This window comes from Rhinoderma darwinii, chromosome 4 (assembly GCF_050947455.1).
Source record: "Rhinoderma darwinii isolate aRhiDar2 chromosome 4, aRhiDar2.hap1, whole genome shotgun sequence".
NCBI lineage: Eukaryota > Metazoa > Chordata > Amphibia > Anura > Rhinodermatidae > Rhinoderma > Rhinoderma darwinii.
Window position 1 is genome coordinate 183,418,298 of NC_134690.1, and position 282,427 is coordinate 183,700,724.

The 282,427-nt window shown below is 40.4% G+C and overlaps 1 protein-coding gene across 1 annotated transcript; it reads left to right on the top strand.

Annotated features, from left to right (window-relative positions):
* The first annotated feature begins 48,676 nt into the window (after positions 1 to 48,676).
* Positions 48,677 to 194,393, top strand: HCRTR2 (hypocretin receptor 2). The gene is made up of 7 exons (XM_075864134.1): positions 48,677 to 49,185; positions 125,180 to 125,358; positions 138,415 to 138,658; positions 140,106 to 140,221; positions 142,988 to 143,211; positions 190,500 to 190,621; positions 193,640 to 194,393. The coding sequence occupies exons 1-7, from the start codon at positions 48,984 to 48,986 to the stop codon at positions 193,864 to 193,866; spliced, it is 1,314 nt and encodes a 437-aa protein (XP_075720249.1). The 5' UTR covers positions 48,677 to 48,983; the 3' UTR covers positions 193,867 to 194,393.
* The last annotated feature ends 88,034 nt before the right edge of the window (positions 194,394 to 282,427 follow it).

A 282,427-nucleotide genomic window follows, 5' to 3' on the forward strand; every position in this document is an offset into this window, starting at 1 on the left:
ATTATTTGAGACCATCCATAACCTATACAGTTCCATAGTGTTGTTATAGCTGGGTTTTCCTGTTAAGGTTACTTTTAGAGATGAGCGAACCGGGACAACCGAACCCGGTTTCGGTCCGAACATCGTGAAAAGTTCGGTTTGCAGCGAATCCGAACTTCACCGGGTTCGGCCGAACACGTTTTGACCGAACCCGGCTTATGAGTCACTGATTTTCCAGTACGCGACATCAGGAGATAGTCACTATCCAGGGTGCTGAAAGAGTTAAGCGATCGGCAGTAACTGTTTCAGCACCCTGGACAGTGACTTCCGATCACAAGATACATCAACGTGTAAAAAAAAATAGAAGTTCCTACTTACCGAGAACTCCATGCTTCTTCCTCCAGTCCGACCTCCCAGGATGACGATTCAGTCCAAGTGACCGCTGCAGCCAATCACAGGCCAATCACAGGCTGCAGCCAATCACAGGCCAATCCCAGGCTGCAGCGGTCACATGGACTGCCGCGTCATCCAGGGAGGTCGGGCTGGATGCCGAAAGAGGGACGCGTCACCAAGGCAACGGTGACGCGTCCCTCTCTTGACATCCAGCCCGACAACCCTGGATGACGCGATAGTCCATGTGACCGCTGCAGCATGTGATTGGCCTGTGATTGGCTGCAGCGGTCACATTGGCTGAAACGTCATCCAGGGATGTCGGGCCGGATGTCGAGAGGGACGCGTCACCAAGGCAACGTCCGGGAGGCCGGACTGGAGGAAGAAGCAGGAAGTTCTCGGTAAGTACGAACGTCTTTTTTTTTTTACAGTTTGCTCTATATTGTGATCGGAATTCACTGTCCAGGGTGCTGAAAGAGTTACTGCCGATCAGTTAACTCTTTCAGCACCCTGGACAGTGACTATTTACTGACGTCGCCTAGCAACGCTGCCGTAATGCCGGATGCACACATGTAGCCACCCGTCATTATGGGAGCTCCATACATGATTTATTATGGGCTTTCTTGAATTACAGGTTCGGTCCGAACTAGTTTGGTCCGAATTGAACTTTTTCAAGAAATTCGGCGAACCAGCCGAACCGAACTTATCATAAGTTCGCTCATCTCTAGTTACTTTTCTTTGATGTGATTTGCAGCAAAACTACACAGTTTAATTGCAACGTGTGAACCCAGCATATCAGTTTTAAAACAATTTATGTCCTCTAGGGTGTTTTGCATTTTGCAAATCAATTCAGTGGAATAAGTAAACATTTTTTAAATACAATTGCTGACCATGGATTGAACAAATGAATATACCTTCCCCAAAATAAGGAGACATATATGTTATAATTATTCTATTATCAATTAATCCATGCAGATTTGCTGCAGATTTTGCATGCGTTTTTTTTATAGCCAAAATCAGAATTGAGCAGACCTATAAGGCCTTTCTTTATATATTTATTCTGTTTAGGTTTTGTTCCTGGTTTTGGCTAAAAATAAAACGCATGCAAAATCTGCAACAAGTCTGCACTGTGGGAACCCAACCTTAAACTTGCTCTGTTGGAAGACATGCAACACTAGCAATTTATGAATCTCATAAACAAAAACAAGTATTATCTTTTGTATAATGAAATACCTACTTTTGCTCTAATGTGTCTAGTCCTCTGAGGATAAATCGCTCCACATCATGCGGACTAAATTTTAGGGAAAATTCTAATTTCATACATAATCTAAAACAAATCATAGGGCGCTTTTTATAGCAGTTGTGTCCCAATTTTATAATCTGATATTTCAAGACCACAATAGCATGGTTTTTTTACATAAAATAATATTACCTTTTGGCCATAAATTATCAAAAGAATAAAAAGGTAAATGGTCAACTAAAACTAGAGTGCAAGAGTTAAATTCAAAATGTATCTTTAAAAGGAGGCAAGAAACTTATTTGTCTACAATAACAGGGATTTTCAGACACTTGTTACATAACAGAAATTAGGTCTTAGTCTAGGGCTAGACCTAAACTGTAGTGAGTGATAAATAGCTCTGCAGGAATGCATTAGACTAGGGCTACACACAGAGTATTTATTTTACTACAAAAAATTGCTGTGATAAATCGCTGTCCATATAAATGCATTGGGTAGCTTGAAAATCTCTTTAAAATTGCTCCAGTAAAAGGATTTGCTAGCAACATGCTGGGAATTCAAATCTACACATGTGACTGGAGCAATTTTGTAGAGATATTCGAGCTACTAAATGCATTTATATGGACAGCGATTTATTACAGCGATTTTTTTGTATTGAGATAAATACTCTGCGTGTAGCCCTAGTCTAATGCATTCCTATGGACAGCGATTTATCACTCACTGCAAATAAAAGTCTAGGTCTGGCCCTAGCCTGATTACTACTCAAAATACCATATACTTTGCACCTTCTAAGGCCATGTTCCCACATAACGTAAACGCTGTGGAATTTCCACAACAGAATTTTGTGCGGAAATTCGACAGCAATTACAGTAGCAGAAAAGTGGATGAGATAAATCTCATGCGCGCACTGCGGAAAAAAATGCAGCGTAAACGTTAATAAATTGACTTGCGGTGCAGAATTTAATTCCGCAGCATGTCAATTTATGTTTCGTTTTTGTTGATTTTCTGTTGCGGGTTTTCCCCGCTGAATTCAATGGGGATGCAAAACCCGCAACAGAAAGCCAAGTGTTGCGACTCAGGGAAAAACAATAATTATACTTACTGAGAACGGTTTCCTTCTTCCTGCAGTCCGGGATGACGTTTCATCCCGTGTGACTGCTGCAGCCAACCACAGGCTGCAGCGTCACATGGCCTGCAACATCATCGTAGGAGGCCGGACTACACGCAGAGAAGTGGGAGGGTGTAAGTATCAACATTTTTTTTTTCAAGCGCTGCTTTCCACAGCGGAAATTCCATCTGAAAAACCGCACATCAATGTGGTGCGATTTTTCGGATGAAAGGTTCTGTGGGTACCAGGTCGGATACGCTGCACAGTTTTTACGCAGCGTATCCGAACCGTGGAAAGCCGGCCTAAATGTTCTAACTTGACCCAGTTTAACCCATCAATTCAGCTGTGAGACTCACCTTACTCATCTATTAATTGTGGCAAAAATCCAGTTCTTCATGAAAGCAATTTGGAGCTAGAGAGGTTGACATCGTTTTTAAATTAAGAATGGTGAAAGGGTGAAATTGTTTTTGTTAATAGGTTATTATCTAATTAATCTTTTACAGTTCATTTATATAGATACACCTAAAACATTTGGTAAACTTTAACCAATGGAGGACACAGTCAATTTTCTGGTCGGGAGGCAACAGCGTTTTTGCATCACTGTGCTCCAAGAGCCATAACTTTTTACATTTTTCCATCGATGTAGCCATATTATGGATAGTTTTTTCGTGAAACGAGTTGTGTATTTTTTAATGACACTATTTGAGGTTACATATAATGTATATTTGCTGGGAGAATAGAAAATAAAAAGCAATTCCGCAGTTGGATTTTTACGGAATTCACCATGCAATATAACTGACAAGTTAATTTTATTCTGCGGCTCAATATACAATTAAGGCAATATCAAATTGATATGGCTTTTTTATGTTATCCTACTTTTGTACAATGAAAACACTTTGCAGACCTTTTTTGCACAATGAAAACACATTGCAGACCATATAAGTGAATACAGTACAGCTACATCCAGTGACTAACAGCTGACCTCTTCTTAGACTGGAATCGTTCACTTTCCCTTTTCTCTGTATGCAGACTGGACCGCCATATAATAGTGCTCCTTTTAGTGTCCACACAGTAATAGTGAATTTACTGCCTGGAAAGAATGATTAAAATGAATTTTAATAGATAATTGTTAAAAATGGGCTCTTATAGCCAAATTACAACAGGCTCAGTCAGCTGGTCTAGCGACCATTATATCTCAGTCGTGCACGGGCCGGGAGGTTAACTAAGCAGAAAACCGTGTCAGCCGGCAGAAACAGTTCTGATAACAAATAATCCCTGTTGATGCCCCACAGACATCAGTGGTGCAGAAACGCGTTGGATTATCGCAATATTCATTCAGCAAGCTGGGATCAGCGATTATATAATAAGAGTAGAGACTGGTCTAAGGGTGAATTCTATATATCACTACAATAGACCTGTCTCTGCTGCTGACCAGCTGACTGAGCCTGTTGTAATTTGGCTATAAGAGCCCATTTTTAACAATTATCTATTAAAATTCATTTTAATCGTTCTTTCCAGGCAGTAAATTTACAATTTAACGGAACGTAAACAATTTCATCAAGTTACACTATTTCACACAGTAATAGTGCCGCCAAACAGTAATAGTGCTGTCCCCCTTTGTCCCACCCCTAGTAGTCCTCTATTATGCCCCATATAGTAGTTAGGCCCCTCTTATAGTAGATAGGTGACCTTATATAGTAGATAGGTGCACCCATAGAGTAGTTACCAGCCCCCATATAGCATATAGGTGCCCCCATATAGTAGATAGATGTCCCCATATAGTAGATAGGTGCCCCATATAGTAGTTAGGTGCCCCATATAGTAGATATGCCCTCTATATAGTAGAAAGGCAACCTATATAGTAGATAGGCTCCATATGGTAGTTAAGCTACCCATATAGTAGATGGGTGACCTCCATATAGTAGATAGGTGACAGCCATAAAGTAATTAGGTGCCCCCATATAGGTGATAGTTAACCCCTATAAAGTAAAGTCCCACATAGTAGATAGGTGCCCTCATATAGTAGTTAGGCCACACATATAGTAGATTAGTGCTCCCGCATATTAGATAGGGAACCCTATGTAGTAAATAGGGGACTTCATATACTGTATTAATTAGGCTGTTAGGGCCCCCATATAGTAGATAGATGACACCCCATATAGTAGTTAGGACACCCTGCTCTATTAATAGTACCTCCTTTCGAGCCAATGAAAATGCAAAAAATGGAAACCTAACTACGTTCCCACGATGAGCTGTTTTGTATTCGGCCTGCTGCCCGGCACAGACAGCATGATGCAGCAAAGTCATCACGCTGCCGGACCAGTACGTCAGTCTGACACCCTCAGCATCCTCATTAACCTCTAGTAGGCCGCAGGCCTAAAACAGCCTGTGGCTTATTAAAGTTAGCGGCGCAGCAGGGAGCATATGGCTCTCAGCTTCACCATTTTAAACAAAGTGGCACTCACACGGGCGCCCGGGACAGGCAGGCTTCCTTTTCCTCTGGGCCCGAGCGAGGTCGCACCCTCTGTGACTGCAATTGTTACACCCCCGGAGCTCAGAGCCTTCATTAGGACGCCTGCTGTAATGGAAATCCATAGGCACCCCACAATCGCATCGTGGGGATACAGATGAAGTGACAGAGATAGGCTCATCCCTGTGTCTAACAGATTAGATGACCGTGGTATCTGATGGGTTAAACATCCAGGAGCGATGATTTGTTTGTAATATGAGTGTAGGGACTCGCAATACGATGAAGACCCTTGACGCGGATTGCGAGCTTGCGTATTTTGGCCAAAATATCAACGAATACTTCATGTTTATCATGGATATTTATTGTTTATTATGGATATCTTTTTAGGATGCAGCCAGGCCTTGTAATGTTGGGGGAGAATAGTGTGTCAGTACTTTTTGTGGTTCACTTAGAAGTTGCGTAAGTAATAAGCTGTATGCCAGCATGGTGCACTACATGTAACTTTGTGACTGGCGCACTTATAGAAACATACACGTGTGTGCAATGATAATATAGGATAGGCAGTCACCCCCCTCATAAATAGTAGGCGTGAGAGTGGATGTTCATTAGTATATTGCACCTGAGCAATCTCCCTCTATGTAGCATTGTGGCTTGTCTGCATCCTGTTAGGAATTGGTGTGTGTACCTACCCATGTGAGTAAGTATGGCCTTTCAGTGATTTTAAATTAATAGAGTTTAATTCTTTGTAGTTAAAGAAGCTCTGTCGCCAGTTTATAACTGTCCTATCTTCTACCTAATCTAATAGACGCTTTAATGTAGATAAGTAATGTGTTTGTTTTTTTTTTTTTTTAAATGTTCATTTTTGACAAAGTTAGGAGCATTTTAAGTGTTATGCAAATTTGTTCTTAATGCCCAAGTGGGCATTTTTTTTTACTCTTGACCAAGTGGGCGTAGTAAAGAGAAGTGTATGATGCTGACCAATCAGTGTCATACACTTCTCTTCAATCATTTCGAGCTAAATCCACAGCACAGCGTGATCTCGCGTAGTTCCTTCACACAAGCGACGGAAGTATGACCAGACATCGCCCCACAAGCAATAAGTTCTATATACAACACCAGAACCAAGCTCATTACATATATACAGCACCAGAACCAAGCTCATTACATATATACAGCACCAGAACAAAGCTCAGTACATAAATACAGCACCAGAACAAAACTCAGTACATAAATACAGCACCAGAACCAAGCTCAATACATATACAGCCCCAGAACCAAGCTCATACATATATACAACACCAGAACCGAGCTCAGTACATAAATACAGCACCAGAACCAAGCACAGTATATAAATACATCACCAGAACAAAGCTCATACATATATACAGCACCAGAACAAAGCTATATATATCAAATATAGGAGGTGTGATCTAACAAGGTAGGGCCTGTACTCTCAGCTAAAGATCCCGGTATTGATCACCACTATATACCTCTGTGCTGATTATACATCGACACATTGGTGGAGTGTTTTTTCTGAGACCTGAGACTTCGGCATTTCGATTTGCTGATGTTCTTTTGTCTATAGGGACATAAGGTATTAATGTTGGTCAGGCCCACCGATATGGTATGCGATACGCAATTTTTTTTACACTCCGTTAATATAGCAGAACGCATTATCCATGACTTGGATACATTGTGTGTATTTATACATCCGATTAGACTACACTGTTGGAAATCTGCCCCTAATAAAGATGGCGTGACACAACACATTTATTTGAATATGATGGTGCGACTGATTCGGCCTTTGACAATACTGCAGATACGTCAGCCACCGCAGCGATGTGCATTGTCATAGCAACCAGAGAACACGTGGAGGCCTTACCCAATGGACAGCTAGATTTTGGGCATGCACAACTCAGCGCTTGAAAAGCCGAGAATTTTGTAGTCGACACATGGAATATTTTCTTCAGGCAGCTTAGTTTATCCTGATTGGTGAGTGCCAGCTTTTCTGAATTTTAATGATTAATGTTGATACCTAATTAATGTATTACACAGTTTCATATGCACATGTTGGACATAACATGATCCAACAGCCTTTTATACCTTATGCCAATACCTGACTCTTAAACACTTTTGAACTGTAATGAGTTACACTGTTACACATTGCAATTTTTTTGCATGATTTTCATAATTACCAATATGGTTAGCACTTGTTAATTGAGCTTAGCTCTCTCTATTTATACCTGTGTGTTGCTTTTCATAAATTGCTTGAAAATGCTTCCATTGAGGAAGTGAAACGTTGCATCTGTTGGGTGAATAAAGTTCACATTTCTTTGCTTTGAGCGCTGCTTCCGTGCTCTATTTACATATATATATATATATATATATATATATATATATATATATATATAGGTAGAGATAAGCAGCACTCTGCGACAGATTCCAATACGGTAATGGGTGCAAGCAGGTAATCCAGATCCGTGGGATTTCTTTTGTTTATATATGTACACAGTACCAGTATCAGAACCAAGCTCAGTACATATATACAACACCAGAACCAAGCTCATTACATAAATACAGTCCCAGAACCAATCTCAGTACATGAAAACAGCACAGGAAGCAAGCTCAATGAATATATATACACAGTACAAGCACCAAGCTCAGTACATATATACAACACAAGAACCAAGCTCAGTACATATATACAACACCAGAACCAAGCTCAGTACATATATACCACACCAGTACCAAACTCAGTACATAAATACAACACCAGCACAAATACAGCTCAATTTAGTGCAACCCCTGCCGTATAGGATTGCACTAAATTGTATACAGCTCCCAGCATGGCCCGAACAATAGTAAGGGAGATGCTGTTTCACAAAAAAAATCATACCACCGATCATCTTGCTGCAAATCATACAGTGACTACAGTACAGATTAGAGGCAAAATAAACATTTACATTAAGTGACTCACAGGTGACGTCAGATTCTACTTGTTCTTTTGCTCTTTTCTTCTCCATCAGCTCCAGACCTCTATGATGACTTCTCCCGGTCATAGCCCATTTGTGCTGTTTGCCGCTCAGATGTCTTCAGCTTTTCACTTTTCAAACATTTCTGCACCTATAAATTATGATAAATTTCTCATGGCACCAGACATTGTGCCCCTAAGTATAATAGCGCGCCACATGGCACCACACACTGTGCCCCCTGTAGATAGTGCCCGCCATAGAGCCACCTGTAGATAGTGCCCTACATAGATCCCCCTGTAGATAGTGATCCCCATAGAGCCCCGGTAGATAGTGCCCCACATACAGCCCCATGTAGATAGTGCCCCACATATAGCCACCCCTGTAGATAGTGCCCACATAAAGCCCCCCTGTAGATAGTGCCCTACATATAGCCCCCCTGTATATAGTGCCCCACATATAGCTCCCCCTGTATATAGTACCCCACATATAGCCCACCCCTGTAGCTAGTGCTCCACATTTAGCCCACCCCTGTATAGTGTCCAACATATAGCCCACCTCTTTAGATAGTGCCTCACATATAGCTCCTCCTATAGATAGTACTCCACATATAGCCCACCCCTGTATATGGTGTCCAACGTATAGCTCACCCCTGTAGATTGTGCCCTGCATATATATCCCCCTATAAAAAGTGTTCCACATATAGCCCACCCCTGTATATGGCCCCCCTGTAGATATAGCCAACCCCTGTATATAGTGTCCAACATATAGCTTACCCCTGTAGATAGTGCCCTACATATATATCCCCATATAAATAGTGCTCCACATATAGCCCACCCCTGTATATAGCCCCCTGTAGAAATAGCCCACCCCTGTATATAGTGTCCAACATATAGCCCACCCCTGTAGATAGTGCCTCACATATAGCTCCCCCGATAGTGCTCTACATATAGCCAACCCCTTATATAGCCCCCCTGTAGATAGAGCCAACCCCTGTAGATTGAGCCCTCCTGTAGCTAATGTCACTCACAATTTTATTAGGATAAAAAATATGTTTGTCTAACATACTCACCTTAATCCCATTACCGCACCGTCCGGTGGCAATGCAGACCTGGTCTCTTCTGAGCAGGTCTGCTGTGGTTGAACAATGCAAGTGGCGCGATGACGTTTCGTTAAAAGGTGCTGATTGACAGGGCAAGTCATTCTGCCCTGCCAATCAGTACCTTCATACACACAGGTGGCGTGATGACGCCATCACGCCGCTTGCATCTATGAAATGTGCTGATTGGCAGGGCAGAAAGACTTGCCCTGTCAATCAGAGCCTTTCAACGACGGAAGCGGTGCAAAGAAGCAATGGCGCCGCTTGCATCATTGAAAGATCCAGGTACAATTAAAGTGCAGGAGGTGGTGGCGGAGGCTGGTTTCAGCGGCGCCGCCGCCACCTCAGAGAGGCAGCAGGCCGCCGTCATGGATAGTGCACCCTGGTACCCCCCCCCACCTTCCCTCTTACTTGCGCTGGGACACATGCCCCGCCTGCCACCCCTAGCTACGCCCCTGCACTCATGAATAGCAGGCATGAGAGTGGATGTTCATTAGTATATTTCACCTGAGCTATCTCCCTCTATGTAGCATTGTGGCTTGTCTACATCCTGTTGGCAATTGGTGTACGTACCTGCCCTTGTAAGTAAGTATGGCCTTTTCAGTGATTTTAAATTGACCTTAACTACCTAGTGCGAGATAGTTTCAAGGGGTTAGAGGAGTTTTCTTTTTCAAATTTTCTTGAGATAAAGTTTGAAAAAACTCGAAAAACTGAACTACCCAAAAAATGCAGACTGAGTAGGTATTATTTAATAAAAGAAAAACATATATGAGTTGCTAACTTTATTATGGTCAATTAGTGAACAACAAAAAATTCTTAAAGGAGTGAGCACCGAAATGTTTTTATTGTTTCAATACTACTTGCTTTTTGACATAGATTGAGTAAACTTAAAAAGTAGGAACTATTTGCTTTTACGAAACCATTTCCAAATTCTATAATAACCTTCGTCACATAGGCTTATAGTCTGCAGTGGTAATCAGAGAAGGTCCTCTATCAGAGATAATATGTGGTCCATGGTCACATTGGAATACTCATGAAGTGGGTCAATAAAGTTTTTAGGGTTTCAACCATAATGAATTTGGTCTTTACTTTAAACTTTATCTATTCCAAATAAACATATCTATATGACATTTCTGGGAGACAACATGTTGCATTTTATACCTCCAATTCACAAAAAATATTTGCATAAAATAGATGCCCACTTGCTTTAATAGAAAATATCTCATTTTATAGAGCTGTTCTAGAAATACATGCCCATAGGAACATATATGCACATGTGTACAATTAGTGATTATAGTGGGTTAGCGAATGCATGTCTATAGCCGATGTGAGCAGGACCTTTCTCCTAATAGGTAGCCACAATATCAATCAATTGGCTTAAAAAAGTACTAAGGTGCGAAGCAACAAATACCTATGAGATAAAATGTGTTTCTCTCTTTAACACTATAAATACTTCAAATCAGAAACTACATACATGACTAGATTGATTCTAAAGATGATCAATACTATTGGGAATTCATTGTTGCCAATTGGTGTAGGAAAACTGAGAGTGATTAAGGCACTAGAACATATTAGTATCGGGGCAAAACTGGTTTTATTAGATTGAAAGGAATCAAACAATTCAGAGTTAAAAAAAAATCAGAATCATTAAATATCTGGAAACACACATTATCAAAGGTTCACAACTAAATACTAATAAAATCTATAAAGGAATTCTTGATGCTTTACCTCCTCCCTGTCAGAGGATCATGGCGGTAGACCACCCAATTAGAGCACAGCAGTGGCTTTCTAGTAGCCTACTAATCACTACCTACATTTGCTGAATTGCTGCGTATTTGCCGATATTGCACTTGTTCTACTTCAAAATGATCTCCCCTTAGTGGTCTGGCCAAGCATTTCTTTAGATCTGAACTTCTTATTAAGCTAATTAGATCTCAGTTCCTGCTGTCATTAAAGATTAGCTCTTTTTTTATTGCCTAAAGTCTGAGTCGTAAACTGAGTGCTGCTGAGCCACTTATTCTTCTGTGCTGTCAGCTCATTGCTTATGTGGCCATGAACTGGAGCACCCTGTCATTTCAAAGGCATCGGCATGACACCCACTAGTGTGCAATGATAAAATGAGAGCATCAAAAGAATAATCAATGGTAATGTAATTAGGTGTTTTCCCAGTTATCAGTTATAAATGGCTCCCTTAAGTACATGAGAAGCATAGATTATAGTCTAACTCTTAGAATTCATTAAGGTAAACTTGAACGAATCATAAACTAGAAAAAAACATTTTTGTACACGTTTGTAATCCATATTTCTATTTAATTGATTTTAATATATGCACCCAGAAGGGCCTGTACCGCAGATTATACATCATGTCGACGGACAACACTTTGGAGACTTCTTCCTTTGCCAATCTGTGAAACAGGTAGAGCATTTTTCAAGTGACTACTACTTCAAGTAACTACTACATGATAACAGATAGGATCATAGGTAGGATTAAATGTTGAACTTGATGGACCCGTGACTTTTTTCGACCGTATCAACTATGTAACTATATAATTGTATAACAGTGGGGAAGAACAGCTTTGGCTTCGGTGTGAGCCATTGTAGTTTTTTTTTAATGAAAGCCCTCTGGTCAGTGTGGCATGCTCTTTTATGTGGGCTTTCTAAGTGTCAATACAATGTGGTCAGTGTGGCTGTTGTGCTAATGTGTGTACTGTATCTAATTCTCTAATGAGGATAATTTGTCTTTCTCTGTAGGAGAAGTGTCATTCCTGGCTCTTTAAGGGTAAGGCCACATATAGCAGCCACTGGATGGCTGAGACGTTGCCGTGGTCTGGCCGAAAACTGCTCTGATATGCGGTTTTTACCAGGGCCACGTGTGGTTTTTCTCTCATGGGAAATTGTGATTAGCATTATTATGGAGGCACTGTGGGGGAAATTTACTAAGCAAAATGCCCCAGAATTTTGGCACAAATTGCGCCCAAAAAATGGAACGCATGAAATATGTGATATTTATTATGTTTTATGCTATTTTTGCAACTTTTTTTGACAGTTTTGAAAACTGCCTAAAAATGGGCACGGCTACAAGGAGTCATAAAATGTGGCAGATGTAAAAACAACTTTCTCAAATTTTGTGGCAAAAAGCACTGTTGTAAAGTATGGCAGATAAGAGGTAGTATAAAAAATCCTGTCTAGCGAACTGCGTTAAATTTATGATACAATGTGATTAATTGTGATCAATTTTGCCGCAGTTTCTTCCTGTCTGGTCTAGTTTTATCCAGGCTTAGTGTAAGACAGTATTAGTAAACGTGTCTCCAAGTAATACAGGTACTCGAATTACTATTGTAGAAGGAATGAAGGAATATACCTTTCCCTCGTTCCAGTTTCTCATACTTGTATGTACCCCATTCATCGTCAAACTACTTAATGTTGTGACTATATGAAGTAAGAATGCACTGCCCTGGCCCCCTTTCCTCAACACAGACTTCAAATGTGAATCAAGACTACAGTATCAGTAACTAATAGAGTAGAAAGACAAGTAGAGTAGACTAAAATAGTGATCTCTAAATCGTACGTGTTACATGGGACATAAAGTCATTGTCACATTTCTGAAATAAATAATTCTGCCCTACTGATACAATATAAAGCATATAGGTATCACCTAAATGTTTAGGAGTTTTTAAGGAATGTTGACTGCTTGCATATATTATTCATTAGAATTCTAATATCAGATTGTTTTCTATTTGAGCTTTCATTACCATATCGTTTTGATAAAGGTTTACAAATTATTTATAATATCACTTCTGGCAGTTTTATTTTTATCTTATTTCCACTAGTAGCAGGACAGAAGATCCTGGGGCCTATAAAAATAAGATATATATTCCAGAATTTTGATTAGTTTTTTATCTTGATTTGTGATGAAAAGCCAGATATTTTATCAACCAAGTATTTCATTCTGTAGAGATATATACAGACGAATATTTGCAGTGGTAGATGTTGTACGCTGCAGTAATTGTGGAATTAATATATAATTTGCCATATGTTACTCTGTCCCATTTTTTTCAGTTGGAAATATTTGTGTTTTTTTTTTCCACACAGACTGTTGATATACACTTCATTAAATAGATCTATTCTTATGTGGCTTCTAAACCTAGATATGGTAAATGTGATTATTTGTAATGCTTTAAGGTTAGGTTCACAGTGCGTTTCGGCACTATATTAGGCGTACACGTCGGGAATCCTGAGACCTGCAATAACCACCACGGACGTAGCTAAAGGCTCATGGGCCTGATGCAAAAGTTGAGAGCCAGCATATCTATAAGACTACGACCCCTATAGCTCCACCACTGGATTGGATTAGATACAGCGGCTCAGCAGACAATATCACTGTAGCGTCCATGGCCGCGGGCCGCCGGGTTTACTCATCTCCCGACGCCCGCAGCCATGGATCTGTGAGCGCTGGTCCCCATCTCCTTCCTAGGAGACGCCAGCGCTCACTTCCGCTCCGTTCTGCTGTGTCCCGCACTTAGGAAATCGTCATCATCATCAACTGCCATGATTACCTGGTCTATAAGAAGGCCCCAGGCCTTCTGATCCCATGGAACAAGGAAGTAGATGAGATCCAGCGCAAAGAAGAAATTATTCGAAGGTATGTTAAAATGGAATCTTGTTCCGATTTTATTGAAAATATAAACATAAAAAACGTGGAGTCTCGCTCCCACAGAGGAAAGGTGGATTTATGAGAAGAAGATAGGTGTGTATAGCCTACGCGTTTCAGACGATCTCCTCGTCCTTAGTCATTCTCAGTTTCAATAAAATCGGAACAAGATTCCATTTTAACATACCTTCGAATAATTTCTTCTTTGCGCTGGATCTCATATACTTCCTTGTTCCATTCTTACCAACGTGTGCCGACACGAGGATCCGTGCGCAACAGGCATTGGAATTTTTGCCTCAAGGTGAGCTGGAGGTTCCCTCCTATACATTTTCTCTTCTGATCCCATGCCTGAGCGTTGTTAGTTTTCCCAGTCTGTCTTGCAAATGGTCCCTTAGTATTTCCCGCTCCAGTTGTTCATTTTCCTGTTTCCCGTGTTGTGCCTTTAGTATTGAGTCTGCCACGTCCTGTGTCATCTGCCAAATCCAGAGGAATCCGCCACGTCCTGTGTCATCTGCCACATCCAGAGGAATCCGTCACGTCCTGTGTCATCTGCCACGTCCGGAGGAGTCCGCCACGTCCTGTGTGATCTGCCACATCCAGAGGAATCCGCCACGTCTGGCGCAACCTGCGGCACCTGTGTCATCCGCCACGTTTGGCGTTACCTGCTGCACCCATCTCCAACAGTGCCAGAGCTGCGGCCACTGTCCGGACTTTCCAGGTACCCTTGTGTGGGACATTGTATTGCTGGGGTTTCCTGTTGTTTGGCCAGCTGCCTCCCCACTACGGCGATACGGCTTAGTGGGTCCACTAACCCGCTTTGTGACAATCACACATGCTAGGATTAGATACAGCAGCTTAGCACACAGTATCACAAGTGATAATATTAGATACAGAAGACCAACAGACAGTATCACACATGATAGGCTTAGATACAGGGTCCAGAAGAGAGTATCACAAGTGATAAACTTAGATACTGGGCCCAGCAGACAGTATCACACATGATAGGCTTGGAGGCTGGGCCCAGCAGGCAGTATCACACATGATAGACTTAGATATAGGGCTCAGCAGACAGTATCACACATGATAGGCTTAGATTTAGGGCCTAGCAGACAGTATCACACATGATAAGCTTAGATACAGGGCCCGGCAGACAGTATCACAAATGACAGTATCACAAATGATAGGCTGCAACCCCTATAGCTAAGCCACTGCTGTCTCTACTACACAACTGTATGAGCAGCTTCTGCTCTCGCCTTCTGCTCATTCCCCTTTCTTCGCAGATTGTTATCCCTCACAGCTGTCTTAAATGGTCACCTGTATAAAAGACTCCTGTCCACAGACTCAATTAATCAGTCTGACTCTAACCTCTACAACATGGGCAAGACCAAAGACAACTGTTGGTGCAATAGTAAGAAAATGGAAGACATACAAAATGACTGTCAATCGACATCGATCTGGGGCTCCATGCAAAATCTCACCTCGTGGGGTATCCTTGATCCTGAGGAAGGTGAGAGCTCAGCCGAAAACTACACGGGGGAACTTGTTAATGATCTCAAGGCAGCTGGGACCACAGTCACCAAGAAAACCATTGGTAACACATTACGCCGTAATGGATTAAAATCCTGCAGTGCCCGCAAGGTCCCCCTGCTCAAGAAGGCACATGTACAGGCCCGTCTGAAGTTTGCAAATGAACATCTGGATGATTCTGAGAGTGATTGGGAGAAGGTGCTGTGGTCAGATGAGACTAAAATTGAGCTCTTTGGCATTAACTCAACTCGCCGTGTTTGGAGGAAGAGAAATACTGCCTATGACCCAAAGAACACCGTCCCCACTGTCAAGCATGGAGGTGGAAACATTATGTTTTGGTGGTGTTTCTCTGCTAAGGGCACAGGACTACTTCACCGCATCAATGGGAGATTGGATGGAGCCATTTACCGTCAAATCCTGAGTGTCAACCTCCTTCCCTCCACCAGGACATTAAAAATGGCTCGTGGCTGGGTCTTCCATCACGACAATGACCCGAAACATACAGCCAAGGCAACAAAGGAGTGGCTCAAAAAGAAGCACAAGTAAGGTCATGGAGTGGCCTAGCCAGTCTCCAGACCTTAATCCCATCGAAAACTTATGGAGGGAGCTGAAGATCCGAGTTGCCAAGCGACAGCCTCGAAATCTTAATGATTTACAGATGATCTGCAAAGAGGAGTGGGCCAAAATTCCATCTAACATGTGTGCAAACCTCATCATCAACTACAAAAAACGTCTGACTGCTGTGCTTGCCAACAAGGGTTTTGCCACCAAGTACTAAGTCTTGTTTGCCAAAGGGATCAAATACTTATTTATCTGTGCACAATGCAAATAAATATATATAATTTTGACTATGTGATTTTCTTTTTTTTTTTTTTATATAATCTATCTCTCACTGGTAAAATTAACCTAGCCTAAAAATTCTAGACTGTTCACGTCTTTGACAGAGGGCAAACTTACAAAATCAGCAAGGGATCAAATACTTATTTCCTTCACTAAATACTGTGCCACACATGTACCCCCAGAAATATACTATGCTGCCAATGATCCCCAGAAGTATACCATGCTGTCAATATGATGCGCATGAAAGACCCCAAAATTACTTTAATCCCCAGACCAGACCCCAAAATAATTTCAGACCTCAGACTAAACCCACTAATTATTTCAGACCCTTAAATAAATTCAGATTTAAGATCAGACCCCAAAATAAATCCAGACCCCATGCCAGGCCCCCTAAACAATTTTAGACCCCTAAGTTAATTTAGACTCCAGACTAGATCCCAAAATGTATTGAGACCCCAGACCAGACATGTAAATTAATTCAGACCAGCCCCTAAAAATAATTCACACTCCAGATCAAACTTCAAAATTAATTTAGACCTCAGACCCACACAGGGTCCTGATTCCAGCCACCATCAGGACTTTATATGTGGCGACGCCAGGAGGTGAAGAGGACCCCGGAACATGAACTGGTCCGTGCTACTGGCTTTTATCGATCAGTTGAAACCTAATAGATAAGGGCCAATACCCCTTGAGTCTGTTGGCTACGTTGGCTACAGCGGTAGTTATGTGCCTACCTCTGGTGGATAGTACTGGGAACAAATATTAAAGGTCTTAAAGAGAATTTGTCACCAGGACTGACCCTGGTGACAGGTTTAGCTTCTCTACAAAAATTCATCAGCAGGTGTTATGTTGCAAAAGTGCTGGGACCCTGACTGCAAATTTCCACTAATCTGCATATTAAGCAAGAGTTTGCCAGTTGTATTGCATAGCAATAGTCTAGACATGTATCCAGTGACAATTGTAGATTTCTGTTGTTCTATATGACCAGCTGTTGTCAGCGAGAGCTCCTTCAGACGTCCATATATCCTAATTGTGCATATAGACAGGGTTTTTAATCTCGTCCTGCGATGCGCCATAATAGTACGTTGCAGTGAATAGATCATTCCTAGGAATCGCTGTACTACTACGACGCAGTGATGGTACAGGCACAGTAGATTACACGATCCTGGCCATTTAACCCCTCAATAGCAACCGCAACATCTACGGTAAGTGGTTTTACAGCAGTTTTTTTGGAAGCCTATCGGCTTAAAAAAATACTTTTTTCCGTTACAAAATGCTTTATAATGGGAAAATTGTAAAAAAATGAATAATTAAAACTACACATAATTTGTATTGCCGCATTCAAAATGACCTGTACTATAAAAATAAAATGTTAGTTTTCCTGTATGGTGAAAAAAAAAACACTAAAAAAACAATGGCAGATTTGTAGGTTTTTTTCATCACTCCTTAAAAAAATTAATAAAAGTTCAATACATTAAATGTACCCAAAATGGTGACATTACAACAAATACAACTAATTTTGCAACAAATAATCCCTTATACGCTAAGTCAACAGAAAAATAAAAAAGTTATGGCTTTTGGAATGCAAAGCTGAAAAATAACAAAAAAATTGCTGCTTCCTTAAAGGGGTATTTCTTGAATTGACAACTATCACATATCCACAGATTAGGGAATACAATTGTCTGATTGTTGGGGCCCCACTGCTGGGACACCCACCAATCACGAGAACAGGGGTCACAAACCCCCAGTCATTGAATGGAGCCGTAGTCGAGAATGCGTGCTGCCGCTTCCTTTAAAGTCTATGGGAATGACAGAAATAGTCGAGTACATCACTTGGCTGTTTCTGTCAGTCCCATAGACATTAAATTCCCCATAGCGGTCAGAAAATAATCACTTATCATGTGGATAGGTGATAAGTGTCGATTCTGGGACAACCCTCTAAAGGCCCAAACTAGGCCGCATCCTTAAGGGTTTAAGGAGTATCGTATACATTTTTATTAAGCTGATAATGTTTCTCCTGAATAAAAATAGAAATTCTAAGGTGCAAAATAGAAAAAATATATTGTATTTGAGTGTTGCTGTATAAAACTAAAGCTTATTAAAGTTGTTACATTAAGAGGGTGCACAGCGAAGGCACCAAACACAAGTGCCAATAGCCATATCTACAAATAAATGTACTCTAGATAGTCACAGAACACAGCATGGGGTTCACTCTTTTAAGATCTTTGCAATTCAGAATGTATTTACAGAGGATGCAAGGAAAAGGTAACAGGAGCTCATTCTGATGAAAGATGTACTATTACTGATATATTCCTCTCAGTATGATACACTCAGCCACCATCAACATCTATGACACAAAATCATCCTCCATTTATTTATGCTGGAATCGCACTGCCAATTTTGATGCAATTTTGAGCTGAAACCAAAAGTGGATTGAAAAAGAAATGGGAAGTATAAATGAAGGACTTAGGGCTTGTCCACACACAACGAGACTGCAGCAATTCTGTTGATAGTCAAAGGCTTCCTGCTGCGGCAAAAACCCCCCCTTTTTTCTGCATTTTTTAGGGCAGAAAATGGTGCGTAAATTGCGGCGTTTTTTCCAATGTTAGGAGATGGAGATATCTCCTCTGAAAAACGCAGCAATTATGGACACTTTCCGTAGCAGGAATTGACATGCTGCGGTCCGAAAAATATGCACCGCAGGTGAATTTCGGCTCAGAAATTTTACGCAACATGTGTATCAGATTTGTTAAATCTCATCCACTATGCTGCTACTGTATTCCGCTGCGTTTTTTTCATCTGAAATTCCTGCCGGAAAAAAGCGTCAATTCCGCAACGTGTGGACGAGCCCTTATACTACTTCATCTACTGGATCCACTTATGGCCTTGGCTCTAAAAACTGCATAAAAAAAATGGATGTCAAACTGCATCAAAAACTGCATGTGTGTTTAGAGCCTTAAAGAGGCTCTGTCACCACATTATAAGTGGCCTATCTTGTACATGATGTGATCGGCGCTGTAATGTAGATTACAGCAGTGTGTTTTAGTTAGAAAAGCTATCTATTTTCCCTGAGTTATGACCTATTTTAGCTTTATGCTAATGACTTTCTTAATAGACAACTGGGTGTTTTACTTTTAACCAAGTGGGCGTTGTGGAGAGAAGTGTATGACGCTGACCATACAATTCTCCCCATTCATTTACTCTGCACATAGTAATCCTGCGTTGTTCACTATGTGCAGTCACATACATTGCTAATGGTGTTTTTTCGACGGAATCAATAGCGCAGCGACTGCGCTATTGATTCCGTTGAAAAAACAGAAACCTGCCGGAACAGTGACAAACGGAAACCATTAGCAATGTTTCCGTCACCATTGATATCAATGGTGATGCAAACGGACTAAGGTTTCCGTTTAACTTTCCGTTGCGGGGTTCCATGACGGAAACCTCTGACGGAACCCCTGAATGGAAAGCCAGCGCTGATGTGAACAGGCCCTTAGAGGGGAAATTTTAATTTCCTATATATTTATTTGAGAAAAGGTTTTAATTTTTTTATTTTTTTATTATTTACATTTGTATTATCAAAACACGAATAGTAAACAAGAATATGATACATGAAAGAAGACAAAAAAGAAAACCAAAAAGTAAGAAAACAGCAGGCATAATAATAAATAGGAACCAGAATAAATACATAATATTATGACATAAAGATGTTGATAGCTCTGACCGTCCTGAATCTTAATTTAAAAAAAAGATTAGGGTAACTTAAATAGAATAACCACCATACAGAGTCCGGTCCCCTGTTTAGCAAGCACATTTATTACCCAAATCTCCAATTTAGTGGACTACATTTACTTTCATCTATTTTTCATAGATATATTATTGGTTCACTTTTATTTTTAGTCTTTCAATCCTGAGAGGAGTATTTGTTTTCCAATCAGATGCTAGTGTAGATCCATAATTATGCTAATAACCCATCTTAACGTACAGTGAAGGAAATAAGTATTTGATCCCTTGCTGATTTTGTAAGTTTGCCCACTGTCATAGACATGAACAGTCTAGAATTTTTAGACTAGGTTAATTTTACCAGTGAGAGATAGATTATATAAAAAAAACAAAACAGAAAATCAAATTGTCAAAATTATATATATTTATTTGCATTGTGCACAGAGAAATAAGTATTTGATCCCTTTGTTAAACAAGACTTAATACTTGGTGGCAAAACTCTTGTTGGCAAGCACAGCAGTCAGACGTTTTTTGTAGTTGATGATGAGGTTTGCACACATGTTAGATGGAATTTTGGCCCACTCCTATGTGCAGATCATCCATAAATCATTAAGATTTTGAGGCTGTCGCTTAGCAACTCGGATCTTCAGCTCCCTCTATAAGTTTTCGATGGGATTAAGGTCTGGAGACTGGCTAGGCCACTCCATGACCTTAATGTGCTTCTTTTTGAGCCACTCCTTTGTTGCCTTGGCTGTATGTTTCGGGTCATTGTCGTGCTTGAAGACCCACCCACGAGCCATTTTTAATGTCCTGGTTGAGGGAAGGAGGTTGTCACCCAGGATTTGACGGTAAATGGCTCCATCCAATCTCCCATTGATGCGGTCAAGTAGTCCTGTGCCCTTAGTAGAGAAACACCCCCAAAACATAATGTTTCCACCTCCATGCTTGACAGTGTTCTTTGGGTCATAGGCAGCATTTCTCTTCCTCCAAACACGGCGAGTTGAGTTAATGCCAAAGAGCTCAATTTTAGTCTCATCTGACCACAGCACCTTCTCCCAATCACTCTCAGAATCATCCAGATGTTCATTTGCAAACTTCAGATGGGCCTGTACATGTGCCTTCTTGAGCAGGGGAACCTAGCGGGCACTGCAGGATTTTAATCCATTACGGCGTAATGTGTTACCAATGGTTTTCTTGGTGACTGTGGTACCAGCTGCCTTGAGATCATTAACAAGTTCCCCCCGCGTAGTTTTCGGCTGAGCTCTCACCTTCCTCAGGATCAAGGATACCCCACGAGGTGAGTTTTTGCATGGAGCCCCAGATCGATGTCGATTGACAGTCATTTTGTATGTCTTACATTTTTTTACTATTGCACCAACAGTTGTCTCCTTCTCACCCAGCGTCTTACTTATGGTTTTGTAGCCCATTCCAGTCTTGTGCAGGTCTATGATCTTGTCCCTGACATCCTTAGAAAGCTATTTGGTCTTGCCCATGTTGTAGAGGTTAGAGTCAGACTGATTAATTGAGTCTGTGGACAGGAGTCTTTTATACAGGTGACCATTTTAGACAGCTGTCTTTAATGCAGGCACCAAGTTGATTTGGAGCGTGTAACTGGTCTGGAGGAGGCTGAACTCTTAATGGTTGGTAGGGGATCAAATACTTATTTCTCTGTGCACAATGCAGATAAATATATATAATTTTGACTATGTGATTTTCTTTTTTTTTTTATATATATAATCTATCTCTCACTGGTAAAATTAACCTAGCCTAAAAATTCTAGACTGTTCATGACTTTGACAGTGGGAAAAGTTACAAAATCAGCAAGGGATCAAATACTTATTTCCTTCACTGTATATGGTTTAGTCTCAAATGAGAGATTCGGAAGGGCCAGCCCTGGTTGAAGGGGAATATTTTTATGACATAGCTTGGAGGTTAGTCCAAATATGTCCTGAAAAAAATTCTGTATTTTAAGGCATTCCCACCGAATATGAATCAGATTGGCTTTGGCATGACACTAACATAATTCAGAATAAGCACGATAGAATCTAACTAATCTAGCAGGGATTAAATACCATCTCGTGCAATTTCAGAGTACCATTTAGTTGGTTTATACAATGTGTATATTGACTGTGACCACGTCAAGGCCTGGTGACAATTTTATAAAAAATATTAGTATGTTTTCCCATCTGGTAATATTATTGTTTTTATCCCTGAACATTTCAGTATAAATGACAGAGATACCGCTCTTAGCCTGCTTTTCATGTATATTATGACTACATTTTGAAGGCCTTGTTACTGAATAAGAGATTTTATTAATCAGCCCATGAGTAAAAATAAACACCCTTATCTGAAGATATTGGAAGATAGTTGAACTTGGGAGACTGTATGTGATAGACAGCTCAGAAAATGATCTAAGATGTCCATCAACACACACACATCCCCAAGTAATTTTAGACCAGTAATATTTAACTAAGGATTAAATTACTAAAATAAATTAAAAAGAAGTCAGAGAGGTTGATCTTTATGCGATTATTATTATATACAGTCTTGTTCCAAATCCTTAGACACACATTAGTAGAGTCCAATTTTAAAATAGTCTTTATTAAGACCTAGTAAACAATAAATAAACAGCCCTTTATATTAACCCCTTAAGGACACGGCCAATTTTAGCCCTGAGGACAGAGCAATTTTTTTTAAATTTCCCCTCTTTGCATTCTGACGCTCATAACTCTTTTATTTTTTGTACGACGTAGTTGTATGAGACTTTGTTTCTTGCGGGACGAGTTGTACTTTATGTACGAACCATTTTTTGGTACAAATACATTATCGTTTAATTTCTATAAATTTTTAATTAGATTAAAATGCAGAAAAAAATCAGTTGCGCAGCAGTTTTAATATTTTTTTTTTACACCATACACCGATCATCATAAATAATGTAATACATTTGTTGTACAGGTTGTTCCGGTCGTGGCGATACCAAATATGTCTATATTATTTCATGTTTTGGGACTTATATTTTAAAAACTTTATTTATTATAAAAAATGTGTGTTTCTGTGTATTTTATTAACTTTTTATTTATTAATTTACCATGATTTTTTTTTTACATTCATTTAACTTTTTTTTTTAATCCCATAAAGGGATTTATCATTTTGATTTTGATTTTGTAACTGAAATGTACTGGCATAGATCTATATGCCAGTACATTAGCCTGTTACTGATTGTATACAGGCAGTTGTTAGGGCATACTTCAGTATGCTCTAACAACAGGAAATATGTTCAGACAGCCCTGGGGTCCTCCAGACGTGGCGGATGACAACAGGTGCCGCAGGTTGCGCCAGAGGTGGCGAATCCCTCTGGACGTGGCATATGACACAGGCAAAGCAACAGCAGGTGCAGTAGACACGACTCCAACTAGTAGGCACAGGAACAAGAACACAGCACGGGATACAAGAACAGGTAACAGGGCACGGGTAACAACTGGAATGGGAAACACTAAGTGACCATTTGCAAAACAGACTTGGGATACACTACCAATGCTCAGTCAAGGATCAGACGGGCTGGGGCCTTCTTATAGTCCATGAAATCATGTGTGTTGATGATGATGATTTTCTTCATGTGCGCGCTGACCCTTTATGAGCGTGCGCGTGCACCCTATGGGACACAGCGCTTGCGTCTCCTGGGAAGGAGATGGGGACCAGCGCTCACAGATCCATGGCTGTGGGCGTCAGGAGGTGAGTAGATCCGACGGCCCGAGATGCTATGTAGGTACATTAGCCCCTGTACCCCTGAGGATGCTACATAGTAGCGAAACATGTCGGGGGGGGGGGGTTCTTTTGAATTTTAATTCCATGCTCTGTTGCTAGATCAACCTACATAGCAGTTAGTGTAGTTACAGCGTTCTGCAGCCGCTGGCTTCCATTACACTTTTATTCTTAAGTGCCTACCACCATAATTATCTATCTAGCATTGCCTTATTTATTTCAGTTACTTATATAGCACCAAAATATTACGCAGCGCTGTATAGAGGTCCCCTTTTACACAAACACAGGGAGAAAATACAAACTCTATGTTGTCCTTGGTTGAATTTGAACCCAGGACCACAGCGTTGCAAGGCAACCGTGCTGCCCATATAGATCCTATCTAGCAGCATGCATGGCTCATTTTAACTCATTTATGTGGTTCGTCTACTTGCTTTTCATAACCTAATAAAGATTTTGAATTTAACAAATTTAACCTATTCAGAGTAGTTGGGAAATAGGGCTTTTTTTTTGCCGATTCACATCCAGTTGCGATGTATTAATAATGTGCCTGCCAACTACCATGGCCCTCCTTTTTGTGTATGTCCTTGACTACTCCTTCTGGAGCGGAAACCCCTCTGACATCCCTATCCATATATGGACAGTGATGTCAGGGGCTCCACCTCCAAGAGGGGAATCATACACCCCATATGCCTGTCCAGCAATCAACTGTATCTGCGTACTCGGGACGCAGATACAGTTGAACTTAATGCTGAAGCAAGGAACGGTAAGCTCCCTGCTTTAGCATTAGTTTACAGCGAAGGAGCAGAGGGAGCTCCTTCTCTTGCCGAGTATTCCCGGGGCACATCACTACTTAGAGCGCTGTGCCCAGGGAAGCCCTTGACGTCACTCTCCATATATGGACAGTGATATCAGTGGGTGCTCTGAAGCGGAACCCCTATTGCCGACGCTATGGCAGGGGATTCCACTCCAGGAGTAATCCCGGTTGTCTACGCTATAGTAAGGGATTTCGCTCCAGGACAGTAACATCAGGGGCTACTCCTGGAGTGAAAACCCCTGCCATAGCGTCGGCAATGGGGATTGCACTTCAGAGGAACCACTGATGTCACTACTCCTGGAACGGAAATGGAATCTTTGCCCCTGGTGCTGGTAACCTAGTTACGCCTCTAGTGAAAAAAGCATTGTTGTTATACACAACCATGGTCCTGCCGTAACTGCCGGGATCGGATATAAATCCGATCCCGGCAGCTTAATGCCTTAGATTCCGCGGTCAATAGCGACTGCCAATATTATATTGCCAAGAAATACAACGCAATGGAAATTCAAGTTTTATTAGATACAAATGTATTAAAAACATTTAAACCCAGACAAGAAAACTTAGTTCATACAATATATAATAGGATCTGCTGCAGTATCTACCAATAATATGGTGTCAACAATAAATACGGGTCAATAGTATTTACATACTATATGAACAGCCATAGTAGTAATAAAGAGATGATACAATGACATGGTTACAATAATATCAAATTACAGAATAACCATATACACAACAATAATGGCTGTATATCACAGAGAGTGTAATACAGCAATTGCAATTCCTCATCAGGACACAGATACAGTTGAATCCTATAGTAGTGCAGGGGGCCGTCAGCTTCCTGCTCTATTATTCAGTGTACAATGCTGGCCGCTCATGGCTCAGAGCAGACAGGCGTGATGGCGTCACTGCCTCGCGTCATTCTGTGCTAAACCGTGAGCGGCTCATCGCGAATATGTTCAGATTCCGCTGCACTTCTGCCATATACCGGTGTTTCAGGCAGCTTATTGGTCCATGGAGAGTCCTCAATGCCCACCCCATTTATTTCTTGTTTAGCTTTATTGCCCGCCCAAACAATATATACACACCATTGATGTGAGTGAGTTATTGTAATGATAGGGGTAGGGAAACGGACAAGTGAGCCCTAATCTACCCGCCACTCTGTCCCTGCCTTACTGCAACGACCCGCCCTAGGCGACGGGGTACAACTGGGCGGCGGTCCCTACGCTCAGTATGTGCACGAGACAAACAGAGAAAGGTACACAAAGCTAAGGGAAATGGGGCATTTGCCCACGGCAACACCGTGAGCAAAAAGGGAGGTGAACGAGCCGAGTAAAACCAGGAGTGTACGAGGTACCAAACGCAGAGCAGAAGAGTAGTCAGTAAGCCAGGGTCAGTATGGAGCAGGATCAAAAAGTCAGGAGCTGTAGCTGGGCCAGGAAACCACACGAGAAGAATCCCAAGCACTGGAGGAACAGGAAAGGCAGGTATAAATAGACAGAGGGCGGGAGCTAGCTGAGTCTGGCCAGGCTGCGATAGGCACTCCCCCTCCTAAGCCTGCCAGCCTGAGTGGTGGAAGCTGGAGTCAGTCTCAGAGACATAGACTCAGGTGCCGACTGATTACCTATGGGCGTTAACCCCGCTGTGCCTAGCAGATCCTTTACAGTACCCCCCTTTTTATGAGGGGCCACCGGACCCTTTCTAAGTGGACCTGGTTTATTGGGGAAACGAAGGTGGAACTTCCTGACCAATACCCCAGCGTGAACATCCCGGGCGGGTACCCAAGTCCTCTCCTCAGGCCCGTATCCTCTCCAATGGACCAGGTACTGGAGGGAGCCTTGGACCATCTTGCTGTCCACAATCTTGGCCACCTTGAATTCCACCCCCTCAGGGGTGAGAACGGGAACAGGAGGTCTCCTCGAGGGAGCTAAGGACGGTGATCAGCGTTTAAGGAGGGAGGCATGAAAAACGTCGTGTATTCGAAAAGATGGGGGCAACTCCAGTCGGAAGGAGACAGGATTGAGGACTTTAATGACCTTATACGGCCCAATAAACCGGGGAGCAAATTTCTTGGACGGGACCTTAAGGCGCAAGTTCCTAGACGATAACCACACCAGATCCCCGACCATAAACAAGGGGTTAGCAGAACGTCTTCTATCAGCCTGAGTTTTTTGTACGCTCTGGGACGCCTCTAGGTTCTTCTGAACCTGGGCCCAGACTGTGCACAGTTCCCGATGAACGACCTCTACCTCAGGATTGTTGGAACTACCAGGTGAAACGGAGGAGAACCGTGGATTAAACCCAAAATTACAGAAAAAGGGGGAGACCCCTGACGAGTTACTGACCCGGTTATTGAGGGAAAATTCGGCGAGGGGAATGAATGAGACCCAATCATATTGACAGTCAGAGATAAAACACCTTAAATATTGTTCTAGAGATTGATTAGTCCTCTCAGTTTGGCCATTAGTTTCAGGATGGAAGGCAGAGGAGAAGAACAGATCAATCTCCAACTTTTTACAGAAGGCCCTCCAAAACAATGAAACAAATTGTACCCCTCTGTCCGAAACAATATTGACAGGGACCCCATGGAGACGCAGGATGTGTTTGACAAACAAGGTAGCTAATGTCTTGGCATTGGGTAATTTCTTGAGGGGCACAAAGTGGCACATCTTACTGAAGCGGTCTACTACAACCCACACCACCGACTTGCCTTGAGATGGAGGCAAATCGGTGATAAATTCCATGGAGATATGGGTCCAAGATCTCTGGGGAATGGGCAAAGAACGTAGTAAGCCCGCTGGTCGGGACCTGGGAGTCTTGGACCTAGCACAAACCTCACAAGTGGCGACGTAGGCCTTAACGTCTTTAGGCAACCCAGGCCACCAATAGTTTCTGGCAATGAGGTGTTTGGTACCCAGGACGCCTGGATGACCAGATAGTGCGGAGTCATGGTTTTCCCTAAGTACCCTTAGCCGGAATTGCAGGGGAACAAACAGCTTGTCCTCAGGGAGGTTCCCGGGAGCTGAACCTTGATCAGCCGCGATTTCTGAGACTAAATCAGAATCAATAGAAGAAATGATTATACCAGGAGGCAGAATACAAGCAGGACCTTCCTCCGAAGGGGGGCTGGCCATGAAGCTACGCGACAGTGCATCGGCCTTAATATTTTTAGACCCAGCCCTGTAGGTAACCAAAAAGTTGAATCTGGTAAAAAATAGCGCCCATCGAGCTTGTCTCGGGTTTAGCCTCCGGGCAGATTCTAGGAAAACCAGATTCTTGTGGTCGGTAAGGACCGTTACCTGGTGCCTAGCCCCTCCAGGAAGTGGCACCACTCTTCAAATGCCCATTTAATGGCTAAGAGTTCGCGGTTGCCAATATCATAGTTACTCTCAGTGGGCGAAAACTTCCTGGAGAAGTAGGCACAGGGACGGAGATGGGTGAGGGACCTGGTACCTTGGGACAAGACAGCCCCCACTCCCACCTCGGATGCGTCAACTTCCACGATAAATGGCTCCATTTGGTTGGGCTGAACCAGCAGCGGGGCCGAGATAAAGCACTTCTTAAGGACCTCAAAAGCCTGGACAGCCTCAGGAGGCCAGTGGAGGAGATCAGCACCTTTGCGAGTGAGGTCCGTAAGAGGCTTAGCAATGACCGAAAAGTTAGCAATAAATCTCCTGTAATAATTAGCGAACCCCAAGAAACACTGTAACACCTTCAGGGAGGCAGGTTGGACCCATTCCGCCACAGCCTGGACCTTGGCGGGGTCCATGCGGAATTCATGAGGAGTGAGGATTTGACCCAAAAATGGTATCTCCTGTACCCCAAACACAAATTTTTTGGTTTTCGCAAACAGTTTGTTTTCCCGAAGGACCTGTAGCACCTTCCTGACATGCTCAATGTGGGAGGACAGGTCCTTGGAAAACACCAGTATGTCATCAAGGTACACTACAAGAAAAACCCCCAGGTAATCCCTTAAAATTTCATTTATGAAATTCTGGAAGACCGCAGGAGCATTACACAACCCAAAGGGCATGACGAGGTATTCTAAATGACCTTCGGGCGTGTTAAACGCAGTCTTCCACTCATCACCCACTTTGATGCGGATAAGGTTATACGCCCCCTGTAGATCAAACTTAGAGAACCATTGGGCCCCCTGAACCTGATTAAAGAGATCAGGAATCAAAGGAAGGGGATACTGGTTCCTTACAGTGACCTTATTCAAGTTACGGTAGTCAATGCATGGCCTAAGACCACCATCCTTCTTCCCTACGAAGAAGAAGCCAGCACCTACCGGAGAAGTAGGGGGGCGAATGTAACCCTTGGCCAGGCATTCCTGGATATACTCTCTCATGGCTTCACGTTCGGGACAAGAAAGATTAAATATCCTACCCTTAGGGAGCTTAGCTCCTGGTACCAATTCGATAGCGCAATCATATTCTCTATGAGGAGGTAACACCTCGGAGGCCTCCTTAGAGAAAACATCAGCGAAGTCCTGCACAAACTCAGGTAGCGTGTTCACCACCTCAGGGGGAGAAATAGAATTAACAGCAAAACATGACGTCAAGCATTCATTACCCCATTTGGTAAGCTCCCCAGTATTCCAGTCAAACGTGGGATTATGCAACTGCAACCAGGGAAGGCCTAAAACCAAATCGGACGATAATCCCTGCATCAACAGTACAGAGCACTGCTCCAAATGCATGGAGCCAACAAGGAGTTCAAAAACAGGGGTATGCGGTGTAAAATAACCATTAGCAATAGGAGTGTAGTCGATACCCACTACCGGAACAGGTTTAGGCAAATCAATCAAAGGCATAGCTAGAGACATAGCAAATTCCACAGACATGATATTAGTAGAAGACCCTGAATCCACTAAGGCACTGCCGGTAGCAGACCTACCACCAAAAGAGACCTGAAAGGGAAGCAAGATTTTATTACGTTTCATATTTACGGGAAATACCTGTGTGCCCAAGTGACCTCCCCGATGATCACTTAGGCACGGAAGTTTTCCGGCTGCTTATTCTTACGCCTAGGACAGGTGTTCACTTGATGCTTGTCATCCCCACAATAGAAGCAGAGACCATTCTTCCTGCGGAACTCTCTACATTGTCGGGGGGACACGGAGGCCCCGAGTTGCATAGGTACCTCCGAGTCTTCCGTGGAAGAGCGAAGCAACGGGACCTCGGGAGGCATCATGGGGGAGTCAGAGGGGAAAACACAAAAACGTTCAAGTTGTCGTTCCCTGAGACGTCGGTCAAGTCGTACCGCTAAAGCCATAACCTGGTCTAGGGAGTCAGAAGAGGGATAGCTAACTAGCAGGTCTTTCAGGGCGTTCGACAGACCCAACCTAAACTGGCACCTTAAGGCAGGGTCATTCCACCAAAAAGCTACACACCACTTCCTAAAGTCAGAACAATACTCCTCAACAGGTCTCTTACCCTGACGTAAGGTCACCAGCTGACTCTCGGCAAAGGCAGTCCTGTCAGTCTCGTCATAAATGAGTCCGAGAGCAGAAAAGAAACGATCAACGGAGGAAAGTTCAGGGGCGTCAGGAGCCAAGGAGTAGGCCCACTCTTGGGGCCCTTCCTGGACCTGGGACATAATTATATCCACCTGCTGGCTCTCAGAACTTGAGGAGTGAGGCTTTAAGCGAAAGTAAAGCCTCCAACTCTCCCAAAAGGAGAAAAAAGTCTTCCGGTCCCCTGAGAACCGGTCAGGCAACTTGAGGTGGGGTTCGAGAGGTGAGTTGGGGGGCACTACCAGGGAAGCATCACGCAGGTTGTCCCTCTGAGCCAGGGCCTGGACCTGTAGGGAGAGGCGCTGCATCTGCTGAGCCAGGGTCTCAAGGGGGTCCATAGATGTGTCAGGGACCAGGGTAGACTAGGTATATGGGCTTGTGATTATGTAATGATAGGGGTAGGGAAACGGACAAGTGAGCCCTAATCTACCCGCCACTCTGTCCCTGCCTACTTGCAACGACCCGCCCTAGGCGACGGGGTACAACTGGGCGGCGGTCCCTACGCTCAGTAAGTGCACGAGACAAACAGAGAAGGGTACACAAAGCTAAGGGAAATGGGGCAGTTGCACACGGCAACACCGTGAGCAACAAGAGTGGTGAACGAGCTGAGTCAAAGCAGGAGTGTACGAGGTACCAAACGCAGAGCAGAAGAGTAGTCAGTAAGCCAGGGTCAGTATGGCGCAGGATCAAATAATCAGGAGCTGTAGCTGGGCCAGGAAACCACACGAGAAGAATCCCAAGCACTGGAGGAACAGGAAAGGCAGGTATAAATAGACAGAGGGCGGGAGCTAGCTGAGTCTGGCCAGGCTGCGATAGGCTCTCCCACTCCTAAGCCTGCCAGCCTGAGTGGTGGATGCTGGAGTCAGTCTCAGAGACATAGACTCAGGTGCCGACTGATTATCTATGGGCGTTAACCCCGCTGTGCCTGGCAGATCCTTTACAGTTATATACAGGGATGATGGGGGTCCCATAATATTACCCCCATCAACCCTGTATATAACCCCAATCATTCCTGTATATTACCCTCATCAACCCTGTATACAGGGATGATGAGAATTATATACACAGGGATCATGAGGGTAATTTACAGGAATGATGAAGGTAATATACAGGGATGATGGGTTTTATATATAGGTATCTCCATCATCCCTGTATATACCAGCCTGCCATCATCCCCGTATATAACCCCCATCATCGCTGTATATAATCCCAATTATTCCTTTATATAACCTCCATCATTCCTGTATATTAGAGTCAGCCATCATCCCTATATATAAGCCCCATTATCCGTATATATACAATTGGGGCAGGCACTGTTCGCTCACCGTTGTGCATGGGCATTGAGGCTAAACAAGAAGTAAATGAGGCAAGGCATTGAGGGCACCGTGCACCAATAGGATGTCTGAAACGCTGGTATATGCCAGAAATGCAGCAGAACATGAAAATATTTGCCGAGCTACAGACCGGAGAAGCAGAGGGATCTTCTCCACTCGCTGTTGGAACGGGGTTAGGTGAGTATGTATGTTATTATTTTTATTAGGCACTATGGGGGCATACTGTGTGAGGGGCATTGTCAGGGGATATATTATATACAATAGTATACAGCAGGCTCAGGGGATCTATATTAATTAAATGGCGTGGCATGCAGATAGGGGGTGTGGCCTGTAAAAAGGGGTGTGGCCTACAATTGTTTAATAACTGTAATCAAGGTTACATGTTCAATTAATGATGATTTTGATTTATGTCACAATCGCCCAGTCCTAATGTAAAGTATACATGTCCGGCAATAAAGAATGTAGTATATACATATTCCAGATCTAAAATGTATATGTTTCACAAATAGCCGAGACGTAACTTGTGGGCACAAGGAAATTATATCCATATATTGGCATAGCAACAGAACTTTATATCTATATTTAGGCACAGCCACAGGACTTCATATCCAAATATTGGCACAGCAAAGGGATTTTAGTATGTGCCCTGTCGTTGTAATCCGGTATCAATTGTAGATATATTGCGTCTACATTAAAAGCAATAGTATTTATCAATATCACTTATACTCCTGTGTCAATAATAGACTCATTAATTTAGTATGAGACATACAATCATAGGTGTCCCAAGCCGAGATTCTATATGACGATGTTGATTAATGTTTAGATCCTATAAAAAAAGCATAAGAAACGTAGGAACAAGTACTGTATGTGGATATGTCAGCGAATAATATTAACACAATACTAATAAGGTCAAGTTACTTAATTGCCATCCCACTCCATTTACTGAGAGTATCAGATTTTGTCATATTTTATATATGCAGGTTTAATCAGTCCACACGTATGTGAAATATTGAGGTTGGGTTCTTATACGATAAGAAAACACATAATAGTAGATATTTTGAATCCCAAAAGAATGGGAACCGCATGCGCAACAAGTTACTGGTCCAGAAACAGTCTTATTGTATTATCCCCAAACGTATCGGCATTTGGGCTTACTTAAGCACCGTGTCATAGAAACAATAGCGTAGTCGACTACGCTATTGTTTCCGCTAAAAAAACCTTTATAGTTGGTTTCAAGATCTGACGAGGTACGCCTCTGTACGGTGGGTTGTGTTTTTTTACCGTACTTTGCCCTCTGGTAGGCTCTTGATAGAATTTAGCGTAGATAGCTCTGATCCCTAAAGCACTGTGTCAAGTTCGAGCATGGGTCTGGAAGTCCTCAAAATGGGAACAATTCAGCCTCACCCTCAAAAACTGTCCAACTGGTATGGATAAAAGCTTAAGTAATGCAAGAGGCTATTCATAGTCGTTTCCTTATGAAATATATTCATGGATAGTTGATTATTGATAATCGTCAACCCTAGGAAATCAATTGTGGTCTCTGTAATAGAATGAGCAAGATGAACTGTATATTAACTGGGTTTTGTTAAGGGGAGAGATGAAGTCAAAACATTCATCCCTTGACTCGACCAGAAGAAAACGATAAAGTCAATGAAGTGACAACTTTACAACCTTTTCCTGGAATACCTGAGATTTGTATAAGAACTCCAACTCCCAACACCCCTAAAAGAGTTTGGAGAAGGAGGGGGCACACCGTGCACCCAACGTGGTACTGGAGATCTGCCGGTAGGCTGTCGGGAACAAATGTAAAATAATGGTGTTTCAACACAAAATCCAACAAGTCAATGAAAGAGTCATGCATGCTGTCATCCTTACATTGAAGATCCAACAAATGTTGATGAGCGATATTGAAGTAGAGTGACTACACGTCACATGTCACTAGTAAGGTTCCCTCTGGCTGTTCTATGAGGTGCATGGATTCTCGCAAAAAGGAGGGTAGTTGTAACACCATAGGCTGGAAGAAGAAATCAATAAAAATACATGCTTTCTCACGTAATCTCCCAATCCCAGCCTCAATGGACCTCCCAGGTGGATTCCTAATGTCTTTATGGATCATCAGAAGCATATACAAATTTGCAATAACCGGTGCACGAACTGTAAGATAATTTTTTTATTGTTTAATGATAATCCCATATCTTTGGGCGGAACCCAACAGGCGATCTAGATTATTTTGAAAGACAGTAGTCTGATCCGATGACATTTTAAGTCAATATTTATTATTATTTAGCTGCTGCAATGGTTCCTTAGTGTATAAATCCATAGGCCACAATACTACATTACACCCTTGTCTGCTTCCTTAATAAGAAACTCTGTGTTGGTCTGCAGACCTTGTAGAGCTTTATTTTTTCGCCTTGGTCTAATTCTGGCCATTAAAATGATTTATTGATTTATGATCATTATATCCACCACCATTACTTTGTAAAAGATCTGTTTAGAGGGAAATACAGAAAATGGAGGAGTTGTATTGGATCGTACCTTATGGCGAAATCAACTGACATGTTGATCTTGTTCATTCTCCTGTAATAAATCTAGGAGATCCTTAAACAACTGTCAGTTGTCTTCCACAATATCATTAATCCCAGATTACTGAGAATGGATTAGTTGTAACATCAACCTCCTGCAGAAAAATAAATAAATCCTTGGTAAAGGTGAATTTGTCAAGGGTGTTCATTGTTGAGAATATGTCAGCCGATGAGTTACCATGGCAACCGGGAGCCTGACCAAAACCCCCAGGTCTGCAAACACTAACTACCAGAGGTATGAGCTAATATTGAAGCACTGACAAGCAATAATGCTTTAGAATACTAAGTATTTCAAAGCATTATACAATCCATCAAAGTCTCGCTGCTTCAAGTCCCTAGTGGGACAAAAAAAAAAAAGTAAAATGGAGTTTAATAACGTTTAATAAAAATGAAAAAATACACTTTTTTATAAATGAATTATGGTAAAAAAAAAACTACATATTAGAAATGGTCGAAATCGTAACAACCCGTAAAACAAACATAACTTATTAGTTATAGCGCATGGCGTATAGCCTAAAAAGCAATGGCAGAATTGCTGTTTTTTTTGCAATTCCCCTCAAAAAAAAAATAGCGATTAATAAATGATATGTACCTCAAAATGGTACCAAGAATAAAAATAAAACGTATCCTTCAAAAAACAAACCAAAAAACAAGCTGCATCATTGGCAAAATATAAAAAAGTTATAGATCTCCGAATGTGGAGGCACAAAATTACTTTTTTTTTTACATAAAACATGTTTTAGTATTAAAGCCTAAAAAAGATTCTAAATATATTTGGTATTGCCACATTCGTACAGACCTGTAAAATAAACTTACTTTGTTTTTTTTAGCACATGGTAAACGTAAAATAAACCCCTGCAAATAACAATCACTGAATTAAATTTTTTTTGCATTCTTTCCCAAAATATTTTTTGAAAGCTAATTCATAAATGATAATATTAAATAGTGCCGCTGAAAAATACAACCAGTCCCACTAGACACAAGCACTCGTACACATACATTGATGCCAAAACCTAAAAGTTATGGCTCTCGGAATGTGAGGTTGAAAAAAAATAATTGTTTGGTCTTTAGGGGTTAATTTATTTGATTGACTATCTGTCTTCACAGAGATATTTCAGGAGCTAGTTACTCAATGCTTTTCTCTCAATAAAACTAGTCTATTGACTTTTTTTTCAATGACTGTCTTCAGCTATTTATTTTCGATTCACCATTCACATTAAGGCTTTCTTTGCTGATATTGTAAATTGTCTTCACTTTGTTGGAGAAAGATAAAAAATGCAGTTTTCAGTGTTCTATTCTTTATAATTTGAACTTGTTTGTTAGCAATATCATGCTCTATTCAGGGTAGAGTATATAATCTAGTGATACTTTCTTGTATATAAAAAAAACAAGAATTCTACCCTACCCATTCTAAAAAAAATTGTCCTACATAAGAAATTACATTCAGTGACCACACTTTACCAGAAAAAACGGAGAGGATCCAGCGAAGTGTGGTATGAATTGGAAAAACTCAGTTTCCACTTTATTAGAAAACAAGCTGACAAAGCTTTGTACAAAACACCAGGAGGAAAACATACTAGAGTCACTTGACCTAGCCATGACTAAGAGCACAGCTAGTGCTTGAAACGAGTAGGCTATTTTATTGCCACATATCACCACCTTGTTTTCCTCCTGGTGTTTTGTACAAAGCTTTGTCAGCTTGTTTTCTAATAAAGTGGAAACTGAGTTTTTCCAATTCATACCACACTTCGCTGGATCCTCTCCGTTTTTTCTGCATTTGTCTGCCGTGTGCCGTCGCGGTTGATCCGGGCGAATACCAACACAGGAGCATTTGACTGGTGAGCTGGAGGTTTCCTCCCATTCCCTTTTTCCTTTTTATTATCACCACACTTTACCCTTAGGATTTACTAATGTCTCCCTTGGATCAAAAGAAGAAACATTCCTTAGAGATTATGGTCCATTTTACATGGTAGCATCAAAAAGTTTTTTTTCTATTGGATTGCGGTCTGGTGACACTACAGGTCATTAGAGAACACTAAACTTGTGGAACCAGCCTGAGCTAATGTGAGCATTGTGACATAGCATATTATTTTCCTAAAAAAAAAATGTCATTATATGATTGGAAGGCTAAGGCCATAAAGTAACACTCATGGTCAGTAACAATACTTAGCTCTTAAGGGGCCTCATATGTGCCAAAAAATAATAATTCTCTATACCATTACACCTGAACCATTGACTTTTGATATACCGATAGCTTAATATGTTTTCAGTCAAATTCTGTGTATAAACACAGCTTCAAACAGAGCTAGTATGGTCAAGCTACTGCCATGAGATGCTGGCTTCCTTTAAGTCAGAAAAAGCTACATATATGTCTAAAACAGTATCCAGGAGCTTCCTAAAGTATAAAGTCACAATAAACTCTCCAGCCTAACTATTTTAGGGGATTGTCACCATAGTATCACAGTTTGTAAGGCCGAAAAAAAGACATATGTCCAGTTCAGTCTATTATTCTGAAATGATAATCTAAAGGAAAGCAAACCCCTCTTGAGGGAGTTTATCTTAGATAATTTATTTTTCCCTAATTCAATATGGCAGTCAAAATAAATCCCTGGATCAATGACCCATTTACAGTAATCTAGTATCCATAACTTGTAATAATATTACACTGAAGAAAGACAACCAGGCCCCTTTTAAACTCTTTCAGTAAATTCACCATAACAACTTCCTCTGGCAGAGAGTTCCATAGTCTCACTGCTCTTACAGTAAAGTATCCCCTTCTATGTTGGTGTAGAAACGTTCCTTCCTCTAAGAGGATGCCTTCTTGCTATAGTTACAGTCCTGGGTATAAAGAGATCATGAGAGAGATCTCTGTATTGACCTTTGATATGTTTATACATAGTTATTAGGTCCCCTCTCAACCGTATTTTTTCTACACTAAATAATCCTATTTTGCCCTCCCTTGAACTTGCTCCAACTCTACTATGTCTTTCCCGTGTACTGGTCCTCAAAACTTCACACAATATTGCATGTGCGGTCTGAAAAGTGATTTATAAAGTGGTAGAACTATGTTATTGTCATGTGCATCTATGCCCCTATTGATTGTATTTGCCTCGTCAGCAACTGCCTGACATTGATTGCTACAGTAAAGTTTACTGTCAATTAAAATTCTTAAGTACTTCTTCCACGTCAGTTCTACCCATTGTTTTCCCATTTAGTATGTAATGGTGACATACATTCGCTTCCCAAGTGCATAACCTTACATTTATCAGTGTTTAACCTCATTTGTCACTTCTCTGCCCAGGCCTGCAACGTCACCAGATCTATTTGTATCATAATATCGCTCTCCTTTGTGTTAATTACTTTACACAGTTTAATTTTATCTGCACATTTTTTTTATTTTACTTTAACCCTTTCAAGACCGAGCTCATTTTGGCCTTCAGGACCAGCCCCATTTTTTCAAATCTGACTTGTGTCAATTTATGTGGTAATAACTCTGGAATGCTTTTGCCTATCCTAGCGATTCTGAGACTGTTTTCTCGTGACATATTGTACTTTATGTTAGTGGAAAAATTTGGTCAATAAATTCATTGCTTATTTGTGAAAAACACAGAAATTTAGAGAAAATTTGCAAAAATTATGATTTTTCTAATTTTAAATGTATCTGCTTGTAAAACAGATAGTAATACCACACAAAATAGTTACTATTTCACATATTCCATATGTCTACTTTATATTTGCATAGTTTTTTGAACATTATTTTATTTATCTAGGACGTTACAAGGCTTAGTACTTTAGCAGCAATTTCTCACATTTTCAAGAAAATGTCAAAAGGCGATTTTTACAGGGACCAGTTCAGTTCTAAAGCGGCTTTGAGGGCCTTATGTACTAGATAGACCCCATAAATCACCCCATATTAAAAACTGCACCCCTCAAAGTATTCAAAACAGCATTCAGAAAGTTTCTTAACCCTTTAGGCGTTTCACAGGAATTAAAGCAATGTAGAGGGGAAATTGACAAATTGTATTTTTTTTTCCGGAAATTCATTTGTAATAAAAAAAAATCTGTAACACAGAAGGTTTTACCAGAGAAAGGCAACACAATATTTATTGCCCAGATTATGCAGTTTTTAGAAATATCCCACATGTGGCCCTAGTGTGATAATGGACTGAAATACCGGCCTCAGAAGCAAAGGAGCACCTAGTGGATTTTGTGGCCTCCTTTTTTTAGAATATATATTTAGGCACCATGTCGGGTTTGAAGAGGTCTTGTGGGGCCAAAACAGTAGAAATCCCCAAAAAGTGACACGGTTTTGGAAACTGCACACCTCAAGGAATTTATCTAGGGGTATAGTTAGCATCTTGACCCCACAGGTCTTCTGCTATATTTATTGGAGTTTGCCTGTGAAAGTGAAAATCTACTTTTTTTCTGAAAAAATATAAAAAAAAATTATATGTGCAAGGAATAAAGAATAAAAAGCACCCCAAAACTTATAAAGCTACTTCTCCCGATTACAGCAATACCCCATATGTGGTACTAAACTGCTTTTTGTACCCACGGCAGAGCTCAGAAGGGAAGGAGCGCCATTTGGATTCTGAAGCACAGATTGTGCTGGATTGGTTTTCAGTGCCATGTCGCGTTTGCAACGCCCTGGAGGGAGCAAAACGGTGGAAACCCCCCAAAAGTGACCCCATTTTGTAGACTACACCCCTCAAGGAATTTTTCTAGGGGTATAGTTAGCATTTTGACCCCACAGTTCTTTTGCTGAATTTAGTGGAATTAGGCCGTGAAAATGCAAATCTACTTTTTTCTGAAAAAACATAGAAATGTTTAATTTTTACAATGAATTAAGGAGAAAAATCACCCCAAAATTTGTAAAGCAATTTGTCCTGATTACAGCAATACGCCAAATGTGGTAATAAACTGCTGTTTGGACCCACGGCAAGACTCATAAGGGAAGGAACAATATTAGGCTTTTGGAGCTCAAATATAGCTGGAATGGTTTTCGGGTGTCATGTCGAATTTGCAAAGCCCCTGAGATACCAAAACAGTGGAAACCTCCCAAAAGTCCCTTTAGGGGACTGGAACGAGTGATCATTAGGTCGCTGGTACAATACACTGCAGTACTAATGTATTGCAGTATAATATCATTTTTACAGGCTCCTGTAACAGCGCGATCGCTGTTCCTGTCCATTAGTCCCGGGTGTCAGCTGTAATACACAGCAGACACCTGCAGAATATGGAGCGGACGCAGCGCGTGAGCCTGCTCCATATATAACCCCCCACACCACGACAAGCTATTAAGTCGTGGTGCGCGAAGGCGTTAATGCGCAGCGGATGGTGCAAAGTGAAAATTAACATTTTCCACTAGTGTGCCATTTTAATGCACAATATGTTGTGCCCAGTTTGTGCCACTGAAGACAAATACCTCGTACAATGTTGAGCGGGTTCTCCCGGATATAAAATATCATATATGTGGACGTAAGTTGGTGTTTGGGCACGCTGTGGGACTCAGAAGGGAGGGAGCGCCATTTGAATTTTGGAGCGCAGATTTTGCATGGTAACTGTTCTGTTTGGGGTTTTGCTGGTATTTCAGTTTATGATGTGGGGGTATGTGTAAATTGGGCAGAGTACATCAGGACATAATAAGAGGGTATAATAATTCGGTAAATAAATAATAATCCACAGATATGTAGCCGGTGTTCGCACTGATAAATGGCACCCGATCTTATCTGCTTTTGGACACTGCACAATTTCTATCACTATATTCTGAGAGCCAGAACTTTTTTTATTTTTTCTTCACCGGAGCCGTGCGAGGGCTTATTTGTTGCGGGACAATCTGTAGTGTTCATTGGTACCATTTTAGGGTACATGTGATTTTTGTATCACTTTTTATTAGATTTTGTTTTTGGCAAGCAAAGTGACAAAAAAACAAATTCTGAGAATGTTTTTTTGTCTTTTTTTTTTTACACTTTTCACAGTGCACTATAAATGACATTTTACTTTATTCTGCAGGTCGATACGATTACGGTGATACCAGCTGTATATAGTTTTTTTATGTTTTGTGGCGTTTGCGCAATAAAATCACTTTTCGATAAAATTATTTCTTTTTTGTGTCACCATATTCTGAGAGCCATAAATTTTTTATTTTTCAGTCAAAAAAGCTGTGTAAGGGCTTGTTTTTTGCGGGACGGGTTGTAGTTTTTATTGGTACTATTTTAGGGTACATGCGACTTTTTGATCACTTTTTATTCTATATTTTTGGAGGGTTGATGACCAAAAAATTGAACGGATATGTTGCAGTCCGAAAACTGTTGTTTACGCTCATTAATAAAAATAAGTGGTTACGGTGAGCTAGATAGCACACGAGCTGGACAGCTAGTCAGTGGAAGATTGATATTTTCACAGACAAATTTAAGTTTTAGGTGTTTGGGTCCGGGAGGCGAAAGTTAGTTTGTGGTGAGACAGGTGATAGCATGCATCCTGCTTGCATTCAGCCCACAGTCAAGCATGGAAGAGGATCCATTATGGTCTGGCGATATTTATTATGGTGAGAGTTGGTGCAATTAATGACTTACTAAAAAGAATCTCGAAGGAATCATGGACTCTACAACATTCTGGTGCGCCATGCCAAACATTCTGGCCCCCGTCTTATTGGTTGTGATTTCACACTACAGGAAGTTAACGACCCAAACCATACCTCCTGTCTTTTAAAAAAGCATGATCAGTCAATTGAATGACAACAGGTGCTGAAGAACATGGTTTAGCCACCCTAGAGTCCCAATTGCAATCCAAAATCCAATTGAACTCCTTGGGATCATCTAGACAGGTGTATTTGAAATGTGCAAGTTACAAGCCAAAATCACCTTTGGGAGTTGGTATAAGAGAAGTGGGCTGCAATCGGAGCTGAAACTTTAGACAAGTTGACCGAAAGAATGCCCCGCCTTTGAACTGTGTGATCGAAATATTTAAGGAAATCAAGGCTCAATTAATTTGTAAATAATGTTCATGAGTACAAAACATGTTTATTTGCCTAACAAGTAACTGATAAATTACTTTATGTGTGGCAGAGGCTTACGTTTTTTTACGTGGCCCTTTGAAAACGCCCTGTAAAAAGAAGTAGCATGTCACTTCTTGAGCTGTTTTTGAAGCAGTTTTTCATTGTGTCAATAGAAAAACAGCTCCAAAACGGCTCCAAAAAACACATCAAAAACATTTGATGCTTTAAAAACGGCTGAAAATCAGAGGCTGTTTTCCCTTGAAAATAACTCTGTATTTTACAGACGTCTTTACTTTAGCGTGTGTACATACCCTCACACATGATATTTGGATAGAGAGGACTGCTCCCCTGATGTACACTACACCGTCACCCTGAACTGCTGATGACAGTAACAGAGTTAGCAGAGATTGTATTGGTAACTAAGAGAACTCTTTCTCCCAGTGGCATAGCTAAAGGGGTCGCAGCGGTCACAATTGCGACCAGGCCCCTAAGCCTGGGGGGCCCACGGGCCCCCGTTGCCAACCGGCGCTAACTGTAGAATAGATTTTTTAAACTTTTACTTGCGATGACGCAGGCACTAGGCAGGGCGCTCACGTGACGTCACGATCACATAGTACACTCAGTGTACCATGTGACATCACGTGAGGCGCGTTCCAGGCATTCAGGAAGAGAACGCAGCGAGGTGCGGACGGAGGAAGAGAGCCTGGATGCACTGGAAGTTGGAACCGATCATCCGACTCCTCAGAAAACAACAACACCTGGTGAGGGGGCCCGTAGTGTAGTGTAATGTAATGTATTGTGATGTGTAGTATAGTATAGTATAGTGTAGTGTAGTGTAGTGTATCGTGCTGTCTGTGTTTGCGGTGGAGGGATATTACAAACTTTGGGTCGTGACTCCCTGGGGGCGTCGTGTGAAGACCTCTGGGGGGTCGTGGGCCACTAAACGAGGTTCCTGTTCCAACTGTATTTGTGTCGTCAGGACACAGATACAATTGAATTCAATGCGGGAGCAAGTTGCTGATGGCCCCTTGCTCCAGAATTCACTGTGCCATGAGCAATGATCGCCGCAGCCAGGCGCGATGTAGTGACGTCATCGCGCATGGCTGCACCGAGTCACATACAGCACAGTGAATGAGAAAGATCCCCACCCGTCGGGGGAACCGGGCTAGGTAAGTAATTTTCTATTCGGCACATATGGGGCATTATACTCGGTATGGGAGGGGGGCTGTCTGCTATGGGGGAGCATTATACAAGGGGCTGTCTGCTATGGGGTGCATTATACTGTGGGGGCAGCTATAGCTGGCATTATACTGAGTGGAGGAAGCTATGGCTGGCATTATACTGTGTGGAGGCAGCTGTGGCTGGCATTATACTGTGTGGAGGCAGCTATGGCTGGCATTATACTGTGTGGGGGCAGCTATGACTGGCATTATACTGTGTGGGGGCAGCTATGAGGGACATTATACTGTGTGGGGGCAGCTATGTGGGGCATTATACTCTGTGGGGGCAGCTATGTTGCACAGTCTACTTTGTGTGGGCTTATAGGTCTGCCACAGTGTGTCCTCCCAGTACCCGGGCGTCTACATTTTTATCTTCAGGTTTTTTTATTTTTAATCATTTTTATTTTTGGTCCTGCCATTGGGCAAAGCGACTGCATATAGGCGCGAGCAGGGTCTTCTTGGGGAGGGGTAGGGGGGGGCTCAACTTGAATTCTTGCACCAGGGCCCATCAGCCTTTAGCTACGCCCCTGCTTTCTCCATTCTACTAGTTACAATCTATTCAATAGCTGACTACCTAGCTAGTAAGACCTGCGGGTACACAGATAGTGTGAACCAGCATTAGATGTATTAAGTGTTGTGCAGGGACAGCGCACTGATGGAGTGTACTGCCTGTAGTAAGAAATTATTAATTCCAGTTTATCTATTTTATTTGTTAGGTTTCTAGCTAGTTAGGTTCTTGGTAAATTTGTCCTTATTAACGATTCTATCCTCAATTACATATATCCCCTGCTGGGTCGAAACTATTAATTAGTAGTGGCAGGGAAAACCCCTCCCAAAAGTAACTTTTATTAATAATAATAAATAAAAAGTGATGAAAAAAGAAGTAAAACAAAACACCCTGATAATGGTGTTTTAATAAATATTGTTAGGTAATTCAGGACGTCCCGAAGACTCAAAAAGTGTTGCAATACTTGATTCTAAATATTTAAGACATGTCGTCCAGATGTCTCTCAGACAGAGTGGTATTTATTCACCTAAACACACGCCCTATGGATGTTGGGCTAATAAAGACTCACTCACACCTGTATAAACACTGTCCCTGATAGCAACCAACCAAAGGCTATTCAGGCGTTCTGAAAAGAGCGACCCCTGGTTGATTTGAGTCTGAGTCCTATAATAATGGCCACTGCCAATTTTAAATGCATCCCGTCTTCATATCAGTTTGCTTCCTGATGAGCCAGCTAAAATTCTGGTGAAACATGTTGAGGCTAGATCATACTAGACCACTAGTAATTAAAAATGTATTTGCCTAAATACAGCAAAATCCATATCCATCAAAAAACTAGCTTCTTTTTTTTCATTTCCAAAAAAATCCATGATTTGTATTGAAATTAATGACGAGTGCTGTACTTTTCCTCTGACAATAATTCCGCTCACTGACTAATGTTAAGATGAATAAGATATAACTTTTCTTGGATCTGCCTTAACCCCTTAGTGACCAACAATACGCCTTTTCACGTTCGTCACTAAGGGGCCTTAGGCTAGGATGACGCCTTTTCATGTTAGCCTAGTCTAAGTCCTGCACGGGTGTCCCGTGCAGGCAGGAGCCGGGGATCTGCTGTCTGATGACAGCTGAGCTCCTGCTCGATCGCGGCCGTTTAACCCGTTAAATGCCGCCGTCAATAGCGACCGCGGCATTTAACCTGTTTACAGAGGGAGTGAGCTCCCTCTGTCACCCATCGGCGGCCCGCAAATGCAATTGTGGGTCTCCGATGGGGTGTCATGGCAGCCGGGGGCTTGATAAAAGCCCCCAGGTCTGCCCTGGACATATGACTGTTAGGACGCGCCGGAGGCACGTCCTAATAGATTGCCTGTCAGATTTACACTGACAGGCAATAATGCTCTGGTATACGAAGTATACCAGAGCATTATAGCAGCGATCTGAAGATCGCACAGTAAAGTCCCCTAGTGGGACAAATGAAATAAATAATAAATGTGAAATAAAGATTAATAATCAAAATGACAGTAAAAAAGTAAATAAAACATAAATAAAACCTTTTTTCCATAAAAAGTGGTTTTATTTAGTAAAAGTGTAAAAAATAAATAAAAGTACACATATATGGTATCGCCGCGACCGTAATGACTCCATTAATAAAGTTAATATGTAATTTAAACCGCAAGGTGAACACCGTAAAAAAAAAGACGCAAAAAACCATGGCGAAATTGCAATTTTTTTCCATTGCCCCCCAAAAAAGTCATAATAAAAATGAATCAATAAGTCCCATGCACCCCAAAACAGCACCAATCAAAACTATGTCTCGTCCCGTAGAAAACAAGCCCAAAAAAACACTACATTGATGAAAAAATAAAAAAATTACGGCTCTTGGAAAGCGACGATGCAGGGAGTCGCGACCCAAAGTCGTAAAACATAAAAAACCTCTACATATATGGTATCGCCGTAATTGTACCGACCCATAGAATAAAGGTAACATGTTATTTATGCCGCACAGTGAACGGCGTCAATTTAAAAACGCATAGAACAATGATGGAATTTCAGGTTTTTTTTATAATCCCCCCCAAAAAGTTAATAAAAGTTAATAAAAAAATGATATGTACCCTAAAATGGTGCTATTAAAAAGTACAACTAATCTCGCAAAAAACAAGTCCTCATACAGCTCTGTAAACGAAAAAATAAAAAAGTTAGAGCTCTTTGAATGTGACTATAGAAAAACGAATAAAATATCTTGGTCATTAGGGCCTAAAATGGGCTGGTCACTAAGGGGTTAAAAACAGTGTATCATATTCAAGTTCAAATAACCAGCGTAAAGAATACAGCCCTAACTAGGAGTAAGATGCTAACTAACAAACTCACTGGACCGAAAGACAAATGTCTCCAATAATATCCATACTCTGAGGGTTTGCAAATAAATAAGGTCACGGGACATAGGGATAATTGTCATACAAAAATAATATCCCTTAATGTGCCTTCTGACCTTTTGAATGCACATAAAACAGAACAGGTATATCAATAGTAAACCAGCAGCTACACAATCAAGTATATTTTCTGTGCCTGTAAAGGTTACCACGTCTCAACGTGTTTCTACACCGCTATAGCGCAGTGACTCATCAGGAGACAATATTCAAAAAAATAATGCGACCACAATTTATTCAGTCACATGAAATGGCTGCACCAGCACCCTACTCCTAAAATTCCAGTAAATTAGCAAGTGGTATAAACAGCAATGTCTACTCTCTCACAGTTGCAAATACTGGTAGTAGGAACATCGCTGGTAAATCTGGCACTTTAAGGGTATGTTCACACCCTGTGTTTTCAGGCGTTTTTTGGGGCGCAAACACCTCAAAAAATGCCCAAAAAAATGGAAGCTGAACGCCTACAAACATTTGCCCATTGATTTAAATGAGAAAAACGACGTCTTGATCAGCTATGGATTTTTTTTACGGGGCCGTTCGAAAAGACGGCGCAACAAAAACTCCCTGTAAAAAGAAGTGGCATGTCACTTCTTGAGCTGTTTTTGAAGCTGTTTTTCATTGTGTCAATAGAAAAACAGCTCCAAAACGTCTCCAAAAAACACATAAAAAAACGTTTGATGCATTAAAAACGGCTGAAAATCAGAGGCTGTTTTCTCTTGAAAATAACTCCGTATTTTACAGATGTCTTTACTTTAGCGTGTGTACATACCCTCACACATGATATTTGGATTGAGAAGACTGCTCCCCTGATGTACACTACACTGTCACCTTAAACTGCTGATGACAGTAACAGAGTTAGCAGAGATTTTATTGGTAACTAAGAGAACTCTTTCCCCATTCTACTAGTTACAATCTATTCAGTGGCTGACTACCTAGCTAATAAGACCTGCGGGTACACAGATAGTGTGAACCAGCATTAGATGTATTAAGTGTTGTACAGGGACAGCGCACTGATGGAGTGTACTGCCTGTAGTAAGACATTATTAATTCCAGTTTATCTATTTTATTTGTTAGGTTTCTAGCATTGGTTAGCATAAAATTTAGAGGTTTTTGGTAATTAAAAATGTCTTTATTAACCATTCTATCCTCTCCTTCCATTCCACCCCCAGTTTTATTAATAAGTCCCAGTGGGAAGTAGAAGATGTTAGATGCCGCAGTGTTCTCCTTACTTGTGTCACCCACTGCGTTCCATTTTGATGGTCTTTCATACTCAAGTACCCTCTTGAGTCTAATTTTTAGTGTAAGGCCCTGTATAAATCATGTTTGTGATGGACATTTAGCGTGTACATGCTAAATGTGTCCCTAAGGTAACATTAACCCGATGGAGGCCAAAACAGTGTGCTTTTACCCTCTGTTGGTCGAGTATAGGTCAGTGTACCACAAACAAGAAGGTATGGAATAACGTTGTAGACTACGCTACTCCATAAAATGGAATCTCATTAAAAACCTATATCATAATAGCCTATGGGTGATGGATTCCTAAGAGTGACATCTACCAACTATAAGCTATCATGGCCTCTGCTCAACATATAGATCTTGAAAAGCTCCTGACGTATAAGTTAAATGGATGGCATCATAGTCTATGGGTGATGGATGCAACTAATAGGCATGTGTCGCCTACATTTAATATATGCATTGGGAGCTTTTCACCGTGTTATAAACTAAATGTATGGCCAAAAACGCAATGTGAATGTAGCCTTACACTTACACAATAAAAGGCCTTCCAGCTTTAGGACATATAAATTCCTTGTCAGTATTATGCCCTAACGGTTTTGCATTCCCGGGAGGAAGCTGGATGGTGAAACTGGTCAGGCATAATGTGGACAATACTGCATACATACTGCAAATGAAAACTCTGGTGTGGTTGTTCCCTTACCTAAAACGATTGGTACCTGGTGTGGTCTTCTGCTGCTACAGTCTATTCGTTCAAGGTTAAATGCGTAATGTGTTTGAAGATGATCGTTTGCATACCACTATTTGATTGAGTCAAGGCTCTTTTACACGGGCCAGTGATCGGGTAAATAAGCGTTCATATGAACACTGGTTCCCGATAATTGTCCTGTGTAAACAGCGCAACGATCAGTCGATGAAGAAGCAAATGTTCGTTCATCGGCTGATTGTATCATTTAAAGAGCAATAAATATTATCATTGTCTGCCCCATAATCACAATCACAGGGAGATGTGCTGTCAATATGATGGAAATGTATGGGGACGAACGATAGCAGCATTGAGTGCTCCTCTCCATACATTACTGATAATAGCTCCTTGTGAAAAGAGCAAACGTCTCGTTGATCGGTGCTCTTTTCATGGCTTATATTGGCCCATGTAAAAGACCCTTTACTATCCCCCTCCTTTCAGTTGAATCAACCCAGCCAATATCCTCTGAAATCTCTCATTAGAAAAGCATTTCTGCCAAACAAAACTGACGCTTACTGGATGTTATATGGTTTGTCAACCATTCTCAATAAACTAGATACAGGTCTGTAGACCGTTCCAAGAATGGACAAAATAGTCCTGGTGTAAGAGCCATCAGTAATTTATGATTGTAACCCTTCATTTGGGTCCAAACAGTTGTTTTTTTTCTATCCTTCCATTCATACAAGTATAACAAGATTTTTAATCTGAGTTTACTGTATTAAAACTAATGACGGTATGGCTGTGGTTGGCAATTTGTATGTAAGTGACAATAAATTCATGTGTGATAGCTGACTATGAAAGTGGCGATTTAATATAAATAGCCATTAACGAGTGATGTATAGTAAATATGCCTGGGGAAAAAAGGGCAGACAATGAGCACGTAAGTATTAAAATATAGAGCAAGATTTGGTGTGGTATTTAAAATTTTTGCCATGAAATTGCTATTCCTACTTGGCTTCAATTTAGGTTGTACTATAATCCAAACGATATAGATAAATTGTATACTAATACCATGCAAAACCTTGAGAGAAAGATTACAGTAGTTCTTGGCATGTGCCTCCTGTCTGTTTTAACACAGTTCACCCTCTAAATAATATTAATAAACACATAAATACATAAGAACATGTTTTCTGTTACTATCATATTGACTGGGTGCAGGAATGCCCTATGTTTGTCTCTGTTTTTACCTCTGTGCTTGGAAACAGTGCATTGTCTTGGAGCTGTCAGTTACAAATAATACTATCACCCCCTCCTCTACTTCTTTGCAATATATTAAATAAAGATCAAGGAGTTTAACTTAAGACAACAGAGAATAATGAGAGTCTGTTCCTGTGCTAGAATTGCAGAAAAGTAACCATTTACACCATCAAACAGCTTCAATTCAGTTAATATGTAGTGAGAATAAGAATTAAAGGCATTTTGCAATGTCTGTAAGGTGACAGACCACATCCTACAGCTACTATAACATTTAAATGGCATGGAAGGGGATGGGCTACAGGGGAGAGTGGAAGCCCCTGCACTTTGAGCCAGTGAAATGGATTCAAACACAGAGAAAGGAGAATGCGCTTCTCTCCTCCCAGCTGTGGTTATTTCTTTTCATTTCCTACAAGCAAACAGGATAATATGTTCATCACATTAATGGCATGTGCACAGCAACGTTAGTGGGGAAAGTTATTGTGCCTTTAACTTATATTAGAGAAACACTTAAAAAGTCTTCCCTGGAATGGATTGTGACATCTATAAAAGGATGCTTTTGTTTGCACCTGTATAAGTTGAGCAGTCCACAGGAATTCATCTGTGCTTCATGTATTTTATCAACACGGATAAAGGATCCACACTGATAACTGGAAAAGCATGCCAGGAACACAACTTGATGGTTGGTCTGTGCAAGATGTCAATGTGACCCAGGAGCCACTTCTGAACCCATCTTCTAATTATGATGATGAGTTCCTTCGCTATGTCTGGAGGGAATATTTACAACCCAAGGAATATGAATGGGTGCTTATTGCAGGATATATTGCAGTATTTATCATTGCTCTTATTGGAAATATTTTAGGTAAGTGGCCTCCATGTACTGGATGGATTCATTTTAGATTGTTTGTTGCTTACAGCAAGTTGAATGTTGTTTAATTGACATTTATGTTGTGTGTTTATTCTGCTAGAGTCCCATTGTTTTCATTGATTCATAGTGTGTGTGACTAAGGAACGAAGATCTGAATATGTATCAATTAATAGCACGATTGGTCTCACTGAACGACAGTGCTGAGACACTCCAGCCTTTATGTCTTTGCAGGATCCTCTTCATTTCATACAGATGTTGGACATTCAGTAACTATTATCTGGGTGAACTTTGATGTTACATTTAGAACTAAATCCATTTTATTTGCATTTAGCATCACGTCATATATCTGGATGGAATAGTTTGTCTAACACTCTCAAGATAAAAGTGTTGAGTGATTCCACAACATTGTAACTATGTGCGCTAAGCAATGACTACAAAGTGGTTTCCATGTGTAGTAAATAAATGCAAAGGGCACTGTAAAGTGTTATGTAAACAGGTCACTATTGTACAGCAGACATAGTGATTTGCTTAATCGAATTTTGAAATATTGGTCATTGCGCTTCTGAAGTTCATATTTTCTTCCCATAGACAATTTACAATAGGTATCTCTTCCATTGCACTCTTATGGTTTGAAGTCATAATACTAATAGACATGTCTGCTTCCTATCAGGTCCGGTCTCCGAAAAGTGTAATTAGAAACAAATCACAAGGTCATACCCAAGTGTACAGAATTTATCCCAATTCAAATTCCTTTCATATGCTGTCTGTGGATTGTTTCATTGATAAGTATTAAATAACATTTCAATATTTATAATAATAAGTTTCCAATTCCTATGTGTTTGTTATGTCATTTCATACTAAAACGTGTTAAATGTGTGTTTGGGCATCAACTGGGTTTTATTTTCTGCTTGGCAAAGGCAAAAAACTCTGTGCTTTATTCAAATAAATATTGTATTTGGTAATTTTACATGTCTTAGGATATTTATGTCTTAGAAAATGCTTAATTTGTCTTATTTTTCTGAATAATTAAGAGTAAATGGAATATTGGATTATTGGTTAAAATGGAAATGTCTATGATTTTGTACTGAAAAATGAGTTTGACACGTGGGTTAATCTGCAGCATTCTACTTTTGATCCATTCATGATAATACAGAGCCATCTAGTGTTCTTGTAAAGCAATGTTTTTCTTTTTTGACATCTACAGTATATATGAAACTACCGTTTCTACACTAGTATGTTTAAACTGGACATTGTTACTGATACAATAGGTTTGTATCAAAATGTCATAACTAAACAAGTGTAAACAGTTGTATTAAGTGCTCATTAAAGGTAAATAGAATATAAAAAGACAAAAATATATAAACACAATTAATATCCTGGTCTTTAAAGAGGCTCTGTCACCAGATTTTGCAACCCCTATTTGCTCTTGCAGCAGATCGGCGCTGCAATGTAGATAAGTGTAACGTTTTTATTTTTAAAAAACGAGCATTTTTGGCCAAGTTATGACCATTCTTGTATTTATGCAAATGAGGCTTGCTAAAGTCCAACTGGGCGTGTTTAAAGTAAAAGTCCAACTGGGCGTGTATTATGTGTGTTACATCGGGGCGTTTTTACTTCTTTTACTAGCTGGGCATTCTGACGAGAAGTATCATCCACTTCTCTTCAGAACGCCCAGCTTCTGGCAGTGCAGACACAGCGGTGTTCTCGAGAGATCACGCTGTGTCGTCACTCACTTCCTGTCCCAGGTCCTGCATCGTGTCGGACGAGCGAGGACACATCGGCACCAGAGGCTACAGTTGATTCTGCAGCAGCATCGGCGTTTGCAGGTAAGTCGATGTAGCTACTTACCTGCAAACGCTGATGCTGCTGCAGAATCAACTGTAGCCTCTGGTGCCGATGTGGCCGACACGATGCAGGACCTGGGGCAGGAAGTGAGTGACGTCACAGCGTGATCTCTTGAGAACACGCTGTGTGTCTGCACTGCCAGAAGCTGGGTGTTAACGAACAGAAGTGGATGATGCTGATTCGTCAGCATCATACACTCCCATTCCTAACGCCCAGCTAGTAAAAGAAGTAAAAACGCCCCGATGTACACACATAATACACGCCCAGTTTTACTTTTACTGTAAACACGCCCAGTTGTACTTTTGCAAGCCTAATTTGCATAAATACAAAAATGGTCATAACTTGGCCAAAAATGCTCGTTTTTTAAAAATAAAAACGTTACTGTAATCTACATTGCAGCGCCGATCTGCTGCAATAGCAGATAGGGGGTTGCAAAATCTGGTGACAGAGCCTCTTTAAACCCTTCAGGACCAAGCTTATTTTGGCCTTCCGGTCCAGCCCCATTTTTTTAAATCGAACATGCGCCGCTTTATGTGGTAATAACTCTGGAGTGGTTTTACTTATCCAAGTGATTCTGTGATAGTTTTTTTGTAACACACTTTTCTTTATGTTAGTGGTAAATTTTGGTCTATGTGTTTACTCTTTTTTTGTTTCTTCTTTTTACAGTATAAAATTTTGTACTAAACTACTAAACTCAAGCGTTATCTAAACCCACCTCCCCCTTTAAATTACACAGCTAAACCCTAGGTGAGAGCCAACAAATTGGGCTTGGGCCCCCAAAACCATGGGCTTCCCTCAATGTATGGCTTTTTAGCCAACTAAATAGCCCTGTTTCCTTCATGATCTAGTCAACTTAATTTTTCAATATTACCCCCACCTTAATTAATTAATTAATTAAGGGATCCGTTACCCAACAACCCCTCACCTGTTTGTTTGTTTTTCCGGCCCACGCCCAACCATGGCTCTCCACTGTACAATCATAGCCCTAACCTACCCCGACCTCCTACCCTAACACAAAAGAATCTCATAATGGACATATGGACACTTCACTTAATTGTATAAAGTATGTAACTTCCGCCAGTGTCCATACAATTATGTTTACTCTTTATTTATAAAAAAAAAAATCTAACATTTTGAAAGATTTGCATTTTCCTACATTTGAAATTCTCTACTTTTAAAATAGATAATTATACCACACAAATTAGTAAATAAATAAGGTTTACTGTCTTCTTTATGAAGGCATACATTTTTTTCTCAGGATGTTATAAGGCTTATAAGTTTACTAGCAGTTTTTCAAATATTCAACAATTTGTAAAACAGTTTTTTTAGGCAGCACTAACGTTTTGAAGTGGCTTTGAAGGGTTTATATATTAGAAAACCCTCATGAGACACCCCATTTTAAAAACTGCACCCCTCAACATATTCAAAACAGCATTTAGGAAGTTTGTTAACCCTTTAGGTGTTTCACAGGATTTAAAGCAAAGTGGAGGTAAAATTTACAAATACATTTTTTTTCTGGCAGATTTTCAATTTAATCCATTTATTGAAGTCACACAGCAGGTGTTAAAAGAAAACACAACTTAATAATTATTACACAGATTCTACAGTTTTCAAAAATATCCCACATGTGGCCCTAGTATGCTACTGGACTCAAACACATGCCTCAGAAATGAAGGAGCACCTAGTGGATTTTGGATTTTTGTTAGGATGTTTTCCAGGCACCATTTGTTTAGTGTTTTACTGGTATGTCAGTTTATAATGTGGGGGCATAGGTAAGTTTAGTGGAGCATATCAGCGCATAATAAGGTGGTATAATAATGGGGTAAATAAATAATATCATTACTTATCCATGGATATTGACATACGCTTTGAACCAATCCTTAATGCACAGGCCAGTTTTTTTGGGACAGGTGTAGCACTTCTAAAGGGTGCCCATGGTATTGTCAAAATATCTGCACTATAGTATTACCTAATCTTTGACTTCTTCACTAGCCCCATATGCAGCACAAGACCCTAAAATATCACTGTCTCCGCTGCATCTACGGGGTTCATCTGTGGGGCCTAGCAAATGATGATGTGGGGTTTCAGGTAAAGAACTGCTTGACATATAAATTAGTCTGGGCCGTCGTTTTGTATCACTGCATTGTGAGAGAGTCATAACTTTTTATTTTTCCATTCACAGTGCTGTGTGAGGGCTTGATTTTTATGGGACGAGCTGTAGTTTTTATTAGTATCATTTTGGGGTACATGCTTTTTTTTTTTCAGTTTTTATTCAATTTTTTGGGGAGGTGAGGAGACCAAAAAAAAGCATTTGTGGCACTGTGTTTTATTATAACTGTGCAGTATAAACAACATGTTTACTTTAGTCTGCGGTTCTATATGCTTACGGCAATAATAAATGTATATAGTTTTTAACTGTTTTACTACTTTTACACAATAAAAAATAATTTTTCCTAATATATGTATATTACAGCCGGCACCTGGTGCAGATGGCGCTGGTACAGCTTCTGTGTCTGCTTCATCCTCAGGGCATAACTTTTGCATTAAGGCATGGTCAAAATGGGCATACTGTTATGCCCATATGCGGGTTAAAATGTAAATATCAATACAGATAAAATGTACATTACAATGAAAAAAAAATAGAAATAAAAACAGTAATTCAATAATAAATAATAGAGTAATATTGTAAGTCAAATATTTATTGAAATGACACACCATATTGCATCACAGACTAGTAAACTTTAAACATAGGTTCACCCTAAGCTTTCATTGAAGATTACTTTAGAAAAATTGCCTAATTTAATTTCCCTAGTATTATATTAAAATAAGGATTGCTCAAACCCACCCCTACCCAACCCCTTGTCATGTAAGCATTCTGCTAAGGCGCACAAGTGTGAAACGGCATTATAGGTCCCAATGATTCTGTTAGATCGGGCAGTTCAGGTCCCGTGGTCAGGCTAAGATTTGTGGCCTTAATGCACCTGTATTATGCCCGTGTGAAACTGGCCAAATACAATTGCAATGTCTTCAGGGCACTTTACTTTCCCTTCAGCAGTTACCAGCTGTTTCAAACTTGATTCACACATGAGGTGTTGATGCACGGGAGGAGGTACCTTAATCCCTCGGGGGCTAGTGGGGAGCCAGTGGTGGCAAGATCAATGCATATTTCAAGCTAGTTCAGAAGTCCTTTTGTTAGATTAAGTTTACTGTTTTGTGTAATATGCCCTGCCTCAGATGAGCGAATTGATGCTACATGAATCGAATTTGGTCTGAGTTTCCCCCAAAGTTTTAGATTTGGCAAATTCCAAAATTCTAATGGGGTTTGTGTTACACAAATCACGGAAAAATGGCGGCTGCCAGCTTCCATTTTACAGATTATAAAAAGGATCACATGATCTTGGGAGAGTTTCCCCATAATGACTTGCAGACAGTCTTCCCAAAATGTACTGTGCTTAACCCTCCCTCTACCCATATATGTTGCTGTTACTTTTACATTACTAATGCTGGTTTGGTATTATTAGTTTGAAAGGGATTGGATACAGTTCTAGAGACATCAGAAAGTCAGACTTGAGATTTCAGGGCAATCAGAACACTTTAGATGTTCAGCAAATTTATTCAGACCAAATCGAATTGCCGATTTGATCGATCGAAACAAATTGAGAGATTTGCTTATCTTTAGTCCTCAAACCAGTCCTTTAGACTTCAAACGAGTGCTGCAACTCGTATATCAGAGCTAGAATGGCGGTTTGTGTGTCATTTTAAAGTCAGATATTCGAATCGCAACACTTTGATATGAGCTTACTGAGTGAACGTCGATGCAGAAGAGAGGGCCCTGCCCATGAGGACTTGTAGAAACTGCTCATATAGTTGTGTAGCGAAGAGAGGGTAATTCTAGCAGGTAAGCTTTTCTGAAGAGGGGGCTTTTCAGGTGGCTTTTGAAGGTTTGAATGGTGGGAAAAAGTCTGATGTGTTGGAGTAGCGAGTTCAATAGGATGCACAGGAGAAATCCTGGAGACGATGATGAGAGGAGCAGATAAGAGATTGTGGACTGCCTTGCATGTCATTGTCTGTATATATATATTTTTTTATCAAATCTTTGTTTATTAGTTTTATAATCATCCATTGCAGCACAATAACAAATTCCAATCATAGAAAATCATAAAAGTTTACATAACCAAATAATGATGTTATACATCTTCAAACAGTTGTATAATACAGATCAACATATTTGACCTATGGGTACAGGCTCATTTACAGTAGAAGAAAACTTGTGTTAAATCTTAGAACACCATCACTGACATGTCTAGAACCAATATTGTCTGGGAACAGGAGTTACCAAACCAACGGGGGATGAATAGTGATTGTTGTTCCTATAAGTATCCTGGGGTAACACCTATTTTCCAGGGAAAACACTATTTGTTCATATAACTGCCATATCCATCAGGATCAGAAATACAATTAAGTCAAGGGAGCCACATTTTTTAATACTTATCAGAACGTCATTGTCTGTATTTTAAAATGTATTTACTGAGCAATGGGTAGCTTGTAAAGGGACCGGCAGAGAGAAAAGGCAGTACAGAAAAAAGGGCAGAGTGCAGGTTACAAAGACAGCAGAGCTTAGGATGGATTGGAGTGGAGCAAGGAGGTTATGTATTGTGAACCCCAGGTTGTAATAAATGAACTCTGTCACACGTGTGTGCTCTGATTTTCACATAAAGGAGGTCTTATTTTATCTTAATCAAGCCGCTTGTTGACTATGTGACCTAGATGGTTTCCACATCGCAGAGTCAAATAAGTAACTCCAATCACTCACACCACACATCTGATCTTTAGTAAACCCCTATGACTACTTCTACTAAACTTCTGTCCTATGAAACAGATTTTCGTCAGTTAGAAATACATTTTTACATCACGCACTGATTGTTGCCGTGAAAAACTCTGGATTAGGTTTAGAGTTTGTCTTGGGGATGGGACATTTATATATACTGTATATAACCTCCCTGTTTAATATGCATTCAAAAATGCCATGCCATGACAAGGCAACCTCTACAGATTGGTCCCTGATCTAAACAGACTCACCTCTCTTATGGGCCTGGGTGTATAAATGAACTCAGGATAGGCAGTAACCAGCTACACTTGGACAGATGGGAAGAGTGCACAACCAATAATACAAAGAACTGGCACATGATTTATTTTTTCCAAGAATTGTATGAAGGACCAGGGGACATTCATTACATGTGGAGGAAAGGCAATTCAGACAGTAATATAGGAAAGGGTTATTTACAGTAAGAGTAGTTAAACTATGGCGCTCCCTACCCCAAGAAGTGGTAATGGCAGATACAATGACAAAATTCTGCATACAGAACAGCTGTATCATTCACTATTACCTGAATCCGTCAGTCCTGTGGACCTCACAGGTTCAGTGTCAGCGGGTCCTGTTTGTCTCTGACACGCAGGTTCCACCTGTAATCTATCACATCTAAGTTCATAATGTGTGTTAGAAACATGCAGGACCTGACAGGAACAGGATTTAGTGCTACATACAGCTACTCTGTATAGAGAATACAGAGCAGCTGTATCTCAAAAAGTTACATTATTTTTTAATAAAAACTAATTATAAAGTTACACCAAACACACTGTCTAACCTTTTTTTTAAAAAAATGCCCTTCAAAGGTTTACATAGCCTTTAATCTCAGAAAGATTGATGGACATGTGTCTTTTTTCAACCTAAGTTAGGCCCAATTCACACTGGGAATTTTGAGGCAGATTTTTTCTGCCTAGAAAATACTCCATGTGGACAGGGGCAAACTATATAACATTGGTCCCTATCCCCATTGGGACTTACACTCTATATTCCAAATTAACTTATCAGTATGTTTTCGGAGGGAACCGGAGTACCCATGTTGCCCTTGATCAGATTTGAACCAATGAGCCACCATGCTGCCCTCATCTATAAGATTAATAGAAATATGAGCTCCAAATGGTTCAACTACCACAGGGTTAATATTTATCCTTCTCTCTGAAGTTAGAATCAATCAGAATTAATGTAATATTTAATGTAATATAGTAAATTACTTAACATAGTTTCTCAGTCAAATAATATGCATAATTAACAGTATTAGTTTAATTGACCTCAATAAAGTCTCCACAGAATATTATTATCTTGTTAGCGAGAATCTATGACTTCTGTGGATTACTGCACTTTTCCAGACTTTCTGCCCTGCTCATTTAGGCTCATTTCAGCAGAGCATGGGTGGCATATATGCCGAGAAAATCTCCCAATTTATTAACTGACAGACTTTAGTGGCCAAACCGATGTCAAAAGAGTATGCTTTTGGCATGTATTTGCCAAGTATACGTCGAGATTCCACAGCCCCAAACTGTATTGGAAAATGCAATCAACTTCACTTTTCAATACAACTATGTCAAATCCATAATACACATATGCAGCTGTATAAGCATACAGTTGCATACATCTGGGAATATGTTTGGTGGTACCATTTCAAACAGTGACGCCTAATGTAAAAAATTGACATCGTGTAAATTTAGCCTTTACAGATAACAGATCTCATGTGTAGAAAGAAAGAATTTTCTTTCTGGGCAATGTCATCTATCTATTTCTTAACCCCCTCCCAATATCCACGCTATATATACGGCAGTGTTGGCAAGGGGGTCTGAACCTGCGCCATTACCAGCAGTTGTCAGCTGTATATCTATCCCCTTAGATGCCGGGCTCATTAGCAACTGCAGAATCTAAGTGGTTTGCAGCCAATCGCCCCCCTGCAGTTCGATAGCAGGGTTCAGATGGTTACTACGGAAACCGGAGGCCTAACAATGGCCTCCAAGTCTCTCATCGACAAATACATGGCATCCAGAAACCAATCCAGCAAAAGCTGTGTTCCAAAAACCAAATGTCGCTCCTTCCCTTCTGAGCCCTGACATGTGCCCAAACAGCAGTTTATGACCACATATTGGGGATTGCCGATCTCGGTACAAATTGCTTTACAGATCTTGGGTTGCATTGTTTCCTTTTTTCCTTGTGAAAAGTACACATTTTTTGCTAAAACTACATCTTATTTGGAAAAATCTTCATTTTTATAATTTTATGGCCAAATTCTAAGCACTTTAGCAAAAAAAAACTATGGCGTAAAATCCTCACTATACCCCTAAATGAATTCTTTAGGGGTGTAGTTTCAAAAGTAGGGTCTTTTGGGGGGGAGTTTCTTATGTTTTGGCCCTTTAAGGCCTCTGAAAACCTACAATGGTGCTGAGAAAACATCCTAATTGAAAGAAGGCCCCAAAATCTACAAGGTGCTCCTTCAATTCTGAAGCCTGTGTTTTAGTCAAGTAGCACACTCGGGCCACATATGGGACATTTCTAAAAACTGCAGAATCAAGGTAAAAAAATATTGAGTTGTGTTTCTCTGTTAAGATTTGCAGTGTTACAGAAAAAAAAGAATTTAAATTGAATTTAAAAAAAAAGTCTTCTTCGCTTTGCATTCATTCTTGTTAAATGCCTAAAGCACACGTGTCAAACCTGTTGCCCTCCAGCTGTTGCAAAACCACAACTCCCAGCATGCCTTAAAAGCATGCAGCAACCAGGGAATGCTTGCAGCAACCAGGGAATGCTTGGAAGTTGTAGTTTGGCAACAGCTGGAGGGCCACAGGTTTAACACCACTGGCCTAAAGGGTTAAGAAACTTCCAAAATGTTTTTCTTTTAATACTTTGAGGAGTTCAGTTTTTAATATGGGGTGATTTATAATATATAGTCCCCTCAAAGCCACTTCAGAACTAAATTGCTCCCAAAAAAAATAGGGTTTGGAAATGTTCTTTAAAAAATGAGAAATTTCTGCTAAATTTATAAGCCTTGTAACATCCCTAGGAGAATAAAAGGACATTCTAAAAAATTATGCCAACATAAAGTAGACATATGGGAAATGTTACTTAGTAGCTATTTTGTGTGGTATAACTATCTGATTTACGTACAAGCAAATAAATTCAAATTTAGAAAAATGCTTATTTTTTTTAAAAAATCTACATTTTGGTGTTTTTCACAAATAAACAATGAATGTATTGACAAAATTGTACCACTAACATAAAGTACAATGTGTCAAGGCAAAATAATCTCAGAATCGCTTAAATAAGTAAAAGTTATTACCAGATAAAGTGACACATGTCAGATTTGAAAAATTAGTCAGGTAGGTCAAAACTGGCTGCAGCGGCAATGGGTTAATAACTATATAAATACCATTCTATAATAAATTGTGTAGCAATAATAGATAGAGTAGTAGTAGTAGTATTAGTATCCTGCACCACTTTAACAACACCAAATGAGGTTTAGCAGCCTTTTGTAATCAAAGCACAAAGTGTGTTTTAAGAATCTATCTGTATGACTGAAGGGCAAAAAAATTGAAAGTAGTTAGCCCAAATAAACCAGGTATCCTTTGTTTACTTAACTGTTACATTTGCAAATTTGTATATGATCTTTCAAATATCTTTTAATTTGAGTTTTTCATAAATAACGATCTGCAGGAAGCAAAACTTTTAATAAAGCACTCTAGCATAAGCACTACTTTCCATCAATTAGAAGAAAGAAAATTCCTCAGCACATCCGTAGAATATATGGTATAAAAAGAGCTTTATTAGGTCATATTAAAAAAAAAATCCATAGAGGACACAGGTAAGGCGTGTCACAGCTCACCTGTGTCCTCTATCCCTATCAAGAGTCAACAAAGCAAATAAACTGAATCCTGCCCGGACTATTATTCAAAGTCTAACATCCCCTCCATATAATTTTAATAAATACTTAACGCGTTTCTACAGCCCATTTTCGTTTGGATGTTTCCTCAGAGGTGTATATATAACATAATTCACAACAGCGGCAGCTATCACACAGTTGTGTGTAAGTGTCAAGCCCTCCTGTTGTGTAGACATCAGTGCCGTCACGAGAAAGGCAATGAAGTTTTCCACTATCAGTCCTATCTGCCATTCAATAGAAATCCATTCACAGAACATACACTTTACAAAAGCCTCAGCAAACTAGGTTTGTTGAGAAAACCCTGCTTTCTTGGATTGCTTTATCTTACCCATTTTAAAAAATAAGTGAGATATACACCCCCTCCAGTACTTTTCCTGTTGGCTTACAAAATAATAACTAAATAAGGTAATTCTAGCTGAGTTGTATATATTGTGTGAATAGTTACATATTGAAAGAAAAATATTTTTTACCGGAGTGCTTCTTTAATTCAGCTCACACATGGCAGTGATACATCCATGTGAGTCAGCCTTCTGATGTGTAAGAGGAAAGTGCACAGACTGCTTGTCGGAAAACAAGTGATAAACTGCAGTCAAGAGATCATGATGTCAAGCATTTTAGATAAAAGTTAGAACTTTATTCCATCATTTTATAAACCACATCGGCCTGCAGGAGACAGCTTATGCATTTTGAGCCTTACCGACTCTCATGCATGGCTTACAAAATCTAAAATTTAAAAAGTGAAAAATGAGTTCCAACCAATACAATTACGTGTTGAAAGACAGATGACTTGTATACTTAATCAAAGGTAAAATATCACCTACAACAGGTAGAATGAGCCTGTGCAATCAAGCTATAATAATATTAAACATTGACAGGACTTAAAAAATGAAAGGACATTAATGGAAAAAAAGATAAATATTATATTCTAATGATAAGCAATCAATAGTGATACAATAAATCAGTTTTGTAATTAAGGCCCAGCCGATGTCTTGTAAGCTGGAATAGCCAAAACATTAATACTGTCAGCGATATGTTCTGAAATAATTGTTTTCAACTTATGAATGGTGCAGCTCATACATTTCATTTTGCAAGATGTACAGGTATAAACCACATATTTTCTTTCGCAATCAATGTGATTATCATTTTTTTTTAGACTAAAAATATAATTTCGGGACCTGAAAAATATTGTGTTATATTTATATATTTACAAACCTGACATCTTGTGGACACACAATAATGTAAACCGTTATAGCTAAGCCAAGTGGTCACATTTTTATGGTTAGGATTCATGTGAACTCTGCTCTTACCATTACGTAGCTCAGTCTGTTACCTCTCCTCCACTCCTGTCCTCAATAACACCTTCACATGATTGGCAAGTCACCACCCCGCACAAGATCCGCACGCTCATCTCCTGAAATACTCTGTGCTGCTGTGAACTCTGCTCTTACCATTACGTGGTGACTTGCCAATCATGTGAAGGTGTTATTGAGGACAGGAGTGGAGGAGAGGTAACAGACTGAGAGCTACGTAATGGTAAGAGCAGAGTTCACAGCAGCACTGAATCTGCACGCTCATCTCCTGAAATACTCTGTGCTGCCTTAAACTCTGTGGACAGGTCAGGATCCTGTTTCTTTTAAATGCTGCACTGTAGCGCAGCCTTATATAGTGGATCGAGCGGGTTCCCCAGCAGCATTTAAAAGAAACAGGATCCTTACCTGTCCACAGAGTTTAATGCAGCACAGAGTATTTCAGGAGAGGAGCGTGTGATTGGCTGCAGAGGCCGCTGCAGCCTGTGATTGGCTGTAGAGGCCGCTGCAGCCTGTGATTGGCTGCAGAGGCCGCTGCAGCCTGTGATTGGCTGCAGAGGCGGTCACGTGGGATGAAGCGTCATCCCTGGAGGCCGGCCTTCTGACGTCATCCTGACGTGCGTGACCGCCACTACAGCCTGTGATTGGCTGCAGCGGCGACATGGATGAAACGTCATCGCTGGAGGCCGGACAGGAGGAATGTAAGTATGAACGTATTATTATTTTTTTTTTATTACATTAAAATTGTATTTTCCGCGCGCCGAGCATGTACTGTCAAGGTTTCTGAAAGAGTTAGTGCAGCCCATTAACTCTTTCAGCACCCTGGACAGTACCATGCTCGGCGCACGGAAATTACAGGTTCGGTCAGAACTAGTTCGGTCCGAATCAAACTTTTTCATGAAATTCGGCGAACTAGCCGAACCGAACTTTTCATAAGTTCGCTCATCTCTAGTTATGAAAATAACTTGGTGAAAGAATGGCACCTAAAAATCTATTTTTTTTAGCCACATACTGCCAACCACTATTCTGTACCTGGGCCAAAATATCATCCTTGTATAAAATGGGCAAATCCTTCTATAAATTTGGCTATATTAACTGCTAAATTCTGTAGAAAATGTTTTTTTTTCTAATTCTATTGTTATTGCCCTTATTTTCCTCTTATTATCATGTAATAAGGTCTCACGTTACTTTTTTTTTTTTTTGCAACAATTTTTGTTGCTCAGTTCAAGGCCCACTTTTTCCTCAGACTGGGACACAAATAAGTTTACTTTAAAGCAAGCTCTTTTTTTTTTTTTTTACTCAATTATATTTTTATCTAAATTTCTAAAAAAAGGAATATACAGATATGTAGACAATCATTTATTGATACATTCCATAAGGGGGGGGGGTGAAGAAAAACTAGGGAAGAACTATAGCGAGCCTAAAGGTAAAGGAGGGAAACATGTCAGACAGTGTCTGAGCTTATACATGCAATGCCATGTAAATTTGGTATTGTAGCTCACAACCTAAAGAACAAGGTTAGCATGAAGTCAAAATATAACTTTATTTTAATTTTGGCATTTACTGCTTAGAATTAATAAATTAAATAAGTACAGAATACAATGTCAGTAATAGGTAAGGCACCTTCTTAAGAAATACACAATACAGTCACTTTGAGAAGACAATTTCCAGCACTTCAAATTAGAACCAGGTAGACCGGTACTCATCTTCCCACACCTGTGACCTGTGACACTAATGGTACCAATAGCTGAATGCAAAGCTTAAAAGCCAAGAAGGTCATGGAGGTCTGATAGCCAGGGACACAGTCCAGGGAAGCCAGGAGGCTGGAGTAGTATAACTGATCATAGAATACAGAATGTATTATCTCAGAAATGGAAAGGGCAACTGATGATTTCCACTTTCTCACAATCACCAGGCAGTCTGCTAGGATAATATGACTAATAACCACTGCATTTCCCTTTGTAGGGGTAACAACCTGTCCTTTAAAATGCTGGTAGTGAGCGGACCTTCTGGACCATGATAGAATTGCAGGCCTGGAAATTGTTCCCCTGAGCACGGGAACTTGGAATGGGCTGTCTATAAGGCTTCTTTTAGAAGTAAGCCCTTTGGAGCTTGGGGAGGTATGCATGGAAGTGGGGGCACCTGGCATTGGAGCTTGATCCCTGAGATGCAGAAAAGGACAGCCTTTCCTCCATATTCCTGTGCAGCAGGTGAGTGTTCTGTAGGGACATCGGCCAATGGGTTCAGGGAAGATGCATTTTTACTATACCATCCTTGGATGACCCCGGGGCAGGGCTGTAGAAGTCTTTGAGCCTCCGTGGAGCAACGGATTTAATTCTTCTTCTCTGCAGGAGAGGTAGCAAAATGTCTAAAGCAAGGTTGGGTCGCCAAGAATCTCCTGGGAAAAAAACAGACGCTTTGGAGCTATCTGCAGCAGGAGCTCTGCAAGGCACAACCTATCAGTGCTGGAGCCATGCTCCTCCACCAGAACAAGCTTTAAAACTTAAACTAGAAGGTTCACCTACTAATTTAAGCTCTTTAACGGAAATGGGTTGGTCATTCCTATTGCAAGTGATCCTCAAATTTACACTAATTTATTATTGATAGAAGACAGGAAAAGTGGCATGGACACTACATCTCTATCCCAGATTATCAAAATATCATCTATGTAGCACCCATACCAGCATATCTTTCTACAAAAGGATTGTTAACTGGGTACATATACATGACATGAAAGGGTTAACCAAAGGCGGGGAAAATGTTGCGCTCACTGAGGTCTCCTTTGGTCTGTAAGAAAAGTTTAGCCAATTTTAGCATGCGTTAGTTAAATGGCTCTACCTTTTTTTTATTTTTTGGGCTAGTGAAGTAATTTTTGAGTAATTAATGCAGGTTTCTTTTGTCATGGTTTTTATTTTATTTTATTTTAGGTTTATAGTATGAAAATAATAGTAATAAAATATGCTTTTTTACATTCTAGCTATTTTTTTCTGGTAATAATATAGTGTTACCCTAAAAATAGACCTTTTATTTGTCATCGTTATTGTTTACCGTATATTGATTTACATATTACGTGTCTATTTTAGAGTAATTAGGTCAGGGCTAGCATTACGACAATGATTGGCACGAGGAATTTTTTTGGGGGTGGGTATTTTATGTGTATTTATTATTTAATTTATTCTTGCTTTATTTTACTTTTATTTTTTTATTATTGTAGCCTGTTCGTCAAAGGTCAGAGAGGAACTTTGGGGATTTTATGTATTTTTATTTTATTATTATGTCCAGTCCCTCAAAGGTCAGAAAAGAACTTTGGGGGATTTTATGTGTTTTTTTTTTCCTATTACACCATGTTTTTCCATTGTAACTTGGGCTGCAAAGAGAAACCATACAAGACAGAAGCGGTGAAAACCTCTCATATCTTCTCTTAACGGTCCCTGGCAGTCTCTGACTGCCCGACACCCAACATTTACCTGCAGGATCGCTCGGCCAGTCAGCTAAGGCCAGCACCATAGATATACTATGGTGCAGGTTTTAAGGACCTGGAGCGCAACCAGTTTGGGACCTTTTTGCTGTTCTTATCATATCCTGGTGTATGTGTCAGTAGAGGCTGGAGATGTGGTTGTCTAGCAATTTACATAATATTTCCTTCAGTGATCCTATGCCAGAGATAATGTTGAACAAAGAGAAGGAAAATTATTTTAGTGAATTTTGGGGAGCTCAGGAAATATAGGTGTAATAGGATATTCCAACCATAGTCCTCCTGCTTGTTTTTCAGAAAACATGTTTAAATTAGCACCCTTCTCAAACACCCTTCTCAAGACACCTGTAAAGAAGGATGTTGGATGTGAAAGTAACCTTCTACAGGTCATGTTGTCACTTAAAATTTTCATTGCCTTATCTATAGATGATCTTATCAAGAACCGCTACTTTGTTACCATTTTAGTTATTCTTAGTGACCGCATAAATCCCAGAATGATTATCAGGCCTCATGCACACGACCCTAGATTTCATCTGTAATTACGGACCCATTCATTTGTATGGACCACGGACACCTTTCCATATATTTAAGGATAGGTGTCCGTGCCATAGAAATGGTAGAACATATACCTTTTTTTGTCCGTAATTGCTGCATGGTCTCGCCCATAAAAGTCTATGGGCGCTTCCGCAATTACGGACGGGCTACAAATGTGCATCTGTAGCCGTCCGTAATTACAGAAGCGTTGCTATGCAATGTCAGTGGATTCCCCAGTTTTCAGGCCACATCCTCATGTGATTTTGAAAACGCCGGTGATAAAATGTGACTCACCAAACCACAGGTGGAGAGCCTCATCCTCCACATAGAAGAACACCCTGTGATTTGGGTCAAAAGAAGGTAGGATTACAAAGACACCATCCGGAAGGAGCAGCACTGGACAGAGGTGGTAATGTTGCTGCACCAGGAAGAATGGGATTCGGCACCCCAAATGCTTCTCCCCTTTTAAAATATATGTAATTTTTAACAACATAAAAAAAAAACCTACCTTTTTTTCAGTGACCAATGCAAGTCGCGTTGGAATACCTGCCGCAACAAGTTCCAGAGGGAGCTCATGTCGAAGGGCCAGAGCTGGATGGGCAATCTAAGAAAAAACATACATGTACACACAACTGTGTTTTTTTTAGCTATGTGATGGAGATTGGGCCGTAAGTATATCATATTGTCATTTTTTAAAACAATTTTAAAATGTTTGCTACAGATGTAGCCATCTTTATATTGACTTTTAATGCATTAAAAACACAGTAGAATGAAACTTTAAATTGACTTTTTAAATAGATTTTCAATGGCTTTTGTTGTTTGATATCACGCTGCAGCAAGATATCAGTCAAGATAAACTTGGCTACATCCGTATGTCCCCCAGATACATGAAGGACAGACATAGCATACCACCATTCGTCACCAAAAGTGATGTTGCTAGGTATGCTGGTAGTGTTTATTTTTCATGCATGAGGATATGTTATGTCCCCCAGATACCTGTGGGACATAGCATAGCTCCATCCGTCAAAAAATGTGATGCCGCTAGGTGTGATGCGAGTGTGTATTTACTTTTTTTTTTTGCTTTTTAAATTTAAAAATTTATGTTTGCAATCTTAGATCAAGAGATAACCTTCAGGATGAAGACTCGGATGTCTCCATCTGCGGGAATAAAAGATGCAACACCAGAGCAAGAAGCAGTAGAAGCGGTTGACATGGCAACGACCAGAGTACAAGGCCGTAAATGAAAACAGCATCAAGAAGATACTCGGGCTTCGATTGATTCCCAGGTGCTGGCCCATCTTCAAAAAGGAAGTAAGGACAGCGTGGAGGACAGCTTCAGATGAAATGTTGCCATGCATTTGAAACGAATGCCCTGTGAAAGACAACTACATTATCAGCCATCCTCCCAGCCACTATTTTCCCAGGATCATGGCATGTATAATGCCCCCAGCCACTACTCCGCTGGTCACTACCATCAAGGGCAGGGAGGGGCACCTCCAGACGGTAATGTTCCTGGCGCTTCGTCTGTGGACTTTGTACACTTGTAATTTATTGTTATCTTTATGTACACATATATTTTTTTATTTTTTATTATAACAAATATTCTGTATTAGAAAAAAAATATATTTGTCTTTTTTTGTTTGTATGTGTTTGTCTATTTATGTGTAATAAATAGGCACATTAGCTTTATGTCGAAGGTATGGCTATGTGTGCTATATGTGTACTGTAAGGGTACATGCGTTTTATGTGGAATGTATGGTTATGTGTACTGTATGCGTAATGTATATAGACTTGAACATTACACTATATAGTCATTTTTTTATTTCAACAATGCATTTTGCAGTGTGCGTGCATTTTATTCAGCAGGTGATTTCAGCATCTTTTATTGTTTTACACAATTTAAAAAAAAAGTCTTTGTGCTTTTTTCAGGGTATGTTCACACGTTGCGTGAATACTGCAGATTTTGCCCAACTGAATTAGTTGTGTAAAACCAACAGTATCAGCAAAGTGGATGAGATGTAAACAAATCACATCCACACGCTGCATAAATACTGCGTGAAAAAAGCACACACAAATGGTCATGCATTGCGGAATTTCATTCCGCAGCATGTCAATTGTATTTGCGTAAACACTGCTTATTTGTTGCATGTTTTCCACATTGAATTCAATGGTGATGAAAAACCCACAACAAATAGCAGTCTTTGCGTTGTCTGCAGCCTAATCAAAGCAATTCCGCAACAAAAAAACACATTTCAGAAAAAAATAAAAATACACTATCCAGAAGTCTGCCATTCTTACTCCAGGCTGTCCTCCTGGGATTTATTTTCATCCCATGTGACTGCTGCAGCCAATCACAGGCTGTAGCAATGGTCGCATGCAATTGAACGTCATCCCAGGAGGCCGGCTTGCTAGCAGTGCTGCAGTTTTCCGCATCGGACATTCTGGGCACAAAAACTGCACCACAGTTTGGTGTGGTTTTTCACACGGTAGTACCTGCGGCATACATGGCAGATACGCTGTATGCTTCTATGCAGCGCATCCGCCCTGTGTGAACTCAGCCTATTGTGTTCCCAATTTAATTTAAACAAAAGTTGTAATATCACATATGTATTTCTGCACACAATACCTTTATCCATTACAAAAAAAAAGAAAGATATTTTGGCAGAAATACATAAGCTCGCATCCCACGTCAGGGTTTCTCATTGTCTTGTGAGTCCCTAACTAAAAACCATTAACAACTCACTAGATAAACAGTCCAGAACCAACAAATGAATGACAAATGTCCATATCCAACCATCTACCGCTGTGGATAGCATCCATATACCAAGGAACCGCCCCAGCAGAAGACACAAAGTCTGCATAGAACTCCAGAGTCAACAGTCCAGCTGCTCCGGTTCTTCCACGCAGGGTGTTGACCCCAGGGATGGTAGAATTTGGAGGAAACCGGTCCAGGTTAATGTCAAGTGAAGACTTATGAATCCTGAAGAAATTGTGGAGAATGACGCTGGCTTGGATAACCAGCATGACGTTCTGTGGATCCATTTGAAGAGGGCTCTGGAATACCCGTCAATTGCTTTTCAGATTCCCGAAGGCACACTCCACATACCGTCTCGGGTGAGCTGGTAATTAAAAATGTGCCTCTGGTCATCCAAACCATGTCGGGGGAATGGCCGCAACACATGGGGGAAAAGTCCAAAACCTTTATCTGCCACGATGACGAATGGGGCTGAAGGTCCAGTAGATCCAGGCAACTGTCTCAGTTCTGGAAAGGCGAGCTGATTGGACTGAGGCCGTTCACCCATTCTGGAAGTCCTGAAGATGAAAGCATCTGAAGAGCTTCCATAGGCCCCTATATTAACAATAACAAACTGGTAGACGTTCCCAGACGCTCCCAGATGCTCCCAGGTGGCTTTACAGGTCAGACGGATTATCTGAGAAACGATGGAGGAACCAAGCAAAAACTCAAAACGCAGGGATGCAAATGAGTTCCCTGTTGCCATGAATCTGTTAAAAAAAAAAAAATTACTGATACCTGGGTGACATGGCGGCAATGGGCACAGGGGACAACTACGGTTATATTAGCTGTATCAGGTTGACATGGGGCAATGGGCATGTGGGACAACTATGGTTATACTAGCTATAGCAGGGAGAAATGGCGGCAATGGGCACAGGGGACAGGTTCTCTTACCTGAGGGTGGCAATGAGCCGTCCCCCCAGAGAGATGCACCATCACATTGTGGTGTCCTGGAAGGTGATTCTGGGATGTAGATCCAACAACAGGCGGTTAAAGCTTGCAATTGACATGCGGCAGAAGTTGTGAAACTTCTCCAGGCACTGCCGCAGGTCAGCGTACAGGGTGTGGAGATGCTACTTTCTGGGCCATTGGGGAACAACGGGGTGAAGCCAGTACTGCCTCCTTTTCCTCAACGATTCTTCTTCCAACATAGCTTGCTGTCCAAATCGCCGAGAGATGAGCCAGTCTAGAAAAGCATGATCCACAGGTGTGTAGGACATCCTTGCAACGAAAGGAACGCCAGAAACCAAAGCTATATCAGCAGAGGAATCCAACCAAACTCTCACAAAGCAAAAATGGCAGTGAAAATGGCGCCAGAGCAATCAAGGGGTTGGGACATGTTGTGACATCATTTGCATCCTTCCTCTTTTTTTGCGAATCCGTAATTACGAATGCACTACAGACAGTATTTACGGACACCTTTCCGTATATATGGATGATTTATGGATGACTATAAATGACTACGGATTCGTATTTATGGACAATATTTATGGATGGGTGAAATCACATCTGAAGCTTATATCATAAAAAAAAATATTAAACAAAATTGGCATATTTTGATAAATGATTCATTAATAGGGACTTACTTTCGGCCCCATGCACACGACCGTAGAATTCATCCGTAATTACGGACCCATTCACTTCTATTGACCATGGACACCTTCCCGTATATTTATGGGAAAGTGTCCATGCCGTAGAAAGGCTCCGCAGATTATGGGCACGGCTGGACACCGACGGCCGCGGACAGCCACCCGCATTTTTGGGAGGACGATCCGTAAAAAGCAAAAAATAGGACACGTCCTATCTTTTGCGGAGCCGTTCTATGACATGGCCATCTTCCCATAAATATAGGGGAAGGTGTCTGTGGGCGATTGAAATGAAAGGGTCCGTAATTATGGATGAATTCTATGGTCGTGTGCATGGGCCTAAGAATTCTCAAGTAATCTACTGAAAAGTACAGAACATCAAAGAACGATCAAGAACAGTTACATGAAATCGATCTTACATGTGTTAATTGCATCTAAAGGTTTTTTCCTTTGTTTACAATGTACAGCCTGTGCAATAGTAGAATATAAAGGATCAAAGCTGAATTGTCAACAATTCACAGACAATACAGGCGAGAATATATTTCAAATCATAGATTTTGCCACATACAAAACCAAGGGGGTTATATACAGTGAAGGAAATAAGTATTTGATCCCTTGCTGATTTTGTAAGTTTGCCCACTGTCAAAGTCATGAACAGTCTAGAATTTTTAGGCTAGGTTAATTTTACCAGTGAGAGATAGATTATATAAAAAATAAAATAATAAATCACATAGTCAAAATTATATATATTTATTTGCATTGTGCATAGAGAAATAAGTATTTGATCCCCTACCAACCATTAAGAGTTCAGCCTCCTCCAGACCAGTTACACGCTCCAAATCAACCTGGTGCCTGCATTAAAGACAGCTGTCTTACATGGTCACCTGTATAAAAGACTCCTGTCCACAGACTCAATTAATCAGTCTGACTCTAACCTCTACAACATGGACAAGACCAAAGAGCTTTCTAAGGATGTCAGGGACAAGATAATAGACCTGCACAAGGCTGGAATGGGCTACAAAACCATAAGTAAGACGCTGGGTGAGAAGGAGACAACTGTTGGTGCAATAGTAAGAAAATGGAAGACATACAAAATGACTGTCAATCGACATCGATCTGGGGCTCCATGCAAAATCTCACCTCGTGGGGTATCCTTGATCCTGAGGAAGGTGAGAGCTCAGCCGAAAACTACACGGGGGGAACTTGTTAATGATCTCAAGGCAGCTGGGACCACAGTCACCAAGAAAACCATTGGTAACACATTACGCCGTAATGGATTAAAATCCTGCAGTGTCCGCAAGGTCCCCCTGCTCAAGAAGGCACATGTACAGGCCCGTCTGAAGTTTGCAAATGAACATCTGGATGATTCTGAGAGTGATTGGGAGAAGGTGCTGTGATCAGATGAGACTAAAATTGAGCTCTTTGGCATTAACTCAACTCGCCGTGTTTGGAGGAAGAGAAATGCTGCCTATGACCCAAAGAACACCATCCCCACTGTCAAGCATGGAGGTGGAAACATTATGTTTTGGGGGTGTTTCTCTGCTAAGGGCATTGGACTACTTCACCCCATCAATGGGAGAATGGATGGAGCCATGTACTGTCAAATCCTGAGTGACAACCTCCTTCCCTCCACCAGGACATTAAAAATGGCTCGTGGCTGGGTCTTCCAGCACGACAATGACCCGAAACATACAGCCAAGGCAACAAAGGAGTGGCTCAAAAAGAAGCACATTAAGGTCATGGAGTGGCCTAGCCAGTCTCCAGACCTTAATCCCATCGAAAACTTATGGAGGGAGCTGAAGATCCGAGTTGCCAAGCGACAGCCTCGAAATATTAATGATTTACAGATGATCTGCAAAGAGGAGTGGTCCAAAATTCCATCTAACATGTATGCAAACCTCATAATCAACTACAAAAAACGTCTGACTGTTGTGCTTGCCAACAAGGGTTTTGCCACCAAGTATTAAGTCTTGTTTGCCAAAGGGATCAAATACTTATTTCTCTGTACACAATGCAAATAAATATATATAATTTTGACAATGTGATTTTCTGGTTTTTTCTTAATATAATCTATCTCTCACTGGTAAAATTAACCTAGCCTAAAAATTCTAGACTGTTCATGTCTTTGACAGTGGGCAAACTTACAAAATCAGCAAGGGATCAAATACTTATTTCCTTCACTGTACATAATGGAGAGCACTGGGGGCATCTAATTTGTAGGGAGAACTGCACGTAAACGTAAAAAGCGAATACTGCGTATTTCAATAACATTTAGTATAGAAAAATGGACCGTAGTTTTTCTGCACTTTACCTGAGTAAACGTAAGTAAGATCCGACTGGTATGAAGGTTTATGCCAAAGAAGTGGTAAAATGTAACTGGAGAGGGGAAGATTACATAAGAAAGATGAGTCAAAGGGAAACCTACTGGATATATAGATTAAAGATCTGTCAGTATGTTTTAGGCTAACAAACGGCTGGCACTGCTGGTTAGTGATAGAGTGAAGGAAGATTTACATACCAGTGAGGGGGAGCATAAGGTCTGCATCAGGGTAAAAAATAACTTTTATTCTGCCAGGGTCGATATGCTAATTAAGTTAGAGTGACAGCCAAACCAGGAAGTTTCCGGCTTATAGAGTTCCTCCCGTTCCCTCTGCGGTTGATTGACAAGTTGGTTGTTTAGTGCACTGTATATTTCAGCATTGACTGTTAGCTGTTATGTGGCCGCAGCATTTTTTGCCACAAAAAAACACGGCAAAAAAAGGACAGGAAAAACGCCTCAAAAAAACTTTTTTTCAGAACATACTACGTTTGAAGCACCCCTACAGCTGAGTTTTTTGTGGCATTTCTTTTCCTGCATTATTTCTTAGCCAAAAATGCTCCCATACACTTTAACCCATTAGTGACCGCCAATACGCCTTTTCACGGCGGCCACTAACGGGCTTTATTCTGATGCATAAGCCTTTTTACGGCACTGCATCAGAATAAAGTAAACAGAGCAGGGAGCTGTCAAATCCCCCTGCTCTCAGCTGCCAGATGTAGCTGAAGGCTGGGGGCGTCCCTGCTCGAATGGGTGAGGTCGATATTAGTATCGGTCTCACCCGTTTAACCCTTCAGATGTGGTGCGCAATAGCGTGCACCGCATCTGAGTGGTTTTGGAGAGAGGGAGGGAGCTCACTCTCATCCCACTGACACCCGGCGATAAGATCTGTGTCTCCGATGGCAGTCGGGGGCCTAATAAAGGCCCCCAGGTCTGCCTGTAGCGAATGCCTGCTAGATCATGCCACAGGCATGACCTAGCAGATGCCTGTCCGTGTTAAACGGACAGGCAGTAATACACTGCAATACAAAAGTATTGCAGTGTATTATAATGGCGATCGGAGAATCGCATATTAAAGTCCCCTAGTGAGACTAGTAAAAAAGTTTAAAAAAAAGTTTAATAAGTTAATGAAAAAAAAATGTGGAAAAAAAATGAAAAAGTATTAAAAAAACTAAATAAAGTAAAAAAGTTACACATATTTGGTATCGCCGCGTCCATAACAACCCCGACTATAAAGCTTTTACATTACTTAACTGCATTTGAGATTGGCCTTTTTACATTTTCCTACACTTTTTGTAGACTGGTTGCGGTGCATATTATGTCTCTACTTAGGAACCGCTCCCATTTTACAGATACTAGCCATATATCCACTGCAGTTTAGTTTGACCTTTTCTCTACAGTCTGGCTTGACTCCATTTATATTTTGTGCTGCTGCATTATTATGCCCATCTATAACACGCTGAGAAAACAACCATACCTGGCTCACGATCTATTTGACATCTTTTTTATTGTGTGACTTATCCTCTGTTCCATTTTTAACTTGTTCAATGTCTCTATGTAATAAAATGTGTACATTTTTTGTATTCTCATGTGCCTTAGTCGATCATTCTTTCTTGGTAGTCTCTCATGTTAATCATTGATCGATGCACCAAGGAAATCTTGGTCAATACCCAGGATACAATATTGTGCCGTTTACATAGCTAGCAATGGTGTTGTACAGTTCAATGGTGACATTTTAAGCACTACTTATATTGTATTCCTTTTCGTTGGTATTTTTGGTTCATATCATACATTACTTAACCCGCACGGTGAACGCCGTAAAAAATTAAATAAAAAAACTACGGAAAAATTGCTGTTTTCTGTGAATCCTGACTTTAAAAAAATGTGATTAAAAAGTGATCAAAAAGTCACATCTACTCCAAAATAGTACCAATAAAAACTACAAGTCGTCCCGGCGAAAAAATAAAAACGTTACGGCTCTTCAAATAATTTTGAAAAAAAAGTGTTTTTACTGTGTAAAAGTAGTAAAACATACAAAATCTATACAAATTTGGTATCGTTGCAATTGTAACAACCCGCTGAATAAAGTTATTGTGTTATTTATACCACAGGGTAAACGGCGTAGATTTAGAACGCAAAAAAAAGTGGCAAAATGTCAGATTTTTTTCTATTCCCCCCCCAAAAAAAGTTCATTAAAGTTAATCAATAAATAATATGTACCTAAAAATGGTGCTATTAAAAAAGACAACTTGTCCCGCAAAAAACTAAACCTTATACAGCTATGTCGACGCAAAATTAAAAAAGTTATAGCTCTTGGAATGCAACGATGGAAAAATATAAAAAATAGCTTAGTCATTAAGGGGTTAATATTTTTTTTATCTGCCATAAAAACACAAAAAAACTAAATTAAACAACTCCAAAAAAGGCAAACAAGTTTAGAAAACTACAGCCATTTTTACATGCTTTCATGATGCACCAAAAAAGTGTACCAATAAACCATGAGTGAATCGTACCTAAAATGTTGACTGTGCCAAAGACATCTATTTGCAGAAGGCTTCGGAATCAGCCAGCCGCAGGAGAATAAACGTTTCCAGCCCACTAACAATTTATTTACCTGAGCATAGAATCTCAGAAATAAAAATTTTAAAGTTTACCCTTTGCTACAGGTTTATTCCCTGCTCCAGATTTCATTGCATATAGTGTTTTTTTCTATTACCTGCAGGCCTTACTTACACGAGTGTGCCTAATTTGCGCCCCCAAAAATGGACCATTTTCATCCATATGAATGTCTGGGTTTTGTCCGTGTGGTTTCCATGTGTCATCTGTTCTTTCATCTGTTTTTCTACTCTACATGCACCTCTTGGTTTAACTTTTCTTTTTTCTCTGCATTTCTTTAGCAACTGATGCGTGACAAACGGACAATAAGCGTATGACGTCCTGGTGCTGTCGCTTTTTTTCACGCACCCATAGATTTCTGGTCCGCAAAAACTGATAAGCAAAGGGCATGCTGTGAGTCTCTTGAACGGACACACGCTCCATTGAAAAGACTCATGCGTGAATAGCCCCTTTGACTTGTATGGGTCAGTGTACTCTCCGTAGCTCATGGACGAGAAATACGTTCATGTGAATAAGATCTAAATCTCAAGTTATTATACTACAGTTCTTTTTTTTTTTTTTCAACTATTGAGAGATATTTAAACTATTAAACTTATTTTATTATAGTGAAATAAGAGTCTTATCCGAAATATATGCTTTTACTAGTCTTGGTTTTGTATATTGGTATATATGGGGATGATAATTGTGTGATTTAATTTCTAATAATTCCTCAATTAGATGAGAGACATATTCTAAAAGAGTCATTGGACTGCACATACATACTATAAAGTATATCACTGAAATGCTGACTTAACCCCTTCCCGCCGGATCACGTATATAAACGTCATTAAAATCGGTGGCTTACCGCCTTTTCACGTAAATGTACGTCATGGAGATGAAGCTGGCTCAGGAGCTGAGCCAGCGACATCACCACCGGGTGACAGCTGTATGTTACAGCTGGCACCCTAAGGTATCGGCCAGGACCGGAGCTAGCCTCCGATCCGACCGATTAACCCCTCACATGCTGCGTTCAATAGAGATCGCAGCATGTGAGGAGTTTATTGCCACCGGCACCCCAGCAACGTGATCGCTGGGTTGCCGGTGGCTGCAAAGGCGATCGGAGGGCTAATGCTTACCTCCCGATCAGCCTGTAACGGAATCCTCCTATGCCCCGTCGTCGCCCAGGAGGCTTCCGGTAACATCGGCAAGATGGCGCCGGCTCAGCTTCCGGCTCAGAAGCTGAGCCGGCGTCATCAGCAGTGGGTGTCCGCTGTATGTTACAGCGGACACCCCGATCTATCGCCAAGAACCGGAGCTAGCTCCGATTCCTGGCATTAACCCCTTCGATGCAGCGATCCATTGTGATCGCTGCATCCTAGAGGTTTGTAGAAAATCGGCAGCCTTGCCATGCGATGGCAAGGCTGGCGACTGCTACCATGGCAACAGGAGCCCTAACAATGGACTCCTGTCTGCCATTACGTAAGCTGATTAGGCCCCGCCCAGAGGCGGAGCCTGATCGGCTTGCTGTCAGTGAACAACTGACAGTTCCAATACATTGCACTACATAGGTAGTGCAATGTATTAGAACATCAAACAAACAGTTAGACATTCAAGTCCCCTAGTGGGACTAAAAAAAGTGTAAAAAAAAGTGTAAAAAAAGTAAAAATAAAAGTTGGAAAACATACAATAAAAGTTTCAAATAATAACACAAAACACAATCGCCCTTTTTCCCTTATCAAGTCATTTATTATTGAAAAAAATAATAAAGCCATACATATTTGGTATCGCAGCGACCGTAACGACCTGAACTATAAAAATATTATGTTATTTATCCAGCGCAGTGAACGCCGTAAAAAAACAACTCAAAAACACAGCCATAATTACTGTTTTTTTGGTCACTGTCGTCCAAAAATTGAAATAAAAAGTGATCAAAAAGTCGCATGTATCCAAAAATGGTACCGATAAAATCTATACCTCGTCTCGCAAAAAAACAAGCCCTCACACAGCTCCATCGATGAAAAAATGTAAAAGTTATGGCTCTCACAACTTGGCGACAGAAAAAATACATTCTCTTTCCAAAAGTAATTTTATTGTGCAAAAAGTTATAAAAAAGTTCTATAAATTTGGTATCGCCGGAATCGTACTGACCCGCAGAATAAAGGTAACATGTAGTTTATAACGTACGGTGAACGGTGTATATAAAAAAAGTGGCACAAGCTGGTCATGACATATTTGACACTGAATTGGCATATCTAGGGAAACATTTTAATTTGTACCTTCCGCAGCGAAATCATTTATGGAAAAGACACGTGGGGTGAAAATGCTCACTACACCTCTTAATAAATGCCTTGAGGGGTGCAGTTTCCAAAATGGGGTCACTTCTCAGGGGTTTCTTTTATTATTTCACATCAAAGCCTCTGCAATTGTGAACCAATACTTTATAAGTCGCCAAATTAGGCCTCAATTTTACATGGTACTCTTTCACTCCTGAGCCCTGTCGAATGTCCAGGCAAAAGATTAGGGCCACATGTAGGGTGATTCTAAAACCGGGAAACACCGCATAATAATTGAGAGCTGTCTTGTTATGGTGGCACAAGCCGGGCACCACATATTGGCGTATCTAAGGAAAAATTCCCATTTTCATTCTCCCACATTGTGTGCACACGAATTTCTGCAAAACACCTGTGGGGTTAACATGCTCACTACACCCCTAGGTGAATACCTTGAGGGTGTTGTTTCCAAAATGGGGTCACTTCTGGGGGGGATCCACTGTTTTGGTCCCACAGGGACTTTGCAAATGCAACATAGCGACCAGAAACCAAATGCAGCAAAATCTGTACACCAAAAGCAAATGGCGCTCCTTCCCTTCTGAGCCCTGCCGTGTGCCCAAACAGCATTTTACGACCACGTGTGGGGTATTGCCGTACTCCAGAGAAGTTGCTTTACAAGCGTTGGGGTTCATTTTTTCCTTTATTTGTTGAGAAAATTAAAAATTTGGAGCTAAAGCTACGTCTTATTGAAGAAAAAGGATTTTTTTTATTTTCACTGCCCAATTCTAATAAAATCTATGAAACACCTGTGGGGGCAAAATGCTCACTACACCCCTAGATGGATTCCTCAAGGGGTGTAGTTTTCTCAATGGAGTCACTTTTTTGGCGTTTTCACTGTTTTGGTACCTCAGGGGCTTTGCAAATGCGACATGGCCTGCGCAAACCATTCCTGCTAAATTTGAGCTCCAAAAGCCAAATGGCGCTCTTTCCCTTCTAAGCTCCGCCGTGTGTCCAAACATCCGTTTATAACCACATGTGGGGTATTGTTTTACTCGGGAGAAATTGCTTTACAAATGTTGTGGTGCTTTTTCTCCTTTAGTCCTCGTGGAAATTAGAAAAAAATTAGCTAAACCTACATAATCTTTGAAAGAATGACGATTTTTATTTTCACGGCCTACTTCCAATAATTTCTGCAAAAAACCTGCGGGGTCAAAATGCTCACTATACCCCTAGATAATTTCCTCAAGGGGTGTAGTTTCCAAAATGGGGTCACTTTTCGTGGATTTCCACTGTTTTGGCACCGAAAGAGCCCTTGAAACCTGACATGGTGCCTAAAATATTTTCTAATAAAAAGGAGGCCCAAAATCCACTGGGTGCTCCTTTGCTTCTGAGGCCAGTGCTTCAGTCCATTACCACACTAGGGCCACATGTGGGATATTTCTAAAAACTGCAGAATCTGGGCAATAAATATTGAGTTGCGTTTCTCTGGTAAAAACTTCTGTGTTACAAAAAAAATAGAATAAAAATGAATTTCTGCAAAAAAAAATGAAATTTGAAAATGTCACCTCTACGTTGCTTTAATTCCTGTGAAACGTTTAAAGGGTTAAGAAACTTTCTAAATGCTGTTTTGAATACTTTGAGGGGTGAAGATTTTAAAATGGGGTGACTTTTTGGCGGTTTCTAATATATAAGGCCCTAAAAGCCGCTTCACAACTGAACTGGCCCCTGTAAAAATAGCCTTTTGAAATTTTCTTGAAAATGTGAGAAATTGCTGCTAAAGTTCTAAGCGTTGTAACGTCCTAGAAAAATAAAAGGATGTTCAAAAAACGATGCCAATCTAAAGTAGACATATGGGGGATGTTAATTAGCAACAATTTTGTGTGGTATAACTGCCTGTCTTACAAGCAGATACATTTACATTTAGAAAAATGCTAATTTTTGCAATTTTTCACCAAATTTTGGTGTTTTTCACTGGTAAATATTGAATTTATCGACCACATTTTTCCACTATCATAAAGTCCAATGTGTCACGAGAAAACAATCTCAGAATCGCTTTGATAGGTAAAAGCGTTCCGGAGTTATTACCACATAAAGTGAAATATGTCAGATTTGAAAAAATGGGTCTGGTCCTGAAGGCCAAAATGAGCTTGGTCCTGAAGGGGTTAAAGGGGTTTTCTCACAACACAGACATATTAGGCACATGGACATCTAGGAGCCAGAGCAGAGAGATGCCTACAAACAGTGATTTTTGCAGCTCTGAGCCATCTCCTTTATGTATTAGGGTATGTTCACACGCTTATTAAAAAACGTCTTAAAATACGGAACTGTTTTTAAGGGAAAATAGCTCCTGATATTCAGTCGTTTTTTTTTTTAGCAATCTGGCGCTTTTTCGGGGCGTTGTTTTTGGCCGTTTTTGGAGCTGTTTTTCTTTCGAGTGAAAAACGGCTCCAAAAACGGCTCAAGAAGTGACATATACTTATTTTTTGCGGGCGTTTTTTTACACAGCCGTTTTTCAAAACGGCCGCGTAAAAAACGCCCTGTTGGAACACAACACAGTTTTTCCCATTGAAATCAATAGGCAGATGTTTGGAGGCGTTCTGCTTCTGATTTGTCGTCCGTTTTTCGTCCGTTTACGGCCTGAAAAACGGCCGAAAAAAAACTGTGTTAACATACCCTTACATGTTCAGCCATTTCTTTAATGGTCATATAGAATACTACATTTTCCCTGCATTGAAGTGTAAAGCCAAAGGAACATAACTAAGGCTGGGTTCACACTACCTATTTTCAGGCGTAAACAAGGCGTATTATGCCTCGACTTACGCCTGAAAATACGGCTACAATACGTCGACAAACATCTGCCCATTCATTTGAATGGGTTTGCCAACGTATTGTGCCGACGACCTGCCATTTACGCGTCGTCGTTTGACAGCTGTCAAACGACGACGCATAAAATGACTGCCTCATCAAAGAAGTGCAGGACACTTCTTTGAAACGTAATTTGAGCCGTTTTTCATTGAATTCAATGAAGAACAGCTCAAGATTACGGGTGTCAATGACGTCCCGCAAAATGCGAGGAGGAGCATTTACGTCTGAAATTATGGAGCTGTTTTCTCCTGAAAACAGTCTGTAATTTCAGACGTAAAAACCAGTTATCGTGTGCACATACCCTTAGTTTTTGTGTCTCTGCATTCTAGTAGCAATAACTTTTTTATTTTCCCGTCTATGCCACATGTGGGCTTGCTTATTGTTGGACAAGATGTCGTTTTTATTACTACCATTTTGGGGTACATGGGACTTATTGAATAACTTTTATAAAAAATTGTGCGGGTGGAAAAATAAACAGTTACGCCATTGGTCTTTGCATTTTTGTTTTGTAAGGCGTTCACCGTGTGGCTTAAATAATGTGTCAACTTTATTTTTTGGGTCATTACAATCACACACTTTATTTTACTTTACACCACCAATTTGAAGGGATCATGCAGGACATAGAATAACTTGCACAATAAAATCCAATATTAATAAAAAATATTTGGATAGAATAATTTTGATATACAAAACAAATGTATAAAAAATGTAATGAGAAACACAGACAAGAGAATGAATGCAAAATGTATTTTACTTTTAGTTCACAATGCGATGACCGTTTTGATTGCTTCTATAATTTTTTTTGTATGCTCAGTATATCAAAGCATTACTGCCTGTCAGTGTAAAACGGCATGGCCTAATAGGCATACAAGCCCCTGGCCGCCATGGCATTTTATTGGTGACCCATGATTGCATTCTTGGGCCACCGATGGGTGACAGAGGAAGCCCCCTTCCTTGGTCAAACCCTTTAAATAGCACAATCACTATTGACCGCAGCATTTAAGGGGTTGAACAGCCAGTTATCTCTGATCCTGGACGTTGCAGCACAAGCGCAAAAATAATGACATCTATATACGGTCTTATGTGGCAACTAACTGCAGCAGGTGGCGTGCATTCACGTAATTCTGCGTTAATGGGTTAAAACAATGAGAACAAACACAAGATTTGAATATACGAACAAGTGCAACATTTAGTAAGGGTTCCTATAAACCATAACTCATCACATATATATATATATATATATATATATATATATATATATACGTATATATATATATATATATACGTATATATATGTATATATATATATATATATATATATATATATATGTTTATATATCATAAAAGCATAATTGTATTACATCTTAGAAATGGTTCACCCAATACCATCCAACAATGACCTGTTATAGAAGATAGCAACAGGACAGGAGATGGGGTCAGCTCCTGACCACTACCAGTTATATAGAAGGCTTTGTTCACATCTGCGCTAGAAATCTAATTTTATTGTTCTGTCAATGCTGTGACGAATCCATTACATGATGGACACCAATGTTGCCCGAAGGACCCCATTGATTTAAATGGTTTCTGCCTGGATTCCGTCTTAGTATCCTTCAATTTCCTGTAAAAATAGGTTCTGCATGCTGCGCTATTTTTTTAATCAGTTTTTACAGTATCTGCAACAGTAGCTCCTTAACACAGCCTGAGCTGTAAATTAGAACTCAAGGGTGAACACCTCCTTAAATTAATTTCGAAGATTGTATCAACATCTTGTTCTATAACTAATTATTCTCATATGCAAATTTTATTATTATTATTATTATTATTATTATTATTATTATTATTATTATTATTATTTTACCATTTAAATGTTGTTCTCAGACCTGACTGGACCTGGTTCTCAATCTAAGGGTATGTTCACACGATGAGAGGCATTTACGTGTGAAAAGACAGACTGTTAACAGCTGCCTCGTTTCACACGTAAATGCTCCTCCTCGCATTTTGCGAGCCGTCTGAGACGCTCGTAAATCTTGAGCTGTGCTTCATTGAGTTCAATGAAGAACAGCTCAAATTACGTGGCAAAGAAGTGCCCTGCACTTCTTTGCCGAGGCAGTCCATTTACGCGTCCTCGTTTGACAGCTGTCAAACGACGTTGCGTAAATTACAGGTCGTCTGCACAATACGTCGGCAAACCAATTCAAATGAATGGGCAGATGTTTTCCGACGTATTGTACCACTATTTTCAGACGTAAAACGAGGCATAATACGCCTCGTTTACGTCTGAAAATAGGTCGTGTGAACCCAGCCTAAGAGTATCTTTTAATTTACTAGCTTTATTCATCATATCCAGTAATTGCACAGTAATTATTATATAAGTACATTTTCTGCCATGCAAATGTGCGTTCCTAATCTTGATATTATTACTAAATAACATTTTGTCTCTGTGGTGATGATGAGATTTTAAGTTTAAATGTATTTTTAAAATGTACATAACATTTTTGACTAAGACCCCATGCACACAAACTTATTTTTGCGGCCGCAGGTGAATTGCGGCCCCATTCAAGTCAATGGGCCCATGCACACGATCGTGGTTTCCATGGTCCGTGCATTGCCCGGGAGCCTGGACCGCAAAAATATAGGACATGTCATGTTACGGCCGCATTTTGCAGTCCAGACTCGTTGAAATGAATGCACATGGCAATGTACACGGCCCGTGATTTGTGGTCGGCCGTGGGTAACACTCCGCGACCGTCCGAGCTGCAAATCACGGCCCGTGCACACCACTATGGTCGTGTGCATGAGGCCTAACTATAAATTACTTCTATTTCTATAAAAAAACTAAATTTAGATATATAAAATAACTAATATCAGACTCTGTATTTGCTGTTTATTGTTACTATAATAAAATAATCCCATTCATAAAAACATCACAATAAAACCCATTTGCTTTGATCTATGTTCCTTTTTCCTTGGCAAAGAACAGAGATAAAGTGTCATCTAAAGAAATAGGTAGTAAATAACAAAGCTTTAGGCTTTGACTGCATGGAGTCAAACACAACTTGCTGTAAAATCATAACAGTACTGCGACTCAATGCTTCCGTATGGGAAAAAAAAGACCCTGAAAGTTTTTTTGTGATTTTTCCAATGTCAATTGCAATTGCAAGTCACTTTTACAATTTTACTGCAAATCGCTGAAGATTCCATGTCACTGTAGAGCCCTAGCCATAATCACACCCAATATAATCAATAATCTCACAGTCACAAAAAATTATTCCATAATTCACATTCATTTCCATGTATAGATTTCCATGAGAGTATAGATGCACTTCATTGAAAATTGAGACCCAGTGCTGTATCCCAGCTAATCAGATTTTTATGGCATGTATGATCATTTTCTTTAAATTATTTTTCCTTTCAATTCAATCATAATGGATTGATCAGACATTTGAGCACTTTTTTCTTTAATCAAAATACACTATATTGCCAAAAATATACAGATTACATCTACAGAAACTATCTAAGGCATTAATATGAAGTCAGTTCCCCCTTTGCAGATAAAACAGCTTCAACTATTCTGGGAAGGTTTTCTACAAGATTTTGGAGTGTGTCTGAGGAAATGTTTGCCCATTCATCCAGAAGAGCGTTTGTGAGGTCAGACACTGATGTTGAACAAGAGGGTTTGACTCGCAATCTCCGTTCTAGTTCATCCCCAAGGTGTTCAATGGGGTAGAGGTCAGGTCTACGCGCAAGCCAGTCAAGTTCTTCCACATCAAACTCACCCAACCATGTCTTTATGGACCTTGCTTTGTGCACTGGGGCACAGTCATGATATAACAGAAACTGTTCCCACAAAGTCAGAACCATACAAGTGTCCAAAATGACTTGGCATGCTAAAGCATTAAGGTTTACCTTCGCTGGAACTATGGGTTTTAGGCCAACCCATGAAAAACAACCCCAAAGCATTATCCCTCCTTCACCAAGCTTTACAGGTGACACAATACATCAGGTTCTCCTGGCATTCGCCAAACCCAGACTCATCCATCAGACTGAAGACTCTGCAAACTGCAAATACCTCTGTTCATGTGTCTACTTTTAGAAAAACAAAGAACTAGAATAGTGTTCATGAAACGACACCACAAAGGAAGCTGCGGCTGCCAAAAAAATAATAATATTGCCGCCTGTCTCAAGATTGCCTGAGACCACTTGGATGTTTCACAATGGTTCTTAAAACATACTCTATGGATGGATGAGAAAAAAGTGGATTTTTTTAGCACACATGCGCAACACTATGTTGTGCACACCAATATCAAAACCTCTTCCTAACCGGGAAGCATGGTGGAGCATTATGATTTGGGGCTGCTTTGCAGCCTCACGTCCTCAAATGCCTTTAAATCATTGAGGGAAAAATTAGTTCAAAGATTTATCAAAAAGTTTTACAGGAGAATGTAAGGGCAAAAGTGCATGATCCTATGCTGAAGAGACATTGGGTGATGGAACAAGACAATGATCCAAAGCACACAAGTAAATAAACTAAAGAATGATTGAAAAAGAAGATTTGGGTAATGAAATGGCCAAGTCAGAGTCCCCAACTTAACCCTATCAAGATGCTGATCTTAACCCTATAAAGAGCATAACCTGAAGAGGGCTGTTCATGCAAGGCACCCCAGAAATATTGGTAAACTGAAAGCAGCGTGAAGTGGTCCAAAATTCCACCTCAAGGTGATTGCTGCTAAAAGGGGATCTACAGGTTATTCAATTCAAGGGTTCACTTACTTTTTCTTCCTGCACTGTGGATGCTTACTCAATGTGCTCAAAAAAAGACACCAACAGCACAACTGTTTATGTGTTATTAGTTTAAATGGATTGTGTTTGTATGTAATTGTGACGTAATTAAAGGGACACTCCGGTCAAAACTAAACTTTCCCATGTGTGGCATTATGGTATTCCATATGTCAGTCTCTCAGCTGTTATTTTTCTTGCTGCTTCTATCTCTATATATCAGACTTAGCAGCAGTGTGAATCGGGTTCGGTGACACTCTTTCTCTACTTGAGTCTATGGAGATCTGTGTCAGCCATCACAGGCTTCAGCAGTTCCTGTACCACAATAGTTTTGTACAGGGGGGCAGAAACTTCTATCACCAGCTACCACTGATACTTAGACAGGTTCCTGTCACACAGGTATAATGTAGAAGAATATAGTGCAGCCTCCCTGTCTGTATACTTATGGTTTCTCAGCTTATTTAGGAGAATATAGAGAGAATGATAATCAGTGTCCCCCAGAATTTAGAAATGGTATGGTTCTTTAGCTGATCATGTGTTGCTGTGCTGAAGCATCATGGGATTCATAGTAAAGCAGAGGAAGAGAAAGCTGGAGAAATGTAAGAATCAGGATCGAGGCTTTTTTAACCACAGACAAGGCAATAGTTCATAAAGTAAGTACAGTATACATAAAAGAAGTGTAGAGTGTGGAATACAGTCAGGTGGGGAATGCAGACATGGAAAGTTGTGTTTCCACTGGATGTCTTCTATCACAATCAGACCACATTTTATAAGTAATCAATTCAGAAATCGAGGTAATTTGAAAGCGTTCACTTACTTTTTCTTGTAACTGTATAGCACGGCCAGGTACAGTAGATTACCTGTCAGTTTTATGCTGACAGACAATAATGTTTTGTTATACTGAGTATATCAAATAATTATAGAAGAATTCAAATAGTAAAAAAAAAAAATGAGGCAATTTATTTTTCATAAAAATCAATTTTCGTTTTGCTTTTTCAAAATCCCCCCCCCCCCAAAAAAAATAATAACAGTTCCTTAATATTTATGCATATGTACCTCAAAATGGTTGTAGCCCACATACGGCTACATTGACAGAAAAAAACTATTATTGTGCAATAGTTGTAAAAAAAACAAAAAAACTATATACGTTGAATGGCACATTTAAAACGTAATAAAACTATGGTGGAAAGTTTTTTTTTCAGCCCCCCCCCCTCAAAAACATAATAAAAGCTAATGAATTAGTTCTAAGTAAAATCAAACATGCCTACATACAGCTCCATCAACAGTAAAATACAAAGCTGTGGTTCTCAGAAATGTAAAAAAAAGGGTTTTCATTGGACAAAAGTCGTATATGTTTCCTTTCTGCCACGCGATAAAAACGGTAATAAAAAAAAAAGTAAATAATGGCGGATTTGCTGTTTTTATTCCATTCCACCCAAAAAATAAATAGAAGTTTTTTAACCCCTTAAGGACGCAGCCTAGTTTTGGCCTTAAGGCTCAGAGCCCATTTTTCAAATCTGACATATTTCACTTTATGTGGTAATAACGTCGGAATGCCCAAACCTACCCAAGCGATTCTGAGATTGTTTTCTCGTGACACATTGGGCTTCATGTTCGTGGTAAAATTTGGTCGATATATTCAGTGTTTATTGGTGAAAAATTGCAAAATTTTGAGAAAATTTTGAAATAATTGCATTTTTCAGAATTTAAATGCATCTGCTTGTAAAACAGACGGTTATACCACCCAAAATAGTTACTAGTTCACATTTCCCATATGTCTACTTTAGATTGGCATCGTTTTTTGAACATTCTTTTATTTTTCTTGGGCGTTACAAGGCTTAGAACATAAACAGCAATTTCTCATATTTTTAAGAAAATTTCAAAAGCCTTTTTTTTAAGGTACCTCTTGAGACCTGAAGTGGCTTTGTGGGGCCTATGTATTAGAAACCCAGATAAAACACCCCATTTTAAAAACTAGACCCCTCAAAGTATTCAAAACAGCAGTTAGAAAGTTTTTTAACCCTTCAGGCATTTCACAGGAATTAAAGCAAAGTGGAGGTGAAATTTGCAAATTTCATTTTTCTTGCTGAATTTCAATTTTATTCATTTTTTTTTTCTGTAACACAGAAGGTTTTACAAGAAAAACACTACTGAATATGTATTGTCCAGATTCTGAAGTTTTTAGAAATGTCCCACATGTGGCCCTACTGCGCTCGTGGACTAAAACACAAGCCCTAGAAGCAAAGAAGCACCTAGTGCATTTTGAGTCCTCTTTTTTATTAGAATATATTTTAGGCAGCATGCCAGGTTTGAAGAGGTGTTGAGGTGTCAAAACAGTAGGAATCCCCCAATAGTGACCCCATTTTGGAAACTACACCCCTCAAGGAATTCATTTAGGGTTGTTGTTACCATTTTGACCGCACAGTTTTTTCACAGCACGTATTTGAATTGGGTTCTGAAATGAAAAAAATGTCATTTTTTCCAATAAAATGTCATTTGTGATCAAAATTTCTTATTTTCACAGGAAACAAAATACCCCATTTTGTTGCCCAATTTGTCCTTAGTGTGGCAATACCCCATTTGTGGTGATAAACTGCCGTTTGGGCCCATGGGAGGGCTCAGAAGGAAAGGAGCGCTATATGTTTGTTGGAGTCCAGATTTTGTTGGATTGGTTTTCGGGTGCCATGTCGCATTTGCAGAGCCTCAGAGGTATCAAAGCAATGGAAACCCACCAAAAGTGACCCCATTTTGGAAACTACACCCCTCAAGGAATTAATTTATGGTTGTTGTTAGCATTTGGACCACACAGTTTTTTCACAGCACCTATTTCAATTGGGCTGTGACATTAAAAAAATGAAATTTTTTCCAATAAGATGTAATTTTTTACCAAAATTTCTTATTTTCACAGGGAACAAAATACTCAATTTTGTTGCCCAATTTCTCCTGAGTGCATCAATACCCCATTTGTGGCAATAAACTGCTGTTTGGGCCCATGGGAGGCCTCAGGAGGGAAGGAGCGCTGTGTGTTCTTTGGAGTACAGATTTTGCTGGTTTGGTTTTCGGGTGCCATGTCGCATTTGCAGAGCCCCAGAGGTATCAAAGCAATGGAAACCCACCAGAAGTGACCCCATTTTGGAAACTACACACCTCAAGGAATTCATTTATGGGTAATGTGACCATTTAGACTCCATAGTTTCTTCACATAACTTATTTGAATTGGGCTGGGAATTAAAAAAATATATATTTTTTCCAATAATATGTCATTTTAGCTCAAAAATTCTTATTTTCACAAGAAATAAAATACTCCATTTTGTTGCCCAATTTGTCCTGAGTGCGGCAATACCCCATTTGTGGTGATAAACTGCCGTTTGGGCCCATGGGAGGGCTCAGCAGGAAAGGACCACCATTTGGCCTACTGGGGATTTTCTAGTGCGAAGTCATGTATGCAGAAGCCCCTGAGGTACCAGTACAGTTGAAACCCGCAAGAAGTGACCCCGTTTTAAAAACTACACCCTTAAGGCATTCATCTAGAGGTGTAGTGAGCATTTTGACCGGAGACCTACACCCCATAAACTGTAATGTGGGTTCTCCCGGGTATGGCAATACCCTACATGTGGCTGTTATCAGCTGCCTGGGCACACAGCAGGGCTCAGAGGGGAAAGACGAGGGGGGATAAGCTGTGTGGAGGGCATCGGTAAATTATAAACCAAGGGATGTATGATAAATTTTAAAACACTTTCATACAGAGCTCTGTTTTTTCGGGACACGTGTCACATTGATATATTGTGTCATCCCTTATCGCCCTCTTATAGTAGACTTTGCACCTCTTTTGACTTTTTCCCTTCTTGCCAGTTTGGGGAACTTCTCCTGGTAAGTGTTGCCCTGGTACGATGCGTGTGGCCTCGCTTCCAGAAGTACTGGCTGCCCCCCCTTCTTGGTCCCTAAAGATTAGGTTCTTGATAATCACCTCTTGAAATTCCAGGAAAGTTCCCGTCTGCCCTGTACATCGATGTAGCACGTACGCATTGTACAATGCCATCTGTATGATGTGCCCGGCCAGCTTCTTATACCACACCGCATGGCGCTGTAGGGCTTCAGGGCTTGATCTTACAAGTCCACCCCTCCCATGTACCTATTGTAGTCCAGGATGCAGTCTGCTTTGGGGGTGGCCTTTCCTTCATATATCCTAAATCTGTAGGTATACCCTGATGCACTCTCGCAGCTTATACATCTTCACGCCATACCTTGCCCTCTTACCCGGCAGGTATTCACAGAAATGAACCCTCCCTTTAAAATGTACCAGGGACTCATCAATAGAAATACACTTCTCGGGGGTGTATGCTTGGGAAAACCGGGCACTGGAACGGTCTAATAGGGGTCTCCGTTTATACAAACGGTCAAAACTGGGGTCATCTCGGGGTGGGCACGGCTCATTATCAGTATAATGTAAGAAGCCAAGTATTGCCTCATTTATTTATTTTTTTAGGTTCCAGTTCAGTTCTGAAGTTGCTTTGAGGGGCCCATATATTAGAAACCCCTATCAAATACCCCATTTTAGAAACTAGACCCCTCAAAGTATTCACAACAGCATGTCGAAAGTTTATGAACCCTTTAGGTGTTTCACAAAAATTCAGAGCAAAGTATAGGTGAAATTTACATTTTTTTTTTTTGTCAGAAAATCCTCTTTATACCATTTTTTTTATAACACAAAAGGATTTATCAGTGAAACGCAAATTAATACGTATTGCCCAGATTCTGCAGTTTTGAGAAATATCCCACATGTGGCCCTAGTGCGGTAATGGACTGAAGCACCGGCCTCCGAAGCAAAGGAGCACCTAGTGGATTTTGAAGCCTCTTTTTTATTAGGCACCATGTCCGGTTTGAAGAGGTCTTGTGGTGCCAAAACATTGGGAACCCCCCAAAAGTGACCCCATTTTGGAAACTAGACCCCTTGAGGAATTCATTGTAGTTTTCTTGGGGTGCATGCGGCTTTTTGATCAGTTTTTATTCTATTTTTAGGTGGCGCGGTGACTAATAAACAGCAATTCTACTATTGTTTTTTTATTCTTTTTTTTTTACTGCGTGCACCGTGCGCTATAAATGACATATTCACTTTATTCTGCGTGGCGATACCAGATGTTTATAGTTTTTTTTTTATGTCTTATGGCGTTTGCACAATAAAATAAGTTTTGTAAACAATCATTCACTTTTTGTGTTACCTTATTCTAAGAGCCATAACGTTTTTATTTTTCAATCAATAAAGCCGTGCGAGGACTTATTTTTTGCGTAACGAACTGTAGTTTCGATCAGTACCATTTTTAGGTACATGCGACTTTTTGATCTCTTTTTATTCCATTTTTTGGGAGGTGAAGTGACCAAAGAATTGTGATTGTGGTACGGTTTATTATTATTTTATTTTACGGCGTTCACCGTGCGGGATAAATAACGAAATAATTTTGTAGTTCAGGCCGTTACGGATGCGGCGATACCAATTATGTATAGTTTATTTGTTTGTTTATATATTTTTATTAATAATAAAGGACTGATAAGGTAAAAAGGGGGATTTTTACTTTTATTACTTTTAAATCTTTTATTTTCTTATTTTTACACATCTTTTTTTAACTTTTTTTTTACTTTATTACTTTGTCCCACTAGGGGACATGAGGGCAGGAGGCCCTGATCGCTATTCTAATACACTGCACTACATGCGTAGTGCAGTGTATTAGAACTGTCAGCTACTCACTGACAGCAAGCATAGTGGCTCCTGACGTTGTAAGGACCCACTAGGCTTCCGTCTATGGCATAGCCGGACGCCATTGTTTGGTGTCCGGTTGCCATAGTCACCATCGCCGGCCGCTATCGCGTAGCAGGCCGGCGATGGCAGCTTAACCCCTAAAAAGCCGCGATCTCTATAGAACGCGGCTTTTAAGGGGTTAATCAGCGGGGACACAGCGATCGGTCCCCGCTGTAGGAGCTGTGACAGCTGCTGAACAAGACAGCAGCTTCACAGCTCCTGTATGTGTCGGGAGGACGGCCGAAACGGCCGTTACTCCCGAGACGTACTATTACGGCATGGAGCGCGAACGATACAGCTGCCATGACGTAATAGTACGTCAAGGAGCGGGAAGGGGTTAATGCATTAAATGTACCCCATAATAGTGTCATTTAAAAATATAATGTGTCCTGCAAAAGAAATAGGAAAAACCATGGCTATGTCGACAGAAAAATATACAAGTTATTTAAAAAAATCGTTGTGTCCTCAGGGCCTGAAAAAGTTGCATCCTAATCGGATTAAAGGGTTATTCCAAACATAAATTTCAATATCCCAAGAATTGAAAAACAAAACATCTTTCTAAATGCCTTCTTTTTTGTGTAGTGCAGCGTTTCTCAGATATGCCCTACTCTGAAGCGCATGTCATTTGTTGAGATGTGCCGACTGTTTCTTTTGAAACGTCCACCGTTTAATTCATTCTGTCGCGCCTGCATACAGGCTGATAAAGTGCTAGTCATGACGCTGGGTAAGGGTTAATGATGGCAAAAAAACTTACCATCATTGAAGCGCTCTGTGGGTGCGTTCTGCAAGGGAACGATGCTGTTACGAATGCAGGATAATAGTCTCGGGTGCGCGCACATACAACAAGCAGCATTGTGAAATAATTACAGCACCACTTTCTGGTGAAAAGTGACAGAAACACACAAAATGAAAAATGTCTCAAAATACGGAGCTGTTTTCAAGGGAAAACAGCTCCTGATTTTCAGACGTTTTTTAATTAACTCGCGTTTTTCGCTGCGCTTTTTACAGCCTTTTTTTTGGAGCTGTTTAGCTATAGAGTCAATGAAAAATGGCTCAAAAAGCGGCTCAAGAAGTGACATGCACTTCTTTTTCGCGAGCGTTTTGAAAAACGGCCGTGTAACCCCCCCCCCCCAGTCGGAACAGAACGCCGTATTTCCTATTGAAATCAATGGGCAGATGTTTAGAGGCATTCTGCTTCCAATTTTTCAGCCATTTACGGACCGAAAAACGGCCAAACATACCCTTAGAGTGAAATTGCTGAAATAAAAAAATAATGTTTTACTTTTTTACTAATATGTAAAATATTACATAAAAAAAAAAAAATATGGGTCAACTTGGGATTAAGCCTTTAAAATTCTATTTTCTCTAAATTGTTTCCTATTTCAAAACTCTAATAAGAATTTTTGGGATCTAAAAATCAAATTAAAATGCTGTTCTCAAATTAAATACTCTTCAGGGATAAAGATTTTCTAATCAAATTTCTTCATTCTCTGCTTAGTTATTATGGAAATTCTACTGACACATAAAGAAAGAGTTTTCACAGGCACCACACATCCAGTTCACAATATAGTAACACTAAAGTATATTCAAAAACTGCTCTTTTCTGAGCAGGACACTACTTTACCTAGTTTTATATGTGAACTATTTAAAATATACTATGTACAGCAACAACATATTTTTAAGATTTTATTTTGTATCATCGCTATTCTCACCGGATCCAAATATACTGTTTAATATTCAATCAGATTAAACAGAGTTGATAACATACTTCAATATAATTCAGGTTGATTTTTAGGAGTCTGATAAAAAGTTTACATGGCAACAAAATAGTTACACATTCATAACATCACTGCTTCTGTGTTTCTTATGTCAGAAAAGATAAGACAAAATTGACAAAACAAAATTTAATTTATTCTCTTTTGTAGCTTCTTACGCAATGAAATTCCTTTTCATTTTTTTGACACAGAACAATATAATTTTATCTGCCAAGATATAAATAGAATTTCCAGGGATTGTTTTGTTTTCATGATGCATCTAAGCAAATCAAGTGGCAGACATTGGTATTGTGACAACTGTCATTTAGAATTTTAATAACTGAACACAACTACATTATATTTTCCTAACAGTCTAAATGTTTTATAAGCACTGCATTATGCAGTAAATAGGAATAACATAAATCATTGTCAATTTAGGTCATTTATGAAATCACAATAATATGTACGTTTTCCATTTGCACATTTATGACTTCATTCACACTATTAGCATATCACTTTTTTTTAACCGCTTCCCGGCCGCCCACTTCAAATTCACGTCGGCGCTTGCTGGGCACTGTGCAGCGGCGACGTGAATTCACGGTGGGTGTTAAAAGCGCAATCGGGTGTCTCAGAGTAGTATCGGCATGCGGATCGCGCTGTTAACTCCTGCCTCTGGTCCCGGAGACATGATTGGTTCAGGTTCCAATCATGTGATCGCAGGGAAAGTTTGTTGTAGCAACAAACTGGAAAGTTTGTTGCTATAATAAACTGGGAAGTTTGTTGCTACAACAAACTTTCCTGGGGACCGATTGTGAGTGCTGCCATCGGTTGTCATGGCAAAACCGGAGGCCATACAACGGCTTCCAGGACTGTCATGCACAGAAGCCTATGAGTACCAGCCAGAGGCTGGTCCTCATAGGCCTCCTGTCAGTGTGACTCTCAGCATCACACTGACAGTTTATAATATATTACACTACCTAGGTAGTGTAATGTATTATAGAGGCTATCAGTGCTGCAGGTCTTCAAGTAAAAAGTAAAACAAAAGGTAATGAAAATGTTTATAAAAGTGTAAAAATAAATTATGAGTTCCAAAAACAAAAAATATTTTTGTTTTCCTATAATAAGTCTTTTATTATAAGAAAAAATGAATGATAAATGAAAATGTTAAAAAAAGTACACATATTTGGTCTAACTGCGTTAGATGTTATGAACATCGCAAAAAAAATAATTAAAAAAACAATGCCAGAATCACTATTTTGTTAGGTCACCACCCCTCCCAAAATATAGAATAAAAATGTATCAAAAAGTTGCATGTACCCCAAAATAAAAAATGTTATGGCTCTCGGAAAATGGTGAAACAAAAAGTTTTCTTTTTTTAACAAATAGTTTTTACTTTGTAAAAGTAGTAAAATATATAAAAAAAACTGTATAAATTTTGTATCACCTTAATCGTATTAAAGAGGCTCTGTCACCAGATTTTGCAACCCCTATCTGCTATTGCAGCAGATAGGCACTGCAATGTAGATTACAGTAACGTTTTTATTTTTAAAAAACGAGCATTTTTGGCCAAGTTATGACCATTTTTGTAGTTATGCAAATGAGGCTTGCAAAAGTCCAAGTGGGTGTGTTTAAAAGTAAAAGTCCAAGTGGGCGTGTATTAGGTGCGTACATCGGGGCGTTTTTAATACTTTTACTAGCTGGGCGCTCTGATGAGAAGTATCATCCACTTCTCTTCAGAACGCCCAGCTTCTGGCAGTGCAGACACAGCCGTGTTCTCGAGAGATCACGCTGTGACGTCACTCACAGGTCCTGCATCGTGTCAGACGAGCGAGGACACCGGCACCAGAGGCTACAGATGATTCTGCAGCAGCATCAGCGTTTGCAGGTAAGTAGCTACATCGACTTACCTGCAAACGCCGATGCTGCTGCAGAATCATCTGTAGCCTCTGGTGCCGGTGTCCTCGCTCGTCTGACACGATGCAGGACCTGTGAGTGACGTCACAGCGTGATCTCTAGAGAACACGGCTGTGTCTGCACTGCCAGAAGCTGGGCGTTCTGAAGAGAAGTGGATGATACTTCTCATCAGAGCGCCCAGCTAGTAAAAGTATTAAAAACACCCCGATGTACGCACCTAATACACGCCCACTTGGACTTTTACTTTTAAACACACCCACTTGGACTTTTGCAAGCCTCATTTGCATAACTACAAAAATGGTCATAACTTGGCCAAAAATGCTCGTTTTTAAAAAATAAAAACGTTACTGTAATCTACATTGCAGCGCCTATCTGCTGCAATAGCAGATAGGGGTTGCAAAATCTGGTGACAGAGCCTCTTTAAGTCTCAGAAAAAAATTGAAGTTGTCATTTTTACCGCTCGGTGAAAGCCGTAAAAATTAAACCCAAAAAACAATGGAGGAATCACATCTTTCTCCAATTTCAGTCTGCAAAGAATTTTATTTTCAGTTTCCCAGTAAATTAAATGGTACTTCAAATGGAGTCACTAGAAACTACAACTCACCTCACAAAAAAATAAGCCCTCACACCACTCTACTGACATAAAAATAAAAAAGTTATGGCTCTTGGAAAGCGGGGAGGGAAAAAGTAAAATGGATCAGTCCTGAAATTAATTTCTAATGAAAAACCATTTATGACCATGTGGAGTATTTGCCGTACTTGGGAGAAGTTGCTTTACAAATGTTGGGGGGGGGGGGTTCTCCTTTATCCTTTGTGAAAATGAAAAAATGCAACATTTTTCTGGAAAAAATGTTGATATTCATTTTCACGGCCTAATTCTAATAAATTCTGCAAAAGACATATGGGGTCTAAATGCTCACTATACCCCTAAATAGATTTCTTAAGGGTGTAGTTTCCCAAATGGGGTCAGTTTTGGGATGTTTCCTCTATTTTGGTACCTCAGGGGCTTTGCAAATGCATCATGACACCCAAAAATGATTCCAGCTAAATTTGAGCTTCAAAAGCCAAATATTGCTCCTTCCCTTCTGAGTCCTACCGTGGGTCCAAACAGCCATTTAATACCACATATGGCATATTGCCGTAATCAGGAGAAATTGCTTTCCAAATTATTATTTTTTTTTCCTTTATTCATTGAAAAAATTTAACATTTCTATGTTTTTTTCAGAAAAAAAGTAAATTTTCATTTTCACTATCTAATTCCACTAAATTCAGCAAAAAAACTGTGGGGTCAAGATGCGAACTATATCCGTAGATAAATTCCTTGTGGTGCGTAGTTTCCAAAACCGTGTCACTTTTTGGGAGTTTCCACTGTTTTGGCACTACAAGACCTTTTCAAACCTGACATGGTGCCTAAAATATATTCCAAAAAAAGGAAGCCCCAAAATCCACTAGGTGCTCCTTTGCTTCTGAGGCCTGTGCTTCAGTCCATTACCACACTAGAGCCACATGTGTGATATTTCTAAAAACGGCAGCATCTAGGCAATAAATATTGAGTTGTGTTTCTCTGGTAAAACCTTCTGTGTTACAGAAAATATGTATTACAAATGAATTTTGTAAAAAAAAAAAAAAAAAATCGTAAATTTCCCCTCTACTTTGCTTTAATTCCTGTGAAACGCCTAAGGGGTTAAGAAACTTTCTAAATGCTGCTTTGAATACTTTGAGGGTGCAGTTTTTAAAATAAGGTGATTTATGGGGTCCATCTAGTGCATAAGGCCCTCAAAGCCACTTCAGAACTGAACTGGTCCTTGAAAAATAGCCTTTTGACATTTTCTTGAAAATGTGAGAAATTGCTGCTAAAGTTCTAAGCCTTGTAACATCCTAGAAAAATAAAATGTGAAAAAAAGATGCAAATATAAAGTAGACATGGAATATGTGAAATAGTAACTATTTTGTGTGGTATTACTATCTGTTTTACAAGCAGATACATTTGAAATGAGAAAAATCCTAATTTTTGCACATTTTCTTTACATTTTGGTGTTTTTCACAAATAAGCAATGAATTTATTGACCAAATTTTTCCAATAACATAAACTGCAATATGTCACGAGAAAAAGCATTCCAGAGTTATTACCACATGAAATGACACATGTCAGATTTGAAAAAATGGGGCTGGTCCTGAAGGCCAAAATGAGCTCGGTCCTGAAAGGGTTAAAGGACCTAACACATTTTACTCCCCTGTGAAATGAGCAACTATTCATCTAGTTTTATTTAAAACATTTTGAAAGTGTTTATGAAGCCGGAAAACGTTGCTGCTGTGCATATAAAGAAGGATGGTATCACATACCATGAGAAATTTAAAACATTTGGAGCACTCTATGCAGTGTCCCTAGAAGTAGCAACACATGCTGAGTAAGCAGGCCAGTATGCCAGAGACCAACAAGATAAAGCTGCAGCAAATTGTGTCAGGCAACAGAGACAGGTGCTCTAAGATGGCACTCACGGACTGGAGATGTGCACCAGCTCGAATGTGGAGACGGCAGAAATAGAGCATGACTTGCACTTTGCTGTGACAGTCACTGACTGGTGAGGTGTATTGACTGTAATAAAGAGACAGCTGGAACTAAATATGGAAGACAGTAGTATATGACACTTTAAAGTGACCCTCACAGAATGGTGAGACATTTCAGCTGGAATGTAGAGAATTGGAGCACAGCATAGCAGACCACACTCCGGAGTGGCAGCTGGAGCAGAGTATGGCAATGTTTGACACACGGAAGTGGCACTATCGGCTCGTGAGGTGTAGTAGCTGAAACATAGAGATAACTGGAGAGAAGTGCAATGACAGGGACTGTCAGAATTCAAACTCAGATACTCACAGGTAGTAGCTCTTTTCATTGACCTATTGCTGCTTCTGGGCAGCTCCTATGCTAAATCTATTGTCTAGGTTCACCTGATTCTTCCCTCTTGAGATTCCTTGATTACCTGATTAATCTCAACCTTTTGGCTTCCTCTATAAGCCTGGCTCTTACACTCCCTCCTTGCCAAACTATTGAACTTCCTGCCTCTTGTCTAGTTTATTGCTGTCTTACTCTAAAAACTGTTGTTGCTTCTTTGTGTACTGAACATGGATTGTTTCCTAACCACGTCTCTAACTTACACAACCACTGTTGCTGCTTATCTATGTACAGCACTTAAATACTTTTCTTATGCTATCTCTGCCGTACGTTGCAAAATTTTGACGCTTGTCTGTGTACTGAACCTGGACTGTTGCTTGATTATTCTTGCTATTATCACCCTCCTTCCAAATTGTAGTCTGGCCCCAATATGGAGGTTACTGGAACAAGTTCTTTGACAACGAAAGAGAGATTAGTGAATTGCACAATCAACTTCTGAATGTGTGTGGCTCAGTCGCAGATTTAAGTTTACGCATTACCATTAAAGTTTAGTGGTGACTGTTGCCATTACCAAGATTTCCTTAATCAATGCTGCATATATTTTTTAATTGCAACTTGCACCATTAACCAATGAAAGGAAAAAGGTATTGTTTATAAAGGTATTGTTTATAATCAATCTTCTGAAGCTCTAGCGTGGTTCTCCCCTTATGTAGAAAATAATAGTGATCTTCTGAATGATTTGGATGAATTTATCAGTGCTATAAATCAAGTTTTTGATGATCCTAATCGTGCCACAGTTGAAGATAAAAGGCATAATCTGCGATAGGGAAGGCACCCTATTGCTAAATACACAGCAGAATTTCATCATGAGTTGCTGATAGCACATGGAATCTAGTGGCACAGAATAGCCAATTTCCACGAGGGCTTTCAGAGCAAGTGAAGGATGAACTTTCCAGAGTGGAAATACCAGATGAGTTGGAGGACTTAATACAATTGTGCATTCCAACTGATTAGAAACGAACTGAAAGAAGAAGGGAAAGAATGTGAGCATTTGGAAATAATCCTGCCGTCTCATTCAGTAATTAAACACTAAGCATTAAAATACTGAACTATACTTGAACCTATGCAACTATATTTCCATCGAAAATCCATTTCTATAGCAGAAAAAGACAGGCGATGTGCAGAAAATCTTTGTCTTTATTGTGGGGTTTCAGGGCATTATGCTGTTCATTGCCAAATCTCTGTCACTGATATAAAAGAACCGATAAAACTGCTGACATCTGATGTGTTGGATTAAAAAATACATTCAATTTCTCCCCTGGCACAGGTTTAAGACAAATTGTTAGTACCAGAGTACCATTTTATAGTGCCAACACACATCTGCACTAAAACACATTAGATGTTTTGTTTTGCTATGATTGGCTGTTGAGCTGGTAGAAATTTCATGGACATAGGCTTTGCTCATGATAATAAAATTACATTTTTAACAAAGTCACCAGTAGACATGGAAACAGTTGCTGGGTCACCCCTATCATCAGGGCCTGTTACTCATGAGACTAATGCAGCTTCAAGTTAACATTAAGCCTGATCATCAAGAAGTTATTTCTTTCCAACTGATTTATTTTCCAATGTTTTTGTTTTGCTCACAATCAATCCATGCCATAATAGTCTTTGAATGACAAATGTCACTGTTAGGCACACGTTTAACGCATTCGTTACCCATAGACTAAAATGGCATATGTTTAACACATATTTCATGAAAAACTATTGAAAAGCTCATGACGTATTCATTTGACGGATGTGTTAAAAAACATATATGTTTAACATATGCGATTTATTAATGGATTCCACTCGCTTTATCATATCTTTTTTTCTCGTTATACTGACATTTCACAGAATGTACTTTTGGCCACTGTTTGACAATTTTGTCCTATGGACAAGTTTAACCCCTTCCTGCTTTTGGGCGTGACTGTACGTCCAAATTCAAAGTGCGTTCCCGCAATAGAGCGTACAGTCACGCCCTGTAGATAAAGCCGGCACAGGAGCTGTGTGCGCTTCATCTTCAGCGGCTGTCAACTGTCATACACCGCCGACATCCCGCTGCAATGGCTGCGATGCCAGTTACCGCCGATCGCAGCCATTTAACCCCTTCAATGCGGCTGTCAATGACGTCCGCCGCATTGAAGTGGTTAACAGAGGGAGGGAGCTCCCTCTGTACCCCCCGACCCCCCGCGATGGATCGCGGGTGGCGATGGTTGCTATAGCAAAAAGGAAGCCATTGCTAGGCTTCCTGGTTGCCCAGGTACGGTAGCCTATTAGGTCCTGCCCGAGGCATGACGTAATAGGCTAAATGTCAAATGAAGAATGACAGTTACGATGCACTGCACTACATAAGTACATACATAAGTAGTGCAGTGTATTGTACCGGGGATCAGAAGACCAGATCTTCAAGTCCCCAGGTCAGTGTAAAAAAAAAGTGAATAAAGTAAAGAAAAATGTTAAAGAAAAATAAATAAATAAAAGTTTTAACTACTAAAAACAACAATCACCCTGTTTCCCTTATCAACTCCTTTATTATTAGAAAAAAAATGAAAACATGAAAAAAATTTACATAATAGGTATCGCCGCGTTCAAAACGGCCTAATCTATAAAAATCACATTATTTTTACCGCACGGTGAAAAAAAATGTTAATAAAAAACAATGACAGCATTTTATTTTTTGGTCATCTTGTCTCAAATTTTTTTTAATAAAAAGTGATCAAAAAGTTGCAAGTAACGCAAAATGGTACCATTAGAAACTACAGTTCGTCACGCATAAAACAAGCCCTCCCGCAGTGATATCAACGAAAAAATAAAAAAGTTATGGCTGTCAGAAAATGGCGACACTAAAACATGATTTTTTTAGAAAAGAGTATTTTTATTGTGGGAACGTAGTGAAACGTAAAAAAACAATATAAATTTGGTGTCGCTGTAATCGTATCGACCCACAGCATAAAGTTAACATGTTGTTTATACTGCACGGTGAACATTGTAAAAAAAACAAAAAGAAAAACGTGCTAGAATTGCTGTATTTTGGTTTCCTCATCTCCCCAAAAATTTAATAAATAGTGATAAAAAAAATCGCATGTACCCCAAAATGGAACCAATAATAATTACAGCTCGTTCCACAAAAAACGCGCCCTCACACAACTCTGTCAACGGAAAAATAACACGTTATGACTCTCAAAACGCAATGATGCAAAATGATGCTAAATGCCGGCCCAGACTCATTTTTAGGTCCAGTAGAATTTCACTAAATACCCCACATCGTCATTTGCTGGACCCCACAGGTGGACCCTGTAGATGCAGCGGAGATGAGGAAACTTTAGGGTCTTATGCGGCTTATAGGGCTAGTGAAGAAGTCAAATATAAGGCAATACTGGAGTGCAGATATTTTGTATAATACCAAATAAACTAAGCCTGTGCATAAAGGATTGGTTCAAAGCATACCACACCAAACCATGGATTATTCATTCACCCCATTATTACATCATCCTATTATTACCTGATGTACTCCACCCAGCTTACATATACCCTGATGTACTCCGCCCACTTTACATATACCCTGATGTACTCCGCCCAGTTTACATATGCCCCCACATTATGAGCTAAAATACCAGTAAAACACCAAGCAAAATCTGCACTTCAAAAGCCAAATGGTGGTCCAACTGAGCCTGGCAGTATTACTGTATTCTGGAGAACCCGCTTAACAATTTATCGGGTGTGGGTCTACGGTGGTACAAGCTGGGCACAACACGTTGGGCACTCAATTGGCATATCTGTGGAAAACTGCAAATTTCAATCTGCAACATCTATTGTTTACTTATTTTTGCAAAACACTTGTGCGGTCAAAATACTCACTACACACCTAGATAAATTCTTTGAGGGATCTAGTTTTCAAAATGAGGTAATTTTTCAGGGGTACCACTGTACTGGTACTATAGCTCAATGCAACATGGTGTCAAAAAACAAATCTTGTAAAATCTCCACTCAAAATACTAAATGGCGCTCCTTCTCTTTAGAGCCTTGCTGTGTGTCCAAATAGCAGTTTATGACCACGTGTGGGGTATTTACCTACTCTGAAGAAGTTGCTTTACAAATGTTATGGTGCTTTTTCTCCTTTATTTGTTGAGAAAATGAAAAATTTTGAACTACTGCTACATCTTATTGGAAAATAATGTAATTTTTCATTTTCACTGCCCATTTCTAATAAAATCTATGAGACACCTGTGGGGTCAAAATGCTCACTATCCCCCTAGATGAATTCCTAAATGGGTGTAGTTTGCCAAATGGAGTCACTTTTGGGTAGTTTCCACTGTACTGGTACCTAAGGGGCTTTGCAAAAGCGACATGGTGCACAAAGAACAATCCAGCAAAATCTGCTCTCCAAAAGCCAAATGGCGCTCCTTCCCTTCTGAGCCCTGATGTGTATTCATACAGTGGTTCATTACCACATATGGGGTATTTCAGTACTCTCGAGAAGTTGCTTTACAAATCCTATGGTGCTTTTTCTCTCTTATTTGATGAGAAAATGAAACATTTTGACCTAAAGCTTCGTCTTAGTGGAAAAAAATGTAATTTTTCATTTTCACTGCCCAATTCTAATGAAATCTATGAAACACCTGGGGGGTCAAAATGCTCACTACACCCCTAGTTGAATTCCTCTAGGGGTGTAGTTTCCCAAATGGAGTCACTTTTGGGGGTTTCCACTGTACTGGTACCTTAGGAGCTTTACAAATGCGACATGGTGCCGAGAAATTAAACCAGCAAAATCTGTACTCCAAAAGCTAAATGGCGTGCCTTCCCTTCTGAGTCCTGCTGCTTGTCCAGACAGCAGTTTGACCACATGTTTGGTATTTCCGTACTCTGGAGAAGTTGCTTTACAAATGTTGGGGTGCTTTTCCTCATTTATTTGTTGAAAAACGTAAAAATTCTGAGGTAAAGGTACATCTTATTGGAAAATAATGTAATTTTTCATTTTCACTGCCCAATTCTTTTGAAATCTATGAAATACCTGTGGGTCAAAATGCTCACTACACCCCTAGATTAATTCCTCAAGGGGTGTAGTTTCCCAAATGGAGTCACTTTTGGGGGGTTTCCTTTGTTTTGGCACCACAATACCTCTTCTAACCTCACATAGTGCCTAAAATATAATTTAAGAAAAGGAAGGCTGAAAAATCCACTAGGTGCTCCTTTGCTACTGCGGCCTTTGTTTCATACCCGTAGCACACTAGGGCCACATGTTGGATATTTCTAAAAACTGCAGAATCAGGGCAATAAATATTCAGTTGTGTTTCTCTGGTAAAAAAAACTTTCAGTATTACAGGAAAAATGGATTAAAATTGAATTTCTGCAAAAAAAATCAAATTTGCAAATTTCCCTTCCACTTTGCTTTAATTCCTGTGAAACACATAAAGGGTTAAGAAACTTTCTAAATGCTGTTTTGAATACTTTAAGGGTAGCAGTTTTTTAAATGGGGTGATTTGTGGGGGTTCCTAATATATAAGGCCCTCAAAGCTACTTCAGATCTGAACTGTTCCCTAAAAAAATAGCCTTTCGAAATTTTCTTGAAAATTTGAGAAATTGCTGCTAAACTTATAAGCCTTGTAACGTCCTAGAAAAATAAAACGATGTTCAAAAAATGATGCAAACATAAAGTAGACATATGGGAAATGTTAACCAGTCACTATTTTGTGTGGTATAACTATCTGTCTTACAAGCAGATACATTTTAATTTAGAAAAATGCTAATTTTTGCAAATGTTTTCTAAATTTTGGTGCTTTTCACAAAAAATATTGAATTTATCGACCAAATTTATTCACTAACATAAAGTACAATATGTCACGTGAAAACAATCTCAGAATCGCTTGGATAGGTAAAAGCATTCCAGAGTTATTACCACATAAAGTGACACGTCAGATTTGAAAAATGAGGCTCTGTCATTTGGTCCAAAAATGGCTCCCTTTACTTTACATCCAGAATTATTTAAAAAAGCTTTGTACAGCTAAAATACTTTCTAAGTTAGATCTAAGAGGAACAAATAAGCTTGTTCAAATCCATCTTGGGGATGAATGTAAGGGCATGTTCAGACGTGGCGGATTTCTGCAGACAATGTCTGCATCAATGCCGCACATAATCTGCGTTGCAGATTCCGTTGCGCCTTTGCCTAAAATGTGAAGTATATTGCTGCGGATTAGTCGTTGTGGATTCAGATGAAGAGTACATCCTGCTCTGTTTTAAAACATTCCATCTCAGTCTGGGTATAGACCTCGAAACACATAGGTCCAGCCAGAATTATGAAATATCCTGTTCATGAAAGCAATCCGCAACGTAACACACATAACATCTGCGGATTTCATTGCGTAATTTTGCAACTCTATTGAAGTCAATGGAGAAATTCCGCCACAAGTACGCATCAAGTCCGCAACAGCCAGTGTATGCTGCGGACACCAAATTCCGCACCGCAGCCTATGGTCCACAGCGGAGTTGTCCGCAATGTCTGCACGAAGATAACTAAAAAGGTGTGGAAACCAATAGAGAGACTGTCTGCTGCGGATTTCCAGTGCGGACTGTCCGCAGCTGAATTCCACAGCAATTCCGCCAAGTGTGAACGTGCCCTAAGACTGCCTTCAGGACACAGTATGGACCCTTTAAGCATCTTGCAATGTCTTTTGGTCTTTGTAATGCCTCATCCAACATTTTAGCAGTGATGTTTTCAGAGATTTATTGGATCAATATGTAATAGCCTACCTGGATGATTTCTTAATTTTTTCAGACAATCTTTAGGATCACAAACATGTCTGCATTGCACTACAATGACTTTGAGAACATTGCTTATACATTAAGCTTGAGAAATATGAATTTGTACAGACTACAATTCAATTTCTTCTGTACATTATATGCATCTGATTCTGCAGTGATTACAGTCCTGCCTCAGCGGTCAGGAGACAAGATGTAGTTGCACTCTTGTGCTTATTCTTCTTGTCAAATGTCCTCATCTGAAGAGAACTATGATATTGGAAAAAAGAACTGCTAGCAATAAATTATGCATTTTTTGAATGGAGACATCTCTTGGGGGGATCTGCTAATATTGTAACTGTAATTACTGATCATAGAAATCTGGAATTCATCTGTGATGCCAACTGCTTATCCTCCAGACAAGCAAGATGAACTTCATTCTTTCCTCAATTTAATTTTGTGATTACTTATCGACCTGGATCAAAAAATGTTAAAGCTGATGCCTTATCCAGGATGTTTTCTGAGTCCACACAGAAAGACAACTGTGACAGCGCAATTTTATCTGAAACAAACTTTGCCGGGCTACAAAATCCAAAGAGTTCCTCACTCTACTTTAAGAGGTTTTACACTACTTAAAAAAATAAAAAAAAAATAAAATCTTGTTATATTATTGTTACCTGACCATCGTTTTCTCCATTTTATATATTTAAATCAGCTTTACTCTGTATTGTTTATATCCTGATGTTTGTTTACAATATTTTGTGCATGCACATTAAAAGTGTGTTCAGTAAGTCTGCACAATTAATTGCGCCTGCGCAAAAAAAAATATTGAGCCTGTTCGATTACGCATGCGCATTAACGCATGCACATTAAAAATAATTGAGCCTTTTATATTGCGCATGCGCATTAAATTTCTGTTCATTGCGCCTGCACAAAAAAATAATTGAGCCTTTTAGATTACGCTTCACTTCTGCCATACAACCGTGTTCGAGGCATCCTATTGATCTAAAACCTCCTCAATACCTGCCCCGTTCTTTCTTAGATGCCAGCCCTATTTTATTTTCGTTCATGTTATCCCTCAGTGCCCGCGCACCATGCAAAGATGGTATCTACAGTGATAATGGCACTGAGGAACAACACGCGGGCACTGAGGGATAACATGAACGGAAATAAAATAGTGCTCGCATTGAGACGTAATCAAAGAAAGAACGGGGTGGGCATTGAGGAGGCTTTGAACCAATAGCATGCCTCGAACCCGGGTGTATGGCCGAAGTCAAGTGGAATAAAAATAACTAATAAAAAATGTACACTGGCAAAATTAATAGTATTTAAAAGCGCAGGTGCAATGAACTTACTGTTAATGCGCATGTGCAATCAAATTGCTTTCAATGTGCATGCGTTAAATATTGTAGGTTACTGCACATGTGTGAAAAATATAACTAGGTCAGAACGCGCAGGCGCATGGGGAAGAGAAGAAGCAAGAAGACTAGTGGAGGAGCTCGTCCGGAAGTCAGTATTGAAGAAGACCAGACAAGACATCAGGGGAAGAGATAAGTTCAGACGGTGGCGGAGTCACGTGACACTAGACAGAATTAGAAGATATCTGCAACTTTCACACGGAAAGTATATTTAAAAAATATTTTAATAAATATTTAATTAGCATTGCTCGATAGTTTTTCAAAAGTGGACAACTTCTTTAAGGATGGATATGAAAATTAATCATTGCTCATCCTCCAAGGAATGTCAATCTTTACTTAAACGATGGATTCCGGACGTGACTACATTGTTTGTATTCACCAGAAACAGCACAACTTGATGTTTTAATATTAGTCCATGATTATAAGCTGGCCTAACATTTAGAAAATACTGAGATAGAGAACTTATTTTCCATTCCTTTAGGTGGCCAAGCTTCAAGAAAAATATCCAATAATATGTGTGGTCATGTGTTGTCTGTGCTCTAAACAAAATTCCATGCTCTTCTCCTTGAGGTTTGCTGCAGCCACTCTCTATTCCATCTTGCCCATGGAGCTCAGTTTCTATGGATTTTGTGTTTGACCTACCTGAATTTCATCCTGTCGTAGACTGTTTCACAAAGATGGACAATTTTATACCAATCAAGGGAATACCCACTGCGGAACAAACTGCTAAACTGATGATTTAGGAAGTGTTGAAATTAAATGGATTTCCAGATATTGTGATCAAGGGGTACAGTTCACTTCAAAATTTTGAAATAGTTTTTGCTCTGCTCGAGGGTTAAGAGTGTAAAAGCTTCTGCCTGCTCACATCACCATGCACTTACCAGTCTGCAGCGTCTTACCAGCAACCATCCTTTTCCGTGTCTCTCCTTCACTCCACACTGTTGGTGGCCTTCCCTGCGGCTCTCTTTCTGGCTCTACTGCTGCAGCCCCTAGTGGGCATGCCCATCATTCTCCTCTTAGTGGGCTTGCACGCACCAGCTTTTCTGGGTAAAAAAGTGTACCTTCCACTTTGCTCAATTCCTAAGCAATTTGGTTTATTTGTCTAGATCTGCTCTTGTGTGATTACTACTGGATTTACTGTTGCTGACTCTGCATGAACTTGACCATCCCTGTTTGCTGCCTGCTTTTGCCTATTTACCATGATGATCGTCTGCCACCTGCCCTGAACTCTGGTTTTGCTAACCATGAGTGAATGTCTGCCGTCTTCCTTGACCTACGCTAATACTGGACCCTGCATATTAACTGCTATTATTCTACCTTGCCTGGCTACCTCGGCTGTTGCCAATGGAGACTGCTCTGGGGGTAGCAACCTGGAAATACTAGTGGCCAAGTCCACATTTCTGTATGGAGGTTATAGGGTGAACATCTAGCTATCCCATAGACTTCGCTCCCCACGCCAAATCAGTTCGCAACACAGTAACACAGTTAGTCCTCACCATGCTCTGTGGGCCCCGTGACAAAGGGTAAATTTGTCTTCTGCCTTTCATCCTAAATCAAATTTACAAACTGAATGAACTAATCAGTTTTTTGAACAGTAACCCAAAAGCTTTATTAGTTATCTTCAGGGTGACTGTTTGGATTATTTACCCACAGCTGAGCTTGCATATAATAACTCTGAGCATAGTCCAACATCACAAAGTACTTTCTATGCTACTGGCCTGTACCAGTCTTCATTCCTGATTTGCCAATTTCTACCTCTCTATCAGCAGTAACTGAAAACTTGATGACATTGCAAAAGGTTCAAGATAAGATTGTTGAGAGTTTGCACAATGCTCAAAAACAATTTCAACAGTCTAACAAACACTGAAAAGGAACTCCTGCTATTCATGTAGGGGACAAAGTGTGGCTTTTTACAAAAAAGTTAAAGCAGGTACCTTCTCTAAAATTAAGTCAGAAATATATTGGACCAATTCAAATTTCTAATTAAATAAACAAAGACACTTTTTGTTTAAAACGTCTCGAGACTATGAATGTGCATCTTGTTTTTCATATCTCTCTCCATTTCATGAAAATCTGTTTCCTGGTTGCAATTTGCCTCCCCCACCACCAGTGAATATGCAAGCTATAGCTGAAAAGATCTTGGACTCCAGAATCTATCAGAATAAGTTGCAATACTTGATCTAGTGATTGGGGTATGGTATTGGGAAAATTCTTGGGAAGCAGAACAAAATGTTCATACTTCTAGGCTGACAAAATAATGTCATTAGATATATATTAACAAGCCAGCCTCTAGCACATCCAGAGGACATTCTGGAAGAAAAGGAGTAGGGTCAGAATTCGAGGGTGAATGTGTCAGGCATAGCAAGATAGGACAAGTTGGGGCTCCACAATTTTTTATGTAGTATCTATAGAAGTTGGAGGTTTCTATCTAACTAAAAAGAGAATATTCAGCAACCTCACTCATATTATTTAAAAAAAACTATATACTTCAGGGTATACTCTATTTTGCGGGATGACTCTGTATTGAATAGCGTAATCGACTAGGCAATATAGTTAAAAAATATGCCAAAAGGATGTATAAATCAGAAGCATTTTCCCGACGCATACATCTTCTGTACACTGCAAATGCAGTGTCGAAAGAACCTACCAATTTTATACCAGTTGTGTGTGCAGCTGAATAGCTAGGCACATTATTCATAGATGCAACTATGTAGCGATGTTGCATAGTGAGTCAGGTTGAAAAAAAAGAAACATTTCAATCTAGTTCAACCTCTCCCAGATCAATTATACAGTACATCATCCATTGCTAAATTATTTACATGTTTCAATGCCATTTTTCATTAGATAAGCATTTAGCCATTTTTTTAATACTTTCATAGTATCTGTCATTACTACTACTTGGGGTAGGGCATTCCATAATTTGACTACTCTAACTGTAAAGAACATTTCTATACTGATGTCGGAAACTACTTGCCTCTACACCTAAAGATTATCCCCCAGTCCTTTGCATAGTTCTGGGTATTAATAAATTGTTACATACATCATTGTTTGTTCTGTTATTCACCGCTCCCCTGGTTGGATGCCATTTGTTCCAGGTGACCTATTTAAGCCTGAATTTGTTTATATATTACTCCTGCATCACTCTGTTTCTATTGCATGGCCACACCGTGCATCAGCAAAGCATTGGTTACGGTTCTGAGCTTTTGTTATGCAGCTGTTTCTCCTGAGCTCATCAAGGCATGCTGTTTAACCCCTTAACGCCGAAGGACGGATATATCCGTCCTCAGCAGCTGCTAGTTCGCGCAGGAGGACGGATATATCCGTCCTGTGATCGCGCGGGTACTGACAGTTTACCCACGCGATCAGCGGCAGGAGCACGGCTGTTATACACAGCCTGGCTCCTGCTGCAACTGCCGGAATCGAAGCACGCGCCGATTCCGGCAGTTTAACCCATTAAATGCCGCTGTCAACAGTGACAGCGGCATTTAATGTGTTTGACAGAGGGGGGAACTCCCTCTGTCTCCCGATCGGCGCCCCCGCAAACAAATCGCGGGTCGCCGTCGGGTTTCCATGACAGCCGGGGGTCTAACAAAGACCCCCAGGTCTGTCTTCAGCATCTGCCTGTTAGGCGATGCCAGAGGCATGACCTAACAGGTTGCCTGTCAGTTTTACACTGACAGGCAATAATGCTTTGGTATACGAAGTATACCAAAGCATTATATATGCGATCGGCATATCGCATAGTGAAGTCCCCTGGTGGGACTAAAAAAAAAAAAGTAAAACCGTTAAATAAAGTTTGTGAAAAAAAAAATAAAAAAAATTACAGTCAAAGTCAAATAAAACTACTTTTTTGCCCCAAAAAGTGGTTTTATTTAGTAAAACGGTCAAAATAAATCACACATACACATATATGGTATCCCCGCGATCGTAACAACTTGACCAATAAAATGAACACATTAATTAAACCGCCGGATGAACGGCGTCCAAAGAAAACGCAAAAAACAACGGCAAAATTCTCTCTTTTCTCCCATTCCCCCCATAAAAAATAAAATAAAAGTTCATCTATAAGTCCTATGTACCCCAAAATAGTACTAATGAAAACTACACATTGTCCCGCAAAAATCAATCCCACGTACGGCCACATCGACGGAAAAATAAAAAAATTACGCCTCTTGGAACGCGGCGATGCAAAAACAAGTAATTTTTTTCTAAAAGGGTTTTTATTGTGCAAACGTAGAAAAAACATATAAAACCTTTACACATTTGGTATCCCTGTAATCGTGCCGACCCATAGAATAAAGTTAACATGTTATTTACGCTGCATAGTAAACGGCGTAAATTTATAACGTGAAAATTAATGCTGGAATAGCTGCTTATTTTCAATTCTCTCCTAAAATAAAGTTAATAAAAGTTAATCAATATGTTATAAGCATCTAAAAATGGTACAATTACAAAATACAACTCGTCCCGGAAAAAACAAGCCCTTATACGGCTATGTCGACGGAATAAAAAAAGAGTTACGACTCTTGGAATGCGACCGTGGAAAAACAAAAAATAATCCTTGGTCATTAACGTGCAAAATGGCCCGGTCATTAAGGGGTTAAACCCTGTCAATATTCAGTTCCCAAGTGCGATTCCTGATACTTTTCTCGTCCAGCCCCTTGCTCCTTTAAACTCTGCCTCAAGCCACCTCTTCCCAAGATTATTCATAGTCTACCCCAAAACTAGAGGGGTGTCTGTGGGCCCTGACACTTTATTGGCAAGTTCAGAGAAACATTCTACTCTTTTAACCCTCATCCTTTTTGGAATTGATGCAGGTCTGTTCTTTTTTAGCCTAAGGGGTAGCCATTTCCACCATCAGAACTAATTTGTTTTGAAGCAACTGTATACGTATATTTCTAGAGAAAAATTATTTCTTATTTGATAAGAAAATTTACCACAAGCTCAGGGACGCCGCAATGGGGTGCCCCTGTGCCCCTACATATGCCATCTTGCTTCTGGGCTGGTGGGCAAATACCTCGGTCTTTAAGGATAACATGGAGCAGCATATGGGTAAGATCCAGTTGTGGTCTCGCTTCATCAATTATATCTTTATACTCTTGCAGGGGGATAAAACTGCTTTACAATGAATTTATTGGTAAGTGAATCCCTTCCATTTGTAATTTACGTGTGAGATATGTAAAAATATATTACTATTCCTTGATGTGTTTATAGAGAAAAACCCTGAGGGGTCACTTATAACTCGTATACTCTGTAAATAAACAGCCGCAAATACCTGTGGTCCCTCAAAAAAAGGATTTAAAAAAGGACCATATCTGATAAACTGTTAAATCTCAAGCTTTTGATCAGAAAAAACTAATTCTGTGGTGTTAAAGAGACTCTGTCACCACATTATAAGTGCCCTATCTCCTACATAAGGAGATTGACGCTATAATGTAGGTGACAGCAGTGCCTTTTATTTAGAAAAACAAGCTATTTTTACCACTTTATGAGCGATTTTTAGCTTTATGCTAATGAGTTTCTTAATGCACAAGTAGGCGTGTTTTTACTTTAGACCAAGTGGGCGTTGTACAGAGGAGTGTATGATGCTGACCAATCAGCATCATACACTTCTCTCCATTCATTTACACTGCACTAGCGATATAGCTATATCGTTATGTGCAGCTACATACACACACTATAACATTACTGCAGTGTCCTGATAATGAATATAGATTACCTCCAGCCAGGACGTGATGTGTATTCAGAATCCTGACACGTCTGAATCTTTTCTGTGAGATTTCCATCAAGGCAAACGTAATCTCGTTTACATCGTAATCTCGCGAGATTACGTTTGCCTAGCTATATCGCTAGTGCAGTGTAAATCAATGGAGAGAAGTGTATGACGCTGATTGGTCAGCGTCATACACTCCTCTGTACAATGCCCACTTGGTCTAAAGAATAAACACGCCCACTTGGGCATTAAGAAACTCATTAGCATAAAGCTAAAAATCCCTCATAAATAGATTGTTTTTCTAAATAAAAAGCACTGCTGTCACCTATATTATAGCGCCGATCTCCTTATGTAGGAGATAGGGCACTTATAATGTGGTGACAGAGCCTCTTTAAGAGAGTCTCTTATCAAATAGCCCTCTCAGCCACCACATATAATTTCTTACACCTAGACAACAAACCATAAATGAAGTTAAACATCCTTTTTTTTTGGGAGATATGACAATGCTTTTGGTAAGGTCAGAAAAATACTAAATAAATATTGTGGCCTTCTGTGTCTGATTCCAGGTATTTGCTTCCATCCAAGCCTGTTCTAACCTTTTATAAAGGTAGAAGTTTAAGAGACTGCTTGGTAAGAAGCCATTTTGTGGTCCCTAAGGTGACCAGCACCTGGCTAGACAGGAAAGTAGTGGGTTGTTATCGTTGTGGCGGCTGTAAAGACTCCCCCGGAGCACTAAGCAAAATGGGATATGACTGTGGGAGGGGGAACTTTAACTCCTGCAGTTTTTTCTAGTATAGTTAAATAGATTTAAGCAAGGGTGGTTCTCCTTTAAGAGCAGGAGTATGTAGGTACCTAGTACTTTACTGTCTAGAGTGGGGTTTAGGCAGAGAGCTAACTTCCTGTCTTATCTCACTCTTCCTATTTCTCCCACCAGAAGAACTGGAGGAAACATTTCCCTTCCACCCGCCCATTTTTAATAACTATTACTTGCTTAACCCCTTAATGACCAGGCCATTTTGCACGTTAATGACCAAGGATTATTTTTTGTTTTTTCACGGTCGCATTCCATGAGTCGTAACTTTATTTTAAGTCCGTCATCATAGCCGTATAAGGGCTTGTTTTTTGCGGGACGAGTTGTATTTTGTATTTGCACCATTTTTAGATGCTTATAATATATATATCGATTAACTTTTATTAACTTTATTTTAGGAGAGAATTGAAAATAAGCAACTATTCCAGCATTGATTTTCACGTTATAAATTTACGCCGTTTACTATGCAGCGTAAATAACATGTTAACTTTATTCTAAGGGTCGGCACGATTAAGGGGATACCAAATATGTAAAGGTTTTATATGTTTTCCTACGTTTGCACAATAAAAACCCTTTTAGAAAAAAATTGCTTGTTTTTGCATTGCCGCATTCCAAGAACCGTAACTTTTTTATTTTCCATCAATGTGGCCGTATATGGGCTTGATTTTTGCGGGCCAAGGTGTAGTTTTCATTAGTACTATTTTGGCGTACATAGGACTTATAGATTAACTTTTATTTATTTTTTAATGGGGGGAATGGGAGAAAAGGGAGAATGTTGGCGTTGTTTTTTGCGTTTTTTTTGGACGCCGTTCATCCGGCGGTTTAATTAATGTGTTCATTTTATTGTTCAAGTCGTTAAAATTGCGGGGATACCATATATGTGTATGTGTTATTCGCTTTAACACTTTTACTAAATAAAACCACTTTTTGGGTAAAAAAAGTAGTGTTATTTTATTTTGACTGTAATTTTTTTTATTTTTGTTTCACAAACTTTATTTAACTGCTTTACTTTTTTTCTTTTAGTCCCATCAGGGGACTTCACCATGTGATCTGCTGATCACATATATAATGCTTTGGTATACTTAGTATATCAAAGCATTATAGTGTAAAACTGACAGGCAATCTACTAGGCATGGCCTAACAGGCATTTGCTGAAAACAGACCTGGGGGTCTTTGTTAGACCCCCGGCTGTCATGGAAACCCGACGGCGACCTGCGATTTCTTTGCGGGTGCGCCGATGGGGGTGACAGAGGGAGCTCCCTCCCTCTGTTAAAGACATTAGATGTCGCTGTCGCTATTGACAGCGGCATTTAATGGGTTAAAGTGCCGGAATCGGAGCGCGCCTCGATTACGGCAGTTGCAGCAGGAGCCAGGCTGTGTATAACAGCTGTGCTCCTGCCGCTGATCGCGTGTGTACACTGTCAGTACCCTCGCGATCACAGGACGGATATATCCGTCCTCCTGCGCGAACTAGAAGCTGCAGAGGACGGATATATCCGTCCTTCGGCATTAACAGGTTAATGATGCATTTATTATTGTATCTGGTATTTGTTTGATCTTGCCATTGTATATCTGGTACCTTGTGTAATTCTATTATGACTGTGATGAGTTATATGTTGGAATTGTCCTTCCAAGCCCAAAGGAAAGGCAATTATTCAGCTTACTATTATTGTTTTTTTTTTACTGCTAAGTGTTGTTGGATGAAGCTTTGTGAGTCGGGGATTTGGCATGTTTAATCCTCTTTTTATAGCTTTTGCCGGAAAGCCTAGTTTTTAAGTTAAAAGCATTGAATTAAGTGTACTGATAAATGGGAATCGATTTTTGAAAGAAAGTGTTACATGTGGAATACAATATTTCATAAACTCTCACCGCTTTCATTACGCTATTGAGCTATCAGGTAGAAGTTGCAGGCAAGTTGTGGTGACCTAATTTTAACTAATAGAAGATGTTAAACCTTCATGCTGGTGAACAGACTGAGCTTTGGAAGTGGCTAGCCTGAACGATGTCATAATGGTAATATCATCCAGCGGCAGGCACAATGGGTAAGAACAGGTGTAAAGATCTTCGTTAGGGTCATTGGTGCCCTTAAAACATACATATAACTTCAGGTGACTTTTTAGAATAAGCTTTCATATGTGTGTACATAATAACACTATTTCTGGCCATTATATGACTTATAGCATTTTATTTTTTTATAGCCGTCTTAACCTCTACAGGCACTATCTCTAATTCTCAGTTTTTCTTGAGTTAGTGGGCGGAGCCAGTACTCCTAGCATGTCCCCTATACACACACGACACACAGAGCACGGAACATTCTGTCCACTATCTCTCTATTGTACGACCTTAGAAGCAGAAACAGCATGGAGGACATATAAACAGCAGAACTGACTGAACAGTGCAGCTGAGAATCCAGCACTAGGATGACGAATAACTCAGACCAGCAGCCTCTGTCTGCTTTCTCTCTTTCTCTACTCCCTCCGCTTGCTGCCCTTTCTCCATAAACTTTTGTTAGGCCGCAGTGTCTGTGTCTCTCCCTCTCTGCTTTCTTCCTGCTCTCCCACCCCCCACAAAAGACTTCTAAGGGCTGCAGCATCTGTCTGTGTGTCTCTCTCTCTCTGCTCCCTCTTCCTGCTTCCCCTTCCCTATCCATAAACTTCTATCAAAAGCAGTGTCTGCATCTCTTTCTTTCTGCTACTGCTACCTCCTTATGCCCCTTCCCCTCTTTATAGACTTCTATGGGAAGGCAATGGAGAATGGGGGTGTAATTGGTTGGGGGTGACCAATCACTGCTGGCAGTACCAGGGTCAGGAAGAACGGCAGTTTCAGGGTTAAGCAGAACCTGGGCACTAACCCTCCTGCAACTACGAGGAGGTTCCTCACTGTCACTAGAGGAGGAGGAGGATGAGAGAAAGAACTCTGGTTCCTCACCGCTCGCTGAGTCCATATCGGACACGATCATGGCGTACGCCTCTTCAGTGGTGCAACGTTTTGCAGCCATTTTATTAATATATATATATGTAGTTTATGGACACGCAGCTATAACAAACCGTTGTATAACAAAGATTTTTTTTTTTGTTTTTTCACATAAAACACTAAAAACACTAACTAACGCTAAGACTGACAAACTAAGTTTTTAGTTTTTTTTAATTTTCACAGAAAACACTAAACACTAACACTGACCAACACAATTTTTTTTTTTTATAACACTTAGTACCACTTACTAAATGACACTTACTAACGCTGACTAAATGACAAGTGACGAGACTGACAGTGACGGATTGACACTAACTGACAAGTGATGCGACTGACAGTGACGGATTGTCACTAAATGACAAGTGACGCGACAGACCCTATGGATTGAAACTGACAACGGATTGACGCTGACTAACTGACGCGATGTATTGACGTACACCGACTTAGACAACTACCTAACAACAAAATTATTTTTAGTGATTTATGGAAAAAAATAAAATAAAATCTCCCTTATACACTGGGAGGTGTGTGGGGTCACACACTAGAAACAGGGGAACAATAAATTAGGGGTTAAGTCTGATTTTCACTTTGTGTGGGTCACACAACACGACACAGGCTCTGACCTCTCCAACTTCTCTCCTGGGTGAAAAATGCACTGTGATTGGTGGGTCTGAACAGTCCCAGCAATCACTGGCAATGGACCGCTGCTATTGGTCCATTGCCGGTCACGTGGAGCATGGGGCAGGGGGGTGTTCCAAAGTAACCGTTCCCGGACTTAATTACAAGTCCCGGGAACAGTTTTTAACACTTTATTTACAGGCTTTTTTTCTCTCTACTTGCATTGTGTTATTTACAGGAACGATGCAATCGGTGGATCTGTACAGAACCACCGATTACACCGATCGACAACATTAGACCGCTTTTACGGGTCCATTGCCGGTGACTGGGTAGTGTTTGCTGTCGGAGACAGCAGACCTCCCGGTTCTCGGTACACTCTGTCACCTACAGAGTGCGGCGGGAACCGTGCCGTAACTATACGTCCTGGAGCGCTAAGACACTGGCCACCAGGACGTACAGTTGTGTCGTGGTGCGCGTAGTGGTTAAGTCAGTTTAGCTGCTTGAATTTAATTAACTCCTTAATGACCGCCCACCGTCTGTGACCGCGGCATGAACAAAGGGAAGTCCCCTCTTTGATTGCATCACCGGGATTCCGGTGATGCGATCAAACACCGTAGAATCCCTCTGCAGTCAGCCCTGGGGACCTAGAAAGGGCCCCAGGGCTGTCTGTTTCATTTGTCTGCTGTTCGTGCACACTATGTGCTGCCTGATCAGCAGCCTGTGTCATAGTGACACAGTGTAATGTATTAGCATGCAGGAGTATGCTAATAATTTATAAGTAAAAAATAAAGTTATAAATAAAATTATCCCTTAATGGGATTTAAAAAAAAGTAACAAAAAAATAAAAAAGTCCCAAAAAAAGGCATTATTTTGCATAAAATATATTTTATTGCCCCTACACTAAATAACAACAAAAAACCTACACATATTAGGTATCTATACGACCATAATAACCTGAAGAATTAATCTAATGGGTTATTTAGCGTGAAACATGAACGGGATAAAAAATAAACAAGAAAAACAAGAATCGCTTTTTCTATTTCTCTCGCATAAAACAAGACCTCATACAACCATGTCAAGGAAAAAATAAAAAAGTTAAGGCTGCTGAAAGGCAGAGAGGCAAAACCAGAAAAATTTAGCTGGTTATTAAGGTCTTTTCAGGCCCGGTCATTAAGGGGTTAAGTACTTACACATACTTGCTTTTTTTTTTTTAGTCCTCTCTGTGCATAGCCAGCCACAATATACATCCCTTTGTGTATCGCTCTTATCTAAATTTAGAAAAGGTAACAATATCCAGTATCTCATGCTATGAGTAAAAACAGTTGTGTTTGAATTAAGTGGCGTAACTACCGCGGTAGCAGCTGTAGCGGCTGCTACGGGGCCCGTGGCTTGAGGGGGCCAGTGCCGCCAGCCGACACGCCGCCCCATATGCCCGGGGGCGCCGCTAGCAGCCGTTATGGAGTGGGCCCCGGTGCTAGTGACAGCCAAATACATGCACTAGTGCTGAATGGATGGGCATGTTCCATGCCCGACCATTCAGTGCCTTACAATGACGCTGATTGGCTAGCGGCACAATGACGTTATCGCACAGCTTCCATGCTTGAAAGGCGCTGATTGACGGGGCAAGTCATTCTACCCCACCAATCAACGTCATTGAACGACGCTCGTTCAGCTCCAGCAGACGTGCCACAGCGTGGGAACAGGATCATGTGAGTATATAAAGTTTTTTGTTTTTTTCTCATAAAACTGTGAGTGGCATTATCTATAGTGGGGCTCTAGCTACAAGGGGGGTCGTCTATATATGGGCTACTATATACAGGGGGGTCTATATGTGGGGATGTTGGGCACTAGCTACAGGCGTGGTCTGTATGTGGGGATGTGGGGCACAATCTACGGGGGGGGTCTATATATGGGGATGTGGGCCACTATATACAGGGGGGGTCTATATGTGGGGATGTGGGGTACTATCTACAGGGAAGTCTATATGTGGGGCACTATATACAGGGCGATCTATATGTGAGACAATATACAGGGGTGGGCTATATGTAGAGCACTATCTATAGGGGAGCTATTTTTTAGGCCACTTTCTATAGTGTGGGCTATATGTGGGACCCTATATACAGGGGTGGGTTACCTGTGGGGCACTAGCTACAGGGTGGCTATATGTAGGGCACTGTCTACAGGGGTGGGCTATATGTGGGACACTATATACAGGGGGAGCTATCTGAGACTATCTACAGAGGTGAACTATACGTGGAGCACTGTCTATAGGGGAAGCTATATGTAGGGCAGCATGGTTCAGTGGTTAGCACTATTGCCTTGCAGCTCTGGAGTCCATATGTGGGCACTATCTACAGAGGGCTGTATGGGGGACACTATCTACAGGGGCTTCTATGTAGGTCACTATCTACAGAGGCTCTATGGGGGGTAATTATCTACAGGGGGCTATGGGGGCACTATCTACAGGGGGCACATGTACTAACCTTGGTTCTGGGGCTGTATATATGTACTGAGCTTGGTTTTAGTGCTGTATTTATGTACTGAGGTTGGTTCTAGTGCTGTATATATGTACTGAACTTGGTGCTGGTGCTGTATATATATATCAGAGCTTGGTTCTAGTGCTGTATTTATGTACTAATCTTGGTTGTGGTACTGTATTTTTGTACTGAGCTTGGTTGTGGTACTGTATATATGTCAGAGCTTGGTTCTGGATCTGTAATTATATAGGATATCTTTAAAATAACAAAATTGCAGGGCAGATGGAATTGTTCTCAATTCATTGTACAGTATATTTAATGGGAATCTGTCTGGTAGTTTTAACCCCTTGAACCGCCACCATGCGGTAATACATGACCTGACAATATTTCCAAATATTCCCTTGTTGCTTCAGTGATTTCTATCTTGTTGTTTGTTTTATTACTCTTCATATATACACCATTGTTCAGTTTTAACATGTCTACTCCTCATTTCAACCCGCCCTTTTTCTGTACTCTTCCTTTACCTTGCCCTGTTGATACCATGCCTGGCACTTGTAGTTCTACATTTCTGTTTCCACATTTCAGTCCTCTGACTCCATTCTTGTGTCTATGTTCCTGCTCCTGAAGTCGGTTGCTCTGATTTTCTAGGTACCTGTCCTACTCCATTTCTAAGTCCAAGCTCTAGCCTATGTCTACACTCCAGTCCAGTCTTCATGCCTTTTCCTGTTGTGACTGCTGCATCCGGCTGCTAACTGGTGGCTATTCTTGAGACTATTACCTGAGGATCTTCTTGCAGCAAAATCAAAACTTGATTACCGGTGTTAAGGGTAAAAAGTAGGGATACCTTAGACTCTGCACCCCAGTCTACCCAGTGGTGTGCCCATAAGTAGAGATGAGCGAACTTATAAAAAGTTCGGTTCGGCTAGTTCGCCGAATTTCACGAAAAAGTTCGATTCGGACCGAACTAGTTCTGACCGAACCTGTAATTTTCATGTGCCGAGCATGGTACTGCCCAGGGTGCTGAAAGAGTTAATGGGCTGCACTAACTCTTTCAGCAACCTTGACAGTACCACGCGCGGAAAATAAAATTTTAATGTAATAAAAAAAAAAAAAAAACAAGTTCATATTTACATTCCTCCTGTCCGGCCTCCAGCGATGACGTTTCATCCATGTCGCCGCTGCAGCCAATCACAGGCTGTAGTGGCGGTCACGCACGTCACGTGACCGCCTCTGCAGCCAATCAGAGGCTGCCGCAGCCGCGGCAGCCAATCACAGGCTGCCGCGGCCTCTGCAGCCAATCACAGGCTGCCGCGGCCGCTGCAGCAAATTGCAGGCTGCCGCGTCAGGAAAGAATGTCGGACTGGAGGAAGAAGAGCGACTCGTCACCAAGACAACGACCGGGTACGTATGAAATGCTTTTTATTTTATTTTTAATCAGCAGCCTCTTTTTTCTATCAGTGATTGATAGAGACAAGTGGCTGCCGATTAGTATAACATTGGTCCCTTTATGTGGTAATAACGTGGGAATGTTTTTACTTATCCAAGCGATTCTGAGAACGGTTTCTCGTGACATATTGTGATTTATGTTAGTGAAAAAATTTGATCGATAAATTCAATATTTATTTGTGAAAAACACCAAAATTTAGGGCAAATTTTGAAAAATTTGCATTTTTCAAAATTTAAATGTATATGCTTGTAAGACAGATAGTAATTCCACACAAAATAGTTACTAGTTTACATTTCTCATATGCCTACTTTATGTTTACATAATTTTTTGAAAGTCATTTTATTTTTCTAGGATGTTACAAAGCTTAGAACTTTAGCAGCAATTTCTCACATCTTCAAGAAAATTTCAAAAGGCTATTTTTCAGGGACCAGTTCAGTTCTGAAGTGGCTTTGAGGGCTTTATATATTAGAAAGTCCCCATAAATCACACCATTTTAAAAACGAAACACCTCGAAGTATTCAAAACAGCCTTAAGAAAGTGTGTTAACCCTATAGGCGTTTCACAGGAATTAAAGCAAAGTGAAGGTGAAAGTGAAAAATGTCATTTTTGTTGCCGAAATCCATTTGTAATAAATTTTTTCCTGTAACACAGAAAGTTTTACCACAGAAAGACACTTCAATATTTATTGCCCAGATTCTGCAGTTTTTCAAAACATTCCACATGTGGCCCTAATTGACTGAAGCACAGGCCTCAGAAGCAAAGGAGCATTAGTGAATTTTCAGGTCTCCTTTCTATTACAAAATATTTTAGGCACCATCTCAGCTTTGAAAAGGTCTTGTCGTGCCAAAACATAGGCAAAACCCTCAAGAATACACCATTTTGGAAACTACACCCCCAAGGAATTAATCTAGGGGTATAGTGAGGATTTTGATACAACAGTTTTTTTGCTAAATTTCTTTGAATTAAGCCATAAAAAAAAAATCTACATTTTTTCAAATAAAACATACAATGTTTTCATTTTTACAAGGAATAAAGGAGAAAAAGAACCCCAACATTTGTAAAGCAATTTCTCCCGATTACGGAAATTCCCCACATGTGGTCATAAACTTATGTTTGAACACACGACAGCCCTCAGAAGGGAAGGAGTGTCATTTGGCTTTTGGAGCTTAAATTTTGCTATAATTGTTTTCGGTGCCATGTCGCATCTGCAAGCCCCAGAGGGATGAAAACAGTGGAAACACCCCAAAATTGACCCCATTTTGTAAACTACGCCACTTGCAGCAATGCCGATCGGCTAAAAACCACAAAGATGCCGTGATCGCTTTTGACCGTGGCATCTAAGGGGTTAATATCATGGATCGGAGCTAGCTCCATTCCTTGCCATTACAGCACGGTGTCAGCTATAACATACAGCTGACACCGGCGGCTGATGTGGCAGGCTCAGCTTCTGAGCCTGCGCAATCTTGTTTCTAGGGACGGAAGCCTTTTAGACCCTGCCTCCGGGCGGGACCTTGCAGGCTTCCATACTTGGCAGACAGGAGACCATTGTCAGGCCTCCGGTCTGCCGGAGCAGTCATCGTAACCTCGAGATTACATCACTGGGTTTCGATCTGCTGGTAAAACCCCATTAGAAGCAGCGCTCGCTTTTGAGCGCTGCATTTTAGGGGTTAATCGGCCGGATCGGAGACTAACTCTGGTCCTGGACATGCAGCAGTGTCTCAGCTGCACTATACAGCCAACACCCGCTGGCGATGGTGCGGGCTCAGCTTCTGTACCCGCACCATCATCATCGCGTACTATTACGTTGCTTTGCCTTAAGACCTTGGCAACAGCAACGTAATAGTATGTGACATGTCACCAAGGGGTTAATGTAAGAGAGACCTATCTGATTTAAAATTCTAGTTGCCCGCTTTTGAACCATCTCCAGTTATCCTAAATCCTTTTGACAAAGTGGAGCCAAAACCTGAGTGCTATGTTCGAGATATGGTCTTACAAGGGATTTATAGAGGTGTAATATTACATTAGAATTATCATTTTTATCCCTCTTTTTATACACTCTAAATTCGTGTTTGGTTTTGCAGCCGCTTCTTGACATTATAACCAGAGTAGAGTGTGTACCATATATAATGACTCTTTGTTTTTACCCATGGTCATACATATTCCCTCAGTCCCTGCCTCTGTAAATTCAGTACAAGGTTGTGTGGTACAGTATCAAATGCTTTTGCAAAAACCAGATATATCACACTAGCCACATTACAAGCATCCAGATTTGCAGTTACCGCCTCACAGAAACCAAGGATATTGGCTAGGCACAACCTGTTTTTCATAAATCCATGCTGGCTATCAGTTATTAGATTATTTACTTCTATGTCATTTTCTGTTCATACCTTAGAACCTAGGTTCTCATCCTGTGGTACATGGCATGCCTCTAGGGCAGGGGTCTCAAACATGTGGCCTGCAGGCTGCATGCGACTCCTGAGGCTGTCACCGTAGCTCCCCCGGGAGAGGAGAGAGCAGTTCGAAGGAGGAATGCGCCGGCGCTCCTTCATGACATCATAAGGAGTGCAGTCTGTTGGTGGCTGGTGAGCAATGGCTACACAGCCCCCTGTAGATAGTGCATCCCCCTGTAAATATTGCCCCTCACCTCCCCACTCAGATAGCGCTACATTCCCCCCTGGCCCTCCCAACCATACTGGATTCAGAGGGACAGTCCCGGATGCTGTGCAGTGTCCTGCGTCCTCAGGATTAGCATTAGCTCAGATCGGTGGAGCAGAGGACTCCCTGGGCACTATGCTTCTATAAGTGCTGTGCCCGGGGTAGCCCTTGACATCACTGTCCATATATGGACAGTTACTTTGGGTGTCCCCTCTTTGAGTCGAATACCCGGCCTATGCTCTGTCTGGGGATTCCACTCCTAGAGGGAGTCCCAATGGTGCTATCTTCAACGGGGTGTGGCACTACCTATAGTAGTTCAAATAACTAATTGATTAAGAATAATTTTGTAGTGTATCAAAATTTAAAGTCATGTGGCCTGTCAACCTCACATTTTTTCTATGTGCAGCCCATTAACCTAGCTGAGTTTGAGACCCCTGCTCTAGGGTGTACTTAAAGAGGCTCTGTCACCAGATTCTCAAATCCCTATCTCCTATTGCATGTGATCGGCGCTGCAATGTAGATAACAGTAACGTTTGTTTTTTTTTTAAAACTTTCATTTTTGGCCAAGTTATAAGCTATTTTATATATATGCAAACGAGGTTTGAAATGGACAACTGGGCGGTTTTTTTTCATTATGTCCAACTGGGCGTGTATTGTGTTTTTAACTGGGCGTGTTTACGTGTATGACGCTGACCAATCAGTGACCAGTCAGCATCATACACTCATCTCCATTAATTTACACAGCAGCGATGTGCAGCCACATAAACAGAGATTAACGTTAATCAAGTGTCCTGATAATGAATACACATGATCATCCAGCCTGGACGTCATGTGTATTCAGAATCCTGACACTTCTGACTCTTTTCTTTGAGATTTCTAGCAAGTGAAACGAAATCTCGTTTACCTCCGTAATCTCGCGAGATTTCGCTTCCCTTGCCGGAGTCTCACAGAAAAGATTTAGAAGTGTCAGGATTCTGACTACACATGACGTCCAGGCTGGATGATCATGTGTATTCATTATCAGGACACTTGATTAATGTTAATCTCTGTGTATGTGGCTGCACATCGCTGCTGTGTAAATCAATGGAGATGAGTGTATGATGCTGACTGGTCACTGATTGGTCAGCGTCATACACGTAAACACGCCCAGTTAAAAACACAATACACGCCCAGTTGGACATAACGAAAAAAAAACGCCCAGTTGTCCATTTCAAACCTCATTTGCATATATATAAAATAGCTCATAACTTGGCCAAAAATGAACGTTTTTTTAAAAAAAAACAACTTTACTGTTATCTACATTGCAGCGCCGATCCCATGCAATAGGAGATAAGGATTTGAGAATCTGGTGACAGAGCCTCTTTAAAGGGAACCTGTCACCAGCATTTCACCTATTAAACCAACACTACTTTGTGGTAGTGGGTGAAAAATAATTTCTATATAACCTATAATTGTCTTCTTAGTCGGCTCTGTAGCTTTAGTATTCATTTTTTTTGTGTTCCCACACCGTATGCTAATGAGCATAAAAGATTCATATCTTCGTTTCAAAAGAGTCAAATCTTTGTTTGAAAAGAGTCATATCTTCATTCCTCAAGTCTTTCCGAGTTTTCCCCCGCCTCCCTACTCTTGATTGACAGCTCCTCGCCTTTCCCCAGTACACAAAATCCTGCGCTTGTGCATCGATGTCCTCTTCTGGTGTGTGCGTACAAAGGGACACCAGATTATTGCGACAAAAGGCGCAAAATGTTTGCAGACCGTTATTTACAGTTAGTGGAGGAGTTTAGGAGAGGGGATAACGGCAATGAACTTTTTATAGCAGCGGCCAGCGAGGGATATCTAAAGTTCAATAGGTGAAATGCTGGTGACAGGTTCCCTTTAAACTGAGATCATCTTGTACTTATAATAAGTAACACAGTGTATGATCATAGCCTTGTACTTTGATGTTATTTATTGGAGTTATGGGTAATTGGCTTAGAAACATTGAAAAACGCTGCCTTAGAATACCTTCAATTAGTTTACATATTACAGATAATAGACTTGCTGGACAGTAGTTACCTGGTTATACCTGTTCACCTTTTTTAATATTGGTACAACATCAGCCATCATCCAATCATGTAGCATTGACCCTGTTACATAAGAAGATGCAATATCACGGTCTATCACTTACCAAGCACAATTTCCTTAATACGCGTAGATGAATGAAATCTGGGCAGGGGCTTTATTAATATTTTGTTTCCTCAGATGCAGCTATACTTCTTCCTGTATAAGGTAGGTTATATTGGATCAAGATCCCTGATAAATGTTCCCCTGTATATCTGGCACTGGCAGCTCCAGGTCATCAGTATATGATGAGTGGGGGTTCGACACCGAGATACCTCCACACCAATCATCTGTTCCGGCTGCCTCCATGCACTGGAAGCTATGCCTTTCTGGATTACTGCAGCTATGCTACTATTCACCATACAATGGTTGGAACCCCTTACCGAGGGGTATACAGTCTTGCTGAAATGCAAGTTTAGCAGAAGCACTTGGGAACAGTTGCCAGTTCCCGAGTGCAGGCGGAGATTTGGACAGCGCTTCTGCTGCGCATGCGCAGTAGCAGCTACAGGCTTATAGTCACACCAAGCACTCAGGAATAATCGGAAGTTGCCGAGTACAAACTAAATAAAGCGCGTTCATGAGAACATCGAAAGCGACCGCAAAGCCATACAATGGTCAGGATGTGTCTTTTCCCGACCATAGCCAGAGGAATGGGTTATGGTCGGATCCAAGGGAAAAGAGTAACACAACAAAACTTCTGACAGAGGCATGGTAATAATATTTCTTTATGACAGTACATTTTAGAAAATTGCTTGGAATTGCACAAATGTATAACTGCCATTTATGGACACATTTAACTGTATTTTAGTTAGTGGGAAAACCACTTTAATTTTGATGGTTGAAATATGCTGTATGCCAGCAAGGGTTATTGTGAATATATTTTACCATCAACTAGTTGTCATATATGTGTTCTATAAAGCTCATCCACACTCATACCTTCACCTAAGTTTTGTACTAACTAACAGGGTTTTCTTTTTGTCTTTCTACGCATGTCCACTATAAGTATCAATTTTTGTAGGGGTTCTATAATATGGAAAGGCCTAGATTAGGGATAGCCACCCTTGTAGGTTAGTGTGTGCATCTGTTGTAGTGTCATTATTGCATACCAGGTCCTTGACAGCTACCCTTCCTCTCTCCAGCCAATAGCCCTCTCGGTCGGAGGACAGAAGTAGGGCTTTACAGGACGTCTGTAGGGTCAGGGCGGAATTCAGCATCGCCATTATAAGGGCAGGTGTTCTGACCAGGTAGGGCCACATCTGAGTCCATTATGCTTGTTAGACCGAGGGCCTATTATGTTAGTCTATTACTTAGTAAAAGTTATGTATCTTTTTGTGAATTTTGATGTAAATAGATCCTAACCTATTCCTTTTACTTCTGCTATTACTGTTAGTGCAGCTACTACAATAGTAATGAAAATAATAATGATACAACATGACAATATACAGAAATTATTTAATCCATCAGACTAAATATATTTAACATTTGTATTTCACTTGTATTAAAATATGCCTATCTTTTTAGTTTGTGTTGCAGTTTGGAAGAATCACCATATGAGGACTGTCACCAACTATTTCATAGTCAACTTGTCACTTGCAGATGTGCTTGTCACTATTACTTGTCTTCCAGCAACATTGGTAGTTGACATAACTGAAACTTGGTTCTTTGGAAAAACTCTTTGCAAAATAATTCCTTACTTACAGGTATAGCGTCCTTGTTATTGTCTTAGCATTTGTTTATTTACAACAACCTCCTACTACAAACATGATAATATATAAAACATGTAGTCAAATGCCTTGTTCACATTAACGTTGGAGACTACGTTAGGGGCCTCCTTCACAGATCCGGCCGAGATCACCAGAGACAATAGCGCAGCATGCTGCCCTATTGTTTCCAGTGAAACCATGGACACCCCGACGGAAAGCCAATGAAACCCAATGAAGGCAATGGGTTCCAACTCCTGCCGCTGCTGTCCTTGGTGCAATGGAACCGTTACTCCTCTGATGGAGCAGTACAACAGAATTACATGATGCAGGTGTGAACATAATCTAAGGTGCTGGAATTCACAGCGTGATCTCACGAGATCACACTATGCTGTGTGAGTAAGTCCCACAGAAACTTTACCGAAGTGTCGAGAGTGTGAACAGACATCGCATGCTGGCTGGAGGCAATGTCTATTCACTCTCAAGACACTTCAGTAAAGTTAATGTGGGTTTATGTGACAGCACAGCGTGATCTCGCGAGATCCCACTGTGTTGTGAATACAAATGGACATGAATGGAGAGAAGTGTATGACACTGATTGGTCAGCGTCATACACTTCTCTGTACAACACCCACTTGGTCAAAAGTTAAAAAACGCCCAGTTGGGCATTAAGAAACTAATTAGCAGAAATCTAAAATTGTTCATAACTTGCTCAAAAATAATAGTTTTTCAAAATTAAATCCACTATTGTTATCTACATTACAGCGCCGACCAGATTATGTAGGAGATAGGGCAATTATAATCTGGTGAAAGAGCCACTTTAATTAAACTTTCATAGAATAGTATAGATATATAACAGTACAATAGTATATCATTTGCTACATCTGTGCTGTATGTAAAGGGAAGTGTTTTATATATTTATATCTATGTACATGTGAGTGTAGATATATATATTTGTCCCTCCAGAAAGGTGTATATTTCTCCCCTCACCCGGTAATGAGACACCTTGGGGGATGGAAGCCATAAGCAGTGAACAAATCCAGGAAGCAGGAAGTTCCAACTGCCCTTCCATCCCCCTACCAGGTAATGGTATTCCATGAGGAGCCATAAGCCCATGCCCTCCACCCCCTTGCACGTGCATGAGCATGTGATGTCACACAGATGTGCACGGGGGGTTTAAAAGGACAAACGGTCCCAAAGTTCTCCCTATTATTTCCTTCTCTCCTGCTCCCAATGGACTCCCCTTCCCTCCTGGTCTGCTCTTGCCTCATGGCTCTCCCCTCCTGAGACCACATCAACCTTGGACCAGATGAACTGCTAAGTTTCTTCTCCCCTATACAACAAGTTTCTTCTCCCCTATACCCTTTCTCTCCAGCTCCTCATCTGCACATTCCCTTACCCTGTTAACCCTTGTAGCCCTGAGTTCCCTAAGTAACCCTTGCAGTCCTGAGTTCCCCTACTACCCCTTGCGGCCCTAAGTAACCCCTGCAGTAACTGTTAACCCTTGCAGTCCCTGTTAACCCTTGCAGTACCTGTTAACCCTTGCCGCACTAAGTACCCTGCAGTTACCCTTGACCTGCACATCCCCAGGTACACAGAAACCCATTCCCCTTGTTTCTCCTTATCCCGTATTAACCCTTAGTGTATAGGGAAAGTTATATTAGGAGGGAGTGGGACAGAAATAGTGAGCGTGTATTGTGTTGTAACGTAACTTCTATGTATGTTTAGGTAAGTGGGTGGTGGTATAATTAGGATTGTAATACCTTGGTTATACTGTACTATGTATAGTGTGAGTATACTCAGTATATATTAACGTGTAATATGTATTGGGGTATACTGATACTATACGGTAATCAGTTACTGTGTTCTGTGTTTGGTGTATTTTATATGTAAGTGTGATTATTGTTAGTAATAAATATAACCCTTTATTTACTACACAATTGTAGTTATTGTACGGTCTTATTCCCTTGAGTAGCAGCAAAGCAAGTAGTTTAATATTAGTATAAGGAAAAGGTAGGGGAACTAGGCATAACCCTAGTGACCCTGATTATAAAGGAGGTAGTAATAGTGGGCGACACAAGTAAGTGAAACCCACCATTCTACCAGCCCCTTTACACTGTATATAAAATATTAAGGCTATAGTTGGTCAAAGACAGTAGGTATTTCTCAAAAGATCTCATTATATTAGGCAGGATCCATTGACATTCTAATGCTTATTGCTACTGCCACTGTATTTTCTTGTTCGGTGTAAAAGCCATATGACAGGTTATTTTGCAACCTGTTGAATCCCATTCTTTCCCAGACACTTAAGTGCCATCAGAGGTGACTGGAAGCTAATTTTCTTCCTTCCCTAATAATATACAGTAGCATGCATGTTCAGTTGAGCCCAACATGCATGTTTATGGAGGAGACATGACTGATATGAATCGTTTAACTATCGCACGTTAATGGCTAGCATATCAACAATATGGCAAATAATACAAACTTGTCTTTAGTACGGTATGCACATGACAACTAGGGCAGGGGAGAGAACATGGTAAAGTATTTTTCACTAAATTGCAATGAGGGAAAGTCAAAAAGTAGGTTTCTACAACAAAATCAAGCTATATTAAGTGCTTACTCAATTGATGTAAACACATTTCTAAACTATTATTCTACATAATAGCCTTCTCTGCTGAAGCACTAGTCTGTGCGGTAGACCAAAGAATAAAATCAATCTTGTTCATGTAGCCATTTTAAGCCTTCTTTTTGACATCATCATCAGATTGGAGGTATAATCTCTAAAAGGAGTTTCCTCAGCTATGGAAAAAGATAAAAATGTAATTACATTTCTCAGTTGCATCTTTCAATTCCCACCTACAGTATTACACATGTTTTGATATTGTAAAGGCTCATGCCCTAATGTCCCATATTCCATCTTGTTATAGATGCTTAAGAGAGTCGCATTGACCCGAATAACTCAGCTGACCCCTTACTTACAGCAACATCACTAAATTTACTAAACCGTTATGCACATATTATACTGTCATAAGAGCATGGATATATAAGACTACAAGATCACAATGAACTTTAACCCACAAAAAAATACATATCACACAGAATGGTCACCGTTGCTAAACTGGTTGTATGAGCAAAATGTGGCGTTAAGATTTGTCTTGCCATCTAGTGATGAAATGTCAAATTACTTCACATCAGCGCTCTATCTAATTATAAGCAACACATTCACTGGCATAAAACAGGAAACCTTGATAATGGCTTTATGTTGTATAATCAGAATCAGATGAATAACAATCACTACAAGTGCCACCATTTTTCTTTTTCTTTTTTTGTCAGAAAGTTTTACGATAGTCTAATATTGAGTTTTGCTAAGGTTGAGGAATATAGGTGCAGTGCACCTCATTGGGGACACACACACCACCATGTAAAACTCGGTCCAATATACAGCGCTCCACACAAAACTGTATTGCCTGCATATATGATATGATGCACAATACGGTTCCATTTTCTGTCATATCACCAGCTGGAATGCACACACTTTTGTACACGAGGCACAAATTCACATGCTGCAAATTTGTTGCAGAAATTTCTGTGACATATAGGGAATGTATCATTAGAAAATTTGATTTTTTTTCTCCATCACTTTCTATACACAAAAAATATACACACATTTTTTTAAATATTGTAGATTTCACTCTGCCACAAGAGCATTCACAAGAGACAAACTTCTGGTTAAGTAGCTCAGTCTTCACCCTTGCTGTGCAGTCTAGGTGGTGTGTTGTCATAATCACCTTTTATCACATTAAGAAGGGGTTAAAATAAAAGATGACTACTCTGATGTAATGTTGACGTCTCTATTTACATCATGGCTGGATTATATACTGAAGGTATATTTTTTTTAAACATAATATGCGCTCAGTAACTGTTTAATACTCCCTCACCTATTTTGGAGGATAGGATATAAAAAAATAAAATAAAATGGGTCCATAATGCAAATCTATGGCATGCATTATTATATGTTTGCATAAAATTAAAAGAAGGAATATAATTTTTTTTTGCAGTGCTTGCAGTAATAGCGTAGCAGGGTATTCTATTCAATACTATTTAAAAAATGTGTGCTAAAACCACACACATACTTTTATACTTACCCAGACACAGATTTAACCATAATTGTCAGTCATAGGTGCCCCCATAGGCGACTAACAATTACAGATAAATCTTTGGCTGTCAATTATGCGGGCACCTGTGGATAAGTAAAGGTGCTCTCATCTAGCTGCAGGTGCCCCCCCATATATGTCCCCATAGGTGTCAAGTCACATGTACCCCTATAATGACCAGCCACAGATTCCCCTATAATTGTCAGCTACAATTCCACCTATAATTGTCAGCCAGAGTTCCCCCATAATTGTCAGCAACAGTTCCCCTTATAATTGTCAGCCACAGTTCACCCCCAAAATTGCGAGTCACAGTTCACCGCCAAAAAATTGCCAGCCACAGTCCCCCTATAACTGCCACCCACAGTTCCTCCCTAGAATGGCCAGCCACAGTCCCCCCCATAATTGCCAGCTATAGCCCCCTCCTATAATTGCTAGCCATAGCACTTTCATAGCTGCAAGCCCCAGCTCCCTATGGCTACCAGCCAAGGCCCATCTATAGCTTCCAGCCATAGATCATTTTATGATTGTATATGTATATATATATATATATTAAAAGTAATTGAAAGTAAAACAATTTAATAAATACTTTCAATTAGTAGGTAAAAGACAACAATGATAAATTCCATTTAAGATCTGTTCCATTCATCTGAATGGGCACATGGATTTCTGCAAACTCTACTTAGATAAATGGGGCGGTCACAGACATTTGAGCAACAAATCAGCAGCGTGTGAATACAGCGTTGTTTTGCGTATGTGTTATATGTTGTGCAGAAACACTTAGCAAAGTAAATGTTCTGATTATATATTTTTTGTTTGCAAAATACATAAGCTTTTTTCTTTACCATTGAAAAATATACAAAACAAGTATATTGATTACAGGTAAATACATCCAGTGTTAAATTGGGAAACTATCATACAAAAAAGTATTTGACATATTACCCACTTGTAGTTTTAATAATACAGTAGAGCAAACCACCTATTCCTGAGGAAAAAACCGAGATAAAACAAATAAATGTATAAGTTGTCATATATCATATTATTGACCTAGACAAGAATTATGAAAACATTAGTTTCAGAAGCTAGATAAAAGTTTTGCAAAAATATATTCCTCTTTAAAAAAAAAATGTAAAGGTGTTGTTCAGAATTTAAAAAAGGGTCTAAACTATAGTACCAGATACAGCACATGAAAATATGTGTCGCTGTTTCAAGAAACAATGCAGACCCTGCAGATTTTTTCTAATCCTGGACTACCCCTTTAAATCTTCTTATATGGACACAACTTGAGTTAAACAACTTTCAAAGGAGTCTTAAAACATGGATCAGCACAAAACGGTTTTGGTATTGTGTGCCTCATCAGCATAAAACATGGGATCTGTTTATCTGTGTAAAGTTCCATTGGTATCATGTTCCAGACTTATCCTTAGAAAAAGATAAGCGATGCGTTGGCAAACAGGTCACCTTTCCCTGTGTTGACAAGGTCCACAAACCAAGAAGAGCTAAAAAGACTGATGTATTAAGATATTTGACCTCATATCATAAAGCTCTCAGATAAGGAGTAGATTTCTTACCCTTGGCATTCAATCAGAAATACGCTTTGCTTTTCTCTAGAAGAATTCTACAGTTGTACAAGAGGATAAAATGTCCACAGAGAGAGTTTTCATACATAAAATCCATTGACTTATAGGGTAGCCATATACATGGATGTTCATTTCTTTAACGGAAAGCTATATTGCTGTATACAGGGTTAAAGTGAATTTTTAGGCACCATATTTGGGTAGAAAGGGCCCTTGAGTAAGAATCATTAAACTTCAATTAAACTAACCCACTTTATTAATATTGGGAAAATGAAAATAAGGGCCAAGGAGACAATAGTTTTTTTGTGTATGTTAGCTGTAAATCAGCCAATTTATACACAAAGTGATTCTAATTTAAGTCATTTTCAATAAGGAAGAAACCGTGTCAGGGTTTTTCTTTATTTTATCTGTAGGGTATATTACTGGCATAGCCAATTCCAAAATAAGAAGATGAGGAACAAGGGCTTGATGGCAGCAATGGAACATGAAAAAGGTAGGAAAAATTTGCTTCAAGTATATATTCTTTCAAATTTTCATTTTTACCAATTTGAACTTAGAATTAAACAATTGGTGAGGGTAGCTAAAACATGATGAAACAAAGAGCAACCCCATCACCCAATTTTCTGAGACCATGAATTTCGTTAGGGTGGAATAGGGAAAACTTTATGCATTTAACAGAAATAGATCCCATGCTATTCCTATCAATGTTGGAAATAAAAAAATAAAAAGATACCACGCCGATTACGTACGACTTTGTATACTAGCCATTCATAGTTGACTGAGAAGATCATTGAATTATGTAAGACCGGAACAAAAGTGGCAACAAGAAGATAATGCTACTAAATTGGCAACATTTGCTCAGTAAATAAACATTTCACATTCTACATTTGATTTAGTCGGATTATCTAAGGCTAAACAATAAAAATATGATTTGGACATTGTCAAATAAACCAGAAATTAAAGTATATTAGTCTGCTCCACCTACGGTTGAAACTTTGAAGGGCTTTAGTCGGATCTTCAATTGAAATTCCTACAACAACGTTTTTGAAAACGTAATCCTGGTAAAATAAATTATTGATAGACACTTCTATTTTTCCATATAGGTGGAGTGAAATTTTGCTGTTATATTATCTACAAATGTTTACCAGCAGCAGTAAATGCTATCTTATGTTCAATGAACATACAATCCAGTACTTAAACACCAAGATTTATTTTGATGATAGTTTCCCTGTAAAGTGAATGTATTGCCTCATTTTACATCTTATGTATTTTGTCGTGTGTACTATATCAACATACATATCAGCACTATACCAGCATGTGTACTGTATTTTGCTTGTATATTTTAGTAAGTATTTAAAACAACACTACGAAGAAATTATAAAAGTAAAGAGAAGAAAAAGTTTAGATGTGGGGCTACATCTAAACTTTTTGCAGTGCTACTGATTGGTTTTAACTATTTAGTGACAGCTGCAGTCCACAAGATTGCATTCAATTTAATGTATTCATTTGCACTGCAGCTGTAGCTTAAAGAGGCTCTGTCACCAGATTATAAATGCCCTATCTCCTACATAATCTGATCGGCGCTGTAAGGCTATGTTCACACAGAGTTTTTTGACGAGTATTTTGACGCGGAAACCGCGCCAAAAAACTCGTCAAAAACAGCCCACAAATGACACCCATTGATTTCAATGGGAGGCGGAGGCGTCTTTTTCCCGCGAGCGGTAAAACCGCCTCGTGGGAAAAAGAAGCGACATGCCCTATCTTCGGGCGTTTACGCCTCTGACCTCCCATTGTCTTCAATGGGAGGCAGAGAAAGCGTATTTCGCAGCTCAATGGCCGCGGGCGAAAAACGCCGTGAAAAATGCAGCGAAAATCAGCGTGCAGGGAGAGGAAAATCTGCCTCAAACTTCCAAACGGAATTTTGAGGTAGAAATTCCGCCTGCAAAAAAAGTGGGAACATAGCCTTATGTAGATAACAGCAGTGTTTTTTATTTTGAAAAATTATAATTTTTGAGCAAGTTATGAGCAATTTTATATTTATGCTAATTTATTTCTTCATAGACAACTGGGCGTGTTTTTACTTTTTACCAACTGGGCGTTGTACAGAGAAGTGTATGACGCTGACCAATCAGTGACCAATCAGCGTCATACACTTCTCATTGTTCCAGCCCAGCGTGATTGTGCAGTGAAAGTAGCTGGGCTGGAAAAATGAGAAGTGTATGACGCTGATTGGTCACTGATTGGTCAGCGTCATACACTCCTCTGTACAATGCCCAGTTGGTAAAAATTAATAACACGCCCTGTTGTTTATTAAGAAACAAATTAGCATAAATTTAAAATTGCTCATAACTTGCTAAAAAATTATCGTTTTTCAAAATAAAAACCACTGCTGGCCGATCAGATTATGTAGGAGATAGGGCACTTATAAACTGGTCACAGAGCCTCTTTAAGGCTGCGTTCACAAGGGGTGGATACGCTGTGTAAAAGCACACAGCGTGTTTGCCCTGTGCGCTGCAAGGAATTCCAGGCAAAATACCGCACCAAACTGTGGTGTCGTTTTTCACCCAGAATGTCCGCTGCAGAAAACTGCAGCACTTGGGATGACGTTTAATCCCAGGAGACCGCTGCAGCCTGTGATTGGCTGCATTGGCGGTCACATTGGATGAAACGTCATCCCAGAAAGGCCGCCCTGGAGGAAGAAACACAGACTTCTGGGTAAGTATAAGATTTTTATTTTTTTCTGAGTTGCGTTTTTTGCAGCGGAATCACTGCGAACCCGTCGCAATAAAAGAAACAACTGCTACTTGTTGCGAGTTTTACTTTACTATTAAATTCAATTGGAAAAACCCGCAACAAATAAGCAGCATTTTCGCAAATACAATTGACATACTGCAAAATAAAGTTTCAGAAAATTCAGCTTCAGAAAACCCACAGTATATACTCAACGTGTGAGCTGACCCTTATAGTAAAAATCAATCAGCAGCACTACAAAAAGTCAAGATGTAGCCCTGGCCTTTATCAGTCCGCAGAATTTTTTGCATGCTCCTAAAACAGACTTGTAGAAATCCTGAGGAGAATTTAGCGTTTAATTTGGACATATACAGCTTAGGCTAAGTTCACACTAGCGTTAAGCTCCGTTAACTCTCTTCCTTTCTTGGGGTACAAACTGTATTCTGCAGATGATTTGCACCAAAATGGAAGGGGGTCCGCGGTGAGAATTCTAGCTGGGGTTGCGGAGTATTTAAACTAGGGCTGAGGTCAATGTAGAAAATAAAGGGGTAGTCAGGTCAGAGAGGGGTCGAACTATATTTGTGGGAGGAGAAATAGACTGTGGGGAGAGGACTAGTATAAGGAGATCCTTTTGTTACAAAACAGCAATGAAAATAAAAATGGGTGAAGATTGTGAGGAGGTTGAAACCTTGTGGGTGGAATTACAAAGGGAGGTAAACACTGAAAAAAAATTACTTTTGGTGTAATCTATAGACCGCAAAATATAACTGACAAGATGGATGATCAGCTATATAAACAGGTGGAGGGGACAGCACAGGGGGGTACTGTAGTGATAATGGGAGACTTCAATTACCGGGATATTAATTGGCCTCATGGTTTGGCTTCAACTGCGAAGGGGAGAAATGTCCTCAACCTGTTGCAGGAAAATTTTATGGGCCAGTTTGTGGGAGACCCGACTAGAGGTGAAGCTCTGTTGGATCTGGTCATTTCTAATATTGTAGAGCTTGTTGGGAATGTCAATGTTCGTGAAAACGTCAGTAACATTGATCATAATATATTTTCCCTTTACTGTAAAAAACAAACACAGGCTGGGAGTGGGAAAACACTTAATTTTAAGAAGGCCAATTTCCCCAGGATGAGGGCTGCAATTCAGTATATAGACTGGGAAGAACTAATGTCAAATAATGGTACAAATGATAAATGGGAGATCTTAAAATCCACTTTGTACAATTATATAACACAGAGAAACAATTGAGAGCCTTTAACGCCAATGTATATATATAAAAGTTTTGAATTTTATTAAACAAACACCATACAAGTTAAAATAAACAAAAATATATGACTCTAGTATAACAGACGGAGACTGCACAAAATATTGTTGCTAACTATAGTCTATGGGCAAGCATGTGGATATATAAGATAGACATCTATTACAGAAATGTATTACAAAGACAGTACATTGAACAAGGTTAGCTGTCAAATCATGGACTTACCCATAAGTAGCAACAGAGAATAAAAGAGTGTCTGCTCTGCCGTATAAACCCTGACGCGCGTTTCGCCACATATGCTTCCTCAAGGGGATGTATAATAGTGTGTGTCCCATCGCTACCCATATATAATGCCTAGACCATATGATTATGATGATGTACAGCGGCGCATCACCGCTGAAACGGCCGGAAGCGAGGCAAGCCCCACATCCGGCTCCAGGCACGGCAGCACGTGTCCGGATTCCCGACGCGTAACGGGAATTCCGGACATGCTCAGTGCGCCCAAGGAGGCAGAGGGGGAGTGCATCGCAGGCAGCCATCACAGCAGACATGCACACAACACCACCACATCAAAGTTATGGGAACCTGAATCGATGTACTTATGTTAGACAATCTCCCTATCCTCATACTATGGATTGTATTGACAGTGTGTGTATTAGTAAGTCCACTAAAGTGTCTCTCCCTAATAAAGTGCATGTAGGACATAGATGTAAAAGGGTTAAATCATAACCCAATAGTTATAAATCTATTAAAAGAGAGATTGGGGTCTTTATTTCCGAGTGTATCTACAACTAAAAAAACTAAAAAAGGGGGGCAACTACATAGACATACCATATTAGAAAATTACTGTATGGGACAGATTAATCTGGTTTTACGGCTACCGTCATGTGTATGGACTAAAAAAGAAAGTGAGTGTCAAGATTATGTATAAGGGAAAGGAAAAGTAATAAAATTCAGAAAGAAAAGGAAGAGTCCGCAACAATTAGTGTATGAATAAAGAATCAAAAATAGCCCTAAAAAAGTTATTATTAAGGGGTACATAATGACCCAAATACATATATAAAAGCACCCCGTGTTATAGAAAGCAGACTGATGACACAGAACATTAGTAAAAAAGGGTACCTAAAAAGCACGAAAAGTATTTACCTCGTAATCTCGCGAGATTTCGTTTCACTTGCCGGAATCTCACAAAAAAGATTCAGAAGTGTCAGGATTCTGATTACACATGACGTCCAGGCTGGATGGTCATGTGTATTCATTATCAGGACACTGTAGTAATGTTAGGGTTTGTGTATGTAGCTGCACATAGTGATATAACTATATCGCTAGTGCAGTGTAAATGAATGGAGAGGAGTGCATGATGCCGATTGGTCAGCATCATACACTCCTCTGTACAACGCCCACTTGGTCGAAAGTAAAAATACGCCCACTTGGGCATTAAGAAAGCTCATTAGCATAAACCAAAATCGCTCCTTACGTTGTGAAAATAGATCGTTTATTTAAATAAAAAGCATTACTGTCACCTACATTACAGTGCCCATCTCCTTATATAGGAGACAGGGCACTTATAATGTGGTGACAGAGCCTCTTTAACAGTAGTGTGACAGGAGCCTACGTTCTTTAAATAAATTATTTCATATTTTCAACATTTAGTGTTCCTTTAAGTTGTTTCAAATTAAAAGATGTATAAATGATTGAATACACTTTATGGTGGGATAGTTTGTTATCAATACACTTTATGGTGGGATAGTTTGTTATCAATACACTTTATGGTGGGATAGTTTGTTATCAATACACTTTATGGTGGGATAGTTTGTTATCAATACACTTTATGGTGGGATCGATTGTTATCAATACACTTTATGGTGGGATAGTTTATTATCAATACACTTTATTGTGGGATAGTTTATTATCAATACACTTTATGGTGGGATAGTTTGTTATCAATACACTTTATAGTGGGATAGTTTGTTATCAAGCATGTGTCTTACCAATCTATTGCCACTTGAATGCAACAATTAATGTTCATCTTTTGATATTTATACACATTAACATATTATATAAGTTGTATAAGTTGAAAATATAATAGATTTATAATTTAAAAGAAAACATTTTAATTATTTCCCTCAATATCATCTCCACTTAAATTTGATGACTGATATAAATGGACACTCATAGTCATCTGACAGTATTAGGCTGGGTTCACACGAGCATGTTACGTCCGTAATGGACGGAACGTATTTCGGCCGCAAGTCCCGGACCGAACACACTGCAGGGAGCCGGGCTCCTAGAATCATAGTTATGTACGACACTAGGAGTCCCTGCCTCTCCGTGGAACTACTGTCTCGTACTGAAAACATGATTACAGTACGGGACAGTTGTCCTGCAGCGAGGCAGGGACTCCTAGCATCATACATAACTATGATGCTAGGAGCCCGGCTCCCTGCAGTGTGTTCGGTCCGGCCGAAAATCATTATGGACGTAACATGCTCGTGTGAACCCAGCCTTAGACAGTATTATAATACACCATCATGTTACTGACCTAGACAAGGATCCATTGGAACAAGACAAAATACATTTTTTTAACAGTCATGTTTTCTATTAAACAATTCTCTCACACTCCCTATGCTCAGCCATCATGACATTATTTATTTATGTTCCAATTTTTATTGATGCTATTAAGGTCTCATGCAAACAGCAAAGTCATGTGCCCTGAGGCTCCATACTACAGAACTGTAGGCACTTTTATGATGCAGTGTTTAGTTCTGTACTATGGAATTATTATTCACTAGAAGTATTGTCTTCCATGGGAGAATACCTCTGTAATAAGGCATCCAATGGTGCATGGCCCTATTTTTATTCTACTTCTGTTTGCCTTCAAATTAAATTAGAGGCAGAGAAATCTATAGGAGCTGTATTATGGCTCTATTAAACTGAGGTGTATAATATAATTGTGTGCAAGCGTTTCCATTTAAATTTGCATTGTGTGTTTTCTATGTTTTTCTATGAAATTATCTAAGGATTGTTCCTTTTAAAAATTGCATTAAGGTACAGCAAGTAAAAACCACAGTCACAGTTTTTTCAACTGCGTTTAATTCCCTATTCGGTAAAATGGGTAAAAAAAATCTAAGCGAAACTGAAAATAATTTTTTTTAAATATCTGAACTAAATTGCCAGATGCTGGATCACAAAAATATGTGTAGATAAGTACATGCCAAAATAAATTGCAAAACAATTGTGAGGGGTTTATCATGAGTTTTGAATGCTGTCATGTAAAAATCCTGAAAGTTTTAATGACACTCATCTAATTTATGTCATTTTCCTTTGTAGACTGTGTCAGTTTCTGTGTCTGTGCTAACACTCAGTTGTATTGCCTTGGATAGATGGTATGCAATTTGCCATCCATTAATGTTTAAAAGTACTGCCAAGAGAACAAGAAACAGCATTATAATTATTTGGATTGTGTCCTGCGTTATAATGATCCCTCAGGCAATCGTCATGGAGTGTAAAAGTGTGTTTCCAGATTTAGCCAACAAAACTGTATTATTCACTGTCTGTGATGAGCGCTGGGAAGGTGAGTGATCTGACAGATTATTCAAATTATTTCCAATTGTTGATGAATGCAGAATTTAGATTGGTACAATTTAATATCACCATTTAGCAATACTGTCATATCTGAGCAATTACATGAGTTTTTACCTAATCCTTGTTACTTATGTGATTTTGCATAGCAAATAAATGTTGCCTAATCTAGTTTTAAAACTATAGTACAATCTGCAACAAAGTATGATCAGCCTTTAATTAAAGTGTTCCTGTCATCTCTCCTGAAATGTCTGTTTTAGTATAAGGTTGTATTCCCCCATTAAATAACAATGTTGGAGCATTTTTAATTAGAACTTTGGATTGCTGTTATTCCTCCTGGAATTTATAAGTAAAAGAAATAAATCTTTGTCGATAGGGCATGTCCCTACACACTCTAACACTGATAAACAGTGTCAGACTACATAGGGACATGCTCCATTGGCAAAGGTGATGCCTAATTTATTCCTACAATTTGAGATGGAATAACAGAGGAATAACAGAGGAATGGCACAATGTAAAATTCTAAGAAAAGATTCTCCAGAATTGTTATATTATGTGGAATGCAAGTATTTACTAAAACAAACTTGTCAGTGGAGGTAACGGGTCTTCTTTAATTTATGACTTACTAAAACAATGCATACACAGGAGAATACATAGATAACAGAAGGCCATATAGAAAACAAGATAATAGAACCCCTTCTTGGTGCTAGTACCGTACATTTCATCCACACTCTCTTCTCTGGTACTGAAAGTTCTAGTGATAGATGCATATTCTTGCCACAAATTCCTTGTTAGAAAGGATGCTAACATGACTATCAGGCTTGTTTCCCTCTTCATTGAAGACAAGGCGCATTGTTTAGGTTGACACTACTCATAGGCATTAGGTGTGGTAGGTACCATAGCTGTGGCCCCGTTACTCCTGAGTCCTTGTACATAATATTTCTACATACTATAATTTTATGTCTATTGCAATGTTGGTCACCCCAAAGCATAATGCTGTACTAGTGTGGAATCCTACAAGAGTTAGTTTCTAATGAACTATAAACCTCCAAAACAAATAATGTGGGCGTCTAGATTCTACATACATACTATTCATGTAAATGCCCCCACTCTCATCATACTAAATAGCTATAATATTCATATTTCTGTTGTAGTTGTATATACATATCACAGAAGATATATTAAACAGCTAGTCATGTAAAAAAACGTATCACATAAAGAAAGGCTAAAACATAACTTTTACTTATATATTTTAAAATTATTAATCTCATGAAATAAAAATATATCAATAAGATTAATTTGTAATCAGTTATCATCTGCCAAGTGTTAGGTTATCTAAACTATGAAGAGCTATTCTCAGAAATCAAAGCACAAAAAATAAATTAGCAAATATTTAGTGTCCAGTAAAATGACCAAGTAAATTTTTGCTTTTATTTTAGGAGAAATTTACTCTAAAGCATACCATATCTGCTTCTTCTTTATAACATACATGGTTCCATTGTGCCTGATGATTCTAGCATATTTACAAATTTTCCGGAAGTTGTGGTGTCGTCAGGTGAGTTTCTGACGCTGTGTTTATTTGTCTTATTCTAAAGTATAGTATATTGATTGATGCTGATTTTAATGTAAAAAATGAATTTTATTACGTTATATTAGTTTTTATTTTTATAATACTCTTCTTAGTGTTGTTTAGTTCAGAGTTTTTGTCCCCATTTTTACTGTCAGTAAGATGTGTGTTCATTCTCCAAAGTATATTCAAGGTTTTGACTTGATTTGGCTTCATTAACAATGAAAAGAACATATTCTAAATGTTAATTGCATATTTAATTAATTTGTGGAATGAATGTAGTGAAATTCCAAAATATTACCTGCCTTAAACTTATGAGTCAGCTTTATATCAATGGAGTTAATGGTGGTTAATAAATCAAAAACTAAATTCTTACTAAAAACACCTAAGGCCCCATGCACATGACCGTAGATTTTGTCCGTAATTGTGGACCGTAATTACGATCCGCAAGTACGGACCGATTAGTTTCTATTGACCACGGACACCTTCCCATATATTTGTGGGAAGGTGTCCGGGAAGGTGTCCTATCTTTTGCTTTTTGCGGACCGTGCTCCCATACTTTGTATGGGAGCACGTGCCGAAAATGTGGGCGGCTGTCCGTGGCCACCAGCGTCCGGCTGTGCCCATAATCGCATGGCCGTGTACATAGGGCCTAACATAGAGCGTGTCCTATGCTGGTTACGATATATTGATGACATTGTTTTTTATTTGGACTGGTAGTCTAGAGCCTTGCTTTGTAAGTTGTGTTGACAAATAAAGTCCAACATCTGGATGATATCTTAACCCCTTAATGACCAGCCTATTTTGGACCTTAATGACCAAGCTATTTTTTACGTTTTTCAATCGTCGCATTCCAAGAGCTATAACCTTCTTATTTTTGCATCGACATCGCTGTATAAGGTCTTGTTTTTTGCGGGACAAGTTGTATTTTTTAATAGCACCATTTTTAGGTACATATTATTTATTGATTAACTTTTATTAACTTTTTTTTGGGGGGGAATAGAAAAAAATCTGAAATTTCGCCACTCTTTTTTGCGTCCTAAATCTACGCCGTTTACCGTGTGGTATAAATAACACAATAACTTTATTCAGCGGGTTGTTACGATTGCAACGATACCAAATTTGTATAGTTTTTGTATGTTTTACTACTTTTACACAGTAAAAACACTTTTTTTTCTAAATTATTTATTTTTGTGTCTCCATGTTTGAAGAGCCGTAACGTTTTTATTTTTTCGCCGATGCGGTTGTATGAGGGCTTTTTTTTTGCGGGACGACTTGTCGTTTTTATTGGTACCATTTTGGAGTAGATGCGACTTTTTGATCACTTTTTATTACATTTTTTTAAAGTCAGTATTCACAGAAAACAGCAATTTTTCCATAGTTTTTTATTATTTTTTTTACGGCGTTCACCGTGCAGGTTAAATAATGTAATAGATTTATAGTCGGGGTCGTTACGGACGCGGCGATACCAAATATGTGTAACTTTTTAACTTTATTTTGTTTTTTTAATAGCAAAGCAGTTTGTAAGGGGAAAAGCTGGGTTTTTCATTTTTTTTCACATTTTTTTTAAAATTAACTTTATTAAACTTTTTTTTCACTTTTTTACTAGTCCCACTAGGGGACTATAATATGCGATTCTCCGATCGCTATTGTAATACACTGCAATACTTTTGTATTGCAGTGTATTACTGCCTGGCCGTTTAACACGGACAGGCATCTGCTAGGTCATGCCTGCGGCATGATCTAGCAGGCATTCACTCCAGGCAGCCTGGGGGCCTTTATTAGACCCCCGGCTGCCATTACAGACACAGACACTCGGCGATCGTATCGCCGGGTGTCGGTGGGGGAGAGAGGGAGCTCCCTCCCTCTCTCCAAAACCACTCAGATGCGGTGCTCGCTATTGAGCACCGCATCTGAGGGGTTAAACGTGTGAGATCGATACGAATATCGATCTCACACGGCAGAGCAGGGACGCTCCCAGCCCTCAGCTGCCTCTAGCAGCTGAGAGCAGGGAGATCTGACAGTTCCCTGCTCTGTTTACTTATTCCGATGCCGCGACGTAAAAAGTCTATGGCATCGGAATAAGGCCCGTTAGTGACCGACGTAGAAACACGATGGGCCGGTCACTAACGGGTTAATGTCCCTGTTTCATTTTTTGGAGTGTACGTGATTAGAAATTGGACAAGCCTGAGATGGAATTTTGCAACTATCTTAATGGTAAAATGCCAATTACCATTTATAAATACGTTTTCACATTGTGTTTAAATGTGTTCTTTAACTGTAAAATCTGTATCCTCCTAGTTTACACGTTTACACCACGATTTAGACATTACCAATTTTTTTTCTCTATTATACAATTTTCCCCACAATCTTCTTCCAATAAAAATGTAAAAATGGCAGCTAGTAATCATATGAGATAACCTTTCTATAACTAGCATTTCTTTAAATTGACAATTTGTGTGTGATAAATGTAACTGATGACTGAATAAACAACTTTTTTTAAAGCTCATTCTATTTAAACCTGCCTGAAGTTAACTAATTGATTATAACAATTAGGATAGAACTACACAGAACATTTTTGTAGCGCAACTTTCACATTTTAAGTGTTGAGAAAAAGCTGCAGTCTACAAGAAAGAATAGCGTTGACTTCAGCTGTAGTTCAATAGTTAAAATTTGAAAGTCGTGTTACAAAAACTCTTCATGTACTATAGTCCCCAACTTAACTCTTATACTGTTTCCTTCCTCACATGACAGATTCCAGGAACTTCATCCATAGTTCAGAGGAAGTGGAAACCCTTACAATGCCCAACCCAATCTAAAGGACAAGGACAACAAGCATTTAAACCTAGAATTAATGGCGTGGCTGCAGAAATAAAACAAATACGTGCTAGGAGGAAGACTGCTCGCATGCTCATGGTGGTCCTACTGGTGTTTGCAATATGTTACTTACCAATCAGTATTCTTAATGTTCTGAAAAGGTAAAGTGCCAACTTTATTATAATTATAACTTACAAAATGGTACTCAAAGTAATGTTTAATTGTATTTGTTTATCAATTACTATTGTACATATATTAATGTCAAGGCTTGAAGAGCTTGTTAACGTTTTTAAAATTACAGTATTTTATACATTAATTTCTTTATAATTGCAGGGGTATGCCATCTGGCTTGCCTGGGTTACATCATAGCAGGTGTGTGCATTTAGGAATATTACTAAGTATTCATGTAACCAAGGAAGACCAGAATACTTGATGTAGATACCCTACCAGTCAAAAGTTTTAGAACACCTCAATTTTTCCAGTTTTTATTGATATTTACACTATTTAAAATGTACTTTGAAATGAAAGCATCGAAGAAATAAACAAGTTAAGATTAAAACAAAATAATGGATTAACTCTGTTTCAACAAATTAAATCTAGATTTTTGACTCTTCAAAGTAGCCACCACTAGCTGATATAACAGCTTTACACAATCCGGGACATTCTTTCTATTTTTCAATTGCATTCAGATATTGCTCAGAAAATTCTTCTCAACATTGTTGCAGAATAGAGATGAGCGAACCGGGACAACCGAACCCGGTTTCGGTCCGAACTTCCGGAAAAGTTCGGTTCGCAGCGAATCCGAACTTCACCGGGTTCGGCCAAACCCGTTTTGACCAAACCCGTTTTGACCGAACCCGGTCAAAATTATTATACAAATCGGCAGCCACCTGTCTCTATCAATCACTGATAGAGAAAAGAGGCTGCTGATTAAAAATAAAATAAAAAGCATTTCACACGTACCTGGTCGTTGTTTTGGTGACGAGTCCCTCTTCTTCCTCCAGTCCGACCTTCTTTTCTGACGCGGCAGCCTGTGATTGGCTGCAGAGGCCTCTGCAGCCTGTGATTTGCTTCAGAAGCCTCTGCAGCCTGTGATTGGCTGCAGCGCTCACATGGGCTGCATCGTCATCAAGGAATGTCGGGCCGGATGTCGAGAGGGACGCATCACCAAGGCAACGGCCAGTAGACCGGACTGGAGGAAGCAGGGAGTTCCCGGTAAGTATGAACGGCTTTTTTTTTTACAGGTTACTCCATATTGTGATCGGTAGTCACTGTCCAGGGTGCTGAAACAGTTACTGCCGATCAGTTAACTCTTTCAGCACCCTGGACAGTGACTATTTACTGACGTCGCCTAGCAACGCTGCCGTAATGACGGGTGCACACATGTAGCCACCCGTCATTACGGGGCCTCATGCACACAACCGTAAAAACACCCGTTATTACGGGTCGTAATTACGACCCGAAATAGCGGGCCCATAGACTTCTGTTAGCCATGGGTACCTTCCTGTTTTCTCACGGGAAGGTGCCCGTGCCGTTAAAAAGATAGAACATGTTCTATTTTTTTATTTTACGGGCCGTGCTCGTAATTACGACTCGTAATTACGAGCACGGTCGGGCACGGCCGGCCACGGGCAGCTGGCCGCTTTTGCGAGCCGTGCTGTCATTATAATTATAGCAGCACGGCCCGTAAAATAGAAAAATAGAACATGTTCTCTTTCTTTAACGGCACGGGCACCTTCCCATGGGAAAACGGGAAGGTACCCATGGGTAACAGAAGTCTATGAGCCCGTTATTGCGGGTCGTAATTACGACCCACAATAACGGGTGTTTTTACGGTCGTGTGCATAATGGGAGCACGACTCGGAAAAACGACCGGCTGCCCGTGGCCGGCCGTGCTCATCTCCTGAAATACTCTGTGCTGCCTTAAACTCTGTGGACAGGTCAGGATCCTGTTACCACGTAATGGTAAGAGCAGAGTTCACAGCAGCACAGAGTATTTCAGGAGATGAGCGTGCGGATCTTGTGCGGTGTGGTGACTTGCCAATCATGTGAAGGTGTTCTTGAGGACAGGAGTGGAGGAGAGGTAACAGACTGAGAGCTACGTAATTGTAAGAGCAGAGTTCACAGCAGCACAGAATACTTGAGGAGAGGAGCGTGCAGATTCTGTGCTGCTGTGAACTCTGCTCTTACCATTACATAGCTCAATCTGTTACCTCTCCTCCACTCCTGTCCTCAATAACACCTTCACATGATTGGCAAGTCACCACCCCGCACAAGATCCGCACGCTCATCTCCTGAAATACTCTGTGCTGCTGTGAACTCTGCTCTTACCATTACGTGGTGACTTGCCAATCATGTGAAGGTGTTATTGAGGACAGGAGTGGAGGAGAAGTAACAGACTTAGAGCTACGTAATGGTAAGAGCAGAGTTCACAGCAGCACAGAATCTGCACGCTCCTCTCCTGAAATACTCTGTGCTGCTGTGAACTCTGCTCTTACCATTACGTAGCTCAGTCTGTTACCTCTCCTCCACTCCTGTCCTCAATAAGACCTTCACATGATTGGCAAGTCACCACCCCGCACATGATCTGCACGCTCATCTCCTGAAATACTCTGTGCTGCTGTGAACTCTGCTCTTACCATTACGTGGTGACTTGCCAATCATGTGAAGGTGTTCTTGAGGACAGGAGTGGAGGAGAGGTAACAGACTGAGAGCTACGTAAGGGTAAGAGCAGAGTTCACAGCAGCACTGAATCTGCACGCTCATCTCCTGAAATACTCTGTGCTGCCTTAAACTCTATGGACAGGTCAGGATCCTGTTTCTTTTAAATGCTGCACTGTAGCGCAGCCTTATATAGTGAATCGAGCGGGTTCCCCAGCAGTATTTAAAAGAAACAATGTGTGTGTTTGTGTATGTGTGTGTTTGTGTATATATGTGTGTTTGGGTATGTGTCTTTGTCTGTTTTTGTTTTTATATGCGTGTTTGTGTATATGTGTGTGTGTGTGTGTGTGTGTGTGTGTGTTTATGTGTGTTTGTGTATATATGGGTGTGTTTGTGTATATGTGTTTGTGTATATGTTTGTGTATATGTGTGTGTATATATGGGTGTATTTGTGTATATGTTTGTGTGTAGATGTTTGTGTGTGTGTGTGTGTTTTTGTATATGTGTGTGTTTGTGTATATGTGTGTATATGGGTGTGTGTTTATGTGTGTGTGTTTGTGTATATATGGGTGTGTTTGTGTATATGTGTTTGTGTATATGTGTGTGTTTGTGTATATGTGTGTGTTTGTGTATATGTGTGTGTTTGGGTTGTTGTGTTTTTGTTTGTATATGTGTTTGTTTATATGTGTTAGTTCGTGTATATGTGTGTGTATATGTGTGTGTGTTTGTGTATATCTTGTTGTGTTTGTGTATAACTGTGTATATGTGTTTGTGTATATGTGTGTGTGTGTGTGTGTGTGTGTGTGTTTGTGTATATGTGTGTGTTCGTGTATATGTGTGTGTTTGGATATGTGTGTTTTTGTTTGTATATGTGTGAGTTCGTGTATATGTGTGTGTGTTTGTCTGTTTAAGTGTGTGTGTGTGTGTGTGTGTGTGCGTATCTTGTTGTGTTTGTGTATATATGTGTGTGTGTTTGTGTATGGTTGTTTGTTTGTGTGTGTGCGTGTATATATGTGTGTAGGTGAGTAGAAGTATTGGTATTGTTCACATTGATAACTGTTTTTTTATGTTGTTGCAGATTTTGATGTACCGATTGGACTACATCTTCGATTCGTTGGACTACTGCGTAGATCTACGTTTTTTCAAATTTTAATAAAATGGTTAACAAGGGTTTTGTTGGGTATTTCTTATTTCAATAAAAAAGAATTGTCTTTGTGTTTTTTTTTAAACTTTATTAGTGCCTAGATAATGGCAGTTGGCTGATTGACAGCGTCCATTATTAAGGCGGTACTTAGTGTTAGGGTATGTTCACACAGCAGCGTCCGTAACGGCTGAAATTACGGTGCTGTTTTCAGGAGGAAACATCCCCGTAATTTCAGCCGTAACGGCATGTGCAGGCGCTTGAACGCCGCGTCCATTATGGACGTAATTGGCGCTGCTATTCATTGGAGTCAATGAATAACGGCTCCAATTACGTCCAAAGAAGTGACAGGTCACTTCTTTGACGCGGGCGTCTATTTACGCGCCGTCACTTGACAGCGGCGCGTAAATATACGCCTCGTGTGAACAGACAAACATCTGCCCATTGCTTTCAATGTGCAGATGTTTGTCAACGCTATCGAGGCGCTTTTTAGTGTGTGTGCACATACCCTAAGCCGGTGCAGAGGCTAGCACTAACCACCCATTATTACCCCGGTACCCACCACCACCAGGGGTGCCGGGAAGAACTTGGTACGATCCAGTACCCGACCATCTGTTGTGATGGTCGGGTACTGGGGCGGCCGTAGGCTGGTATTATGAGGCTGGGAAGGGACAAAAACAGTGGACCTTCCCACCCTTGTAATGCTAGGCTGCTGCTGTGTTGTATCGGACTGGTTATAAAAATGGGGGGGACCCCCACGTCGTTTTTTTTTTGAATTTAACAAATTTAACAATAGACGGGTCCCCCACATTTTTAATAACCAGCCATATACAAGGCCGCAGCAGTCTGGCATTACATGGGTGGGAAGGGCCACTGGTTTTGTCCATTCCCAGGCTAATAACACTGTGTTGTATGTGGCTGGTTATGATAAATTGGGTGGAACCCCATATCTTTTTTTAAAAAAAATAAAAAAAAAAAAATAATAAAAAAAAATGACGTGGGGTCCCCCCCACTTTTATAACCAGCCAGATACAACACAGCAGCAGCAGCCTAGCATTACAAGGGTGGGAAGGTCCACTGTTTTTGGCCCTTCCCGGCCTCATAATACCAGCCTGCGGCCGCCCCAGGACCCGACCATCACAACAGATGGTTGGGTACTGGATTGTACCTGGCTCTTCCCGGCACCCCTGGTGGTGGTGGGTACCGGGGTAATAATGGTGGTTAGTGTTAGCCTCTGCACCGGCTAACACTAAGCCTCGCCTTAGTAATGGATGTTGTCACTCAGACAGCGGCCATTACTAAAGTGGTAGTAATAAAATTTGAAAAGAAAAAGACAAAGATATAGATAAAATATTTTATTGAAATAAAGCACCCCCAACACAACCCTCATTAACCATTTTAAGTAGTCCTCGAAACCGACGTAGTCCAAACACCAAACCTGTAAAAAAATAAATTAAAAAAAAAATGAAATAAAACATGTCGTAGGCTTAGATTCAGTTTAATGTGTGATACTGACTGTTATACCATGTATAGAAGCCTGCCGCGAAGTTGACTTAGATACAGGGCGCCAGCAGACAGTATCATACATGGCCATACAGACATATATACAAACAAACATACATGCAAACATACATACATACATACATACATACATACATATATACAAACATGCATACATACATACAAGCATGCACATATATACATGCAAATATACATACATGCAAACATACACACATATATACATACAGTGAAGGAAATAAGTATTTGATCCCTTGCTGATTTTGTAAGTTTGCCCACTGTCAAGGTCATGAACAGTCTATAATTTTTAGGCTAGGTTAATTTTACCAGTGAGAGATAGATTATATTTAAAAAAAAAAAACAGAAAATCAGTCAAAATTATATATATTTATTTGCATTGTGCACAGAGAAATAAGTACTTGATCCCCTACCAACAATTAAGAGTTCAGCCTCCTCCAGACCAGTTACACGCTCCAAATTAACTTGGTGCATGCATTAAAGACAGCTGTCTTAAATGGTCACCTGTATAAAAGACTCCTGTCCACAGACTCAATTAATCAGTCTGACTCTAACCTCTATAACATGGGCAAGACCAAAGAGCTTTCTAAGGATGTCAGGGACAAGATCATAGATCTGCACAAGGCAGGAATAGGCTACAAAACCATAAGTAAGATGCTGGGTGAGAAGGAGACAACTGTTGGTGCAATAGTAAGAAAATGGAAGACATACAAAATGACTGTCAATCGACATCGATGTGGGGCTCCATGCAAAATCTTACCTCGTGGGGTACCCTTGATCCTGAGGAAGGTGAGAGCTCAGCTGAAAACTACACGGGAGAACTTGTTAATGATCTCAAGGCAGATGGGACCACAGTCACCAAGAAAACCCTTGGTAACACATTACGCCGTAATGGATTTAAATCCTGCAGTGCCCGCAAGGTCCCCCTGCTCAAGAAGGCACATGTACAGGCCCGTCTGAAGTTTGCAAATGAACATCTGAAAGATTCTGAGAGTGATTGGGAGAAGGTGCTGTGGTCAGATGAGACTAAAATTGAGCTCTTTGGCATTAACTCAACTCACCATGTTTGGAGGAAAAGAAATGCTGCCTATGATCCAAAGAACACCGTCCCCACTGTCAAGCATGGAGGTGGAAATATTATGTTTTGGGGGTGTTTCTCTGCTAAGGGCACAGGACTACTTCACCGCATCAATAGCAGAATGGATGGAGCCATGTACCGTCAAATCCTGAGTGACAACCTCCTTCCCTCCACCAGGACATTAAAAATGGCTTGTGGCTGGGTCTTCCAGCACGACAATGACCCGAAACATACAGCCAAGGCAACAAAGGAGTGGCTCAAAAAGAAGCACATTAAGGTCATGGAGTTGTATAGCCAGTCTCCAGACCTTAATCCCATCGAAAACTTATGGAGGAAGCTGAGGATCCGAGTTGCCAAGCGACAGCCTCGAAATCTTAATGATTTACAGATGATCTGCAAAGAGGAGTGGGCCAAAATTCCATCTAACATGTGTGCAAACCTCATCATCAACTACAAAAAACGTCTGACTGTTGTGCTTGCCAACAAGGGTTTTGCCAGCAAGTATTAAGTCTTGTTTGCCAAAGGGATTAAATACTTATTTCTCTGTGCACAATGCAAATAAATATATATATAATTTTGACAATGTGATTTTCAGTTTTTTTTTTTTTTATATAACCTATCTCTCACTGGTAAAATTAACCTAGCCTAAAAATTCTAGACTGTTCATGTCTTTGACAGTATGCAAACTTACAAAATCAGCAAGGGATCAAATACTTATTTCCTTCACTGTACATACATGCAAACTATCATACATACATACATACATACATACATACATACATACATGCATATACACACACACATGAAAATTAACATACATACAAACAAACATGCAAAGATACATACATATATACAAGCATGCACAAATATACATGCAAACATAAATACATGCAAACATAATTACATACATGCACATATATATAAACATACATGCAAACATACATGCAAAAATAAAAACATGCAAACATACATACATGCACATATATACATACATACATGACAACATACATACATACATACATACATACATGACAACATACATGCAAACATACATACATACATGCAAACATACATACAAACATACATACATACATACATGCACACATACATACATGCAAACATACATACATGCAAACATACACACATGCAAACATACATACATGCAAACATATACATGCAAATATACATACAAACATGAAAATATATACATACATGCCAACATACATGCAAACATACATGCACATATATACATACATACATGCATGACAACATACATACATACATACATACATACATGACAACATACATACATGCAAACATACATACATGCAAACATACATACAAACATACATAAATGCAAACATACATACATGCAAACATACATACATACATACAAACATACATACATACATGCAAACATACATACATGCAAACATACACACATGCAAACATACATACATACATGCAAATATATACATGCAAATATACATACAAACATGCACATATATACATACATGCCAACATACATGCACATATATACATACATACATGACAACATACATACATACATACATACATACATACATACATACATACATACATACATGACAACATACATACATGCAAACATACATACATGCAAACATACATACAAACATAAATAAATGCAAACATACATACATGCAAACATGCATACAAACATACATAAATGCAAACATACATACATGCAAACATACATACATGCAAACATACACACATGCAAACATACATACATACATATATACATGCAAATATGCATACAAACATGCACATATATACATACATGCCAACATATATGCAAACATACATGCACATATATACATACATACATACATACATACATGACAACATACATACATGCATACATACATACATACATACATGCAAACATACATACATGCAAACATACATACAAACATACATACATGCAAACATACACACATGCAAACATACATACATACATGCAAACATATACATGCAAATATACATACAAACATGCAAATATATACATACATGCCAACATACATGCAAACATACATGCACATATATACATACATACATGCATGACAACATACATACATACATACATGACAACATACATACATGCAAACATACATACATGCAAACATACATACAAACATACATAAATGCAAACATACATACATGCAAACATACATACAAACATACATACATACATGCAAACATACATACATGCAAACATACACACATGCAAACATACATACATACATGCAAATATATACATGCAAATATACATACAAACATGCACATATATACATACATGCCAACATGAATGCAAACATACATGCACATATATACATACATACATGACAACATACATACATACATACATACATACATGACAACATACATACATGCAAACATACATACATGCAAACATACATACAAACATACATAAATGCAAACATACATACATGCAAACATACATACAAACATACATAAATGCAAACATACATACATGCAAACATACATACATGCAAACATACACACATGCAAACATACATACATACATATATACATGCAAATATACATACAAACATGCACATATATACATACATGCCAACATACATGCAAACATATATGCACATATATATATACATACATACATACATACATGACAACTTACATACATGCATACATACATACATTCATGCAAACATACATACATGCAAATATACATACAGTGGAGGAAATAAGTATTTGATCCCTTGCTGATTTTGTAAGTTTGCCCACTGTCAAAGACATGAACAGTCTAGAATTTTTAGGCTAGGTTAATTTTACCAGTGAGAGATAGATTATATAAAAAAAAAATAAAAAAAAATCACATAGTCAAAATTATATATATTTATTTGCATTGTGCACAGAGAAATAAGTATTTAATCCCCTACCAACCACTAAGAGTTCAGCCTCCTCCAGACCAGTTACACGCTCCAAATCAACTTGGTGCCTGCATTAAAGACAGCTGTCTTACATGGTCATCTGTATAAAAGACTTCTGTCCACAGACTCAATTAATCAGTCTGACTCTAACCTCTACAACATGGGCAAGACCAAAGAGCTTTCTAAGGATGTCAGGGACAAGATGATAGACCTGCACAAGGCTGGAATGGGCTAAAAAACCATAAGTAAGACGCTGGGTGAGAAGGAGACAACTGTTGGTGCAATAGTAAGAAAATGGAAGACATACAAAATGACTGTCAATCGACATCGATCTGGGGCTCCATGCAAAATCTCACCTCGTGGGGTATCCTTGATCCTGAGGAAGGTGAGAGCTCAGCCGAAAACTACACGTGGGGAACTTGTTAATGATCTCAAGGCAGCTGGGACCACAGTCACCAAAAAAACCATTGGTAACACATTACGCCGTAATGGATTAAAATCCTGCAGTGCCCGCAAGGTCCCCCTGCTCAAGAAGGCACATGTAAAGGCCCGTCTGAAGTTTGCAAATGAACATCTGGATGATTCTGAGAGTGATTGGGAGAAGGTGCTGTGGTCAGATGAGACTAAAATTGAGCTCTTTAGCATTAACTCAACTCGCCGTGTTTGGAGGAAGAGAAATGCTGCCTATGACCCAAAGAACGCCGTCCCCACTGTCAAGCATGGAGGTGGAAACATTATGTTTTGGGGGTGTTTCTCTGCTAAGGGCACAGCACTACTTCACCGCATCAATGGGAGAATGGATGGAGCCATGTGCCGTCAAATCCTGAGTGACAACCTCCTTCCCTCCACCAGGACATTAAAAATGGCTTGTGGCTGGGTCTTCCAGCACGACAATGACCCGAAACATACAGCCAAGGCAACAAAGGAGTGGCTCAAAAAGAAGCACATTAAGGTCATGGAGAGGCCTAACCAGTCTCCAGACCTTAATCCCATCGAAAACTTATGGAGTGTGCTGAAGATCCGAGTTGCCATGCGACAGCCTCGAAATCTTAATGATTTACAGATGATCTGCAAAGAGGAGTGGTCCAAAATTCCATCTAACATGTGTGCAAACCTCATCATTAACTACAAAAACCGTCTGACTGTTGTGCTTGCCAACAAGGGTTTTGCCACCAAGTATTAAGTCTTGTTTGCCAAAGGGATCAAATACTTATTTCTCTGTGCACAATGAAAATAAATATATATTATTTTGACAATGTGATGTTCTGTTTTTTTTCAAATATAATCTATCTCTCACTGGTAAAATTAACCTAGCCTAAAAATTCTAGACTGTTCATGTCTTTGACAGTGGGCAAACTTACAAAATCAGCAAGGGATCAAATACTTATTTCCTTCACTGTACACACATGCACATATATACATACATGCCAACATACATGCAAACATGCATGCACATATATACATACATACATACATACATGACAACATACATACATACATACATACATGACAACATACATACATGCAAACATACATACATGCAAACATACATACATACATACATACATGCAAACATACACACATGCAAACATACATACATACATACATACATGCAAATATATACATGCAAATATACATACAAACATGCACATATATACATACATGCCAACATACATGCAAACATACATGCATATATATATATACATACATACATGACAACATACATACATACATACATACATGACAACAGACATACATGCCAATATACATACATACATGCCAACATACATACATGCCAAAAAAATAAAATAATACGTTCATACGTACTTTCCTCCTGTCCGACCTCCAGCGATGACGTTTCATCCATGTCGCCGCTGCAGCCTGTGATTGGCTGCAGAGGCGGTCACGTGGGATGAAACGTCATCCCTGGAGGCCGGCCTTCTGACGTCATCCTGACGTGCGTGACCGCCACTGCAGCCTGTGATTGGCTCCAGCGGCGAAAGGGATGAAACGTCATCGCTGGAGGCCGGACAGGAGGAAAGTAAGTACGAACGTATTATTTTTATTTTTTAATTACATTAAAATTCTATTTTCCGCGCGCCGAGCATGTACTGTCAAGGTTGCTGAAAGAGTTAGTGCAGCCCATTAACTCTATCAGCACCCTGGACAGTAGCATGCTCGGCGCACGGAAGTGACAGGTTCGGTCCGAACTAGTTCGGTCCGAATCAAATTTTTTTGTGAAATTCGGCGAACTAGCCGAACCGAACTTTTGATAAGTTCGCTCATCCCTATTGCAGAAGTTCCCACAAATGTGCTGCACTTGTAGGTTGCTTTGCTTTCACCCTTCTGTCTAGTTCATCCCAAATAAGCTCAATGGGGTTTAAGACTGGGCAGACCATTCCATTCTATGAAGCCTACCGGCTTTTTCTTGTCTTCTTAGGTAGTTCTGACATAACCTAGAAGTATGTTTTGGATCATTTTCTTGTTGTCATATAAACCCCTGACCAAGTAGGCGTACACCAGAGGGTATTGCATGGTGCATCAAAATGCTGTGGTAGCAAGTTGTTTACTCTGGATCCAGCAAAAAAGCCCCAGACATCACGCTTCCTCCTCCATGTTTGACAGTTGGTATCACAAGCTGAGGAAGCATTCTTTTACACACTCGATGACATACAAAAACCCTGCGTGATGTAACAAAGATGTTGAATTTTGATTCATCAGTCCACAGGACCTTCTTCCACTCTTCAGTAGTCCACTGCCTGCAGGTGCTGCTTGGCACAGGCAAGTCTTTTTTTCATTTTGCAGTCTAAGGCCCAGTGCACACCCACGTAAAAACGCCCGTAATTACGAGCCGTAAAATATGGAACATGTCCTATTTCAGGCCGTAATAACAGCACGGGCAGGCCCACAGAAGTCTATATGGCTCCCGTAATTACGGGTGACTACATGTGGGCACCCGTAATTACAGGAGCGTTGCTAAGCGACGTCAGGGGATAGTCACTGTCTAGGGTGCTGAAAGAGTTAACTGATCGGCAGTAACTCTTTCATCACCCGGAACAGTAACTACCGCTGGAGTTAATAGTATTAAAAGTTAACTTACCTGCTTCTTCCTCCAGTCCGGCCTCCCGGGATGACATTTCATCCCATGTGACCGCTGCAGCCAATCACAGGCCAATCACAGGCTGCAGCGGTCACATGGACTGCCGCGTCATCCAGGGAGGTCGGACTGGATGTCAAAAGAGGGACATGTTCCATATTTTTCAATTGCACGGGCACCTTTCCGTAACCAAATGGGAAGGTACCCGTGGACAATAGAAGTCTATGGGCCTGTACTTTTTTATGTTTGTGTGCATGGGGCCTTAGCAGTAGCTTTCTTACTGATACTCGACCTGTCAAACCTGCAGATAGAAGTCTTCTCTCCATAGTTGAAATGGAAGCTTGTTTATTTTTTGCTGTGTTAAGCTGGGCTTGAAGATTTTGTGCTGTGAGGTGTCGAGTATGCAAACTGTTGACTGTCAAAAACGTGTCCTCTGATTTTGTAGTGGCCTTTGGTCTGCCAGACTTTTTCCTGTCCGTTTCCACCAATTTCCAAGTGTCTTTTGATGGTATAGGAAACTGTACTGACTGCCACCTTGGCTTACTTGGCAATTTCTTTGTAGGACAGAACTAGACTTCTAAGGGTTATATTGTCTGTCTATCTTTTTTTTTAATTGCCTTTTTCCTGCCATTATGATATCAATGTGCTCTGTCCTGAATAGCAAAACTGTCCAAATCCTGCCCTACAGGGTGTTGTAATGCAGTCAGTTCTAACACTGGTTATATAGAATAAGAATGTTTGAAAGTAATCTCCAAAAGTTCAGACACCTGTAGGAATAGTTTGAATCCAATTTCAAATAATAATTTGCTTGCTGTGCTGCAGAGCAGCTGTCCTTGATGTCTTCCCTGAAAAAAAATCCTTTGGTTAAAATCACAAATTCAGACTATTGTTGCGTTTAACATTAAAAATTAATATTATTTTTACGGTTTTAACTTACTTTTTGACCTTTGAACCATTTCATGTTATTTTCTGTACTGAACTGTGTTAATGTCAAAAATAACTGGAAAAATTGGAAAAACATGGCCTGAAGCTGGATTTCTAAAAAAGAAGCTTAATTTGTGAGAGAGATTTATTTCTGCCCAAAAATTAAAATTAGAAAATAATGGCAAACAATGAGTTAAACTGTCTAACTTTACATATTACACATAAATATATAAAATAGTTCTAAAATAATATTTGAATTTGACTGTAGTACAAGTATAATATATATTTAACTATAGTATATTATATGGCATATACTTTCTTTTCTTTTTTTTATAAAAAAAGAATTGTGAAATGTCAATTATACCTACATGACCAAATCTGAAAATGCATGTCTTTATGTCTTTTCTCTGTACTCTGATGTGAGTTCATTATTTTGTTCCTTGGAAACTAAAGCATTAAAGTACAGTAATTGCCAACATAATGGTTTGAATTTAAAGCGGTTATCTGGGACCAAGATAATAACACACTCATACACAAATATGTTTATATACATTAAGACACGGGTACACGTAACCTAACTGCAAAAAAACAAGCTTTATCAATACTCACCACTTCCCTATGTAACGATAGCGCTGCTTACAAACTTCCGGGTATGAGCTGGGACTTCTTTCCCCTCTTCTAATGTATCCCCGCACACCCCTCTGCTCATGTAGTGCATGCTGAGAAGAAGGGAGCTGGCTTGCTTCACCTGCATCTTTACAGTGCCAGCCACCTAGAGGTCACATGTTTGATGACGCGCCGACACAACAGGATGGAAGACTGCTCTTGGTCACGTGAGTCTGTGTTGACGCGTCTTCAAAGGAGAGAGAACGACGGGACTTCCAGGGTCATGTGACAATTTCTGAATCGGGAATTGGCGCCCACTTAAACAAGATGTATATTAGTACGTTTCATTATTTCAGCCATTTAAATCCTTGGCATATCATTTTTTGCAACTGGATAACCTTTTTAACCCTCTAGGTTTAATTTCCTCATTTGTGGCTATTTAATAGATGAGTCATTCCATTCTTATAAAGTGTTATGGCAGGAAGGAGGTGAAGGGAACAAGTGAGCCCTAATCTACCCACCGCCCTGTCCCTGCCTACTTGCAACGACCCGCCCTAGGCGACGGGGTACAACTTGGCGGCGGTCCCTACGCTGACTAAGTGCAAGGGGATACAAACAGGGAACAAGCAAGGGAAGGGGCAGTAGCCCACGGAACACCGTGAGGAAACGGAGTGGTGAACGAGCCAATCAGGATCAGGATGTAGTGGAGTATACAAACGCAGAGCACGGAGCAGGAAGCAAGCCAGGGGCAGAGCGAAGCAGGATAAGCGGGAACTGAAGCAAGGCAGAAGCATGGCAGAAGCAGGCTGGAGCAAGGCAGCAGTGGGGCCAGGAATCCAAGAAGAATCACAAGCAATGAGGAAGAGAAAACGGCAGGTATAAATGGACAGGGGGCGGAGCTAACTCTGACTGACCAGGCCGCGATAGGCTCTCCCACTCCTGAGCCTGCCACCCTGATTGGTGGGAGCCGGTGTCAGTCTAAGAGGTCTGGCCTCAGGTGTCGACTGATTAATCCTGTGAGTATCCACAGACGTAGTGCCTGGCAGATCCTTTACAGTACTCCCCCTTTTATGAGGGGCCACCGGACCCTTACTAAGAGGACCCGGTTTAGTGGGGAAGAGAAGGTGGAACCTCCTGACCAATACCCCAGTGTGAACATCTCGAGCAGGTACCCAAGTCCTCTCCTCTGGCCCGTATCCTCTCCAATGGACCAGGTACTGGAGGGAGCCCTGGATCATCCTACTGTCCACAATCTTGGCCACCTCGAATTCCAGGACGGGGAGCAGCGTTTAAGGAGGGAGGCATGAAAGACGTCGTGTATGCGAAAGGATGGGGGCAGCTCCAGACGGAAGGATACAGGGTTGAGGACTTCAATGACCTTATAAGGCCCAATAAATCAGGGAGCAAACTTCCTGGACGGGACCTTAAGGCGCAAGTTCCTAGACGACAACCACACCAGATCCCCGACAACAAACCGGGGGTTAGCAGAACGTCTTATATCAGCCTGAATCTTTTGTACGCTCTGGGACGCCTCTAGGTTCTTCTGAACCTGGGCCCAGACTGTGCACAGTTCCCTGATGAACGTCCTCTACCTCTGGATTATTGGAACAACCAGGAGAAACGGAGGAGAACCTTGGATTAAACCCGAAATTACAGAAAAACAGGGAGACCCCTGACGAGTTACTGACCCGGTTATTCAGGGAAAATTCGGCGAGGGGAAGGAATGAGACCCAATCAAATTGACAGTCAGAGATGAAACACCTTAAATATTGTTCCAGGGATTGATTAGTCCTTTCCGTTTGGCCATTAGTTTCGGGATGGAAGGCGGAGGAGAAGGACAGATCAATCTCCAACTTTTTACAAAAAGCTCTCCAAAATAAGGAAACAAATTGTACCCCTGTGTCAGAAACGATATTGACTGGGGCCCCATGGAGAAGCAGAATGTGTTTAACAAACAAAGAAGCTAACGACTTGGCGTTAGGTAGTTTTTTAAGGGGCACAAAGTGGCACATCTTGCTGAAGCGGTCTACTACCACCCACACCACCGACTTGCCCTGAGATGGAGGCAAATCGGTGATAAAATCCATGGAGATATGGGTCCAAGGTCTCTGGGGAATGGGCAAAGAACGTAGTAAGCCCGCAGGTCGGGACCTAGGGGTCTTGGACCTAGCACAAACCTCACAAGCGGCAACGTAAGCCCTAACGTCTTTAGGCAACCCAGGCCACCAATAGTTTCTGGTAATGAGGTGTTTGGTACCCAAGATGCCAGGATGACCAGATAGTGTGGAGTCATGGTTTTCCCTGAGTACCCTTAGCCGGTATTGCAGGGGGACAAACAGCTTGTCCCCAGGGAGGTTCCCGGGAGCTGAACCTTGATCAGCCGCAATGTCAGAGGCTAAATCAGAATCAGTGGCAGAAACGATTACACCAGGGGGTAAAATACAAGCAGGATCCTTCTCAGAAGGAGGATTGGCCATGAAACTACGTGACAGTGCATCAGCCTTAATATTTTTGGACCCAGCCCTATAGGTAATCAAGAAGTTAAATCTGGCAAAGAATAGCGCCCATCGAGCTTGTCTAGGATTAAGCCTCCGGGCAGATTCTAGGAAAACCAGATTCTTGTGGTCAGTAAGGACCGTTACCTGGTGTCTGGCCCCCTCCAGGAAGTGACGCCACTCTTCAAAAGCCCATTTAATGGCTAAAAGTTTGCGGTTGCCAATATCATAGTTACTCTCCGTGGGCGAAAACTTCCTAGAGAAGTAAGCACAGGGGCGGAGATGGGTGAGGGAGCTGGTACCCTGGGACAAGATGGCCCCCACTCCCACCTCGGACGCGTCAACCTCCACAATAAATGGCTCCCTTTGGTTGGGCTGAACCAGCACGGGGGCCGAGATAAAGCACTTCTTAAGGGTCTCAAAAGCCTGAACGGCCTCAGGAGGCCAGTGGAGGACATCAGCACCCTTGCGAGTGAGGTCCGTAAGAGGCTTAGCGACGACCGAGAAGTTGGCAATAAATCTCCTGTAATAGTTAGCGAACCCCAAAAAACACTGTAGCGCCTTCAGGGAGGCAGGTTGGACCCATTCCGCCACAGCCTGAACCTTGGCAGGGTCCATGCAGAATTCATGAGGAGTGAGGATTTGACCCAAAAATGGTATCTCCTGTACCCCAAACACACATTTTTCGGTTTTCGCAAACAGATTATTTTCCCGGAGGACCTGGAGGACCTTCCTGACATGCTACACGTGGGAGGACCAGTCCTTGGAAAACACCAGTATGTCATCAAGGTACACTACAAGAAAATTTCCCAGGTAATCTCTCAGAATTTCATTAATAAAATTCTGGAAGACGGCAGGGGCATTACACAACCCAAAGGGCATGACCAGGTATTCGAAATGACCTTCGGGCGTGTTGAACGCAGTCTTCCACTCATCCCCCTCTTTGATGCGGATAAGGTTATATGCCCACCGTAGATCGAACTTAGAGAACCATTGGGCCCCCTGAACATGATTAAAAAGATCCGGAATCAAAGGAAGGGGATACTGGTTCCTTACTGTGACCTTATTCAAGTTCCGATAGTCAATGCACGGCCTAAGACCACCATCCTTCTTCCCCACGAAGAAGAAGCCAGCACCTACAGGAGAAGTCGAGGGGCGAATGAAACCCTTGGCCAGGCATTCTTGGATATACTCCCTCATAGCTTCACGTTCAGGACATGAAAGATTAAATATCCTACCCTTAGGAAGCTTAGCACCAGGTACCAAATCGATGGTGCAATCGTAATCTCTATGAGGGGGCAACACCTCGGAGGCCTCCTTAGAAAACACATCAGCGAAGTCCTGAACAAACTCAGGTAGCGTGTTTACCTCCTCACGGGGAGAAATAGAGTTAACTGAAAAAGACATGACGTCAGGCATTCACTACCCCATTTGGTGAGATCCCCAGTATTCCAATCAAACGTGGGATTATGCAGCTGCAACCAGGGAAGACCTAATACCAGATCGGACGATAATCCCTGCATCACCAGTACAGAGCACTGCTCCAAATGCATGGAGCCAACAAGGAGTTCAAAAACAGGAGTATGCTGAGTAAAATAACCATTAGCAAGAGGAGTGGAGTGGATACCCACTACCGGGACAGGATAAGGCAAATCAATACAAGGCATTTTTAGAGACAGCAAATTCCACAGACATGATATTAGCAGATGAGCCAGAATCCACGAAGGCACTGCCAGTGGCAGACCGACCAGCAAACGAGACCTGAAAGGGAAGCAAAATTTTATTGCGTTTCATATTAACGGGAAATACCTGTGCGCCCAAGTGACCTCCTAGGCGACGGGGTACAACTTGGCGGCGGTCCCTACGCTGACTAAGTGCAAGGGGATACAAACAGGGAACAAGCAAGGGAAGGGGCAGTAGCCCACGGAACACCGTGAGGAAACGGAGTGGTGAACGAGCCAATCAGGATCAGGATGTAGTGGAGTATACAAACGCAGAGCACGGAGCAGGAAGCAAGCCAGGGGCAGAGCGAAGCAGGATAAGCGGGAACTGAAGCAAGGCAGAAGCATGGCAGAAGCAGGCTGGAGCAAGGCAGCAGTGGGGCCAGGAATCCAAGAAGAATCACAAGCAATGAGGAAGAGAAAACGGCAGGTATAAATGGACAGGGGGCGGAGCTAACTCTGACTGACCAGGCCGCGATAGGCTCTCCCACTCCTGAGCCTGCCACCCTGATTGGTGGGAGCCGGTGTCAGTCTAAGAGGTCTGGCCTCAGGTGTCGACTGATTAATCCTGTGAGTATCCACAGACGTAGTGCCTGGCAGATCCTTTACAGTACTCCCCCTTTTATGAGGGGCCACCGGACCCTTACTAAGAGGACCCGGTTTAGTGGGGAAGAGAAGGTGGAACCTCCTGACCAATACCCCAGTGTGAACATCTCGAGCAGGTACCCAAGTCCTCTCCTCTGGCCCGTATCCTCTCCAATGGACCAGGTACTGGAGGGAGCCCTGGATCATCCTACTGTCCACAATCTTGGCCACCTCGAATTCCAGGACGGGGAGCAGCGTTTAAGGAGGGAGGCATGAAAGACGTCGTGTATGCGAAAGGATGGGGGCAGCTCCAGACGGAAGGATACAGGGTTGAGGACTTCAATGACCTTATAAGGCCCAATAAATCAGGGAGCAAACTTCCTGGACGGGACCTTAAGGCGCAAGTTCCTAGACGACAACCACACCAGATCCCCGACAACAAACCGGGGGTTAGCAGAACGTCTTATATCAGCCTGAATCTTTTGTACGCTCTGGGACGCCTCTAGGTTCTTCTGAACCTGGGCCCAGACTGTGCACAGTTCCCTGATGAACGTCCTCTACCTCTGGATTATTGGAACAACCAGGAGAAACGGAGGAGAACCTTGGATTAAACCCGAAATTACAGAAAAACAGGGAGACCCCTGACGAGTTACTGACCCGGTTATTCAGGGAAAATTCGGCGAGGGGAAGGAATGAGACCCAATCAAATTGACAGTCAGAGATGAAACACCTTAAATATTGTTCCAGGGATTGATTAGTCCTTTCCGTTTGGCCATTAGTTTCGGGATGGAAGGCGGAGGAGAAGGACAGATCAATCTCCAACTTTTTACAAAAAGCTCTCCAAAATAAGGAAACAAATTGTACCCCTGTGTCAGAAACGATATTGACTGGGGCCCCATGGAGAAGCAGAATGTGTTTAACAAACAAAGAAGCTAACGACTTGGCGTTAGGTAGTTTTTTAAGGGGCACAAAGTGGCACATCTTGCTGAAGCGGTCTACTACCACCCACACCACCGACTTGCCCTGAGATGGAGGCAAATCGGTGATAAAATCCATGGAGATATGGGTCCAAGGTCTCTGGGGAATGGGCAAAGAACGTAGTAAGCCCGCAGGTCGGGACCTAGGGGTCTTGGACCTAGCACAAACCTCACAAGCGGCAACGTAAGCCCTAACGTCTTTAGGCAACCCAGGCCACCAATAGTTTCTGGTAATGAGGTGTTTGGTACCCAAGATGCCAGGATGACCAGATAGTGTGGAGTCATGGTTTTCCCTGAGTACCCTTAGCCGGTATTGCAGGGGGACAAACAGCTTGTCCCCAGGGAGGTTCCCGGGAGCTGAACCTTGATCAGCCGCAATGTCAGAGGCTAAATCAGAATCAGTGGCAGAAACGATTACACCAGGGGGTAAAATACAAGCAGGATCCTTCTCAGAAGGAGGATTGGCCATGAAACTACGTGACAGTGCATCAGCCTTAATATTTTTGGACCCAGCCCTATAGGTAATCAAGAAGTTAAATCTGGCAAAGAATAGCGCCCATCGAGCTTGTCTAGGATTAAGCCTCCGGGCAGATTCTAGGAAAACCAGATTCTTGTGGTCAGTAAGGACCGTTACCTGGTGTCTGGCCCCCTCCAGGAAGTGACGCCACTCTTCAAAAGCCCATTTAATGGCTAAAAGTTTGCGGTTGCCAATATCATAGTTACTCTCCGTGGGCGAAAACTTCCTAGAGAAGTAAGCACAGGGGCGGAGATGGGTGAGGGAGCTGGTACCCTGGGACAAGATGGCCCCCACTCCCACCTCGGACGCGTCAACCTCCACAATAAATGGCTCCCTTTGGTTGGGCTGAACCAGCACGGGGGCCGAGATAAAGCACTTCTTAAGGGTCTCAAAAGCCTGAACGGCCTCAGGAGGCCAGTGGAGGACATCAGCACCCTTGCGAGTGAGGTCCGTAAGAGGCTTAGCGACGACCGAGAAGTTGGCAATAAATCTCCTGTAATAGTTAGCGAACCCCAAAAAACACTGTAGCGCCTTCAGGGAGGCAGGTTGGACCCATTCCGCCACAGCCTGAACCTTGGCAGGGTCCATGCAGAATTCATGAGGAGTGAGGATTTGACCCAAAAATGGTATCTCCTGTACCCCAAACACACATTTTTCGGTTTTCGCAAACAGATTATTTTCCCGGAGGACCTGGAGGACCTTCCTGACATGCTACACGTGGGAGGACCAGTCCTTGGAAAACACCAGTATGTCATCAAGGTACACTACAAGAAAATTTCCCAGGTAATCTCTCAGAATTTCATTAATAAAATTCTGGAAGACGGCAGGGGCATTACACAACCCAAAGGGCATGACCAGGTATTCGAAATGACCTTCGGGCGTGTTGAACGCAGTCTTCCACTCATCCCCCTCTTTGATGCGGATAAGGTTATATGCCCACCGTAGATCGAACTTAGAGAACCATTGGGCCCCCTGAACATGATTAAAAAGATCCGGAATCAAAGGAAGGGGATACTGGTTCCTTACTGTGACCTTATTCAAGTTCCGATAGTCAATGCACGGCCTAAGACCACCATCCTTCTTCCCCACGAAGAAGAAGCCAGCACCTACAGGAGAAGTCGAGGGGCGAATGAAACCCTTGGCCAGGCATTCTTGGATATACTCCCTCATAGCTTCACGTTCAGGACATGAAAGATTAAATATCCTACCCTTAGGAAGCTTAGCACCAGGTACCAAATCGATGGTGCAATCGTAATCTCTATGAGGGGGCAACACCTCGGAGGCCTCCTTAGAAAACACATCAGCGAAGTCCTGAACAAACTCAGGTAGCGTGTTTACCTCCTCACGGGGAGAAATAGAGTTAACTGAAAAAGACATGACGTCAGGCATTCACTACCCCATTTGGTGAGATCCCCAGTATTCCAATCAAACGTGGGATTATGCAGCTGCAACCAGGGAAGACCTAATACCAGATCGGACGATAATCCCTGCATCACCAGTACAGAGCACTGCTCCAAATGCATGGAGCCAACAAGGAGTTCAAAAACAGGAGTATGCTGAGTAAAATAACCATTAGCAAGAGGAGTGGAGTGGATACCCACTACCGGGACAGGATAAGGCAAATCAATACAAGGCATTTTTAGAGACAGCAAATTCCACAGACATGATATTAGCAGATGAGCCAGAATCCACGAAGGCACTGCCAGTGGCAGACCGACCAGCAAACGAGACCTGAAAGGGAAGCAAAATTTTATTGCGTTTCATATTAACGGGAAATACCTGTGCGCCCAAGTGACCTCCCCGATGATCACTTAGGCGCGGAAGTTTTCCGGCTGCTTATTCTTGCGCCTGGGACAGGTGTTCAGTAGATGCTTGTCATCCCCACAATAGAAAAAGAGACCATTCTTCCTGCGGAACTCTCTACGTTGTCGAGGGGACATGGAGGCCCCGAGTTGCATAGGTACCTCCGAGTCTTCCGTGGAAGAGCGAGGAGACGGGACCCCGTGGGGAATCGCAGGGAAATCAGAGGGGAAAACATTGAAACGTTCAAGCTGACGTTCCCTGAGACATCGGTCAAGTCATACTGCTAGGGCCATAACCTGGTCTAGGGAGTCAGAAGAGGGGTAGCTAACAAGCAGATCCTTCAGGGCGTCAGATAATCCTAACCTAAACTGGCACCTTAGGGCCGGGTCGTTCCACCGAGAAGCTACGCACCACTTTCTAAAATCAGAACAGTATTCCTCAACAGGTCTCCTACCCTGACGTAAGGTCACCAGCTGACTCTCGGCTAAGGCAGTCCTGTCAGTCTCATTGTAAATGAGTCCGAGGGCAGAGAAAAAACGATCAACGGAGGAAAGTTCAGGGGCATCAGGAGCCAAGGAGAAGGCCCACTCTTGGGGCCTTTCCTGGAGTCGGGATATAATGATACCCACCCGCTGGTTCTCGGAACCTGAGGAGTGAGGTTTTAGACGGAAGTAAAGTCTGCAACTCTCCCGGAAGGAGAGAAAAGTCTTACGGTCCCCTGAGAACCGGTCAGGTAACTTGAGGTCGGGTTCTAGAGGTGAGGTGAGGGGTACTTCTATGGCAGCGTCAGACTGGTTGACCCTCTGAGGCAGGGCCTGGACCTGTAGGGAGAGGCCCTGCATTTGCTGGGTGAGGGTCTCAAGGGGGTCCATGATAGCGTCAGCGTAGGAGAAATGGTAGACTAGGTACGGGCTTGTGATTATGTTATGGCAGGAAGGAGGTGAAGGGAACAAGTGAGCTCTAATCTACCCACCGCCCTGTCCCTGCCTACTTGCAACGACCCGCCCTAGGCGACGGGGTACAACTTGGCGGCGGTCCCTACGCTGACTAAGTGCAAGGGGATACAAACAGGGAACAAGCAAGGGAAGGGGCAGTAGCCCACGGAACACCGTGAGGAAACGGAGTGGTGAACGAGCCAGTCAGGATCAGGATGTAGTGGAGTATACAAATGCAGAGCACGGAGCAGGAAGCAAGCCAGGGGCAGAGCGAAGCAGGATAAGCGGGAACTGAAGCAAGGCAGAAGCACGGCAGAAGCAGGCTGGAGCAAGGCAGCAGTGGGGCCAGGAATCCAAGAAGAATCACAAGCAATGAGGAAGAGAAAACGGCAGGTATAAATGGACAGGGGGCGGAGCTAACTCCGACTGACCAGGCCGCGATAGGCTCTCCCACTCCTGAGCCTGCCACCCTGATTGGTGGGAGCCGGTGTCAGTCTAAGAGGTCTGGCCTCAGGTGTCGACTAATTAATCATGGGAGTATCCACAGACGTAGTGCCTGGCAGATCCTTTACATAAAGTGTTGGCATTTTGCTAGAATAAGCCATCACTTAAAGAGGCTCTGTCACCAGATTTTGCAACCCCTATCTGCTATTTCAGCAGATCGGCGCTGCAATGTAGATTACAGTAACGTTTTTATTTTTAAAAAACAAGCATTTTTGGCCAAGTTATGACCATTTTTTTTGTATTTATGCAAATGAGGCTTGCAAAAGTACAACTGGGGGTGTTGAAAAGTAAAAGTACAACTGGGCGTGTATTATGTGCGTACATCGGGCGTTTTTACTTCTTTTACTAGCTGGGCGTTCTGACGAGAAGTATCATCCACTTCTCTTCAGAACGCCCAGCTTCTTGCAGATCACGCTGTGACGTCACTTCCCCAGGTCCTGCATCGTGTCAGACGAGTGAGGACACATCGGCACCAGAGGCTACAGTTGATTCTGCAGCAGCATCAGCGTTTGCAGGTAAGTAGCTACATCGACTTACCTGCAAACGCCGATGCTGCTGCAGAATCATCTGTAGCCTCTGGTGCCGATGTGTCCTCGCTCGTCCGATACCATGCAGGACCTGTGAGTGACGTCACAGGGTGATCTCTCGAGAACACGCTGTCTGCACTGCCAGAAGCTGGGCGTTCTGAAGAGAAGTGGATGATACTTCTCGTCAGAACGCCCAGCTAGTAAAAGTAGTAAAAACGCCCTAATTTACGCACATAATACACGCCCAGTTGTACTTTTACTTTTCAACACGCCCAGTTGTACTTTTGCAAGCCTCATTTGCATAAATACAAAAATGGTCATAACTTGGCCAAAAATGCTCATTTTTAAAAAATAAAAACGTTACTCTTATCTACATTGCAGCGCCGATCTGCTGCAATAGCAGATAGGGGTTGCAAAATCTGGTGACAGAGCCTCTTTAATGATCAGCGGGGGATCGACCTCTGGGAACCATACCGATCTTGAGAACAAAGGGGCAGCAGTGTTGATTTAGCGATGTCCACTTATGTTTTCCCTACACAGCAGCACTCCCAACCACCCTGCTGTGCAGGGAACTGCAGCCAGCCTCATTCACTTGAATTGGGCTGTGCTGCAGTACCCTGCACAGCGGATGGCTGTGGCACGGCTGTGCAGTAAAAAACAGTCGGGGTCTCAGAGAGGGGTCAGTGGGGGTCTCAGAGATCAGACTCCGCTGATCATAAAGTGATGACCTTTGTTTATGACATGTTATCTTTGGGGTATAAATATGGGGTTAATCTCATGTAAAATCACTTTGTCATCCATTAAAATGGGTAAAACCAAAGAGCTTAAGACTAAAATGAGGCAGATGTTTGTGAACCTGCACAGTTTAGGAAGTCCTTAGAAAACAAATTAGTAAAATGAAAATACCATACCAGAGTACAATTAGGATGATAATAAAGAAGCTTGTTAACCATGGAACAGTGAAAAATATGCCAGAGAGGCGACGCATTGGCAAACTGCCCCCACATACAATAAAGAGAAATGCAAGGGAGATTAGGACCAGCACCAAAAAGCACAGTTTAAGAACTGCACAGTTTAGTTGAATCCTAGGGTTCTTAATTTTCAAAACCTACTGTCAAATAAGAATTCCACTAATTACCAGATTTTAGTCCAAAATCTGTCTACGTCAAAAATCGACATAGAAATGGTTGCAGGGATGTAAATGCAAATAAAAAGTTCTTTTCTGAACAGTGATGCAAATGGCCACAAGAGGTATAAACATTTCTCAGCAGAGAGACACAGTCACTTTAAGGGTATGTTCACACGCACGGTTTTCAGACGTAATTCGGGCGTTTTACGCCTCGAATTACACCTGAAAAAATGGCGCCATTACGCCTACAAACATCTGCTCATTGCTTTCAATGAGTTTTACGATGTTCTGTTCCCACGAGCTCCAATAACGTCCATAAAATACACCGCAAAAAACGCAAGTAGTTACAAAAACGTCTGAAAATCAGGCGAAAACAGCTCCGTAATTTCATACGTATTTTGCTACTGCGTGTGAACATACCCTAAGGGCTAGCTCACATGGTGGATTTTGTGTGGACGCTCCAGCCGCACAATCCGCCGTGGAACTATTCATCCGACAGCATGAAGATTCCTCCCTCCCATTGACATCAATGGGAGGTTTGGGTGGAATTCATCCCAAGATTGGGCAGGATGCTTCATTCATTAAAATGAATGGGAGGCGGAATTTTGCAACGAAATCCGCCAGCAAAATAGCTCCATGTGAACATGCAGAAACCCAGAAGAAGGGGGGGGGGAGGGGCACAGACGAGTAAAAAAATGCTAGGAGTAGTCAAGGTGGCTAGTCTCCTATCCCAAGAACAGAATAACGGCACCAGGACTTCAGAGTAGATGAAACAGGGTGGATTTATTCACCTCAAGTGAGCGAAGTTTTGGTTCGTTACAGAACCTTTCTCAAGCTAGTTCTCAAGATCTATTCTATGGTTGCTCTATATATATATATATATATATATATATATATATATATATATATACATACACTACCGTTCACAAGTTTAGGGTCACTTAGAAATTTCCTTATTTTTGAAAGAAAGGCACAGTTTTTTTCAATGAAGATCACATTAAATTAATCAGAAATACACTCTATACATTGTTAATGTGGTAAATGACTATTCTAGCTGCAAACGTCTGGTTATTAATGCAATATCTACATCGGTGTATAGAGGCCCATTTCCAGCAACCATCACTCCAGTGTTCTAATGGTACATTGTGTTTGCTAACTGTGTTAGAAGGCTAATGGATGATTAGAAAACACTTAAAAACCCTTGTGCAATTATGTTAGCACCGCTGTAAACAGTTTTGCTGTTTAGAGGAGCTATAAAACTGCCCTTACTTTGAGCTAGTTGAGAATCTGGAGCATTACATTTGTGGGTTCGATTAAACTCTCAAAATGGCTAGAAAAAGAGAACTTTCATGTGAAACACGACAGTCTATACTTGTTCTTAGAAATGAAGGCTATTCCATGCGAGAAATTGCCAAGAAACTGAAGATTTCCTACAACGGTGTGTACTACTCCCTTCAGAGGACAGCACAAACAGGCTCTAACCAGAGTAGAAAGAGATGTGGGAGGCCCCGCTGCACAACTGAGCAACAAGACAAGTACATTAGAGTCTCTAGTTTGAGAAATAGACGCCTCACAGGTCCTCAACTGGCAGCTTCATTAAATAGTACCCGCAAAACGCCAGTGTCAACGTCTACAGTGAAGGGGCAACTCCGGGATGCTGGCCTTCAGGGCAGAGTGGCAAAGAAAAAGCCATATCTGAGACTGGCTAATAAAAGGAAAAGATTAATATGGGCAAAAGCACACAGACATTGGACAGAGGAAGATTGGAAAAAAGTGTTATGGACAGACAAATCGAAGTTTGAGGTGTTTGGATCACACAGAAGAACATTTGTGAGACGCAGAACAACTGAAAAGATGCTGGTAGGGTGCCTGACGCCATCTGTCAAGCATGGTGGAGGTAATGTGATGGTCTGGGGTTGCTTTGGTGGTGGTAAAGTGGGAGATTTGTACAAGGTAAAAGGGATTTTGAATAAGGAAGGCTATCACTCCATTTTGCAATGCCATGCCATACCCTGTGGACAGCGCTTGATTGAAGCCAATTTCATCCTACAACAGGACAATGACCCAAAGCACACCTCCAAATTATGCAAGAACTATTTAGGGAAGAAGAAGGCAGCTGGTATTCTATCTGTAATGGAGTGGCCAGGGCAGTCACCAGATCTCAACCCCATAGAGCTGTTGTGGGAGCAGCTTGACCGTATGGTATGCAAGAAGTGCCCATCAAACCAATCCAACTTGTGGGAGGGGCTTCTGGAAGCATGGGGTCAAATTTCTCCCGATTACCTCAGCAAATTAACAGCTAGAATGCCAAAGGTCTGCAATGCTGTAAAAAAAAAATCATTATTTCTAACCTTGTCAATGTCTTGACTATATTTTCTAGTCATTTTGCAACTCATTTGATAAATATAAGTGTGAGTTTTCATGGAAAACACAAAATTGTCTGGGTGACCCCAAACTTTTGAACGGTAGTTTATATATATATATTTATAAATAAATATATATATATATATATATATATATATATAGGGAGGTTCTTAGTGCACTAAGAACCTCCCTATTTGTAGGTAGATTTAGCTTTAGTGCATATCTATTTATATTTAGTGGTTTAGGTGGCATTAGTGTTGCAGGGTGCTGTCGCCATTTTTTTATATCTGCTGTATATCTGCAGTCATAGGTGTTCTTGCACCTGCGTATTTTGTATCATTTAGTTGGAATGTGCTGTTCAATTTTTGTTTTGTTTATGGGATCCATATATGTGGGGTTAGTGACTGCCTCCACTTGTTGTTCTTGCACTCCTCCCACTCTGCCCTGGGTGATTTTAATCAGTTCAATGCTGGATCCTACCATCCCCAGGTATATATGTAGGCTTAGTCCCAGTTCTGGGTGTATGTGCAGCGTAGGTTCCCACCTTACAGAGGTCGCCTTGTCGTGGCAGGTGGGCTAACACTTTTTGATCAAAATGTGCACTAAGAACCTCCCTATTTGTAGGTAGATTTAGCTTTAGTGCATATCTATTTATATTTAGTGGTTTAGGTGGCATTAGTGTTGCAGGGTGCTGTCGCCATTTTTTTATATCTGCTATATATATATATATATATACATACACACGATGGTCTCTCTGGAGAAAAAAAAAAGGAACATTACTCAGTGTAAACGGCGAAGCTTTCTTTCAGTTTTGGTTCAGACAAAATATATAAGTATATATGTCAAAGGTTTACAGTCCAGTACAAACATGAGTAATCTGATTATTATTATTATTAATACTAGAGACTTGGTCACAGTTCCTTTCTATGGCAGCTCAGTCCAATATAATGACTTCTGCTAAAGAGGGCCTTCTCAGCTTGGCTCACTGAGGTGAATATGTATATCTTCACATGAGGGTTACTCACGGTTTGACGCTGCACAACTCTGGGGACGAGGTTGTATGCAAAGGAATGTGACGTGAAAAATACGGAGTTGGTTCTGTAACAGCCTAGAGTCCACATCCGCTATAAAACGGTCCAGTATCATGCGCTCTGCTTCTGCAGGGGCTAGGGTGTCTACCGCTCCTAAAAACCTAGTCTGATCTCAGTTGGCGACTGGAGTTCAAATTCTTTCTTCAGTCGGGTGAAGATCTGGTCCACGCTGCTTTTTCGGTGGATGGCCAGGAGCGCACTTCCTCAGCAGTTGGTCCTTCAAGCTGTCCAAGTAGAAGCTGCACCTACTGAGTAGGAGAAAGGCAAACAATCTCAAGTGTCCTTAACATCTTCCCGCCGCAGCCCTTTTACAGATTTTTATTTTAGTTTTTTCCTCCCCACTTTCCAAGAGCCATAACGTCTTTATTTTTCTGTCGATATAGTACTATGAGGGCTTGATTTTTGCGAGACGAGTTGTCGTTTTTCGTAGCACCATTTATTTTGCCATATAATGTACTAGGAAACGGAAAAAAATATATTTGTTTGGTAGAAAATGAAAAAAACAGCGATTCCTACATGTTTTTTTGCGCGCCGTTTTTACGGAATTTACTCTGCAATTAAAACAACATGTTAACTTTATTATGTGGGTGAATACGATTACGGCGATACCAAATATAAATAGTTTTTTCTATATTGTACTACTTTTACAAGTAAAAACCTAAGTGTAAAATATTAAATTTATTTTGTGTCGCCTAATTCCGAGAGTCATAACTTTTTAATTTTCTGTCGATTAAGTGGTATGAGGGCTTATTTTTTGTGGGATAAGCTGTAGTTTTTAATAATACCATTTTGGTGTACATGCGACAGTTTGATCACTTTTTATTTAATTTTTGTGGGAGATTAGGTGACCAAAAAATAGACATTCTGGCGTTTACAATTTTTTTTTACAGCGTTCACCGTGCGGGTTAAATAATGATATATTGTAATAGTTCAGACTTTTACGGATGCGGCGATACTAATTATGTTTGTTTATTTATTTTTTTACTATGCTCTAGGGGGAAAATGGGAAAAGGTTTTTTTTTTTACTTCTAATATTTTTATTTTTTTTTACACAAATTTTTTTGTTTATTTAACTCATTTTTACTTTTTTTATTAGTCCCCCAAGGGGATTTCAACCAGCGATCATTAGATCGCTTGCACGATATACTGCAATACTAATGTATTGCAGTATATCGTGATTCTGACAGGCTTCTATTAAGCCCTGCCGGAAGCAGTGCTTAATAGGTGCACAAAGATGGCGGACCTGGGGGCCCTCATTAGGTCCCCAGGCAGCCATAGCAACCATCGCCACCCCGCGATTGCATTGCGGGGGGTGCAATGAGCTGTTAGAGGGGGTCGCCCCCTCTTTCTAACGATTTAAATGCTGCGGTCGCTATTGACGAGTTAAACAAGCGGGATCGCGCTCGAGCGCGATGCCGCTCGTTACTCTGAAGTGTCGGCTGTAACAAACAGCCGACACCTGCATCGTATGGAGTGGGTTCACTCAGTGAGCCCGCTCCATACTTCCCCTACCCGACTTTGGCGTATGAATACGTGAAATGTCGAGAAGGGGTTATCATCTTTTCCCTAAATGCCGTGAGGGTATGGGGGTTGCCTCGTTAACTTGGCAAATTGGAGGTCCCAATAGAAATTGGCATTCCGGTAGGTATAACTGGAAATGGGACAGAGCCAAAGCTGGAAGCCTGAGTAGCGGGGTTTCCAGCCGTTGGCAATGATGAGGCACTGATGCCAGGCAGCTCAGTAATGCTGGCATTAAACATGTCAGCAAGAAATTGAGGTACTGTCGCTTTAAGAAGATGGGGGTGGCTGTCACTTCAAGAAATGCAAATTGATGCAGCAATACAACCACTATAGTAGTATGCTCCTCTTCTTATTGGCACTGCTGCAAACAAGCTATTTCACAGTAAAACTTTGGGTGGCTGCCACTTGTGAATAATAGCTGACACAGTGATGGCAGCAGACGGCTGAAGACAGTGGCAACCTTCGGAGGGTCTCTGCAGCTAATGGCTGCTGCATCTCACTGTTATATAGTTCCAATGAAGCAATTTCAGATGGCATTTGGGGTTGCTATGGGTTTTCTATAGCAGTGCTGCTGGCAATAATGTCACAGTAGGAGGGATCCCTTAAGCAACTGAGCTGTAGCACTCCCTGATCGGCTGTCTTGTGTTGCTTCGTCCAGTAGTACTCACAGTTTTGGGACTGAAATGTCTTTCTTACAGTCTCTGTAGTGACAAATATGGCTGTAGCACTGACTTTTGACTTATCCAAAATGGCATCTCCCTTAAAGAGAATCTTTCACCTCCCCAGACATGTGAAGCTGAGTGCAGCATGTAATAGTCAGGGCTTCACAAACACCGTCTCACTTGAAATAATTTTTCTAACTTCCTCCGTTATTTACATATCGGTGCCGTTATATTTGGCGCCCGATATGTAAATAAACCCCTGAATTGTCAATGGAGCGTTTATATCTAACTAAATGGAAAGGGGGCGTGATCGCTTCGCTCTGACAATGTCCAATCAGCTACGGACAGTGTCAGGGCGGCTTGCGCTGTGTTCCCTCCCGCGAAAACACACACAGGCTGGTGGTTCTGCAGAGAGCGCGCTCTCAGTCTTTGTGTGTTCTCGCGGGAGGGAAAATAGTGCAACTCAGCTGCACATGTGTGGGCAGGTGAAAGTTTCCCTTTAACTGCTATGAACTGCTATGAACTCCAACAGAGGGTTGTTCAGGTGCTTTTCCATTCCCCCTGAAACAGAAAGTAGGAACCTTAGTTCAAGTTGTATTCTTCTTCAGCACTTTGAGTCCTCTGGCCACTAGGTGACATGGCTCCCGAAACCATCACTGACTGTGGAAACTTCACACTGGACCGCAAGCAACTTGGATTGATGCCTCTCCACTCTTTCTCCAGACTCTGGAATTTTGATTTCCAATGAAATGCAAAATGTACTTTCAACTGAAAACAGGACTTTGAACCACTGAGCAACAGACCAATCCTTTTTCTCCTTAGCCCTGTTAAGACGCTTCTGACATCTCTGGGTCATGAGTGGCTTGGCACAAGGAATGCGAAAGTTGTAGCCCATGTCATGGATATGTCTGTGTGTGGTGGCTCTTGTAGCACTGACTCCAGCCGCAGTTAACTCCTTGTGAATTTCCCCCAGATTCTTGAATGGTCTTTTCTTTACAATCTTTTCAAGGCTGCGGTTATCCCAGTTGCTTGTGCACCTTTTTCTACCACACTTTATCCTTCCTCTCAACTTTCCATTAATATCCTTGGATACAGCACTCTGTGAATAGCCAGCTTATTTAGCAATGTTTTGTGGCTTACCCTCCTTGTGGAGGGTGCCAATGACTGCCTTCTGGACACTGTCATGTCAGCAGTTTTCCCCATGATTGTGTAGCCCACTGAACCAGACTATTGGACCATTTAAAGGCTTAGGAAACCTTTGCAGGTGTTTTGTGTTGATTAGCTGATTAGAGTGACACCATGAGACTACAATCTTCAACTTTTACCCAATATTCTAATTTTCTGAGAGACTCAACTTTGAGTTTTCATTAACTGTGTCATGGAAGTCAATGGCTCAAAATATATTAGACTGAAATTTAGACGAGTGTTCCAACAGACACTCACACCAGGCACTTTATCCAGCATCCTAAACAGGATATTTCATACCGATATATATAGAGAGAGGAGAAATAACACACAGATGCTGAAGGTATGCTCAAAATACTCCTCTGGGGGTTTATTTCCAAACTCAATTATAATAATATCATTCAGGGGGAGTGTAGGCTTGAGGTTAACCAATCAGAGGCAATGTGACAATATTTCTTATTCAGCCAATTACAGACATACGATACATTCCAGATACATCATTATAATTCTTCACACATCAGGTTTACAGGTGCCTTATCTCTCTTGGCAAGAATATTCCTGTAAGATGGGGGAGGCATTCCCACAAGCATATTTGCCGCCCTCCCATCTTACTCCCTGTCCCTTCTCTGCAAGCTTCGTATGGGAACTAAGGTCAAAGATAACTAACTAAGAAACATCCGAAATCAACATTAACATACTTGTCTTAAAGGAGCAATGACTTTATTATTCACTACAAAAGAACCAAGATGGGAACTCCAGACAAGATGGCCGCTGCAATAAATTAAATCATTTAAACATTGTTTTAATCACTTTCACATCATGTAAAGAATACAAAATGGAGAATACATTTCTTAGTAATTTGGCATCCTGCTTGTTAATTCATAATGTACTTTATACAGAGAATATAAGCAAATAAACCCCCCTTTTTCTCATATTAAATTACAGAAATTATATATTATGATTATAAACCTCAAACAATATATCAATAGGGCCACAACTAATAATATAATCCCATCACCAATGTCCGGTTTGGGTATAGAGTCCCACCAGTGCATTGACAAGTCCTGTACATCATCATCCTCTTCTATCTTCTGCTCTTCACTGACTGTCACCCTTAGGGTAACCCACACAATTGTGGAGCCAGACTGTACGGTTGTGTCCAGTGGGGGATTTATTATTACCCCCTCCTGGTCACTTACTTATTAAAACACTTGGATGCTGCTAACGGGGTTCACTCAGTTTTTTTTTTTTGTCTTTGCTTTACTTTGACCTTTGCTGATGTCATCAGGACTTGGATTGGTCCTTCCCATCTGTCAGACACACCGTCTCTTTTAGTGTACATGACCAGGATGTACTGTGAGCCTGGGGTGAGTTCCCACGTAGACGGATTAGTGGAGTTTTATTGTGACTACCACAAAGCCTCCGCATCTGTCCTCTTCCTTCGGTAAGTTGCTTGTCTGCACGGCTGCTTAGAATTGTGACACTGCCGTCTGTTCAGGAAAAGTGCGTTGTATTGGCTCAGGCTGCGCCTGCCGCATCTCAGTGATGGAGTTCATCATGTTAAAATCTTTTCGTTCATGTTTACTGACACTTGCTGGGGACCTCCAATCCTTGTCAATTGTTAAAATAAATACTAATCTGGTGATAATATCATCTACATAATATAAATATTGTTCTAAGTACATACAATAACAATGTCAGGCCATTAACCCCTTTAGGACACAGCCTGTTTTGGCCTTGTGGACACAGATGATTTTTTCAAATCTGACATGTGTCACTTTATGTGGTAATAACTCCGGAACGCTTTTACCTATCCAAGCGATTCTGAGAGAGTTTTCTCGTGACATATTGTACTTTATGTTAGTGAAAAAATTTGGTCGATAAATTCAATATTTATTTGTGAAAAACTTCAAATTTTAGCAAAAATTTGCAATAATTAGCATTTTTCTAAATTTAAATGTATTTGCTTGTGAAACAGATAGTAATACCACACAAAATAGTTACTAGTTAACATCCCCCATATGTCTACTTTATGTTTGCATAATTTTTTTTCACGTACTTTTATTTTTCTAGGACATTACGAGGCTTAGAACTTTAGCAGCAATTTCTCATATTTTCAATAAAATTTCAAAAGGCTATTTTTTTCAGGTACCAGTTCAGTTCTGAAGTGGCTTTGAGGGCCTTATATATTAGAAAGTCCCCATAAATCACCCCATTTTGAAAACTGCCCCCCTCAAAGTATTCAAAACCACATTCAGAAAGTATTTTAACCCTTTAGGCGTTTCACAGGAATTAAGGCAAAGTAGAGGTGAAATTTACAAATGTCATTTTTTTTGCCGAAATTCATTTGTAATAAAAAAAAAAATCTGTAACACAGAAGATTTGACCAGGGAAACGCAACTCAATATTTATTGCCCAGATTCTGAAGATTTTATAAATATCCAACATGTGGCCCTAGTGTCCTAATGGACTGAAACACAGGCATCAGAAGCAAAGGAGCGCCTAGTGGATTTTGGGGCCTCCTTTTTTTAGGAATATATTTTAGGCACCATGTCTGGTTTGAGGAGGTATTGTGGTACCTAACCCAAAAAGTGACCCCATTTTGGAAACTACACCCCTCAAGGCATTTTTCTAGGGGTATAGTTAGCATTTTGACCCCACAGTTTTTTTGCAGAATTTAGTGGAATTAGTCTGTGAAGAAGAAAATCACCTATTTTTCTGTGGAAACATAGAATTTTTTCATTTTTACAAGGAATAAAGGAGAAAAAGCCGCCCAACATTTGTAAAGCAATTTCTCCTGATTACGGCAATACCCCATATGTGGTCGTAAAATGATGTTTGGACCCACAGCAAGGCTCAGGAGGGAGGGAGCGCCTTTTGGATTTTGGAGCGCAGATTTTGCTGGATTGGTTTTCAGTGCCATGTCGGGTTTGCAACGCCCCGAAGGGACCAAAACAGTGGAAACCCCCCAAAAGTCACCCTATTTTGGAATCTACACCCCTCAAGGAATTTTTATAGGGGTATAGTGAGCATTTTGGCCCCTCAGGATCTTTTTTAGAGCTAAGGTGACCAAAAAACAGCAAATTTGGCGCTTTAAATTCTTTATTTATTACAGCGTTCACCGGGCGCAATAAATTACGTTTTAATTTATTCTGCCTGTAGGTACGATTACGCCGATACCATATGTGTATAGTTTGCACAATAAAATTAAGTTTCTATAAAATTATTTATTTTCTGAGACACACTATTCTGAGCCGTAACTTTTTTATTTTTTCGTCAAAAAAGCTGTGGGAGGTCTTGTTTTTTGCGGGACGGGTTGTAGTTTTTATTGGTACCATTTTGGGGTAAATGCGACTTTTTGATCACTTTTTATTCTATATCTTGGGAGGGGTGGTGACCAAAAAATAGCGATGCTGACAGTTTTCCGTTTATTTTGTTTGCTGCGTTCACCGTGCGGAAAATTTAACATTATAGTTTCTTAGTTTGGGCCGTTACAAACGCGGCGATACCAAATATGTGTACTTTTTTTTAACGTTTTCATTTTTTCCCTATAATAAATGACTTATTATAGGAAAACAAAACCTTTTATTTTTACACTTTTATAAAACATTTTTATTAACTTTTTTTTACTTTTTACACTTTATATTTTTGTTTATTTACTTTGTTTTTACTTTTTACACTTTCTTTTTTTTACCTGCAGCTTTGATCGCTGCTAGAATACATTACACTACCTAGGTAGTATAATGTATTCCAACTGTCAGTGTGACGTCACAGTCACTCTGACAGTTGGTCTACGAGGATCAGCAGAGGCTGGTCCTCATAGGCTGACATACATGGCAGACCTGGGGGCCGTTGTCTGGCCCCCGGGTGCCATCACAAGCATCAGAAGCCCCCACGATTGCATGGGGGCTGCTGATGCGCTACAAACCCGCTACATGCGGAGATCACAATCGAGCCCCGCATGTAACGGGTTAATTGCCGAAATCAGCGGCGATGAGCCGCTGATCGGCAACACTGGAGAGTGTCAGCTGTCGGAGACAGCTGATCTCGAAGTTCCCGATGCACACTGTCGCCGACAGTGTGCATCGGGAATGGCACAGTGACTTTCTGTCACTCTGACAGGAAGCCTATCAGGACCAGCCGAAGGTTGGTCCTGATGAGCTTCCGTCCATGGCAGACCTGGAAGCCATTGTTTGGCTTCCGTTTGCCATACTAACTATCGGCAGACCCCGCGATTTCGGACGGGGGTCTGCCGATATGCTAGAAACCCCTAAAATTCGGCGATTGCACCCGATCGCCACATTTAAGGGGTTAATTTGCCTAAATCAGCGGCAAAGGACCGCTGGTCGGCAAGAGGGGAGTGTCAGCTGTCGGCGACAGCTGACCTCCCGGTTCCCGGAGCACACTGTCGCCGACAGTGTGCAACGGGAATAACTCAGTAACTATACGTCCTCGTGCGGGAAGTAACCTCCCGCAACGACGGACAGTTACGTCCTGGTGCGGGTAGGGGTTAAACTAAACCAAACACACACCTTTATATAAGAAAAACTTCTCCGACCCTATGAACAGGGCACCTAGAAGATGTGTAGTTACTGGGTACATTGTATTTGCACTTGGTGTTACACTTTTCAGCAGGATTTGTACCTTGTTTTGAGCTGATTACCTCGAACAGCTCCTACTCACAAAGATATACACAGATTCCACATGTTTTTCTGACAAGTGTCTCAAACCAATTTTTCTTACTCTAATTTGTATTGCATGGGAAGGCCTCTCTCAAGATCCCTTCTCTTCGTGGGAGGCGGGTATGATAAGGTTGGCATCGGTCTGCCAGGACAGTTCTGTAGGCAAATCAAACAGCTCTAACAGAATTTAGCAGCAACAGCTGTAAAACCTGGGACATACCAATTAGATCTTCCCAAATCTATCCTTGCAGTCTTGAGGCATATGTGAGGTCACACACCATCAATACAAGTGCCATCAAGAGTGCTTTGGGTGCTACCGGTTTACCTTCCTTTATCCTTCCACATTCTGTAAGAATCTGGTTTTCACGCCTTCCGCTCCCAATTGGACTCTTCCTGTGGAGAACAATCTTTTTCATAATCATTAATTGATCTTAATCAGATAATTCAATTGAAGAAAAGCATTAACAAATAACATCTTTACATTAAACGTTCGCATTGAGCAGTAACTAGAAGTGATACATGAAAACTGATTTTTCTTCTTTATATACAGACTGCACAGAATTTTCTGCTCTAAAATTTTCCTTTCACAACAAAAAAAGTTTTCACATGGGAATATCCTACTGCCATACCTTTTATCTGATGCCTCCAATAGTCCAATACTAAGGCACGCTGGTCTAGAACTTTACAGGTCTACACATACGAGCACATTTCCATACACACCTACCTTGAGTAGTTGTATGTTCTGCAGTCGCTGGGACGGGTAATCTGGCCAGAGTGCACTTTTCATAGGTGCCTTTGCTGTTTTACCTATGTCATGCCATGCGCACATCATGCAGGCTGCTACAAACCTAGTGGTGGCATTATTGTATCCAGGGACAAGCCAATTTACTGATACCTGGCTGCACATACTCTTGTTTTCAGGTCTGTTTTCTCTTGCTCTCTGAATTGGCTTACCCGATGATCCAATAAAGTTCCTACTACCAATGGGCCCATAATTGTGGGCGATGCCAAAAGCGTACCTAGTGTCAGTGTAAATGTCGGCCGTCTTACCTTTTGCCAGGTTACAAGCCTCAGCGAGCATCTCCAGCTCTGCTCCTTGAGATGAACACAAATGGTGAGAGTGATTTCTGGATGATTTACCTGGTGCATCGTATCCTGTCTTGTACATACTGTATATGATGAAGTGTCTCTACATTACAAATTTACATTGGAAACACATGTCACTTATAGATAGACTATTTCAAAAGGGTGGAGTTTTATTTTTCCATATTCATCTGATAATCCAGGACACTTATAAATCCCACCCTCACCAGGTCCTGTAAATACCTGATTAATACAAAAACAAACAAATTATGTTACTGAAATCTGGAATAAAATGAATAATATTCAGACAAATGTTTTTGTTTTTACTTCTCCCCATCTAAATCTGTAAAGACTCATCTGTGGGTGACGTCACCTCGGCCTCCTGGGTAAATTTGCTGATGGTGGATGGTCTCTTACACAATACCTCATATTGGGTGGAGACTACAGCACAGCATACCCAGTGCCATATTTACCATTCTGGAAGGATCTGGAACCATCTATACAGAAATTCCTCAACATTTAGGTTACTGTCATACACATTTAATCTGGATTACTCATTGGGGTTTCATACACATTTTGTAGATCTCCTAGAACCAAATTCATTAATTCAAAACAAAATAAAATACAAAACAAAATTGTACCTGATCAGTCCCCTCACTACTCCCTCCTATTTGGACTCTGCAAAAGTAATGTAGCAGGGTTCAAATCTACATATCTCAACATAATAAGGGCGGGCACTCTATCTGGGGGGCACTAGTTTGGCCCCCTGTAATACACAATAGCCTTGGACAAAAATGACTTTCTCCTGACAAAAATACATTTTATCTTTAAAATAACTTACAACCATTTACCTGTAAAACATCATGCATTTTCAAAAATAACATTCAGGTAGTACTATAGCACGTGCCTGCATGTGTGAAAACAAAAACAAAACAATTGTAATTATTTATTCAATAAATCAGAAAATAATATATCTTTTTAATATGAATTACTGCAAACCAATGAACTATATATGAGAGTAGGGAACAGTGGGGGTACATACATTTTGAAGACCCCTTGTCTCACAATATCTGTATTTTAATTCACTTGAATCAACATCAAAACATTCCAACATTAAATCTTATCACATCATAACACATAAATATGCAACGTAACTTTTATCTTTTTGCAGACAAATTCAGCCTGCTGTAATATTTTTCTCGCTTGGTGTAGTCGCGGCAAAGATAAGAAACATTCCTTTACACAGAGGAGAGGAACTGATTTTAACCCCATACATAAGACACTAAAATTTTTAGACATTACCGCTGTTAAAAATAAGAGCATACAATATAGGTCTGCTTTATTGTGGCCACTAGTTTCAAACTTCACACATGTTACATTACACACATGTCTCACACATCACACAGATGTCACATCACACTTGTTCACATTATACTCCCCCCGTTCTGACACACATTAGTCACTGCAATGTACCTGGCTGCTTCGTTTTCTTCACTCTTCCTATCAAAATTTACACCTGTTTTCAAATTGTTCTTTCTCACATCAACTTACTTGTAACCACCTGTAATCACTTACTTTGTCATTAAGGCGTGATTTACACGAGCGTGTGCGTTTTGCGCACGCAAAAAACGTGGCGAATCACGCAGTTCGCACGGAAGTGCTTCCGTGCGGCATGCGTGGTTTTCACGCACCCATTGACTTCAATGGGTGCGTGATGCGCGAACAGCGCACAAAGATAGGACATGTGGTGATTTTTTTTCAGCGGACTCACGCTGAGCAAAACTCACGGACTGTCTGCATGCCCCCATAGACTAATATAGGTGCGTACGACACGCGTGAAAAGCACGCGCGTCGCACGCAAGTATATCTTGCTCGTGTAAACGAGGCCTTAACGTATGCCTTGTTACTCCTGGCCATCCACCGTCCCTTTCTCAATTTTCCACAAACCATTCTATTTATCACATGCAACAAACCATCTTACGGCTGCCAGCCTCTATAACAATTTTTTTTACAGTGTGTTATTTTGCCTTCACATTCTTCCAACATCACAAGATCCAACTCCCATCACTCTTTAACATTCTTAACAATTAAAGCCCCAGCTTCTTTTGCTCATTCTACTATAATGATGGCCGGGACCCATGCCACAAGGCTGTCCCGCATTTTTTGTCTCATTTTCTCCTGACCCCATGGTCGGAGAGCAGTAGGGTGATTTCCGGTAAATCCTCCACCTCCAGGCAAACTGGCCACGTTTGCCGACAGATATCTCAGACCAGTCTATCTCCTAGACTGTCTTACCAATACGATATCAAAAGTCGTTCCTCCAGACATTCTAGCAGTAGGATATCCTTTCCTCTGATCCCTCACTGTATTGAACATCAAGAACAGACAAAATGCTGCTAATGAACAATTGCAAGAGCAAATTCTTCAACACAATCAACATTTATGAACCTCCATTGAATCAAACAGGAGTTGGTCACATTCATTTCAAATATCTACAAACCCCTCACTGCCGGGATATAGCTTTTGGTTCATACAGAAGGACCTTTACAGATAGTATTACGAGCTGGCAGTGTGTGCTAAAATTGTATCAATGATTATTCAAAACTACATTCAAAGTTTTCCCTGTTGCACTGGATTCTCCATTATAAGGACTTAACCATTGACTACAGGATATTATTCACAAATATCCAACTCTTCTGTCACCTACAAACAGTCAGTACCTCCCAACTATAATCCCAGAGCAAACGGGTAACAGAATAACTATTAATCCTCAACGATTTTACACAACAACTAAATAACAAATGACACACTACAACAGAGCAGAAAACACAAGTTTTAGTTTTTTTCCTCACTGTCCAAACTACAATCCTTTCATTTCAAAAACTTCACATGTGAGTTACAACTTCTCTCCGCCATGCGCTACGTCATTCCAAGGGGGGAGAGGTCTTATACTTCACACAATTTTTTTCTGGTTAACAATATATTTGCTGGCAAAAATTCTCTCATGTCTTTCATATCAACAGTTCAAGATCACGTACGCACCTGCAAACTTTCATCACACAAAAAGTTTCAACATACCTTTTTGGATCCATCTTTCATACCACTTCTGGATAAAGGGCCACGTTCAGAAGATGTGACGTCATGACAGCTAAATTCCGCGGCTTATGCAATACATGTGTGAATGGTGTAAGAATAAGCTCCTTACCTACCGCAGTTTTTTGTAATTCACAGATGTAGAGCGCAAGACCTCTCTAGCGACAGCTATCTAACATGCAATCTCCCGGGTTTTTACAGCACCATTACTGCAGTGGAAGTCAATGGCTCAAAATATATTAGACTGAAATTTAGACGAGTGTTCCAACAGACACTCACGCCAGGCACTTTTTCCAGCGTCCTAAACAGGATATTTCATACCGATATATATTGAGAGAGGAGAAATAACACACAGATGCTGCTGGTATGCTCCAAATACTCCTCTGGGGGTTTATTTCCAAACACAATTCTAATAATAATATTCAGAAGGGGTGTAGGCTTTAGGTTAACCAATCAGGGGCAATGTGACAATATTTCTTATTCAGCCAATTACAGACACACGATACATTCCAGATACATCATTATAATTCTTCACACATTAGGTTTGCAGGTGCCTTATCTCTCTTGACAAGAATATTCCTGTAAGATGGGGGAGGCATTCCCACAAGCATATTTGCCGCCCTCCCATCTCACTCCTTGTCCCTTCTCTGCAAGCTTCGTATGGGAACCTAGGTCAAAGATAACTAACTAAGAAACCAACATTAATATACTTGTCTTAAAGGAAAAATGACTTTCTTATTCACTACAAAAGAACCAAGATGGGAACTACAGACAAGATGACCGCTGCAAGAAATTAAATCATTTAAACATTGTTTTAATCACTTTCACATCATGTAAAAAATACAAAATTTGGCATCCTGCTTGGTAATTCATAATGTAATTTAATATGGAGAATATAAGCAAATAAACCATCCTTCACAACTGTTAGCCATAATCATCAACATTAGAAGAAAAAAAATGCTGGAAATATATCACTCTGTGTGTAATGAATCTATATAATATATGAGTTTAAGTTTTTGAATTGAATTACTGAACTAAATGAACTTATTGATGACTTTGTAATTCATTGAGAAGGACTAGAATATCAAAGGTTTACAGACCAGTACAAACTTGAGTAATCTGAGTATTATTATTATTATTATTAATAATAATAATAATAATAATAATACTAGAGACTTGGTTACAGTTCCTTTCTAGGACAGCTCAGTCCAATATAATGACTTCTGCTAAAGAGGGCCTTCTCAGCTTGGCCCACTTAGGTGAATATGTATATCTTCACATGAGGGTTTTCACGGTTTGACGCTGCACAACTCTGGAGACCAGGTTGTACGTAAAGGAATGTGACGTGAAAGCCACAGTGCACCCACTCCGGAAAAACCATTAACCCCTTAATGATCAGCTTATTTTAAACCTTAATGACCAAGGTATTTTTTAAGTTTTTCCATTGTCGCATTTTTATTTTTGCGTCAACATAACTGTATAAGGTCTTGTTTTTTACGGGACAAGTTGTATTTTCTATTAGCACCATTTTGAGGTACATATTATTTATTGATTAACTTTTAACAACTTTTTTTTGGGGGAATAGAAAAAACCCAGAAATTTTGCCAAACTTTTTTGCGTCCTAAATCTATGCCGTTTATCGTGTGGTATTAATAATACAATAACTTTATTCAACGACACCAAATTTGTATCGATTTTGTATGTTTTACTACTTTTACAAAGTAAAAACGTTTTTTTTCCAAAATTCTTTGTTTTTGTATCTCCATATTTGAAGAGCCATACATTTTTTATTGTTCCGCCAATGCAGTTATATGAGGGCTTTTTGTTTTGCAGGAAGACTTGTCGTTTTTTTTGGTACCATTTTGGAGTAGATGCGACTTTTTGATTACTTTTTATCACATTTTCACAGGATTCACAGAAAACAGAAATTTTTCCATAGTTTTCTATTGAATTTTTTACGGCGTTCACCGTGCGGGTTAAATAATGTAATAGCTTTATAGTCTGGTTTGTTACGGACGCGGCGATACCAAATATGCGTAACTTTTTTACTTTATTTTGTTTTTTTTAATAGTAAAGCAGTTTGTAAGGGGAAAAAGTGGGTTTTTCATTTTTTTTTTCAATTTTTTTTTTTATTTAACTGTATTAAACGTTTTATTTACTTTTTTACTAGTCCCACTAGGGGACTTTAATATGCGATCATCCGATCGCTATTATAATACACTGCAATACTTTTGTATTGCAGTGTATTACTGCCTGTCCGTGTAAAACGGACAGGCATCTGCTAGGGCATGCCTCCGGCATAACCTAGCAGGCATTCACTACAGGCAGACCTGGGGGTCTATATTAGGCCCCCAGCTGCCATCGGAGACACAGACACTCGGTGATCTTATCACCGGGTGTCGGTGGGATGAGAGGGAGCTCCCTCCTCTCCAAAACAACTCAGAAGCGGCGCATCTGAGGGGTTAAACGGCTGACATCGATACTTATATCAATCTTACACATTCTAGCAGGGATGCCCCCAGCTCTCAGCTACATCTGTCAGCTGACAGCAGGAATATTTGACAGCTCCCTGCTCCGTTTATTTATCCTGATGCAGCCCCGTTAAAAGGCTTATGCATCAGAATAAAGCCCATTAGTGGCCGCCGTGAAAAGGCGTATTGGCCTGTTATACAATGACAACACATCCTCAGCCACCTGACAACTATTACCACAGCGGCTGGGACATGGTTGCAGGGCACTACAAAAATACGCTAACGCTTCAACAAAATACAAAAATGCGGCAGATTCAGGCAATGCAGCAATGGTGGCTCACCAGCTTGGTTCCTTTGGACAGAGCACAGGCTCCTCCCATCCACTTTAGGCCTCTGCCCTTTTTAGCAAATTACGATCATGGGGAGTCCCCTGGCAACTTCCACTCGCCTTTCCCAGCAACACAATCACGGGGGAGGCTCGTGGAAACTTCCAGACAACTTTCTCACAGTCTCTTGCTTGTGAGGATGCCCCCTGCAACTCTGGTCGCTGACCCCTCTGAAGGCGAAGGCGCCCAGGACAAAGCATACACTTAGGCAGATCTGGCACCTGCTTACCCACCCATAGTAGATTGTTCCCGCTGCCATGACTCTCACAGTATGTGGGGAGGCTCCTCTCCTCGTCCCTCACTGTCAGCCTCTTTTGCTTGGTGCCAACAGCATTCATCTGCTTTCAGGGCTGCAGCCCACGCACTAACTCCGTCAGGCGGGAACAGCCACTTTTTATTAATTAAATGCCACCTCCAGTGTGAGGCACACAGTGTCACCACACTGTAAGTGTTCTCACAACTATAAGGGTGCAGAGAAATCCACTCAAGATGGCGCTTGGGTCTTTTCTCCCAGTGCCAACAAGAGGTAGGGTAAGCAACCATTACTTAAGCAGTCGTAATGGCTTGAGGACCTGCAGGCTATCAACACATGTGACCACAGGTCTTTGCACATAATAACCCAGTACAACATCATATTAATGCAGCATGGTCACTAGGTGACAGTATAGAAGCAAAACAACATCACAGCATTTATCATGAATAAAGAGCATTTCACACTCAAATAAGGACAGCATAACATCAGCAGTCTCTATAATTATTCTCCCATATCTGTACCTAGAAGAAAAATCAGTTAAACATGTATAACACCATACATTTAAAGCAACAGTAGCTCTTTCACTGAGGTAGGGATACTCCTTAAAATAATACAGAATCAAAGTTTTGCAATGGCCTTCACAGACTCCAGATTTGAACCCCAATTAAAAACCTGTGATGTGTGGTGAAGTGGGCAGTCTACAAGCAATGACCCAAGAATATCAAGGAACTGGAAATATTCTGCATAAGGAAAGGTCTAAGATACCTAAGCAATTGTTCCACAACCTTCTTAAAGTCTATGGACACCTTTAACACGGAAAAAAATATTTTTATATGTAAGTGGTTACCTTGAGTTAAAAAGTTTCAGGCTGAAATCTTCATTACTCCATTCATTTTCAGACGTTCTAATATGCAGTTACCAACCTGCTTCTAGTTTCAGACTTCTCATGTCGATGTGTCCCTCGCAGTAATACATCGATGTAAGGTCTGTGATTCTGGGGAGCTACTTCCTTTACTAGCTCTCATGTATCAGCACAGCTTCATCTCTGTACTGATTTTTTTTTCTTTTAATACAGCTCCTGAGGGAACTCTTTTGTCTTCTGCTGACAGAAACTACGGCTGAGAAGTGTTTAATTTCCCTATCCCTATAAAGTCTGCCATGGGTGCCCTGCTTTCTCTCTACACTCATACACATCCTGTGTGATCTATTCCTCTTCACCCTGCAAACTGCCTTGTGTGTGCTCTCCTTCCTATCTAGACGCTGATACAGTGCAGTCTGTTTATTCTGCCCTTCCAGAAACTTTTATGTCTTCCCCTCCTCACATAATTAGCTGCAGTGTACAACCTTCAACCTCTCTCTGCTGCTAACAATTACACTTGCATAAGGGAGGGGGAGAGTAGAGAAAGCCCAGAGCATTGTGCTGTTGGATCTTTGTCAAAAACAGCAGGACAACCATCTACGTACAGAAGTTACACAGACTTTACTGCAGCAAAATGGTAGAAATTTTTAAGTTTGCTTTTAGAAAGCAAATAAACAATAAAAAAAAATCAGTGCAAAAGTGCCCATAGCCTTTAATCATTACAGAAAGCTACTCCGTTCTGCTGTTATTTCCAGGAATTAGCAATTATAATAATGGGGTGCAAATATCTATTGTCATTGCATGTATGATTTATTTAATATATATATTTAATTCAGCTTATTCCCATAATGGGTGCCAATAATTTTGAAGCTGATTATATATAAAAAATTAATTTTTTATGCAATTGCTATAACTTTGAGGCCAGTTTCACACACAGTGTTTTCCATGGAATTTTTGGCATCGTTGGCAGATGTTATTTTAAAGAAATAAAAAAATGTCTACAAACACATAGGGTTCTGGAACTTTGTCCAAAAACACTTAAAGTTGTTCACTACCGGATAGGTCACCAGTACATGATCTATGGGGGTCTGACACCGTTAAGCTATTCCTGCCGCCTCCAGGCACCGGACTACATGCTGGAAGCAGTTGACTCCGGCCAAGGAATAGTGGCCGAGCTGCAGTACTGCAGCTCTGCAGCTCGGCCGCTATGCTATGTATGGAGCCAACTACTTCCGGCTCCGTACATCGCATAATGGGCAATGACATTCCGTGCCCGCAGGCCACCGGAGCGGCTGATCAGTGCGGGGTCCGGGTGTCGGACCCGCACCGATGATATACTGATGACCTATAGGTTGGATAGGTCATCAGTTGTAGACAACCCCTTTTAAGGGTAGGATGGCACTAGGCATAAAGGCTGGATATTCCGCAATGAATTTAATTGTGGCTAATCTGCAGCGTATTACAGTAGCAGCAGTGTGGGTGAGATTTTAACAAATCTAATCCACACACAGCGGGAAAAAAACGGCAACATTTTTTTTTCATAAATTTACCTGCGGTGCATTTTTTTAAGCCGCAGCATGTCAATTAATGCTGCAGAATTGCTGCTCTTTTGTTGTGGGTTTTCCCCATTAAATTCTATGGGGAAGTAAAATCCGCAATAAAGAGCTACGTCTTTCGACTTTTGAGGCGGAATCGCTGTGATTCCGCCGCAAAAATTGCACGTGAGGAGAAAAAATAATATTTTTTTAATCTAAATTAATAAAATAACTTATACTTACCCTTGGCCATTGTCCTAATGACGCTATCTTCTATTCTGAGCGCAGCCTGGCCTCCTGGGATAACATTTCATCCCATGTGAAGTTTTTTTTACATTTATTATAACGCTGAAAAAGGAAGGTCTTAAAGGGGTTTCAAACAATTGATTTTGATAAGGTTTTGATGCAATTTATCTAGACATTTTTATTTTGAGTTCTGTTCCTATAATTGTACATTAATTCATACAAATTTGAATGCAGAAAATAAATGTTTTTTTGTGATGTTACCAGTTTACTTATTCCACAACTGATTCAGTTAAAGGGGTTTTCCCACGAGGGACATTTATGACATATCCACAGGATATGTCATAAATGACAGATAGATGCGGGTCCCATCTCTAGGACTCACACCTATCTGTAGAACGGGGCCCTTAATTTCCGACCTGATTTCTCGCTGAGCTACGCTGTTTTCGTAAGCCCTATTGAACTGAATGGTAGTTATGGAAACAGCGTAGCCTGCATGCTCCGCTGCTTCCGTAACTGCTATTCACTACTATGGGAGTTACGGAAACAACGTAGCTCAGCGAGCTACGCTGTTTTCGTAACTCCCGACCATGAAGTCAGGAAGTGGCCGGGAGTCAGCGATAGCAGACCAAGCTAGAACGGGGTTTAGGGGGCCCCGTTCTAGAGATAGGTGCAGGTCCCACCCTGTGGATATGTCATAAACGTCCCTCGTGGGAAAACCCCTTAAAATACTATAGTGAGATCTGATGTTTAATTTTAATATATTGTTTAAAATATCTTATTTGTTTTTGACTATAGTAATGCTTGTTGAATTCTGTTTTGTTTTAGGGTTTTTGGAAAGTTTGCTCAGACAAATGACAGGGAAACAGTGTATGCTTGGTTTACATTTTCTCATTGGTTGGTGTATGCTAATAGTGCAGCTAATCCAATAATTTACAACTTTCTTAGTGGTAAGTTCTTCTTTTTACTCGGTTCCTCATGAAATTAACTAATGGACTTTAATAAAGATGGGTTGAGAATAATCATTATTTTATTATTATTGAAAATGTTTATGTAATGGCGGGGTAGGGAGACAGACAGGTGAGCCCTAATCTACCCACCACTCAGTCCCTGCCTACTTGCAACGGCCCGTCCTAAGCGACGGCGTACAACTGGGCGATGGTCCCTATGCTCACTAAGTGCACGACAGACAAACAGACAAGGGTACACAGAAGCTAAGGGAAATGGGGCTGTTGCCCACGGCAACCCCGTGAGCAACAAGAATAGTGAACGAGCCGAGTCAAACCAGGAGTGGACGAGGTACAAAACGCAGAGCAGGAGAATAGTGAACGAGCCGAGTCAAACCAGGAGTGGACGAGGAGAATAGTCAGTCAAGCCAGGGTCAATATGAAGCAGAAGACAAGTAAGCAGCAGCAGCAGAGCCAGGAAACAGACTGAAAGAATCACAGGCAAAGGAGGAGCAGGAAGTGAAGGTATAAATAGACAGAGGGCGGGAGCTAGCTCCGTCTGGCCAGGCTGTGATAGGCTCTCGCACTCCTCAGCCTCCCCGACTGATTGCTGGAAGAAGGGGTCACTCGACCAGACTTAGGAGCAGGTGCAGAGTGAGTAACCACGGGCGTCGACACAGAAGCTGTGTCAGGCAGATCCTTTACAGTTTAATGTACTTAATTAAATAGTATTCCAAAGTCGGCATCCCCTTAAAGTATAGATTAATTACATGTCATGTTCACACGTAGCGTAAACACTGCAGAATTTTAGTACGGATTTTCTGTGCAGAAATTTTGCTGCATTTTTGCAGTAACAATTGACATGCAGCGGAATGATATTCCGATTAGACATTATTACTGTCAAAGTGTCAAAAAGCGTTACATTCAATTATATATTATTTCACTGCCTGATTGAACAATTAAAATACTTTTAATATAATATTTTACTTATTAAAACGGGCTCTCTAGCCACTAAACTAAACAGGCGCAAGCCGGCAGAACAGGAAAGAGGCTTAAGGTGTCCGGGTGCGATATAATGTATACACAGCTATTCGTTCATAGACACCTAGACTCTATTAAGTTATAATATGTTGTCCTGATTCCCTGCCACAAAATTAGTGTCCCTAAGCGTTTCAACACCAACTATATGATTGGGTACATAATCAGGGGTCACATATAGTTTTCACCATTCAGCCGGTAAGCACCGGTTTACGGAGGCTGTACTGTCCAGGACATCAGGATGACGTTCATGATGTGGATTAGAGGTCCGCTTCTATGATGCCAACCGATGGGAGAGGCTTGGCTTTTATATATCTGGCGTGTTCCTGGCACGTGTGCGGCCAATAAACCAGCGTCATATGCACGCCGGGGAGTCTAATAAGCATGAAAACGTGGCTTACTGGCTGAATGGTAAAATCTATATGTGACCCCTGATGATGCACCCAATTATATAGTGGGTGTTGAAATGCGTAGAGACACTAATCTTGTGGCAGGGGATCAGGATAATATATTATAACTTAAGAGAGGATTAGTGTCTATGAACGAATAGCTGGATATACATTATATCGTACCCAGACACCTTAAGCCTCTTACCTGTTCTACCTGCGCCTGTTTAGTTTAGTGGCTAGGGAGATCATTTTAATATATTGTAAGATATAATAAAGATTGGAAAATATAATAATTTAAGTATTTTAATTGTTTAATCAGGCAGTGAAATTACATTCCGTTTAGACTTTCAATTTCCTACCACTTTTTCTGTGGATTTTCCACACAGAAAATCTGGTCAGAAATTCTGCAGTCTTTACACAATGTGTGAACATGGCTTAACTGTGTGCCCTTTGTGAGCATAACATAAGGTAAATTCAAACAAGCAAAATATAAGACTAAGGCTTTGTTCACATCGGCGTCGGGATTCCGTTCACGAGTTGCATCTGAGCTTTCCTTCAGGGAACACATGAATGGAATCAAAACTGAAAGAAATATAAACCATAGGTTTCTGTTTGCATCACCATTGATTTTAATGGTGACGGATCCGGTGAAAATGTTTTCCGTTTGTCACCGTTGTGTACCGGTTCCGTCTTTTTGACGGAATGAATAGTGCAGTCGACTACGGTATTGATTTAGTCAACACGACGGAACCCTTACACAATGGTGATAAATGGAAACCATTTGCACTGCATCCGTCACCATTGAAATCAATGGTGATGTAAACGGAAACCTATGGTTTCCGTTTGTTGCAGTTTGGATTCCGTTCATGGGTTCCTCTGAAAACTCAGACGGAACCCATGAATGGAGTTCCAATGCAGATGTGAACAAAGGCTAAGATTGTTAAGTTAGTATGTTCTTTCTTTTGTGTTTCTCTTGCAAACCCAAAAAAGAACAACGAAGTGCTGAATAGCCAAGAAGTAATATAAATGACTCCCTCCTCCTGCTCCCCCTCCCTTCTCCATAGACCTGTATAGGCAAGCAGTGAAGTGACACACATCCACCCTCTTCAGCCATTCAGTTCTGCTCTGTAACAAGGAATGGACTTTGCTTGACAATAGGGTGGGGGGGGGCAGATTACAGGAAGGTAGACACCTAGTGGGAGTAACTTCACACAGAATTTGCATGGATAAAACAACTACATTTTAACAGTAAGTAAATTACAAAGTTGATCTATTTTAAGTATACCATTAGATTAGCATGGGCTGTTTGATAGTGTCCATTTAATGCCAAAATTGGGTGGGTCCTGAAGAAGTAACATTAGCAGTCTTCTATTGTCAAAATCACCTTTTAACTGGAATTGGGTTGCTCATCTCATGTTTTAGAAATATTGTTATCTATAAAAATGTACAGTGGAATAAATGGGGACATTTTTTAGGGCTAGTTAATTAAGAGAAGTTTTTATTGCTGCCTGTATTTTCCTATTTTCCTTTCTCCCAACAGCCCAGCACTTTTAGGGGTTTATATAAGGCAACCTGTTACCATTTTTTTTTTTAGGTAAATTTAGAGAAGAATTCAAAGCGGCCTTTTCATGCTGTTGCCTTGGAAACAACAATAATCAAGATGAACATCTAACTCGAGGAAGAGCCAGCACTGGAAGTAGAAAATCACTTACTACACAGATCAGCAACTTTGATAATGTGTCAAGAATCTCAGAACATGTTGTCTTAACGAATATCAGTAGTCTGAACACAAGTGGTACTGGACAAATGCAAAACTGGTAAATTTTCGAATGAATGCAAAACATCGAAGTTTGAGCTTGGAACGAAAGTTGTTTCTTCTGATATGCTGAGAAGATAATTATCTCTATTACTTCTAAATTATAGATACAAATTTTAAGAAGCCATAATTTTAAAATGTAGGATTATTTTATGTGCCCAATATAACAGCAAGTTCTTCTTCATATAATAAATCTTTAATATTAAAACATTCGAGTGAATAAAAAAAGTTATATCAATCTACATGGTTTGTATTAAAAAATGACAATTGAAGTAAACTTACAGCCCAGGGACAGGCAAAGGTGCTCCGGGGCCCTGGGCAATAATGGTCATGTGCCCCTTACCATCACAGTAGCTGTAACACACTTGAGAAGGTTTGCGGTGCTGCTTCAATAGTCAATCCACCCCTGTTATAGCCATTACTTTCTAGATCCCTAAACATTATTGTACTAGGCCTATCCAAGATACACAGATTTGTCTAAAGTATGTTTTCAGCTTTGTTTAATATTATGTGACGCAAACCCTTTTGCATGTTAAAATACTCAATCATTCTTATCTCTTATGTCATAATGAAATAGTTAATTATTTTTCTTATCTGAATTAAGTAGTTCAGAATCTGCAGCACCTATTTTAGAATTCTAGTGAAGTTTTAGGTTGAGGCCCCACGGGGTACTATTAATGCGGCCATGATTTGGATGAAAATGGCACCAGCATGCTGTTCGCCACGGTTTTAAAATTGATTGTTAATAGCTGCACGGTATTGCAGGTAAAATAGCTTTTTACCTGCAAAATCGTGCAGCCATAAGGTTGTTTTCGTTATTTCTTACCCTTCAGCCTTACTCAGATGATCCAACGAGTCATGGTTTATCAACAGTACCAATGCCCCAAAAATAGGCTGAAAACACATCATAACTAGGTACACTCCTGGGTCCCCTATTGCAATACTCATAAACTCTAAATAGTAGTGACATCAAACTGTTCAGAAGGAAACTATTTTGTTATGGCTTTCATACGGACTCAAATGAGAGGTGATGTCTCGGCTCTTATATTTGTTGAGTTTTTCCCAAGTTCACGCTTGAGTAAGATTCAACAAATCTAAGAATTGTCCTTTCATTGTGTCACCTGGAGTCCTAGGTATGTCCTCTACGATTAAAGAAAATTTTTTATGCTACCAATATTGTCAAAACTATTAACAAGATACACGTTTCTGAGGGCTTGTCATTCCGGCATTGCATAGTGATGAGTGTTTATCTCCTTGAGGATTTAACATTTCCAAATATTAAGTGGGTGGGAATCAAAGCACTGTTAAAGTGAATCTCAAAGTAAAAATAAAATAGCATAAAATGTCAGAGTCGTTAACTATGTTTGTAATTATGGACCCATTCTCTCAGAGTATGCTGAACCTAACAATTGATGCCAAAAGGTTCGGATGCAGGGAACTGTGACGAGTGGGCAAAATCACACATATAATCTGTAACGTTAACTTCGCCCTTTGGCTGAAGACAGTAAAAAGAGATATATTGGCTCAAATAAAACATGCTTTTGGCTTTCCAACATAATCTCTAGGGATCCACTTTAAAAAATCATTTTACCTGGATGTCTGTAAAACCCAGCATAGTTTACAAAACCATGGTAACGGCTCAATCGTCGTCTAATCAGATCTTTTTTGCAGCCAGAAAAATAGAAATTGCTAGTCAAGAGCACAAAAACTTTATTGTTGTGGACAGCAACCTTTTAGATTTTCAGTAAGGGCAGAAAAACTTATAATGTGGTACTAGAAACATAGATATCATGAAATTAGATATTGTTCGGTTGAGGATCAGTCCATTTCTTTTATGATACTAGTGATACTTCAGTAAAGAACAGAACTCTATATGCCATACGTTAAAAGTATTGGGACACCTACACATTACACCAGCTTTTATGACATCCCATCGAAATCCATAGGCATTAATATGACGTTGGTCTCCCCTATGAAGCTAAAACAGCTTCCACTCTTCTGTGAAGGTTTTCTACAATATTTTGGGGTGTCTGTGAAAATTTTTGCCCATTTATCCAGAAGAGCATTTGTGAGGTCAGACCCTGATGTTTGACAAGAGGACCTTGCTCGCAATCTCCATTCTATTTATACCAAAAGGTGTTCAATGGGGTTGAGGTCACAGCTCTGTGTGGACCTGTCAAGTTCTTCCACCCCTGGGGCACAGTCATGCTGGAATAGAAAAGGGCCTTCCCCAAACTGTTCCCACAAAGTTGTCCAAAATGTCTTGGTATGCTGAAGCATTATTATTTCCCTTCCCTAGAAGTAAGTGGTCTAGACCAAACCCTGAAAAGCAACCCCATAGCCTTACCCCTCCTCAACCAAACTTTACAGTAGACACAATGCAGTCAGGCAGATAATGTTCTCCTGGCATTCGCCAAACCCAGACTCATCCATTAGACTACCAGATAGAGAAGGGTGATTTGTCACTTCACAGAACACGTTTCCACGGCTACTGAGTCAGTGGCGGCATACTTTACACCACTCCATCTGAGGCTTGGCATTGTGCTTGGTGATGTAAGGATTGAATGCAGCTGCTCAACCATGGAAACCCATGCCATGAAGCTCCCGACGCACAGTTTTTATGCTGATGTTAATGCCAGAGGAAGTTTGGAACTCTACAGTTAATAAGACAACAGAGACTTGGCAACTTTTATGCAATATGCGTTTCAGCATTTGGCAATCCCGCTCTGTAACTTTACGTGGACTATATAGTAGGGAAAAAATTTCCTGAACTCACTTGTTGCAACTGTGGCAACCTATTACAGTACCACACTTGACTTGAGGAAACTCTTAAGAACAACTTATTTTTTCACAATTGTTTGTAAAGCCAGACTGTATGGCTAGGGGATTCATTTTATACAACTGTGGCAATGGGACTGAATGATCGCCTGGATTCAATGATTAAGAGGTGTGTCCCAATACCTTTGTCTATATAGTGTATGTTTCTATATTCAAACTCATATATAAAATAATTTCAAATGTAATGTTTACACTTATTCACAATCCTATATGCATACATAAATGTAATTAGTATAATATTATTACAAAATTAAGTCGCAGCTAGATTTAACATTTTTCTGGAAAGGGCTTTATATGTAACTTTAAGAACTTGTATTTTCTGAGCTGAAGCCTCATTTGCAACTTATTTTCCTAACTGTGGCTTCACACGCAGCATTTTTTTAAAAGAAAAGCCATGTTTTTTATGAAAATTTTTCTGGTGTTTTTTTCACAGCATCTCACTGCATTTCACTGCAGCCAGATGTTAGCTGGAAGTCAATGAGAAAAATAGAACACAATAGAAACATTGCATTTTTTTAGGTGGTGTTTTATCTCTTTTGCCTTGCGTTTTTTTTGGCTAAGTGCCATTTTTTCTAAATTGCAATGTGCATATTTTATAAGATTACAAAGGATGATAGTAAACTATGTGAATATGTGCATTTCAATCCATTACTTTTTTAAATATTTTAATACTATCACAACTACATAACTTTCCCTAACATATTTATTTTAAACTAGTTCTTTAATTTAAGCATTTTTTGACATGTTAATAAGGCAGTATTTAGGGTTTTTCACAGTTGCCGTTAACAATGAGATCCCAGTAAAACAAAAACCCATTGATTCAAGAACATATAGAAAAGAATATATAATATTATTATTATTATTATTGTTGTTATTATTATTATTATTATTATTATTATTATCAATAATGATAATTAAATTGCCAGAATTACCTCTATGGTAATTCATTAACCTGCCTATAGATAAAAATTCCAACTCTACTAAAGGTGAGTAGCTTTTTTATAAGTCTACTTTTTTTTTCTTCAACTAAAATGTCAAATAATAGTACAAATGATAAATGGGAGATCTTAAAATCTACTTTGTATAATTATAGTGCAAAATTTATTCTTATAGGTGACAAGTATAACTGACCAAAATTAAACCCCACATGGCTGTAAGAAGTGCAATATATGACAAAAAAAGGGCATTTGAAAAATGCAAATCTGAGGGTACAGCTATAGCCTTTGTAAATTATAAAGAGCTTAATAAGATCTGTAAAATGTAATAAAATCAGCGAAAATACAAAATGAAAAGCAGGGGGCCAAGGATAGCAACATAAATCCCTAAAAAATTATTTACGTATGTAAATGCAAAAAAGCCAAGGTCTGAACATGTAGGACCCCTAAATAGTGGTAATGGAGAATTAGTCACAGGGGATCAAGACAAGGTAGAGTTACTAAATGGGTTCTTTAGCTCTGTATATACAACAGAAGACAGAGCAGCTGATGTAGCCGGTGCCAGTGCTGTTAATACATCAATTAATATACTGAATTGGCTGAATGTAGGTATGGTCCAATCTAAGTTAAATAAAATAAATGTGCACAAGGCCCCGGGACCAGGTTACACCCTAGAGTTCCCCCTCTTCATAATATTTAGAGATTCTCTGGTTACTGGTATACTGCCAATGGTCTGGCGCAGGGCAAATGTGGTGCCTATTTTCAAAAAAGGCTCTAGTTCTTCCGACGGTAATTATAGACCAGTTAGTTTAACATCAATAGAGGGAAAAATGTTTGAGGTGCTACTGAGGGACTATATACAGGATTATGTGACAAAAAATAATATTATAAGTGACAGCCAGCACGGTTTTACTAAGAACAGAAGTTCATAGAAAGGATGCCCTGGAGTTGGAAAAAAATACAAAGAAGAGCAACGAAGCTAATAAGGGGCATGGAGAATCTAAGTTATTTGTAGAAAATAAATAAATCTGTGTATGTGTATATCTATATATAGATAACATTAAATTAATCAGAAATACACTCTATATATTGTTAATGTGCTAAATGACTATTCTAGCTGCAAACGTCTGGTTTTTAATGCAATATCTACAAAGGTGTATAGAGGCCCATTTCCAGCAACCATCACTCCAGTGTTCTAATGGTACATTGTGTTTGCTAACTGTGTTAGAAGGCTAATGGATGATTAGAAAACACTTGAAAACCCTCGTGCAATTATGTTAGCACCGCTGTAAACAGTTTTGCTGTTTAGAGGAACTATAAAACTGACCTTCCTTTGAGCTAGTTGAGAATCTGGAGCATTACATTTGTGGGTTCGATTAAACTCTCAAAATGTCTAGAAAAAGAGAGCTTTTATGTGAAACTCGACAGTCTATTCTTGTTCTTAGAAATGAAGGCTATTCCATGCGAGAAATTGCCAAGAAACTGAAGATTTCCTACAACGGTGTGTACTACTCCCTTCAGAGGACAGCACAAACAGGCTCTAACCAGAGTAGAAATAGAAGTGGGAGGCCCCGCTGCACAACTGAGCAACAAGACAAGTACATTAGAGTCTCTAGTTTGAGAAATAGACGCCTCACAGGTCCTCAACTGGCAGCTTCATTAAATAGTACCCGCAAAACGCCAGTGTCAATGTCTACAGTGAAGAGGCGACTCCGGGATGCTGGCCTTCAGGGCAAAGTGGCAAAGAAAAAGCCAAGTTTGAGGTGTTTGGATCACACAGAAGAACATTTGTGAGACGCAGAACAACTGATAAGATGCTGGAAGAGTGCCTGACGCCATCTGTCAAGCATGGTGGAGGTAATGTGATGGTCTGGGGTTGCTTTGGTGCTGGTAAAGTGGGAGATTTGTACAAGGTAAAAGGGATTTTGAATAAGGAAGGCTATCACTCCATTTTGCAACGCCATGCCATACCCTGTGGACAGTGCTTGATTGGAGCCAATTTCATCCTACAACAGGACAATGACCCAAAGCACACCTCCAAATTATGCAAGAACTATTTAGGGAAGAAGCAGGCAGCTGGTATTCTATCTGTAATGGAGTGGCCAGCGCAATCACCAGATTTCAACCCCATAGAGCTGTTGTGGGAGCAGCTTGACCGTATGGTATGCAAGAAGTGCCCATCAAGCCAATCCAACTTGTGGGAGGGGCTTCTGGAAGGATGGGGTGAAATTTCTCCCAATTACCTCAGCAAATTAACAGCTAGAATGCCAAAGGTCTGCAATGCTGTAATTGCTGCAAATGGAGCATTCTTTGACGAAAGCAACGTTTGAAGGAGAAAATTATTATCTCAAATAAAAATCATTATTTCTAACCTTGTCAATGTCTTGACTATATTTTCTAGTCATTTTGCAACTCATTTGATAAATAAAAGTGTGAATGGAAAACACAAAATTGTCTGGGTGACCCCAAACTTTTGAACGGTAGTATATATATATAGAAGTGCAAAGAGAACTGGTTGACAGCTAATAGTCCAAAGGGTAACCATAGATGTGGACAATGCAATTATTGCAATTCCATAATACGTACAAGGAACCTGAATTTAGGGGGCATTACGTTTGAAATTAATGGATTAATAACCTGTAGGACCCAATACGTTGTATATGCAGTGATCTGTGACTGTGGTAGATTTTATTTAGGAAAAACTATACGACCCATGTATGTAAGATTTCGTGAACATATAAGATCATTAATCACATGTGAGGGATGCCCTAGGTTGATACAACACATGCAAGAGAAACATGAAAATAACGCTCGACGTATGCGATTTGTGGGTATTGTTCACATTCAGCCATTGGCGTTAGGAGGAGACAGACACAAATCTCTGTTGCAGAGAGAGGCAGAGATTATTTCTCTGACATGTGCGCTAGGACCGCTCGGTCTCAATGATCGGAATGATCTGAGTTAGTTTTTAACATGAACCTTATTTGTTTTTAGATAATTTGATACTGAAATATTGATATTTCAAGATTAGAATGTATCAGTTGCATGAATCACCAAAGTATACTGTGCATTTCCCTGTCTTTTTTAATTTTTTGTTATGTAACGATGTGTACTAATTTGTAAATAAAAGGGCAGGTGAAGGAAGTGACGCCAGGGCCTTGAGAAAGCGTGTACGCACGTGAAACGGCCGTAGGCAATTCCACATCCTGACCAAGATCTTTTTGTAATAAAGAAATTGTTTGCCAGCTTCGGTGAGTGCCTCGATCATTCCTCTACAAATATATATATATATATATATATATATATATATACATATATATATATATATATATGTGTGTGTGTGTGTGTGTGTATGTATATATATATATATATATATATATATGTGTCTGTGTGTGTGTGTGTATATACATATATATGTGTGTGTGTGTGTGTGTATATATATATATATATATATATATGTATACATGCCTACTGTGTGTGTGGATGTGTCTGTATATCTATATATTTACCTGTGTGTATATGTATATTTGCATGTATATGTCTTTATGTATGTGCAGTATATATGTTCCAGTATATATGTAGTTAATTTTTAATTTGTGTAGGGCAGCAATAGAGATTCCTGCACCGGGTGTCATCCAACCTAAGGCCGGCCCTGCTAACAGTGCATTTTAAGAGAGAGATCAGCAGCACATCACAGACCCAGAGAAATTCATGAGGGGCATTAAACAGAAAAAAGTTTAAATCGGTGCAAGCAGTGTCAAGTTGTAGCCAGTCCAACTTCAAACAGACACAAATAGATAGAAAAACCGCAGCACATGCAGGTATCAAAGTATCAAAAAGATTGTCTTTATTCCACCATGAACAGTGCAATTAATGCAAAAGTATTAAGATTATGCTGTAAATTTTACACTGCAAACAAATATAGTTAAATAAAAAGAACAAGACTGGCCTGTCTAACTCAAAATGTTACAAGGAAAATGGATTACATGTTATAATTATGCACATGAAATTAACGAAACAGATAAGGTGAACCCTAAAAATTCAAGGCTTAGGTTATCTCTCGAAAGATATTGATGGCATATCGATTGGTGGGTGTCTGGCAACTGTTCGGGAGTACAAAGTAGCAGTGATGCTAGGAAAGCACTGTGACGCTTCAGCCTCTGTTGACTTCTCTCAGACCATTGTTGCCTATAGCAACCATTTAGTTTGGTTGCTATAGGCAACAAGGACAATTTTTGTGTTAGATAATTTTGATAAATGAGGCCCCATGTTATAAAAAGCATCTCCATCTGATCTCCTATGCTACTTTATCTAAGCAATATATAGAGTTCTGTGATTTGATTCAGTGTTTTTATGTAAAAAGTCTGTGAGTTCCTTTCCACCCCCCACCCACACAACTCTCCCTGTATACAAACTCATTCAAGAAAAGTTGTTAATCACTCCATGTGGCATTCTTTATGAGTGCAGGCAACAATTAACCCCTTCCCGCCGCAGCACTTTTTCAGATTTTCATTTTCGTTTTTTTCCTCCCCACCTTCCAAAAGCCATAACTTTTTTTATTTTCCTGTCGATATAGTCCTATGAGGGCTTGATTTTGTGGGACGAGTTGTAGTTTTTTGTAGCACCATTTATTGTGCCATATAATGTTCTAGGAAATGGGCAAAAAATTATTTGTGGGGTAGAAAATGAAAAAAACTGTGATTTCTCCATGGTTTTTTGCACATCGTTTTTACGAAATTCACTGTGCAATTAAAACAACATGTTAACTTTATTCTGTGAGTCAATACGATTACGGTGATGCCAAATATATATCGGTTTTTTTTCTATATTTTACTACTTTTACAAGTAAAAACCTAAGTGTAAAAAATACAATTTATTTTGTGTTGCCAAATTCCGAGAGCCATAACCTTTTTATTTTTCCGGCAATTAAGTGTTATGAGGGCTTATTTTTTGCAGGATAAGCTGTAGTTTTTAATGATACCATTTTTGGGGTACATGCGACGTTTTGATCACTTTTTATTCCATTTTTTGTGGGAGATGAGGTGACCAAAAAATAGAGAGACTGGCGTTTACAATTATTTTTTTTACGGAGTTCAATAATGATATATTGTAATAGTTCAGACTTTTATGGACGCGGCGATACCAATTATCCAATTATGTTTATTTTTTTATTTATTTTTTACTATGCTCTAAGGGGAAAATTGGAAAAGGTTTTTTTTTTAACTTTTAATTTTTATTAAAAAAATACCTTTATTTTACTCATTTTTACTTATTTTATTAGTCCCCCTAGGGGAATTCAACCAGCGATCATTAGATCGCTTGCACGATATACTGCAATACTAATGTATTGCAGTATATCGTGATTCTGACAGTATTCTATTAAGCCCTGCCGGAAGCAGGACTTAATAGGAGCACAAAGATGGCGGACCTTGGGGCCTTCATTAGGCCTCCAGGCAGCCATACCAACCATCGCGCCCCGCAATTGCGTTGCGGGGGCGCGATGAGCTGTTAGAGGGGCTCGCTCCCCTCTTTCTAACGATTTAAATGCTGCTATGTCACTATTGACTGGGGGATTTAATGAGTTAAACGAGTGGTATCGCACTTGAGCGCGATGCTGCTCATTAATCTGAAGTGTCGGCTGTGACATACAGCCGACACCAGCATCATATGGAGCGCCTGTTCAATACTTCCCCTACCTGACTTTGGCGTATGGATACGTTGAATGTCGGAAAAGGGTTTAAGTGTTATTCCCAACTTAACCCCTTTAGGACGCAGCCTGTTTTGGCCTTGTGGTACAGCCGATTTTTTTCAAATCTGACATGTGTCACTTTATGTGGTAATAACTCCTTAATGCTTTTACCTATCCAAGCGATTCTGAGATTGCTTTCTCATGACATATTGTACTTTATGATAGTGGAAAAATTTGATCGATAAATTCCATATTTATTTGTGAAAAACACCAACATTTTGAGAAAATTTGCAAAAATGTGCAATTTTTCTAAATTTAAATGTATCCTCTTGTAAAACAGATAGTAATACCACACAAAATAGTTACTAGTTACCATTTCCCATATGTGTACTTTATATTTGCATCATTTTTTTTAACATCCTTTTATTTTTCTAGGACGTTACAATGCTTAGAACTTTAGCAGCAATTTCTCACATTTTCAAGAAAAATTCAAAAGGCTATTTTTACAGGGACCAGTTTAGTTCTGAAGTGGTTTTGAGGGCCTTATATATTAGAATCCCCCAATAAATCACCTCATTTTAAAAACTGCACCCCTCAAAGTATTCAAAACAGCATTCAGAAAGTGTCTTAACCCTTTAGGCGTTTCACAGGAAATAAAGCAAAGTAGAGGGGAAATTTACAAATTTCTCTTTTTTTTTGCCGAAATTCATTTGTAATAAAAAAATTGTGTAACACAGAAGGTTTTACCAGAGAAATACAACTCAATATTTATTGCCCAGGTCCTGCAGTTTTTAGGAATATCCCACATGTGGCCCTAGTGCCCTAATGGACCGAAACACCGGCCTCAGAAGCAAAGGAGCACCTAGTGAATTTTGGGGTCTGCTTATTTTTAGATTATATTTTAAGCACCATGTCAGGTTTGAAAAGGGTCTTGTGGTGCCAAAACAGTGGAAACTCCCCAAAAGTGACTCCATTTTGGAAACTAGACCCCTCAAGGAATTTATCTAGGGGTATAATTAGCACTTTGACCCCACAGGTATTTTTCTATATTTATTGGAGTTAGTCTGTGAAAATGAAAATCAACTTTTTTTCTGAAAAAACATAGAAATTTTTAATATTTACAAGGAATAAAGAAGAAAATGCACCCCAACATTTGTAAAGCATCTTCTCCCGATTACGGAAATACCCCATATGTGGTAATAAACTTCTGTTTGGACCCACGGCAGAGCTCAGAAGGGTGGGAGCGCCATTTGGATTTTGGAGCGCAGATTTTGCTGGATTGGTTTTTAGTGCCATGTCACGATTGCAACGCCCTGGAGGGAACAAAACAGTGGAAACACCCCAAAAGTGACCCCATTTGGGAAACTAAACCCCTCAAGGAATTTTTCTAGGGGTATAGTAAGCATTTATACCACACAGGTTTTTTCAGAATTTAGTAGAATTAGGCCGTGAAAATGAATATAAACATTTTTGTCCACTAAAATGTTGCATTTTTTCATTTTCACAAGGGATAAAGGAGAAAAAGTCACCCTAAATCTATAACGCAATCTCTCCCAAGTATGACAATACCCAACATGTGGTAATCATTTATTTTTTTTATAGAAATTAATTAACCTTTGCAGGACTGATCCTTTTTTGCTTTTCCATTTTAGTTTTTCACTCCCCGCCTTCCAAACGCCATAACTTTTTTATTTTTCCATGAATTGAGCAGTGTGAGGGCTTATTTTTGGCAGGACGAGCTGTAGTTTTTAATGGTACCATTTTTTGGTACATGCAACTTTTTTATCACTTTTTATTACATTTTATTTAGAGCTTTGGTGACCAAAAACAGTGATTTGGCGTTTTAAATTCTTTATTTCTTACAGCGTTCATAATGCGCTATAAATGACCATTTTACTTTATTCTGCGGGTCGGTACGATTACGGCGATACCATATGTATATAGTTTATTTATGTTTTGCAGCGTTTGCACAATAAAATCACTTCTTTATAAAATAATTTATTTTCTGTGTCACCATATTCTGAGAGCCGTAACTTTTTTTATTATTTAGTCAAAAAAGCTGTGTAAGGGCTTGTTTTTTGCAGGATGGGTTGTAATTTTATTTGCTACTTTTTTCGGGTACATGCGACTTTTTGATCACTTTTTATTCTATATTTTTAGGAGGGGTGGTGACCAAAAAATAGTGATTCTGGCATGGTTTTTAGTATGGTTTATTTGCGGCGTTCACTGTGCGGTAAAAATAACATTGTAGTTTTATAGATTGGGTCGTTATGAATGCGGTGATACCAAATATGTGTACTGTTTTTTAACGGTTTAATTTTTTCCCTATAATAAGAGACTTATTATAGGAAAAAAAAATCTTTTATTTTTACACTTTTGTAAAACATTTTTATGAACTTTTTTTTTACTTTTTTCTTTACTTTTTACACTTTCTTTTTTTACCTGCAGATTTGATCGCTGCTAGAATACATTACACTACCTAGGTAGTGTAACGTATTTCAACTGTCAGTGTGACGTCACAGTCACTCTGACAGTTAGTCTACGAGGAACAGCCAGAGGCTGGTCCTCATAGGCTTCCATACATGGCAGACCCGGAGGCCATTGTCTGGCCCCCGGGTGCCATCACAAGCATCAGCAGCCCCCACAATTGCATGCGGAGATCGCAATCGAGCCCCACATGTAACGGGTTAATTGCCTAAATCAGTGGCAATGAGCCGCTGATCGGCAACAGTGGAGTGTCAGCTCTCAGGGACAGCTGACCTCCCGGTTCCCGATGCACACTGTCACCGACACTGTCACAGACACTGTCATCGACAGTGTGTATCGCGAACGGCAGTGACGTCCTGTCACTCTGACAGGAAGTCTATCAGGAGGCTGGTCCTGATAGGCTTCCGTATATGGCAGACACGGAGGCCATTACTTGGCCTCCGATCGCCATGCTAGCAATCTGCAAACCTCACGATTTCATTGTGAGGTCTGCCGATGTGCTAGAAACCCCTGAATGCGGTGATTGCAATCGATCACCGCAATCAAGGGGTTAATTGCCGGAATCAGCGGAAATTAGCCGCTGATCGGCATACAGTGGAGTGTCAGCTGTCAGGGACAGCTGGCCTCCCGGTTCCCGGTGCACACTGTCGCCGATAGTGTGCATCGGGAACCACGCAGTAACTGTACGTCCCTGTGCGCTAAGACACTGGACACATGGACGTACAGTTGCGTCGTGGTGCGCCTAGGGGTTAAGCAAGCGGGCTCGGCTGTTTCCGTAACTCCCACAGAAATGAATGTGGAGAGTCGCGCCCACTTGCAGCCACCTCTCCATTTATTCTCGGTCTCGTTGCAGCGGTTTATAACCGCCTCACCCATTGGGTAATGTGAACCCCTGTTTTGGAGATAGGTGCAGGTCTCAGAGCTGGAACTCTCATTTATCAGACACTTATGGCAGATCCAGTAGATATGCTATAAATGTTTAAGTTGGGAATACCCTTTAACCCCTTAAGGACACAAACAATTGTTGTGTTTTCCGTCCCTCCTTCCAAAAGCCATAACCTTTTTATTTTTTTATTGACATAGCGGGACATGTTGTAGTTTTTCATTGCACTATATGTACCACATAGTGTACTGGGAAACTGAAAAAATATATATTTGTTGGGTGAAATGGGCAAAAAACAGCGATTACTCTATTTTTTGGGGGGGTTAATTTTTTTGGGTGTCCATCAGGTGGTAAAAACAATGTGTTCACTATGGGTTGATATGATTAAGGCTTTACCAAATTGATGTTTTTTTTTTTATGTTTTACCATTAAAAAAGAAAAAAATGTGCTAAAAATTTTTTTTTTTGTGTTACCATATTCTAAGAGCCAACACTTACATTTTCTGTCGAGCTATGTGAGGGCTTATTTTTTTTGCTGGGCTTTAGTTTTTAGTGGTACCATTTTGGGGTACATAAAACTTTTTGGTTGTTTGCTATTCCTTGTTTGGGGGAACTAGGTTGACCAAAAAACAGCAATTATTTTACAATGCTTTTGTAAAGGATCTGCCAGGCACAGCGGGGTTAACTCCCATAGGTAATCAGTCGGCACCTGAGTTTATGTCTCTGAGACTGACTCCAGCTTCCACCACTCAGGCTGGCAGGCTTAGGAGTGGGAGAGCCTATCGCAGCCTGGCCAGACTCAGCTAGCTCTCGCCCTCTGTCTATTTATACCTGCCTTTCCTGTTCCTCCAGTGCTTGTGATTCTTCTCGTGTGGTTTCCTGGCCCAGCTACAGCTCCTGATTATTTGATCCTGCTCCATTCTGACCCTGGCTTACTGACTACTCTTCTGCTCTGCGTTTGGTACCTCGTACACTCCTGGTTTGACTCGGCTCGTTCACCTCTCTTGTTGCTCACGGTGTTGCCGTGGGCAACTGCCCCATTTCCCTTAGCTTTGTGTACCCTTCTCTGTTTGTCTCGTGCACTTACTGAGCGTAGGGACCGCCGCCCAGTTGTACCCTGTCGCCTAGGGCGGGTCGTTGCAAGTAGGCAGGGACAGAGTGGTGGGTAGATTAGGGCTCACTTGTCTGTTTCCCTACCCCTATCATTACAGCTTTCGGGGGGAAATAGGAAAAGTGTTTTTTTTTATAATTATTAAACTTTATTTTACTCTTTTTTACTTTTTTACTAGTCCCTCTAGGGGACTTGAAACAGCAATTGTTGGATCGCCTGCACTATATAGTGCAATGCTAAGGTATAGCAGTATATCGTATTTCTGACAGAGGCAGGGCTTAATAGGAGTACAAAGATCGCAGACCTGGGGGCCATCAATATGTTAACATTACTTTAGGGAAAAAATGGGAAAGGTTTTTTTTTAACTTTCAATACTTTTTTTTTTTAGAACATTAAAACTGTTGTTATTGGTTCCCCTAGGGGACTTGAACCAGCGATAGTAGTTAGCATACTAAAAAGTAAAATACTGGCTAAAACTGACTTAGAAAAGGATTTACGAATTTTAGTTGACAGTAAACCTAACTGTAGAAACAAGTCGCAGGCAACTGTCGCCAAAGCAAATAAGATCGTAGTGTGAATCAAAAGGGGAATGGATGCACGTTTTGGGAACCAAGTTCAAGCACTTTATAAATCACATGGAATATTGTGTGCAGTTTTGGGCACAAGTGCACAAGAAAGACATAGTAGAGCTTGAGCGGGTTCAAAGGCGAAGAACTAAAGTAAGAATCAGAATGGGTATGCCAAGAAAGATAATCAAAATTAAGGTTATTTAGTTTAGAAAAAAAGAAGCAGAGGAGTGACCTAATAACTATGTTTAAATATATCATTTCTTATGATCTTCGTATTTTTAGGCAGGACGTTAATTCTAACAAGGGACATCCTCTACATCTAGGGAAAAGAAGTATTTTAAACAATCATAGAATTCTTTACTGTAAGATCAGTAAGGCTGGGTTCACACAGAGTTTTTTGCAGGCAGAAAATCTGCCTCAAAATAACATTTGGAATTTTGAGGCAGATTTTGCTCTGACTGCACGCCGAATTTTGTGGCGTTTTTCGCCCACGGCTATTGAGTGCCGCGGGCAAAAAACGCCACGAAATACGCTTTCTCTGCCTCCCATTGATGACAATGGGAGGTCAGAGGCATAAACGGCTGAAGATAGGGCATGTCCTTTCTTTTTCCCGCGTGCCAATTTTCCGCTCATGGTAAAAAAACGCCTCCGCCTCCCATTGAAGTCAATGGGAGGCATTTTCGGTCGTTTTTTGGTGTGTTTTCCGACGCGGTTTTCACGTAAAAAAAACTCTGTGTGAACTCCCCCTAAGACTATGGAACTCTCTGCCAGAGGAAGTTGTTATGGTGAACTCTCTGAAAAAGTTCAAGAGCCCTGGATGACTTTATTAAGTATAATTATATCACAAGTTATGTTTACAAAATTATTGTAGATAAGAAGTTAATCCACGGACTTACTCTGATTGCTATGATGGAGTCGGACAGGAACTCTTCCCTAAGATTAGGAAAATTGGCTTTTCCCTTATGGGGTTTTTGCCTTTTTCTGGATCAATATTGCAGAATAATATGCTGAACTGGATGGATATATGACTTTTTTTGACCTAACAAACTATAATACTATGATACTATGAATCAAATCATAGAAAACAAAAAAATGCCTGAGCTTAGTATCTCCCCCTCTAATCTGTGACGCACATATTTAGGGTAGCATAGGAGATAAACCAATGCTTTATTCCTATATAACTCCATCTTTTTTTTAGTGCTACAAGGGTTGTCTGCTTCTTACAATACCTATTTTTTAGAAAGGTCCCTCTAAAATAAGCTGATCACAATATGTTTCACTATTGGTACTCCTAGTGATCAGCTATGATCTGTGTGATCTGGCAATAAGTGTTTCATTTCACTGCAGCACCACTACAGGGGAAATTAAGTATTGCACCATATCCATTAAAATCAAGGGACTGTCCATGTAATGAACGAACTTACCACGTTCCCCAAAATGAGAGGTATTATTTGCTTTTAACCAATAGCTCTGTCTGATAGATGATGGTCTTGAATGGAGGACTCCCCTCTATGAACTCAGAATTCACTAATAGAGTCTATGAGATTTTTTTAACAGGACGACCATTTTTTACATATCATATGTTTGTGTAGGTCTCTACTAATTTTTAACTGACAATTGTAATTTGTGCATGCGTTATTTGTCTCCTGGGTTCCTATGTAATTTGAAAAACATGCACGTAGGGATTTATGATCTAATTCAGTCGATCCCTAGTTATTATATGGAAAATACAAGATTGCAATGGAAGTAACTTATTTTTTCTTTATTTAGAAATGCAAAAAAGGCTTATGCTTAGCTTTATGTAGATAGTTATTTTATACAACTATTGAATACATTTGATATGTGTTGTAAATAATCATTTAAGACAATATCTATAAGAAAATGCGCTCCTATTGAAAGTTGTGTAAACATATTGTAATTGATTTAACTTGCAACTGAAAGTTATTTATTGATATTAATTTATTTTAAAAAGAACACAGTATTGTATGTTGCCACATGAGCATGCACATAATGTTCATTTATTTTTTCCAGTAAAAAGTAAATGCCTGTTTATAAATATGCAAAGGATTTGAAATAAAACATGCAATTTTATTATACAATTAGTGTTCGGTGCTTTTTTTTATTATTATTTATTTAATCTTAAGCATATAATTTGTTCTTAAAGTCATACAGAATAAATTGACATATACAGTATCTATAAACAAATACTGCTCAACTGTAGTCTCTGAGTGTACTGTAGATCAGTTTTCTAGGAGCTGCAGCTCATGAATATGCTTGGTTCGCGCTGCTGGAGAGGAATTTCATGAAAACTACTTATTATTGCAAAGAAAGGGACACACCATAGTATGGAGATAGGTCCGCTCCACTATTTTGCTTTTTGGACAATAGCACCCAAAGCCAAAAATAATAAGTAAAAGTATGTACCCCCCCAACAAAAAAATAAAAAAAAAATACAGATCTTAATTGGTCCACAATTCTGTGCTGATTAAGTTCTAAATATATTTTTGTAGCAGTTTGTGCTCTTGTGCTCTGTTTTGCTACTACAGAGCTTCAAATCCTTATAATTGACATAGAGTTAAATGTTAAAAATTTGACTGCATTTAACCACCACTAGGGGGAGGTTAAGATTTTTGCTGTGTTTTGTTTAGGGGTGGCTGAAGGCAGCCAGAAAGCTATCATTTTTCTTCATGTTTTGAAGAGGATTCGGACCTCTGTGTCAGAAAATCTATACATTAACAATTATTAAAGAGAACCTTTCACCTGCTGAGTGCAGCATGTAATAGGCAGGGCTTCAAAAACACTGTCTCACATTAAAATTTTTTTTCTTATCTTCCTCCGTTATTTACATATCGGTGCCATTATATTTGGCGCCCGATACGTAAATAAGCCCCTGAACTGTCAATGGGGTGTTTCTATCTAGCTATATGGCAAGGGGGGCGTGATCTCTTCGCTCTGACACTGTCCAATCAGTTACAGACAGAGTCAGGGCGGCTTGCGCTGTGCTCCCTCCCACGAGAATACACACAGACAGGGGGTTCTGCGGAGAGCGTGCACTCAGTCGGTGTGTGTTCTTGCAGGAGGGAACACAGTGCAAGCCGCCCTGACACTGTCCGTAGCTGATTGGACAGTGTCAGAGTGAAGAGATCACGCCCCCTTGCCATATAGCTAGATAGAAACGCCCCATTGACAGTTCAGGGGCTTATTTACATATCGGGCACCAAATATAATGGCACCGATATGTAAATAACGGAGGAAGATAGGAAAAAAATATATAGAGAGACAGGGTTTGTGAAGCACTGCCCATTACATGCTGCGCCCAGCTGCACATGTATGGGCAGGTGAAAGATTATCTTTAAGAAGTTAATCTGAACAGAAGGTTAGACCTAAAAACAACATGGTGTAAAGATCTGTTCACAACTGCATTGGAGACTTTGTTCAGAGCCTTCCTCGCAGATCCCATCAGATTTGACACCACAAGGGAAATATGACAGTCCGTCAGGCGTGGGTGGTACCCATTGTATAACGAATTGATCACTGCATCGCGGTTTCATTAAGTGGTAGCCCCGACACCGATGTGAACAGAATTTTGAATGTTTAATTTGAATATTAGACTGCAGTTTGTGTTAGGAAACATAAATACATACTATTTTGTGAACGCTATCATTTAAACAGCCTTATGTTTAGATTATTGACATATGCAATAGACTTTAGTGAAGAGAATGTCCTAGAAAGATTTTTTTCTTTAGAAATAACTGTGTGTAAGATAAACTTGGATCAGTGCTTCAAAGAGAACTCACAGTGATAGCGAAAAGTTTACTATTAGCCTAATAATGCTTTCACCATGAAATTATCTGATTAGTAAGAAAAATAAGTTTACTAACAATATGTACCTTAAAAAAAATTAAAACAAAATTCTCCACTGTGTGTGTGCGCATGAGGATGATGAACTAAGGCTGCATTACATGCATATACAGTGATTTTTATTTAGAAACTTATGAAATCTATTTTTGGCGTAAACAATGGAAATCTAATGCGCTGAGATTTTTTTAGACCATCAATGGCATAGAATGAGGACATCTGTTCTATACTCTCTCCCCACTATTTAAGGGCTAGTTTTTGTCAGGACACATACACACATCCCCTGAGGAAGTACCGGAAGCGAAACCCGCGTTGGGGTCTATGTGCAGGAGCAAGTACTGAGTTAACATTTTTTTGCTGCTGTCATGGGTAAGGTTAGGATTACTTACTATGGATTGATGCACTGACACTTTATTCTATTTTCCCTTCCCCCTTCTTTGGACCATAGAATCCAATGTTTATGGGGACTGTGGACTAGGAAAGGGGCACCTACATACATGTCCATTTAATTAATCAATTTAGCCCACAGAATTTATATAACATATAACTCAGAATTTTTGACCATTTGCTCCATTTATCTTACTGGAGTCTTGTCCTTATGTATTTTTTTAAAAAAAAACATTGTTTGTCATATGTGTTTAATAAAATATTGACATTTTTATAAATTTGGCTATGAGCTCTGCTTTTTCTCCTGTGTATGGTTTATAATATGGAGCTGCCTTTGTGGTAAATGATGGGGTAAACAGTAATGATGGGGTAAACACCGCTGTAAACAGTGCCCAGCCCGCATAATAACTGCTTTTGGAGTTTATATAGTGATTATAATTCTGTGTTGTTCACAGCTAATGGCTCCCAGCAACAAATGGATTTCAGAGTCCGTGATCAATCATGGCTCATACAATTGGATGAGATTTTTAAGGATGATTCCAGCTTGATTTTAGATGCCAGTGGTAGAGATTGTAGAGAACTCAGTAGTAGGCTTAAAGTGTTATTGAACCAAAGAACTAAAATTTGGTGGAACACGGCTTTTTTAGAAAAATATTTATCCAAAAATCTCATTCCACGTGGTTTGAGAGTCCAAGTGTTTCCTTCCTTTGAAATGGATAATGATGATTTTAAGAAAAAATGGGAAGAGCTTTCTGACAAATGTTCTAGGAGCTTCATGGAATTGTTAATACTTTCCAATCAAGGAAATTTAATAGAAATTGAGAAAGCGATAGAGGGCATCCAAGTCATACTTGGGTCAGAACTTTCCAGTATAGCACTGGACAAGCTCTCTGAGGATCTAGGGAAAGAGTTCGCAAAATGGGAGGAGATAAGCGCAGTCAAAGCTGGCAAATTCCAGCGAGATGTTCATGATTATCAGCAGCATCGGGTCTATAAATGGCGTATGGGTAGGGGCAGATCCAGAATGACATCTCATTCCAGGTCATCCTCTACCTCATCTTGTACCTCCATAGATGAGCCACCTAGATCTAGAGACACTAGAAACATGTCAGAACCTAACAGCACCCAGGGTTCCCAAGCCCCACGATGGCTTTTTGATTGACAAGCAAAACGAAAGAACAAATCTAATCATCAATGGGATAAAAAACCTAGGAACAACTTGTAGGTAATAAACCTCTCTTCACATGTCCTCTCTGATGTCCAATGTGAGATCTTGGGCAAGGGTTTGACTTTTTCACCCACTAACTCCTTCAATTTCTTCACAGCTCTAAAAGATTTACATCTTTTTTCAAGGAAGTTGGTTTTAAAGAAATTACACAGTAGGGAACCCTCGGAAATTACTAGCCAGATGGAAAGGGAAGCCTTGCTGGCACTAGAAGAATTATTGCGAGAACAAACAGGTGAAGTGCCAGGTATGTTTCCATCATCTGTTGTGCCCAGATCGACCAGGTTTCCCCCTCTTGTCCCTATGCCCCCAGGTAGAAATTTTTACCAAGTTGGTTATTGAGGATTTTAAAAAGTTATCTACGTACAGGACTAATGATAATCTAAACCACGAGCAACAAAATGCACTTAGGGAACTCCAAGCATTGGACGATGTAGTCTTCAAGGCTGCGGACAAGGGGGGAAATGTTGTGATCTGGCCAACTGTAAAATATGAGAGGGAAGCCTTCAGACAGTTGCGGGACAGGCAGACCTATGCTAAATTACCAACAAACCCAGCTCCCATCTTTGCTCAGGAATTAAGAGGAATTTTGGACGTAGCCCTTGATAGGGGCATTATCCCTAAAAAAAATTATGAGGGATTATTGACCAATGATCCCAAAATTCCCACGCTGTACCTTCTACCAAAGATACACAAGGATCCCACTGATCCCCCGGGATGTCCGATTGTGTCCAGGATTGATGGTTTATGCGACCCTGTGTGTAGATTTATTGATCACTACTTGAAAACCTTGGTTTATGATTTACCTTCATTCGTCAAGGACACGACGGACGTGCTCGGGAGGATCAATGGGATCCAAATTGAATCAGATATGTATCTTGTGACAGCAGACGTAGAATCACTCTACACGAGTATAAGGCATAGTGATGGTTTAGAGGCGGTTTGATTCTTCCTGGGGACCAGCAACCGGGATGGCCAATTATGTGATTTTATTTTGGATTTATTACAATTCATTTTGAGTCACAATTTTTGGGTATTTAAGGATCGTTATTATATACAGAAGCAGGGGACTGCAATGGGTGCGGCGTGCACTCCGTCCTATGCGAACCTGTTTCTCGGTTTGTGGGAGAGACAGGTTTTCCACGGCGACGGCACCTGCGCCGCTGACCATGTGCATTCATGGTTACATTATATTGATGACATTTTCTTTATTTGGCAGGGATCGGAGTGTGGTCTGATGAATTTCATGCAGGAACTTAATAATAATTCATTCAATATTAAGTTGACTTACAAATACCATCAACAATTTACAGAGTTTCTGGATATACGTATTTTTGCAGACACTATGGGTTTTTTGCACACTGATGTCTTTCGAAAGTCGACATCAGTTAACTCTTTACTGCATGCATCATCAGCGAACACTCCGTCAACTATTAAAGCCATCCCGGTTGGCCAGTTGAAGCGGATCTGCTCCTCAGACACCCTATTTGAACAACAATCTAAAGATCTGAGATCAAGGTTTAGAGAGAGGGGCTATAGTAACAGAACTATCTAGTTGGGGTATAGGAGAGCAAGAGCCACTCCACGCAATGATCTCTTGAGATCTAAACAACAATGGATCTGTGAATCAGGTGTAAGATTTATATCTACATATAATGGGCAGTGGAACAAGATGAGAACCATCTTGGAAAAACACTGGCCCATCTTGAGATCCGAACCACTGTTGGCCCAAAAGATAGGCCGATGATGACAGCTAGAAGAGCTAAAAATCTGAAAGACTTCATCGTTAAAAGCCATTATATACCACGCCAGATATGTCCCTTTGGCTCAAGGAGACCAAGAAAGGGATGTTACCCATGTGGTGATTGTAAAGCCTGCGTAAACATCTGCAGGGCAACCAACTTCTCCTCAGCCGACGGAATAAGGGATTTTGAAATTAGAGAATATATCTCATGCAGCACTACACATGTGTTATATTATGCCACTTGTGGCTGTCCTAAAATTTATGTTGGACTAACCTCTAGAGAACTGAGGATTCGGACAAGAGAGCATGTACGCGATATTGTGGGGGCTGTTGAGATAGAGGATTTAACCCAGCTAAAGACCCTACCCAGACATTTTAAACTGTACCATGACTGCAATCCTAAAACACTATTAGTGAGAGGAATTGACAGAATACATGGTGGCATCAGGGGGGGGGGGGCAATGTGAAGAGAGTGTTAACACAAAGAGAGTGCAAATGGATTGTCATGGTGGGATCCATGGCACCCCAAGGATTAAATGAAAAACTCAGCTTTGTTCCGTTTTTATAGTCTCTACCATCTTTGCCTTTTTTATTAATTGTGTTCTGTATTCATGTTTTTATTAGGTATTTGCGTACGATATACATATTCACTCTATGCCTGACATTTTGAATTGGGGAGAAGATATCCTTTTAACACCATCGTCTGAATATGGGAATTTTGCGTCTCTACTTTAGTTACATTAAATCAAGTGGAGGAGTCCTTTCATCTTGAACATCCATGCACAACTGATCAGAAATGCTTATTTATGAGATATTTGACTCATCATGTTGGTTTGTTATTAATGAGTCTATATTTTGAAAAAATATTTGTCATTACTCTGCAAATAGCTATCCACTGTTCATTGTACTTGGCTATTCCCATGATTTGTGTGATGCACAGTTGCAACATTTGCTAATCTGGTGTAGATCTCCGAATAGCAGTATTATTACACAATATCTTCTGTGTTTTTTTTCACTTATATGTATATATAACAAGAAAAAAAATTTCTGTAAAAAATTATTATTATATGTATTTTTAACACTGTATTGTTATATTTTGCCCTAATGGGATTAATAAGCCCTTTAATTATGCATTATTGGCATATGATCTTTATTAAATATCACATAGGTTTTTATTTGTCTTTTTCACCTTGTATTTTCTATGTGCACTATGAATTATTGCGGGGTCTTCCTATTTTTATGCTTTTTTATCCCCCAAATTTTGTTTTATTTATGTTTCTATTCATACATTATTCACTCATCACATATGCTTTTCACTTATTTTCCAACATTTATTACTATCACTCATTTTTATTACTTTTTCACAGCAATACCTTTTTTAGGGTTATACACATTCTTGGCTATTCAGTATCGGAGGTCAGTTATATATTTCTTATGTCCTCCGCTTCCATTTTCTCTAACTGATCTCGCTCATCCCATGCTCTATTCTGACGACGAGGTGCACATGCGTGTGGAGGCTGTGGGTGGCGATGTCGTGGCCTCTCCGGCTCCTATAGGTGCCCTGAGCATGTCTGGAACTCCTGTTACGCGTCGTGAATCCGGATGTGCGCTGCAGTGCTTGGAGCCGAAAGTGGGGTAGGCCCCATTTCCGGCCGCGCCATTGCGCATGCGCCGTTACTCGTCGCCATAATGAGGACATCTGTTCTATACTCCAGTTTTTGTCAGGACACATACACACACCCCCTGAGGAAGCACCGGAAGCGAAACGCGCGTTGGGGTCTATGTGCAGGAGCAAGTACTGAATCAACATTTTTTTGCTGCTGTCATGGGTAAGGTTAGGATTACTTACTATGGATTGATGCACTGACACTTTATTCTATTTTCCCTTCCCCTTTCTTTGGACCATAGAATCCAATGTTTATGGGAACTGTGGACTAGGAAAGGGGCACCTACCCTTCTTCACATACATGTCCATTTAATTAATCAATTTAGCCCACAGCATTTATATTACATATAACTCAGTATTTTTGACCATTTGCTCCATTTATCTTACTGGAGTCTTGTCCTTATGTATTTTTTTTTTTTTTAAACATTGTTTGTCATATGTGTTTAATAAAATATTTACATTTTTATAAATTTGGCTATGAGCTCTGCTTTTTCTCCTGTGTATGGTTTATTATATGGAGCTGCCTTTGTGGTAAATGATGGGGGGATGTTTCCGCTGTAAACAGTGCCCAGCCCGCGTAATAACTGCTTTTGGAGTTTATATAGTCATCAATGGCATAGACTAGAAGAAAATATATTTCTGGATATTGCATGAACCTCGTAAACTTTTGGTTTGGATTTGCCAATTAGACTTCAGTGACATCTGCTGGCCGTATTTGGAACTACATGACCCTTTTTTTAACTCATGTTTTGAAGCAGGTCTATGTTATAACATCTATAGCAGCAGTGGACAATATTGATACACAGGGTACTGACAACCTGAATATAACTATTCATAGCTTAGAATAGCTTTGATAGTGAACTGAAAATTGAAATTTAGTTATACAGAAGGAGCTCAAGCTAGGCTTTGAAAGCTTAGAATGTATAGTGTGTGTGTGTATATATATATATATATATATATATATATATATATATATATATATACATATATATATATTCCGGGAGGTGTCCTGCTGTCCCGGGTGGCTGGTGGTATGTTCTCAGGACGCAGATACAGTTGAACCAAATGCTTAAGCAAAGAACCGTTAGCTCCCTGCTTCAGCATTAGTACAGAGTGGAGGAGCAGAGGGAGCTCCTCCACTTATTGAAGACTCCCTGGGTGCTACTTCATGAAAATGTAACCAGTGAATGTAGTAACCGGACCGGATATGGAAGCAGGGTCACATAGATTTTAGGAAGTCACCCGTTATGTACAACCACCTTTTTAGAACCAGAAAAATATAAGCACCCTGAACCTGTCAGGATTAAATGAGTAAAAGCGACAAGCTGCAGCCAGCAAAGTGGAATTGACAATGAGCGTATAGGTAATCCAGATTAGATTGAATATACTCATCTGGTTGTAAGATCGTCAGTCCAGAGTCCATCTATTGTCACTAAAAAATTGCTGTGATTATGCGAGGATATCGATATTCAATAGGGTTTTCCTGACCCAAGGCAAAGCTCACAGTTGTTTAAGGAGTAAATCTCCCTCCTCACTTCACCTCTGTAATGAAGTGGATCAACTCCGGTGCTCAGAATACAGGTGGGTAAGATTTTAATTACTGCATGCATGCAAGTCCGGTACCTCAAAGTATGGAGCCACGGGTTACTACCTTTTAGGTAATAGTTCCTCGTTCCTTGTCCATAGCATAGATCTTTTTCCCTAGGGTTCATAGAAAGAGTTTGTATCTTGAGGGCAGGTAGTTACTTGGCTCTAACAAACCAAGTGTGGTTTTTGGCATGGAGCTACGAGCAGCCACACCGGAAGTAAACGGTGTGATGACATCTCTCTCACCACCTTGCAACAGTCTTACGCGTTTCATCCCAGCTGGGACTTCATCAGAGACAGTGAAACATATTCACAGATGTACCTGTATTTACACTACCGTTCAAAAGTTTGGTATCACACAGACAATTTTGTGTTTTCCATGAAAATCTTATATTTATCAAATCAGTTGCAAAATGACTAGAAAATATAGTCAAGACATTGACAAGGTTAGAAATAATGATTTTTATTTGAAATAATAATTTTCTCCTTCAAACTTTGCTTTCGTCAAAGAATGCTCCATTTGCAGCAATTACAGCATTGCAGACCTTTGGCATTCTAGCTTTTAATTTGCTGAGGTAATCGGGAGAAATTTCACCCCATGCTTCCAGAAGCCCCTCCCACAAGTTGGATTGGCTTGATGGGCACTTCTTGCGTACCATACGGTCAAGCTGCTCCCACAACAGCTCTATGGGATTGAGATCTGGTGACTGCACTGTCCACTCCATTACAGATAGAATACCAGCTGCCTGCTTCTTCCCTAAATAGTTGTTGCATAATTTGGAGGTGTGCTTTGGGTCATTGTCCTGTTGTAGGATGAAATTGGCTCCAATTAAGCGCTGTCCACAGGGTATGGCATGGCGTTGCAAAATGGAGTGATAGCCTTCCTTATTCAAAATCCCTTTTACCTTGTACAAATCTCCCACTTTACCAGCACCAAAGCAACCCCAGACCATCACATTACCTCCACCATGCTTGACAGATGGCGTCAGGCACTCTTCCAGCATCTTTTCAGTTGTTCTGCGTCTCACAAATATTCTTCTGTGTGATCCAAACACCTCAAACTTCGATTCGTCTGTCCATAACACTTTTTTTCCAATCTTCCTCTGTCCAATGTCTGTGTGCTTTTGCCCATATTAATCTTTTCCTTTTATTAGCCAGTCTCAGATATGGCTTTTTCTTTGCCACTCTGCCCTGAAGGACAGCATCCCGGAGTCGCCTCTTCACTATAGACGTTGACACTGGCATTTTGCGGGTACTATTTAATGAAGCTGCCAGTTGACGACCTGTGAGGCGTCTATTTCTCAAACTAGAGACTCTAATGTACTTGTCTTGTTGCTCAGTTGTGCAGCGGGGCCTCCCACTTCTCTTTCTACTCTGGTTAGAGCCTGTGTGTGCTGTCCTCTGAAGGGAGTAGTACACACGTTGTAGGAAATATTCAGTTTCTTGGAAATTTCTCACATGGCATAGCCTTCATTTCTAAGAACAAGAATAGACTGTCGAGTTTCACATGAAAGCTCTCTTTTTCTAGCCATTTTAAGAGTTTAATCGAACCCACAAATGTAATGCTCCAGATTCTCAACTAGCTCAAAGGAAGGTCAGTTTTTTAGCTCCTCTAAACAGCAAAACTGTTTACAGCGGTGCTAACATAATTGCACAAGGGTTTTCAAGTGTTTTCTAATCATCCATTAGCCTTCTAACGCAGTGACCCCTCCTACCCGTTCCGTAGTGTGTTAAAGTCCTGTTCCGTTCTTATGGCTGGGGACTGGGAAGCCTCACTTGTTTCCTTTATATGATTATAGGCAATCAATCATTATTTTCTCCCGACGCGTTTCCTTATGGCCAGAATTCCTCAGGGGAGATAAGGCCAGATAACCTCCTTGACAGGGGGCACAAATGAAGTTGGAGCTGTATTGAAGTTTCAATCTTCTGCAGTGGCAGAGATTCCTCATAGCACTTGTTTCCTCGTGCTGGAGTAAACGCTGGTTCCGACGTGTGACGTCCTCACCCACATGTGTTTTCTGTTGCTCTTTATACAGGTTATTCCCTCCCTCATTGTGCACTCCTCCAGTGACGTATCCAGGGGAGTGCCCCATAGTTGAAGCTGATACAGAACGGAATCCAGAGCACCTCCCATTGGGTAGTGTCTGTCAGTGACTCCGTGTTGTCCAGCTCCTTCTACCACAATCACGGACCACTGCCTCTGTGATTGCTGCTGCTGGACATGAACAACTGTCAAAGACAGTTAAATCACCCTCAGCAAACAGCAAGTCAGCTTGCGTTACCGCATGCATTCACAATGTGAATCAGACCCAGTGCTGCCCGAGATTGGGAGAGAGGGGAGGGTGTGTCTGGCTTATCTACTAGTGTAGATGTAGTGTCTGTGGAAACAAATACAGAGAACTGCATACCATTAACCCCTACAAACCCGTTTATAAATTCCAAATTTGAGCTACTAGAGTGGGTTTTTATTCTTATATTTAGATATATTATTATTTAGATATTTTTGGCAGTAAACCATCTGTTTTTTAACATGGTATCTATTACTTCATACATAAATACTATTTCTTGTGTCAAGAGTTTTATATATTTTTTTTTTATTTTTTTTTCGCAAAAGGTGATCAATAACAATGTATTAGATGACTATTTAAGTTGTTAATAGCCCGTTGATGTGTGTGAATTATTTTATGAGGTTTTCGGATTTATTAAAATATTTTTCATGAACTGTTAGAAAGACTTTGAAGATTTTAAATGAAACAAGAGAAGTCTAATTTCTCATTTAATCCATGGGGTGCAGAGCTATCCAATTTAAATATCCATTTAGATTCCCTTTGGAGAACTACTGTGTCTATATCTCCTCCTCTAACTGATGGGTGAATTAATTCAATGGCTGTGAATTTAAGACATTTTGCATCCCCCCCATGGTTTAAATGTACATGTCTAGCCACCGGTTTGTCTCTATCATTTTTAATGTCACCTAGATGTTCCAGGATCCTCCTTCTCCATTCCCTTGTGGTTTTCCCTATATAGTCCCGGGGACAACTGCATGTAATTTTATAGACTACATTTTTAGAACTGCAATTTATGAAGTCCTTTATTTTATAATTTTTTCCTGTGTATGAACTCTTAAATTCTTTGGTATTTTGTACAGCCGCGCAAGCCTTACAGTGTCCGCATTTGTAGCACCCACTCGTTTTCCCTCGATCTAACCAACATGGGTCAGGTCTAGAGCTTTTCAAATGACTATGTGTGACTCTGTCTCCTATATGTGACCTGTGCCCAGGGGGATATGACTTCTTTGAGGTCTGGGTCCATTTGTAGGATACCCCAGTGTTTTCTGAGTATTCCTTTAATTTTTTGGTCTGATCTATCATAAGTACCAATTAGGCGTATAGGTTGATTAGTCAATTCTCTTCTTTTTGGGATAAGGAGTTCTTCCCTTTTCTTTTGTATTGCGTGCTGATAAGCTTTTTTAAGGGTTCTCAAAGGATACCCCCTTTCAAGGAATCGAGCTTTAAGATCCCTTGCTTGTTCTATGAATTCTTGTTCATTAGAGCAATTGCGTCTTAGTCTGAGGTACTGTCCTTTTGGTATTCCCTGTTTCAATGGGATGGGGTGGTGACTTTCCCATCTTAAAAGACTCTTTGTGGAGGTTGGTTTTCTGTATATAGTTGAAATGAATCCTCCTTTGTCATTTTTGGAGATATATACATCCAAAAATGGCAAATTTTGATTGTCGGATTCAGATGTAAATCTCAAACCGATAATATTTTCATTCAATTCTTTGCTATATTGAATGAAGTCCCTTTCTAGTCCCCTCCAAAGGACAAACACGTCGTCTATGAAACGTGCCCACATCAGGATCGGGCTGTTTAGATGTTGGCGCTCATCTGTAAATACCATGGTTTCCTCCCACCAACCCAGGAGCAAGTTTGCGTATGTCGGTGCACATGAGTTACCCATGGCTGTTCCCCTGAGTTGGTGGTAGATACGACCATTGAAGAGAAAATTATTGTTTGTCAATACAAATCTTAATAGATCTAAAACGAAGGTATTGTGTCGCTGTAGGTGGGTCCCCCTTGTATTCAGGAAATATTCTACCGCTTTTAGACCCATTGTGTGGGGGATTGAGGAGTACAATGCCTCCACATCAATGCTGAATGAGTAATTTGTTTGAAAAAACGGGACCCCATACGGCGCTGCTACTCAGGAACGAATCGCCGCGCCGTATGGGGTCCCGCTTTTTCAAACAAATTACTCATTCACATTGCGGTGGTCCTTTAAAGATTGACCGGCTGGGATCTCGGCAGCAGCACTCATCCATCACTTATCTACCTTTTACCCGCTCCTGACATTTTCACCTGTGGTAAGCCTCCATCTGTCAAACTAAGTTTGTTATTTCTTGGGCTTACTCACACTATGTGGCGCCGTGCTTTTCTCTCTCAAATCTCTATCCACATCAATGCTGGCCAAAATGGTATCATCATCCACCGTGACCTCATTGATTTTTTGTAAAAGATTTGTGGTGTCTTTGGTATAAGAGGGTAAAGCCTCTACAAAGTTTCTCAAGACCTTGTCTATATAGATGCCCACATTTTGTGTTAATCCCCCTATCCCTGATACTATTGGTCGCCCCTTTAATGGGGTGGTCCCCTTGTGGATTTTGGGGAGGGCATAGAATGTGGGGGTCTGTGGTTTATCAATGGCCATGAATTTGAATTCATTTAAATCAATGAGGTTTTCGTTTTTTGCACGGTTTAAAATCTTAAAGAGTTCCTCTTTATCCTTTTGTATAGGATTCTCCTTGAGGATTTCATAACTCTCCTTGTCATTTAGGATGGTTTGACACATGTCCATATAATCTTTTCTTGTAAGAACCACTGTATTCCCCCCCTTATCAGAGGCCTTGATGATTATATTTTCATCCTTTTCCAGCGACAACAGTGCTTCGTGTTCTTTTTTATTAAGGTTGGATGGTTTTCTCGAGGTTTCAATTTCTATTAGGTCTTTGACTACCAAGTCCTGGAAGACATCTATAATCGAGACATCACTTGTTGGAGGCATTTTTCTACTTTTCAGTTTGCATTGGGTAAAGGGACCCTCACCCCTTGGTTTTTCATTTTGGGATAATAGAGACGCCAGATTCCTTGCATGCGGTAATTCTGATAATGTTAGTCCCAATTCCATGCATTCTTTTTTATCCTTTATTTTATATAGTTTGTGCCACTTGAGTTTCCTCGTAAATAAGTTGATATCCTTTACCCAATTGAAAACCTCATAGGTGGTTGTAGGTACAAGGAGGTTATCTGGCCTTATCTCCCCTGAGGAATTCTGGCCATAAGGAAACGCGTCGGGAGAAAATAATGATTGATTGCCTATAATCATATAAAGGAAACAAGTGAGGCTTCCCAGTCCCCAGCCATAAGAACGGAACAGGACTTTAACACACTACGGAACGGGTAGGAGGGGTCATTACCCCACAGAGATTTATATTTATCCTCCTGGGAAATAGATCACTCACATGTTTTGCAACAATTTGGAGCATTTTCTTTAACTCTGCAAAGAAATGATAATATCACCAATATTGAATTGACTTTTTTTTGCATTGAGCACTGCATCTCCTGTACAATAAGGAAGATTTTTTTGTAAACAGTCTTGTCCTGGTGTGTCATTTGTTTTACACACTTTTTAAATATGTTACAAGTAAAAGTTACATTTTAAACGAAACTCTAGTCCTATTCCAGTGATTCAATTATAAATTCTTGTAGAGTATACAAAATATCAAGTCCTGCGGTGGAAGGCTTCAAATATACCACTAACACCTTACTTCTAACACAGTTAGCAAACACAATGTACCATTAGAGCACTGGAGTGATGGTTGCTGGAAATGGGCCTCTATACACCTATGTAGATATTGCATTAAAAACCAGACGTTTGCAGATAGAATAGTCATTTAGCACATTAACAATGTATAGAGTGTATTTCTGATTAATTTAATGTTATCTTCATTGAAAAAAACTGTGCTTTTCTTTCAAAAATAAGGAAATATCTAAGTGACCCTAAACTTTTGAACGGTAGTGTAAATCATAGGCATCTAAAGCTACATTGACTGTATTAAATATCCCAATTAGTTACATACCAAATAATATTAGGATTTTATAAACATTTAAACTGAATTAAAATAGGTGTACAATACACAAGACATTTATTATTGAAAGAAGTTTGTTATATGATTTTTTGGTAATTAACCCTTTCCCGCACCTTGACGTAACTGCACGTCGATGTGTGCAGCAACTTCGTGCACCTCGATGTGCAGTTACATCAGTGCTTTGACATTTAACCGCCGCGCGGCGCTACACCGCAGCCGTTGTTAACTGTGCAGGGTGTCTGCCCTTCATTCCCCGTTGCCAATCAGCGGCCCATCGCCGCTGATTTCGGCAGTTATCCCCTTAATTGCGGCGTTCAATTTTGATCACCACATTTAAAGTTGTTTAGCGCCGATCCGCAGCCCCCACGTGAAATCACGGGGGCTGGCGATGGTACCCATGGCAACCGGACGCTAGACAATGGCTTCCGGGCTGCCATGTACAGAAGCCTAGGAGGACCAGCCGGAGGGTGGTCATCGTAGGCTTCCTGTCAGTGTGACTGTCACGTCACAATGACAGTTGGAATGCATTACACTACGTAGGTAGTGTAATGTAATCCAGCAGCGATCAGAGCTGCAAGTCTAAGTGTCTCCTAGTGCGACAAGTAAAGAAAGTAAAAAAAAGAATAAAAATGTTTTTAAAAAAGTGTAAATATAAAAGTTATATGTGGCATAAACAAGAACTGCTTTTTTTCCTATAGTAAGTCTTTTATTATAGGAAAAAAATTAACACGTAAAAAAAAAGTACACATATTTGGTATCACCGCGTTCATAATGACCACAACTATAAAACTATAATATTATTTTTCCCGCACACTGAACACCGCAAAAAAAAATAAACGAAAAACAATGCCAGAATCACTATTTTTTGGTCACCACCCCTCCCAAAATATACAATAAAAAGTGATCAAAAAGTCGCATGTACGCCAAATAGTACCAATACAAACTACAACCCGTCCCGCAAAAAAACAAGCCCTTACACAGCTTTTTTGACTGAAAAATAAAAAAGTTATGGCTCTCAGAATATGGTGACACAAAAATAATTTATTTTCTAAATAAGTTGTTTTATTGCGCATACGCTGCAAAACGTAAAAAAACGATATACATATGGTATCGCCGTAATCGTACCGACCCGCAGAATAAAATATAATGGTCATTTATAGCCAAGGGTGAACGCCGTAAAAAATAAATAAAAAACATTGTCAGAATTGATGGTTTTTGGGCACCTTGCTTGCAGAAGAATGGAATAAAAAGTGATAAAAAAAATTGCGTGTAGCCCAAAATGGTACCAATGAAAACTACAGATTGTCCCGCAACAAATAAGCAGCTCCGGTGGTCAAAAATTGAAAAAAGTTCCTGCTCCCAGAATATGGCAATGCAAAATGTGCAATGTTCCAAAAGCGGATAGGATCGGGCGCCATTTATAAATGCGACACTGGCCACATATCTGCGGATTATTATTTATTTACCCCATTATTATACCCTCTTATTATGCCCCTGATGTACTCTGCCCAGCCTACATATGCCCCCACATTATAAACTGAAATACCAGCAAAACGCCAGAGCTACTACCAAGCAAAATCTGCGCTCCAAAAGCCAAATGCCGCTCCCTCCCTTCTGAGCCCTACAGCGTACCCAAACAGCCGTTTACGTCCACCGATATGGCATTGCCATACCTGGGAGAACCCTGTTAATATTTTATGAGGTATTTGTGGCACAAACTGGGCACAACATATACACCACGTTCCAAATTATTATGCAAATGTTATTTTTCGCTGATTTTTCTAAATTGTCGATGCAAATGACAGTCAGTATAATCCTCAACCCATCAACCGTTGGAGTATAATGCAAATTTTATTGAACAAATCTCCTAATGATAACATATTTTTTTTTAGAAGTAAAAAACTCAAAATGCACTGTTTCAAATTATTATGCACAACAGAGATAAAAACATTTTAAAGGTTGTAAAGAGCACTGAAATGGTCATTTGTTGAATTTGCAGCATCAGGAGGTCATATTTACAGAAATCAAAAGCTCTTTCAATAAAAAAAAACTTAACAGGCCAAGTTACATGTTAACATAGGACCCCTTCTTTGATATCACCTTCACAATTCTTGCATCCATTGAATTTGTGAGTATTTGGACAGTTTCTGCTTGAATATCTTTGCAGGATGTCAGAATAGCCTCCCAGAGCTTCTGTTTTGATGTGAACTGCCTCCCACCCCCATAGATATTTTGCTTGAGGATGCTACAAAAGTTCTCAATAGGGTTGAGGTCAGGGGAACATGGGGGCCACACCATGAGTTTCTCTCCTTTTATGCCCATAGCAGCCAATGACACAAAGGTATTCTTTGCAGCATGAGATGGCACATTGTCATGCATGAAGATAATTTTTCTACGGAAGGCACGATTCTTCTTTTTGTACCACGGAAGAAAGTGGTCAGTCATAAACTCTACGTACTTTGCAGAGGTCATTTTCACACACGTCAGTGACCCTAAAGGGGCCTACCAGCTCTCTCCCCATGATTCCAGCCCAAAACATGACTCCGCCACCTCCTTGCTGACGTCGCAGCCTTGTTGGGACATGGTGGCCATTCACCAACCATCCACTACTCCATCCATCTGGACCATCCAGGGTTGCACGGCACTCATCAGTAAACAACATGGTTTGAAAATTAGTCTTCATGTATTTCTGAGCCCACTGCAACCGTTTCTGCTTGTGAGCATTGTTTAGGGGTGGCCGAATAATAGCTTTATGCACGCTTGCAAACCTCTGGAGGATCCTACACCTTGAGGTGGTTCGCGAGTCTCCAGAGGCACCAGCGGCTTCAAATACCTGTTTGCTGCTTTGCAATGGCATTTTAGCAGCATTGAAATATCCAATGTTTTCATACCTTGTCCAAGGTATTGCACTATTTCACGCTTTTCGGCAGCAGAGAGATCCTTTTTCTTTCCCATATTGCTTGAAACCTCTGGCCTAATGTGGAACGTCCTTCTTAAGTAGTTTTCTTTTGATTGGGCACACCTGGCAAACTAATTATCACAGGTGTCTGAGATTGATTATAATGATCCAAAGAGCCCTAAGACACAATACCATCCATGAGTTTAATTGAAAAACTAATAATTAAATGTTTATGACACTTAATTCCAATGTGCATAATAATTTGGAATGTGGTCTAGTGCACTAAAATGGCACATCAGTAGAAAATTGTAATTTTCACTCTGCACCATCTGCTGGGCATTAAACCGTTTGTGGACCATGACTTAATAGCATGTCATGGTGTGGGGGGTGATATATGGAGTGTGTCACGCTCTGAGTCCGTGCCATACGCTGGGGGTGTCACCTGTGTATTACAGCTGATACCCGGGACTAACGGACAGAAAGCGATTGCGCTGTTACAGGATCCTGTAATCACAATATACTGCAATACATTAGTATTGCAGTGTATTCTACCAGTGATCTAACTATTGCTGGTTCAAGTCTCCTATGGGGACTAATAAAATATGTAAAAACAAGAGTAAATAGTTATTATTAGTGGAAAAAAAATAAAAGAAATATTTAAAGTCCAAAAATAAACCCTTTTCACATTTTTTCTCTAAAGTAATGTAAAAAAATACACAAAATTGGTATCGCTACATCCGTAAAAGTCCAAGCTACTACAATATACCATTATTGAACACGCACAGTGAACGCCGTGAAAAATTTAGAATTTTAAACAGCAAAATCGCAGTTTTTTGGTCAACTTGGCTCTACCAAAAATTTTTATAAAAAGTGCTCAAAAAGTCTTATGTACCAAGAAATTATGCCAATAAAAACTACAGCTCGTCCCACATAAAATAAGCCCTCACACCACTCTATTGACGGAAAAATAAAAAAGTTGTGGCTCTTGGAAAGCGAGGAGGAAAAAAGAAAAAGAAAAAGCAAAACATGGATCAGTTCGGAAAGGGTTAATTACTTTCTAATGAAAACACATTTATGACCACATTTCTCGGGAGAAATTGCTTTACAAATGTTGGGGTGCCTTTTCCACCTTTATCCTTTGTGAAATTGAAAAAGTTCAACATTTTAGTGGAAATAATGTTAATATTAATTTTTACGGCCTAATTCTAATAAATTCTGCAAAGGACGTGTGGGGTCTAAATGCTTACTATACCCCTAGATAGATTCCTTAAGTGGTGTAGTTTCCCAAATGGTGTTGCTTTTGGGGGGCTTCCACTGTTTCGGTCTCTCAGTGGCTTTGCAATTTCGAATTGACACCCAAAAACTATTCCAGCTAAATTTGGGCACCAAAAGCCAAATAGCGCTCCTTCCCTTCTAAGCGCCGGTGTGGGTCCAAACAGCACTTTATTACCACATATGGGGTCTTTACGTAATCGGGAGAAATTGTTTTACAAATGTTGGGTGCTTTTTCTCCTTTATTCCTTGCAAAAATGTTTACAGAAAAAAAAGTAGATTTTCATCTTTACAGACTAATTCCAATGAATTCAGCAAAACAACTGTGGGGTCAAAATGCTAACTTTACCCCTAGAACAATTCATTGAGGGGTGTAGTTTCCAAAATGGGGTAACTTTTGGGGGGTTTCCACTGTTTTCTTCCCTCCAGTGCATTGCAAACGTGACACGGCACTGAAAACTATTCCAGCAAAATCAGAAATCCAAAATCCAAATGGTGCTCCTTCTCTTCTGAGCCCTGCTGTCGGTCCAAACAGCAGTTTATTACCACATATGGGGTATTGCCATAATCGGAAGAAATTGCTTTACATATGTTGGGGTGTTTTTTCTACTTTATTACTTGTAAAAATTTTACATTTCTATGTTTTTTCACATGCCATACCCTGTGGACAGCGCTTGATTGGAGCCAATTTCATCCTACAACAGGACAATGACCCAAAGCACACCTCCAAATTATGCAAGAACTATTTAGGGAAGAAGCAGGCAGCTGGTATTCTATCTGTAATGGAGTGGCCAGCGCAGTCACCAGATCTCAACCCCATAGAGCTGTTGTGGGAGCAGCTTGACCGTATGGTACGCAAGAAGTGCCCATCAAGCCAATCCAACTTGTGGGACGGCCTTCTGGAAGCATGGGGTGAAATTTCTCCCTATTACCTCAGCAAATTAACAGCTAGAATGCCAAAGGTCTGCAATGCTGTAATTGCTGCAAATGGAGCATTCTTTGACGAAAGCAAAGCTTGAAGGAGAAAATTATTATTTCACATAAAAATTATTATTTCTAACCTTGTCAATGTCTTGACTATATTTTCTAGTCATTTTGCAACTGATTTGATAAGTATAAGTGTGAGTTTTCATGGAAAACACAAAATTGGCTGGGTGACCCCAAACTTTTGAACGGTAGTGTATATATATATATATATATATATATATATATATTTATTTATTTATATATATATATATATATATATATATATATATATATATATTTTTTTTTTATTTTTTTTTTTTTTTATCTATAAAAAACATATTTGCTGCAAATATAATGTCACATTGCAGAACACCACAAAGTAGTTTGTTTTTGTCTATATATTTAGCTATTTATCTTTCTTCTGGATAGTTTGCTATCTATTTTTGTCACAGCAACATATCAGCCCTATCACAGGGACACAACTCTTAACCCTTTAGTGATCAGTCTATTTTGGGTATTTTTTTGGGTGGGTTTTTTATCGTCGTTTTTCAGAAGCCATAACTTTTTATATTTCTTTAGTCATATCTGTGTGATGGCTTGTTTTTAGCAGAGCAAGTTCTATATTTTAAAGGCACCATTTTGGGGTACATATAATTTATTGACTTTTATTAACTTTCTTCAGGGTTATTAGAAAGAAAAAATGTTTGCGTCTTAAATTTACGCAGTTTATGTAAATAACCTAATGACTTTATTCTGCAGGTTGTGACGATTACGGCGATTCTAAATTTATAGAGTTTATTTATGTTTTACTACTTTTGCACAATTAAAACCCTTTTTTAAAGGATTTGTTTTTGTGTTGGCATTTTCTAAGAGCCATAACTTTCTATATTTTTCCGTGGATGTAACATGAGGGTTTATTTTTTTACCAGACAACTTGCAGATTTTTGACAGCTTTTTATTGCATTTTTGCAAGGCAGGATGAATTTAAAAACAGCAATTCTGGCATTGGTTTTTATTTTATTTTTTACAGCGTGCAGGTTAAATAATGTATTGTAATAGTTCAGGCTTATACGAACGTGGCAATTTTAGGCACCCATACTGCCATGACAACCATCGGCACCCCGAGATCATATCGTGGGGGAAGGAAATCAGCTGCCGAAGGAGGCCCTCACACTTTTTCAACAGCTTAGATGCCGCTGTCGCTATTGATCCTGGCATCTAAATGGTTAAACAGCTGGGATCAGAGTTGTCTCCACTCCCAGCTTTTAGAGTAGGTTGTCAGTTGTAATAAACAGCTGACAGCCTCAGCGTGCCAATACTGTGGTCATAAAGGAATTAAAGAATAAAACAGTAAATAAATAATCAATTGATCAGTCTGGGCTGCCTCTAATCACTCAACAAGTCCCAATGCTACACAGACTGATTTCCACTAGTACAGGCGGACTAACAGCGTGTCGTCAGCTTGTTTTGGAGAAAATCAGCCACTGATTTGCCCGGCAAGGTACTAATTGAGGATTTGAGGGGGTGAATCCATACTGTCCATTTGATTTATTAATTTCATGAACACATGATATGCTTAGATACAGGGTCACAGCCAGTATCACGCATGACAGGATTAGACACACGGCTCAGTAGAAAATCTCACACATGATAAGATTAGATACAGTGGCTTAGTATCCAATTTCACACATGATAGTCTTAGATACAGGGCCCAAGCAGACATTATCATATAAGATAGGCTTAGATACATGGCCCCAGCAGATAGTATTACACATGATACGCTTGTTCACATTTATTTTATTTAACTTAGCTTGAACCATTTATACATTCAGCCAATTTAATATATTAATTGATGTATTAACAGCACTGGCACCGGCTACATCAGCTGCGCTTTCTTCTGTTGTATATACAGAGCTAAAGAACCCATTTAGTAGCTCTGCCTTCTCTTGATCCCACGTGGCCAACTCCCCATTACCACTATTTAGGGTTCCTACATGTTTAGACCTTGGTTTTTTTGCATTTATATACTTGAAGAATTTTTGGGGATTATTTTTGGGCCAAAGCAGCTAGTATCACACATGATAGGCTCACATACTAAGCCTCAGCAGATAGTATTGGGGGCTCTTTTGAATTTTAACTACATGCTCTGTTGCTAGATCCACCGATACTTAGCAGTTAGTGTAGCCATAGTGTTCTGCAGCTGCTGACTTCTAATGAACTTTTATCTTTAAGTGCCTACTACTAAATACACCTATTAAGCATTTCTCTATATAGATCCTGCTCTAGCAGCGTACATGGTTCATTTTAATATATCTATGTGGTTTGTTCAATTGCTTCTTATAGCCTAATAAAGATTTTTAATTAAACTTGTTCTTGGTAGTTGGGAAATAGTTTTTTTTTGCTGGTTGGCATCCAGTTGCTATGTATTCAGCAGATAGTATCACACCCGATAGGTTTAGATATATACTTACCCTTCCAGCACCTGAGTCGGGTTCTCTTTTGCTCCTGGCGCAGCGCTAGGTCCTGTAACTTCCTGTTCAGCCTAAGGACTTCCTGATGCTGTAGAGGAAGTTACAGAGGACCCAGCGCTGTGCCCGACGTGGAAGAGGATCCAACTCAGGAGCAGAGAGTGTAAGTATATGGATATGGTGGTGGCAGCACTGCTTGCGACACTCTACCCTTCAAAGCTTTTTTGAAGACTGGTCTCACTTATAGTTTCTTTAAAAATGTCAATAAACATACAATTATTAAAAAAAATATGATGAGGAAGTGGCAACTTGTTTTCAGATAGCAAGAAACAACTGCCAGAACTTACCAGGTTGTGTGGAAAATCTCAGTGAAGGAAAGTTTACATTTTAGAATGGATCTGTTAGGTTGGGTATATTTGGTTTTCTATGATTTAATGCAGCTTATATTTTGTTTTAAACTTCTTTTATTAACGTTTTGAAAGGTAAAATCCCCCATATCAGTATACAATAGGTCATGCAGTACCGAATTCTCCAAGATTAAATTATATCATGGGACATGGGGTGGGGCCGACAGAAAAAAAAGGGAAGGTTGGGGAGGGGTTTTAATAATCGTAGTGCATTTTAACAATATGCAATATTACACTTTGTTATACAAATCATATGTGTCATAAAGAGGCGGTAAATGGCCTATGAAAGAGATAATAAAGGAAAAGAAAATATATACAGTCAGTTGAAGAGAAGACTCGTATTATGGGGTATTGCTAAGTGGTGTATAGTTTAATTTGACTCAAACTTTTGCCCACTTTTAACCCTACAAAAACAACCATAGAGATAAATATAAGCAGCTGAACATATAAATAACAAGAAGGTATTCCGTAAGATAAAAAAAAAACATTAGGTGTCAGATTTTCATGGTGTAAGTAAGTGGGTGATACTAAGGAAGTGTGAGGCTCCTCTCCTTTGTCAATTCAGTGAGGAGACCACAAGGACAATTGGGCTTAAATTTTAAGAAATTAAACTTCCAAAATGCTAACTATTCTTTTGAATCGTTGCATTCCCTGTATTTTGCTGAACGTTTTCGGGAAAAGCTGGCTTGTGGACGTCCAGCAAGAAGCAAGCCTCCACTTAGCTGCAGAGAGCATATGTGAAGCCGATTTGTGTAGTTCACCTAGGTGACCTTCAATGTCTGCATTTAGTAGGGCAGGCTAAAGAGATAGCCCAACAGTTTGGAGTTATTGAGGTTTATAATCTCTTCTAATGAAAGCGAGCAGTGTGGGAGGACCACAAAATGTCAATTCCGAAAACAGAGGTTAGAATACGAGGGGACCATCTAAGATTTTTTCTTCATAATATTGTTGGAAATAGGTCCTGTCAAATATACATGTGTCTGGAAGATCTCTCATGTCATGCTCCCAAGCTCTCATGTACTGGGTTGAGCCAGTATAACAGATAGATCTAATTTGATCATAGAACATTGAGATCCCTGGGTGTGTTGCAACAGAGAACCTCTAAAGAGGTGAATTGAATGACAGAGGGGATATAAGTGGGGGAGAATAAGAAATCATGAATCTGCTAGTAACGAAAATGCTCTATTAGTGGAATTTGAAAGCCCTGTCCAAAGGTAGTGAATTCGATTTTTATTTTTTCTTACATCATTTATGTACTGAGTTCAGGCACGATGTGGACCATCATTGAAATTCAGTGGGCTAAGACCAGAGGGAAAATTGGGGTTGAGCACCAGAGGTTGTAGGGAGCAAGGTCGTGAAGTAAGCTTATATTTCACTCTGTAAAGCACTTACAGCAGAGCAAGCGTAATCTCGCGAGATTATGCTGTAGATGACAGGTTACAACGAGATTACGCTTGCTCTGCTGTAACTACCACAGAAACAGTAACGAAGTGCAGGGATTGTGAATAGACATCCCGTGGAATGTCTATTCACTGTCTAAACACTTCAGTATTGTTAATGTGTTAGTATAAGACAGCACATAGTGATCTAAAAGGATCCCTATGCGCTGACTAAATGAATGGAGAGGAGTGCATGGCGCTGATTGGTCGGCGTCATACACTCCTCTGTACAACGCCCACTTGGTCTAAAGTAAAAACACACCCATATGGGCATTAAGCAACTCATTAGCATAAATCTAAAATCGCTAATAAAATTGTGAAAACAGATCGTTTTTCTAAATAAAAAGCACTGCTGTCAACCACATTATAACGCCGATCTCCTTATGTAGGAGATATCGCACTTATAATGTGGTGACAGAACCTCTTTAAGCTCCGTGCTATGTATATGTGAATGGAAGATTTATATTAACACCCCGCTGACTAGTTGTGACTGCTGGGCTTATGCTTGTTGACACTATACTTGCAGACTATTGTTCAAGCCATATTATCTACATTCTGTGATATTGTCAACTGTATCTGATTGCTTAGAACATCATACTCATCATGACTAGGCGACGTGTCAAAACGGCTCCTAGGAAACTCACAGAATTTTTCAGCGCAGCTGGCACTCTTCCACATGTTGCTGGATTTGTCTCAAATGGCTCACTGCCGAATTTACCATCAACCTCTCCTTTGCATTGCTCTCCGCATGACTCTTTGGTACCTCCTCAGTACATCTCGACATACAGATGTAGCCACCTTTGTCTTGACTTTTAACACATTAAATACACAGTATCAAGAAACTTTAACTTAATTTTTTCAATGGCTTTTCAATGGATTTTGTTGTGGGATATCACGATGCAGCCAGTTATCAGAGTCAAGATAAACTTGGCTAAATCTGTACAGAAAACTGATAATTCCTATAAGGATGCCCCTAAACAGTGCCCAGAGTCGACCCATACAGCCTCTCCAGTCAGTAAAGGCCCTGTACATAAAAGGTGTTCGATCAAGGGGAAGGAATTGTTGTTCCATTTCATGGATAATCAATGTGACATATCTCAGTTTCCCTCCAGGGATGCCCTTGTCACGGTGGATGCTTTAAAGGGAATGTTGGTTCTCTTCAAAATGAAATAAACAATAGTGAGTCTTCCCTGGTGCGTAAGCTTCAATCTAACATCAATGCTATTGGTGAGCGCACTGACCATCTAGGGTGTAAAATGGAAGAATTTTCTATGGTTCATAATGAGTTGATGGATGCCCATAATGCTCTTGACGAAGAGGTAAAATGGCTGAAGAATAAGATGATCGACTCTGAGGACAGATCCAGGCCCACCAACATCAAGGTAATGGGAATCCCTGAAGATGTACCACAGTCAGAACTATCTACTTTTCTGAAACTCATGTTTCTGGCTGCAGTCCCATCCCTCTCGGAGCTAGATCTAACCATAGACCGGGCTCACAGACTTCCAAAATCTAGATCGGCTCCGGAAAAGGCTCCAAAAGATATTCTAATTAGAGATCATTTTTACCACGTGAAGGATCTCAATGTTTGAAGCTCCTAAAAAGGGCACTCTTCCATCTGCAATTGACTCAATCTCCTTGTTTCCGAATATTATCAGCAACGACTTTGCAGGCACGCAGAGACTTCCTTCCAGTGACAATGTCATTACGAGATTATAACAATAAATACAAATGGGGATTCCCCACCAAACATACTATCTCTCACCATGGCTCTTCATCCATCGCCTCATCTGTGGAAGTAGGTCTGTAACTTCTTAAACTATGGAAAATCTCTCCTACTGATGGTCCTCTTCCTCCGAGTAAACCCCAAGACCCTATGCCCATCGCAGAGTATTGGAGGACAGTGCCCCTCTCTGGCCCTACTACTTGAGGACTTCTAGGTTAGGTTCACTCATTCGCAAATATGCTAAATAGAGCTCCTAAAGGAACTTTCTTGTTCCTTGATACCCTGGAGATTACGTTGCGAGCTATGCACCATGTGTTACTAGGTACTTTATTGTTCACAGTTGTTATACTGTTTAACTGGTTCCCGACCGCTGGCTGTATATTTACGGCCTGCGGTCAGGGTCCTTAAAACCCGAGCCATAGACTTTTTACGGCTCGGGTTTTAACTTGCTGCCCGCGCGATCGGGCAGCTGAATGTCGGGTCTCCGGCTGTCAGTGACTGCCGGGGACCCTGAGGAGAGGATAGAAGCAGCTTTCACTGCTTCTGTCTTCTTCAATGTCTTTTTACACAGCGTTCAATGAACGCTGTGTATAGGAATAGAGACAGCAGCAGCGGCGCTGTCTCTATTCCTCCCGGTGATCATGTGACTGGTCACATGATCGCCGGGTGCCGTTAGTGGCAGGCTGCTGCTGGGTCTTACAAGACCCAGCACAGCCCTATTAGTGACAATCGTCACTATGCGAGGGCTGATTTCCCCTGTAACTGGGGCTGCTGTGCAGCTTCATTTACAGTGGAAAAGATGGTGTAAAAGAAAGAAAAAAAATATATAAAGTTCCCCAAAGGTTTTTTTTGACCTTTGGGGGACAGACCATAGTAATAAAATAATAATAAAGTAAAGTGCAAAAAAAAAATGTAATAATAAATACACATAAAATACCCACCCCCAAAAAAAAACTTTCCCCCCGCCAATCATTGTTGTAACGCTAGCGCTGACCCAATCACCCTAATATAGACATGTAATATATTAAAATTTACGGTAGACAATGACGATCACAAATAAAAGGTCTATTTTAGGGTAAAACTATGTTATTACCCAACAAAAATAGCTGAAATGTAAAAAAGCTTATTTTTTTACTATTATTTTCAAACTTTATGAATAAAAATTCTAAAATAGCAAAAAAGGTGTGTATAAAATTGATAAAAAATGAACCCTGCATTGTCTACGGAAAAAACATCGCAAAAATCACGTCGTTAGCCCAACAAATAAAAACGTTATAGCCGTTTAACTAACACGTGCTAAAAATGGCTAAACGGTGTCTGGTCCTGAAGGCGCAAAATAGCCCGGTCCTGAACTGGTTAATATGTTCTTATTCATGTATTATGACTCTCAGCTGACATGTTCCTTATTTTGCTATTCCTATCTTGTCATTACTGCTAATAGTGCTTGCTTCTCTATACTAATTCACAATGGTAGTAACGGTTGCTTCATTGAATGTTAGAGAGCTTAACAGCCCCTTTAAATGCCCTATGCTTTGGAGGGAAGAAATAGCATTAAAATGTAATGCTTTATTTATCCAAGAAACACACTTCCATTAGCACAAAACTCCTTTATTCAACAATAAGGTCTTTGCCTATATTTATATGGCTTCTTGTACGGCTAAACTTAAGGGTGTTTTATCGCTGTAAGGAACTCAGCAGCCTTCATATTTCACAAACATATAGAGGACCCTTAAGGAAGATATATGGGATTGGTATGTGATATTAATAATACTATATTAATAATACTTTTTCGATGTTTACTTCCTGAATAAGCGCCACTGTAAATACTGGACATCCATTTTACCAAAGATCACAGCGATAAGCAAAGGTATTTTAATTATTGGAGGGGATTTCAATACAATACTGGACCCAGAATTAGACTCCCGTACTCTAAGAAGACATACTGGTCCATAGCTGACGAGGTGGAAATGAAATTACACTGTTCTCAGCCACCCTGATCACGCCACTAAAATACGCCGTGAACTAATTTCATATTTTTCTGATAATAAACTCTCTGTTGATAACTCCCATGTACTCTGGAATGCTCATAAAGCTTACATGAATGTAATTCTTATTGTGCTCAGGCAAAGAAAACACGTACTTTAGAGACTCAAGACTTGCTTTCAGCTATCCGTGTTTTAGAAACACAAAAACAAAGTGGCCCCTTTATTATCTCGCTCCTTGACCTTACGCGCTTTTAGATTACAATTACAAGCATTACTTACCTCACAACATGATTTTCACTATAAATGTTTGCAAATGCAATTTTATGTTAACAATAATAAAGCAGGAGCTTTTCTAGCTAAATGAATATCCCCTAACTCACGCGTAGCACTTTTATTAGAGCTTACTATAGCTCCTTGTATAACCTTCAAGATGACTACTATGTGTAAACCTTCAGTAGGTGACATTGCTCACTTTTTGGAAGAAATTGTTCTCCTGAGTATCTCTCCTTCTCAACTAGATTCCATCTCTGCCCCTATAATCAAGCAAGACGTAGAGAAAGCCATTGCTACCTTAAAATCTTATAAATCACATATCTGTACTTTAAATATTTTTCTGATATTATGTCCCCATATTATTACTTAATGGAATGTTTTAATAAAGCTGCTATGGATAGCAATTTCCCTCCCAAAATGTTATCGAAACATTATACTCCTGAAACCTGGAAAAGATCCCACGTCCCCAGCAAATTTCAGGCCAATTTCGATTCTCAACACAGAAATTCAAATTTATGCTAAAGTTCATGCTTTGCTACTGGTAACCATTTTACTCAAACTATTTAATCCCAATCAAGTGGGAATTGTGTCTAGTACACGTCAATTTATTAATTTAATTCAGTTAGTGGAGCTCTCTCAATGCCTTCTTTGCTTCTAGCCTTGGATGCGGAGAAGGTGTTTGACAGGGTATTCTGGGGTTATTTATCCACAATGTTAGATAAATTTGGTTTCCACGGTATGATAAAATCTGCTATACTTGCACTATACTCAAACTCTTCTGCTAGGGTATTAACATCTTGGTTCTTATCCGACACATTTCACATCACCAATGGTACCCGTCAGGGTTGTCCCCTCTCACCCATTATTTTCACTTCGGTTATGGAACCTTTTTCAGAACATAACACATCTAACCGTAACATACATGGCATTTTGTTCGGTAGCTCATCGCATGTCATAGGCCTTTATGCTGACAATGTGATTATTTCTATAACAAATCCAGTTACGGTACTTCTTTATTCATCCATGTACAGTATCTAAACCTTCTTATGTTCTTAAATGGGAACATGATTTTCAAACGTCTACATCCTTGGAAGATTGGTATTGTGCTATTAGAGACATAAAGAAAACATTGAAGGGAACGAAACATTGGAAAACATCATTCAAACTTATCCTCCGTTGGTGTCATGGCCGTGGGCCGTCAGGCTAATTCATCTCCTGACGCCCACAGCCATGGATCTGCGAGCGCTGACCACAGTCTCCTCCTCAGGAGATGCCAGCGCTCACTTCCGATCACATCGGCCGTGTCCCGAATGGTGCGCACCGGTCTTTTATGTTTAATTAGCCCCCTAGCACCCTGGACTATAAGAAGGGACCAGCCCCTTCCTCCCACGCCTGAGCGTTATTGTCGTACCCTAAGTTTGTCTATGCAAATGGTCTCCTAGTGTTTCCCAGTTCCCAGTGCTTCCTTTTCCTGCATCCTGTTACCTGTATCCCGTGCTATCCTGGTCAAGTGCTGTGCTGAGCTGAAGTCGTGCTCTGCTGTATCCCACGCCTGTCCTGCTTCACCGCGCCTGACTTCTACCTGCTGCTTAGTCCCAGCCGAGCCTGCCTTGCTACTGTCCGAGCTGCCACAGGTACCCTATACGAACTATAGACTATAACCTGGGCACTGTTGGCCAGCTGCCATATGGCCCAGTGGGTCCACGAACCCAACGTGACAGTACGCTCAGGCCATGGACCCAGATGATGTCACAAGACATGTGGACGGATATGCTGGACCTCCGGTCTCAACAGGACCAACTCCTCCAGGCCTTGAACATTCTCGCACGTTGGCAGGAGGCACAAGCTGCCTTTCCTCCTACTACACCTCCTGTTAGTGTTGATCCCCGTTTTTCTTTGCCACTTCCTGACCGCTATGATGGAGACGTAGGTACCGGTCGTAGATTTTTAAACCAGTGCCAGATCCACTTCAGCCTGTATGCAAGGACATTTTCGTCTGATGGCGCAAGGGTCGCTTTCATCATCTCTCTCCTCACTGGCAAGGCTCTTGAATGGGCAAATTCTATCTGGGAGAGACAAGGAACAGAGACCCGTGAATTCCAGGGCTTCCTCCGGAACTTTTACATAGTGTTTGAGGAGCCTGGACGAGTCTCATCTGCAACTGCTTCCTTGATTAACCTACGCCAAGGAGACACCTCCGTGAGCGAGTGTGCCATCCACTTACGCACCCTGGCGGGAGAACTGTTGTGGAACAATGAGGCCCTGGTGGCTACATTCTGGCATTCACTGTCCCTTAAAATAAAGGATGAACTTGCCGCTCGAGCTCTACCATCTACCCTGGATGACCTCATCCTTCTGTCCGCTCGGATTGATATGAGGATCCGAGAACGCCTCCAAGAGGCTCGACGGGAGGGAGGCCTTCCTAGTCTGGCCCCTACTTTGCCGCAAACCCTGCTGTCCTCAGATGTCGATCCTCCTAAGGAGTCTGTGAGGATGGACCAGTGTAAGCTATCCACACAGGCTCCGATTACATGCCCCAGCCCTGGACTGGAACTCTGGAGACGTTCTCCAGTGGGGCCCTGAGAGTCACAACCGTTGCCTGGGACAGATTAGTTCGGCTCAGTCTCCTCTGCCTCAGTCATTGATAGGATTGCCTGGTCATTATGCTGCATTTTCCAATGTCTTCAGCAAGAGGGAGGCGGAGACGCTGCCCCCACACCGGGCGTATGACTGCCCTATCGAGCTGATTCCTGGTGCATCCCTTCCCCGTGGTGGGGTATACCCTCTCTCCTTACCAGAGACTCAGTCCATGTCCGCCTATGTTAAAGAGAACTTGGAGAGGGGCTTCATATGGAAGTCTTCCTCCCCGGCAGGAGCCGGGTTCTTCTTCGTCAAGAAAAAGGATGGTTCTCTACGTCCCTGTATCGACTACCAGGCCCTCAACCAGATCACGATGAAAAATAAGAATCCATTGCCACTGATCTCAGAACTGTTTGATCGTATACGTGGTGCCAAGATTTTTTCCAAACTAGACCTGCGTGAGGCTTACAACCTAATTCGGATTTGCCGGGGTGACGAATGGAAGTCTGCATTTAACACCCATGATGGACACTATGAATATCTAGTAATGCCCTTCGGTTTGTGTAATGCTCCCGCGGTCTTCCAGGAGTTTGTTAATGACATCTTCCGTGACTTCCTCTATGTTTGTGTTGTGGTCTATCTTGATGGCATCTTGATTTTTTCTCCAGATCCTATGACTCATCAGAGACATATAATGGAAGAAGTATTCGGCACACTGAGACGTCAACATCAAAATGCTTGAAAATTTTTATTATTATGATAGATGCCAAGGGTTTGGTGTAACGTAACGTTTCGGTCAAAGGACCTTCGTCGGGCACTATAGGTATACAGAACATATATATTATTATCATACATAGGTATTATTAGCATCATATCCATGTGTGAAAAAAAATAAAAATGAAATCAAAACAAGACATAAATAAGGACAAATTAAATCTTTACATAAATCAAAGCAGAATTGTGGTATAAAGAACCGCAAAAATAATAATAGTCATCATCAACCAGGAACTGTGAGTGGACGACATTCTCATCCCAGGCACAATGGTGTAATCAGGTATGTAGTTACTTGGTAGGTATCTCATAGCAACAGAGTGATCGGTTCACAGTTTAAACTCAAAAGGACAAATCTGACTATCCGTCATTAAGGAGAAGAAGGAGAAAAAGCTAAGTAAACATACCACATCTTAATCCTCATATTAGATAAACTCATTTGTTTCCAAACATCAGATAAATAACGTCAGAGTATAGCTCAGATATTCACATGTAACATCTATCAGCATATATCAGCTACGATGGTTCAATGCAGTCTGGCATAATATCAAAAGCAAAGTCCTAGTGTAATGTAGGATTGTGGTGCACATACCTGATTACCCTGGTTGCTGGAGTGTCCAGAAGAATGGCGCTGCTTGTAATGGCGGATTTCCGCTCGTTTTGGCGCTAAATGACAGGAGAAATACTCCTGGTTTAAATATCCCTGCTTAGGGACGGGCTCTGGGCGTGTATTGCGCGCGTCATACATTGCTGTCATGCTCTGGGTGTGCCTGCTATTATCAGGACGCTCATGTCCTCGTCTGTCACTGCCCTGTGTAGGGGCGGGCAGGGGGCGTGGTCAGCTTGTACCGAGCGTCTCTGGTGTTATTGGAATGCTCATGTCCTCGTCTATCACTGCCCTGTAGGGGGGCGGGCAGGGGCAGTGGTCAGCTTGTACAGAGCGTCTCTGGTGTTATTGGGATGCTCATGTCCTCGTCTATCACTGCCCTGTATGGGGGCGGGCAGGGGGCGTGGTCATCTCGCACAGAGCGTCTCAATTCGTGAGGAGATGTTATGTTACTAGCCTGCCTACACCCTATCTTGGGGCTGGCAGTGAGTATAGGTAGCGTGCACAATCCTGTATTAGGATATGTAATGGGCTGTTTATTGTGTGGTTACACCGTCATGGTCTGGGCATTAACAATAAGCAGGAGGACGTTTGTGTCATCCACAGTCCAGTCCATGTCACATGTCACAAATATCGATTTGCTTTTGATATTATGCCAGACTGCATTGAACCATCGTAGCTGATATATGCTGATAGATGTTACATGTGAATATCTGAGCTATACTCTGATGTTATTTAAACAAATGAGTTTATCTAATATGAGGATTAAGATGTGGTATGTTTACTCAGCTTTTTCTCCTTAATGACGGATAGTCAGATTTGTCCTTTTGAGTTTAAACTGTGAACCGATCACTCTGTTGCTATGAGATACCTACCAAGTAACTACATACCCGATTACACCATTGTGCCTGGGATGAGAATGTCGTCCACTCACAGTTCCTGGTTGATGATGACTATTATTATTTTTGCCGTTCTTTATACCACAATTCTGCTTTGATTTATGTAAAGATTTAATTTGTTCTTATTTATGTCTTGTTTTGATTTCATTTTTATTTCTTTTCAAACATGGATATGATGCTAATAATACCTATGTATGATAATAATATATATGTTCTGTATACCTATAGTGCCCGACGAAGGTCCTTTGACCGAAACGTTACGTTTCACCAAACCCTTGGCATCTATCATAATAATAAAAATTTTCAAGCATTTTGATATTGACGTCTCAGTGTGCCGAATACTTCTTCCATTATACGATTGGGTTGGGACCCTATTCGTGCACCTACCCTGATCTTGTGCATTCCGAACATACCTCATCAGAGACATGTCCGTCAAGTTTTGCTGCAGTTAAGGGAGAATCGTCTGTACGCTAAGTGTTTGAGAAAGATGCTCTACCCTTCCTGGGCTACATCGTCTCGAATTGAGGTCTCGAGATGGATCCTGAAAAGGTAAAGTCCGTCCTGGAATGGCCACGCCCTCTAGGCTTGACGGCCATACAGCGCTTTCTGGGATTCGCCAATTTTTACAGACAGTTCATCCCAAACTTCTCCTCACTGACTTCTCCTATCTCTAACCTCACCAAGAAGGGCATGAACGTCAAGGTGTGGACTCCTGAGGCACAGTCCGCATTCAATATCCTGAAGAATGCCTTCACGTCAGCCTCTATCCTCCATCATCCAGATGTTTGCCTACAGTTCTCGTTGGAGGTGGACGCCTCCTCTGTCGGTGCTGGTGCACTTCTGTTCCAGAGAGGTACCAAGGGAAAGTCAATGGTATGTGGATATTTCTCCAAGCTCTTCTCTTCCGTAGAACACAACTACTCGATTGGGGATCGGGAGTTACTGGCCATTAAATTGGCACTGGAGGAGTGGAGACATCTACTAGAGGGCACCGCTCATCCTATCCTAATTTTTACGGACCACAAGAATCTCACCTATCTCCAGACTTCCCAAGGGCTGAATTCTCGTCAGGCCAGGTGGTCGCTGTTCTTTACCAGGTTCCAGTTTGAGCTTCATTATTGCCCGGCTGACAAAAATGTGAGGGCCGATGCCTTGTCCAGGTCTTTCGAGACAGAAGACACCATGGAGATTCCACAGAACATTATTGATCCATCTTGCATTGTCTCTGTCAACCCTCTGCAAGTTGGGGACATTCCTCCAGGGAGGACTTTTGTGCGCCTGACTGACAGAGGTTAAATCCTCCGCTGGGGACACTCCTCTAGACTGGCAGGTCACGCCGTTACCCTTAAGACCCGAGATCTGATTGCCCGTTATTTCTGGTGGCCCACGCTGCCCAAAGACATTATGGACTTTGTGTCTTCCTGTTCAGTGTGTGCAACTAGCAAGGTCGCTCACGCCAGACCTGCTGGCCTGCTCCAGCCATTGCCTGTGCCTGATGCTCCCTGGCAGCATATAGCTATGGACTTCATCACTGACCTGCCTCTCTCTGCGGGATGCAGTACTGTCTGGGTGGTGGTGGACCGATTTTCGAAGATGGCCCACTTCGTTCCTCTGACCGATCTTCCTTCTGCTCCTCAACTGGCCAGGCTTTTCATCCAATACATTTTCCGCCTGCACGGCTTGCCACAGCATATTGTGTCCGATCGGGGGGTTCAGTTCACCTCGAAGTTCTGGAGAGCCCTCTGCGGACTCCTAGGTGTAAAGTTGGACTTTTCCTCAGCCTACCATCCTCAGTCCAATGGTCAGGTCGAGAGGATCAATTAGATCTTGGAGAACTACCTACGCCATTTCATCTCAAAGCAGCATGATGACTGGGTGCAGTTGCTCTCGTTGGCTGAATTTTCTTACAATAATCACACCAGTGAGTTCACAAGGAAGACGCTGTTCTTTATTGTCTATGGCCAACACCCACAAATTCCTCTCCCGGTACCTGATACGTCCGAGGTACCAGCTGCTTTTAGGGACTTTTTGCAGATGTGGCAGCAGACTCGATCCTTTATTCTGCTGGCGGTCGACCACATGAAATGGAAGGCGGACACAAGGAGAAGAGAACCCCTTAGATTTTCCTCTATATCTTAGGATAGTAATAGGGCATATTATTCTTGCTGCTAGGTCCATTTTCTGGGGGGCGTAATGCTGCTGAAACATTAGAATTACCACATAAATTACTTCATTCACACAAGTAGACCCCACAAGGTTTCCTTCAAGGGGTTTATCATATTTTTAGCAAGTCCAGTTTTCTTCTGAAAGTTTCTTGAATAAGATGGAACAAAAAAAAATCAGCTATTTTTTAGCAAATGCGTCAGTTTAGGCTAGTATTTTTCACATACGGCATAGACCACGGACAAAATTCATCTCCTTTCACATTCTTTCACTTCTCCCGTGCATGGGGATACCAAATATGTGTGCCTTATTCACTGTGCGGGCATGTGCCAGGGCTTGGCATAAAAGGAGGCTTTTCGGCCTTTTCGGTCCAGGAATTTTGCATTTGATTTTATAGCCGCATACTGTTTTCTGGGGGCGTAATGCTGCTGAAACATTAGAATCACCCCATAAATGACTTCATTCACACAAGTAGACCCCACAAGGTTTCCTTCAAGGGGTTTATCATATTTTTAGCAAGTCCAGTTTTCTTCTGAAAGTTTCTTGAATAAGATGGAACAAAAAAAATTCAGCTATTTTTTAGCAAATGCGTCAGTTTAGGCTAGTATTTTTCACATACGGCATAGACCACGGACAAAATTCATCTCCTTTCACATTCTTCCACTTCTCCCGTGCATGGGGATACCAAATATGTGTGCCTTATTCACTGTGCGGGCATGTGCCAGGGCTTGGCATAAAAGGAGGCTTTTCGGTCCAGGAATTTTGCATTTGATTTTATAGCAGCATACTGCTTTCTGGTGGGCGTAATGCTGCTGAAACATTAGAATCACCCCATAAATGACTTCATTCACACAAGTAGACCCCACAAGGTTTCCTTCAAGGGGTTTATCATATTTTTAGACAGTCCAGTTTCCTTCTGAAAGTTTCTTGAATAAGATGGAACAAAATAAAATTACCTTTTTTTTTAACAAATGCGTCAGTTTATGCTAGCTTTTTCACACACAAAATGGACCACGGACAAAATTCATCGCATTTCACATTCTTCCACTTCTCCTGTGCATGGGGATACCAAATATGTGTGCTTTATTCACGGGCATGTGCCAGGGCTTGGCATAAAAGGAGGCTTTTTGGCCTTTTCGGTCCAGGAATTCTGCATTTGATTTTATAGCCACATACTGTTTTCTGGGGGGCCTAATGCTGCTGAAAGATTAGAATCACCCCATAAATTACTTCATTCACGCAAGTAGACCCCACAAGGTTTTCTTCAAGGGGTTTATCATATTTTTAGACAGTCCAGTTTTCTTCTGAAAGTTTCTTGAATAAGATGGATCAAAATAAAATTAGCAATTTTTAGCAAATGCGTCAGTTTATACCAGCATTTTTCACACACGGCATAGACCACGGCCAAAATTCATCTCCTTTCACATTCTTCCACTTCTCCTGAGCATGGGGATACCAAATATGTGTGTCTTATTTATCACATAAAGAAGTAGGAGGGCGGACGATAGAAGAAGCTTATTTCACAAATCGCTTTTTTTCAAAGCTGGTTTTACAAAACTCAACAGAGTTTCTATAACACTTCCAAAATATCTGCTCTTGAAGCAGAAATCCCAAAATATTCATCTAGGGGTATAATGGGAATTTATTTTTTTGGGTTTTCTAAAATAAGAAATTGCAGGTTTATGCAAATGGAGCTCTCCAGCAGATGAACTTTAGAGAATATGCAAACATGACATCCACCCCCCACCCACCCATTCCCTCCCTCACCCTTGGAGTAAAATCAGGGGAAAAATAAAAACGTAATGTAGGGCAAATATATTTTCAACGAATTAACTAAATTCTAATAATTCAGAACAGTGTGGTATTTTTTAAAACATGGCTCAATGCACAGGCCTGGTTGCGAGGGACATGAGGGACAGAAATATCGGGAATCTTTGCGGTGCCCGTCTTTTCTGCAGACGCGGCACTTTTTCTGAGGGTTGCTTCTGGTTGGTGTGGGGGAATCCGACTGATGAAGTGTCTTTCAGTCAGTCGCGTGACATCCTCAGACTGGGGGCATTCTCGGGTGTCCTGAACATCAAAAATGAGGCCTTCAATAATTTTTTCCTGGAAATCCAGGTATGTGTCTCTGCCTCTGTTTTTTTTGTAGAGCACAAATGAGTTGTGGATGGCCACCTGTAACAAATAAATGGCCACTTTTTTGTACCAGGTTTTAGTTTTGCGTTTTACTAAATAGGGCTGTAAAACCTGGTCGCTTAAATCCACCCCCCCCATGTACTTGTTATATTCGGACACGCTCACTGGTTTGTGCTTGTCCGATGTTGCCCCCCTTTCCCTCACTGCCACTGTTCCTGCGGTATGAATCGTGCTTAGCACATACACATCTTTGCGATCCCTGAACTTGACCGCCAGCAATTCTTCAGATGCATAAGCACAGGAGTCCCCCTTTACCATGTGCTTCCCCACTAATTGCTGTGGAAAACCAATTCTGTTTTTGCGCATGGTACCACATGCCCCAGTCCTTGCAGCATGCAAATGCCTAAACAGGGGCACACTGGAATAAAATTATCACAGTACAGGTGGTACCCCTTGTGAAGCAGAGGCTGCATTATCTCCCACACGATCTTACTGCTGGTGGAAAGATCAGGGGGGCATCCAGGAACATTTATTGTGCGGTCCCGCCCTTCATAAATTCTGAAGGCGGTGGTATATCCTGACCCGCTTTCACACAATTTGTAGAGCTTAACGCCATATCTTGCCCTTTTTGAAGGTAGATATTGGCGAAAGCTAAGTCTGCCATGAAAGTTGAGGAGGGATTCGTCCACACTTACATTCTGCTCAGGGGTGTAGAGTTGCAGAAATAAATTATTCAGGGAATTTATTAGCGGTCTTATTTTGAACAACTGATCCCGGTTTGCATCGGTACTTGGGGGGGCCTGTGCGTTGTCATTGAAGTGGAGGAACCTCATTATTGTCTCATAACGAGACCTGGGCATTACTGCAGAATATACTGGGGTGGCTTGGGCGGGTCTTGTTGACCAGTAAGACCTAATGGAGGGCTTTTTGACAATACCCATATTTAGGGTGAGCCCCAAAATTTATTTTAATTCCAGCAAATTGGTGGGCGTCCAATCTCTGGCATGGGTGGATGAAGGTTTCTGCCTTATATATTGAGTGGCATATAAATTTGTTTCGTGGACAATCTGATTTAGGATGTCGTCCGTTATAAATAAATGGAAGTAATCCATTTGGACAAAATTTGTATTGTCCACGGTTATGCCAGGAGTGGCAGTAAATCCGTGGATTCTAGGCCCAAAAGATGGGGCAGGTGCCCATACAAGAGCCTGGACTGAAGGGACCAGGCTGTCCCGTGCTACAGCGCTACTTGGCCCTGCGCTTTCAAGTTCTGCAGTTTCAACTGCATCAGGGACAACGTCCCCCGAAGATGAACCTGAAGTGACGCTGTCATCGTCACTACCTAAAACAGGTTCCATCTCAGACGCCATCTCTGATGCGGTCTCCGACTCAGACCACAGCATGGCGTATGCCTCCTCGGCGCTAAACAACTTCCTCGCCATAACGTAACTAACACTAACACTAACTAAACAAATTGTTTTTTTTTATATAAAACACACAAACTAACTGCTATATATATCTACACTACCGCTAACAAAAAAATAAACCGCTATTGCTATATATATTATATATATGTGGATATATATATAATTATATACTCCCTACCTGCCTATTCTAATAGAATAAAAGATAGAAAGGTAGATATATAGAAAAAAAGATAGATGGATAGATAGATTGTATAGATAGATAGAAATCTATCTATACAGAGAATGTTTTAGAGTGTAACTGTATTTTTTGTGTAACTGTAACTGTAATCTTCTGGCAGCAATTCTCCCGAGTCTCTTCTCCTCAAACTGAAACAATGTTTGAGGAGAAGAAAAGAGGCAGGAGATTTACTGCCAGAAAAGTCAAAATAAAACAAATGTGGTCGCTGTGATAGGTTTTCACAGCGACCACATGTTCAGGGACCATCAGATTGGTCCCTGATACTCTGCCCAGTGCCCAGAGCTGTTGGTAACAGCGTGGGCACAGGGCTGTGTGCACGCGATCGCGTGCACACTGTTTTCTATGCAGAAATGCATGTGATCGCTGTGATTGGTTGTCACAGCGATCACATGTTCAGGGGCCAAAAGATTGACCCCTGACATTCTGCCCAGTGCCCATGGCTGTTAGCAACAGCCAGGGCACAGAGCTGTGTGCACGCGATCGCGCGTGTACAGTCTCTGAAGTGCCGCCGTAAATAGTCTATACGGCGGACTTTAGAGACCCTGACCGCTGGCCGTATAAATACGGCCAGCGGTCGGGAACCTGTTAAAAAAAAAAGTAATGGCTCTTGGAATGTGATGAACAGAATTGCTTCTTTCTTAAGGCCCCAAAACAGAATATTTAAGGGGTTCATTACAGTATGTTGGCATGCGTATGTATGCCAGCATACTGTGCCTCGAATGCTTTAACAGGGGCGAATAAGGAGAAAAGAGCAGGGGAGTGTGGCAGAGTGTGCTCAAGATAGGCTGGCAACAACCTGGAGGACTTGGAGCCAAAGTGAGAGACCAAACCAAACAGACCAGGTCAAGTAAACACTGGAGCACAGAGGGACAGCCATAAGTCCCCCACATGCTCCTTGCCAATAGGCTGACCCTTGGGTGAAATTCTCTCCAGATCAGCCTGTTTTGTCAACATCAAGTCCACAATTTTAAGCCGTTTCCTACCTCACTTTGGGCAGTGGAAGTATACCAGACATTTATGACCAGGCCGTCCCCACAATGCTTGTGACTGGAAAGCCACGAGTGTAAGCTCATTGTTCTTGGTGCAAAATCACTGAGATATAGAAGTCCTGAAGCTAGGGCCTGTGACCACAGTGATACCCCAACTACCCAAGGCCAGATGTAGGCACTACCATATGTAAGCCCTACGCCATCTTCTTTGAGGATTACAAATTAAAAAGACACCCGAACCTTTGTAAATTACAAATAAAAGCTAGGGATATGCTATATGTCATCACATGGGAAAACTCATTTAAAGCATTAGCAAATCAATATGCTAATATTTGAAGTCTGGTTGTTTATACTAAAGGTATTTTTTTATACAATTTTTTATTGTTTTTTTTTAAAAGAAATAATAAAGCAGAGATACTCTGTACAATCAGCAGAATTATAGTAGATTACATGTTCAAGTCTTATACAGCAATAAAAAATACCATTATAAAGAAAGATAACAATATTACATTCAAGCGGAACACATTAGCTAAACAATGTATACCTAGAAGATAGCCCAATAAACTTATGTTGACCACAAGCTGTTAAGTAAGAGAAGTGATAATAGCAAAGTGATTATAGCGAAATGCCCCGGCTCACGGGACATGTTAGGCATCAGAAATGAAGCTTATCTATAAAACATAGTGCCTTATGGGATACCCCATAATGAAGGCATATATACCTTCTACAACACTGTAAGGGGAGTTTGGGTGATGGGTAGGCCAGAGGTTCAGGACCAGTACACCATATCACAGATGTCATACAAAAAATTAAATTGGGTATAGCCTCAAATGAACACATGTAAGGTAGATGAAAAATTAATCACATTTTGAAGTAGGCAAGAGAGGTGACTCAATAGTCCAGTTTGGGGAAACCACAGGGATGGTTATAAATGGTACACTCATGTTAAACATGTAGTAAAGAACAACAGCATATGGGGTATAACAGCAGGGTACTGTCAGTAAGATGATCAAAAATACAATAGCCAAGGTCATGTCCGGGAGGTAAGTATTCATTAGGCAGGTGCGTGACATCTCAGTGTCCATGTGTAGAGTACGGGAAGCTGACCCAATCAGTTGGGTGAGGCTAAAATCTAAAAATGCAGACCTGCGCATTATATTATTGCTGATATGAGAAGCTGACCTACCTCTAGGACTTTTTTTTTGCTGCACTTAGGATTATTTTAGATTTTATTGTTGATATGAGATTCTGACCTACTTCTAGGACCTTTCTTACTGTGCTCAGGATAATTTCATATTTTATTGTTGACAAGAGAAGCTGACCTACTTTCAGGACCTTTATTGCTCTGCTCAAGATAATAAGGAACATCTGAATGTGATCATAGTATCTATTTGTGTTTTATTAGTTAAGTAAAGCAGGTCACTGCCAGGAGATTCGGGTAGCAAAGTAGCACACCCTCGGTGTGAAGGTTGAATTCCATCAGCACAACAAGTAAAAATCATTCGGCGTCGCCATTTGTAGCAAAACATGATGCTCCTGTGACGTCCAGTGAGCAGGAACTTCGTGGAAAAAATGCAACCATGCCAGAAGACAGTCAGGCACCATTTTTTGATGCCAACAGGAAGCCACATTGTAGCCTAGGGGCCCAGAATCACCAAGGATAACGGGATACTACCTCAGCTACCTTCTCTAGAGAGAATGGAGAAGATGGAGCAAAGAAGCTCCTTCATTTCAGGTAGGTGTAGGTCTGGAACTCTGCATACAGCAGGGTGTGACTCAGTGTCTCATAGGCTGTGGAGAAGTGGGGGAGGTCCAAGTCCCATGGAGCTCGTGGAGCAGCTTCAGTAGTACCTAAAGTCATATGGGTATCAGCTGATGATGCAGGGAACCAGACAAAGTAAGTTTGCCTTACTTACATAGCAAAGAGAGAAGTTTTAAATACATAAAAAGCTTGGTCAAGTATAGAGCTTTGCAAGAGCACATCTGGTCCCATTTGCTGGCTGTCACACCCCCGTCTATTCTAAATTTTTTATTTAATCAATATTTTTTAAATGAGGGAAACATAAGGACCATGCTGGATTATGGTTCTTCTATAATCTTGCTCTTTAGATTTTTATTTATGTCATGGCATCTAATTACTTTCTCACTGAAAGACAAGTTGATCATATTAAGGCCTCATTCACAAATTGTATATTTGATTATTATTTTGCATCAGTAATTTGAAGACAAAATTAGGAGTGGATGCAAAGAAGAGAAGTATAAATGTTTCCAATATATTTATCCTGTGTTTAGGATCCAGTCCTAGTTTTCGATTTTAAAATACTGATGCAAAGTACTGATCAAATCTACAATGTGGGAATGAGGCCTAAAGGGCCTTTTTTATTTAAATGTAAAATTTTATTCATTTTTCTGTACAAGTTTTGCCATTTTTCTGTAGAAGGTTTTCAACTGTAGAGTAAATATATGAATCCTAAATAAACATTTGTATTTAAAACATATGTTCCCTCTTCTTAGCTGTTGAGAAAAATGGATACATCAAAAAAAGTTAAACAGTTGATATCTGTTGCATGTAACTGGCCACTGTTTGTCCGACACATAATTATTTTATCCACATAGATACCTTTACCTTTGGATCCATCTGTCATTGACTTCTATTAAAGAAAAAACAACCTTTAACGTAACTGTACTTCATAGTGGGTGGAGGAGAGTATGGGGTGGGTACACAGGCTTCTGTAAAAGTCTGAACTATTACTGTAAAGGATCTGCCAGACACAGCTTTTGTGTCGACCCCCATGGTTAATCAATCTGCATCTGCTCCTAGGTCTGTTAGAGTGACTCGATCTGCTACCACTCAGGCTGATAGGCTGAGGAGTGGGAGAACCTATCACGGCCTGGCCAGACGGTTCTAGCTCCCGTAGGGAAGAAGGATGGTGGTCTCAGGCCATGCATCGATTACCCAAACTTGAATAAGGTCACTGTAAGGAACCAGTATCCCCTTCCTTTGATTCCTGATCTCTTCAATCAGGTTCAGAGGGCCCAATGGTTCTCTAAGTTTGATCTTCGGGGGGCTTATAACCTTATCCGAGTCAGAGAAGGGGATGAGTGGAAGACTGCGTTTAACACGGCCGTAGGTCATTTTGAATACCTCATCATGCCCTTTGGGTTGTGTAATGCTCCCTCGGTCTTCCAGAATTTCATAAATGAGATTTTAAGAGACTACCTGGGGGTATTTCTTGTAGTGTACCTTGATGACATACTTGTGTTTTCCAAAGACTGGTCCTCCCACATTGAGCATGTCAGGAAAGTGCTCCAGGCCCTTCGGGAAAACAAACTCTTTGCTAAATCCGAAAAATGTGTGTTTGGGGTGCAGGAGATACAATTTTTGGGTCAAATCATCACTCCTAATGAATTCCGCATGGTCCCTGCCAAGGTTCAGGCTGTGGCTGAATGGTTCTAACCTGCCTCCCTGAAGGCGTTACAGTGCTTCCTGGGGTTTGCTAATTATTACAGGAGATTCATTGAAAACTTCTCGGTCATCACTAAGCCTCTTACGGATCTTACTCACAAAGGTGCTGATCTTCTCCACTGGCCTCCAGAGGCGGTCCAGGCTTTTGAGATCCTTAAGAAGTGCTTTATCTCTGCCCCAGTGCTGATTCAGCCTAACCAAATGGAGCCATTCATCGTGGAGATTGACACCTCCGAAGTGGGAGTGGGTGCTGTCTTGTCCCAAGGTACCAGGTCCCTCACCAATCTCCGTCCCTGTGCCTACTTCTCCAGGAAGTTCTAGCCCACTGAGAGTAACTATGACATGGGCAACCGCAAACTCTTAGCCATTAAATGGGCATTTGAAGAGTGGCTCCACTTCTTGGAGGGGGCTAGGCACCAGGTAACGGTCCTTACCGACCACAAGAATCTGGTCTTCCTAGAATCTACCCGGAGGCTAAACCCGAGACAAGCTTGATGGGCGTTGTTTTTTACTAGATTCAACTTTGTGGTCACCTATAGGGCTGGGTCTAAAAATATTAAGGCCGATGCACTATCGCGTAGCTTCATGGCCAGCCCTCCTTTGGAGGATGATCCTGCTTGTGTTTTGCCCCCAGGTATAATAATATCCTCTGTTGATTCTGACTTAGTCTCCGAAATTGCGGCTGATCAAGGTTCAGCTCCCGGGGAACAAGCTGTTTGTTCCCCTGCAATTCCGGCTAAGGGCACTCAGGGAAAATCATGACTCTGCACTATCTGGCCATCCTGGCATCCTGGGTACCAAGCACCTCATTGCTAGAAACTATTGGTGGCCTGGGTTGCCTAAAGACGTGAAGACCTACGTCGCCGCTTGTGAAATTTGTGCTAGGTCCAAGACTCCCAGGTCCCGACCAGCGGGCTTACTATGTTCTTTGCCCATTCCCCAGAGACCTTGGACCCATATCTCCATGGATTTTATCACCGATCTGCCTCCATCTCAAGGCAAGTCAGTGGTGTGAGTTGTAGTAGACCGCTTCAGTAAGATGTGCCACTTTGTGCCCCTCAAGAAACTACGCAATGCCAAAACGTTAGCTATCTTGTTTGTCAAACACATCCTGCGTCTCCATGGGGTTCCTGACAATATTGTTTCTGACAGAGGGGTACAATTTGTTTCATTGTTTTGGAGAGCTTTCTGTAAAAAGTTGGAGATTGATCTGTCCTTCTCCTCGGCCTTCCATCCTGAAACTAATGGCCAAACTGAGAGGACTAATCAGTCTCTAGAACAATATTTAAGGTGTTTTATCTCTGACTGTCAATATGATTGGGTCTCCTTCATTCCCCTCGCCGAATTTTCCCTTAATAACCGGGTCAGTAACTCGTCAGGGGTCTCCCCTTTTTTCTGTAATTTTGGGTTTAATCCACGGTTCTCCTCCGTTTCACCTGGTGGTTCCAACAATCCCGAGGTAGATTTCGTCCATCGGGAACTGTGCACAGTCTGGGCCCAGGTTCAGAAGAACCTAGAGGCATCCAAGAGCATACAAAAGACTCAGGCAGATAGAAGACGTTCTGCTAACCCCTTGTTTGTGGTCGGGGATCTGGTGCGGCTGTCTTCAAAAAATTTGCGCCTTAAGGTTCCATCCCAAAAATGTGCTCCCCGGATTATAGGGCCGTACAAGGTAATTGAGGTCCTTAACCCTGTCTCCTTCCGGCTGGAGTTACCCACGTCATTTCAAATACACGAATGACTTTTAGGCAAGGGGTTAATGTATTTTTTGTGTGTTTTACGAATTCATAGCAGCCTGCACTTTTCAGTGTGGTGTAGGGAAAGATATTTAGATGTAAACCTGCCAGACTTATGCCACATGGACACACTTTTAGCATACACTTTTAGCATACATCTGCCCCATAAAAGTCTATTAATACTGCACAGTATATGTCTAGATATATTTATTTTATTATTATTTACAGACCTACAGTATACTGCCAACTGCATGGCAAAATGGGTGTGAATAGAGCTATATTTCCAGTAATGGAAGAAAAGACCTTTAAGTGCATGTCCACACCAGTGTTTTTAATAGTATTTTATTTTTTAAGCAGTTTATGCCACATAAATGAATAGGATTTGTCATGATGAATTGTTTTTACAAAACCATACTGCAAAAAAATCCAGAGCGGACATGCCCTAAAGCTGCTAATTCCACAGAAGGAATGAATAATACAGTATGAACAGAATCTAATTTCCTCTTGAAAGGGTGCACCTATAGATTTTGGATCATCATCAGAACATGTCAGAAGGAGCAACATCAGCCATTAGTATGTACATAGGTCATTTAATTACCTATTGGTTCAAATTAATAGCTACATGCAATGAGACATCATTAATTTTAGGACGTTTACACGGACTTCATTAACAATATTGTAATACATAAACAAATGCAATAAAAATTTACAAAGTAATCAGCCCTATTAATATGAAAGGTCTTTATTAACCGCTTTGGCCACTTTTGACCTTCCTGACAGAGCCTCATTTTTCAAATCTGACATGTTTCACTTTATGTGGCAATAACTTTGGAAAGCTTTTACCTATCGAAGCAATTCTGAGATTATTTTCTCGTGACACATTGGAATTTATGTTACTGGCAAAATTTGCTCGATACATTCAGTATTTATTTGTGAAAAACACCAAAATGTAGCGAAAAATTGTAAATGAATCTGCTTGTAAGACAGGCAGTTATAACACACAAAATTGTTGCTAATTAACATCCCCCATATGTCTACTTTAGATTGGTATCATTTTTTGAACATCCTTTTATTTTTCTAGGACATTACAAGTCTTAGAACTTTAGCAGCAATTTCTCACATTTCCAAGAAAATTTCAAAAGGCTATTTTTTCAGGGACCAGTTCAGTCGTGAAGTGGCTTTGAGCGCCTTATATATTAGAAACCCCCAATAAGTCATACCATTTTAAAAACTGCACCCCTCAAAGTATTCAAAAGAGCATTTATAACGTTTCTTAACCCTCTAGAGTACCTAGTGGATTTTGGGCCTGCTTTTTGTTAGAATATATTTTAGGCACTAATGTCAGGTTTGAAGGGCTCTTTATTAGAATTGGGCAGTGAAAATAAAAATAATACTTTTTACTCAATAAACGCTGCTTTAGCACAAAATTTTTCATTTTCTCAACAAATAAAGGAAAAAAAGAACCCCAACATTTGTAAAACAATGTCTCCAGAGTATGGCAATACCCCATATGTGGTCATAAACTGCTGTTTAGGCACACAGTAGGGCTCAGATGGGAAGGAGTGCCATTTGACTTTTGGAGTGCCGATTTTGCTGGATTGGTTTCTGGTCGCTATGTCGCATTTGCAAAGCCCCTGTGGGACCAAAACACTGAAACCCCCCAAGAAGTGACCCAATTATGGAAACTACACCCCTCAAGGTATTTACCTAGGTGTGTAGTGAGCATGTTAACTCCGCAGGTGTTTTGCAGAAATTAGTGTGCACTCGATGTTGCAGAGTGAAAGTTGTATTTTTGCTATAGATATGCCAATATGTGGTGCCCAGCTTGTGCCACCATAAAAAGACAGCTCTAATTATTATGCTGTGTTTTCCGGTTTTAGAATCACCCTACATGGGGCACTAATCCTTTTCCTGGACCTTCGACCAGACTCAGGAGTGAAAGAGTACCATGTGTTGTTGAGGCCTAATTTGGCGATTTACAAAGTATTGGTTCACAACTGCAGAGTCTCTGATGTGAAATAATAAAATAAACCCCTGACCAGTGACCACATTTTGGAAACTGCACCCCTCAGGGAATTTTTAAGGGCTGTAGTGAGAATTTTCACCCCACAGGTCTTTTCCATAAATGAATGCGCTGCGGATGGTGCAAAGTAAAAATACAATTTTTTCCCTAGATATGCCATTCCAGTGGAAAATATGTTGTGCCCAGCTTGTGCCACTGGAGACACACACCCCAAAATTTTTTAAAAGGGTTCTCCCGGGATTGGCGATGCCATATATGTGAAAGTAAACAGCTATTTGGGCACGCTGTAGGGTTCAGAAGGGAGGAAGCACCATTTGGCTTTTGGAGTGTGGATTTTGCTTGGTAGTAGTTTTGTTTGTAATGGGGTAAAAAAAAACAATAAAATAATCCATAGATGTGTGTTACGTTGTGAAGCAATCCTTTCTGTACAAGCCAGTGTTGCACTGATAAATGGTGTCTTTACTTATCCCCCTTTTGGTACACACTCTGCACCTTTGCAGTTTGGGCAATTTTGCTGGGCAAGTGTTGTCCTGGTATAATAGGGGAACCCTCGCTTCCAGCAGATATGTTTGGGCCCTCCCCTTCCTGGTTCCCTAACTTTATAAATCACCCATTGAAACAGGAGAAATGCACAACCGCATATTTTTTATTTCCTGACTTATTGGAGCCTTAACTAATGTCATTTTTTCATAGACGTAGTGGCATGAGTCCTGTTTTTTGCAGGACGAGCTGTAGTTTTTATTGGTACCATTTTGGGTGCAACCGACTTTTTGATCACTTTTCATCCTATTTTTTGGGAGGCAAAGTGACCAAAAGACAGCAATTCTGGCATAGTGTTTTAGTTTTTTTTACAGGGTTCACCATGCGTTATAAATTACATGTTAACTTTATTCTGCGGGTCAGTATGATTTCGGCGATACCTAATTTATAGCACTTTTTTACGTTTTACAACTTTTTGCACAATAAAATTACTTTTGTAAAAATAATGTATTTTTTCTGTCGCCGTGTTGTAAGAACCATAACTTTTAAATTTTTTAGTCTGCAGAGCTGGATGTGGGCTTGTTTTTTGCGAGATGAGCTATAGTTGTTATATGTACCTTTTTTGGATACATGCGACTTTTTGGTCACTTTTTATTCCAATTTTTGTAGGGCAAAGTGACCCAAAAAACAGAAATTCTGGGTTAGCATTTTATGGGGTTTTTTCTGGCGTTCACCGCGTGGAATAAATAACATATTTTTATAGCTCAGGCTGTTATGGACGTGGTGATACCAAATATGTGTGGTTTATTTATTTTTTCAATAATAAAAGACTTGATAAGGGAAAAGGGGTGATTGTGTTTTATTTTAATACTTGAAACTTTTATTATATTTTTTTTTAAAAATTTCAATTTTTTTAAGGTCCAACTGTCAGACTTTTTTTCTAATACATTGCACTACCTATGTAGTGCAATGTATTAGATCTGTCAGTCATTCACTGACAGCAAGCCAATTAGGCTTCACCTCCGGGCGGAGCCTTATCGGCTTTACTTAACGGCAAAGCAGGAGGCCATTGTTAGGCCTCCTGTTGCCATAGCAGCAGTCAGCAACCCTGTGATTGCAGGGCAGGGCTGCCAATCTTCTGTCAACCACTAAGATGCAGCGATCGCTTTAGATCGCTGCATCTAAGGGGTTAATGGCAGGAATCAGAGCTAGTTCCGGTTCCTGCAATTACAGGTGGATGTCTACCGGGGATGACGCCAGCTCAGCTCCTGTGCCAGCGTCATCTTGCCGATGGCTACAGAAGCCTTTTTTTGGCCCTGCCTCCGGACGGGACCTGAAAGGCTTCCATACTAGGCATACCAGGAGGGTAGTGTTAGGCCTCTGGTTGCCTTTGCCGGCACCAGCACCCTGGCAATTTCATTGTTGGGGTGCCGATGAGCTGCAAACCCCTTAAATGCAGTGATCGCTTTTGACCGCTGCATTTAAGGGGTTAATTGCAGGGATTGGAGCAAACATCGCTCCCCGCCATTACCCAAGGGTGTCAGCTGTAACATGCAGCCAACACCCGAGGTTGGTGGCACCGACTCAGCTTCTGAGCCGTGTCCACCATTTGTCATATGGATATAGCAAAATTCGGGAAGCACTGGCTTTCCATGACGTATCCATACGACAAATGTCGGGAAGGGGTTAATATAAAGGTCGGTTAAATGCTTGTCAGCTGCAATGAGCAATTGTTTGTTTTTTGTTTTTTTTTACTACCAAGCTCAACAATAAAACAGTCTCTTATATTTTAAGGCTGGGTTCACACAACCTATTTTCAGACGTAAACGAGGCGTATTATGCCTCGTTTTACGTCTGAAAATAGGGCTACAATACGTCGGCAAACATCTTTGAATGGGTTTGCCGACGTACTGTGCAGATGACCTGTCAAACGACGACGCGTAAAAATACAGCCTCGTCAAAAGAAGTGCAGGACACTTCTTTCAGACGTAATTTGAGCCGTTCTTCATTGAACTCAATGAAGCACAGATCAAAATTTACAGCTGTCAGAGAAGCCTCGCAAAATGCGAGGAGGAGGAATTACGGCTGAAACGAGGCAGCTGTTTTCTCCTGAAAACAGTCTGTCATTTCAGCCGTAAAAGCCTCTCATCGTGTGCACATACCCTAAGGGGAATCTAACCTGTATTAGATTCTTATTTTCTACTACATCAATCATATTGCAGAATTATTCTGTGATCTGTTGCAATCATTCCACAGATAAGTTAATTAAATCCATTAAAATGTATTAACAAGAACATGGTAAATGTCTCGTACCGCCTCTAGCATAAACTTCTTTGTAGCTTTTACAAACAATTTGATTAATCTGAAAGTAATTCTTCACTGGCTTGTATTCAATTACAAACAACACAAAGAGGGAATTTGTTTAGAACTCATGTGGATGTGAGTAATCAAAATGACTTTGATGCCTTTGTGTTACACTTTCCATCAGGAACTAAAAATTGGTTTGCAAAATTTTTAAGAACTGCCAAGTGATTAACCTTGAAATTACCTAAAGGCCCTTTCAATATTATGAATTGATCTGGGCTCTTCAGGAAAAAGTGCAGTTCTATTATATATTCTTCATTATTTACCAATCCATGATGGGGATATCTTGAAATATGGTTTTTTTCATCTGTTATTACTCCTTTTTGCTATGCATTTGTCTATCCCATATAAGTTTCTATTCATACAAGTACCATATTTTGGAGTGTAGGCACACTTGGGGAATTATATATTAAAAAGGTTCACGCCAGTTTTCCAAAAGTGACGAAAAAAAGAGGTCAGGGTTTAGCCAAAGGGGCATGGCCTTCACCAAAACAACAGATTTATTATAATTTATGCCATAATCTGGCATAAATTATGGTGCAAATCCACAATTGCTCATAGCAGACATAGATTTGCATTTCTATCACATGGACAGCCAAAGATGCGCCATATAAACCTCTGACCTTTGAAAAGCAAGTCTCCATATATTTCTCCACTGAGTGTGCCACTGTTTGGAAGCTCATTACAGCACCCTATTCTTCCTTAGAAGTGATGCTTCTAGGGGGGAATATCTCCATAATGTAATGGAACATGCCTACAACATGTATCCATAGTACAGCCATGTGTATAAGCCCTCAATAAAAGGTGTTTTTTTTAATTTTTTATTATTATCCCTCAACTACTGCTTAAGATTCCTCATTTTATTTCCTCATGTTTGCCATGAAAAGTGAACTTCTAATTAATAAGCCTTCTTTACATGTTTCAAGAATATACAACTTCTATCCTTGAAACATTAAAAATGTAACGGTTAAAATAATTTTGGGCAAAAATTCCAATGATATCTCTGGAACTTTATCCCTATTGCAAGTTTGTATTTAGTGGGTTTTTATCGATCTGCTAAACTTATAAATATAAATATGGTCTTCATGAGCATACAAAGGGGTTTTTCAGGACTCACACACACTATGTTCTGATTATTGATCTACTTTATCTGATTGTCTTTGACACAGATCACCCTCTTTTTAAGTCACTGATTGATTTTGATTCTTCTGCCAAAAGTGTTGTCTTGTAGGTACTTCATAAAGGTTTTCTGATTCCATCCCAGCCACAATTCCCTGTAATATGTGAACTTTAGAAACAAAAGTATTACAATATTAAATGTTCTTTTATTTCCAGAGCGCACAACTTATAGGAAGCACTGGATTGTATGGGTTTTTTTAAAAATTCTTATTGCATTTGAACTGGATTGTATGCTATTTTTCTTTCTAATTGAAATAAATTAATAAAAGTGGTTGCATCTCCTTCTGCTCAATGAGGTTTGTGTGCATGTTCCCATCATTCAGATTAACAGTGGATGTTAATATAGTGTTGACACATTGATCCATATATGTAATCTTTTAACAGTTTTCACTAGATTTTTCTTCTTACAATTACATGGTTACTGAGATTATGAATGTGCAGATTTACATATTAGTCTGTTTGTCCTAAATACTATGACACAGTCATACCTTCTCCCTCATCTATCTGTCAGTATTAATGTACAAACCTGTCTAAAGATACAAATCATCCTTGTGTATTTAATTTTGGACTACTAGACACACCAGATAAACTAATAATGACAGGCAAATCGCTAAAGGTCCTGTGGGCTGGAGCTGTCCTGTAAGAGTAGTGCTGAAATCCTCGCTCATGGTTATTTGCTTGAGATCATTAGACACATGCACTTCACCAGTACACTGGATTCACTCTTTACTGCAATGAAGTACATCTGGTTCACAGGTAACCAAAGCCATATATTTTTTTATATTTATGGGACATGCATAATTGTAAAATATGTGAATTGTTTAACTGTTATTGCATGTATAAAATATATGAAATAGTTAAATGATATGGTTATTTTATGATTAGCACATTTCATTGAATTTCACATTTATTTCTTATTTTAATTGACACGTAAACTATGAAAGTAACATATCAGTATATACTGACATCAGCTTAATTTCAGATTACTTTTATCCTATAAACAGTACATTCAGAGCATTAGAGTTGTGTTGTTGTTTTTTTTTGTTTTTTTTAAACTCATGCATATTTAAGTGCCTATTTATTTTGGTAGCTTATGAAAACAGAGAAGTATGCCTGAACAGGTGCTCTTTCAGCTCAAGAGTGCATTGCCTGCTATTATTCCCCAGCTGATAAACCACTATTGAACAAGCATATTTAGACCATCTCACAGCTATAGTTTAAGCTCTGCAAATACAGTCCTGGAACAAAGCTTGATGGTTAAATAGAAGCGATGACAAATAACTTAATTGTTAAAGAGACAGTGACTGTATATAACACATTATAGCAAAATTTTATAATCGTTTATACTGACAACTATTTCTGTTGATTCATTTGTTGACCAAAATGTTTTACTCTACTTTCTTTCTATCTGTTAAAAATAAATTGTATGTGTTCTGTTTTGACGATGTTCATTAGTAATAATGTGCGACTGTAATTTAAGTAGTATGTTCCTTTAAATAGAATTAGTGTATAACTTCAATACTGTATAAATATGTTTTTCAATGACACGTTTTAAATTGAAATATTTTTTAAACATTCAATTTTATAAAATGTTCAATAATATAAAATTACAAATTGTGTTTGTGTGTAGGTGTGTATGTAGGTGTGAAATGCGCCATCTCAGTACAAAAGGATAACAATAACATATTACATAGACAATCACTGTAATCACTACATTAAACTTAGAATAAAGCCTGTTTTTACATAAACACCTTTTGCCTGAGAAAACTGCTATATAAATGTTCGTATGTATATATGATGATATATAGCAACTGTGTAGGTTGTGTTTGGTGGGTTTATTTTATGTCTGCCATTGACTCCCATGAAAAGCGAACATATACTGCACAGTTTACATGTTTTCTTGCACATAATTGTATTAAAAAATGTAATGTACAGATGTAGCCAAATGTATCTGGGCTCTGATAACTTGCTGCAGCATGATATTACACAACAAAACCCATTGAAAGCCAAGTTATAGTTTCTTGACAACTGTGTATTTAATGGGCTAAAAGTCAAGATAAAGAAGGCTACATCTGTACTATGCTTTTCAATACAGTTAAGCCAACTGTATCCGAACATATACCAGCCATTTTCACTCTGTTTTCATATCTTTCAATGACTACCACTTGAGCCGGACTCTTGGTAGCTTCACCAAATATCTAACTGTGAGTTGGAGCATAAGCAGCATGGAATATTGCCGATGTCAAATGGCTAAATTGATGCCCTCTCACAACTGTTTATCTACTGGGTATGATTCAATGGGTCACATAGGCAAGGCACATTACAATCTAATGGCCCTGTAAGTTACCTTTTACATAAGCACTTAATCCAACAAAAAAATTTTGTCGGATTGTTACTAAAATATTTTAGAGAACTTGTCAGGTCTTGGTTTAAATGTCCTATATATTTTATAACTTTTCTGTTGATATGGTCATAGTCATCACCCTCTATATTGATTTAAAGATACACTCCAGCGATTTTATTTTATTATTGCTACCTTTTTTACAGTACACTTGGTAAAGGGATGGGCAGGCCATTCTATTACCGGTCGCTTTGTTCTAGAAATATCCCGGCCGCAATACGATCACGTGACCGCACTGTGACCGGCTGATTCTTACAGCGTCTGCGGTGTGGACCGGAAGTTTCTTTCTCTATGCATATTTTTATGAGACTCACATTGAGCATCTCATAGGAATGCCTAGAGAAAGAGACTTCCGGTCCACACAGCAGACATTGTATGAATCGACCGGTCAGATTGCGGTCACGTGAAAGCAGGCAATGGAAAGGTTATGGAGTATGGCAACGTACAGTATGTGTCAGTTTCATTTCTCATTTACATTTGTTTTTCTTTGTATTTTCTTTTTCATATTTTACTATAGACTTTAAAACAACTGACCGCAGCCTTTATGTCCACAAACTACCGCAAGAAATGCATCCAAATGCTGTGTGTGTGTGTGTGTGTGTGTGTGTGTGTAAGAAAGTCATAACAGAGCTAGTGAGGGTCTGGAGGTGGGCGACTAAACTAATTAATAAAACGTATGGACTAAGTACACAGAAAGATTATTACAATTTTATTTTTTGTCGTTTGGAGAAAATACATTTTAGGGATGACTGGTTTACCATGTGCAAATATATCAAAGGCCAATACAAAGCTTTTTATAATGATCTTCTTGTATCCCAAACTGAAACTAAAACAAGGGTCATCTAATACAGTATGACCAGAGGGAAAAAAGTTTCACATCAGTACAGAAGTTTTTTTTTTCGTTTTAATGTAAGAGCAGTGAGGCTATGGAACTCTATGCCCCAGGATGTAGTCATTATTAATTTATTAAAGGGATTTATAGCATTATGAAGAATTAGCATGGGAGCTTGATGAGGTATCATATTCCGATTATTTCCTGCCATTCTCGTCCATGGGCTGGGTCAGATAAAGAAGTCTGGATAAACTTCTGGAAAGACATAATTAAAGGGTATCTGTAGTAGCTTGCCGGAGATAGATAATAGATCAAGGGATTTATTCTGATTGTCATATTTGAAGTGAGAAAGTTTGTTTTCACCTTAAGAAAGGACAACTGCTACTATCTCATAGGGGTTATATTCCCTTACTATGGATCAACAGTGCAGAGTAACAGGTTAAACCATTTTCTACATTTTTTTACTATCTTTAATCTTCCAATTATATATTTTTTTTTAGCTATTTTGAAAGAAAATCATGTTGGAGACTCTAAAAACAAGAGGAGTAAGGTGCTATGGTTTAATGAGACCAAAAGCAAAGACACTGCAAACCATCAGAAATGAGCCACTGTCATAATATAGTATTGTGGTGTCAACATCATTCTATGGGGATGCTTTTCTGGAACAAGCCCTTTAACCCCTTAAGGACACGGCCAATTTTAGCCTTGAGGACAGAGCAATTTTTTTTACATTTCCCTCTTTGCATCCCGACGCTCATAACACTTTTATTTTTTATATGACGTAGTTGTATGAGACTTTGTTTTTTGCGGGACGAGTTGTACTTTATGTAGGTACCATTTTTTGGTACAAATACATTATCGTTTAATTTCTATAAATTTTTAATTAGATTAAAATGCAGAAAAAAAGCAGTTGCGCAGCAGTTTTAATATATTTTTTTTTACACCATACACCGATCATCATAAATAATGTTATACATTTGTTGTACACGTTGTTACGGTCGTGGCGATACCAAATATGTCTATATTATTTCATGTTTTGGGACTTATATTTTAAAAAGTTTACTTATTATAAAAAATTTGTGTTTCTGTGTATTTTATTTACTTTTTATTTATTTATTTACCATTATTTTATTTTTTTTACATTCATTTAACTTTTTTTTTTAATCCCATAAAGGGATTTATCATTTTGATTTTGATTTTGTAACTGCAATGTACTGGCATAGATCTATATGCCAGTAAATTAGCCTGTGTACTGATTGTACACAGGCAGTTGTTAGGGCATACCTCAGTATGCCCTAACAACAGGAATATATGTTCAGACAGCCCTGGGGTCCTTCACTGGACCCTGGGCTGTCTGGCCATACGAGTTGTGGGCTTTGATCGCTTCACAGTTATTTTCTGTGACGCGATCAATGTGCAGTCCCCCCTCTTTGAACGCCGCGATCAGCTTTCATCGCGGCGTTCAAAGGGTTAACAGCGGGGAGAAGATGTTTCTCTCCTCTCCGCTGTCAGAGCGGGGCTGTGGCTGTGTATTACAGCCGTTGCCCCGCTCTCGATCGTGTGCACAGACGCGCGCAGAGACGGCTGTCTCACAGGACGAGTATGCTCGTCCTAATGCGCGAAGTGCTCGCCGCTCAGGACGAGCATACTCGTCCTGTGTCGGCAACCAGTTAAAGCATAGGGTAAATAAATAGAGCGAAATACTGAAAAAACAAAAACAAACAAAGCTACCAAGAAATTAACAATTCAATTTCTTAGCAAGTCCGAGAACCCACCACAATCCAAATGAGAACTTAAAGGTGGACATGAAAATGAATGTTAACTCTGGATCTCCGTGTAATTGGACAGAAACAGTTTTGTCGTGTTTAGAAGAATGGGGAAAAGCTAATAAAAAGCTAATACGAAAAATTGGGTAAGGGAAAAGAGGGAAAAGGGGGGCAAGACTGTTATTGTATTTATGTTGAGGTCGCCTTCATTTATTATTGTTGATACCGACAATTGAGTAGGGAAAGGAAATCCAATGCAATGTCCCCTTTAATTGCTATGGAAAGTTACCTATATCTTTTATGTTCGGATATTATTTATTGAGTAATTTTTATTTCTTTTTGTTGTACTCTTAATATTTATACAAGAATAGTTGTTGTAAATGTCTTTATATATTGTATTTTCAATTCCTAGTGATTCTAGACACCCTTCTGTGTAAGAGGCTGTGTCTATATCACCAGGACTAGAGAGGGAGTACTCAATAGAATTTAAATGATATTTTTTATATTTATAATTTTTGTTTGTTTATTTATTAGTTTTTGTTTTTATTATTGACAAAAAAACACATCAAATTGCTGAGGTCCACATCAGGTTGCCTGGCTTAAACTGTTCTGAGTGGATCGTAAGATTGTATCATATTGACAAAAAACCACATCAAATTGCTGAGGTCCACATCAAGTTGCCTGACTTAACTTGTTCTGAGTGGATCATAAGATTGTATCAACAGGCTTGTGTGCTGTAGCTGCAAATTAACATCCAGGAACCGAGATCAGTGCTCGGACCTGGAAGCAAATAAAGCACTGGAGAGATGTCTCACTTAGGGTATGTGCACACACACTAATTACGTCCGTAATTGACGGACGTATTTCGGCCGCAAGTACCCGACCGAACACAGTGCAGGGAGCCGGGCTCCTAGCATCATACTTATGTACGATGCTAGGAGTCCCTGCCTCGCTGCAGGACAACTGTCTCGTACTGAAAACATGATTACAGTACGGGACAGTTGTCCTGCAGCGAGGCAGGGACTCCTAGCATCGTACATAAGTATGATGCTAGGAGCCCGGCTCCCTGCACTGTGTTCGGTCCGGGACTTGCGGCCGAAATACGTCCGTCAATTACGGACGTAATTAGTGTGTGTGTACATACCCTAACTGTGCTGCTCAGGTTCACAGGTTATACCCTGAGGGTATGTGCACACACACGAATTACGTCCGTGCTAGGAGTCCCTGCCTCGCTGCAGGACAACTGTCCCGTACTGTAATCATGTTTTCAGTACGGGACAGTTGTCCTGCAGCGAGGCAGGGACTCCTAGCATCGTACATAAGTATGATGCTAGGAGCCCGGCTCCCTGCACTGTGTTCGGTCCGGTACTTGCGGCCGAAATACGTCCGTCAATTACGGACGTAATTAGTGTGTGTGCACATACCCTGATAGTGAACCAGAGCTGCAGCACAGTGTTGTTTAAACTGGGTGTCAGCAGTGAATTCTCACTGCAACACTGTGCCGAGACTCTCCTCCTGACAGCAGGAGCAAAGCCACGGATTGATAGTGGGCCAGAGCTGCAGCACAATACTGTTATAACTATGTGTCAGCAGTGAGTTCTCAATGCGACACTATGCAGAGGCTCTCCTCCTGACAGAAGCAGCAGAGACACAAGTATGTCCTGAGTTTCAGGTTACCAGCGTCTCGGTCTCCCAGAACTCACTGCTGACACGTAGTTATAACAGTATTGTGCTGCAGCTCTGGTTCACTATCAATCTGTGGCTTTGCTCCTTATGTCAGGAAGAGAGTCTCGGCACAGTGTTGCAGTGAGAATTCACTGCTGACACCCAGTTTAAACAACACTGTGCTGCAGGTCTGGTTTTTGCATGGGGCCTAACAATGACACAAACCTATTGGCAACATTCAGTGTTGACTTGAAAAGTAAACAATTCACACTTAACACGTTAGTGACCGCCAATATGCATTTTCACGGCGGCCACTAACGGGCTTTATTCTGATGCATAAGCCTTTTTACGGCACTGCATCAGAATAAAGTAAACAGAGCAGGAAGCTGTCAAATCTCCCTGCTCTCAGCTGCCAGACGTAGCTGAGGGCTGGGGGCGTCCCTGCTCTGCCGGGTGAGATCGATATTAGTATCAATCTCATCCGTTCAACCCTTCAGATGCAGTGCTCAATAGCGTGCACCGCATCTGAGTGGTTTTGGAGAGAGGGAGGGAGCTCCCGCTCATCTCACTGATACCCGGCGATAAGATCGTCGAGTGTCTGTGTCTGCGATGGCAGCCGGGGACCTAATAAAGGCCCCCAGGTCTGCCTGTAGCGAATGCCTGCTAGATCATGCCGCAGGCTTGACCTAGCAAATGCCTGTCCATGTTAAACAGAGAGGCAGTAATACACTGCAATACAAAAGTATTGCAGTGTATTATAATAGCGATCGGAGAATCGCATATTAAAGTCCACTAGTGGGACTAGTAAAAAAGTTAAAAAAAAAGTTTCATAAAGTTAATAAAAAAAATGTGAACAAAAATGAAAGACACACCTTTTTCCCCTTACAAACTGCTTTAGTATTAAAAAACCAAAATAAAGTAAAAAAGTTACACATATTTGGTATCACCGCGTCCGTAACGACCCCGACTATAAAGCTATTACATTACTTAACCCGCACGGTGAACGCCGTAAAAAATGAAATAACAAACGACTGAAAAATTGCTGTTTTCTGTGAATCCTGACTTTAAAAAAATGTGATTAAAAAGTGATCAAAAAGTCGCATCTACTCCAAAATGGTACCAATACAAGTCTTCCCGCAAAAAAAAAGCCCTCATACAACCGCATCGGCGAAAAAATAAAAACGTTACGGCTCTTCAAATATGGAGACACAAAAACAAATAATTTTTAAAAAAATGCGTTTTTACTGTGTAAAAGTAGTAAAACATACAAAATCTGTACAAATTTGGTATCGTTGCAATCGTAACAACCCGCTGAATAAAGTTCTTGTGTTATTTATACCACACGGTAAACGGCGTAGATTTACGATGCAAAAAAGAGTGGCGAAATTTCAGACTTTTTTCTATTCCCAATCCGAAAAAGCAACATGAATCTATATACCCCAATAAAGAGCATATCACAGGTAAGATATATATATTTATAGCTCTACGTGTTGATTCCAGGGTGTTATACCCAAACAGCATAACAATTGAGTAGATAAGACCAAAAGAGAGACAATAAATGCTGAGAGAAAATAGAATAATGAAAAAATACAAAAATACTTTATTAACATGTAATACACCATATAATGATAAAAGAATCCATAAACCAGCAGTAAAAACACGGATGCTCGACTGAATGTTTACCTAAATGCGTATAAACAGTACATGAGATATATATAAACTCCCTAGATGGAAATAATTTCTCTGAATGTTTTGTTATTTTATACATATATATAATAATGTGGTAATGTGATCTGCTTGGACGGATAGACAAAATATATATATATATGTATATATGCAAGATAGTATAAACTGCATAACCCTACAGGCAGAAATCACAACACAAGACAATTAGTAATGCTGATATGACAATCATGGTCCACTGACCTCAGCACTACACATATCATTATGCATGCTAGAGAAACAAACATGTAGAGAATGAAAGTAAAACAAGGTAAATTTGCATCAAAGGGGTGAAGTCTCACATACCCATAATGAATAAATGGGATGAATACAGCCGGGATCCTCCCCAACGCGCGTTTCGGCGCTAATGCCTTCGTCTGGGGGTGGTGTAAGGTTAAGGTCAAAGGGTCTTTATATGGAAGTAGCCAATGGACATGAAGTGGTGCAGCTGTTATGTGTGCCGGACAATGAAACTACTCCCCCTGTATACTTATTGGTCGCTGTCTCCCGGAGGCTGAAGAGACCACGCCCACATCAACGTCAGCAGAGGCGAGCCCAAGCCGGAAACGCGGGACCGAGTCAGAATGACTCGGTCACGTGGATCAAGCAGCAGACACACCGCAGATGACGCAGACGGGGGCCGGACGCTGGCCGCCAATGAGAGAGCGACACAGGAAGATCAATCCACAACGAATGGTAAGTGGAGAAATGAAAGGAGGTTAATTTTAATGTATAAGAGTCTATGTAAAAACACGAAGTACTTCAAAAATGTGTGAACCACAGCGTGTATCCAAAATACTAATTGCAAATGGGTATATATATATATATATGTAATATGAATCAAATGTGCTGTATTAACCCATACCGTATCTACAAAAATTGACCGTAGAAAGATCCCGCAATATAGTAATATAAATACATAAAGACTAACACAATTAGACATAGTGTACAACAATAAGGAAGAATATTTGTGTATAATAATCAAAATATGTTTTGATACAGCGTGACAGATCGTAAACAAATTGATATATGTGCACTGAAAAAATGAATGAAAGTGTGTTGGTACTAAACAAGTACCGAGGTATATACAAATATATTAGTGACATCATAATACTAGAAAAGTATACAAACATACATATCAATTTGATATTAAAAACGAAACAAAGCAGTAGTGACACAAGAGGTGAGACATTTATAAAAAATATATGTATGACAAATAAGTAAAGATATTCATAAATCGTTTAATGTGCATGTGTATGTGTAATATATTACATTTAGTTATGAATAACTGTGTAGTGATGTGAGCAATAGTGTAAGTGAGAAACAGTGTAGTGTTAGTAATAGACTACTGAATGAGAATGTATTGTATATTGTACAGGGTGGGCCATTCACATGGACACACCCAAACAAAACGGGAATGGCCGGCGACACCAACCTCCCGCCTGTGGCACACCAGCACACGGGAGGGGGGAAACCCCCCAAGCTGGGCGCCGACCACGGCGGCCACCCCAAAGTCGGCCACCCTGCATCCAACCCCAGCCCTCCCAATGGGAAGAGGGTCATGCGACACACCAAACCCATCGAGAACCCCACAAGAAAAACAATGGCGTGCTTGGCTCCAACGCCACTCCACTCCCCCATGAGTCATCCACAAGTCTCTGACCACCCACAAAATGTGTCCAAAGTCCTGCCCACCATGCCGGACCGTCAATGCAACCCTCCTCTCCCACTCCCCACACACCGACAGCAACACCGCAGAAGAAACGCCTCCCGATCTGACCCCCTTAGACTTTTATCTTTGGGGTCATCTGAAGGCAATTGTCTATGCTGTGAAGATACGAGATGTGCAGCAACTGAAACTACAGATACTGGAAGCCTGTGCTAGCATTTCTTCTGTGTTTTTGCCACCAGTGCGTGAAGAGCGGGAGAAGAGGGCCGCACCGACAATCCAACACAATGGGCAGCACCCCGAACACATCCCACAAGTGGCCAGAAACCTGTAAACAACCCACGAAAGAACAAAGCAACGTCAAAACCAAGCACACCACTGTTCCCACTGTGAAACTCTCGATAAGCCCGACGCGCCACATGACCCTCCCCCCACCGAAAAAACCAAAGCTGGACACAAAATGGCCGACTCCAAAATGGCCGCCATGGTCAACACCCAGCCCGAAAAGCCTTCCCCCCCCCCACACACCAATGCACCACAAACAGGAAGTCAACATCACCAACCATTCCCATTCCATCCAGGTGCATCCATACAAAAGGCCCACCCCGCACACTAATGTGACATAATATACGTAATTGAATGAGGATGTATTGTATATTGTACACTAATGTGACATAATATAAGTAAATAATCACTGCCGATGTATATATATATATGCATGTATTGGAAATTAATCAGATATCAATATGATGATAAAATAAGTTTATGCCATAACTATACAAAAATACATAAAAAATAAAGAAAATTAATACAAAGGTTCAAAAATTTTGAAAAGTGAAAATTGAGGTATGAAGAAAATTAAATATATGAATGTGATAGTAGTGTGTTCACATAGATCAGCTCATATGGGCCAAATACAGGTATAATATATTTATGTTGATGCTTCCGTAATGACTGAAATCAGTCGTCAAATGCATCAATGCAACAAAATAGAGTAGTAACATATTTAAATAAGGTGTCGTCGGGCACAATCGATGTCCAAATTTTCTTTAATGATCCAGAAGACGAACAAAAAAAGACCTCAACAATTAGAGTAGCAATATTGATATACTTCTCATCTGTATAATGACAAATGTAAGAGTTAAAATCATGAAATACTAAAACACAATTAATTATACAGTTTAAACCCAACACCACTAAAATTGAGCAGACAATCAGAGGAAAGCAGAGAAACCAGCGGTTTCGTTGAGGCCCTTGGGAAACATCGTTTGGAGTTTCCAAATCCATTTGCATTCTTTCTGTAAGAGACGTTTTTTAATATCGCCTCCTCGTATGCCGGTGTTAATATGATCAATGCCACGTACTTTGAAGAGTTTAGAATCACATGCATGATGGAGTAGGAAATGTCTAGGAATTGTTTTTAATACCTCAATATTTGGCTCTGTTTTGGCGTTTTCTATATCTCTAACATGTTCTCTGACTCTAACTCGAAATTCTCGAGTAGTCATGCCAATATATATTTTTGGGCATGGGCAACTGGCATAATAGATTACTCCCTTTGTCCTGCATGTAATCGGCCAATAGATTTTAAATTGGCACATACCGCTAGAGTCAGTAAAGGACTGAGAGCGTTCGATGTTGGGACAACTCAAGCAATCTCCACATGGTTTACAGCCCCATTTTGGGCCCTTAGTTTCAAACATTTTCCCTGGTTTAACAGGTGTTAAATAACTATGTACAATAGAGTCATGCAAATTGCGTGCTCTACGGGGTGCCATAGCCGTGTAATCAGGCAATATCTTTTGCAGGGTTGGATCAGTTAGAAGAATTGGCCAACATTTATTTAAAATATTACGCATTTCCACCCAACGAGAGTTGTAGGTTGTTACAAATCTCACCTTATGCTCATGTTGATTTTTGATAGATGTTTTTAGAAGTTGGTCACGTGGAATTTGTTGGGCACGGTGATACGCTTTACGGATGTTTCGATGGCTATATCCCCTCTGGGCAAATCTATCTTTCAATTCGTTCGATCTAATTTTAAAATCTTCAGGGGTTGAACAGATCTTTTTTACGTGAAGAAATTGACCAGTTGGAATTGCTTCAATTACATGTCGTGGGTGTGACGAAGTTGCATGTAGCAAAGAATTGGTCGATGTTGTTTTACGGTAGAGATCAGTCTGTAAAAAGCCATTGATGTCTTGTTTAATAATAATGTCCAAAAAATCTATACTCTGATAGTTCCATTTGTACGTCAGGTTAATGTTGAGAGTGTTGAGATTAAGTGTTTTGATGAAGAGAGATAGTTCGTCTTGGGTACCCTGGCAGATAAAGAAAATGTAATCGATGAATCGGGCCCAAAAGAGGACCGACTCATCGATGACACCCGATCTGACATGAAAAGGTCTCTCTCCCACAGCCCCAGGAAAAGATTGGCATAGGAGGGAGCGCAAGCTGCCCCCATTGCCGTTCCCTGGAGCTGTAGGTAAAACGAGTCATTGAAGGTAAAAAAATTATGTTTAAGGACGAAGTCCAATAACGTTAAAATTAGTTGGGAAATCTCACTCTCAACATTACCCATACGCAAAAAGCTCTCAACTGCATGCAATCCATCATGATGATGAATGCTTGTATAGAGAGACTCGACGTCGCATGTGACCATAATGTGGTCAGGGTCTAGATGTATCCCATCGATTTTTAACAAGAGATCAGCTGAATCTCTCAGATATGAGGGAAGCCCTTCAACCAATGGTTTTAGGTAATAATCAATCCATTTGCAGATTCTCTCTGTTAACCCCCCGGAACCCGAGATAATAGGCCTACCTGGAGGGTTTTTGATGTCCTTGTGGATTTTCAGTATTAAATATAGGGTAGGTATAGTTGGTTCCGTTACATATAAGGAGTCTTTCAAGATTTTAGAGATAGTCCCGCTATCCATGGCATCTTGTAAGATCTGCATGAGTTCCGAGCTGAAGGATAATAGAGGGTTAAATGTAAGTTTTTTATAACAAGCTGACTGTCTTAACTGGCAATTTGCCTCATTCACATACATTTGCCGTGGCCATAATACCACATTACCCCCTTTGTCTGCTGATTTTATCACTGTGTCGTGCCAAGATTTAAAACACTCCAGACTTTCTCTTTCAATTTTTGTCAAATTATCCTTTTTAATTCTGCTAGAGATATTAGCCCATTCGTTTGAAACCAATTTCACAAAAAGATCCACAGCAGGACAGATTGTGAGTGGAGGAAATTTAGTGGATTTTCTTACACAATCAGGTATCTTACCTCCAGGTGTGGGCTCGTCCTGATTATATAGTTCTTCTAATATTTTCAAAGTTTCCCTTTCTTGAGTTGTAGTAAATATGATGTCGTCTTCCTTAAAAAAACACTTTTTAAAGATCTAAGATCTTCCAAATAATTGTAGATCTTTTACTGCTAGAAAGGGGTCAAATGGAGAAGCGGGAGAAAATGTCAAACCTTTTTCTAGTAGGGAGTAATCAGTTTCAGTTAAGGTATGTTGAGATAAATTAATTACCTTCATGCCACGTTGACCCAAACTAGATTCGTTGTCATAGTATCTAGGTCTGGGTTCGATACCCTTGTTGGTTTTTCTTTTAGGATAGATGGAATTATTATAGTTGGCTTTGCGTTTCTGTCTATTAATGGTCTGTCTACCCCCTTCTTAGGGTCATTTCATGGTGGTCATTAAGTGACGATGTTGAAGATATAGACGAGGACCGAGCAATTGGCATGTGAGGTGTCCTTTGACTCCACCGATACATTTTCTTTTGAATGTAATCGTCATTATCATGACTGAATTTCTTAATTTTAACTGACTCAATTTCCTTTTCCCACATTATACATTGTTGATCTAGCTGGCGATTGAAGATTTCAAGGTTATCCGCAGACATTTCTGTTTTTAAACGCAATTGTATTTTTTCTAATTCGCCATCCATGTGGTCTAAAGATTTGCGATTTATATCTATCAATAATTCCATCATGCGACGTGAACAAGAATTGCAATTATCTTCCCATAGAGATGTAAAGTTTTCATCGTCAATAGGAAATGACGGAAAAACTTGTATTCGTAAACCTCGCGGAATCAAATTGTGTGAAAGATAATTTTCTAGAAAGGCCCGATTCCACCACACCTTCATCCTCTTATGGATGAGGTTTTTAAAAGTGTTTTGTGATTCTCTAAGGTTGCTCTGATTGCCTGCCCCTGTGGCTATGGATTCATCTTTAAAAACATTAGAAATTAGTGATAGCCAGGATTGTTCTCTGGCTCGAAAATCCATAGTGGAGTTGCTGGTACTATCTGTGAAAGAACAGAAACCAAACATATAACCAATCCGAAAAAGCAACATGAATCTATATACCCCAATAAAGAGCATATCACAGGTAAGATATATATATATAGCTCTATGGGTTGATTCCAGGGTGTTATACACAAACAGCATAACAATTGAGTAGATAAGACCAAAAGAGAGACAATAAATGCTGAGAGAAAATAGAATAATGAAAAAATACAAAAATACTTTATTAACATGTAATACACCATATAATGATAAAAGAATCCATAAGCCAGCAGTAAAAACACGGATGCTCGACTGAATGTTTACCTAAATGCGTATAAACAGTACATGAGATATATATAAACTCCCTAGATGGAAATAATTTCTCTGAATGTTTTGTTATTTTATACATATATATAATAATGTGGTAATGTGATCTGCTTGGACGGATAGACAAAATATATATATATGTATATATGCAAGATAGTATAAACTGCATAACCCTACAGGCAGAAATCACAACACAAGACAATTAGTAATGCTGATATGACAATCATGGTCCACTGACCTCAGCACTACACATATCATTATGCATGCTAGAGAAACAAACATGTAGAGAATGAAAGTAAAACAAGGTAAATTTGCATCAAAGGGGTGAAGTCTCACATACCCATAATGAATAAATGGGATGAATACAGCCGGGATCCTCCCCAACGCGCGTTTCGGCGCTAATGCCTTCGTCTGGGGGTGGTGTAAGGTTAAGGTCAAAGGGTCTTTATATGGAAGTAGCCAATGGACATGAAGTGGTGCAGCTGTTATGTGTGCCGGACAATGAAACTACTCCCCCTGTATACTTATTGGTCGCTGTCTCCCGGAGGCTGAAGAGACCACGCCCACATCAACGTCAGCAGAGGCGAGCCCAAGCCGGAAACGCGGGACCGAGTCAGAATGACTCGGTCACGTGGATCAAGCAGCAGACACACCGCAGATGACGCAGACAGGGGCCGGACGCTGGCCGCCAATGAGAGAGCGACACAGGAAGATCAATCCACAACGAATGGTAAGTGGAGAAATGAAAAGAGGTTAATTTTAATGTATAAGAGTCTATGTAAAAACACGAAGTACTTCAAAAATGTGTGAACCACAGCGTGTATCCAAAATACTAATTGCAAATGGGTATATATATATATATATGTAATATGAATCAAATGTGCTGTATTAACCCATACCGTATCTACAAAAATTGACCGTAGAAAGATCCCGCAATATAGTAATATAAATACATAAAGACTAACACAATTAGACATAGTGTACAACAATAAGGAAGAATATTTGTGTATAATAATCAAAATATGTTTTGATACAGCGTGACAGATCGTAAACAAATTGATATATGTGCACTGAAAAAATGAATGAAAGTGTGTTGGTACTAAACAAGTACCGAGGTATATACAAATATATTAGTGACATCATAATACTAGAAAAGTATACAAACATACATATCAATTTGATATTAAAAACGAAACAAAGCAGTAGTGACACAAGAGGTGAGACATTTATAAAAAATATATGTATGACAAATAAGTAAAGATATTCATAAATCGTTTAATGTGCATGTGTATGTGTAATATATTACATTTAGTTATGAATAACTGTGTAGTGATGTGAGCAATAGTGTAAGTGAGAAACAGTGTAGTGTTAGTAATAGACTACTGAATGAGAATGTATTGTATATTGTACAGGGTGGGCCATTCACATGGACACACCCAAACAAAACGGGAATGGCCGGCGACACCAACCTCCCGCCTGTGGCACACCAGCACACGGGAGGGGGGAAACCCCCCAAGCTGGGCGCCGACCACGGCGGCCACCCCAAAGTCGGCCACCCTGCATCCAACCCCAGCCCTCCCAATGGGAAGAGGGTCATGCGACACACCAAACCCATCGAGAACCCCACAAGAAAAACAATGGCGTGCTTGGCTCCAACGCCACTCCACTCCCCCATGAGTCATCCACAAGTCTCTGACCACCCACAAAATGTGTCCAAAGTCCTGCCCACCATGCCGGACCGTCAATGCAACCCTCCTCTCCCACTCCCCACACACCGACAGCAACACCGCAGAAGAAACGCCTCCCGATCTGACCCCCTTAGACTTTTATCTTTGGGGTCATCTGAAGGCAATTGTCTATGCTGTGAAGATACGAGATGTGCAGCAACTGAAACTACAGATACTGGAAGCCTGTGCTAGCATTTCTTCTGTGTTTTTGCCACCAGTGCGTGAAGAGCGGGAGAAGAGGGCCGCACCGACAATCCAACACAATGGGCAGCACCCCGAACACATCCCACAAGTGGCCAGAAACCTGTAAACAACCCACGAAAGAACAAAGCAACGTCAAAACCAAGCACACCACTGTTCCCACTGTGAAACTCTCGATAAGCCCGACGCGCCACATGACCCTCCCCCCACCGAAAAAACCAAAGCTGGACACAAAATGGCCGACTACAAAATGGCCGCCATGGTCAACACCCAGCCCGAAAAGCCTTCCCCCCCCACACACCAATGCACCACAAACAGGAAGTCAACATCACCAACCATTCCCATTCCATCCAGGTGCATCCATACAAAAGGCCCACCCCGCACACTAATGTGACATAATATACGTAATTGAATGAGGATGTATTGTATATTGTACACTAATGTGACATAATATAAGTAAATAATCACTGCCGATGTATATATATATGCATGTATTGGAAATTAATCAGATATCAATATGATGATAAAATAAGTTTATGCCATAACTATACAAAAATACATAAAAAATAAAGAAAATTAATACAAAGGTTCAAAAATTTTGAAAAGTGAAAATTGAGGTATGAAGAAAATTAAATATATGAATGTGATAGTAGTGTGTTCACATAGATCAGCTCATATGGGCCAAATACAGGTATAATATATTTATGTTGATGCTTCCGTAATGACTGAAATCAGTCGTCAAATGCATCAATGCAACAAAATAGAGTAGTAACATATTTAAATAAGGTGTCGTCGGGCACAATCGATGTCCAAATTTTCTTTAATGATCCAGAAGACGAACAAAAAAAGACCTCAACAATTAGAGTAGCAATATTGATATACTTCTCATCTGTATAATGACAAATGTAAGAGTTAAAATCATGAAATACTAAAACACAATTAATTATACAGTTTAAACCCAACACCACTAAAATTGAGCAGACAATCAGAGGAAAGCAGAGAAACCAGCGGTTTCGTTGAGGCCCTTGGGAAACATCGTTTGGAGTTTCCAAATCCATTTGCATTCTTTCTGTAAGAGACGTTTTTTAATATCGCCTCCTCGTATGCCGGTGTTAATATGATCAATGCCACGTACTTTGAAGAGTTTAGAATCACATGCATGATGGAGTAGGAAATGTCTAGGAATTGTTTTTAATACCTCAATATTTGGCTCTGTTTTGGCGTTTTCTATATCTCTAACATGTTCTCTGACTCTAACTCGAAATTCTCGAGTAGTCATGCCAATATATATTTTTGGGCATGGGCAACTGGCATAATAGATTACTCCCTTTGTCCTGCATGTAATCGGCCAATAGATTTTAAATTGGCACATACCGCTAGAGTCAGTAAAGGACTGAGAGCGTTCGATGTTGGGACAACTCAAGCAATCTCCACATGGTTTACAGCCCCATTTTGGGCCCTTAGTTTCAAACATTTTCCCTGGTTTAACAGGTGTTAAATAACTATGTACAATAGAGTCATGCAAATTGCGTGCTCTACGGGGTGCCATAGCCGTGTAATCAGGCAATATCTTTTGCAGGGTTGGATCAGTTAGAAGAATTGGCCAACATTTATTTAAAATATTACGCATTTCCACCCAACGAGAGTTGTAGGTTGTTACAAATCTCACCTTATGCTCATGTTGATTTTTGATAGATGTTTTTAGAAGTTGGTCACGTGGAATTTGTTGGGCACGGTGATACGCTTTACGGATGTTTCGATGGCTATATCCCCTCTGGGCAAATCTATCTTTCAATTCGTTCGATCTAATTTTAAAATCTTCAGGGGTTGAACAGATCTTTTTTACGTGAAGAAATTGACCAGTTGGAATTGCTTCAATTACATGTCGTGGGTGTGACGAAGTTGCATGTAGCAAAGAATTGGTCGATGTTGTTTTACGGTAGAGATCAGTCTGTAAAAAGCCATTGATGTCTTGTTTAATAATAATGTCCAAAAAATCTATACTCTGATAGTTCCATTTGTACGTCAGGTTAATGTTGAGAGTGTTGAGATTAAGTGTTTTGATGAAGAGAGATAGTTCGTCTTGGGTACCCTGGCAGATAAAGAAAATGTAATCGATGAATCGGGCCCAAAAGAGGACCGACTCATCGATGAGACCCGATCTGACATGAAAAGGTCTCTCTCCCACAGCCCCAGGAAAAGATTGGCATAGGAGGGAGCGCAAGCTGCCCCCATTGCCGTTCCCTGGAGCTGTAGGTAAAACGAGTCATTGAAGGTAAAAAAATTATGTTTAAGGACGAAGTCCAATAACGTTAAAATTAGTTGGGAAATCTCACTCTCAACATTACCCATACGCAAAAAGCTCTCAACTGCATGCAATCCATCATGATGATGAATGCTTGTATAGAGAGACTCGACGTCGCATGTGACCATAATGTGGTCAGGGTCTAGATGTATCCCATCGATTTTTAACAAGAGATCAGCTGAATCTCTCAGATATGAGGGAAGCCCTTCAACCAATGGTTTTAGGTAATAATCAATCCATTTGCAGATTCTCTCTGTTAACCCCCCGGAACCCGAGATAATAGGCCTACCTGGAGGGTTTTTGATGTCCTTGTGGATTTTCAGTATTAAATATAGGGTAGGTATAGTTGGTTCCGTTACATATAAGGAGTCTTTCAAGATTTTAGAGATAGTCCCGCTATCCATGGCATCTTGTAAGATCTGCATGAGTTCCGAGCTGAAGGATAATAGAGGGTTAAATGTAAGTTTTTTATAACAAGCTGACTGTCTTAACTGGCAATTTGCCTCATTCACATACATTTGCCGTGGCCATAATACCACATTACCCCCTTTGTCTGCTGATTTTATCACTGTGTCGTGCCAAGATTTAAAACACTCCAGACTTTCTCTTTCAATTTTTGTCAAATTATCCTTTTTAATTCTGCTAGAGATATTAGCCCATTCGTTTGAAACCAATTTCACAAAAAGATCCACAGCAGGACAGATTGTGAGTGGAGGAAATTTAGTGGATTTTCTTACACAATCAGGTATCTTACCTCCAGGTGTGGGCTCGTCCTGATTATATAGTTCTTCTAATATTTTCAAAGTTTCCCTTTCTTGAGTTGTAGTAAATATGATGTCGTCTTCCTTAAAAAAACACTTTTTAAAGATCTAAGATCTTCCAAATAATTGTAGATCTTTTACTGCTAGAAAGGGGTCAAATGGAGAAGCGGGAGAAAATGTCAAACCTTTTTCTAGTAGGGAGTAATCAGTTTCAGTTAAGGTATGTTGAGATAAATTAATTACCTTCATGCCACGTTGACCCAAACTAGATTCGTTGTCATAGTATCTAGGTCTGGGTTCGATACCCTTGTTGGTTTTTCTTTTAGGATAGATGGAATTATTATAGTTGGCTTTGCGTTTCTGTCTATTAATGGTCTGTCTACCCCCTTCTTAGGGTCATTTCATGGTGGTCATTAAGTGACGATGTTGAAGATATAGACGAGGACCGAGCAATTGGCATGTGAGGTGTCCTTTGACTCCACCGATACATTTTCTTTTGAATGTAATCGTCATTATCATGACTGAATTTCTTAATTTTAACTGACTCAATTTCCTTTTCCCACATTATACATTGTTGATCTAGCTGGCGATTGAAGATTTCAAGGTTATCCGCAGACATTTCTGTTTTTAAACGCAATTGTATTTTTTCTAATTCGCCATCCATGTGGTCTAAAGATTTGCGATTTATATCTATCAATAATTCCATCATGCGACGTGAACAAGAATTGCAATTATCTTCCCATAGAGATGTAAAGTTTTCATCGTCAATAGGAAATGACGGAAAAACTTGTATTCGTAAACCTCGCGGAATCAAATTGTGTGAAAGATAATTTTCTAGAAAGGCCCGATTCCACCACACCTTCATCCTCTTATGGATGAGGTTTTTAAAAGTGTTTTGTGATTCTCTAAGGTTGCTCTGATTGCCTGCCCCTGTGGCTATGGATTCATCTTTAAAAACATTAGAAATTAGTGATAGCCAGGATTGTTCTCTGGCTCGAAAATCCATAGTGGAGTTGCTGGTACTATCTGTGAAAGAACAGAAACCAAACATATAACCAATCCGAAAAAGCAACATGAATCTATATACCCCAATAAAGAGCATATCACAGGTAAGATATATATATATAGCTCTATGGGTTGATTCCAGGGTGTTATACACAAACAGCATAACAATTGAGTAGATAAGACCAAAAGAGAGACAATAAATGCTGAGAGAAAATAGAATAATGAAAAAATACAAAAATACTTTATTAACATGTAATACACCATATAA

What these genes read in the sequence shown, in the direction of transcription:
- HCRTR2 (XM_075864134.1), top strand. Translation starts at nt 48,984, where the DNA reads ATGCCAGGAACACAACTTGATGGTTGGTCTGTGCAAGATGTCAATGTG. An exon ending in GGAAGTTGTGGTGTCGTCAG is followed by an intron (nt 140,222 to 142,987) that starts GTGAGTTTCTGA and finishes CTCACATGACAG; the next exon opens with ATTCCAGGAACTTCATCCAT. An exon ending in ATTCTTAATGTTCTGAAAAG is followed by an intron (nt 143,212 to 190,499) that starts GTAAAGTGCCAA and finishes GTTTTGTTTTAG; the next exon opens with GGTTTTTGGAAAGTTTGCTC.